We start from the raw sequence: 288,263 nt of genomic DNA on the forward strand, positions 1-288,263 counted from the left end.
ACTTGCATTAATGTTGTTGCTGTGTTGATTTTTTCTTCCCCAAAGAGTTGGATCAAATAGTTTCTGCCTGTATGGTTTTCATTAGGCTAAATTGAGAATAAGGTCACTTTTGAGCAGTAAGACCAGATCTGAGAAAAACAAAATATCCTTAGTTATTTAAATCATTGTCATCACCCTGTGAAGGTGGCCAGGTCCCCACAGACCCAGTCTCCTGCCTGCCCTGCAGATAGTGAGATGTGATACATAGTGTCTTCAGGGGCCCCCCTGGTGGTGCAGAGGTAAAGAATCCACCTGCAATGAAGGAGACGCAGGTTCGATCCCTGGGTCAGGAATATCCCCTGAAGAAGGGAATGGCAACCCACTCCAGTATTCTTGCCTGGGAAATCCCATGGACAGAGGAGCTTGGTGCGCTATAGTCCATGGGGTCACAAGAATGGGACAGGACTGAGTGGCTAAACAACAACAACATCGCCCTTTCACCTCTGTGTAAAGGGTGGTAAGGAAAGTAAATTAAATACAAATTAAAAGTGTTTAGGGACTTCCCTGGTGGCTCAGATGGTAAAGACTCTGCCTGCAATGTGGGAGACCTGGGTTCAATCACTGGGTTGGGAAGAGCCCTTGGAGGAGGGCATGGCCACCCACTCCAGTAATTCTTGCCTGGAGAATCCCCATGGATAGAGGAGCCTGGCGGGCTACAGTCCACGGGGTTGCAAAGAGTTGGACATGACCGAGCGACTAAGCTCATACTTGTAGCCCAGGGGCTAAGACTTTGTGTGCCCAATGCAGGGGGCCCAACCAGGAGTCCCTGGTTGTGGAACTAGAGCCCACATGCCACAACCGAAAGGCCTACATGCTGCAATTAAAAAAAGATTCCACATGTTACAGCTAAAAGATCCTGCAAAGACCCAGAGCAGTTAAAAAAAGAAAAGTGCTTAATACAACACATGAGGAGACGTAATACATTGCATGACCTCATGTGTGCATGTTCTTTTAGTTTAAAAATGAATCATTCACTTATTATGCTCCAGACATACAGTGTGTTCATCACTGGGTAGGGGATGAAATAGGGAACAAATCTAAGTTTCTGTCCTCCTGAAACTTACATGGAAGGACATGAAAAAAGAGCTCATGTAAGGTAAAATCTCATCATGGTCTGCTGGAGATGGCCTTGGTGGGAAATTAAGAAACTTATGCTTTACATTTCCCCTAAGGTCAGGAACAAGACAAGGATGCCCACTCTCACCACTACTATTCAACATAGTTTTGGAAGTTTTGGCCACAGCAATCAGAGAAAGAAAAGAAATAAAAGGAATCCAGACTGGAAAAGGAGTAAAACCCTCACTGCTTGCAGATGACATGATCCTCTACATAGAAAACCCTAAAGACTCCACAAGAAAATTGCTAGAGCTAATCAATGAATATAGTAAAGTTGCAGGATATAAAATCAACACACAGAAATCCCTTGCATTCCTATACACTAACAATGAGAAAACAGAGAAATTAAGGAAACAATTCCATTCACCATTGCAATGAAAAGAATAAAATACTTAGGAATAAATTTACCTAAAGAAACAAAAGACCTATATATAGAAAACTATAAAACACCGATGAAAGAAATCAAAGATGACACAAATAGATGGAGAAATATACCATGTTCATGGATTGGAAGAATCAATATAGTGAGAATGAGTATACTACTGACAGTCCCTATCAAGCTACCATCAGTATTTTTCAGAGAACTAGAACAAATAATTTCACAATTTGTACGGAAATACAAAAAACCTCGAATAGCCAAAGCAATCTTGAGAAAGAAGAATGGAACTGGAGGAATCAACCTGCCTGACTTCAGTCTATACTACAAAGCAACAGTCATCAAGACAGTATGGTACTGGCACAAAGACAGAAACATAGATCAATGGAACAAAATAGAAAGCCCAGAGATAAATCCATGCACCTATGCACACCTTATCTTTGACAAAGGAGGCAAGAATATACAATGGAGAAAAGATAACCTCTTTAACAAGTGGTGTTGGGGAAACTGGTCAACCACTTGTAAAAGAATGAAACTAGAACATTTTCTAACACCATACATAAAAATAAACTCAAAATGGATTAAAGATTTAAACATAAGACCAGAAATGATAAAACTCCTAGAGGAAAACATAGCCAAAACACTCTCTGACGTAAATCATAGCAGGATCCTCTATGACCCACCTCCCAGAGTAATGGAAATAAAAGCAAAAATAAACAAATGGACCTAATTAAACTTAAAAGCTTTTGCACAATGAAGGAAACTGAAGCAAAGTGAAAAGACAGCTTTCAGAATGGGAGAAAATAATAGCAAATGAAGCCACTGACAAAGAATTAATCTCAAAAATATACAAGCAACTCCTGCAGCTCAATTCCAGAAAAATAAGTGACCCAACCCAAAAATGGGCCAAAGAACTAAACAGACATTTCTCTGAAGAAGACATACAGATGGCTAACAAACACATGAAAAGATGCTCAACATTACTCATTATCAGAGAAATGCAAATCAAAACCACAGTGTGGTACCATTTCATGCCAGTCAGAATGGCTGCTATCAAAAAAGTCTACAAGCAATAAATGCTGGAGAGGGTGTGGAGAAAAATGAACCCTCTTACACTGTTGGTGGGAATGCAAACTAGTACAGCCACTATGGAGAACAGTGTGGAGATTCCTTAAAAAACTGGAAATAGAACTGCCATATGACCCAGCAATCCCACTCCTGGGCATACACACCGAGGAAACCAGAATTGAAAGAAACACATGTACCCCAATGTTCATCGCAGCATTGTTTACAATAGCAAGGACATGGAAGCAACCTAAATGTCCATCGGGAGGTGAATGGATAAGAAAGCTGTGGTACATATACACGATGGAATATTACTCAGCTATTAAAAAGAATGCATTTGAATCAGTTCTAATGAGGTGCCTATTAAAAAAAACTGGAGCCTATTATACAGAGGAAAGTAAGTCAGAAAGAAAAACACCAATAAAGTTTATTAATGCATATATGTGGAATTTAGAAAGATGGTAACAATGACCCTATATGCGAGACAGCAAAAGAGACACAGATGTAAAGAACAGACTTTTGGACTCTGTGGGAGAAGGCGAGGGTGGGATGATTTGAGAGACTAGCATTGAAACACATATATTATCATATGTGAAATAGATCACCAGTCCAGGTTCGATGCATGAGACAGGGTGCTCAGGGCTGGTGCACTGGGATGACCCTGAGGGATGGGATGGGGAGGGAGGTGGGAGGGAGGGTCAGGATGGGGAACACATGTACACCCATGGCTGATTCATGTCAATGTATGGCACCTTCATTTGTTGGTCCACTGACCGAGGTCATCCAGCACTCCTCTGCTTGGCACTCTGGCCCCAATAGCCCAAGTTACCTCCCTGACACAAAGAGCCCTTGTAGACAATGAGTGCTGTGCTTAGTAACTCAGTCGTGTCCAACTCTTTGCAACCCCATGGACTGTAGCCTGCCAGGCTCCTCTGTCCGTTGAATTCTCCAGTCCAGAATACTGGAGTGGGTAGCTATTCCTTTCTCCAGGGGGTCTTCCCAACACAAGGATTGAACCCAGGTCTCTGGCATTGTAGGCAGATTCTTTACTGTCTGAGCCACCAGGGAAGCCCAGACAGTAAGTAAGTCCACTGCAAATTTAAAATCCCGCATGATAAGTAAAAAAGATTTTTCTTGGATGGCAGTAAGATGAAAGAGGTATGTGACCAGTATGTCTTGAGCCAATGAAGGTATCCAAATTACATGGCAATGTTTCTCCTCCCTCCTGACTGCTTCTTTACTGGCCCAACTGACCCCAGAACACAGGGTAGTAGGTTTAGCATGTTGCCCACAGATTCAAGGGCAAACCCATTGGCTGAACAGATGAATGAATGCATTCAGCCACTGTCTTAGCTTGGGCTGCTAAAACAAATGATCACAGACTGAGTGGATTAAACAGTAAATTTGGAACTTGCCTGGCGATCCAGTGGTAAAGACTTTGCCTTCCAATGCAGGGGGTGTGGATTCAATCCCTAGTTGGGAAGCTAAGACCCACATGCCTCAAGGTCAAAAAACCCAAACACTAAACAGAAGCAATATTGGAACAAATTCACTGGAGACTTTAAACATGGTCCACAACAGAAAGTCCAACCCCCCCCGGGCCCCCCCAGCAAACTTATTTCTCACAGTTATGGAGGCTGAAATTGATGGTGCTGGCAGGTCTGGTGAGGTCCTGATACATGGTTTATAGTTGGCTGATTTCTTGCTGTATCCTGACATGGTTAGGGGTGGGGAGAGAGAGAACGCTTTTTCTTTTCTTTTGGAAGAAAAGCTATGATAAATCTAGGAGGCATATTTAAAAGCAGAGATATTATTTTGCCAACAAAGGTTTTTCCAATAGTCATGTATGGATGTGAGAGTTGGATCATAAAGGAGGCTGACTGCTGAAGAATTGATGCTTTTGAACTGTGGTGTTGGAGAAGACTCTTGAGAGTCCTTTGGGCTGCAAGGAGATCAAACCAGTCAATCCTAAAGGAAATCAGTCCTGAATTTTCACTGGAAGGACTGATGCTGAAGTTGAAGTTCTGATACTTTGGCCACCTGATGCAAACAGCTAACTCATTAGAAAAGACCCTGATACTGGGAAAGATTGAAGGCAGGGGAAGAAGGGGATGACAGAGGATGAGATGGTTGGATGGCATCACTGACTCAATGGACATGAGTTTGAGCAAGCTCTGGGAAATGGTGAAGGACAGGGAAACCTGGTGGGCTGCCGTCCATGCGGTCACAAAGAGTCGGACACGACTGAGTGACTGAATAACAACAATCATATCATGAGGGCTCCATTCCCACATCCTGTTTACCTTCCAGAGACCCCATTCCCTAACACATGTGCATTGCAGGGTTAGGATTTCAGCATTATAAGTTTTTGGAGACATAAACGTTCAGTTCATAACAGGCTCAGTCTCTTTCTGGGATTCCTCTTTCCTTTTCTCACATTTCTCCATGAACTGTTCATTAGTCATAACTATTGGGTTTGTAATTATCACCTTGTGAAACTTTGAGGTAATTTCATGTTAAATTTTGGTATAATTTAAATATCAGTATCTACATGTATATTTAAAACTAAATGAAAAAAAAAAAGAAAAAAAAAAACTAAATGAAATTCAAATCTCTACCCAAACAGGGCAAGCATATTGCAATTATCTCTAAAGAAATAATTAAAAAACACCTTTGGATTCCTCATATATGAATCCAAAGTGAAAGTGAAAGTTGCTCAGTCTTCTTTGACTCTTTGAGACCCCATGGACTGTACAGTCCATGGAATTCTCCAGTCCAGAATACTGGAGTGGGTAGCCTATCCTTTCTCTAGTGGATCTTCCCGACCCAGAAATTGAACCATGGTCTCCTGCCTTGCAGGTGGATTCTTCACCAATTGAGCTATCAGGGAAGCCCTTATGAATCCAAAGGTGTCTTTTAATTAATTCTTTAGGGGATGATTTCAACCTATTGGCAGGGCAGGAATAGAGATGCAGACAGAATGGATGTGTGGACACAGTGGGATGGGGATGAATTGGGAGAGTCGGATTGACATATGTACCTATGTACATGAACATGTGTAAAATAGGTAGCTAGCATAGGGAAGTTGCTGGATGGCACAGGGAACTTAGCCCAGTGCTCTGGAATGACCTAGAGGGGTAGGGAGGAGATCCAAGAGGGAGGGGATATGTGTATACATATAGCTGACTTGCATTGTTGTACGGCAGAAACTAACACAATATTGTAAAGCAACTATATGCTTAGTCGCTCAGTCATGTCCGACTCTTTGTGACCCTATAGACTATAGCCTTCCAGGCTCCTCTGTCCATGGGGATTCTCCAGGCAAGAATACTGGAGTGGGTTGCCATGCCCTCCTCCAGGGAATCTTCCCAACCCAGGAATTGAACCCAGGTCTCTGGTATTGCAGGTGGATTCTTTACCATCTGAGCCACCAGGGAAGCCCCTATACCCTAATTTGAAAAAAGACACCTTTGGAACATTTGTGGAAACTTGAGTATGTAGATATGATTAGATAATTAAACAATTATCAATAATTTTCTTAGAAGTAATAATATTGTGATTATGTAAAATTTATTTTTAGGAGTTGCATGATAATATATTTAGTGGTAAAATGTCATGATATCTGTAACTTACTTTCAAATGACTTGCCGTATTATCTATGTAGATAAGACAAATATGGCAAAATGTTAAAATTTTTGGATTCTAGATGACAGTTCTATGTATGATTGTCCTCCTATTCTCCTCTATGTTGGAGGATTTTCATAAAAAGCATTGGAAAAAGTGACAGAGTAGATGTGTATGATCCTGGGGATAATTGTGACCCCAAAGTGTTGTCTGTTTCAGGCTTGCCTCCCACTAAAACTGCACTTGAACAATAAGTGTTGGAGACTAATCTTGCCTCCAAGAAAACGTTCCTCTGCTTTCTTTGGCAGCCTACCCTGTGTTTTCAAAATCTTTGCCGTCGAGAAGTTCTTCCTTATGTCTGTCTCAAATGGTCTTCGTGAAATCAATGACACTCTCGGCTATTTTGGTCTGTTCCGATTTCAAAACTTAGCTGGATGTTTGGAGCAGGTACTAGATTTCTACTTTTCTTTAGGATTCAGATTCCCAGAGACATTTTGGAATGGCTGGCGAGACAAGTGTCTTCCCACTATGTTCTGATATCTACCTGGAAACTCTGAAGGGAAATGGGATTCGGGGTCCGGATGTAGAGTCAGCCATGCCATCCTGTCCTCTCACTTCATTCACTGCTCAGAAGGATGTCTTCCTTTCCTGATTGCCTGAGTGAAACAGTACCCCAGTTCCCTTGATTTTCTTTTTTAAGAAGTATTGATCACTGCCTGACATTATATCACACATTGTTATTTACTTATGGCTCTTTTCCAGGAGAGGGCATGCTCTGAGAGAGTGGGGTCTGGTCCACACCAGCAGTCCTCCAACTTGATGTGTTTCAGAATCTCCTGGAGGGCTTGTTAAAACACGGAGTTCTGGGGCCGCCCCCAGAGGTTGTAGTTCAGTAGCTCTGAGATGGAGCCTCAGTAAATTTGAATTTCTAACGAGATCCCATGTGATCCTGATGCTCCTGGCTCTGGTACCCCATCTTGGGAACCAAGGGTCTGTTTTTCGCCAGCATGTCCCAGCATGTGGAAGAGTGAATACTCCCTGAGTACTTGTCGGATGGATGAATGAATGAATGAGTGAATGAGAGAGTGAGCGCTGGTTGGCAGATAAGATCACTGGGCTGTGGAAATGGGAGAACTTTGAAAACCAAGTAACTAGCCACTGAGGAAACCAAAATGGTTCCCACACTGAAGGCCTTTGATCTGTGGCCCGTGTCCAGATGTGGTTTGCTAAGAAGAGAACTTGCTCACACAAAATCATTGCTTTAAGTCATTCTTCCAACACTTACCAGGGAATTTAGGGATGTTTAGGGACATTTTAAACTTTTGAGGATGATGTCATAGAGGGTAAATTCTGTCTAATTTCCTTTAGTACCTTTATCAGAGATGACAGTAGGAGACAACCCAGTGGTTTTTATTGGAACAATCCAGTGGTCTGAATTTGCAGGACCTTCTGTTTTGGCTCTAGTGTCTTCCTAGCCTGCTTTTCCTTTGTTAGGGATGTTTCCTCCTAGTTGGTTGCATTCTACATGAAAGACCATTGTAAGAGATACTTCATTGAATTTGCATGCTTTGGGCTACCTGGGTGGCCACAAACAGGACATTTGAATTTGATCTCTATAATCTCACAGAACCAATCAGTGCCCCAAAGACTTTTCCACAATCTCTGTTTGATTGTTATTTTTCTGCTGTTAGAAACAAACACACTGTCAGCCATGTGGAGAACTGGGTTAGTGAACAAAGTGCTGGAGAATAAGAAGAGAACAGTCTTGGACTTCCTTGGTGGTCCAGTGGTTGGGAGTCTGCCTGTCAATGCAGGAGGCATGGGTTCAATCCCTGGTCCAGGAGAATCCCATATGCTGCAGAGCAGCTAGGCCTATGTGCCACAACTACTGAAGCCTGTGGGCCTTGAGCCTGTGCTCCACAACGAGAGATGCCACCGTAATGAGAAGCCCTTGCACTGAAACCAGAAAGTAGCCCCCACTCGCCACAACTAGAGAAAGCCTGTGCTCAGCAACAAAGACCCAGCACACACCCACCCCCCACCACCAAAAAAAGAACACAACAGTCTTGAAAGTGAAAGTGAAAGCCACTCAGTCACGTCTGACTCTTTGTAACCCCATGGACTATACAGTCCATGGAATTCTCTGGGCCAGAATACTGGAGTGGGTAGCCTTTCCCTTCTCCAGGGGATCTTCCCAAGCCAGGGATTGAACCCAGGTCTCCCACATTGCAGGCAGATTCTTTACCGCTGAGCCACAAGAGTAAGCCTGTTTGCAGCAACAAAGACCCAGCGCAGCACCCCCTCTCCCCCTCCAAAAAGAACAGAACAGTCTTATGTATTAATATTAGCAGTATTTTCTATTTGCCTAAAACAATTGTTTCCAAACAACACAAATGATCTCATCTCCTTGAAGTTATTCTGTGGAGGACAGGTTGGTGTTTAAGGAAATTTCGGCCAGTGGAGTTCTTGAAGATGTACATTCGTTGCCAAGCCTGTGTACCCACACCCTACAGTGAAGATGAGTTCTAGCCTGAAAATGCATGTGTGTGTATACACACACACACAAACACACACACACACTAACTAAATGCATGAGTCTGCACACTGGAATCCAATCTGAGGAAGCAGAACTGCCCCCCTGTGCTCCAGCGTTTGGGGGAGTAGGGGTCTGGTACATTTTCAAGGCTCTGTTTTGGTGTCAGATTGAGTGGAGATAGAGCATCCATTAATTTTGCAGAGCATCTGGGATCTTTAAAGCCAGAAAGAGCCACACAATTTATCAATCTTAATTTGCTCATGCTGCAGTGGATGGAGGAGATCTCTGGGAAACGTTGACAGGACCCAGATGTTCCTCGTCTGGTTTTCACACTCACCCGCAGAGCCCCACACCCCCAACTTCCTCAGCCTGAAAGCCGAGTCCCCCTCACTTGGCCCACTGTTAAGTCCCCCAAACACACCAAGTTGGTTAGGTATTCTGTGGGCAACTCTTCTTGTAACTAGGAAATTCCAAATTGTCAGCTGTCAGCCCTGGGACCAAGGTGAAACTTTCAATCTGATAAACATTTGAGTTCTTATTAGTGTATTGAGAGGGAATTGGCCAACCCACATATACAGGATATTCTCAAATCTCAGAAATGCTCTCCCAAGTCAGCTCTGTTTGTAATCCAGTGAAAGAGTACGATGATCATGTCATTATTTTAGGTTCCTTGAAGATATGAATCAAATCTTCTATGTCTTCTATTTTCCTACAGTTTCTCCTATAATGCCATGCTCAATTAATATATAATATATATAATGCAATATATATGTAATAATTATATATAATATATAATGCAATGCTCAATTAATATTGTATTTGCCTGAATGGGACCATTCGCAAAAAGTCAGACACGACTGAGCAACTGAACTGAACTGAACTGAATGGGACCTTTGGATTTCCACCAACTAACCCATTTTCATATATTCATCTTCTTTTAAATTTCTTCTTTAAAATGGAGTTTTTTGTTCCACTGAGTTAAAAACAATCACATTTCTCTACACTTTAGTTTCTGATTTCCTATAGACCCTATCTTGGACCAGACTCTGGGCAAACAGAAGGAATAAGACAGATTGCCTCCAAACACATTAAAATCTGGTTTGAGGTAGAGAAATAAGCAACTCTTTCAGAGTGATAAATCCTATAGGGTCAAGTGTAGGGGAGGTACTGGGTTTGAAATAGATGGGGAAAAAGTGGAAACAGTGACAGATTTTATTTTCTTGAACTCCAAAATTACTGTGGATGGTGATTGCAGCCATGAAATTAAAAGATGCTTGATCCTTGGAAGGAAAGATATGACAAACCTAGATAGCATATTAAAAAGTAGAGACATCACTTTGCTGACAAAGATCCATACAGTGAAAGCTATGGCTTTTCCAGTAGTCATGTACAGATGTGAGAGTTGGACCATAAGGAAAGTTGAGCACCAAAGAATTGATGCTTTTGAATTATGGTGCTGGAGAGGACTCTTGAGAGTCTCTTGGACAGCAAGATCAAACCAGCCAATCCTGAAGAAAATCAGTCCTGAATATTCACTGGAAGGACTGCTGCTGAAGCTGAAGCTTCAATACTCTGGCCACCTGATGTGAAGAGTCAACTCACTGGAAAAGACCCTGATGCTGGGAAAGATTCAGGGCTGGAGGAGAAAGGGACAACAGAGGATGAGATGGTTGGATGGCATCACCGACTCAATGGACATAAGTTTGAGCAAACTCTGGAAGATGGTGAAGGACAGGGAAGCTTGGTGTGCTGCAGTCCATGGAGCTGCAAAGAGTCAGACACGACTTACTGACTGAACAATAACAACAACAGCCCATTTTGTATCCTAGCCCAGGGGTCAGGAAGGAGGAAGCAATTCTGATTTGATTCCTAAACTAGAAGAAGGAGTCAGCCAGGGAAAGATGAGGGGTGAAGGACTTCCCTGGTGGTCCATTGGCTGGGACTCCCCACTCCCAGTACAGAGGGACTGAGTCTGATTCCTGGTCAGGGAACTAGATCCCACATGCCTCAGTCAAATAAATAAATTTTTAAAATATATTTAAAAAAATAGATGAGGAGTGAATCTTAGCACATGATTCACAAAGGAGTGGTGCCTGATTTTTGTCGTTGCCACAGTTGATTTGATGGCTGGGAGAGAAGGAGTCATTTCCTTGCACTTTCCCAGTGGCACCCTTGCTCATGGAAAGAACAGGTGACTTTTCTTCTGTGACATACAGGCATGAGAGTTTTGGCATTTGCACTGTTCATTTGAATTTAGCCATTATATTTCAGAAGGCCTCAGTAAAAATGTAAATGCTCCCTGGGTGTGTGCTTTGCGGCTCCATGGACTGTAGCCCTCCAGTCTCCTCTCTCCATGGGATTATTCCAGCGATGTGGAGTGAGTTGCCATTTTCTGTTCCAGGGTATCTTCCTGACCCAGGGATCAAACCCAAGTCTCTGGCATCTCCTGCATTGGCAGGCAGATTCTTTATTACTAGCATCACCTGGGAAGCCAGAGAGACATGATTAAAAAATCATTACCCATTAGCAACTTCAGGTAAAATAAATCCTCTCTTCATGTTTTCTCATCAGCTCTCTGGGTTCTGTGAAAATGAGCAAGAAGACTGTCAAAATTTGAAGGGAGGAGGTGGGGTTCAGAAGAAGGAGGGAAAACCAGAGATGGGAAGGTCTTGAGGTTCCCAACTGGGGGACATTATTTCCACCTGCGGTTACTAGTCCTAATTTTACTCCACTCAGAAGGTGCCAGGACCAAGTCAGTTAGGAAAATGCATATATAAAGTGAAAGTTTCTTTATAATAGGACTGTTCAGTCTCTGTGATGCCAAGATGCACTGTGATTCTCTGAGAGATGTAATGTTAAACATTTCACAACTGTATTTGACCATGGAACCCCCTTGGAGAAAATTTTTCTGGGGTTAGTGTTCCAGGCAACACACTTTGGGAAATTCTGGTTTGGAGGATGGAGTGAGCAGTGAAAGGAAATGCAACTCCAGGAGGGACCCCATTATATCACTGTGATGATGAAAGCATGACGTTGTAGAGCATATTGGATTGATTCCTTTTTAACCAAGAATCAGGTTTCTTTCTTGCATGAATATCTGTTTAAGCCTCACTTATGGACTATTTTAGTTCTGTAAAGAATCATCCATTCATTCACTCATTCATTCATCTATAATTTTTTTAATGAGATTAAAGTTTTGCACTGTGCTCTCCAAAATGAGGCAGGCTCATATAGTGTCTTTGCTTGCTCACTTGCTTCCCAGCAAAATGAGCAAATTTCATCTATAAATGTCTCATGCAATCCATCTTGTCCACTTGACCTCTTTTATCTCATGTCACTTATCAGTTCATCTTGAAAATACACACTTTCACCAAGCTGAGCATGACTATTTATATACATTTGGAAGACATTCCACTGAAAATTACTCTCCAAACGTCCTGTTCAGTAAAGTAAGGAAGTGGTAATAGGACCCTTCTGTTTCATCACTGTGTTTTCCTTATGATAGTTTCCTGCAGTGTTATCAGCCAGTTTAGGATTAAGAAAATCTCCTGCAGGCATTCCCAAACTTCCTTCCAACTCTTTTGGTTTCTTCTGGAGCAAGAAACATTTAAGCTCTTTCTTTGCTAAAAGCTGAGAAGGCACAAACTAGGAGAGGAAAGTGGGAGAGTTATTTGTTTTCTTGATTTCAACTATTTAAATGTCTACCACACACAAGTCTGCTGTTTTCTGCAAAAAGAATGTGGAAGGAGGTATGTGATGTGGCCATGTGGCCCTTGCCGTTAGGAGGCTGATAAGTGAGGAAAACAAGAAACATGCATAAATTATTAACTATCAGGTAGGCAAATAAAGGCAGATAGGAGATAACAAGATGCCCCAGACTCACACTCCAAGTGGGGTGAAGGGAGAGTTTTCTGCAATGATTTCATGAGAAAGGAGGTAGCCTTGGAGACCGGCTTTGAGGGATGGTTGAGATTTCACCCTGAAGACCTTCTGGGGATGCTGTTTTGTGGGAAAGGAAGAATGGGAGCACAGGTGTGAAAATGAGGGGTGTTCAAGATGCAGTAGGCAATGGTGCTTGGTGATGACCTAGAGTGGTGGGGTGGGGGAGGGTGTGAGGAAGGCTCAAGAGGGAGGAGATATATATATATATACATATATATGTATATATATATATATAAAATATATATAGCTGATTCACTTCATTGTACAGCAGAAATTAACACAACATTATAAGGCAAATATACCTCAATTAAAAAATTTTAAAAAGATGCAATAAGCAACTGTCTGGATGTTAGCACCTACCTATATTGTCAGGTAGAAGTCAGGAGTCATTCTTGACTCTTGCTCTGCCTCCTATCACCTTTTACTTGATTGGTCCCAGTTGTGGATTTTATCTCCTGAGTATCTTCCAATGCCCTCACCTTCATTCCTAGCTCATCCTTTCCAGCAGCTCAGCCCTGTTTGGTTTCCCCTTTTCCTTCTGGGCCGCCTCCCATCTCTCTTCACATTGCCTCCAGAACAGACTTCCTGAAAGGCAGACCTAACTCTCCCGCTGAGCTATTTCAAATGCTAAAAGATGATGCTGTTAAAGTGTTGCACTCAATATGCCAGCAAATTTGGAAAACTCAGCAAGCAGCAGCCACAGAACTGGAAAAGGTCAGTTTTCATTCCAATTCCAAAGAAACACAATGCCAAAGAATGTTCAAACTACCGTACAATTGCACTCATTTTACATGCTAGTGAGGTAATGCTCAAAATCCTTCAAGCTAGACTCCAGCAGAATGTGAACTGAGAACTTCTAGATGTACAAGCCGGATTCAGTAAAGCTAGAGGAGCCAGAAAGCAAATTGCCAATGTATGTTGGATCATAGAAAAAGCAAGGAAACTCCAAAAAAAAATCTACTTCTGCATCATTGACTATGCTAAAGCCATTGACTGTGTGAATCATAACAAACTGTGGAAAATTCTTAAAGAGATAGGAATACCAGACCATCTTATCTGTCTCCTAGGAAACATGTATGTAGAATAAGGCAAGAGTTAGAACCAGACATGGAACAATAGACTGGAACAACAGCAACAAAATTGGGAGAGGAGTACATCAAGGCTGTATATTGTCACCCTGCTTATGTAACTTCTATGCAGAGTACATCATGCAAAATGCGGGGCTGGATGACCCACAAACTGGAATCAAGATTGCAGCGAGAAATATCAATAACCTCAGATATGCAGATGATACCACTCTAACAGCAGTAAGTGAAGAGGAACTAAAGAGTCTCTTAATGAAGGTGAAAGAGGAGAGTGAAAACTCAGCATTCAAATAACCAAGATCATGGCATCTGGTCCCATCACTTTATGGCAGATAGATGGGGGAAAAGTGGACAAATGAGAGATTTTATTTTCTTGGTTTCCAAAATCAGACGGTGACTGCAGCCACAAAAGATGCTTGTTCCTTGGAAGAAAAGCTATAACAAACCTAGACAGGGTATTAAAAAGCAGAGACATCATTTTGCTGACAAAGGTCCATATAGTGAAAGCTATGGTTTTCCCAGTAGCCATGCACAGATGTGAGAGTTGGACCATAAAGAAGACTAAGTGCCAAAGAATTGATTCTTTTGAACTGTGGTGTTGGAGAAGACTCTTGAGAGTCCCTTGGACAGTAAGGAGATCAAACCAGTCAATCCTAAAGGAAATCAACTCTGAATATTCACTGGAAGGACTGATGCTGCAGCTGAAGCTCCAACACTTTGGCCACCCATTGTGAAGAGCCAACTCTTTGGAAAAGACCCTGGTGCTGGGAAAGATTGAGGGCAGGAGAAAAAGGGGGCAACAGAGGATGAAATGGTTGGATTGCATCACTAACTCAATGGACATGAATTTGAGCAAATTTTGGATGATAATAGAGGACAGAGGAGCCTGGTGTGCTGCAGTCCACAGGGTGGCAAAGAGTCGGACATGACTTAGTGACTGAACAACAAAAACTCTCCCACATGCCTTCCTCAGAGGCCCATGGCCATGGAGATAGAGTCCAAATTCCTAACCATGACCTACGCTCCATGGTCACATAAATGTGGGCTCCAGTTCTTGCTCTGTCTTTACAAGTTTTGGACCAGCTGTGTTCACCTGAGATGTTGCAACCAAACCTTAGTGTTCTCATCTGGAAAGCGACACCATTAGCAAACCATCATTGCATTCTTATTAGGGTTGTCCCTCTTGCCACCCTGCATCCTAAGCACAGCTTCCAGGCACTGCTGTTGTTCCCAACTGCAGGATGTTCTCTCTGAACCTCACCTCTGTTTTCTCTTCCTCTTTTGTGCCTCCTTCCAGTTTATCCTTCAAGACTCACCTCCAGCATCCCCTTCTCTTAGAAACCTGCTCCAATCCTCCCTGGTCCTGAGGGCCTACTGTGCATCCCTTTTCTGTGTCCTCATCCCTCCCAGCACTAATCTTCCAGGGTGTGTCCCTACCTCTTCCCATACCTAGCTGACTGTTTCTCAGGATAGATTTTCCAAAGTGGGATCACAGGTCAAATGATACTTGTATTTTGAATTTAGATACCAAGGGCCAGATTGTGCTCATGAAAGGAGTATCAATTTCCATTCCCATAAGGACTGGATAAAATGACCTTATTTCCCTCAACCTCACTAACCCTGGGTAGGACCAGTCTTTTTAGTCTTTGCTAGTCAAGGCTATGGTTTTTCCAGTGGTCATGTATGGATGTGAGAGTTGGACTGTGAACAAAGCTGAGCACTGAAAAATTGATGCTTTTGAACTGTGGTGTTGGAGAAGACTCTTGAGAATCCCTTGGACTGCAAGAAGATCCAACCAGTCCATCCTAAAGGAGATCAGTCCTGGGTGTTCATTGGAAGGACTGATGCTGAAGCTGAAACTCCCAATACTTTGGCCACCTCATGCGAAGAGTTGACTCATTGGAAAAGACCCTGATGCTGGGAGGGATTGGGGGCAGGAGGAGAAGGGGATGACAGAGGATGAGACGGCTGGATGGCATCACTGACTTGATGGACATGAGTTTGAGTAAACTCTGGGAGTTGGTGATGGACAGGGAGGCCTGGCGTGCTGTGATTCATGGGGCCTCAAAGAGTCAGACATGACTGAGTGACTGAATTGAACTGAACTGAGTCTGATAGGTGAAATTTGATATATCATTGTTGTTTAATTGGACTTTCTTTGATCGCTAACACTTCCTGATATAGCTAACACTTCATGGTATCTGTAGTTCTACCTTTGTGAATTGTTTCTTTGCTTTTTGCTCATTTTTCAAGTGGAAAATTCCTCTTTCCCTTGTTGATTTGTAAAATGAGCTTCTATATTTACCTTTACAAAGATGTATTGCAACTATTTCCCCTCATTTATTATTTACCTATAAACTTACATTGTATGTCTTTTTTTTTTTTACCATGAGAGAATTTAAGACCTATCAATCTTTCCCTTTGCATTTCTGAGGTTTGTCTATTTTGTACTTAGAAAGACATCCCTCACTGTAGGATTTTTAAAAATATTGTATCCAATTTTCTTAGAATATTTTTGTAGAATTTTTTTACAGTCAATCCTTGGCCTATTCACAGTTTATTTGGATAGAGGATGTAAGATAGGGATCAATCTTTATTTTTCTGAAAAACGCATAGTATGTTATTTCAACAGTATTGGGTCTTTTCTCCATGAATTATCAATTTAAGATATTTATATCATGAAACAAATTCGTGTGTGTGTGTGTGTGTGTGTGTGTGTGTGTTTGCATCTAGTTCCTGGACTCTTCATTCTTATCTGTTGGTCTGTCTTTCTGTTTCTTTATGAGATTTATACTCTTTCAGTTAATGTGGCCTGATAATATATTTTGATATCTGGCAAGTCGACCCTAAACCTGCTTATTTTCTGTAATTTTCCTATGGCCTTATCATCCTAGAGTGAGGAAAAGTCTCTTCAGTTCCAGAAGTTGACTGGGACACCGGCAACTTCCATAGGTCCATGTCCTGGATTTGTTAGGGGAAGCACACTGATTGAAACCGCCCACCCTGGCCAGGCACCATAGTAACCATTTGCCTGAGTTGTTTTATGACAGGAGATCTTAATGAATACGGAACTAATAAGCCACCACCAACCAGAAGAGTTCGGGAAAGGTCAAAAGGAGACACTGTCTGTCCGTCCACTTCCTAGAATCCCTCTTGCTAGCATCCATCTTGGCTGCGCGATGCGTGCGCCACCAGGAAAGACCCTGAATTAGAATGATTGGCCAAAGACCACCCGGAAACTAATCCCATCACCATAAAACCCAAGACTGCGAGCCACGGGAGAGCAGTTCTCCTGGGTTCCCTTACCCTCCTGCTCTCCACCTGGGTGCCCTTCCCAATAAAGTCTCTTGCTTTGTCAGCACATGTGTCTCCTCGGACAATTCATTTCCGAGTGTTAGACAAGAGCCCAGTTTCGGGCCCTGGAAGGGGTCCCCATTCCTGCAACAGATTAGTGAGTTCTTTTAGAAATCTTCATCACTGGGAGATGGCCTCAAACCTGAGGCCCGAACCTCCAGGAGGGCCTGTGCAAGTTTAGGCTATTTCTGTAACAGTGGAGGTTCTAGAAACTAGGTGTGTATCTTCTGGAGATTGATAATGATAGAAGGTAAGGACAGAGGTGAAGGAGGGCCAGAAAAAGAATGATCTGATTTTGAACTCTGTTGTCATTTTGATTTATACTTAGCAACAACATGATCTCTAGAAAAGATTATTTTCCACATTCAGAAACTTGGGACACTGAAGTGGACCTATTACTCTTCAAATAAGAATGTGGGAGAGGATGGATTGCAAACATGAACACTGGGGACTAGAACATTGTGTGAAATGTTCATTCATGGAAGGAATGAGGTGTTGTTTATTCATACCATGAAGTTCTTTTAATATTTTTAGGGCCAAGAGGGGAGAGAGTTTAACCCACTGCCTTATATGGGTTCTGTTCTAACCTTTCCTGAAAGAGAATGCTTGAATTCACCATGCCTTCGTTCACGTATTCATGCTTCTGGCCACTGAAACTGTCTTGCTATCTTAACTCAGTCCAGTCCTGCAAAATGCCATCTGCCAGAAACAGCAGGGAAAGCAGCAGGCCAGGTTTGGATTAAGCCTGCCAAGAAGCTCTGCTGTAGAGCAGTTACGTGAGGAAGGGAAAGGGTTACACAGGTCAAATTCCACTGAAGCAAGGCTTGGGTTCAATCTTTCCTGGTCTGTGCATTCCCAGTGATCAATGATTTTCCTTTAAGTAGATTATCCCCTTGGGCTATAACAATCTTTTGTTACCCTGCATTTTTGTGGTGACTAGATTTAACATACAAATAGAAATTGCATGGATATGTTCTTCTGGGAATGAGGAGCAAATCAGCCTTAAGCTCGGCCTTCAGAGGTGACTTGTAAGATTGTGGACGGAGTGTTTCTCTTTCCTTAGAAAATGACACGTTTTGTCAATGTGGTGTCATCAGGAAATGTACGATACATGGGATTTCTCCAAAATGTTGCTAGAATGTCAGGATGTCTCCCGGCATCTGATTTCTGCTCTGAGTTTGCAAAATGAAACCCAGACTTTACTTCTAGAGATACAGACGGAATTATTCCCATGTACAAGCCTGGCCAGGATGCATAAAAATGACTACTTACTTAACTATCAATTGTGTTAATATTATTTTCCTTTGTCCGCATTCTTGAATCCAATCAGCCCTCAGAGAGAAAAAAAGAAAAGAAAAGAAAAAGAAAGATACTTTCAGTTTAATGTTTCTAGTAAAGGGAAATATTTTGCTTGACAATTAATAGTCCAGAAAACCATTCTTCCCGAATTGAAATGCAACTGAATATGCAAAGAAGCCATCAATGTACAACTGGGGTTTGCTGATTTGGTTTCAGTTTTTGACTGGCAGCTTGTTCTTAATAACTATCTCTGGGAGAAAGGGTACCTCCTTCATGGTGACCACAAGAGGTTATTGAGGGTTTAGGCCTGCCAGACACAGAGATGGGCTCTGGTGGTTCACAGGCAAAGGCAGAATTCCTGAGTGAGTGGGTAGATAGAGAGATGAAGACAGAATGACCTTCTGGGAGGCTGTGAGAAAACACAGGATTATGGATGGGGATGCAGTTATGTCTGCACTGACTCGACAGAGAAGTGGGTTTGGGCCAAGGGATGGAGGGGCCGAGAAAGGTGCTCCAGGCAGGAGGAAGCACCTCACAAAGTCAGGGAGACACAATCAGGAACCCAGCATGGAGAGAAAGTTGGTGCTTGTGGGAAATAGGCATGCTGGTGTTGTGAAGGACCTCACGTGCCATTTTCTTGAGGAGTAAGCAGAGCCTCTAAGAAGCAGGCAATGAAGTTGGGGTGACAGGGAGACTCATGATCAGACTGATACTTTGGAACGAACAGTTTGGCCAAAGGGTGGAAGAAGGACAAAAAGGGATTGAAGGTGATGAAGGCGATTAGCAGGCTGTCGTAGTGATGAATGTGAAAACTAAAGCAGGCCTGGACCAGACAGTGACAGAGGATGCAGAGGATACTTTTGACTCAGCAAGCTTCACTGATGGTGAGGATGGAGAGAGAGAAGGGTCTAGAATGACTTCTCGGGTGTTTGGACAGTTCGCACGAAAGCAGAATTGTTGGTTGAGGCAGAGAAGAGGGAGTAGGGTAGAGTGGGTCTGCCTTGGGTGCGTGGGGTCTAAGTATGAACAACTTTTGTATTTGTGTCTGTAGCTTAGGAATGAACTCTGACCTAGAGAACTCCTCCCTCCCTCCTGCCCCCAGTAACCACTATTCCACTTTCTGTCTCTATGGATTTGACTACTCTAGATATTTCATATTAGTGGAAGCACACAATATTTGTCCTTTTGTCATGTGGCACATATCAGAATTTCCTTCCTTTTTAAGGCAGAATATTTCATTGTCTGGATGTACCATTGTGTTTCTCCATCCTTTAGTTGATGGACATTAAGGTTTGCACCTTTTGGCTCTTGTGAACACACTGCTGCTATGAACATTCATGTGCAAGTATCTGATCTCCTGCTTTCAATTCTTCTGGGTCTATGTTTAACTGTTTGCGGAACTGCCATACTGTTTTCCAGAGTGACTACGCTATTTTACATTCCCATCAACTATGCACAAAGATTCTGATTTCTCCACATCCTCACCAATACTTATTTTTTGGTTTTTGATTTGATAATAGTTTGGCAACTCTTGGGCTTCCCTAGTGACTTAGATGGTAAAGAATCTGCCTACAATGCAGGAGATCCAAGTTTGATCCCTGGGTTGGGGAGATCCCTTGGAGAATGGAATGGCTATCTACTCCAGTATTCTTGCCTGGAGAAGTTCCATGGACAGAGGAGCCTGGTGGGCTACAGTTCCCATCCCATGGACTCACAAAGAGTTGGACACAACTGAATGATTTTTTGGGCAACTGTTATTTTATAAATAACATAAAGAAGAATGAGCACTGAAGAATTGATGCTGTCAAATTGTGGTGCTTGGATAAGACTCTTGAGAGTCCCTTGGACAGCAAGGGTATCAAAGAAGTCAATCCTAAAGGAAATCAATGCTGTAGCTGAAGCTCCAATACCTTGGCCACCTGATGTGAAGAGCCAACTCATTGGAAAAGACTCTGATGATGGGAAAGATTGAAGGCAAAAGGAGAAGAGGGTGGCAGAGGATGAGATGGTTAGATAGCATCACTGACTCCATGGAACTTGTGGCAGAGGTTGTTGGATATTCACCAAACTATTTCTGCCTTTCCTTTTTCTTTGGGTACACAGCTAGATGACATTTCCAAGCAACACGTGTTGTAAGCAGGGCCTTGTGGCTGACTTCTGGCCAACAGAGTATATCTGCTTCTCCTAGGCCTGGCTCATAAAAACTTACTTTTCGTGTACCATCCATTAGCTAAATGGAAAAGACTCCAAGCACCCATGGGAGGGCAGAGCCACAAAAGGAATCTGAAGCTGTCAGAAAAGGAATCTGGTACTGACCAAGAAATCCCATGGCAGACTTTGCATGAGCAGGAAAGAAAATTCTATCAAGTCACTAAAATTTGGGGATATTTGTTATAGTTGTTACCAGACTCTAATGCAGGGCTGCACAATCTCTCAATTTTGTTTTTCTTGGCTCATCTGCTTCATTTCCTTGGAGGATTAGCTTTCTTAGCTTCTGCATACCTGAGGCAGAAGACAGCCACCTCTTGGATTTCCCTGGTGGTCTAGTGGCTAAGAATTCACCTGTCAATGCAGGGAACACAGGTTCAATCCCTGCTGTGGAAAGATTCCACAGGCCTCAGGGCAACTAAGCCCCTTCACCACAACTGCTGAGCCCAAATTTGAGGGCCCAGGAATTGCAACTACTGAGCCCATGTGCCACAAATACCAAAGCCCTCACACCCAGAGCCTGTCCTCCACAACAAGAGAAGCTTCCACAGTGAGAAATCCATATACAGCAACGCAGAGTAGCCCCCACTCGCTGCAACTAGAGAAAGCCCGCATGCAGCAACAAAGACCCAGAGAAGCCAAAAACAAACAAACAAATAATTTTACAAAAAGAGAGAAGATAGCCACCTCTAAATTTGCATGTTCCATCATTGCTTCCAGTTTTGTAATTAGTGGAGATTATTAGTATAACTGAATTCCACGAGCAAGCTCTGGAGACAGAGAATCTGAGAGGTCCCACTTGAGGCAGATATCCTCCCCTGTGCCAGTCTGCTAGGACCACTCCATCAGGACCATTGTCTATAAGTTGGGGGCTAACGTGGGCCCACCCAGCATAAAAGGGAGTTGTGGGCCTCACGTGCACCTCTACCAGTATCTACCACAACTCTGTTTCTTAAAATGTGGTCAAATGTTTCCCTGATTGAGTGTCACCTAAGGAATCAGACTCTCAGGGCTGGAAGGAGTGAGGTGACTCCAGAAATCTGCATGTTTGACAACATGCCAGGTGATGCTGATGCTCTCTGAAATTGAAGAACCACTATATTCTAGCACTCTCGGTGGTGTTTTAATGCCTGGTCTTGACAAACATTTATGCAAAGATCTTTGTCTCAAAGATTGAGACAAAGAGTTAGAAATCCTCCTGTGAAAGGTCACCAGAAATGGGGCCTGCAAAAGCTCTCTTTGATTTAAAACTGTATACTGTTTCTTAATATTTAACCAAAATGTCTTGAAGTGCTTTCAGTTCATTTGTGGTTATGTTCTAAGGATTTAGTTGGGCGTTGCAAGCTACAGTGGTTTGAGGAACTGGGCAGGTATCATAAGTAAAAGCCGTAGACAGATTTAATCAATTAGCAATGATGGGATCCATGAGAAAATGGGACATATGTGCCCTGGTTAAGGCTTCCATACTTATAGCTGTGGTCACTGCCATGGCCAGACAAAAGAACGTGTCTCAAGGCCATATTTAACAATAGAGGCTGTGAGTTTGGAATCTTTGATAAGTAATCTCTTCTTCCATCCAGATAAAATGATTCCAATTCCTTTCCTCTTTATTCACATGGCCTCTTCGCTAGGAGTTGTTTTGCTACTTGTTTTCAGATCCTTCTGTCTCTTAAAGAAGGTAGAGAAGGAAGTTCTCCTGAAGATCATCTTATAACATGAAAACCATTAGTGCTGTGAAAAGGTTTTTCTTTTTAAAGATTTTTTTTTTTTTATGTTGACCATTTTTAAAATCTCTACTGAATGTGTTACAGTTTTGTTTCTACTTCATGTTTTTTGTTTTTTTGACCATGAGGCATGCCCGGGAGGCTCAGTGGAAAGAATCTGCCTGTAATGCAGGAGACATGGGTTCGATCCCTGGGTCAGGAAGACCCTCTGGAGAAGGGAATGGCAACCTACTCCAGTATTTTTGCCTAGAAAATCCCATGGACAGAGGAGCCTGGCAGGTTGCAGTCTACGGGGTCACAAAGAGTCTGACATGACTGAGTGATTGAGCATGCAAACACAAGGCGTGTGAGGTCCTAGCCACCCGACCACAGATCGAACCTGCATCCCCGTCATTGGAAGATGAAGTCCTAATCACTGGACCACCAGGAAAGTCCCTCTTTCTTTTTTTCTTTTCAATTGAAGTATAATTGATTGACTCTTTGTTTTTAAATGTCATCATTTCCATTAATATAGATTATCAATGTGTTTGTTTGAATACTTAGGTATTTTCATTAAGCCTCAGGAAAATTTGGGGAAAAGAAAGAAAACATAAGCAAAATTAATCAATCATTTCTCCATCCAAAAGTTACCACTGTGAACATTTTGATGTATTTTCTTCCAGCTTTTCTTCCCATAGAGAGTTTGAAAAATAATTTACTTTTTAAACTCCATCTTGTTCCAAAAAGGATTAAAGATGACTAAAAAAATCGCTTATAAGTGATTGTTTTATTCATCTGTATTTATGCAGATATATATATATATTTATATAATTGCAATCATATTGTGTGTATACATGAGCGCATGTATATGTGTTTTTTTAAAGCCACATGTCTAAGATAACTGTCCATGTTGTTACTTGTAACAGTAACAGGAGCATGGATAGAACCCTTGCTATGTATCAGATGCTGTTGTTCTGAGAATTTTGCATGGACCATGATATTCAATTCTCATGATGAAGTGAGTGCTGTTATGAAGTCCAGTTTTCAAAGACTTCAGGGCACAGAGAAGTTCAGGGCTTGCTGTTCACAGAAAGAGGTGTGATTGGAACCAGGTATTTGCCAATCTGAATCCAGACTCTGCAAGCTTCACACCATGTGGTTCTGCCTTCCAGGCTTCTAAACTTCAGTAGTGTTACATAGTCTGTAATACAGGTTTTTTTTTCTTTTCTTTTCTTTTAAGCTAACAATACTAATTGATATTTAGGTACTTTCCAACATTTTACTATTACAAATAATATTACAGGTATATCTCAGTAGACACACACATATTTCTCTAAAAATGATATCAAACTATGTACATTGCTGAATCACCAATTAATGCATCTTTAGTGTACTGCCACAAAAGCTCTGCCAATTTGTATTCCAACCTGTCCTCTGAGAATACCTGTTTTCTTGCCAATATACACCAACAATCTTTCAAGTTTTGCTTAGCATAATGGGTGAAAAAAACTCATTACAAGTTTGCATTTGCTTTATTACTAGTACAGGTATGTTTGTCGGTTACTTTAATTTTCTCTTCTGTGAATCGCCTATTAATAGTCTTATCTCATTTTTCTATGGAGTTTTTAATTTTTTCTCTAATTGATTTCAGGATTCCTTTATGTATTTTGGGTAGAAATTCATCATTCATTTCAGGAAGCATTAAAAAGAATGAGCTAGGGTACAAGTTAAGAAATTGGGCTCTGAAGCTAGGCTGGCTGCATTCACAATTTGGATCTGAAGCCAGGCTGGCTGCATTCATAATTTGGATCTACCACTTACTAGCTGTGTGATCAAGGACAAGTTATCCGACCTCTCTGAGCTGTTTCCTTGTTTGAAAAATGGGAAAGATGATAATAGTGCCTATCTCACATTGCCATAGGATTCAACAAATTAGGACACAGTAGAATGTCATATCTGGCACCTAACAAAAAGCTCCATATGAAGCAGTTATTATTTGCTGCAAATATTTTCCTACCTGCTTCTCTTCTTTAACTTTGTGCTGTCTTTTGTGAGGAGCAAATTAAACATTTTTGAATAAAACTCTTCTCTGCAAGAGCTTGCATTTCATGTCTTTTCTGAAGCAAGCTTCTCTAGCCTAAGGTTATGAACAAATTCTGTTTATTTTAACATTGATAGAGCATGTATTTTCTCACGAATCCATCTGGAGTTTATGTTTGTGTCTAGTGCAAGATAGAAATCTACCCACTGTGTGGAAGAGGCAGTTCATGTGGATTGTCTGCCCTCAGGCTGGCCAGTCCCCTTCTTGGGGACTGAGAGGGGTCTCTGCTGTGGGCTGGGGGGCACCCTGAGTGGTAGGTGAGGGAAAAATCAATGTTGGGCCACAGATCATCTCAGGGCCAACAGTTGATGGCACACATCTTGTCTGTGTTCCAGGATGCTGCTGTCTAAGATTTTCATGGCCCCAGGCTGCTTGCCCTTTTGGCTTCTGTCTGGGGCTGGCCAATGAGAAATATGGTTGAGAGATCAAAAGATAGATTAAAGAGAGATTGGATTATTTATCCATTCCTCTTCTTCTTCCCCTGTCCAGTCACAGATTTGCCCTCTGTAAGTAATTCTTCATTGAATGTTCCTCAGTTCAACCCTTTGAAAGTTCTGTAAGTGTCCTTCTGGAACTTTGCTTAATATAGCGATGGAAATGAAATGAGTAAAAATGTGAAACCACAAAAGAGGAAGGCTTTAAGGCTGACACAGGCAATAGAACTGGTTAGCAAGCCCCTCAAAAATTTGAGCACTATCATTGAGCCCAAAGCCATCCAGCTAGTTAATTGCCAAGCTTGGACTTAAACTGTGTCCATTCAGCTTCCAAATGATGTCCTTTCTTCTCTACACGGTTGCTTCATTTCTGCACCCAACTCCACGTATTCCCTTGAAAATGGGCCTTGTCTTTGTGGGAAAAGAACTTTCAGAATAGAAGCTATCATATGATGATTTTCATATATAAATTATATATAATTTTGTATAATGTGTGTCTGTGTGTACTGGTATGAATTCACAGATACTCATTCATGTCTGAAGTTATTTTTCTAAATATTAAAGGTGATTATTTTTGGCTGGTGGAATTTTTACTCCCTTATAATTCTGTGTATTACTTTTGAAATATTTTAGCAAAAATGCATTGTCTTGTAATATTAAAAATAAAAGCAGAATGTGAATCCTCATACTGGGAGAGGGAATCTGATTACTGTAAGGAAATACACTGAATAAAGTCTACAGCTGATGGCCACTGTTATGATGATGGTCATTCTGGGCAAAGGTTAACTAACTGTTTCAACAATATGAGGTGCTCAGTTGAGATTTAAAATTTGTGGTCTTGTGTCCTAGCATAAAACTATCTTTCAGGGTGAATATTTGTGTTATTTTTGTTGGGGAAGGAAAGTGAACTAAAAAGGGAGGGAGTAGATAGTGCTGCTGTCAACACATAATTAGGATTTTTTCAAGGTCATGTTTTTTAGGGACCTGTGATTCTCATGAGATAACAAGGATGAAATGCAGCTTGAGCTATGGAGGCATTGAAAGAATTTTTAGTGATTGTATACAAAACCCTCTGACCTGTGCTGAGGGTTTTGACCACTGAGACTTTCTCTGAGCTTTAAAACTCCTTTAAAAATAACCTCATTATAACTGTGTGAAGGATTGCCCCAACTTTACCCACTTCTTATAAATAAGGACAGCATGGCATGGAATTGGTCACAATGATATAGCAAAAAGATTAAGCTAAAAACGTAAAGCTCCCTTAAATAAGGAAGTTTAATTAAAAATACTTTCCTTAATACAGCCATTATATTCTGATGGAATTAAACCCATCAGAATATAGCAAGGAGCAAAGGAGACAGCAAGGAGTTCCAACCAGTCTATCCTAAAGGAAATCAGTCCTGAATATTCATTGGAAGGACTGATGCTGAAGCTGAACTCCAATTCTTTGGCTACCTGATGCGAAGAACTGAGTCATTGGAAAAGACCCTGATGTGGGGAAAGATTGAAGTCAGGAGGAGAAGAGGACGACAAAGGATGAGATGGATGGCATCACTGACTCAATGGAGTCGGTTTGAATAAGCTCTGGGAGTTGGTGATGGACAGGGAAGCCTGGCATGCTGCAGTCCATGCGGTGGCAAAGACTCGGACATGACTGAGTGACTGAACTATCTATCTATTAAACCCAAAATACTGTGTTAAAATATCCTACAATTTTCACATGTAACTTACTATGTATATTTATTCATATATATATTCAAGTACACACTGGTATATTTAAAATGGATAACCAACAAGGACCTACTGTATAGCACAGGGAACTCTGTTCAATATTATGTGTCAGCCTGGATGAGAGGGGAGTTTGGGTGAGAATGGATACATGTACAGAGATGGCTGAGTCCCTTCACTATTCACCTGAAACTATCACAACATTGGTTAATCAGCCATATCCCATTACAAAGTAAATAGTTAGAATAATAAAATCAAAACCAACAAAAAATGATAAAGATATTTACTTTGTATAATTATTAAATAATTTCACATTCAGGTCTAAAATGTATCAAAGCTTGTATGTCTTGGTTTATTTTGAGATGACAATAAAGCTTAGCTTTATCTATTAAAAAAAAACTTGAAAGTTCCTGATGTAATGGTATATTAAGTATTGGCAGATAATATTTAAAGAGTGGGAATCCATCCTGCCTAATTCTGATTATCTCCTTACTGCTCATTAATTTGACTTACGAAAACTGTCCTCTTTCTCCCCTTTAATTTGTTCTAAGTACTTCCTACTTACTTAACTAATATGATGTCAGATGTCAAGTGATTGGAATGTAACTAACCCTTGAACTGCTAGTCTGGCAGAGATGGGGAGCATGGGTTGGGGAAGTGTTGTCATTTAAAGATGTTATATGGAAACCCATGCACATATGGCCAATTAATCTATGACAAAGGAGACAAGAATATACAATGGAGAAAAGACAGTCTCTTCAATAAGTAGTGCTGGGAAAACTGGATGGCTCCATGGAAAGGAATAAAACTGGAACATTTCCTCACACCTCATACAAAAATAAACTCAAAATGGATTAAAGACCTAAGTATAAGACCTGAAACCATAAAATTTCTAAAAGAGAACATAGGCAGAACAGTCTTTGACATAAATCACAGCAATCATTTTTGGGATCTGTCTCTTGAGGCAAAAAAAAAAAAAAAAGCATAAATAAACAAATGAGATCTAATAAAACTTAAAAGCTTTCGCACAGCAAAGGAAACCATTGACAAAACAAAAAGACAACCTACTGAATGGAAGAAAATATTTGCCAGTGATATAATGACTAAGGGGCTAATAAGAGTCTAGTTAGAAAAACAGAGAGCAGTAGACTCTCTGACGTAGCCAGTGTTTTCCAAACCACTTTGGAGATTTAAAAAGCCCCCATAGAAATAGATGTATAATAACTATTTAAATATTTAAACATTATTTGTTGGTTTATTTGTGGTCTGTTCATCCATGAGACTCATACTCCATGAAGGGAGGAAATATTTTGTTTATTATTGTATGGTGGTGGTGGTTTTGTCGCTAATTCATGACCCACTCTTGGGACCCCATGGACTGTAGCCCGCCAGGCTCCTCTGTCCATGGAATTCTCCAGGCAAGAATACTGCAGTGGGTTGCCATTTCCTTCTCCAGGGGATCTTCCCTACCCAGGGATCAGATTTGTGTCTTATCACTGTATATTCAGTGCCTAAACAATGCTTTGCTATGGTAGCTATTCAGTGCTACCATTTGTTAATTGAATGAGTGAATGAATTCACCAACAGTGGCTTAGCAAAAAGGACTCTGAAGAATGAAGAAATCCTGAGCAGATAGTGTAGAGTTAGATCACCTTGAGATCGCCAAAGATAATTCAGTTTGGACTTCAGGACAGATAAAATATTCCCCCTCCCCGCAAAGATGTCCATGTTCAAATCCATGGAAGCTATGAATGTACCATGTTACATGCCAATGGATAATAAGGTTGCAGATGGAACTAAGGATGCTAATTAAGTGATTTTTTTAAAAACAGTAATTACAGTTTAATCTTCATTTCCTTGTTCAGTTGGCCATGGAATAATGAAATCACTATTTTAAACAGTCAGATCCAAAGTAAGGAGATAATTCTGGGTTTTCTGAATGGGCCCAGTGTAGTGTCCTTTAAAGTGACACAGGGAGGCAGAAGAGGAGGTCGGAGTCAGAGAGATTTGAATATGCTGTGCTGCTGACTTTAAAGATGAAGAAAGGGGCCATGGTTCAAGGAGCACAGGCCACCTCCAGCAGCCGGAAGATAAAGGGTAACAGGTTTTCCTGTGGAGCTTCCGGAAGAACACAACCCTTCTAACACTGATTTTAACCCAGTGAGACCCCTTTCAGACTTCTGACCTGCAGAACTTGGAGATTTCTTCCTTTATATCAGATATGAGCATGTGATTCAGACCTGGCCAACTAGACCATTGCATTTGTCTGGTCATCATTATTAGTGAAGGGTGGGACTTATCTGACTCAATGAAAAGGAAAAGTCTTTTTCTGGGACCTTTGGGAGAGAGGCTTATGGGCTTGAACCCTAAAGATATGGGGAGCCGTCTTATCACCACGGAGAGCCAGAAACTGAAGGCAACATGAGGAGCTCAGAGCCAAGATTGGATATCCAGGTCAAGCTGCTCCTGACTTTTTCCATGACATGAGCCAAGAAATATTTTTTGCATAAGCCAGAATTGGGTTCTGGCTTTAAATTGGGTTTTCCAATTCTGTTAGTGAGTTTTTAGTGAAGAGGCATAGCAAAGTGAGAGAAACGAATTCTAAGTCTTTTACAGTTTTTATGTATACATGCATATATTCTCATCATAGAGTGTATGTTCAGCCAGTCCCAACCAGTCACTTTTTCATTTTTATAAAGATCTGAGCTTTGTTGTTGTTGTTCGGTTGCTAAGTCATATCTGACTCTTTGTGACCCCATGGACTACAGCATGCCAAGCTCCCCTGTCCTTCACTATCTCCCAGAGTTTGCTCAGATGCATGTCCACCGAATTGGTGATGCTATTTAACCATCTCATCCTCTGCTGTCCCCTTCTCCTTTTGCCTTAAATCTTTCCCAGCATCAGGGCCTTTTTACAATTGGTTAGCTCTTTGCATCAGGTGGCCAAAGTATTAGAGTTTCAGCTTCACCGTTGGTCCTTCCAATGAATATTCAACGTTGATTTACTTTAGAATTGACTGGTTTGACTTAAAGCACCCCTTTTCCAAGCACCACTGATTGTAGCTCTTTGTAGACAGGTGGTCAGCCTGAATCTGTGTGACCCTTAGTGTCTAGATTGTATCAGGAAGACAGGACTCTATCATGGAATTTTGCTATAACAAATCTTCCATCTTGGTGTGTTCCTCATGATGCTATTGATTAGCATAATTAAACTCTTCATTATTTGAAAACATTAGCTAATAAACATTTTAAATATTACCAGGAGGTCATTTTTAAAGTGCAATACTTAAAAAAATGATTTGTCTTCACTAAGTAATTTTGCTTGGTTTTCTTATGGTTCATCCATATTTAACTAACATATTTCTTAAAAACTCATGAACATGATCTTATACATTGTTGTTAAGTTGCTAAGTCGACTTAACCAACTCTGCGAGCCCTTGGTGTCTGAAGGGGCCCTGCTGCTAAAGACCAGCTGCTTGTTACTGCAGGATGTAGACCCAGTTGTTGATCTAGCTTTTCAAGAGGCCATACATTTGGATATTTTTGTGCAGCCCCAAAGCTTTGCATATAGGAATCAAATTACAATGTAAAAAAATACTTTATGGGCTGAATCAATCCCTAACAAGAGAAGTCAAGTCCATGGGCTACACTGTGTCTCCCAGACCACAAGCTCTTCCTTCCAGAATACACTGATTCATCTCCTGCATCAAGAGATGGCATCAGCTTCAGTTTGATCATCAATCCTGTTGTGTTCACTGTGCTGGTGTTTCATTTTCAGACGCTTTGGGATATTATTAACCCTTACATGGCCGATAAGTACAAAGGTTATGACACTGTTAAAAAACACTAGTAATTGCTGAAACCCTGGGTAATCATTGGTGTTGTTTTTCAGTCCCTAAGTTGTGTCCAACTCTTTGCGATTCCATGGACTATAGCATGCCAGGCTTCCCTGTCCCTCACCATCTCCCAGAATTCTCCCAAGTTCATGTCCATTAAATCAGTGATGCCATCCAACCATCTTGTCCTCTGCCATCCTCTTCTCCTTTTGCTTTCAATCTTTCCCAGCACCAGTCTTTTCCAATGAGCCAGCTCTTCGCATTTGGTGGCCAAAGCATAGGAGTTTCAGCTTCAGCTTTAGTCCTTTCAGTGAATATTCAGAGTTTATTTTCCTTAGGATTGACTGGTTTGATCTCCTTGCTGTCCAAGGGACTCTCAAGAATCTTCTCCAGCACCACAATTCAAAAGCATCAGTTATTTAGCATTCGGCCTTCTTTATGGTCCAACTCTCACATCTGTAACATGACTACTGGAAAAACCATAGATTTGACTATATGGACCTTTGTTGGCAAAGTGATGTCTTTGATTTTTAATACACTGTCTAGGTTTGTCATATCCTTCCTTCCAAGAAACAAGCATCTTCAAAATTCATGGCTGCAGTCACCATCTACAGTGATTTTGGAACCCAAGAAGAGAAAGATCTGTCACTGCTTCCCCTTTTTCCCCATTTATTTGCCATAAAGTTTTGAGACCAGATGCCATGATCTTGGTTTTTTGAATGTTGAGTTTTAAGCCAGCTTTTTCACTCTCCTCCTTCACCTTCATCAAGAGGCTCTTTAGTTCCTCTTCACTTTCTGCCAGTGGAGTGGTATCATCTGCATATCTGAGATTGTTGATATTTCCCCGGCAGCCTTGATTCCAGCTTATATCTCATCCAGCCTGGTATTCCACATTACGTACACTGGATATAAGTTAAATAAGCAGGGTGACAATATACAACCTTGTCATACTTCTTTCCTGATTTTGAACCAGTCAGTTTTTCAATGTAAGGTTCTAACTGTTGCTTCTTGACCTGCATATACATTTCTCAAGAGATGGGTAAGATGGTCTGGTATTCCCATCTCTTTAAGAATTTCCCACAATTTGTTGTGGTCCACACAAATGCTTTTGAATAGTCAATGAAACAGAAGTAGATGTTTTCTTGGAGTTTCCGTGCTTTCGCTATGATCCAGTGAATGTTGGCAATTTGATCTCTGGTTCCTCTGCCTTTTCTAAACCCAGGTTGTACATCTGGAAGTTCTTGATTCAAGTACTCCTGAAGCCTAACTTGAAGGATTTTGAGCATGACCTTACTAACAAGGGTGAGTGAGTGTAATCGTCCGGTATTTTGAACATTGTTTAGCGTGGATAATTGTTAGTCAAATCCATGTCACCTACCTCCAATACTCAAGGTCGTTTAAGATTCCTGTGTCCTCTATGCAGCATGTAGCCTATACAATAAGGTGTTTGCCTGAGGTGTTGTCTAGAAACTTGAAGTCAGCTGCATATAATTGGAGCTGAGCTGGTTAATACTGATTGGGACCACTAACCCTCCACTTGGGCCTGTGTGAGCATCCTTTTGTCCTCAGAGGGCTGAAAACTCCACCCTCAGATCATGCTAAGCACCTCCATTTTTAAAATTCAAGAATAGTTGATTTGCAGTGTTGTGTTGATTTCTGCTGTTCAACAAATTATGTTCAATTCAGTTATATGTATACATACATTATTTTTCATATTCTTTTCCATTACAGTTTGTCAGAGGGTATAGTATAGAGTTCCCTGTGCTATTTAGTAGGATTTTGTTGTATATCCATCCTGTATATAATAGTTTGCATTTACTAATTGCAAACTCCAGTTCTGAATGTGCAGAACCCTATAGCTTAGTTATACCTGCACAGAACCACAATGATGACCACACCTTCTCCCAGTCACCTTTCCCCACATTTCCCACACCTCACACTTCTCTGCTGCCTTATCCGAAGAATACCCTGAGCCTCTGGTCTTCGGGGAGGTAGATCTGAGACCTGTTCTTTCTTGACTGCCTTATGAACAAACCCTCAGTGCAAACCTTAGCATGTCAGCATTTTGCTCACCGAACATCTAGCTGAGTGAACCTGGTCTGGTAGTGTTTTTTTTTTTTTAATTAATTAATTTATTTTAATTGGAGAATAATTATTTTACAGAGTGAAGTAAGTCAGAAAGACAAATACTGTGTATGAACACATATAAATGGCATTTAGAAAGATGGTACCAACAATCCTGCGTGCAGGGCAGCAAAGGAGACACAGATGTAGAAAACAGACTTTTGGACTCGGGAGAAGGTGAGGGTGGAATGATTTGAGAGAATAGCATTGAAACATATACATTACCACATGTGACATAGATGACCAGTGTGTGTTCAACGCATGAAGCGGAACACCCAAAGCTGGTAATGTTGTGATGGGAGGATATTAGAGAAAAGAAGGCAACACAAGGAAACGGGGAGAAAAGGACAAAAATTGCACCTATGTTGTGGATGAATTATTTGGGAGTAAATATGATTCTGAAGGAGAAAGACTCCTAAAACATGTGAAAAGTCTATGATATACCTTCAACATTAGCAAAATTAAAAAAATAGATAAAATAGGAAAAGTTTTGAGCTTTGGCTGTAGGATTCAACCTACAAAATAGATATCTATTAACCTAAAACTTTCCCGGAGAAGGCTAGCAATTTGTTGAACTTAAAGATTATACATAGTAAAAGCCCATTCGTTTTCCTCTAAGCAACCTAGGCAGTAAATTGAATAAGATACTGTTTTATACTCAGGTTGAAACTTTTCCATTTCAAAATGACTTTACGTGCCAGAATAATTCTTTACCATTCATCAAACAGTGCAGGTAGACAGATAAGAGAGGAGGAGAAGGGATGACAAATCCTCTGATGATTCCAGCAAAGGTACGGCTGTTTGAGGAGCATTAATGCTGGCCACACAGCCATGAGCCACCATCCCTGGATGACCTCAGCTTGGATTATCAGGCTGCCGGTCCCTGAAGTTATTAAAGCGAGAGCAGCACAGGCATCAAAGAGGAACAGATAAAAAGACCTGATGTTTTTGAACCATTTAAAAAAGGCACTCCACAAAATCTTATCAGAAGCTCTAATAGTGTCCAATAGTTAACTGCTGTGCAAGATTTAGTGTCCCCAAGATCTTCCAATTTTAGTTAACAGCATCTTCCTGGTCAATAAATTTAGGGCAAAACGTTTTAAGAGCATGAATCAGCCGTTGAATTTCCTCTCTGAAAACACCCAGGATTCTTTCTTTCCAAATAAAACCCACACCATCCGAAAACCCACGCATTTTCAAACAGCACAATGGCTGAATGATGGAAGCGGCTATGTTACATAGTCCCAGCTGCTTCTCCAGCCACGGAACTTAACTCTCTCCAGATGTAACCCTTCACTCCTTCTCCCTCCTCATAATTTTTGTCTTGACTAAAACACAACTAAAAGAGAATTTTTTTTTTCCTCATGTGACCTCAGAAGCAGAAGACACTGAATTACAGCTGCAGGGATAGCACACTTGTTGAGTGCAGTTTCTCTTCTGCTCCTTGGATAGATACATAAGGGGGAAAAAGAAGTATTATGAGGGAAAAAGAAGACTTGAAGTCCTCAAAAACACTAGATAAAAAAAACTTGTAATAACTCTTATCACAGGAAAATCTTGGTCAAAACAAAACACAAGGTGTCATTGTGTCTCTTTGTGGAACATAGCTTATAAATAGACATGTTTACTTGACTGGAGGAGGGTCTGAAATCCAGAGGAGGAGTTTCTTTTACAATTAGCCGAGCAACTTCAATCTTGTAATACTGTCGTTATAGTAACAGTTATAGTAACAGTTATGAAAGAAAGGTCCTCTGAAGATGACAACATTTTAAAGAATGTGAAGGGTTATTTTTATGCTGAAGGTGAAAGTGAGAGTTTCTCAGTCATGTCCGACTCTGAGACCCTATTGTCTATACAGTCCTTGGAATTCTCTAGGCCAGAATACTGGAGTGGGTAGCTTTTCCCTTCTCCAGGGGATCTTCCCAAGCCAGAGATCAAACCCAGTCTCCCACATTGCAGGTGGATTCTTTACCAGCTGAGCCACAGGGAAGCCCAAGAATACTGGAGTGGCTAGCCTATCCCTTCTCCAGTGGATCTTCCTGACCCAGGAATCGAACCAGGATCTCCTGCATTGCAGGTGGATTCTTTACCAACTGAGCTACCAGAGAAGCCCACTTTTATGCTAGCTTCCTTGTTTATAGTCCTATTCATATATACTCCTGATCCTTGCCCATACAAATTTCAAAAAAAATGCTCCATTCATTTATGTGTGTATGTGTATATTTGTGCATGCTCAGTTGCTTCCGTCAGGTCCGACTCTTTGCGACCTTATGGATTGTAGCCTGCCAGTCTCCTCTGTCCATTGGATTCTCCAGGCAAGAATACTGGAAAGGGTTGCTGTGCCCTCCTCCAGGGGATCTTCCCGACCCAGGGATTGAACCTGCATTTCCTGAGGCTCCTGCATTGAGGAAGGATTCTTTTACAACTGAGCTGCTGAGGAAGCGTGTGTGTGTGTGTGTGTGTGTGTATGTCTATATTATATGAAATACTTCATTATACTAAGTCATATTGTGTAGCCCGAGAGGTATTTTTCCCTCTTCTGCCTGGGACCCTTCTCTAGTATATATCTGTATTATGGAGAATTATCCAGGTTCTCCATACCTGGCACATAACCAGCAGTGGGGGGCCGGCGGCCGGCGGGAATGAAGAGAATCTCTTCCCTGCTCTGCCTCCAGGTGACTGCGGCCCCTCCTACCCCAGGGGGTTCCTGGCCAGGCCCCCTCCGTGGGACATTGCTCCTTTCTCACAAGCTGTAGTGGGGTTGGGCGTCAGGGCATGTCCCACCTCTCTTTTTTGGCTCTGTACCTTGGAGGATTCCAGGGGAACTGCATAGAATCGAGGTTGAGAGTGGACTGTGGTTTCCTGCAAGCTTGTCCTGCTTTCAGATGAGCTACTTACATTATTATATATATTACTGGCTTGGCCAAAAATTTCATTTGAGTCTTTCCATAAGATGTTATGGGAAACATCTATGGAAAAATACCGGTCAACCCAGTATTTCTCATGAATCTACAGGTTGGCAGGAGATAAGTTGATTCACACTAAACTTGGATGAGGGTGGTTCTGGTCCACTCATCTCTCCCCTCCTCCTGGGATGGGGAGGTTAACCCTGACATGTCCTTCTCATGGGAATGGCTGAGTTAATGGAGAGCAAGGCTTATTATGCATGGGGTATTTTTCAGGCCTCTGCTAGCTGCCCATCTGGTAACAAATCAGGGACCAAGGCATGTCACATGGTGAACTCAGAATCAGACGTAGAGAAGGATAGGGGGCCTTAAAGCTACGTGTCAAAGAGCACAGGTAGAGGGCAGAGTGAAGAACTGGGACCATTTGTGCAGTCTGTCATTGAAGGGCAGGTCAAGTCCCTCTGAGAGGCACTGCAGTGGAGGAGGAAAGGGAGTGATAAACCTCATATAGATTCTTACTTCCCCACTGTCCACAGGAATAGCATCCAGAAAGTTCCTTTTCGGGATTCCTGTTTCCTTCCTCACTCCTTCATCCTCATTTCTAATCTAATCTAATCTGCTTCCCTGTTCTAATCTCCATGTTGCCAGTCTCAGATACCTCACTGGAACCTTTCTCAGTCACTGGACCTCCCCACGGTGCCCATCCTGCTCCAAAGCACATTTCTCAAGTCTGAGCATCCACACTGGAGGAATGCACCTCAGGATGCTGTGCAGTACCTTCTGGGTCTCCATGTGTGGTTCCTTCCCATGTTGTCCACCAGCATTCATTGTAGACTCTCCTCTCTACACACACACACACACACACACACACACACACACCTTCCTACTCCTAAGGATAGATACGAATTCGTAAGACAGTGTGATCCAAACACTCAAGGAGGAAGTAAAATACCTTCTGTATCTATTTCTTCTGCAAGAGACGTGGATTTGATCCTTGGATCGGGAAGATCCCCTGGAGGAGGGAATGGCAACCCACTGCAGTATTCTTGCCTGGAGAATCCCATGGACAGAGGAGCCTGGTGGGCTACAGTCCATGGAGCTGCAAGAGTCGGTCATGACTTAGCACCTAAACCATCACCACCACCAGTCCTTCATTAGCACTGGTTTCCAAAAGATGAAAAGAAAATGTCAGGTTAGTCTCCCAGGTAATGAGATTGGTAGACAGCTATCTTTTGAAGCCTTGGCAGAATATTATATGAGGTCACAGTTTTCTGAAATGAAACCGAAAAATCTACATTTTTTTGATCTGGAAAATTAAGTGTCATTTAGGTTTCTAACCAATAGCTTTTTGGTGTGAAGAGAACTATTTAAGATACACTGTTCTCAAGTTAGCTTCAATCTTGGCAAATGATCTAAAGAATGTGTTTCTCTATCAAAATATTCTAATAATTAAAATCAGTTCAGTTCAGATACTCAGTTGTGTCCGACTCTTTGCGACCCCATGGACTGCCGCACACCAGGCCTCCCTGTCCATCACCAACTCCCAGAGCTTGCTCAAATTCACGTTCATCGAGTCAGTGATGCCATCCAGCCATCTCATCCTCTGTCGTCAAATAGCCTGTATATAACTTTAGGGGTTGAAAAATGTTGAGAATATTTTATCACGTGCATGAATCTAAATAGAATTCAGGAAGTAAAAGGGGACAAAAGTTCTGTGGTTCTGACTCCTGTCTCTCTGTAAACTAGATGAATGATTCTGCTTTGTACTTTTATACTAGAAGCCCTCATATTTTAAATTTTCTGGCTCTGGGAGAATCTGAAAAGGATCACCAAGCTTATGGAAAACTATTTTAACCCCATTTTTCTTAAATGGTTCCTTCTATACATTCAACATGGAATAGAGTAGTTCCTTTCAACTTCTTGAAAATGTACAGTCCTGGCCTGTAGAATCAGGCAGACCTTGGTTTGAATGTCAGTTCTGCCATCAGCTATGGTGTAAACCATCAAACCACTTACTCTGTTGCCCTCAATTAATCTACAAAACAGGGATAATCCTAGAATCTGCTCCCATACAGTGGTTGTGAGGATCAAATGAAAACTGCACATACAGCACTTAGCTGAGGACTAACACAGTGAATGCTTTTAATACATTTCATTTTTATTATGATCATTTATATGATTCCATCCTCAACCCCTTCTACTTTGTCTTCCTCATAATAACCCTTCAGATAGTTACTGTCAGGTAATATGCACCTCCCCGACATTGGCTTCTCCAAGTTTAACAATCCCAGGTCGCTCAACCATTCCTCACACAGAAAGCTGGAGGCACCTATTCTTGTGGGTTTTCTTTCAGTAATGAAATACAGACAGTGCAGCTGACACCTGGAGCTTGTCGGCTTGGATAAACTCCTGAAGCTGAGTGGGGTGAAAGGCCACCAGCCAAAAGGAAATATTCAATGTCCTCCATCCGGATCAGAAGTCATCCCACTTGTCAATGGGTGAGATTCCCGGATAAGGACTGAGAAAGATGATGGTGGGAAGAGTAGATACGGTGGAGAGGAAGAGAGAGAGAAGGCTGGCTTCCTGGGCTGACTCTGCCTATTGGCCAAGCCTGTGAGACCGATGTCCACTGTGAACACGTCATCTATCTGTGCACTGGGGGGCCTTCTTTTGGGGGGTAAACGCCTTCCTACCAGCAAGTGTGTGGTCCAGGGTAGGCTAGTCACCCTTGTTTTATTTTCTTGGTTCTGTCTTTCATTACGGTAGCTGTTTTCTCAGCTCTGGGTCATTGCAGATCTAAGCCACACTTTCCCTGTGCTGAGCAGTAGGGATGGGGAGCAAAGCTTACTGTCCCCTGAAGGACTTCCTTCAGCTCCCCACTTAATCAGTGACCAGCAGCCTCCTCTCTCATATCACAAAATGCACACTTGTCCATAGAATCCATGAGAATAAGATGGTTATTTCAAGGGAGAAGAAAAGAGAATGAGGATGTGGGTGCTGGTGGAAAGAAATGGAAGAGTAGAGCAGATAAGTGAATTATATAAAGATGCAGTTGGTGGATTTCCCTGAAGGTCCAGTGGTTAAGAGTCAGCCTGCCAATCCAGGGGACATGGGTTCAATCTCTGGTCTGGGATTGAACCCATGGCAACTAAGCCCATGTGTCACAACTACAGAGCCCGTGCTCTAAAGCCCATGCTCCTCAGTAGTTAGAAGCCTGCGCACTGCAACTAGAGAGGAGCCCCCACTCGCTGCAACTAGAGAAAGCCCATGCATGACAATGAAGACTCAGTGCAACCAAAAATAAATAAAAATTTAAAAGATGCAGTTGTCTTCACCTTCTAATATGTGTGTGAAGGCGGTAAGTGAGGGAAAGACATCCAAATATTTATGAGTTTATTATATACTCAGCAATACTAGTACATTACCTGAGTGAGGAGAAATCAAAAGACTGATAGAAAGATACTCTCTTTAAATTCCTCAGGCTTTTCCTTAATTCACATGTGCTTCGTCATCTTGAGTTCACTTGTCAAACTGTTCTACAGCAAGTGAAACTTTTGAAGGAGGATGTGATTGTATCCTCCTCCAAAGACATGATGAGGTTCTAACTTGACTCAGAATGTGACTGGATTAGAGACAGGGTCTTTACAGAGGGGAGCAAGTTAAATGAGGTCGTTAGGTTGGACCCTAATCTAATATGCCTGGTGTCCTTATAAAAAGGGGGATACATGCACAGCAGGGGAAGGAGAGGGTGGAACGAACTGAGAGAGTAGCACTGACATATATACACTACCACGTGTAAGGCAGAGAGCTGGTGGGAGGCTGCTGTATAGCGCAGGGAGCTCAGCTCGGGGCTCTGTGATGACCTAGAGGGGTGGGGTGGGGGGAGGGGGGCGTGGTGAGAGGGAGGGAGGGGGGCGTGGTGAGAGGGAGGGGGGCGTGGTGAGAGGGAAGGGGGGAGTGGTGATGGGGGAGGGGGGCGTGGTGAGAGCGAGGGAGGGGGGCATGGTGAGAGGGAAGGGGGCGTGGTGAGAGGGAAGGGGGGAGTGGTGATGGGGGGAGGGGGGCGTGGTGAGAGAGAAGGGGGGCGTGGTGATGGGGGAGGGGGGCGTGGTGAGAGCGAGGGAGGGGGGCGTGGTGAGAGGGAAGGGGGGCGTGGTGATGGGGGGAGGGGGGCGTGGTGAGAGGGAAGGGGGCGTGGTGAGAGGGAAGGGGGCGTGGTGATGGGGGAGGGGGGCGTGGTGAGAGGGAAGGGGGGAGTGGTGATGGGGGGAGGGGGGCGTGGTGAGAGGGAAGGGGGGCGTGGTGATGGGGGAGGGGGGCGTGGTGAGAGCGAGGGAGGGGGGCGTGGGGGCGTGGTGAGAGGGAAGGGGGGAGTGGTGATGGGGGGAGGGGGGCGTGGTGAGAGGGAAGGGGGCGTGGTGAGAGGGAAGGGGGGAGTGGTGATGGGGGGAGGGGGGCGTGGTGAGAGGGAAGGGGGGCGTGGTGATGGGGGGAGGGGGGCGTGGTGAGAGGGAGGGAGGGGGGCGTGGTGAGAGGGAAGGGGGGAGTGGTGATGGGGGGAGGGGGGCGTGGTGAGAGGGCGGGAGGGGGGCGTGGTGAGAGGGAAGGGGGGAGTGGTCATGGGGGGAGGGGGGCGTGGTGAGAGGGAAGGGGGTAGTGGTGATGGGGGGAGGGGGGCATGGTGAGAGGGCGGGAGGGGGGCGTGGTGAGAGGGAAGGGGGGAGGGGTGATGGGGGGAGGGGGGCGTGGTGAGAGGGAAGGGGGGAGTGGTGATGGGGGGAGGGGGGCGTGGTGAGAGGGAGGGAGGGGGGCGTGGTGAGAGGGAAGGGGGGCGTGGTGATGGGGGGAGGGGGGCGTGGTGAGAGCGAGGGAGGGGGGCGTGGTGAGAGGGAAGGGGGCGTGGTGAGAGGGAAGGGGGCGTGGTGATGGGGGGAGGGGGGCGTGGTGAGAGGGAGGGAGGCTCAACAGGGAGGGAGCCCTGTCTATCTCTACAGATAGATAGACGCGTACATACACACATCTATCTGTCTATAGGTATATATATACTTCAGGCTGATTCACATTGTTGTGAAGAAACCAACACAACATTGTAAAGCAATTATCCTCCAATTTAAAATAAATAAAAACATATGCAAAAAAAGAATGCTAGGGAAAATAAAACTAATTTTTCTAAAGAAGGAAAAAAAGAGAGCATATCAAACTGGTACAGAATACTTGCCCTTAGGATGTCTGCGTTCTAGTTGGGGGAATATAAAATGGAATAGTGCTCACTACTCTCGAGAAGCATAAAAATCCGTTTTTTCATTAGAACAAAACATGAAAACAAGAAAAAGTGGAGGGACACATGGACACAGAGGCAGAGGGAAGATGACGCGAGACAGGCAGGGAGGGAGAAGGAATAACAGGTGAGGAGGGAGGAGTGGAGCGATGCCTTCACAAACCAAGGAGGGCTTGAAATTAGCAGAAGCTACAGGAGAGGCGTGAAAACAATCCCTTCCCTGTCCCCTTGGGAGGGAGCATGGCCCTGCTGACAGCCTGGCTTGGACTTCTGACCTGGAGAACTCTGTGACAGCAAATTTCTATTGCTTATAATCCGCCCAATATATGGTAGCTTATAATGGCAGCCCTAGGAAACTAAGAGGAGATGTATATATTTTCAAAAATTAAAAATTCTTATAGAAATAAAAGGGCTTCCAGTTGGCTCAGTGGGGGAAGATACCCTGGAAGAGGGCACAGCAATCTACTCCAGTATTCTTGCTAGGAAAATCCCGTAGACAGAGGAGCTTGGTGGGCTGAGCCAAGAGTCAGACACGAATGAAGTGACTATGCACATAGAAATAAAAATTGTTAAATTTGCTCATACCCTAAAGTTGACTCAGTGAATGAAAGGTGTAATCTAAAAACTGAAAACCAGGAAGGTCCATTGTTACTGCTTAAGGAAACATCCAGCCTACAAGTTGGACAGCAGGACAACCTGCTGAAGACTTGGTTGTTCCTGCAAAATAGTACACGGTCAAAGTGAGCAGCAGCACGGAGATATTAAGAACATTCCTATTGTGTCATATTGTGGCACATATAGAAGTTAAAGTCAAGACTTCTTAGTGTTAAGAGGCACTAGTATCAGGTTATATTTCCATGTGGATTCTGGCCAACAACCCTAAATAACAGAGAACTTATAAACAATTCCAAAAGGCAGAGTGTCAGGCAGATGGTATTTGTGGGGTGCATTGAAGCGGGGAGAGCTTAACGTGACAATCAGAATTGTGCCATATGTACTCTGGCCATTCTCAACTTGCCATTGACTTAAGCATCACTAGGAGGGCAGCCTTTAGATTTTACTTAGCTCCAAAATGAGTTTAGGGACTTCTCTGGTGGTTCAGTGCTTAAGAAGTCACCTTCCAATGCAGGGGGTGCAGGTTCAATCCCTGGTCAGAGAACTAAGATCCCACATGTCTCGGGGAAAATAAGCCCACACATCACAACTACTGAGTCAGCACACCACAGCAAAGACCCAGAACAGCCAAAAAACAAAAGTCCAGACTTCTTAAAAAAATGTTTAAAAGCAATCAACCTTTTAGTGTCAACAGAGTTCTGAACGAGAAAACCTGCTATACATGGGGAAAGGAACATTAGATTCTAGGGAGGTGCTGTCTTGGCATTCATGGATAGCAATAGAAGGTTTTCATGTTTGGGCACTTCCTGAGGTCACCAGGATGCTGGGTCTCTTGGGTCTCATAGAGGTAACCTAGAAGTAGGGTGCAACTTTCACAGAGGACATGTGCAACTCCGGAGGGACTTCTACTTTGCCTCAGAATTCTGCAAGGGGTGATCCTGATCTTATTTTGCCCTCTCTAGGTACCCAAACGTCAACTCAACCTTTAGAAACTATTGGTGCAGCTCAGTATCTACACATAAAATGCTGTCAACAGAATTTGGTGAGAAGACTGAGCTCTGGCTGCATACATCCAGTTACAAAGCACTTTACTACTCTATAAGACATGGTAAGAGTTCTTTTATTTCCCCACTATGAGCATGCACAGGCTGTCACGGGTGGGCTCGCCCATTATAGGCCATTCTGAGTGTGCGCCAGAAAGTCTTGCCCCTCTCAGATAGTTTCTACTAGGAAGATGCATTGATCTTCAGCACCAATGTTTATAAATCTTAGATTTGTTTTTTTTTGTTGTTGTCCTTGTTATCACCAAGTAATTTATTGACACATCAGTACAATCTTGATTGTATTTATGCTCATTCTCCATAGCAGACAGATAACTATTTTCTAGAGGGACAAAGATTTGGTTTTGTATCTTCTTACCTTGGACACATAAGTGCCTCTGGACCATCCTGAGCTTTTCGATATGTGTAGCCTTTAAAGTCTGAGTAATATATAGTGTGAAGTGAAGGGTTCATCTTCTTGTTTTCGGCGATAAGAAAAGCTTTCAGGCACTGGGACTTTTTCCACTGGAATTCATGAATACCAACCAGAGAAGTGGCAAGTATTTAAATATACAACCAATAAATTGGTCTATATTGAATATTCAATAATATTAGAAATCAAAGTTAAGTGTATACATTAAATGTACTGAATTCGACAGAGGACAAGACGGTTGGATGGCATCATTGACTCACTGGACGTAAGTTTGAGCAAACTTCAGGAGATAGTGAAGCACAGGGAAGCCTGATGTGCTGCAGTCCATGGAGCTGCAAAGAGCTGGACATGACTGAGTGACTGTGACCAACAATAACTAATGAAACACAAATTAAAGTAATATTTGAAAATCACTACCAAAATATTTTAGAATACTGACAGAGTTATGAAGGAAGTGTTGTATTTAATGTAAATTGATCTAGTCCTCTTAAGAAACAATATATTATCAAAAAGTACAAAAATCTTCATCTACTTTAACCAAACTACCTCACTCCTGTGAAGTTCATTTATTGAAATAACCAAAAAGAAGCCTCATGTATGAAAGTATTCAATTTCATGCTATTCTTAATAAATGAATTTATGAAGAAATATTTCCAATAAGAAGTATTGTTAAATAAATGATGATCTGCTAATTGGATAAAACATTGGGTAACTATTATAACAACATTATATGAACACTATAAATAGGATATAAAAAGGCCTGTACCTCCAGGCTTTGTAATAGGAGCAAAGATTACAAAAGTACATATTACATGATTATTACTGTGCACATATTCATTCACTTTAGAATGGTTTTCAAGCACTGACTATATAACAGATGGTGGTGCTTAATGTAGGGAACACAAAGGTGAAAAGATATTCCTGCTTGCAGAGAGGATTGGCCCAGCTGGAAAATAGTCATGAGAACAATTGGAAAAGTGTAGTAATTCACTAAAGGCCACTGGAGACTAGGAGCAGCTTTTGAATTGGTCAAAGACCCGAAGGAAGGCTTCATTAAAATGTGAAGTTTTCATATGGACACAATTTGGAAGACAATGCAGGGACTTCCCTGGTGATCCAGTGGTTAAGAATTTGCCTTGCAATGCAGGGGACTTCGGTTTGATCCCTGGTTGGGGAACTAAGATCCCACATGCCACAGAACAACTAAGTCCATGTGTTGCAACTATTGAAACTACATGTTCTAGATTACATGCCACACCTAGAGAGTCCTGAATAATGTGACAAAGATCCTGCATGCTGCAACTAAGACTCAATATAGCCAAGCAAGTAAATAAATATCTTAAAAAGTAAAGGAAATGTAAAGAAAAAGATACCAATTATATGAAAGTGTAGCTATCAGAAATGACTCACATTTTTAAACACATATATTGAGATTTAATTCCCATAAAACTCATCCATTTAATGCATACAGTCCAGTCCTTCTTAGTGTTTTCATGCACATATCACCACAATCTAAATCTAGAACATGTTCATTATTCCAAAGAAGTGTCATGTCCTTGCTCTTTCAAATTTCTTTCAATGTTAAATGTTTTTATAGTAAAGAATCAAAGTGTGAAGACACAGACCTTTGATGTCTGCCATCATGGGAAAGTTTTACATTGCTTGCAAAAAAACCCACAAATATGTCATCAGGTCTTTAGTTTTTAATTTTATTAGTGACAAGGTAAATAGGTACATGAAAATCTTCACAGATTCTACACATATATTTAAATAAAACAAGAAAAGGGTTGAGTTCAAAGAAGTGGGGTTTCAGTGGGCAACTGGTCCATGTTGTTTATTTAGTGTATAAAAATCTCCAAGTTTATAAAACTTGATTTGTCCATTTTTTCCCATGTCTTGAAAATAAGCTGCAAGTATTTCAAAAGATACATATGAAATATATAGATAGATTCTAAGAGAAGCAACAGCATATTATAAATGATGAAAGTGATTGGCTTTATATGATGAGAAGCAGATTTGCTCAGTGCATTTTTAGAATATTTTCCACGTGGAGGGACACTCAAGAACTGAGGCGTGGAGGGTTCACCTGACCTCAGTGTGCATTGATGGCCCTCTGCAAACTGCCTATAGATGGCAGTGCCTGTCCTTCTGGATGGGGATCACTTTGGGCTGAGACTGTGAGGATGCTGTAGTCTGCCTTTGAAGTCCTCACACCTTGCTCTGTTCTGGATCCCAGCCTTATTCCTGGAATCTCAAGCTTCCTCCAGGTGTCTGTATGACCTGGCTTTCATGGTCCCAGCCCTAAGAGTTCCGGGTTCCTTTATGAAGGTTAGCCTAAAAGACAACAGGTGTGTTTTCTCAGGGCTCTTTTGTGACCCCAAATCTTGAGGAGCTATTCTCTCTTGGCCAAAAGTCAGGCATGATGACAAGAGTTGGGGTGTCACTTTGGAGGCAGAGAGCCCTCCTTCCGCTCATCTCAGAGATAGCCACTGCCTGTAGAACCACTTCCACCCAGACAGTGACCACCTAAGACCCCCCGAGGCTGACATGAGACCCTCAAACTCTTTGAAACATGTGCAGTTCTCACCCCCAAGTCAGCCACACACGCTGGGAGCCAGATTTCAGTTCCTGACAGCCTTGAAACTGCTACCATGACAGGATTTAATTCACGAGCAGGCAGAGTATGAACTGTTCAGTGTATTCACCCATGTGCCTTTGATTTGGTTTCCAAAGAAACTCTGCAGCTGGAGCCAGATGGCTCGTCTCCAGGTTAAGGCATGACCAAAAATTTAGTGTCTGTGAGTTTGGCTCATCTTTCGAATCAAGTGTGATTGTTGAAATTGGGACATAAATTTTCCAACTGCTTTGTAAACTGAAGGATTGGGGTCTGCTGGTTTTATCATACTTAATATTCAGGATATTAATTTAAAAAATAACTAATGCCAGTGTAAACATGCTTTTTGATACATAGGTCTATAAAATATTGCACATAAATATAAAATTTGTTCAGCACGTCTTCATAATAATTTTTCATTATCATAAAAAGGATACAAAGTTGTGCAGACTATATAAATTTGGCTGGTCAACTTTACTAAAAATGATACTGTTACATATGATTATGGATTATTTACAAGAGTTTTAAACATCAAGTTTTCTGTGATGATTAAATTCAAGATGATGGGAAAATAGCTTAAGTAAAAATTATTTTCCAAAGGCACGTACTATAACGATTAGCAGGAAAAATGAAAAGTAAAGTTGAAACAGGCAGTTCTAAATAAAATCCATAGGAATCTGTTTTCTAGGTTCATCAACCATATGCCTAACTTTACTCTTCCTATTTATGTTTAACATGTCTTTTCTGTGAATGTAAGTTTGACATAGAGTAAAAAAAAATAGGTATTTAATCCCAAATTAAAATATTGCTATTGCCTCTTATAGATATTAAAAATAATATGCCTGCCCAATTGCTATTTTGTGAATGGACTCTAGAAGTTTTACCATTATTTTTAAGTACCACTCAAGGTTGAGAGTCCCTTGAAATGCTAATTAAGTTAATGGAAAGATGATTTTTTTTTTGGTAAAAGTAGATACCAACGCAACTTTTTGCAAGGCTAAATTAAGCAGATGTGAGTCCCTGAAAGTGTGAGTAAAAGTAATTTCATGTAGAAGTCATGAAAGTGAAACAGTCTTCTAATACCAGTTCATTTTTCCTTAACCCTATCTAAATCCTAAGTCCTGTTAAGCTATGTATTCTGCACAAAATGGACATCTCGGAGGGAAATTTGGTGAGTGATTTAAAAAACCAGCGAACCAAATCTTTAATTTCCAGATCCTCTAGAGTGTCAGCCTAGAGTCATGGAAAATAAATAAATAAATCGTTATCCTCGCTCACAAAGATGATCTCTGCCATTTCCAAGGTCCTTTCACAGTCCCAACAGCATAGGCTGGTCTCCCTGAGCTGTAACGTCACTAGAAATATTTCTTTTCCAGAGGGAGGTTTCAAATATTCCATTGTATACAGTAGTGTTGGAAGGTTTGGTCCGAGTTCACCTTCTAAAGTCCATCCTAACTCAGACACTGCATTTTCGAGACTTCAGATGGATTTACCTGGAAAGTAACCTCACGTTCCCATACCCATTTCAAAGTGTCTGCCAAATACAGAAGGACTCAAGCCAAAGACATCTTCCACAGCTGCCCAGCATTTCTGCAGTGTGAGAAGGCTTCCTTTCCCTACAGGATCACCAGGATCCATGGCAGCTTCTCCAGAGTACAGTGTAGATGAGGTGATGACGTGGACCTCCCATGTCTGAGGACACTGGCAGGTGCAGGACAATCTGGGTTAAACCCTCATGACCCTTCTTTGCTTTGAACTGGACTAGTATTGGAGTTGTTTTTGTCTTTGGCTTTCCTTTTCATGCCTCAGGTGTTTTCTCATTGGTCAGCTGTTCCCGGTCATTCATATCATCCTGGGGTGGTCTTGCTCGGTCAAAGAATCCGCACTAGGAAAGAGAGAAATGGGCCAGCCAGTCAGGTCATCCTGAGAATTCATGGAACCCCTCATTCTAAGAGTATTCCCTTCGTCAGGACTTCCCTAGTGGTCCAGTGGTAAGGCTTCACCTTCCAATGCAGGGGGCGTGGGTTTGATCCCTGGTTGGGGAGCTGAGATTCCACATGCCTCAAGGCCAGAAAAACAAAACAAAAAACAGAGGCAACATTGTAACAAATAACAATTTTTAAAATGGTCCACAGAAAATATCTTAAAAAAATAATTACCCCCGCCTTTATATGTTGTCTAAGGAATCTGGTGCTCTGAGACTATAATCCACCCAATTCTCCAAATTAGGAGGTGAGAACAGTGTGTTGTTTACCTGCAGAGAGGAATTCATTGCCTATACAGAGTATCCGGGTCCTTCCTTCCATGCCTGTGGTGGTGGGAGAATGTTCTTTCTCTTTGAAAGATTTTGTTTCTTTGACGTAGACCATTTTTTAAAGTCTTTTTTGAATTTATTACAATATTGTTTCTGTCTTATATTTTGGTTTTCTGGCCTCAGGGCATGTGAGATCTTAGCTCCCTGATCAGTGTTCCAGGCTGCACCCCCTGCATTGAAAGGGGAAGTCTTAACCACTACCACCAGGGAAGTCCCCAGAATGTTCATTGTGTATAAACCGCTTATGGACTTTGTATATTTTTCTGGGCTTACAGCAACCTGGCCCAAGGATTTTTTCCTCTGCTTTTCTGCATGTTTCTGGAGCTGGCAGCAATGTAAATTCCTGACCAGGGGAAACAGATTCCTGAAGTGTACTATGGGCTACCTAAAGATGGACTAAAGGATGAGGTGGAGAGATGCTTGTCTCTCTCTCTGCTCTTGGTAGAATATCTAGTACACGGAGGACAATTAGATGGGTCCCTTATTTCCATCTCAACAGCTTCGTGACTTTCCAGAGATCAATCAGCAACTTGGGGAAGAGGTGATTCTTGAATCTTCACTCTCCTGAGCTTCAAATGAGGATTTGGTCTTGGAGAGTACAACTTTCCCTAGAAACCTAAAATCTTAATTCTTATTGTTTCTTAGGCTGGAAGCCCAATTCATTCGCTTTCACTTATAGCCACTGAGTCATCTTTCTCTCGTAGGACTAGTGCATTACTCTATCAATTGCTACATACCATTGCATCATTTATGGATGTAAAGTTACTATGAATAACAGACTAAGACAGAAGTCTATTTCTAAAGATGGACCATGCATTAGACCTGTGTGGGCTCAGGATGGCACAAAACTGCTGATGAAGATCAGAAAAGCCATTACTTAACTCAAAAGGCAAGGTTTTCTCATTTTGTTAAGCATGTCTCATGTTGTTTCAAAATAAAAATACATTATGATTTTGGAGAATGACAACAATAGTACTAAACTAAGGTGTAAACTCCGGGAGTTGGCGATGGACAGGGAGGTCTGGTGTGCTGCAGTCCATGGGGTCGCAAAGAGTCAGACACGACTGAGCGACTGAACTGAACTGAACTGAAGATGTGACTGGATTAATTACTGTTATGGTCATGTCATTGTGACATTGTTTCTATTTTGGAATGGAAAGCTCTGTGAAACTTGGCAGTCCTGTTGGTTTTGGGACCAGAAATTAATTCCCATTGCAGACTTTCAGCAGAAACTTCAGCAAAACACATGAAAGAGGAAGTTAAGGCTTCTTAATGGAGATGGACTAGTTGGCAAGATTAAAAAAAAAATAAGTCCAAGAATATTAGAACATGCATAATATATGTGGTGTCATTGAAAGCCCATGTATCAACTAATTATTATATTAATTGCATCTGTGTAGTGCTTACAAAACTCTCAAGTATTGCTGATAGGATAGTGTCAACAAAAAGCTTAAGATCCTGATTAATTAAACAAGAAAGAGAAGTCTTCATCATAACATGATCACTCTAAGCATATTGGAAAGAAGATCATAGGTCTTTGTTAATAAATTCTAACTCTATATTTATTTATAAGAAATTGCAAGATAAAAGCAGCATTAAACACCCTCAATCTTCTTAAATGTCAGTTACACAAGCATATTAAGTTTGCCAAAGCAAACAAGACCCAGCTTTCCCTTCAGGTCCCTGTGTTGGAAATTCCCAGATCATGCCTCTAGCTTTGGCTCTTTGAAATCCTAGGTATATCCTTCTCAATCCTCCCAGTGGCCTCTCTACTCAAAAAGGAAAAGAAAGCAAATACACTTACCTTCCATAAAGCCAAGGTTAAAATGGCCAGAACCAATAATCCAAGAAGTATTGCTAGTATTATTACCCATAATGGAATTGAGAAGGAAACATTTGGGGTGGCCCAAATAACCGATGTTTTAATCTGGAATGGAAAATAAAGGAAATGAGCTCAAATTTAAAAACTATTCAGTGAAATAAAACAGTAACTACCAATATAATATTGGGGGCAGTGGGTACTTCTGAAAGGATCCATACATTAGCTGAAGTCACCCTGGGGGAAGATTTGAGCGTTTACAGCACTTGAACTTGGAATTTTAACCATTAACACATTCTCAGGCTTCTCAAGTTGGATGCAAGTCCGACTACAGACACTTGGTGGGTGTTTGGTTTACACCAACCCAGAAAGCCTAAAATAGAATTGAGGTGGAGCACAAAGCAACAAGGTGGGAAGGAATGAGGTTGAATTGGGATGGACCTTTTTTGGCAAAGTAAACCCAACAAAAAGCCAAGCCCACCCACACGTTTCTCCACAGAACTGAGCTCACCTCACTGAGAAGTGAACTTGCAAACAACCTGCTGGACGTGCAAGTGGGTAGACATCACCTAAGTCCCTATTTTACCGATGAGAAAATTGAGTCCCAGAGGGCTAAGTGATCCACAGATCCAATCAGTGTCACCACCTCTTTAGCCCTAGGCTCTGCCTCTGTGTTCTATTAACAAAGAGCCCATGGCTGCTCTACTAATTACAGTCACGTAAGACCAACCATCTCCCATTTTATGAAAGTAATGGCAGTCACTGACGTGAGCATTAATTGTCTCAATGTGCTGGGGCTACTTTCGGTCTTAAATCCCATTTTCAGTTGCTGTTGGACCTCACGGAATGCCCCACTGTTGCAAGGAAACTTGGAGGAGAAAAGAGACCTCTCCAGCAGGACTGCATGCTCCTTATGTGTGAACCACCCCTGCCTCCCACGTATGCAGGAGAAGCTGTCTTATCACATGCAGGCACAGCCTCTGGAGAGACCCAAACCAAAAAAAAAAAAAAAACAAGCAGAGACCCAGCCCTGCCGCTCACACCCTCTGTCAAAGAAAAGAGAAAGAAATATTTTTGGATCTAAAATGTTATTCACTAAAGCAGGCTTATCTGGTTTTAGAGAGAAGTAAGCATCACCCTGGAGAAGACTCTTGAGAGTCCCTTGGACTGCAAGGAGATCCAACCAGTCCATCCTAAAGGAAATCAGTCCTGAATATTCATTGGAAGGACTGAGGCTGAAGCTGAAACTCCAATACTTTGGCCACCTGATGCGAAGAGCTGACTCATTTGAAAAGACCCTGATGTTGGGAAAGATTGAGGGCAGGAGGAGAAGGGGACGACAGAAGGTGAGATGGTTGGATGGCATCACCGACTCGATGGATGTGGGTTTGGATGTGGGTGAACTCCGGGAGTTGGTGATGGACAGGGAGGCCTGGCATGCTGTGGTTCATGGGGTCACAAAGAGTTGGACATGACTGAGCGACTGAACTGAACTGAAACATCACCCTTACTTCTGGGGGTTTCCCAGTGGCTCAGTGGGTAAAGAATCTGCCTTTAATGCACTAGGTGCAGGAGATGCTGGTTTAATCCCTGGGTTGGGAAGATCTCTGGAGGAGGGCATGGCAACTCACTCCACTATTCTTGCCTGGGAAATCCCATGGACAGAGGAGGCTGGTGGGCTGTAGTCCATCGGGCTGCAAAGAGCTGGACACAACTGAAGAGACTGAACATGTACATATGCAAGTATCACCCCAGTTAAGCTGGTCCACACATTCCTTGTTTTAACTGTGCTGGCTGAAAGAATCCTGAGCCCATCCTGACTCCCATACAGAAACTCTGGGCCACGCTTCTCTAACCCACCAGGAGTTGAGAGTGAACTCAGGGTGGGTTGGTGGCTCTGGTGTTCCCCTGGCTGGAAACCCCTGGTGTTTTCATAGCCTGTGCCCTAGTGCTGGGTCCTGCCTCTGCTCACATCTTTCCTTCTGCCTTCTCAACCAGATCTGAGCATCCTGCCTGTGCTGTTCTTAACCTGCCAAGGTCTTTATAACTCCTTCATTTTGGTCCACATCCCCTGTGCAGCAGACATCCTGACAACTTACTTCACTTGATCCTCCAGCCCCAAATATCACTTATATCCAGGCTACACAATGACGTTGATGATAGTGAAGCTGTTAGTGGTTCCACGTGGTTAGGAATGCCAGGGGCCTGACCAATGCTTTCAGTGAGAGAAAGGCTGGTGTAATCTACTTGCCCTTTTACCTTCCTCCTTGCTTCCCTTCCTGGCACTGCACTTATTCATCCAACATATCATAAAGAAGTGCAACATTCCATGACCACGATAGGGTCACACTCTCTGTACGTGCCACGGTTTAAAAACAGGACACATGATACATACACTGGTGAAATGCATTGAAAAGACTCAGAGCATCACCATGCCAGTTGAGTTCTGCGGCTTAAGTAATTCCCTCTGAAGTGATCCTTTGCACAATATGGCTACACGAGTCAGTGGAGGACGAGATCACTTCTGGATCATTTCTCTTCACATCTCTCTCCCTTGGTGAATTATATTGGATAACGTGTGAAATCAGTGCTCAATCCTGCATCTTACGGTGCCCAGAGAAAGAGCATGAAGTGATCATTTAAAGTGACCCAAGGGACTCCCCTCATGGTCCAGTGGCTAGGACTTTGTGCTCCCAATGTAGGGGGCCTGGGTTTGATCCCTAGTCAGGGAACTAGCTCCCACATGCTGCAACTAAGAGCTCTCATGCCCCAACAAAGGTTCAGCACAGCCAAATAAATAAAAATAAAATGACCCTAATATTACTGGAAGTAGACCAGTATAGTTTTAATAATGAGAATTTCAGAATTTTGGAACTATCAAGGGTAGTAGTGGTCGTGCACGCACAAGCCAGATACAGTGACCTAGAAAAGAGAAAATCTGAAGTCACGGGCTGTTCTGAGGTTTCTTGTGACTGTTTCTTCCCTTTAAGCTCTAAGTTCACCGCAGAAACAATGTCGTTTTGGTCTGTATTTTGTGCATGTGTTAGAGACCACCAAAACTGACTAATAGGTCATTTAGGAAGACAGACAACAATACTTTTCCATGTTCCCTCTTCCAGTTGACCTAATTAATATCTGAAGCTACCTCCCTACGTTTTGTTATAACATAGGAAACAGTTCTAGTTTTGTAAGTTAAAAAAAAGCTAAACTAAAGAAGTTGAAATAAGGGCCACAGACCATAGACTGTTCAAATTGTTGGTTTAATAAAAAGAAATGGAAGAGCAGTTACTGAGTTTTTCCTGGGTTTCTTTGCCACTTAGATATTACAGGTTTTTGTTTTTTTTTTTTAAACAGGGACAGTTTTATATCTTCATTTCCAATGTGTGTGCCTTTTAAATCTTTTTTAAAAAATGCCCGCTTCTTAATAAGTGGATTGTAGGGGACAACTGATTTTTGCATATAGGAAGTGGGTGGAGAGCGGTACTGCAGGTTTTGATGTATCATCTATGAAACCGGTCCATCTGTAGAAACAAGCAGTGGAAATCACTCAGAAAGATCTAATAATGATATCTGAAGGATTTTTCACAGCAGGGATGGAAAAGTACCAATAAAACATGAAACTGGACAGGATATGCTTATTAGGGTCTCTAGAAGCAGAAAGCAGCTTTATCAGGTATAATTACAAAACCTACTGGCTTTTTGTCTGCATTCACTTCCAAAGATTTTGACAAAAGTCTTTAAACAGTCTCAGAGCAGATAGATGATCACTGCTATCCTTATCCATTCCAAAATCTGAAATTCTCATCACCAAAACTGTTGTCAGTTTGCTCCTGGCAACATTATTTTTATTTGAAAAATACCATTTCACATCCTTTCTGTGAACACTCTCCATGGAAGGATTAAGCATGTCATATACTGCCTGTAACTAACCAAGAGCAAGGGACTTCAGTTTTAGAGGAAGACAAGCTCAGTGACTTTGCTCCCACACCTGCATTCTGCTCTCCTAACCTGCTGCCTTTAAGGTGTCTACATGGCATGGAGGCTGCCCGATCTTCTTGATCTCAACTGGGGCTCCTCTGTCCATGGAGTTCTCCAGGCAAGAATACTGCAGTGGGTTGCCATTCCCTTCTCCGGGGGATCTTCCCCACCAAGGGACAGAACCCCGGTCTCCTGCTTTGCAGGCAGATTCCTTACCATGTGGACCACCAAGGAAGCCCCTAAACCAGGGTGGCTACAGAGAACTTCCGTTGCCCCTCGTGGTTTTCAGGCTTTTCACTGCATAGTTGGGAAGCCGCTAGACTAGGGACAGTAAAAATACGAACAACAGTGGTGCCCTGAAGCATTTCTTCAGATTTCCAGGCCTGAGGAGCTAGATGACTGTTGCTAGAAAAGGGTGGATGTATCACATCATTGGAAGAGTCATCCGGGTCTTGAAAAGAAAGGTCTTTCTGAGAATGCATTGGTTAGGGAGTCAGGAGACATGTTCAGGTCTGTAAATGGAAACGGAGCGTTTCCTCTGTGAGTGGAAACAGATAAAGCCAAGCTTTTTTTGAAACGCAGTACTCTGTATAGACAAGAAACTTGAACCCTACAGGCAAGCTTAAGAGAAGAGACTTAATTGATCACTTTTATAGGACCAATGTTTATTTAAATTTGTTTTAGCCCTGTAGAAACCCTAGGATGGTTTAGGGGAAGCTTGGCCAAGAGATAACGTGTTGAAAAATATCCAAACTTTGTTATTTCTAATGTTTATATTTGTCTGGCAGCTCATTTTGAGAAACCCACAAGAAGCTTATCTATTGAATAATAAATATGAGAAAAACAGGTCTTAATTTATACCGTTTCTAATGACTAAACATTGACTTGTAGTAAGAAATTTTCATTCATTTCAAATAAGATTTATTAAACACCAATATTCTCTGAAGTTCTATAGGTATTACCAACAGCTCCAAAATGGAACCTTCTATGACTCTGCTGTAGATCAATGTTGTCCAACAGAAATATAAGGTGAGTGATGCATGTCATTTACAGTTTTATTGTAGTCAAGTTAAAAAGAGTAAAAAGAAACACGGGGCATACATTTTAACAATGTATTTTATTTAACACTAAACATCAAAATTATTATTCAAAGTATAACTGATATAAAAATATTATTCCTCTTTTTTTTTACTGTCTCCAAAATCCAGTGTTTATTTTATACTTGCAGCAAGTGACAACCACAAGATTTTCATTGATTAAAGTGAAATGTTGTCTTACCCAAAAAATAAAGCTGCATTAAAGAAAAAAAAAAACTTTTCCTGTTATAGTTTTAAGTTTACATTTAGGTAAGTTAAAATGAAGTAAAATGACTTCAGTTCTTCAGTCACTCCACCCACGTCTCAGGTCCTCACCATCCATGGTAATGTGGCGAGTGGGTACCATATTGAACTGCACAGCCTGACAACTTTTGTATAATTTCACACAATAGTGTGATAAGCCAAATTACCCAAGACTGTCTTTATTAAATTCGTTCATCAAGAAGGTGGTCCCAAGGCCAATGATGGGGTGTATTTAGGACTAAAGCTTTACTTTAAGAACTTGGGTTTTGACTACATATTTCAACTGCTTTAAGAAAGATTCATATTGAGCAACTTAAGTACTTAAAACATAGGGAGAGAAACTCAATTACATGCAAACTAATCAACAAACTGTTTTTCATTTTTTAATGTACCAAGAACCTGTAGCTATTTTATAAAATAGTATAAAATTTTAACATTCCGCTTATATAACTATGTAATTTTAGGAAGTAGGGTCCATGAATTGTAAGCAGTTCAAATGTTCTTAAAGTGATGCTAAGTAGGGAACATTTAATCTTACCTTCATCATGTCGTAAATCTTGTTGTTCTTTATTATGGTGGAAAGACCATAAATAAATCTTTAATATGCCTACATTTTATCACTGACATTTATGATATGTTTTTGTATATTTTGACAAAATACCAAGGTAGAAGATAAAACTCCCTCGGATTTGCAACAGTAATTAATGTTGACATCTGTATTTATGCATCTCAAAATCTTGTGTAAACATACTTCAGTGGGGTCACGAGAACGTTTTATATAAATGTACCAAGACACTCTACCGACAGTGCCATTTAGGACAAAATAATAACATGAAGTGGACCAGCTGAACACATTTTAACAAAATTCAAACAGCCCTTATGAGATAAGAAGTTCCTGGGATAGGTTTGAACTCCAGATAATTGTTTAATATCACAGTTCCATTTTAAGATCCTGAAGTTTTGCTAACAATTCAAAAAAGTCAAACAGACTCCCAATTCGCATGTGAGTTCTTAATTAAGGATTTCACTGAAATACTTTCTAATAACTGTCTTTGTTGAACTGTGGTGTTGGAGAAGACTCTTGAGAGTACCTTGAACTGGAAAGAGATCAAACCGGTCAATCCTGAAGGAAATCAGTCCTGAATTTTCATTGGAAGGACTGATGCTGAAACTCCAGTACTTGGGCCACCTGATGAGAAGAACTGACTCATTGGAAAAGACCCTGATGCTGGGGAAGATTGAAGGCAGGAGGAGAAGGGGACGACAGAGGATGAGATGGTTGAATGGCATCACTAACTCGATGGACATGAGTTTGAGCAAGCTCCAGGAGTTGGTGATGGACAGGGAAGCTTGGCGTGCTGCAGTCCATTGGGTCTCAAAGAGTCAGCCACGATTGAGCGACTGAACTGAACTGAACTTTGAGTTACACAAGACAATAATAAGCTCTTCTAGATGTAAATTATGGAATTTGGCTTTAGTCACACAATACAAACAACAAAGTTTATGAATAGGCAAAAAAATGTGTTCCAATAACTGAATAATTTTTTCTGCTGTAATGATAGAGCATTTAGTCATAGCCCCTCTCATCATGCAACCTTTCCCTTGCTTCTGAACATGGTAAGTGCCACGTGGCGCGGAGAGTTCATTTGTTACAAACCCAGACCCTATTCAAGTAGCAGCTGGGGATTACTATTTTTTTCAATATGGAAAACTTATCTAGGGCTCAAAAAATGGCTGCGTTATGACCATGCTGAAAAGGAAGCACAAGCAGACTCCTCATCACCTACAAGGAACTAGGAAAACAAGCGAATATTCTTGTCTTATTACCAAGGAAGGAACCAAGACCCTTTCCCCAATGGCAGACTGTGGACTGGAGCTCTGAAGATCCTCTAACCACCTAGTCCAGCTGATTCTGCTATCTGAAAGTACTTCTCTCCTGCTGGGTCCTTTTCAAGATAAGGATGAGAACTCACTCTAAAACACATCTGCCAGTTCCAAGCACAGTCCTCTCAAACCAACCCTGTAGGGCACAGCTGACTTCCTACTGGCCACATCTCCTTCAGGCAGTCAGAGGCTGGGAGACATAAAAGGTTTTCCCATAACCTCTCCATAAATGATGCAGTGAATCATCTACATCAGATAACAAGACTTTTTCAAAGATGCAGGAACAAGGGTGGTGGGGAGGAGGGAAGCCTGTATCTCATCATCCTGTGAATCTTTTGAGATGAGTTGAGAACAGCAGGCTGGCACCTGTGGCCAGGACAGAAAGACACGATCCTGTGGATGCAACCAACTGTCACATATGTTTCTGTTATGGAGCATGTGCTCAGAGAAAACAAAGGACCCAAATTTATCTCCCTTGGAGTTACAAGCCTTTGAACCTCCTTGGATGAATATTCTGTATTAAAAACCCAAAGCCTCTGTCTTCTAGGTTGAACATAAATTCAAACCCTGGCAGATATCTTGTGAGAGAAAGAGAGGCGTGCTAAGTGGAGAAACATGTGCCGTGCTTGCTTTAAACACCACCAAAGTCTACTGAAATATTTTGAATCTATGGATGCTTCTAATTGGGCTTATTGAACTTTGCTGGAGAAGATAGGACATTTTGGGAAGGTTACTGTTATCGACACCTGAGACTTATCTCGTTTTAGGTAAAATGGTGAAGCTTTTTGTATATAACGTAACTACTCTTCTTAACAATGCTTTCAGGTAAATATGGTTAAGAGCATCAACAAGGTACACAGAGTGATCTCCTGAAGGTTTCCACTTAGAGCTGAGTGGAGCCAGGGTGAAGCCCGCAATGAACATGTTCTGGAATCTGCAGATTTTCTTTTACACTGCTGCCTGTGTCAGAGGTGCCCAATGCCAATTTCACTGCAGAAGCATCACTTGTAGAGCCTCAAAAGCACAGTGCCAGGGGCCCATGCCAGACTCAATCCTGATATTTTGGATAGGGTCTTAACATGTATGGGGCTTTGTAGGTGGCTCAGTTGTAAAGAATACACTTGTCAGTGCAGGAGATGCAGGAGACTCGGGTGCGATCCCTGGGATGGGAAGATCCTCTGGAGGAGGAAATGGCAATCCACCTCCATATTCTTGCCTGGGAAATCCCATGAACAGAGGAGCCTGGTGGGCTAGTGTCCATGGGGTTGCAAAGAGTTGGACACAATTTAGCAACTGAGCACCCAGTATGTATAAACCTTTAAAGTCATACGAATGGTGATTCTTTGCATGCTCAGGGTTGGAAATCACTAATGGATGAAATTCAATTACTAAAAGTAGATTAAGCTGGAAAGAGTAATAGCTCCATTTTAAGTCCTAGGCTGATGAGAAATTATGAGAGTGGTGACCTCTACACCATCCAAAACAACCCTCCTCAAAGATGACAGTATACCTGCTGCCCTGATGATTCTGACTCAGCAGGTCTGGGGTGAAGTCTGTTTCTGAATTTTGAATAATTTCTTAGGTGTTATTGATGCTGATGGTCTGCAAAAACATATTTTGAGTAACAAGGACCTGGGGACCAGAATCCAAGTCAAGGTTGTAAATATCTATGAAGTGACCAAGAGATGAAGGTTGAAACCTCCGTATTTGAATCCTGACCCAGAGTTCTGGCTGTGGTCATATTCACTGTAAAGGCAGCGTTTCGGTGATGGGGCCTATTCGTCCCCTGTTACTCACCCTCCTCTCTGCTCTGCATGGCCTTGCCAGGTTGCTGAGGATGCCAGCAGTTGTGCTGTGACAGATATCTGGGTATCAGTAATGTTCCTTAGTGACTCAGTGGTACAGAATCTGCCTGCCAATGCAGGAGACACGGGTTCGATCCCTGGGTCTGGAAGATCTCCTGGAGAAGGAAATGGCAACCACTCCAGTACTCTTACCTGGGAAATCCCATGGATAGAGGAGCCTGGCAGGCTACAGTCCATGGGGTCTCAAGAGTCAGACACGACCTAGTGATTGATTTAATGCTTAATAGCTTCAATTCAGATGATGCTCCCAGTGAACTTTTCCTCCAGGTAATCCTGGTCTTTACTTGTGTGGGTATGGGTATGTGTGTGTGTGCATGTGTTAGTCGTTCAGTCATGTCCGACTCTTGTGACCCCATGGATGTGGCCCGCCAGGCTGTTCTGTCCGCATGGATTTTTCCAGGCAAGAATACTGGAATGGATAGCCATTCCCTCTTCCAGGGGATCTTCCCAACCCAGGGAATGAACCCAGGTCTCCCGCATTGTAGGTAGATTCTTTATAGTCTGAGCCACCAGGGAAGCCTGGTCTTTGCTTAGAAAGGAAAAATCACTGTCCATACAGCTGGTCTGTGGCAACTGTCCCTAAGGAAGACAGTCTTCCCTTCTCACCTCACTCACCAGGCTGTCTTTAAAATTAACAATAAGTATGATTTCATTATGATCATAATTAGCATCTGAACTTCTTTTAAACAGAAGGACATAATTTAAAAAAATGGTATTAGTCCTGCCCTGTGATTTTTTTTTTTAGTGGGGTGGAGTAGAAATTTACATTGAAGGTTTAAAAATCTGATCAAATAACACTGAAGAATTTCCAGACTGAAATAAGAAAACATTAATCTTAAGAGGGAAACTTTTCTCAAGTCAATGTAATGGGCACATAAACCTAACACAAGCAAAACTGGGTTTTAAAAAATAATTTCAGTGAAATTATTTGTACCTATATATTGTAAGATACTCACTGCTATGCGGCCTTCTGGGAGTTTTGCTGGCTGATCTTTATAAGGCATCTTCTTAACTTCAAAGGACACCAGGGATGCAAGAGAATAGGGATCATTTTTCCTCTGAAATTAAAAATATTTATTTAAAATGTATTCCATGTAAAACTTTTAAGTTATATTGGCAGTTATCCAGTTGTTTTCAATGTTTTCCATTTCCAAAGAAAAATTCCCTCCTTCTTTCTTCCTTTTCTCTTTTACTTTTTTTGCTATCCATCTATCCTTTCATGACCCATTGACTTATTCATCCATCCATCCATCCATCTGTTCATCATCCATTCATCATTCATCCATCCATCCAGTTATCTACTATCTATCCATCCATCTATCATCCATCATCCATTCATCATTCATCCATCCATTCAGTTATCTACTATCCATCATTCATTCATCCAGTCATCCATCATCATCCATCTATCATCCATCATCCATTCATCCATCACCCATCCATCATCTGTCTAGACATCCATCCAATCATTCATCTTCTTATTTCTAAAGATAATCTATCTTATTACTGAAAGATTTGGTACAATAAGGTTAAAATAAAAACAGAAAATCAGACATCCTTAAAGGAGTAAGAACAAGTGCTCTTACTGAAGAACATAGTGGGGAGACATCGTGAGTACAAATTGTTGTCTGATAGAACGAAATATTTTAGGAGAGAGACTGCTGCTAAGTTACAAAGAAATTAATCATAATTCTTCTTATAGACAACAAAGGTCCATCTAATCAAAGCTATGGTTTTTCCAGTAGTCAGGTATGGATGTGAGAGTTGGACTATAAAGAAAGCTGAACACTGAAGAATTGATGCTTTTGAACTGTGGTGTTGGAGAAGACTCTCAAGAGTACCCTGGACAGCAAGGAGATCCAACCAGTCGATCCTAAAGGAAATCAGTCCTGAATATTCATTGGAAGGACTGATGCTGAAACTCCAATACTTTGGCCACCTGAGGTGAAGAACTGACTCACTGGAAAAGACCCTGATGCTGGAAAAGATTGAAGGCAGGAGGCGAAGGGGAGAACAGAGGATGAGATGGTTGGACGGCACCACCGACTCAATGGACATGAGTCTGAGCAAGCTCCGAGAGCTGGTGATGGACAGGGAGCCTGGCGTGCTGCAGACCATGGGGTCGCAAAGAGTCGGACACGACTGAGCGACTGAACTGAACTTCCTCTTATACAGAAGACCAGAGCAGGAGCACTCAGATATTCCTGGCACTACTGGGATGTGGGGTTGGTTAAAGAACTGTCCTGTGCATTGTAGGATGTTTAGCAGCATCCCTGGCATCTACCCACAGATGCCAGTAGCACCCCTCACCCAGCTGTAACAACCAACAATGTCTCCAAGTAACTGCCAAGGTCTTCTGGGGAGCAAAATTCCCCCAGTTAAGCACCACTGACCTAGAGCTGTACGGCGTTTTTGACAGAACATTTCAGCACATTCTTCTGTTTAATCGGTTCTCATGTTAACTGTTGATTAAGGTCAATGCTGAAGAATGCTCAAACTACCACACAACTGCACTCATCTCACACGCTAATAAAGTAATGCTCAAAATTCTCCAAGCCAGGCTTCAACAGTATGTGAACTGTGAACTTCCAGATGTTCAAGCTGGATTTAGAAAAGGCAGAGGAACCAGAGATCAAATTGCCAACATCCGTTGGATCATTGAAAAAACAAGAGAGTTCCAGAAAAATATCTACTTCTGCTTTATTGAATATGCCAAAGCCTCTCACTGTGTGGATCACAACAAACTGTGGAAAATTCTCAAAGATATGGGAATACCAGACCACCTGACCTGCCTCCTGAGAAATCTGTATGCAGGTCAGGAAGCAACAGTTAGAACTGGACATGGAACAGCAGACTTGTTTCAAATCAGGAAAGGAGTACATCAAGGCTGTATATTGTCACCCAGCTTATTTAACTTATATGCAGAGTACATCATGACAATCCTGGACTGGATGAAGCACAAGATGGACTCAAGATGCTGGGAGAAATATCAGTAACCTCAGATATGCAGATGACACCACCCTTATGGCAGAAAGTGAAGAGGAACTAAAAAGCCTCTTGATGAAAGTGAAAGAGGAGAGTGAAAAAGTTGGCTTAAAACTCAACATTCAGGAAACTAAGTTCATGGCATCTGGTCCCATCATTTCATGGCAAATAGATGGGGAAACAGTGAAAACAGTGACAGACTTTATTTTGGGGGGCTCCAAAATCACTGCAGATGGTGACTGCAGCCATGAAATTAAAAGACACTTGCTCCTTGGAAAAAAAGCTATGATTAAATAGATAGCATATTAAAAAGCAGAGACATTACTTTCCCAACAAAGGTCTGTCTAGTCAAAGCTATGGTTTTTCCACTAGTCAGGTATGGATGTGAGAGCTGGACTATAAAGAAAGCTGAGCACTGAAGAATTGATGCTTTTGAACTGTGGTGTTGGAGGAGACTCTCGAGAGTCCCTTGGACTGCAAGGAGATCAAACCAGTCGATCCTAAAGGAAATCAGTCCTGAATATTCATTGGAAGGACTGATGCTGAAGCTGAAACTCCAGTACTTTGGTCATCTGATGTGAAGAATTGACTCATTTGAAAAGACTCATTGGGAAAGATTGAAGATGGGAGGAGAAGGGGACAACAGAGGTTGAGATGGTTGGATGGCATCACCGACTCAATAGACATGAGTTTGAGTAAACTCTGGGAGTTGGTGATGGACAGGGAGGCTTGGCATGCTACAGAGATGCTCTGCATCTCTGGCCAACTCTGTTCTCTGTGACATCATGTTGCAGCTTGAAGTTAACCATAATGGGGATAGTTACATCACAGGAATCAGTGGGGTTGCAAAGAGTCAGACATGACTGAGTGACTGAACTTAACTGAAGGGCAAGGGAGAGTATGTAAGAGTAAATCAAGGAAAACCACTCTGAGAACTTAAGCTTCTGTGATTTTCCTCCATTTAGCTTGAGACAGTGATGCGATCTAACCAGTGGTGGGATGTAGCTGGCTCACAGTGGCTCTTGTGAACACAGCACTAAAATTTGAAGACCTTTGAGTATCCATTGTTAAACAGAGCCATTATTAAAACAAATTATATATACATGTAAACTTAAATAAACTATCTCTAAAAAGATAATAAACACTCAAACCTCAGTACTGAGTAATAATTTTATTGCATTTTATGCTCTTGATGGTCTTCCCAGGTGGCACTAGTGCAGGAGACATAAGAGACGCAGGTTCAATCACTGAGCCAGGAAGATCCCCTGGAAAAGGCCATGACAACCCACTCCAACATTCTTGCCTGGAGAATTCCAAGGACAGAGGAGCCTGGAGGACTACAGTCCATGGGGCCGCCAAGAGTTGTAATCTAACTGAAGCAACTTCGCACACATGCACACACATGCCCTTGATGTTATTTAGCTCTACTGTATCTGTCGGGAAAACACTATAGGATGGTGTGCTGCTCTGCATCTCTGGCCAACTGTGTACTCTGTGACATTATGTTGCAGCTTGAAGTTGACCATAATGGGGATAGCTACATCACAGGAATCAGCAAGTGCTACATATCAAAGTTATTTTCCTCCTAGAAAGTGGTTTATTAGACACTTACTAACATTTTCACCATCTAGAATCCAATGTTGGGTTTCTTGAGGCCAATTTGGCAGGTTGTATTATAATAACTTACATATTTTTACAAGGTATTTTTGTCCCTGTAGTTGAATTTTTCCTCCCTTCAATAAACCCCATTTCTTCTATGTGATGAGAACAAGTTAGAGTATGCAAAACTTTTATATATACTTAAAGTCACTACATCTTTGGCCTTTTTGTTTTCTTTTCCTATCCTGACATTCTAGGGTAAGGAACTTTGTTCATTTGGAAAAATTCTTTTTTGGTTGTTATTTTTTTCTATGTTCTCTTGTCTCCTGGCATTTCCATTTTAATTGAAAGCTGGAGTTTTGTTTGTGTGAGAAGTGTTTTTTTAAAATTTAAAAATTCTTGCTCATAAAATCTTGTGTATACTTGATGTTTTAAATCTACTTTTGTTACTACCCTGGCTGGTAGACACAGAAGAGAAATGACAAATGCTAGTAATGAGATTCTGTGCATAAGAGTTATAATCACATACTCCAATGTGAATCCAGGCTCCCAAATCTTCAAAGAGTAAATTTTCTTTTGTCTCCACATTCAATATTAAAAAAAACACTGATAGAAAATAATTCCCTTGCTCTTGAAGTAATATCTTTGAGAAACAAATCATGGGAGAACTTATCTCTGAATCAACTCTAGATGGAAAGTTTCTCTCCAACTTGATTCTGCATTTATGAACATGGAAATTTCTTAATGAATAACAAATGTACTTATTAACAAAACAGAAATAGAGTCACACATGTAGAAAACAAACATAGTTGTCAGGAAGTAAAGGGGTATTGTTGCTGTTTAGTTACTAAGTTTTAACAACAAATATAAAGGGGTGGGCAAGGGATAAACTGGAAGATTGGGGTTGACACACACACATTATCACATATAAAATAGATAACTAACAAGGACAAGGAACGTTACTCAATACTCTGTAATGACCGATATGGGAATATATGTATTTGTACAACTGATTCACTTTGCTATGCAGTAGAAACTAGCACAACATTACACATCAGCTACCCTCCAATAGAAATTTAAAAAGAGAGGTGGGATTTGACGTCGAGAATGTGGGGAAACCAGTTTCTCTGTGGCCGTCTTCTCTCCTCTCTTTACCCTCTCTGCTCTTGGCCAACTTGACTCCTCCTCACATTTCCACTCATCACCACCATTTCTGATGGCTCACAAGCCACTTTGCTTTGTGCTTTGCTGAACCTCAGAAACATCTGGGATCGGGCCTAGAGATTGTGATTCAGTATGTCTGGAATGAGACGATAGATGCCCTATATTGTTTGGAATTTCCACATTGTTGTTTAACTTTTTATCTTTCTTGATTATTTTCTCCCCACCATGATTATAGAAAACTAGAAGGCATAGAGCATGGAATATGAAGCTTAGAACAGCACCTAGAACAGCATACCCAGGAGGGTTTCATCAATCCTCCTGGACTGACAGTGTGAATGGATGGTGAACGAACACATCCAATAGTTGGGTTATTCAATGGTTATCCCATATCCACCCATTTGATCATTGTTGTTGCTGTCCAGTCATAAGTCACGTCTGACTCTTTGCGATCCATGGACTGCAGCACACCGGGCTTCCCTGTCCTTCACTGTTTCTTGGAGTTTGCTCAAATTTATGTCCTTTGAGTTGACGATGCTACTGAACTATCTCATCCTCTGTTGCCAGATTCTCCTCTTGCCTTCAATCTTTCCCAGCATCAGGGTCTTTTCCAATGAGTCGGCTCTTCACATCAGGTGGTCAAAGTATTGGAGCATCAGACATCAGCCCTTCCAATGAATATTCAGAGTTAATTTCCTTTAATATTGATTGGTTTGATCTCCTTGCTGTCCAAGGGACTCTTGAGAGTCTTCTCCAGCATTACAATTTGAAAGCATTAATTCTTTAACACTCAGTCTTTTTTATGGCCCAACTCTACATCCATACATGACTACTGGAAAAACCATAGCTTTGACTATAAGGACCTTTGTTGGCAAAGTGATATCTCTGCTTTTAATACGCTGTCAAGGCTTGTCATAACTTTTCTTTCAAGGAGCAAGCATCTTTTAATTTCCTGGCTGCAGTCACCATCCACAGTGATTCTGAACCCCAAGAAAATAAAATCTGTCACTCATTTGATAGCACCTTATAAAAAGTTTAATTCTTTCAATTACTGAACTGGACCTCTGCTCCTATTGATGAGATTAGGAAGTTCAGGAAGTTGTAAGAGAAGGCTGTAACATAAGATGAAGGCTGTTGTTCATGACAAGGGGCTGTGGACATGCTTTCACCTCTGCTACCTAATTCATTGATGCAAAACGGCACCCACTCCAGTGGGAATGGCAACCCACTCCAGTATTTTTGCCTGAAGAATCCCCATGGACAGAGGAGGCTGGTGGTCTACAGTCCGTGGGAGAGTTGGACATGACTGAGTAACTAAGCACATGCATGTTTACCAGTGGGCAAAACCAAAAATAATGCAGCAAATCATATCAGCTGAGAATTGTCAACTTTCTCCCCTGGGTTAGGAGGGCAGAAAATGTTTGCCTCCTTCTGGGATGTGGGATAAAACTGTTAGACTTCCAGGATCTAGTATGTTCTTTGACCAGCAGTTGGGGGGCAGTTTGAAGTAAATGCTCTCCTCTCTGGCCATCAGCCTCCAAGACTGGAATAAGCAGAAACTGTGGAAATACAGAAGTCTGGGCTCTAGCTGTGAGTAGACATGAAGTGACTTGTGTCAGGCTCTCCAGGATCTTTGGAAGTGTTAACTTTGATCTGGCAAAACCTCAGAATGTCCCTGAAGGTTGTTCTGGTCTGACTCTACTTGTGCTAAATACTTACTGTTTAGAAAATCCCTCAGTTGCTATTGATTTCTTCCACATCCACTGGGTCTTCAACAGGTAGATAAAGATGCAATTTTCTTTTCTTTTTTAACTTCTATATATGGTGGAAGTACTTTGTATACAACTTTTCTTTTTTATTATTTTTGGCTGTGCTGGTTCTTCTTTGCTGTATGTGGGCCTTGTCCAGTTGTGGTGAGCAAGGGCTCCTCTTTACCTGCAGTATTAGGCGTCTCATTGCAGTGGCTTCCCTTGTTGTATAGCACAGACTCTAGGGCATTTGGGGTTCAGTAGTTGTGGTACATGGGCTTAGTGGCCCTACAGCATGTGGGATCTTCCTGGACCAGGGATCAAACCCATGTCCACTGTATGGGCAGGTGGATTCATAACCACTGGACCATCAGGAAAGTCCTTAATATTTTTTCAAAGATTTATTTTATTGAAGTATAGTTGACTTACAATTTTGTGTTAATTTCTGCTATACAGCAAAGTGATTCAGTTATGCATATATATATATATGTGTGTATGTATTTCTTTTTTCATACTTTTTTTATTATGGTTTATCACAGGATATTGAATATAGCTCCCTGTGCTACACAGTAAGACCTTGTTGTTTATCCATCCTATATATACTAGTTTGCATCTGCTAACCCCAAAGTCGCAGTCTACCCCCCCCCCCCCCCCCCTACTCCCCACTGGCAACCACCAGGCTGTTCTCTGTCTGTGAGTCTGTTTCTGTTTCGTAGATAAGTTCATTTGTGTCATATTTTAGATTCCGCATGTAAGGGGCATGTGGTATTTGTCTTCGTTAGAGAGGCAATTTTCACTCCAAAGTTCCTCTACTGGAATAGCATGTCATGCACAGAACTGATGGGTGTCATTTAGGACAGTCATTCCCACCTTGACCATAGGGTCGTAATGATTTTAGTCCTGCTTTGTTAAAGAGTTATGCTTCTTCATTTCAGTAGGATGTGATGCCCAAAGTAGTACGAGGGGTAGATGGTTATCATTCACATTGTGTGGGCTTGGGAATTCAGTAACACCCATGTTTCCCAACTCTTAGATAAAAAGTAACGGCCAAAAAAGCAGAATGGCAATGAGCAAATTGTTCACATCCAAGTGGTACCCGAAGCAGTGCTTGGCACATAGTTGGCAGTCGGCACTTCATAAATATTTGCTGAGTGAATGAATAAATAATGGTTTAACAACAACAGCAGAAAGACACTGTGCACTGGTCTTTTCTTTAGGTCACTTGTTCAAAGCTGGAGATGATTTTGTCCCCAGGGGATACTGGCAATGTCTGGAGACATTTTTTGTTGTCACAACTGGACTGAAGGCTTTTATTGGCATGTACAGGGGAGGGGCCTGGGATGCTGATAAACATCCTGCCATGCCCAGGACCACTCCTCACAACAAAGAATTATATGAATCAGAATATTAATAGTGCTGAGTTTGAGTTTGAATGATCCTGCCTTAGGTCTTTTTTTTTTAAAAAAAGGTTTCATAAAAACATTTTTAAAAATACCTTTAATTTCCCTCCTGTTTATTGTAGAAACAAAATTATATAAGATTTGTAAGACTACAGAAACATTCTGAATCATAGAAAACATAAGAATCTGGAGCTTAAAAATTGTGTATTTTTAACTAGATTCAAAAGGATTCACCATTGGATTTTTCTATGGCACAATGAGCCAAATGGATTTTTGAGTAGTTAAAATAGGGGCAAGAATGCATAGATTTGGTAGGGTTTTAAATTTAGCTCCCTGCCCCCAGATCCTCCCCAAACAACAAGGTCACAACACAATAGTACCATTTAAATAAATAGCTCCTTCCACATGGAAAAAAATTAATCTGCTTAGTATAAAAGAGATTTTAAACCTTTAAAATGCACATAATCAATTAGTCATCTCTAGAAGTGTGGGATGCTATAGTCCAGACAAGTCAAAGCAGTGAGGAGTCTACAAATCAATGAACCTGACACTTTACTGAGAAGCTCGTCTAGTTGAAGCCCAGGATGTGGCATCACCAGACAAGAAAGACTTAGGACAGTATCTCTTTCCCCTTCTAAGTTGATTATATTTTAATTTTTCTGGGCATACAGCTTGAATTATGTTCTTGTACTCACCTCATTTCACTAACTACTATCTACCAGGGAACGACTAGACAGTGGTGAGTTAAATAGATCTGTTTAAATCTAAGTCACTATCTGAAGGACTCAGGGACTCAGGATATTTAAACTATCTTCACCCAACATACCACACATGCACACACACACAATGGAGTATCGTTTAGTCATAAAAAAGAAAGAAATCTGCCTTTTGCAACACCAAGGATGTACCCTGAGAACATTATGCTAAGTGAGATACGTCAGACAAAAAAAAAGTAGGGTGTGATCCCACTTACATGTGAATCTAAAACAAAGTCAAACTTATAGAAATAGAGAACAATGGTTATCAGGGTCTGTGGGCCAGGGAAATGGAGAGATGATGTTTAAGGTACAAACTTGCAGTTAGTACATCGATAAGTTCTGGAGATCTAATGCGTAACACAGAAATTCTAGTCAACAACACGGTAGTATAGACCAAAGCTGTTAACAGATTAGATCATAAAAGTTCTCAACATACACACACGCAAGGTAATTATGTGAGGGGACAGAGGTATTAGTTAACCTTACTGTGATAAACATTTCACAATATATAGGATCAAATCATTATGTTGTATACCTTAAGCTTACATAGTTTACATGTCAATAAGATCTCAATAAATCTGGAAAAATATCAACTTCATGCAGTGGGAAAGATGACCAGCTGTCCTTGGCTCAATTCCGCCACAGAAATTTCTTTAAAATTTTTTAAACATTAAAGAAGTAAATTTTTAAAAAATTTAAAAATTAATCTAAAAATTAAAAAATTTAATGGAAAAAAATGGAAAATTAAAACATTTTAAAAGTTAAAACATTTAAAAATCCTTTTAAAAAACGCTTCCCTCTGAGCTTTTGAAAAGAGGTTTCCTGTGGGTGGCACATCAGTGCTTCAGGGTCTTACCTGGAGAAATGTCTTGGCCCACAGTCGTGACCTGACTTTCAGGACGGCGCTTTCTCCTCCTCCGAGTCGTCCCACTGCACAGGAGATCTGTAAGCACTCAATGTTTGTACAATTCTGCAAAAAACAACAGCAGCGGTGGTGAATCAGTGTCTTTAAATCTCAGTAGAGAATCAACACTAGACTCAGTTTCTTTACATTCTGTTTCCTCAGAAGTCATTGCTTAATCCATAAACTTTACATAAAGAACAAATGTACTGAAATGATCAAGAAAAAACATGGTTTGGTAGGAAAGACGCATCCACATTGGTGGTACTGTAGAGCTAAAACGGATCATAAAATACAACGTGAAATTTAAGCTCTGTTCTAAGGACTTCAAAACAATCTCCACCACAGCGATTGAACTGCTTCATTTCATTTTCTCACAACTCAGGAAGATATTACTTATAGACAGTCACAGCACCTGACCCTGAACTAAGCAAATCCTGAAACAGCTTCAGAGGATGGTCCATGAGTCCATATTATCTCAGAGACCCAGTGATATTAACCCATTGACAAGTATTTGTTCCATTACATTCTTCTGGCTAAATTACTTTCTAGTTATAAAGCAGAATCTTCTGCAAGTTCCAGCCGTTAAGCTGGTGGCATTAATTTTTAATACTTTTATTGGAGTATAGTTGACTTACAATGTTGTGTTACTTTCTGTTGTCCATTAAAGTGAATGAGGAATTGGTTCTTCTGTATAAGTTGCGTGCATGTTCAGAAGCATGGAGAGAAGGGTGTTTGGGAGTTGGGTGGGCAGATGGAAAAGAGGTAAAAATGGTGGTAAAGAATCGTCCTATTTGTGCTAAGAAGCTTCCCTTTGATTCAGAAGGTCCTGAGGAAGCCTATGAAGCATTTTAAGCAAGGGGTCTGATCATGTGTGCATTTCAGGAGAGAGGTGGTAGGTGAGGAAGAAGAGAAGGAGGAGGGTGGGATGCAAGGAGGTTGATAAAGGCCCAGTAAGAGATGATGGGACACTGATACAATGGGAATAGAGAGAAGAAGATGAATTTTAGAGAAGTTTAGGAAGTAGAATAGATCCATGGTAGCCAACTTAAGACTGGGACAAGGGAGAGAGAGAAATGGGAGAGCTCTTTTGGCTTGGTGATAGAGTGGATAGGTACTGGCTTTACTGAGATTGGGAATTCTAATGGTGGGGGGTGAGGGGGTTCATGGAGACAGACAGTTGTGCACATATTGGGTCTGGTGTGTTGACCAGACATCCAGAAAGATGATACAGTTTAGGGCAGCGGTCCCCAACCTTTTTGGCACCTGGGACCAGTTTCATGGAAGACAACTTTTCCATGGATGAGGGGTGTGTGTGTGTGTCTGGAGTGATGGTTTCTGGATGATTCAAGCACACTGCATTTATTGTGCACTTTATTTCTATTATTATTACATCAGCTCCACTTAAGAGCATCAGGCATTAGATCCTGGAGTTGGGGACGCCTGGTCTAGAGTATAGGCAGGCTGGGGGCTGAGATGGCAGGAGGCACTTAGGCATGACTGGAGTTAGGGTCAGGCAAGAATTTCTCTGAAAGAGCAGACTCAATGGGAGAGAAGAGGAAGGGCTGAGGATAGAATCCTGAGGTAAAGGAACATTTGGGGATGGAAAGAAAAGTCTGTGCAAAAGGCTAAGAAGGGGAAGTCCAAAAGGTAGGAAGAGAACCAGGAGAGAATGTTTTGGGGATGGCAAGGGATGTGATGATTTCAAGAAGTGATCAAGAGTATCACATGCCGAGGAGGGTTAGAAAGATAAGGTTTCTGTAAGCTGAGTAGCAAAAGGGAGAAGAGAGCTTCGGGAGAGGGGATGATAACTATTATACAAAACCAGCGGGGGCCAAGATGAGAAAGGCTAGGATGTTCTCAGGCAGAGAAGAAATTATAGCTTCGTGTTAACAGACACAAATTTTTTCCTATGCAAATTGGAAATTATGATCCCCATACAGGATGCTGGCATTCTGCACTTTCAAATTCCTAATCAGAAATGGGATTCAGTAAGTTGTTTTTAACTAAACAAAAACTGTAGGAGGTCTTATTTAACTTTTGATTTTAGAATAAACTTTGCATAATCACTCCCTATCCAGAACTGCTTTGACTCTAGGACATGGGGAGGTGGATGATTTGCAATTGTTGAACCAATAAGAGAGAAAGGGAATAAAACATGAGTTTCAGATATGGAAATCAAAGATTACCTTGCTCTCATCTGTAAGTAATGAGTTTCTATGATGTTCAGAAGTTAAAAATTTGTCTTGAAATAAAAATCTTTAATGAGAAAAAATAGGAGGGAAAAATCTGACCCTACAACAGAAATGTATATAATTTTCAAATGAATTTTAGTTTTTGATCTTTATTGCCTTGGTATATTCGTGAGAAATATGCTAAAGTGGAAAATGTACAATATATTCAAATCTCAATTTTCTAAATTGTTGATCCTCATAGTTTGGGACATTGGTTTGCCAGAGGGCTTTCTTATTGCTACTGAATATGAGAATTCTATCACTGCCAATCCTTGTTTTCTTTCTTTAAAAATGAATTATTTATTAAATTTTAAATTGAGTTATAATTAAAATACATAATTGGGCTTCCTTGGTGGCTCAGAGGGTAAACAATCTATCTGCAATGCAGGAGACCTGGGCTTGATCCTTGGGTCAGGAAGATACCTTGGAGAAAGGAATAGCTACCCACTCCAGTACTCTTGCCTGGAGAATTCCATGGACAGAGGAACCTGGTGGGCTACAGTCCATGGGGTCACAAAGAATGGGATGCAACTGAGCAACTAACATAATTGATATATACCATTATTACTTTCAGGTATACAATGTATTGATTTGATACTTGTATGTATTGTGAAATGAGCACCATAGTCAGTCTAGTTAACATTCATCACCACGCATAGTTACAAATTTTTTTCCTTGTGATGAGAGCTTTTAAGATCTATACTCTTAGCAACTTTCAAATATGCAATGTGGTATTGTTAATTGTAGTCACCAGGATGTATATTACACCCCTTTCAACTTAAATCACTGTTTTCTGTTCATTCATTCTTCCTGGAAGCTTTTTGAAAATAATCATACTAATTCCATTATTTTATCCTAAACTGAATAGCACATAGATTCCCTACTCTTATAGTTTGAAAAACATTACAGTGCCATAAAAATTTATAGAAAGTTGAGTCATATCTGACAACTGCTATAGCTTTTTGCTATGTAACTGCAGGTGCTTCTTTTATAATAAATGTTCCTCTCTTCATTTAACTGATTACATCAGACTCACTCCCTGCACTTTTGTGTCCATTTTTCATGTTTGAAACCTTTTATGTGGTCGGGATAAAATAAATGAATATCAGAGTATGTCCAAGACATACATTTTAACTAATTAAATGCTTATTGTCTTTTCAGTGGGGTCTGGGGGAGAAAAAATAGGCAAATACAAGTGTTCAGTCTGGTACCCTGACTTGAAAAATTCTGTTTTATACTGTTCTTTTGCTAAATATTTGTTTACTTTTTGCCCTAACCATCCCTATGTGTCTCAACTTCTGAAGTGTTAGAGTATGTAGGTTTTATCATCATTTGTTGCAGTGATCAAAGATTCTTGGGGCAGCACCCTCATTATTTGTCAGGCCTGGCATATATTTTTAAAAAACACATACATTTAGGTCCCTGGTGGTCCAGTGGTTAAGACTGTACTTCTACTGCAGGGGATGTGGGTTCAATCTCTCATTTGTAAACTAAGATCCCACAGGCTGTATAGCATAGCCAAAAATTTTTTAAAAAATAAAAATTTTTAAACACAAGTATTAAACAAAACAAAACAATATTTTAACCCTTTTAAAGCATACAGCTGGACTTCCCAGGTGGCAATGGCCGTAAAGAACTTGCCTGCCAGTGCAGGAGACATAAGAAACACAAGTTCAGTCCCTGTGTCAGGAAGATCCCCTGGAGGGCATGGCAACCCACTTCAGCATTCTTGCCTGGAGAATCCCACAGACAGAGCAGCTTAGTGGGCTACAGTCCATGGGGTCAGAAAGAGTTGGACACAACTGAAGCATGCACGCACGCAAGCATACAGCTAATGGCATTAATATTCACAGTGGAATGAGTGGGAAAACAGAATTGAAAATGCTGAGTCACAGAATTCCCTGGTACTACAGTGGATAAGAATCTGTCTGCCAGTTTCGGGGACACTGGTTTAATCCCTGGTCCAGGAAGATTCCATATGCTGCAAAGCACCTAGGCCCATGTGCTGCAACAAGAGAAGTCACAGCTATGAGAAGCTCATATACCACACCCATGAGTAGCCCCTGCTTGCTGCAACTAGAGAAAGCCTGAGTAGAGATGAAGACTCAGTGCAGCCAAAAATAAATACTTTTTTTTTTTTTAAAAAAGAAAGTGCTGTGTCACGAATGCCATCCACAGTTTTACAAAGGGCTGACTAAGCTCAGGCTAGATCCACCGCAGACCCCAATGCTTTGGGCCCAGAACATCTGCAAACACCATTCTTGACTCCTCCAGTGGAGCAGAGGATTGTGAGAGCCAGGGATGGGGTAAGACACCTCAAGACCCACTGCATGGGCAGTGTTTCTCAAGGCTCACTCCAAACTCTCACCAGCTCAGTATCTGGGGACGGGCTGACTACTGAATCTTTGTCTTCTTAAAATGCACGATCAAGGTCATGTTTTATGTTTCCATCATTACTTCTCCCATATAGCCTCCAGGGCAGGTTCAGAGGAGTGAAAAGGTTATGTTGCAAAAAAAAAAAAAAAAGTCCCTTTTGCATCTGAAATACGTACTGCCAAAAAAATTGGTCATATCTGAGTTTGGTAGGTGACTGAAAAATGGTACTTAAAGTTGAAAATTGAAAGCTCCTGCCCTTGTGAATTCTGTCTGATCCAACCTCCCCTCTCTCAGATCTCCATGCTCTGAGATGACTCACCAGGATCTTTGCGGGGCTCTGTCTGTGAGGCTCCAGTTGAGGCACGTCTCTCCTCCTGACCAAATGAGGGATGGTGGAGTTTCGCAAAAATGCACTCAGCTCAGGGGTGTCCTCCCAGGGGGCAGCCGGCTGCACAGAGAGCCAGAGACATTACATCAGGTGCAAGAACACTTGTTAGCTTTTTCATTAACCTTGAACACCAGGTGATTTCTTTTATTGACTATGATTCACCTAAGAATTCAGACACATTCTCATTAATCAGCAGCATCCCCATCAGCAAGATGAACTGTACTGGGCTTCCCTGGCAGTCTAGGAAATGGCAACCCACTCCAGTATTCTTGCCTGGAAAATCCCATGGATGGGGGAGCCTGGCAGGCTACAGTCCATGGGGTTGCAAAGAGTCGGACATGACTGAGTGACTTCTCTTTCTTTCCCTGGCGGTCCTTTGGTTAAGACTCTGTGCTTCCGCTGTAGGGGGCGAAGGTTCGATGCCTGGTCAGGGAACTAAGATCCTACATGCCACATGGCAGACAAAACAAAACAAAGAAAAGATGAGCTACACTGGTGAGAAACAAGCCTCAATATTGTCCAATAATAGGAATTCGTAAAGCCTGGGGAATGCACTGCCAGAACACTTATCTTGCAAGGATAAAATTTTAAGTGGGAGTTATTTCCCTGTAAGGACAGAGAGAATGTGGAAGTGACTTGCTAAGTGTGAGCCATCCGTTTCTCGTTACTTTCCTCTCGCTGTCTGGCAGGGAACTGAGGAGCATTCTGTACAGTGAGATGGATTCTGAGGTGGCAGAAAAGAGAGGGGCTGATGGTGGGAAAATAGCCAGATGTGGTCAAGGACCAACCTGGGCATGTCTGAGCCCCACGCCCTGTAACTGTAAGAAGTGCTCCCTCAGGAGAGAACCATATTCTTTTTTTTTAAATTAATTTTTCTTGGAGTATAGTTGCTTTACAATGTTGTGTTGGTTTCTACTGCACAGCAAAGTGAATCACCTATATATGTATGTATGTATCTGTGTGTGTGTGTGTGTGTGTGTGTGTATACGCCCCTTTTGAAGATTTCTTTCCCATTTAGGTCACCACAGACATTTGAGTAGAGTTCCCTATGCTATACAGTAGCTTCTCATTAGTTATCTATTTTATGTGTTAGTTGCTCAGTTGTGTCCAACTCTGTGCAACCCCATGGCTGAGCCTGGCAGGCTCTTCTGTCCATGGGATTCTCCAGGCAAGAATGCTGGAACACGGGCTCCCATTCCCTTCTCACATAACCTCAATAGTGTATGGGCTTCCCAGGTGGCTCAGTGGTAAAGAAACCACCTACCAAGCAGGAGATGCAGCTTCGATCCCTGGGTCGGGAAGATCCCCTGGAGAAGGAAATGGAAAACCACTCCACTGTTCTTGCCTGGGAAATTCCATAGACAGAGAAGCCTGTCTGAGATGCAGTTCAATGGGTCACAAAGAGTTGGACAGAACTTCACAACTGAGCGTGAGCATGATCAATAGTATCCATATGTCAATCCCAATCGCCCAGTTCTTCCCACCCTTCTTCCCCCTCTGATGAACCATATTCTAATGAAAATGACTCTTTCCTAGCACCCCATGTGTGCGCTGTATTGTAATGGAGCTTGTTTTCAGCCCTAAGTTTGTTTGGCAAGTGTTCTAGAACTTACGATGTTATCTCAGGCTCCATGCTGGCCATATCTGCTCACCAAATAAACATTTTGAGAATCCCAATAAATGACAAATACTATCCCATTAAAATATTTTATTTTAGACTGACTGAGTATAAAGCCTGAATTTTTGGCTTCCTGCTACCCCTCCCCACCAGCACATCTTTTTCTACCTGGTCTCTTTTTGTAGTCACAGAAGCAATCCTAGTATGCTCATCTCTGTGGGATGAAAACAAGATATTCCTACACTGCAGCTTAAACAATAGTGCTCAGTACATCCTAAGAACCTAGAAAAATCTGGATAAACAGAAAGATAAAGTCCAGGCCTCTCAGTAAGGCTGCTCAGCCATGTGCGTGCTGGCCTCCACCTGTGCTCCAGTATCCTTTGTCACCAAGAGCCCAAAGCATCCTGCTCCCCAGCAGGTAGAACCACGTCCCACTCCTGCCCTGCAGCAGGCTGACTCCCTGAGGCTGTCTGATGTTCCAGGTGATGGCTCCGTTCTCCACCAGCACCTGTCAAGCTGCACACTCGTTGTCTGCCAACTGGTCTGAGTTGCCCCATGAGGAAAATGTCAAATGAGAAGCATAGAATAATATTTCTCAGCAAACATAAAAAAGAAACCAAAACTCCAAACCAACCAATCAACCAACCAACCACAAAAAGCCAGAGACGAAGGAGACTGGCAGGGAAAAGTCAGAGGCGGGGATATCAGACATAGGAGACCACCTGGGAGAGGCGTGATTCTGTAGAAACCTAAGTAAAAGAAAGTTGCAAAAATAAGTGACAACTCCTTCTCTGCTATTTCTCCCAAGGAGAGGTGGACTCTAATCACCCCACTTAATCCTCAGTTGGTCAAAGGGACTTGCTTGACCGTAAGAGTGTAGCAGAAAAGAAAAGTAAATAAAAAATAGGTGACTAAGAATGTAAATCCTGCAGAAGAATAAAGAAAGGTTAGGACTAAAAGGATTCATTGAATCTGTCACCTAAGAAATTATGGAATATGATCCAGCAACTCCACTTCTGGATAGTTACCCGAAGAAAACAAAAACGCTAACTAGAAAAGTTATCTGCATTCACGTCGACTGCAGCATTATATCCAATAGCCAAACCTGGAAGTAACCTCTGTGTCCACAGATGAATGGACAAAGAGAGTGTGATATACATATACAATGATATACAATGCAGTATTATTCAGCCAGAAAAAAGGAGGAGACTCTGCCATTTGTGACAAAATGGATGGACCTTGAGGGCATTATGCTAACTGAAATAAATCAGACACAGAAAGACCTTATGATCTTACATACATGTGAAATCTTAAACTAACAAACAACCCCTCCCCCCAAAAAATCTATGAAAAAAACATATCTATACAGAGAACTGGAGAAGGAAATGGCAACCCACTTCAGTATGCTTGCCTGGAGAATCCCAGGGCCGGAGGAGTCTGTGGGCTGCCGTCTGTGGGGTCGCACAGTCGGACACGACTGAAGTGACTCAGCAGCAGCAGCAGCATACAGAGAATAGACTGGTGGCTGCAAACTGCTGGGTACAAATTTCAGTTATAAAATAAGTAAGTTCTGGGGAGGTAATGTATAGAGGGTGACTATAGGTAACAATACTGTATTGTATATTTGAAACTTGCTAAGAGAGTGGATCTAAAGGTTCTCATTCCAAGGAAGAAGAAATTTGTAACGATCTAAAGTGACAGATGTTAACTAGACATTGTGATCATTTTGCAATATATATAGATATTGAATACATTGTACATCTGAATCCAATAAAACGTTGCATGTCAATTAAGTCTCAACTAAAGAACAATAACAACAACAAGAAGAAGTTATGGAGGCCCTCTCCTGAGCAGAAGATTGGGAGAGATGGAAACTGAACCACAAAACGAAAGAATGAATGGATTTAGAGAAGTGGATAATTATTTCAAGAAGTATGAAATTAAATCTCAGTCTTTTTCTCATATGAAGTAATGCCTAATGGTGAAGAGATGAGATATAGCTTCATCCTCCAAATATGAAAGCAACAAAACAAAATAAAACATGAATATTCTTAGTAGCTGCTTGTAAGGAGACAAAAGATAGTAATAAAACCTTAAGGGCATATAGAGGATACTGGTCAAAAAACTTATGACCATTATAGAAAAGATTATTGACAGCTTTTTAAAATGAGGGAGAGCTACACAGTAATTTAGAAAGATACATAATCTTAGAGGAAAAGGCAGATTACAAAGTCACATATAAGATTTTTAAAAATGAATGTTTACTTACACTGTGTATCAAAAATAGGACTATTTAGAATAGCCATCTAATTGTTACTACCAGTGGTGGAGTTTTAATGATATTAAAGAAGTTTTGCTAATTACTTTTTAGGTATGACAATAGTATTATGGATTTCTAAAGAGTGTCCTTAATTATTGGCAACATACAACAAAATGTTTATGGGTGAAACAAAAACATAAACTAATAGATAAATAGAAAATAGAACAGTAAATGGGCAACGACATGACTAGAAATCAAATATTTTCTTCTTTATGTTTTTGCATCTTGCCTGATACACTCCTTTGATGGACATTTAGTATCTCTCAATATGAAAACCAAGAAGATTATAATAAAAGTAAAAGAGAAATAATGAAGTAGGGATAGCAATACAGCTTGGCTAACAAATGGAGGGAAAAACAATCCATTCTTGAAAGAGGATACAGAGGCAAGTTATTTGCTTCTAGTTTGTTTTGAAGACAGAGGAAATTTAAGTAACTTTAATTTGCTCTGAGGAAGGAACGAATAGAGAGGAACAGGTTGCAGATACTGGAAACAGGGGGAATACTTGAGACAGCAGAGTTAAATTCGGAATTGGGAGAAGGACTCTCCTCTGGAAGTGCTGGAGAGGAGCTAAGGATGAGGGAGAGATGATTAGAAATTGGCGGGGATGGGAAACGGGTCGTTTGAAGACTGTCTTGCTTTAAGGTCACTTGCTAATGGTAGTGATGTTTGAGAGATAAGATAGGAGGTATACAGGGAATGTCGTGAAGGTCTGGAGAAGCGATGAGGAGAATGAGAGGGAGTGGCCATCAGCCGGCTGAGGAGACTGCAGATGCCGCTGCCCGGTGAGCACCAGGCACCACCCACCTGTAACATGCCCACAGGCCACGTGGTCGAGAAGCCAGAATCTGGGATCCAGCAGGAGGGAGATGGTCGGGCCAGGGACTCGGAAAGCACAGAGGACAAGGGAGGTGACGTAAGGGAGCTCGTAAAAGGATGCTGTAACCAACTCATCATAGATTCCAGGCTTGGCAGGAAAAAAGGATAGCCAAAGGCAGTCTTGAGAGTGGGGTGGGTTAACTGACTCAGAGAAAGTTTTTGTATCAAGGAAGAAAAGGGCTAGTGGAGGAAGGAAGTGAGAAAAATAGAAAAACAGGAGAGTGATTTATTAGAGTCTTGGATGCTGAACTGACTATTTCAGAGGTAAGGACTTGGAGGGGATGTTCAAAGCACTGGGATAATGGGATGCATGGGAGTGAGCGCAAGGGTCAGCCATATGGACTTTGCAATATTTCAGGACAATGGCAGGTGGGCGATGCATTAGCTCAGGGAGACTCAGTGATGGAGAATCTGGTAGAGAAGTCTTTGTTGGGGTCTCCAACTTCCAGGATCTAATGCCTGATGATCTGAGGTGGAACTGATGTAATAATAATAGAAATAAAGTCCATAATAAATGTAATGCGCTTGAATCATCCCCAAATCATCAGTCCATATCCTAGTCTGTGGAAAAATTCTCTTCCACTAAACCAGTCCCTGTTGCCAAAAAGGTTGGGGACCGCTGCCTTATAGTGTAAGATTAAAACTTGAGCTTAGACAGAAAATTCAGAATTGTGGAAATCTTTAAGATTCCCTTATATGTTTTCCATCATATGCTCAGGTGTTTGTGTGTGTATGTGTGGTGTGTGCTATGTGTGTAGTTTTTGAGATTTAGCATGTGCAACTTCTTCTTTTTATAGGTCACTGGAAGGTATGTTAACCCTGTAGGTAACCAAACTATAGAGCAGAGATGCTGCAAAGAACTAGTGAATATATATATATTTTTAATTCTCAAGGTATAGCCTACTATTGAGCTTCCATGGTGGCTCAGACAGTAAAGAATTTGTCTGCAATACAGGAGACCTGGGTTTGGTCTCTGGGTCGGGAAAGATACCCTAAAGAAGGGAATGGCAACCCACTCCAGTATCCTTGCCTGGAGAATTCCATGGACTAGAGGAGCCTGGAGGGCTGCAGTCCATGGGGTCGCAGAGGTGGACACACCTGAGAACTAACACTTTCAGTCTACTATTACTGTTAGCAGCAGCAGTAGTTGTGGTATAACAGTTGTGGTAAAACAGCAGCCCAAAGAGAAGAAAACCCTTCACCTTCCTATGTGTTTATATTGGATGCCGCTTGTGTAGCGGAAAAGTTAGGACACATCCTATTGTGGTGCGCCCCGGTGTACCATTACTCACAAATACTTCTAAGTGGTTTCTCCATAAAACCCAGGACTTGCTCTGAGATACAGAATGAACGTATCACACAGCAGGGGTGGATAAAATGTATTTCTTCCTTTTAGTGTTTTACAAATAGAGGAACACTGCTCTCAAGTACCATCATCAAAGCCCAATGGCTCGCAACCCAGTTTTCTCAAATGGCATTCCAGAAATTATTTCAAAAAACAAAACAAAACAAAAATACAACCCCCCAAACAAGGTAGACGTTATCCAATAAATGTAAACAACCGTTAAAGGCTATTTTCCAGATGAACTTTGTTAGCCTGTTTCACCATGGATCACAAACCCACAGGTCAAGTTTTTCCTCAAGCTGAAATCCTTTGGGCTGAGGGAGGCTGGCCTCTTAGTGCCCAGGTTAGGCAGACTTTCAGGTTCAGGGTAATGTTTGCTATGTGCTATGGGAAGCGAGTGGTAAACACTAACGTATTTCTTCAGAACATCATGAAAATTGCTTCTTTCTGCAATAAGGAAACAATTGTTAGTAAATAGGGTTCTCTCCCCAGCTGTTAGTCAGATTCTGACCCCAACAGGAGTTTTCTATTTTCATAAATCTTCACAAACTCTTCGCTCTGTTATAGGTTTAAATTTATGGATTAAAGGGATAGTGTGTGGCTGGAACGTGCAATATAGTTGGAAATGCAGCTCTGGAAGAAAAGAGTTGGGTGACATTAGATAAAAGTTCTGTGAATCCAAATAAACTCAGCCCATAGTATTTTTTCAGCCTATTTGTCACTTGTCTTTGGATTTCAGGTATTTCTCATCCATAAAAGGCAGTTGCCTTTTTCTCATGTGACTCTGTGTCTGTAATTAAACTGAAACAGAGATGAGTCCAGGGGGTCGGTCCACCATGTCATTTTCTTTAAGGCGTAAATGTTCAGGATTTGCTGGGAGAGAATAAAAGCCACAATTGTCTTTTAACCTCCTGAACAGTACAGCAAAGCAGAACTGAAAGAAGCAATTCACTCTCCTGGTGATTTTGAAGCTTAGCTGCTGGACATGTATTTTAAAAATTTTGAAGTATAGATGAGAATTTGGAAACCATCTTAAAGAGAAGATAAGGCAAAGAGAAACAGACCCCGGAAAGTATATTGTCTTTGGTAGCTGAAAAATGGTAATGTTGTAACTAAGACTACTGACAGCTAGTGTTTGAGGTAAGAGGTGGATGAAATTCCAGTCTCAGAGGGAACAGGAGAGTGGGAGAAAGAGAGAGGAAAAAAGAAAGAAGGCAAGGAGGAGGAAAGAAAGAAAAAAAGAAGGAGGGTGGAGAAAGGGAGAGAGTTTGGTCTGATAGAGCTGCTGACCTAGGAAGCAACAAGTATCCTGCATTCTGAAGCAACAAGCAGCAGTAAGTACTATAAATGGAGGCAATGATGAAGGAAGAAAATTCTCTTAAGGATAAAACAAAACTCTTCAAGTTTGCCAAGCCACTGTCTGCGGCCCGCTGATTTAAAAAAAACAATTTGCCGGGCTATAATCCCTGATGAACAGTTTCTGGGTTTCTGCTTTCCATGTCTGTGCTATCTGGTTGTAATTTGGACTTCCTGTGGGAACAGTCTTGTTCAAGAGATCATTCTCAGTTGTAACTTTCTGCTTTCCATGGCTCCGAGGACAGTTCTTTGCACCTTGGCTTTTTCTCTTGCTATCGGTCATCCTAGTCTAGTCCCTGTCAGATTATTTTCACCTCAGGATTTCCCTCTCTTGAATTTAGCCCCAGAAGATTCAATCATGATCTTAACACAGGTTGGATCTGACCACCTTGTCTGTCGCCCTCCTTGGGCTACACTCTTACAATCTGTAGCCCTGTCTCCCAGCATCTCATACTTGGCTGTTACTGATGAAATCTTGCCAATTAAAAAAAAAAAAAAGGCCTTGTCTCTTTGTGCAACTTTGGTTCCTTAATCATGTTTGCTTACTTAGCTTCATCGTATCGAGAGATCATAGCCTATTTGAGGGACCTTACTGACCCCAGGAAAGAGTCCACCAAAATAAGAAATTTGGTAGTTTGAAATCATTATTTTACTGCCTTTAGAAAAAAATACTTTATCCAACTCCAAAATTCTATTCCAAGAAGGATCTGGAACAAATTAGATTTAATGGATTGGTCTGAATGTTGCAGACAGTTTGTTTCAAAATGCTTTAAATGGTAGAATATGGGGAAATCACCACATTCAAATCCCGTGTCCCTGCCTTGGACCATGAAGTCGGGAGGCAGGACCTTTACGGTTGCTTCTGCCCGAAGCAGGCAGAACCTGCTTCTGCCCCTGGGATTACAGAAGACAGATAAATAAAGTGGAGCCATCATGGGAGGAACAGGAAACCAAAGACTGCAACCTTTTCACTTGGAGGCAGGGGTAAAAGCAGGGGTGACAGCGACACCCCCAAGTGCCACACCTCACGCTTGCTTGAGCTGTGCTCCACGAGGGGCTGTGCGCCTCACCCAAGCTTTTCCTGAACGCCATCATCTCCCCGGGGCATCCATCCACCCCTGTACTCAGATGCTTGAACACGGTCACAGAGAAGACTGAGTGAATCCCCACGAAGCCTAATATAAAGCACTTAAAAACCTCACTGACTTCTGCTTGCATCCTCCATCTCCCCCAAGCCTTAGTTGTTGACGGTCTGTATTTGGGCAACAAATGAGGTGCATGTGGGTGAGGTCTTGTGCCCTGTGTCTCCTGAGACAGTCACAGGTCTTAGGAGAACGTGAATAGGATGGTGGCTTTCCAACATGGTCAGTGTCTGTTCAGCCAACCTTGTGGACATTCAGGTAAGCTGATGGGATAACCAGACAGTTATACCTCCTGTTACAACTGAGTCCCGTCAGGCCTATTTGGACTTTGAGGCTTATGTGAGCACAGTGGCATTTGGAATGCATATTCAATTTATAGGCAGGTTGTATTTCAGAAGATTTTCAGCTAGAAGTTTGGCACTCCAAATACGTTTCTCTTTGGAAATCGGGCCAACCCACAGGAAAACCTACTTCATCCACAATATGGCTTTGATGCATACAACTAAGTATTTGCAATAAAAAATAAAGTTAGGGAGGTTACTCCAGGAGTAATTTTTAAAAATAGAAAAAAAATGATTGTGTTAAGTACATTATATTAAATACTGATAGATTTAAACAGAGTAAGCCTTAGATTCTGCAGAGGACATCTGGGGAATTTTAAGTTTCAGGGTTGGTGGCACTGATTCCTTAAAGTGAGTGGCCTAGAAAATGTTTCAAAGGAAATCTGATGGTTTCTAATTCATAAGCCAATTTCCTTAGAACATGTGAGAGTTGGAGTCAGTGAAGGAGGGAAATGAATAAAAATGAGATATTTATATATTATACAGGAGGAGAAGCTGACTAAAAAATTGTATGTGAACACAAGAGAAAGAGATTTTTCTGAAGGGAAATCAACAGACTGTCTGGAGAGGAAAATATGATGGGGAACTTTGGAAATCCTCTGGAGGAAACTTCAAAAAGTAAACAGTTCCTCCTCTGACAGGTCCATGGTTGGGACATTTTGGTGGCTCATCCAGTGGAGACTGGAGCATTCTCAGAAAAGACTTGCAGATGCAGAGGTTTCAAGAGGCACTCACTTCCTATGGCTCTACTTATAAAGGAATCATAGAACCATATAGTAAGGAAATTTACTTTAGTCCAGCCAGTAGGTAAGATTTAACGTGCATGTGCATGCTCAGTTGCTCAGTTATATCCTACTCTTTTCAACCCTATGGACTATAGCCCATCCGACTCCTCTGTCCATGGGATTTCCCAGGCAAGAATACTGGAGTGCATTGCCATTTCCTCCTCCAGAGGATATTCCAGACCCAGGGATCGAACCTGCGTCTCCTGCATTGCAGGCAGATGTTTGACCACTGAGCCACCTGGGAAGCCACAAGACGTAATGCTGTGATTTAATTTTGCCTATACAAATATAGTTCTGCCTCCCTTTTCATTATTACAGATCTACCATCTCTCTGCTTCTCAGTTAAAGAGCTAAGTTAAAAAAAAATAGCTAGTTTAAGATAAAACTATCAGTACTCTAATTAAAAATACCCTTGCAATTAGCTGTGCTGCAAGAATCTGAAATTGATATTAGACTTAAAAATTTACCCAGCCTATTCTTTTGATGGTAATAAGATATAACAAATAATTTGTTAATTTCCAATTTATAGTTAAGTCAGTGAGTAGACTGTTTAGCTTTGCATTACTCAGAAATAAATTGCCAAGTAAATTAATAGTGACTTCAACAAGAAATTATTTACTATCTTAAAAGGAAAGTAATTTTCAAATATTCTCAATTGTTTATAGCTATTCATGTAAAAAATATTCTGATTATCAAATTTTAAAATCTATTTATTGATAAAGGTCATTTAGACTCTTTGGGTCATACTTGTTAAATATAGGTAAAAGTTCTTTGAGAACCTGAAAGTAATAATATTTCAAGTTTTTCATGAATTCAGAATTTCAAGAACTCATGACTTGTTATATTTTATGGTGGTCTTACTTCCTATTGTAATCAAATCTTATTTTTTAACGATATGGTTTTTTAAAATATATATATATATTTATTTATTTGGCTGAGCTGGATCTTAGTTACTGCACATGGGATCTTTAATTGTGGCATTAGAATTTTTAGTTGCACATGCAGGATCTAGTTCCTTGGTTAGGGATTGAACCTCGGACCCCTGCATTGGGAGGACAGAGTGTTAGCCACTGGATCACCAGAGAAGTATCTGTAAACAAATCTTGTATTATGTTTCTATAGAAAAGTTTTTATAAAATGAGCATCACTAAGTTGCATTTTGCACTAGCCTTGGAAAGATTTTTGATCAAAATTTACACTTTAAGGAATAACTTGGTAGCAGGGAATGTAGGTAATGTGGATATACTCCCACCCAGCGGGTACCAACCTGTCAAGGTTTAAGGCTAGTTATCTATTGGTACAGTTCCAGCCAGTGTAAATGATCACTAAATTGCAACAAAGAAAAAATAACTCACAACCAACACAATTCAATTCAGTTCAGTTGCTCGGGCGTGTCCGAATCTTTGCGACCCCATGGACTGCAGCATGCCAGGCTTCCCTGTCTATCACCAACTCCCGGAGCCTGCTAAAACTCATATCCATCGTGTCGGTGATGCCATCCAACTATCTCATCCTCTGTCGTCCTCTTTTCCTGCCTTCAATCTTTCCCAGCATAAGGGTCTTCTCCAATGAGTCAGTTCTTCACATCAGGTGGCCGAAGTATTGGAGTTTCAGCTTCAGCATCAGTCTTTCCAATGCATATTCAGGACTGATTTCCTTTAAGATGGACTGGTTGATCTCCTTGCAGTCCAAGGGACTCTCAAGAGTCTTCTCCAGCACCACAGTTCAAAAGCATCAATTCTTCAGCACTCAGCTTCCTCTATAGTCCAACATTCACATCCATACATGACTACTGGAAAAACCATAGCTTTGACTAGATGGACCTTTGTTGGTAAAGTAATGTCTCTGCTTTTTAATATGCTGTCTAGGTTGGTCATAGCTTTTCTTCCAAGGAGCAAGCGTCTTTTTATTTCATGACTGCAATCACCATCTGCAGTGATTTTGGAGCCCCCAAAATAAAATCTCTCACTGTTTTTATTGTTTCCCCACCTATTTGCCATGAAGTGATGGGACCAGATGCCATGATGTTAATTTTCTGAATGTTGAATTTTAAGCCAACTTTTTCACTCTCCCTTTTGACATTCATCAAGAGGCTTTTTAGTTCTTCTTTGCTTTCTACCATAAGGGTGGTGTCATCTGCATATCTGAGGTTATTGATATTTCTCCCAGCAATCTTGATTCCAGCTTGTGCTTCATCCAGCCTGGCATTTCTCATGATATACTCTGCATAGAAGTTAAATAAGCAGGGTGACAATATACAGCCTTGACATAGTCCTTTCCCGATTTGGAATGAGTCTGTTGTTCCATGTCCAGTTCTAACTGTTGCTTTTTGACCTGCATACAGATTTCTCAGGAGGCAGGTCAGGTAGTCTGGTATTCTCATCTCTAAGAATTTTCCACAGTTGTTGTGATATACAGAGTCAAAGGCTTTGGCATAGTCAATAAAGCAGAAGTAGTTTTTTTCTGGAACTCTCTTGTTTTTCGATGATCCAACAAATGTTGGGAATTTGATCTCTGGTTCCTCTGCCTTTTCTAAATCCAGCTTGAACATCTGGAAGTTCACAGTTCACGTACTGTTGAAGCCTGGCTTAGAGAATTTTGAGCATTACTTTGCTAGCGTATAAGATGAGTGTAATTGTGTGGTAGTTCGAACATTCTTTGACATTGCTTTCTTTGGAATTGGATTGAAAACTGACCTTTTCCAGTCCTGTGGCCCCTGCTGAGTCTTCCAGATTTGCTGGTATATTGAATGCAACACTTTCACAGCATCATCTTTTAGGATTTGAAATAGCTCAACTGGAATTCCATCACCTCCACTAACTTTGTTCATAGTCATGCTTCCTAAGGCCCACTTGACTTTGCATTCCGGGATGTATGGCTCTAGGTGAGTGATCACACCATCGTGGTTATCTGGGTCATGAAGATCTGTTTTGTACAGTTCTTCTGTGTATTCTTGCCACCTCTTCTTAATATCTTCTGCTTCTATTAGTTCCATACCATTTCTGTCCTTTATTGTGCTCATCTTTGCATGAAATGTTCCCTATGTATCTCTAATTTTCTTGAAGAGATCTCTAGTCTTTCCCATTCTATTGTTTTCCTTTATTTCTTTGCATTATCACTGAGGAAGGCTTTCTTATGTCTCCTTGTTATTCTTTGGAACTCTGCATTCAAATGAGTATATCTTTCCTTTTCTCCTTGCCTTTAGCTTCTCTTTTCTCAGCTATTTGTAAGGCCTCCTCAGACAGCCGTTTTGCCTTTTTGCATTTCTTTTCTTGGGGATGGTCTTGATCATCGCCTCCTGTAGTGTCACAAACCTCCGTCCATAGTTCTTCAGGCACTCTGTCTATCAGATCTAATCCCTTGAATCTATTTGTCACTTCCACTGTATAATTGTAAGGGATTTGATTTAGGTCATACCTGAATGGTCTAGTGGTTTTCCCTACTTTCTTCAATTTAAGTCTGAATTTGGCAATAAGGAGTTCTGAGCCACAGTCAGCTCCTGGTCTTATTTTTGCTGACTGTATAGAGTTTCTCCATCTTTGGCTGCAAAGAATATAATCAATCTGATTTCAGTATTGACCATTTGGTGATGTCCATGTGTAGAGTCTTCTCTTGTGTTGTTGGAATAGGGTATTTGCTATGACCAGTGCGTTCTCTTGATAAAACTCTGTTAGCCTTTGACCTGCTTTGTTTTGTACTCCAAGGTCAAATTTGCCTGTTATTCCAGGTATCTCTTGACTTCCTACTTTTGTATTCCAGTCCCTTATAATGAAGAGGACATCTTTTTGGGTCTTAGTTCTAGAAGGTCTTGTAGGTCTTCACAGAACCATTCAACTTCTTCAGCATCACTGGTCGGGGCATAGACTTGGATTACTATGAATCTGAATGGTTTTTCTTGGAAACAAACTGAGATTATTCTGTCCTTTTTGAGACTGCATCCAAGTACTGCATTTTGGACTCTTTTGTTGACTATGATGGCTACTCCATTTCTTCTAAGGGATTCTTGTCCACAGTAGTAGATATAATGGTCATCTGAGTTAAATTCACCCATTCCAGTCCATTTTAGATCACTGATTCCTAAAATGTTCACTCTTGCCATCTCCTGTTTGACCACTTCCAATTTGCCTTGATTCATGAACCCAACATTCCAGGTTCCTATGCAATATTGCTCTTTACAGCATCAGACTTTACTTCCATTACCTGTCACATCCACAACTGGGTGTTGTTTTTGCTTTGGTTCCATCTCTTCATTCTTTCTGGAGTTATTCCTCCACTCTTCTCCAGTAGCATATTGGGCACCTACCGACCTGGGGAGTTCATCTTTCGGTGTCATACCTTTTTGCCTTTTCATACGGTTCATGGTGTTCTCAAGGCAAGAATACTGAAGTGATTTGCCATTCCCTTCTCCAGTGGACCACATTTTGTCAGAACTCTCCATCATGACCCATCCGTCTTGGGTGGTCCTACATGGCATGGCTCATAGTTTCATTGAGCTAGACAAGGCTGTGGTCCATGTGATCAGTTTGGTAAGTTTTCTGTGATTGTGGTTTTCATTCTGTCTGCCCTCTGATGGAGAGGGATAAGAGGCTTTTGGAAGCTTACTGATGGGAGAGACTAACTGAGGCGGAAACTGGGTCTTGTTCTGACGGGCGGGGCCATGCGCAGTAAATCTTGAATCCAATTTTCTGATGATGAGTGGGGCTGTGTTTCTTTCCTGTTGCGTGACCTGAGGCCAAACCATGGTGGAGGTAAGGAAGATAATGGCGACCTCCTTCAAAAGGTCCCATGGAGGTCCTGCTGCCGTCAGTGCCTCAGGCCCTGAAACAGGCCACTGCTTACCCACGCCTCCGCCAGAGACTCCTGGACACTCATGGGCATGTCTGGGTCAGTTTCTCGTGGGGTATTAAACAAGTTACATAATATATACAAACATATATAAATAATGTCAGACATAAAAAAAGCAGGACACTCAAAAAGGTTTAGAAACCATCTGCATAATCACTTGCTCCAAGAAGCTAAGGACTGAAACAGGGTCTAAGGTAGCTGAGAACAGGACATGTGAATGTCTTAATTACTTAGATGTTATCCATTAATATTTGAAGATACTATTTTATAATAAGCTACTGTCCTTGAAGATGTTAAAATCATCTCAGTGAAGAGTGAAGAGAGAGGAAGTGGGGCAGGGGTGAAGGATGCCAAGGAGGGTGTATTTTAAATCATTTTGTGGCAGACAAGTAGCCTTATTATTTCCCCAAAAAGAAGGAAGAAGTCTTGATGCCCCATAAATCCATGAACACTGGACCTCCTTTTAGCCTTCCTCTCTCTGAATAGAAGGCATGTTGGGTTGAAGAGAAAATCCTTTCATCAAGTCAGTGCCCCAGTGCCCCTGGTTGACAGTAGAGGCAGACCTATACCCGGGATGGCCGAATTAGCATTTCCTGAAGTCTGCCTCTGCCTGGTTGATTATGGAGATACTCTGTCCCTGCCAGCACTGGAGAGTGTTCACTCCTCAATGAAGTCTTCTTTTGAGGACAACATCACATTAACAAGAATTTTTTTTTTTTTTCATTCAAATGTGACATTTTCAAGGGCTTACACTCGTTAATTTCTTTCCTTTCCAGAAGGACCCCAAAGCCAGATTTGGGTCTTAATCTGGACAGAATCAGCTCTGTGGAAGCTTGAGTTTCTGATTAAAGAGTGACTCACATGGTGACTGAGTGGGGGTCTGCAGGGAGGCAGAATCTCAGACCCCACCCCAGACAGACCCCGTGTTTTATAGAGACCTCCAGGTGATTCCAATATGCTCAGAGTTTGAGAAGCCCTGCCCTAGGCACCTCTGAAAACCGGGGTCCTGAAAACTCCAGGCTGGGGGTTCTCAAGGGCACTGAGATGGCCTTTGGCAAGTAATTGCATTTTACCACTTGCTATTAGCAACATCTGGAAAACCCCATTTTTGCAAAGATCCTTATGCCTTTTGGCAATATACCAAAAAAAAAAAAAAGACTTTAAAACAGCATTTTAGACACATTCTCCAAAACAAGACAAGGAGTCGATTTCTGATTTGGCTTGGGTTGTACTGCTAGTCAAACCACATGTAAAAGTTAATGCACTGAAAGAGGCTAAATGAAAGACAGGTTGCCATGAGCTATAAAACCAGGAGAAACTGATGTTTTCTAGGAGTGATATTTTAAGTTAGGTCTGACTTTTCTTATTTTATTTTTAATATTTTCTTGGCCACATGGCATGTGGGATCTTAGTTCCCCAACTAGCGATTGAACTCACATCCCCTGTATTGGAAGCATGGAGTCTTAACCACTAGACCACCAGGGAAGTCCCAGGTCTGGCATTTTAACTATAAAACTAAAAGCAAAGACCGGATCAATTTTCACTGAAGTCACATAATTATTTCACTTTTTAAAAAAATTAGCCACTGTTATTTTCTCCTTACTATGAAAAATAAACAAAGTTGCTGATTAGAGCAGATTCCTTACCTTTATGTCTTGTGGGTTGATATCAGGATTTGTTTGACATCGCAGAGGTCCCAGAGTTTGAATATGAAAAATGTAGAGGAGAAATTCGTCCCGGGCAGAGAAGGGCCAGCCCACCTCCAGTAGGGTGTCACTGATGGTGCTTGGTCCAATATTGTGCAGCTACAAGCAGGGAACATGTCATGGAATGGTCAGCACAAGGCAGCAAGTTGAAATCAAACTCCATAGACTCAGAACCCATTCTAAAAAAGCATGGATTTGGTTTTAAGTCATCTGCACCAGGACTGTGACAATAGGAAGAGTCTCTTAAGCAAGAGGAACCCTGAAAGCAAGATGGGCTGATGCATAGAGAAGACAATTCAATCTGTGAAGCTCTCGGTGCAGAATTCCTTTGCAAAGGCCACCTTCACCATGTCTGATAACTGTGCCATTTATGTTACATTTATGTTAATCTAATCACAGCGAGAGAAACGTCACTTTAATTATCTGCTTTCTAAACTTGGTTATTCTTTCTTTACATTGAAATTGGCCTCTTTACTGACTACTGACTTGTCGATTGTAACCATATGCGATGCACTTTCTCTCACCCCCTGGAAAAATGGCTATCCATCAAATACCAGAGATGGCCCAGGCTCACCGCAGTTCACTTCAAGTGTGCATTTCAAAGCTGAGCTCCTTCTGTTTTAATCAGTGAATCTCAAGAAAAGAAAGGCCATGTTGCATAAAGAGATGAACTCTTTGAACACAAGAATCCTGTACTTGTAGGACCCAAAACAGCCTGGGAACACCACTAAGTGGATTTAAATTTACTGTGGTTTTGAAAATTCACTTCAAAGTTAGCCGGGACCTTTTGCCCTTTTCTTTTTTCACAGTTCTGACAATTACAATGATCCATAAAACAATTTATAATTGGTTTTGCTTATTAGGTGGCTCATTTCATTCACATTATCAAAGCAACATGCCATCCATTGATAAAAGTATATTTTGAGACATGAAACTAGCCTATAAGCAATGGTGGTGATTGCTTTTGGCACTACTGGGTATTACCCTTAAATTTTATGATCCATTGTTGCTCAGATTAGAAGCAGGGTTGCCTTGAGAATGATTGAGTTTGAATGTTTTCAAACTTAAAAGTTTCACCATTCTAAGGAGAGACTAGTGCAGACAAGGTTTAATAAATTACTTGACAGCATTTTTTTCCCAGTGAGGTTCTTGATCAGAATGGCCTTGGGACTGCATTATCATTTTGTTATCAAGAGAGCTTAAGCCAAAGCCTTGATCCAGCTTTGGAAAGGGTGTCTGATTCTGGACCACAGGCTGGGCAGATAGCAGGCTTTCATGTTGACACTACACAGGAGTTAATGCTTCTTTCTCATATATGTAAACATCTCATCAGCTCTGAATTGGCTTTAACTGTTATTCTTAGAGAATGCTACTCATGTCCCTTGTAGCTTAAGATGAAAGATATAGTCAGAATTATTAGGTCAGTGACATGCATGACACAAGAAAGGGACAGGGGCCATTAACCAAGAAGGAAGCTCAAATAGAAAATGCCTCGGAACATCATTTTGCTGGCCCCTTGAAGATGAACAGGAATAACTTCTTCACTGACAGCATGTACTGGGTTGGCCAAAATGTTCATTTGGGTTTTTCACACGAACGGTTTGGCCAGCCCAACACTTTATTAAGATAAAAAAGAACTACTAAACTAACCATTTACTTTATCTTGGTTTCTAACTATAAAAAAATTTTTTAATGTTTCAGATAATGTGTCAACAGAGCTCCTCTCTATGAACAGTTTCACACTTGAAGTGGAAACAGATCAACAGGTCTTTATCACAAGGTGCTGGTTTGCTTCTGAAAAGTAAATGGACTAATTCAAATCTCAGAATAACATACATATCTGATTGAGGTTAGTCAAATGAACAGTAAAATTATTCTTATCTGTCAAACATCCACCCATGCTATACACCCATTTGGGGAATATAAAATAGCAGATCATCCATACAGTTTTGTCTAGTACCTTCTGGCTAGTGACTTTTAATTTAAAAAGTAGATGGGTTTTAAAAATAGCTGAAAATGTAGGAAGAAGTGAAATAAAGTCTAGGGAGTTTGTCATTTCTAGACTTAGGCTGTCCAAACTTTAAAAGAGAGGAAATAAAGAACTTTGGCCACCCGATGCAAAGAGCCGACTCATTGGAAAAGACTGGAATACTGGAAAGATTGAGGGCAGGAGGAGAAGGGGGCGACAGAGGTTGAGATGATTGGATGGCATCATTGACTCAATGGACATGAGTTTGAGCAAACTCTGGGAGATAGTGAAGGACAGGGAAGCCTGGCGTGCTGCAGTCTATGGGGTGTCAAAGAGTTGAACACGACAGAGCAACTGAACAACAACAAAAAGAACGCTTAAAAATGAATAGGAACAAGAAAAAATGTTTCTCACTGTATAATGGCTCTGGCCAGTAAAAAGCCAGTGATCCTCTGGTGGTTACTTAGTAGGACACCCGCCCACCACCCACTGCAATATGAGAGCAAAACAGCACAAATCTAGGCTGGATCTTGGATTGGTATCTTTTAAAATGCTGTGAAAATCTTATTAGTAAAGAGCATAAGAACAAACCCTGAATGCAGCTTCAACAGAGACAACGACTACCTCATAAATATGTTCCACCAATGGTCCAACTCCCTCCTCCTTGCGAGGCTCCTCTTCCGGTTCCCAGTTCTGAATAGGCAGGACGATCTGCGGAGGGTGGGACACCCTGAAACATGGAACTTGACGTCAGTCGCTGGTGCTGGCACGTGTAAAGAATGTCTCACTCGTATGGCGTACATTAACAGCAGCGGCAAAGAGTGACAGTCAATTTATTTGAATAGACATCGTCCCCAAGGAAAAAGTGCTGCAAGTTTTTGTTCAGCAGAATCACTAAAGGAATAGGTAAGGGTCTGAGGGAGAATGTTAGTCACTCAGTTGTGTCCGACTCTGTGTGACCCCATGGACTGTAGCCCACCAAGCCCTCTGTCCATTGGCTTCTCCAGGCAAGAATACTGGAGTGGGTTGCCATTCCCTTCTCCAGGGGATTTTCCCGATCCAGGGATCAAACCCTGGTCTCCTGCATTGTTGCCAGATTCTTAACCGTCTGAACCACCAGGGAAGACTTCAAGGGTCTGAAACATCTCTTAATTAACTGGTCTCAACTCAGATTGACTTATTTTATAGCATCTCCTCTCTTAGGCACTAGGGGACAGAGCAGAGCGCATTCCTGAATTGAGATGGATAATTTCACATATACATACGTAAATACACATCTCTCCATAGATCCTGTGTAAGTATAAGTGTGTGTATAATCCATGCTTTAAGTCACATCAAGAAAAGGGACATTTTTGTGGATAAAAAATCTAGAATTCTGTGGGCTCTGTGAAATGTCCAGTTGTAAATGTGAAATGTCCAGTCTGTTTCTAGTTAAATACTTCAGAGTAGAAAAGTGGCCACTTGTATGTTTCTCCTTCTTAGATTTCTTTAGCTTTCCATGAATGCAGCCATACCTCTTATGAGGCCAGGCCCAGAGCCAACATAAAGCCTGATCAAGTTCTAGAGTTATTTTATATAGTACTGAAGCATGAGACAGAGAGAGAAGGAGAGTTAAGTGGTGGAATTGTGTAAGTAGGATACTAGCCAGGCTCCTCTGTCCATGGGATTCTCCAGGCAAGAATACTAGAGAGGGTTGCCACGCCCTCCTCCAAGGGTTTTTCCTGACCCAGGGATTGAACCCATGTCTCTTATGTCTGCTACATCTGCAGGTGGGTTCTTTACCACAAGTGCCACCTGGGAAGCCCTAATAATTGGATATACAGGTAGTTTTGCCTGCAATTTACACCTAGAAAGTGAGTACTGGATGAATGAAATACAGCACGTGGCATTATTCCATAGCAAAAGCTGATTGCAAACCAAATTGTTATTGTTTTATAATCTTAAAAATGATAATTCTCCCCAAACAATGCTTTCTAGCAGTCTTTAGGTAAAAGGTATCTTTCAAAGAATTCTTAGACCTTCAGCTAACTTCAATAGAAAACCTCTCTTTTGGCAATTGATGTCTTAAATGTCCTTCTAAGAATACCCAGTAATCAGCACAGCCTTTAGTAACTTCAAATGTTATCTTTTCTCTTCTTTGGGTAATCTCTTTCTAAAGCAGAAAGCAAAATATATTGGGTTAAATTCTGACTGCAGGGCAAATAATTTAATTTCTATTTGTCTCCATTTCTTTATCTGGAAAATTACAATAAAACTCTGGGCTCTATACCACAAATGCTTGGGAAACATGTCAACTGCATTTTGGTCAAAGTTAATCATGCTGCATTGTCTTCTAGGGGTTGGTGGGACAAGTATTTTTTTAAGCTGACTACCCACAAAGATGTTTCTAAACTGTAAAGCTCTTTGCATTCACCCTTCATATACCACTATTAAATAAAAAGTGCAGAGCACAGCCTCCTAGACTTAATATTTTATACCTGTAGATCAGTTTGTATTATGCCACACTCCCCTTTCTGACTGGATTTGATTAAACCAAGTGTTGCTTGCATAGGAGACTAAGTGAGGAGAAGAGGAGAGAAGATGGCAGGATGTTTTCATCACAGGACTGCCCAGAGAGCTTAGGCTCCCATTCCCAAGGGATCTTGACAACCTCACCACCCACATTTTCATTCAGCTCTCAGTTTAGCAACAGTTGATTCTAAAAGATCTACATCCATTGTGAGGCTCTAGGGAAACTTTTTATTTATTTTGGCATCAAGAAAAAAAAATATGGAATAGAAGCTGACCCCATTTTCTCTGAAAAACCTTGTTTCTGTGTTCATCAATCCTGTAGGACTGGTCATAAATTTCCTTGGACCAGAGAGTCATAAATATAGACCTTGGCAGGCACTGTAAAGACAATGTGCTCAAATCCCCTCAATGAAAGAAAAACTGATGCCCAGAAAAGTAGGGAGTTGGTTGCAGGTGAAGACACGAGCTCAGATTCACTAAGCACTATTCACTGTATTTCCAATACACTGTATGCTACAGGGGCCATTAAATGGCAGTGGTTTTAGTAAATACAACTTAAAGAAACTTTCTGGTCCATTTGTGTAGCAAAATCAAATAGAAATCTATAAGGAAATATACAATCTATCACAGGGCATGGGAAAAATTAAAAAACTATGTCTCACAAAAATCAAGTTATCTACCCTCTAAGACCCTTTAAAATCTAGGAAAACCAAGGACAAAGAATAGCTCCCTAAAGAATCCCAACTAAATACATGAAACACTGTTTACTGTTTTCAAAGTTGTTAAGAAGGTAGCAAGTGAGGAAGAAAAAAGAATATGAGCAATTACTTAGCCTAGGATGTACAGCCAGTGCAGTAATCGAACAACCTGTACTGAAAGGTCCTCACATTCTGAGAGTGTTATTCCATGGAGACCCCTCAGTAATAAGCCTGTGGTACTCGGTGGTAACCCTGGACAGGAGGAGGGGATGTAAGAGGAGGTAAGGAATTCTCTTTTTGATAAGTCTGTATGTTATCAGGGAGTTCAGATCTGATGATTTGGTAGTGAGTCCTACTTTCATCATCCCATTTCCAACCCCCATTAGTCCCAAATAACAAAGATTATCCTTTATTGTATGGAACAGCCCTATGTAGACCACGGTTATCCATGATTGCAGTCTCTCTTAACATAAACCCACTCGATCCTGATTAATTTGTCAACAATACAATTTTGCTTTTAAGAATTTTTAAAAATTTAAGTATAGTTGATTCATAATGTTGTGTCAGTTTCTGGTGTACCGCATAGTGATTCAGTTATACATATATGAGTGTATGTATATATATTGCCCCCGTCATGGATACCACAGCCTTGTCATGGCAAACGGGCTTGTGTAACTCAAAGAAGCTATGAGGCATGCTATGCAGGGCCGCCCAAGATGGATGGGTCATAGTGAAGAGTTCTGACAAAACGTGGTTCACTGGAGGAGGGAATGGCAAATCACTCCAGTATTCTTGTTGGAGAACCCCACGGACAGAATGAAATGGCAAAAAAGATATGACACTGAAAGATCCCCCTAGATCAGAAGGTGTCCAATATGCTATTAGGGAAGAGTGGAGGGCAATTGCTAATAGCTCCAGAAAGAATGAAGAGACTGGGGCTAAGGCAGAAATGCCTCTCAGTTGTGGATGTGTCTGGTGGTGAAAGTAAAGTGCAATGCTCTAAAGAACAATATTGCATAGGAACCTGGAATATTAGGTCCCTGAACCAAAGTAAATTGGACATAGTCAAGCAGAAGATTGAACATTGACATCTTATGAATCAGTGAACTAAAATGGAGAGGAATGGGTGAATTTAATTCAGATGACCACTATATCTACTACTGTGGCAAAGAGAAGGGGAAAAAGAGGAAGCAGTGACAGATTTTATTTTCCTGTGCTCCAAAATCACTGCGGATGGTGACTGCAGCCATGAAATTAAAAGATGCTTGCTTTTTAATTGTGGTGCTGCAGAAGACTCTTGAGAATCCCTTGGACTGCAAGGAGATCAAACCAGTCAATCTTAAAGGAAATCAACCCTGAATATTCATTGGGAGGACTGAGGCTAAAGCTGAAGCTCCAATACTTTGGCCACGTGATGTGAAGAGCTTACTCACTGGAAAAGACCCTGATGCTGGGAAAGTTTGAAGGCAAAAAAAGAAGGGAGTGGCAGAGGATGAGATTGTTATATAGCATCACCAACTCAATGGACATGAATTTGAGCAAACTTCTGGAGATATTGGAGGACAGAGGAGCTTGGCAAGCTACAGTTTATAGGGTCACAAAGAGTCAGACATGACTTAGCAACTGAACAACAGCAACATATATACTGCAATATATGTGTTTTTCATATTTTTCCATCATAGCCTATTGCAGGATATTGAACATAATCTGTGCTATATACACTAGGACCTTGTTGTTTATCAAGGGTATAATTTAATTACTCTTCATGAGCTTAATACTGTGCGTGTTGCTCTTATAGCCAAATTTACTTCTCTGTAGTTGTATGCTGAATTAATCCTTTGTACCAACAAATGACATGTAAATCTGCTTAAAGACAGTGTTGACATTATCTGGTTTTGAAACAAATAGGACAATTCTCAATACATTTTTTTTTCCATTTGGATAAAAATCCATTTTAGTTTATTCTTCAAATTATAAAAATGACAGTAAATGTAAAAAAAGAATTTAATAATTAAAATACATTGGAATAAACACCATTGACCAAAAAGAAAATTAGATTTTCCTAAAGACTGAACATGGAAGATTATAAACACATTAGCTGTTTGCTCCTTGAAAAATTAAACACTGGAACAAATATTTTGCCAACTATTTGGAGGAAAGAGCTTTACTTAGAAAAATGGTTTCAAAAAACTTTAACACTATCTTAGAGAATAAACTGTGGTCAATTGTTGGATATTAATCTAGCAATGAAAATAACTGCATACACATGAGAAACTGAATTTTAATTACCTATTTTGATCATTGCTAAAGCAAATAGAAAGTTTACTTCCTTTTTTACTTAGAAACACTGGTGTCATAAATGATGGCAGAAATATAATTAAAAATATTAATCTCTTTAAATGGATATGTGAGAATAAAAAAAGTGAAGTTGCTCAGTTGTGTCCGACTTTTTGCAACTCCTTGGACATGGCCTACCAGGCTCCTCCATCCATAGGATTTTCCAGGCAAGTGTACTGGAGTGGGTTGCCATTTCCTTCTCCAGGGGTTCTTCCTGACCCAGGGATTGAACCCGAGTCTTCCATGTCGCAGGCAGACACTTTACCATCTGAACCACCAGGGATATCCAGTTAAATTAAGCACTTAGCTTACTTGGACTAAAATGAATTTTGGAATTAAGAAACAGTTTCAATTTATTTTTGGTTAGCAAAACAAAGATAAGCTAAGCTTAAAGAGATAAAATTTCATATATACTAGCTGTAAATTTTAAAAAGATATAAAAATAAGACAGTAAAAATAATGTTTGTGCTTTTTGTCTCTGATTTTTTTATACAGTGTTTATCTCATCAAGAGAGGGACAGCAGAATTAAATTAGAAATGCACAAAAATGAAACATCTAGATTAGTTCCAAATATCTCTAAATCAAACAAGTCACTTCCCATGAGTCACCTCATGAGTTAAAAAAGAAATTACAAAGAAAACAGAGAAACATTTTGAGCTGAGTTAAAATGAACACCCAACATATCAAAATTTTGATATGCTGCTAAAATAGCTTTAGAGGAAAATTTATAGCACTAACTGCTTATGTAAGAAAAACTGGAAGAAAGTCTTTAATTTTACATAGAGGAACTAGAAAAAGAGAAAATCCAACTTAAAATGAACATAAGGAAAAAAATAATGACAAAAGTAGAAACCAATGGAATAGAAAACAAAAACAAAAGCAAAATAAATGAATAAAGAGGAAAGAAAGAAAAATCAATGAAACAAAAAAAACCTAGTTCTTTGAAAAGATCAGCAAACACTAGTGAGACTGGTCAGGGAAAAATATAGGGAACAGAAGCTACAAGTTGCCAATATTAGAAATAATGAAGGGACACTATTAGAGGTCCTACAGACACTTAAAGGACAACGAGAGAAAATTATGTCAAACTGTGTAACAACTTAGATGAATGAAAGACAAATTCCTTGAAATACTACCAAAATGCACTAAAATGGAAATAGATAATATGAATAGCCTTGTATCTAAGGATGAAATGGAATTTTTAAAAAACCTTCCTACAAAAACAAATCCCCTCCTCAAAAAAAAAACCAAAAAAACCAAGCCCCAAACTCCAGTCTGGGATGATTTCACTGGTGAATCTTACTATATATTTAAGTTAGAAATAATACCAACTCTACACACAGTCTTTCAGAAAAAAGAAAAGATGGTTGAATACTTTCATCTCATTTTAAGGAGCTAGCATCCTCCTAACACCAAAATCAGAACAAAAATTGGGATGAAAAGAAAACAACAGATCAATATTTCCCATGAACATGTATGCAAAAGTCACTATCAAAATTTTAGCAAGTTAAATCCCACAATATATAAAAATGATAATCATCATGCTTAAGTGTGCTTCTTGCTCAGAGTGCAGTTTTGGTTGAAAATTCAGAAACAAAAGTTAACCAAGTCACCACTTTAGTGGGCAAAAAGGGGGAAATATTTAACTTATCCTGCTTCTGCAGACAAGAATAATAGAAGCCCTGTGTTTGGTACTTCCCCAGACTTCCTCTTCATAGACACAGAAAACACATTTGACAAAACTGAATACACATTCATGTCAGAAACTGTTAAGACAGCTAACATCAGACCTAATGGTAAAAGACCGAATATTTTCTCCTTAAGATCAAATCAGGGTCTCTCAACAAGGCACAGTTTTACATTTTGCTTTCACCTCTTTTACTCACTTTTGCACTGGCAGTCTCTACTGGCAGTAAGAGAAGAAAAAGAAATAAAAGGCATAACTACACAGCAAATTAAAGAACCTCTTGAAGGTGAAAGAGGAGAGTGAAAAGGCTGGCTTAAAACTCAACATTCAAAAAATGAAGATCATGGCACCTGGTCCTATCATTTCGTGGCAAATAGATGGGGAAACAATGAAAAAACAATGGAAACAGTGACAGACTTTATTTTCTCAAGCTCCAAAATCACTGTGGATGGTGACTGCAGCAAGGAAATTAAAAGATGCTTGCTCCTTGGAAGAAAAACTATGACAAACCTAGACAGTGTATTAAAAAGCAGAGACAAGAGACATCAGTTTGCTGATAAAGGTCCATACAGTCAAAGCTATGGTTTTTCTAGTAGTCATGTATGGATGTGAGAGTTGGACCATAAAGAAGGATGAGCGCCGAAGAATTGATGCTTTTGAACTGTGGTGTTGGAGAAGACTCTTGAGAGTCCCTTGGACTGCAAGGAGGTCAAACCAGTCAATCCTAAAGGAAATCAGTCCTGAATATTCATTGAACGGACTGATACTGAAGCTGAAGCTCCAATACTTAGGCCACCTGATGTGAAGAGCTGACTCATTGGGAAAGACCCTGATGCTGGGAAAAATTGAAGGCAGGAGGAGAAGGGGATGACAGAGGATGAGATGGTTGGATGGCATCACCGATTCAATGGACATGAGTTTGAGCAAGCTCTGGGAGATGGTGAAGGAAAGGGAAGCCTGGCATGCTGCCGTCTGTGGGGTTGCAAAGAGTCAGACACGACTGAAAGACTGCACTGAATGGAACATAGCAAATGGTTTAACCTTGCCACAAAGAGGTCTGGTCTTTGCCCTCAACTTCTGAGAGATAAGCTCTCAAAATTTTATGCCTGAGAGAAGGAATATCTTTGCTTTTGGCGGGAGTGTGAGGGGGTGGAGGTCACACTGGATATTCTAAAGACATAATTTTTGGAGTTGCTCACATCAGGAAGACCAACAGAGTGATTCACAATGGGAGGCTTGATCACATCATCTCAGTCATCCTGGAGACTGAGATCAATTACGTGTGCATAACCAATTAATATAGTGTGCATAATCCACACTGCTATGTATAAAATAGAAAACTAAGGAGACTCTGCTATGTAGCACCGGGAACCCAATCTACTCAGTGCTCTGTGATGACCTAAATGGGAAGGAAATTCCAAAAGGAGGAAATAAAAGTATATGTATGGCTGATTCACTTTGCTTCACAGCAGAAACTGACATGGCAGTGCAAAGCAGTTATGCTACAAATAAATAAATATAAATATTTACCAAAAAATGTAAGTGGTCAGTCAGTCATGCCTATCTTATGGAGCACCGTCCTCCAAAAAACCCACAACTAAACACTGAGGCTTGAGTGAGTTTCTCTGGTCACAGCATTCTATTACACATCAATACCAGGAAAGTAACCCATCCTGCCTCTGCAGACGAGAATAATAGAAGCCCTGTGTTTGGTACTTCCCCAGACTTCAACTGTGCACTTTTGGCCCCTAGCTGATTGTAATCTGCATCTTCTCCCTGTGATAAACTGTTCCCATGAGTATAATAGCTGTCAGAGTATGGTGCGTCCTTCTAAGTGAATTATTGAACCTGTGGGTGGATGGGAACCACCCAAATCTGCAGTTCATGTCAGAGGCAAGGGTGATCTCTGCTCTCTAATTTTGTATCTGGTTAAACTTTTGAACATACAGATTAGAAAGGAAGAAAGAAAACTGTCTTTATTCGCAGGTCATATGATAATTCTGTAGAAAATCCTAGGAAATCATCAAACAAAACGCTTCTGAATTGTTTAGTGAGTTCACCAAGATCTCAGAATACACTACTGCATTTCAAGATGTGTTGTCTATGTATATACATAGCTCCGTAAGACAGAATAGGAGGTACAGACAAAGACTCAGATGGACAACAGATTGTTTAACAAAGAAAGTGAAAGTCACTCAGTCATGTCTGACTCTGCGATCCTATGGACTGTAGCCAGCCAGGCTCCTGTGTCCGTGGGATTCTCCAGGCCAGAATATTGGAATGGGTAGCCATTTCCTTCTCCACGGGATCTTCCCAACCCAGGGATCAAACCCAGGTCTTCCGCATTGCAGGCAGATTCTTTACTGTCTGAGTCGCCAGGGCCAAGAATACTGGAGTGGGTAGCCTAGCCCTTCTCCAGCGGATCTTCCTGACCCAGGAATTGAAACAGGGTCTCCTGCAATGCAGGTGGATTCTTTACCAGCTGAGCTACCAGGGAAGCTTTTGTTCAACAAAGGTGCCAAGTAATTCAATGGGGGAAAGGATAGTCTTTTGAACAAATGGCACAACAAGTGGATATTCACATGCAAAAGTGAACCTTAGCCCTAACCTCACTCCAGGTATAAAAATTAGCTTAGAAGGAATCATAGACCAAAATGTAAAACTATCAAACTTGTAGAAGAAAACATAGGAGAAAATCTTATGACTTTGGATAAAGGAAAGATTTACATAGGACACAAAGACCACAAACTGTAAAATATTTAAAAGTTGGATTTCATCAAAATTTAAAATGTTTGCTCTTTGAACATCACTGTTAAGAAAGTGACAAGCCAGACCATGAACTGGGAGAGAATATTTGTAGGACACTGCTCTGATAAGTGATTTTGTATCCAGAATGTGTAAGGAACTTTTACAACTTGACAGCAGGACAGAAAGCTCAGTAATAAATGGGTAAATGGGTAAAAATTTTAAAAGGCACTTTACCAAAAAAGGGTGATATGGATGGCAAATAACCAGTGAAAAGATGCTCAATATCATTAGTCATAAGAAAATATTAATTAAAGCCTCAGTGAGATACTTCTCACTGACACACCAAAATGGCTAAAAACAAATAAACGAATCTCAAGCACACTCTGGCAACCATACAGACCAGCTGGAACTTCTGTGCTTTGCTGGTGGGAATGCAAAATAGAAATGGTACAGCCACTCTGAAAAACAGTTCAGCAGTTTCTATAAAGTTAAACACACACTTGCCATATGAGTCAGAACCACCGTTTGTGAAAACAAACGTCCCAAGAGCCGTAAGTGAATGCCTATAGCAGACTTAGTATTAATAGCCCCAAACAGGAAATAACCCAAATGTTCACCAACTGGTGAGTGGATGAGCAATGTATGGGAAGTCCAGATAGTGGAATACCTCTCAGAAAAAGAATTGCAGAATATTAATTTTCTTTAAAAAAAGAAAAAAAAACCCAAAATATTGATACATGTAAGAACATGGAATTTTTTTTCAAATGCATTATGCTGAGTGAAAGAAGTCAGTCTCAAAAGGTTACATTCTACATGAGTATATTTATATGACTTTCTAGAAACAGAGTCACAGAAAATAGACCAAGGTTGCCAGAGCCTGGGAGTCGGGGACGGATTGCCTAAAAAGTACATGAAGAAACTATTTGGGGTTTTGGAACTGTTTTATAGTGAATGCTCTTGTGGTGTTATAACTCTTCAAACTAGATACCTAAAAAACAGTGAGTTTTACTTTATATAATGTATATTTCAATAAACTCGACTTAAAAAATATCACAGACCCCACAGACTGTAAAAAGACATTTGCAGTATGTGTAACCAATAAAGAAATAGTGTCTCAACTCTAGAATATGAAAGAACACCTATGAACTAATAAAAAGTCAAGTCTCTTAATAGAAATAGGTGTAAAAGAATGAACAGAAATTGCCTGATAGGAAGAATAAAAGTTAACAAACATTAAAAAGCAAACATAAAAAAGCTGCTTAATCTCATTTAGAAATCAAGGAATAGCCAATTAAACCTTCAATTGAATACTATTTCCTATCCATCAGATTGGCTCAAAATGTAAAACTAGGTCATTTTGAAAGCTAGTTAATGAGGAGCAATGGAAATGTCAATCCAATTCTTTCAGGGCTGTAATCTGGTAGAACTACTTTGGAAAACAATTTGGTATTCTCAGTAAAGTTAAATAGTATATACTCTCTGATCCTGAAATTCCACCTCGAAGCATATACCTTTCTGACATTCTGCCATGAGTGTACTTGAAGATACATATAGTAGTAGATAACTAATGAAAACCTACTATACAGCATGGGGGGTGGGGGGAAAGAAGGGTCAAGTTGTTGGTAGGGAATATTTTAAGTTAACCTGAAAATGCATTCCAACATACAGTAGGTGCAGATAAATACTTTTTGATTCCACTTACACAACGTACTTGGAGTAGTCAAATTCATAGAGTTGCAGGGTGCATTGATGGATGCCAGGGGCCAGGACTGGGAGGGATGAGGTGTGGGGAGGAGGAATGGGGATTTACTGTTTGATGGGGACAGAGTTTCAGCTTAGGGAAAGTGAAAATTTTAGGAGATGGATGATGGTGACAGTTGTACAACAATGTGAATGTACTTAGTGTCACTGAGCTGTACAGTTACATATGGTTAAAATAGTATATTTTATACTATGTGATTTTTCCACAAAAAAATTAAAAACATTTGTAAAAAAGCAAAAATACAACCCCAAAAGTAGAATAGATACATAAGTTAAATTATAGCCTTATAATAGCTTTATAATGCTATTATTCTTCTGCAATTAAAATGAATGAACTAGAGGCACATGCATTAAACTGAGCAAATGTCAAAAACATTCACTTGCATGAAAAGAAATGACAGAAGCACACACAAAATTTGTGCCGACAAGGTTCAAAAACCTCTCTCTCATAGGCTGTAGATCACCATTATTTTAAAAACATGTAGCTGGACATAAGCTGCCTATATTTACACTCCAGCTGCTCACTTCCTAGCTGTGTAACCTTCAATTCCTTATACCAAAATTCCCTCACTTGCACAGTGAGGGTACTAGAACATATTAGGAGATGCTAACGTGCTAGGGTAGCGTGTGAAAGGATCCACAAATGCAGGCATTTTTATCATTCCCTCACCCACTAGGCAGAACCTCAGTGGTGCCAGGATGGCATCCAGGAAGCCCCACCCCTACCCTGCTGCCATTGAGCACCTGGGGCAGCAGGAAAAGAAGGCACAATGACAATGGCTTTAGTGCAGAAATCTACAGTTGGCGTCATGGAGGAGTGTGAACTCCTAGGTCTCAGGACCTATGGAAAAGGAAGGGGAACTGAGATTTCTGGAGCCCCAGGGACAGTTCAGCCTAAAATACCAGTTGACATTTGTAGCCAAGTCCTTGATGGTTCTGATAAAACAAGAATTAGAATAAAATCAATCAAGTCCACACTTGATACAAGATAAGAACTACATGTAGTCCATTTCCGATTTCTTTTCCCCCCAGGCACAGATTTCCCAGATGGTATTTATTCCAAGCCTTTTGCTTGACCACTTTCTTCCTGTCTCTCAACTGATTGCTTATTGGCAACTTCTTCAAAGAGTGGGACAGGAGGAAAAAGACACAAAGTATGGAGCCCATCAACCCTCACATCTAAGACTTAGCCATTTCTTAAACTCAAGATGTGGTATGGTGAGGCTGAATTTTCGTTATGCCAAAATAATTACTGGAGAAGTGAGACTTCCAGGCAATCACATTGCCTGTTTTACTTGGCTTCTTATCACTAGCTTTTATAGTTTGAATACTGAACTATCAGTTTGTGGGGTATGGTGGTAAAGTGATCTCAGGGTTGACTCCACTTTCCAATGGAAAGCTAATGATGGGTTGAAAAGAATGAAACTTTATAACCAAAGGGAATTGTGATCTCTAATACATTAGGAAAATTCCATATTGTTTTTACTAGTATTTTATCATAACTCATATACAGAAAGTTATTATTAAAATATAATTACTATAATATCTTGTTTATTACTTACCCTCTTATTTCTACTTGCGCTACAGCAGTGATGTTGATTTGCAGGCTCACAAAATTGCTGTCTGGGTTGTCCTTGTTGGAACTAAAACACAGTGACAAAATGATTTAAATATATTTTCTCAGACGTGTTAACTACAATAGGTGATCATAAAAAACCTTTTTTATATCGAAGGAGCACCATGTTTTACCAATACGATCATTCAGAAAACAAAGGCATATCCATTCTACAAAATCATAACCATTTGTAAATGGAAATGCTAAGATCCTCTATGATCAAAAGTAATAACTTTTGAAAGTCATAACTTCCCAAGATGAGACACCTTATCCGAAAACATAACAGATTTCTAGAGAAGCCAACACTTCTTCCTTTCAACGACTAAGCTCAAAAGGCAATGAGCTGAGTTCACTGTCCGGCTTCTACGAGGAACACATTCCTTAACTTCTCTGTGGACCAAGTTCATTGCCCATCAAATGGGAAAGGACAGCACAGTCAACTCCTGATTTTCCATGCTAATGAAAGGAGAACTGGCATGAATAATCCAAGAGCAGCAGCATTTCTGTTTGGCTCTGGAATGCATCACACCATACATTGTTTTGGCAGCAAATTTATCTTCCTTATGGTTTATTTTTTGAGTAACATTAAAATAAGTGAACTTTACTGCACGCTCACTGGCTACCTGAGATGAGAGGTGAGGAGTGAATTAGAAGCATGGTCAATGGTGTGAAGAAGCAAGACCCAAGGAAGTTGGGCAGTTAGGAGACAAAATAGATGTTCACCAAGTACATCAAGACACTCAAGATAGAAGATCCATGTTTAATAATAGTTCTTTGAACAGTGGCAAAATTATTTTTAAGTTTTCTGTTTCTTTCTCTCAAGGAAATATAAATAGATATAAAATTTAACTTAAAAATGCATGTATTAAACCACCATTGCTGTAAAGAAAATACGTGGTCTCTTAAAAGGCTGGACCAGTAGGTGGGCTTTTGATGCAGTTGCCATTTGTGTTCATTGTCTTACTGGGCTGTCATTGAAGTCACCCTATTACCCCAAAAGCTCATGCAGCTCCTAGCAAACAGCAAATCGGGATGTGACACTGTTGCTAACAGGTCATGTTTATATTCAGGTCTCATTAAGAAGAGAAAGCCTCCCCTTTTTTCATCATCAAATCTCACACAGATGCAACGAACAAGCTCTCATACTGACGATGGTAATGGGGCATGTCCTGACTAGCTTTTGAAGCTTTCCAAATGTGGGAGCTGGAAAAGATATGATAAAGTCTGCTTTCAAAGCGGGAGAGAGGATTGTTCCCACAACGCTTTTGAAAAGTCCTGTTCGATTGTATATGCTGATAAGGCAACTTAAATGGCAAACACACATAAAAGATATAAACAGGCAAATGTCAGGCTCATTTCCTGCAAACGGGTATCACTGCTAAGCTTGTGACGAGGCTAGAGGGACTTGTTCACCAAAGTTTGAACCCCAATTTCCAGGCCACTTTATTTTTGTCACATCTGGGGAGGATCAGCCAACTAAAAAGGTTTTTTGTTTTTTTAAAGGCAGGATTCTGACTTACCACTAAGAAGTCATTAAGTAATTCCACTTGTTACAGATTTTACGGTTCCAAGTGCATTACAGGGAACACTGCTGTTTGGAAGCTTAAGTCTGGCTTGTTCCACATTTTAATACAGACCTTGTTTCTAGTTTCTAGGCCACTACTGCTTTACAACAGTAGAAATTAAAATTACGAAAAAAAAAAGTTTCATTTAAGTTATCCTATAATTCTATTGCATTTTGCTTCCAAGTAGTTTAATGAAAACAATTTTCATGGCAGCATCCTAAAAATATAAATAGATGTCAAGATTAAATTGTCTTGGGACAGGAGTCTAATACGAGGCTTACAGAGGCTGTTTTGAAAAGTTGCAATAGCAATGGTGGAATCAGAGGCTGGACCTGGATGGCTAATTTAAATCATCCTCCACACACATGCCTGCTGGCACCAGTGGTGGTGTCAGCAACCAGCGGAGTCAGCAAATCTCCTGGTAAGAAAGACGCCAGGCTGGATATATAACTTAGAGGCATCTTTCACCTCTTTCCTGGAAGGAACCCTCCCTCACTAACACCACTGCTCCATTCAAACAAACAATTCATCATTGCCCTGGATGTTCAACTATTTATAGTGTCGGTGCTAGTTCTTCTCAAGGAATGATGAATTTCCTCTCCATGACTATAACCTATTGTCAGGAACCAAGGATAAACACGTCTTTCACTTATTACTCTGATGCTATTTTCTTCTTCCTTATTGTTTCCTATTTCTATTTTCTAACATTCCCTCTATGCGTTCTGTGATCTCTAGAATGTCGGCAAAACAATACAGTGTTCATTTCACCATTACCAGGATCAGCTTCAAGGATGATCATAAAGATCTGTTTGCCTGTGGGAATCACAAACTGAGACCTGCTCTAAACAGGGAGGAAGATGTTTACATGTCACCCAGAGCCAGGGCATGGAGAGACCAGTTAATTCAAACATTTGGTGACACAAAATACTTAAAGTTTATTAATTTACACAGCCCTCTTCTCTTTGGGGTTCTATTTGTGGAAAGAGGTATTAAATGTGGGTACCCGTGGTCAATATGGTAAAAAGTTTGAGTTCAGACTTCAGAGCACTTGGTTTAATTTATCTTTGGTTTAAGCTGAATACAAACCATCCATTAAACACTTATTTATGTTGTTGGAGTCTGCTAGCAAAGCATGCAGATAAATGCTCACCACTCACATAGTAGCATATTTAAGTATTAAAAGTATTCTCAAATACTTTTATTTCTATAACATATGTTTTTGGAATTTGATGGCTACTAAAAGCTCTTGCCTCTCTTGTTATTTCTGCATTTTCAGAATAATGTTAAAATAATCATGAGTTTCTATAGCACATAAGGATGGAATATAATCATGGATTGTTCTTTTAGATGAAGAGGGATGTTTAAAATGTGACCATTTCTATTTTCCATCAAATTCAGCACTTCCTCACTGAATTCATCATTAAAAAGTATATTTATTTATTTGGCTACAATGGGTCTTAGGTGCAGCACTCAGAATCTTCAGTTTTAGTTGCAGCATGTGGAATCTAGTCCCCTGACCAGGGACTGAACCTGGGCCCCACTGCACTGGGAGTAAGGAACTTTAGCCACTGGACCACCAGGGAAGTCCCTGAATTCATTATTTGAATGGTTATCTATATGACGGTTTGGGGGAAGGCATTAACAGTATTATTCAGTGTTCTTTGTTCCTTGATTGAACTACTAGTTACATCCATTCTATTATTCGAAACTGCAATCAAGAGTAAGAAGCAAATGTCAGGAACTTGCTTTGCATCTTTGTACCAGATTTTAAACTTTTATAAGTTAGGAATCTTTTTCTGGAGTGATACAAAGCTTCATGCTAATGTAGGATCAGTGTCACAGACAATGATGGTGAGAAACATATTATTATCTGGAGTGATGGTGGTCCTTCCTTATGCAGTTCTTTATCTTTTCCTTCCCCCCCATCCCGAAAACTTAGAAATATAAACAGAAGGTTTCCCAAATGAGAATATTTAGAACCACCTGAACCTTTTGAAAAATATACATCTATGTAGATTCAAAGAAGTGATTTTACTCTCACTCCATGGCCTGCAGAATGGATCTCTTTTTCAAAAGCAAACAAACAAACAAAAAAAAGTAAAGAAAGAAAGAACTGGGATAATAGAAACAAAGGAAAATGGCCCATGAACATCTGGGTTCTAATTTTAGAAGACCTGTTAAGGTGAAGGAGCATTCATTTCACCATGGATCTCATTAATACTGAACACTGACAATAATTTATGCATATAAAGGTCTCACCTTCTGATTTGAAGATCGAAGTTAATGCTCATGTTTGTTTTCTCAAGACGTGGAACTGTAAATCGGAGGCCCAGAGAAAACTAAAAAAAAAAATCACAAGACATTAAGTTTATTACATGAAAGGAGCCTTATATACAGCTTAAAAATCTTTTTATGTCATCCCTGCGAATCCCCATCCTAGACTGCTGTTGCTTCTACCCTGGGGTAGCTGAGACTTCAGGGCGCAGGCCATGCAGGGCTGTGCTGCGCTTAGTCGCTGTCATGTCCCACTCATTGTGACCCCCTGGACTGTAGCCCGCCAGGCTCCTCTGTCCATGGGATTCTCCAGGCAAGAATATTGGAGTGGGTTGCCATGCCCTCCTCCAGGGCATCTTCCCAACCCAGGGATCGAACCAAAGTCTCCCACATTGCAGGCAGATTCTTTATCATCTGCGCCACCAGGGAAGTCCAAGAATACGGAAGCAGGTAACCTATCCCTTCTCCAGGGGATCTTCCCCACCCAGGAACTGAACTGGGGTCTCCTGCATTGCAGGCGGATTCTTTACCAGCTGAGCTAACAGGGAAGTCCCTCCAGAGCATGGAAGTGCCTATATGTATACATTGTCCCTTTTTTCATTTAGCCTCTTATCTCTCTTTTCCTGCCACCTTCTTTATGTGCTAAATTAAAACAACCTAAATATATGAGAGGAGATTGATTTAGAATACTGTGGTGATTCTGTTTGATGGAAATTCATGTCATCGTTGAACTTATATCTGTGAAGCCTATGCAATGTAGAAAACACTTCTAATGTAATGATTTTCAATGAAGAAAAAAAGTTACACACTTGTATGTACCATGTGTTTTGCTACAGTTTTAAAAGGCTGCCAGTGGAAAAATTAATGTACAGGAGTGAGGGTGTCTTGTTAGAAAATACCAGGATAATATCTTACAGTTAAGGTTGTAAGTGTATGGATTATATTTTCCACCTTTCTTTTCCAAAGTTTTAAAACTGTCCTTATTATTTTTACAGTTTGAAAACAGATTTTTAAAAACCTGAAGAAAAATGAATCCAATGATACTATAAAAAGGAAGTAAAAAATAAAAGCTAAGACACATATTACTTACTCTCCAATGCACTTCTAGGTGCAAAGTCTAAGTCTGTAAGACTTACATGCAAAGTCTCACATGGTCACAGCAACCACACTACAAAATAGGTACCCTGATTGTTGACATTTTACTGTCCATAGCCATCCGAGGATTCATGAGATTAAGTGTCTTGTTCCAGGTGAAGAGCAAATGAACTCTAGAGTGGGAACTGAAATCGCTACAAGCCAACTACAAGAACCTGAAACTCACAGCCACTACACTGTGAGAATCAAACCAGCAATAAAAACTCATGTTGTTATGATAATAAATCATTTTTATCATAAATCATCATGATTTCATTAGCCCATACTGAATGAGCTGCAAGTCAGGTATGCCCTGGTGTGTTAGTCACTCAGTCGTGTCCAAATCTTTGCAACCCCATGGACCATAGCCCGCCAGGCTCCTCTGTCCATGGGATTCTGAAGGTAAAAAATACTGGAGTGGCTTGCCATTCCCTTCTCCAGGGGATCTTCCTGACCCAGGGATCAAGCCTGGGTCTCTTGCCTTGCAGGCAGATTCTTTACCTTCTGAGCCACCAGGGAAGCCCTAACTGCCCTGGTGGATTTAGATCACATCATTGATTGCTCCAAATATTCCTACAATAGGTATTCGCCCACTTCAGTCTGACTTGCCCAAGGGATCACTGCTTGTCACGGAAGAAACTGGGACTTAAACCCAGGTGTGCCTAATTATCAAACCTATGGGTCCTTATGCCCCAACCAGGAGGAATTCCTTTAAAATTCCAGATGTGCAACTTTCTATCAGACCTCTAGGACTTTGCACATGTTCTTCTCTCTTCTTTAGAAACTTTTAAAGTCTTTGCCTGTGGCTTCCTACTTGGAGAACTCCTACTAATGCTTCAAAGTTCAGGACACGCGATCCCCCTGCAGCACACCCTCCAATCTTCCAGGCCAAGTCAGGCAGAAACATTCTCTTTATTCTTTGTCTCCTTTGTTACTTTCCCAGGACTCAACCTATGGTATTGAAAATTTTTAAGTTTCTTTTTAAAAATTATTTATTTGGTTGCACTGGGTCTTCACTGTGGCATGAGGGATCATTTGTTAAGGCATGCGGACTCTTAGTTGTGGCATGTGGAATCTAGCTCCCTGACCAGGGATCAAATCTGGGTCCCCTGCATTGGGAGCATGGAATCTTAGCCACTGGACCACTAGGGAAGTCCTCCAATTTTAAGTTTCTTATCAAGTGGGGATTATACATTTTTTCTTGATATTATCAGACTCTAGTTTAATACCAGGCATATACAAGGGGTGTAATTAAAAATGGTTGACAGAATGGTGAAAAAGTGTGCTTTTGTTTGCACACTTCCAGTGGTGGGTGCTTACTATATTATGGTGAGGCCTGTTTGATGTTGGTCTTTATATACAACACAAGATGAAGATACAATGAAGATGTTACAATTTCATACTGATAAGAGACACATATCATCTTAACTAGAACCAAAAGTCATATCTCTGGGCATTGATTTCAAAGAGTCTTTGTTGAGCAACTTTTTTTTTTTTTTAATTCTACTTGAGAGGTTTTGAGAATTTTTACAAATCTTATTGGTATATAAATATTTTTATATTATTAAAGCTAATATACAAAAATGATCAGCTTACAAATCAGAGGTGAAACTTCTAAATACAACCTTGAATGTTCTGTTAAAAAGTCACTTGAAAACTATTTTCTAAAAAATACTGGGACTGGAATAATTAATCCTAGCGGTTTGTGATGCTTTTTAATATTTAGGACTGCTTTTACATTTGGAATTTTATTAAAACCCATTGAGAGTATTCTTTTAGAAGTACAAGATGAAGAAGTAAATAAATCAAAGTGTTTTATAACAAAAGAGAACGCAATAAAATTTGATGTGTTTAAGGGCATTCAAGGGTGAGATAAGAAAGCTATTAGGTTTCCTCTCCTATAGACCTCAGAGATAAATGAATACAAACAATTTACTTCCTTGACTTCTAAAGATTATTTGCTGGTAAAATGGATTGACGTCTTTTCACAAAAACACATTTGTGGCTAAGACCACACTGCCAGTTTTTACCCCCCGCTTTGAACAGCACCGGTGTCCAGTTTTTGTTCTGAAACTATTCTTAATTATTGATGAACTTATATGCTCTCTGGTCTGGATTTAACACTTTTAATACTAAAAAAGGGATGAGTGCTCAGTCACCTATAGAAGCTAATACCATTAATACCATGTCAATTCATTTCACTCTGACCTTAGGTAGACCTTTTCCTATCAAATTGGGCGGTTAGATTTTTCTTGAAAACTAGCCAAAGGATTTATAAGCTTCTAGATAAAAGGATTCTAATGAAAACTGTTCTACTATCTCTGCTTAGACATCCTATTCTATCTTTCATGGCTTGCTTGAAACATCTCATCTGTTATTCATTAATTTTTATCCAATTTTTGTAGACCCACTAGAATGCAGGCTTTCTGTTGAGACCTGGTTCGAATCTGGGTTCTGTTCTTCATTACATGCAACTTTGGGCAATTCATTTAATTTCTTTAAGTCTCCGTTTCCTCATCTGTAATATAGGAGAAACACCTGACTCATAGGATTGACGGTTGCTGTAAAAATTAAATGAGATAACACACACAAACCACCCAGTGAAGGGTTTACAACACAGAGGGCAATCAATACATGTTAGTTAATAAAAATCTATTATAAATGTTTATCTTTCATTTAAATATTTACTTTTTTTGACTCAAAAAGTGAATTTACTAGACTACAGCTTGGCATATCTTTTAAATACCCGAGATCAATGGAAGGATAATCAATTTAGAATGTGAGAAAGTAAACACAGTATTCTAGCACAGTATCCTAGAGTATAAGCTGGGAATAAGTATCACTTGATAGAAAGTTTTAAACACTCAAATAAATGTGAGAAACACTGGGCTAGAAGGCTTCCTTACTGCAGAACTTCTCAGCACTTTAAATGCAGGCACCTGAAGGTCCCACAGAGGATATGATTCTTAGCAGTGACTACAGGACTCCCTTTAAAAGGCTCGTCTCAAAGGAACAGCACTCTCTGGAAGACACTTTGGGAAGCTGTTTTAATACAAACCTACACACTTACACATTTCCAGGAAGGGTTTTTTCCAAACAAGTCATTTCATTATCAATGAATCATAAACATCTATTTTAAAACAGAGAAATACATACAACTTGTAACACTTAATTACGCAGCATTTGTAGATTTCAGTTTTTCCCCCTTGATTTATGACTCAATAAAATAATGACATTCGCTATGATATTTATTACAAGAAGTTACTCTGTATATACTTAAACTGCAATGGCATAAAATGAATTTATTGCCCACAAGTAATCCTGAATGGGAAGTTCCTAAATCTGGAAACAAAGGGGAAAAAAAGGACTCCTTATTTTTTTATAAGCCTGTTACAGATCTTAACCCTTTCATTTTTCTTGCTACAATTTTCTGCATTATTCTTCATCAAGTAAGGTGCATGGAAAATATGGACCTGGTAAAGTCGCTTTAAAACCTGGATTATAGTCATATTTTAATGTGAAAATACTGTGAATATATTCACATGGGAGGTATATCTAAAATAAAAGTTTAATCATCATTGCTAAAATTCTTAATTCTGTTATTTCTTAAACCCTGTGCATCATAGTTCTTGGACTCAAAGGAAAAAAATTGTAGTGAAATTCAAAGAAAGAATATTAAAAAAAAATCTGTAGTAAAAAAAAAAATAGCCTTTAGAAATTTGTTGAGACTGAAGCTATGTAAGAGTGACGTCAAAAGAGAAGGCATGTGAAAGCATTCATCATTTTGTGTATTTAAGCTTAGTTTATCCAGTTGGCATGGGTTATGATGCAAAATCCCACCATCCTGGGAATTTCCTGACAAATTGGTTTTAGTTGCCAGGTGCTAAGTTGCTGAGTGCTAATTGGTGGTGGGGGAGGGGGGCGGCTTTCCACTAGTTCTCTTTACAATTCAATTAGACAGAAATCAGTTGAGGGCATCTGGTTTTTTCTTACATTTGTTCCAGCCACCATAGGGTTCCCAAGGTCACACACCACCATTCGGGTGACATTGTCCACCTTGTACTCACAGCTCAGTGGGCGCAAAGCCTGCAACAAGGAAGAACACCAGTGTGGAGTCAGGGGGCAGAATAAACACATCCTGTCACAAAAGTAACGGGGCAGCCGGGAAGCTTCTCTTGATTTCAAACACCTGTGTGAGTGCCTGAGCCCAGAGATTCATGTGTGACCATCAGAGAAGTGTGTGAGAAAAGACCAAAGTTTAATTTTAAGAAGAAATGTGCTGGATGGGTAAACACATCTTTTGTGTTTCACTGAGGAAGAAAATGCTGTGCAGAATATTTATATGCACACTTTTGAAATGATTTGCACTACTATTTAATGCGGGGCATGAATATTACAGATTATTAAACATGACTAAGCCAATTCTTCCAAAAACGAAATGACAGCAAGATATATAGGTTATCATATAACCCAATGACCATTTGCAAGAGAATTGCTTTGAACACACATTTCTCCCTACATTGGTTCCATGTTCAGATTACACACCCAATCTTAGTTCAATCTTATAAATACTTAAGATGACAAGAGAGCACATTTATGTTTACCCCCTGCTTTTCATCTTCCTTTGTGCCCCACATCCTATTCTGATTAGAATATATATAAAGTCAAGTTCAAAGAGATGCTTAGAATTATGTGCTGGAGAAGGTCTCAAGGTTACACTCAATGGAGGGGAAAGTAAAGGAGGTTTATCACTGGATTCCTATCCTCTGCTCATAGCTCCTCTTGTGTCTTCAGGCTACTCCCATTTGTCTGGAAGTCCACAGCTGGGTCTACACCCAGAGCTGCTTTCCATCTTTCAAAACCTAACGTCTCTATGGCCCTGCTCTTGCCTTGAGCAGCTAGACATGTTCATCCATTATTTCACTCTAACTTGTTAAGTGCCACTGATATATTACCTGTCAGCCTCATTGCCAAAGATAAGCTTGCAAAATGAGGACTTTGACAAAGGACCCCATGAAAGGACCATGGAAAAGGGATCCAAATATGAGGAGCACTTATCCATCTGTCAGCTCTACTGAAATTTCGTTTAAGAAAATCATGGGAATTTTCAAGTAGAAGTTTCAAAAACCATCCCCTTTCCATTCTTCCCACATCACTGAGAAAAACCAAGAACCAAAACAAAGAAAAGGCAAAAAAAATCTCAGACATCTAAGTCAAGATTTCCGTGGGTAAATCATACACTTTAAGAAAATAAGTTTAAGAGGGCAGAGGTTTTTGTATCTGTTCTATTCCCAGAGGCTAGAACAAGGTCTAGCACAAAGCAGTAGATGGTGTCTGGGGATACAGAGCGTAAGTAGCTCATAATCTCTCCTACGAGGAGCCTGAAATAAAATGGACAGACACATGTTGTTGTTCAGTTGCTAAGGGTCCGACTCTGTGACCCTATGGACTGTAGCCTGCCAGGCTCCTCTTTCCAGATTCTCCAGACAAGCATAATGGAGTGGGTTATCATTTACTTTTTCAGGGAATCTTCCCAACCAGGGATCGAACTTGTGTCTCCTACACTGGCAGGTGGATTCTTTACTGCTGTGTGCCAGGAAAGCCCCATGGACAAGCACATACTTAAGTATAAAACCCTTTTCCTGCCGCCAGCCATTGAAAGGTCTGTTCCAATTCATGAGAAAGAAGCAAAATGTCTGATGTCCAGAGGAAGCATTTAATATCTTGCTTTTTCCAAATAACCTGAGTGACATGTTAGTATCCTAAGGAAGTAAGAAACATATTTTTTAAAAGTTGGTAATATTTTTGCTTCTCAAATTTAGCTTTTGCATCTATTCAAGTTCTGAAGGATCCAAAACTAACCCTAATTGTAAGAGATTTTTTTTTTTGTTGGAATTACTAACTCAATCCTGAAAACAGGAGGGAAAAAAAAACAAAGAGCCCAGCAAAAGCTTTCCAAAATACCACATGTCCCTTGAACATAATTCAAGGATTTGGTTTCTATAGTAAATATTTTTATCTTATCTGAAGGTTGAAAGTCATATGTACATTTTCCCCAACTTTCTAGAAATAGCTTTTTCATATCAATCAAAGATCTTTCTTCCTCCCCAGAATCCCACCCTTTTTCTTTTTTTAACCTTTATTTCCTCTCTCTGAGTGGGAGAAACAATGATTGTTTTTCTAGATATTTCTAGACTATTCTCCTCAGCTGTTCCTAGACTATCTTGTTCTCATCCATTTATAGCTCTTAGATCATTATTCATTCTCGGAAAATATTTACTGTGTACCTGCCACTTACCAGGCACTGATAAAAAAACAACAACAACAAAACAAAACCTTGTCTTCCTTAAACTTCCTATTATGAAAAGAATTGTAATAAGGAATCACAAGCAATCGTAGCAAGCAATGGAGACATACAGTTTGCTAAGTTTCATGATAGGAGAAATTCACAGTGATGGAGGAGCACATGCACATAGAAATAAGCCATCAGAACTGACTTACAAGACAGAAAGAGACTCACAGACTTGGAGAACAAGCTTATGGTTGCTGGAGGAAAGAAGCGGGGAAAAGATAGTTGGGGAGTTTGGGTTAGACATATACACACTGCTATATTTAAAATGGATAACCAACAAGGACCTACTGTATAGCACGCAGAACTCTGCTCAATGTCATGTGGCGACCTGGATGGGAAGGGAGTTTGGGGGAGAATAGGTACACGGGCTTCCCTGGTGGCTCAGCTGGTAAAGAATCCATCTGCAATGTGGGAGACCTGGGTTCAATCCCTGAGTTGGGAAGATCCCCTGGAGAGGAGAAAGGCTACCCACTCCAGTATTCTGGCCTGGAGAATTCCATGGACTGTATAGTCCATGGGGCTGCAAAGAGTCAGACAAGATTGAGCAACTTTCACTTTCAGATACACATACATGTATGGCTGGGTTCCTTCATGTTCCCCTGAAACTATCACAATATTGTCTGTTAATCGGCTATACTTCAATACAAAATAAAAAGATATTTAAAAAAAAGAAAAAGAAGTAAGCAGTCAAAGAAGACACCCTGGAGGAAGTGACATCTAAAGTTTGCAGGGGGCAGGGCAGCTCAGAGGTTAAGAGGACAGGCCTGACCTGCCAGCTCAGGTGTCAGTCTTGGTTCTGCTACATAATAGCTGTGTGACTTGGGGCATATTTCTGTTTCTTCTTATCTATGATAGCCTTGCTGTGTCTCTATCAGGCTGCTAGGAGGATTAAGTAAACTGAATACTTCCAAGAGCTCAGAGCAGAGCACAGCTCACAGCAATTGCTTCATGAATGTCAAAAGCCTCCATCACTATTAGACTGAGGCCTGAAGGGTGAGCAGTAAGAAGTAAGCTGGAAAAAGGGGACAGAGAGTGGAGTTACTGAGGGAGCAGGACATCTGAGCCCTCTGTGGTGGGAGGGTTCATGGGTAATACAGAAACTGAAAAGAAATGCCATCCCTCTAGGATTAGGGTGGGGGTAAAGGAAAGACTCAAAAACCTGTGATGCGGCTGAGGAGATTAGCGTGCATGTATATACATGACTCTTGGCAACCCCATAGACCATAGCTCTCCAGGCTCTTCTGTCCATGGGATTTTACAGGCAAGAATACTGGAGTGGGTTGCCTTTACCTCCTCCAGGGCATCTTCCTGACCGAGTCTCCTGTGTCTTTTGCATTGGCAGGCAGGTTCTTTATCATTGAGCAACCTGGGAAACCCAAGAGGAGATCAGCAGGAGTGTAATTAAGGGCCTCATAAGTCATCTTGGGATTTGCACTTTACCCTACAAGCAATGGGGAGCTAGAAAGGGTTTTTTGTGTGTTTTTTTTTTAATTGGGGTATAGTTGCTTTACAATGTTGTGTTAATTTCCCCTGTACACAGTGTGAATCAGCTGTATGTATACACACATCCCCTCCCTAATGGACCTCCCTCTCCCTCCCCTCCAGCCCACCCTCTAGGTCAGCACAGAGCACCCAGCTGAGCTCCCACCAGCTGTCTGTCTTACGCATGGTGGTGTATGTATGTCGGTGCTACTCTCCCAATTTGTCCCGCACGCTCCTTCCCTCCTGTGTCCACAAGTCCAGTCTCCACGTCTGTGTCTCTATTCCTGCCCTGCAAATAGCTTCATCTGTGCCATTTTTCTGGATTCCACATAAATGCTTTGAGTAAGAGAGTGACAGGGTCAGATTTGCATTTTAGAAAGAAGGCTTCCAGTGCAGGGAAGAGGCTGGGAGATGGGGAGATGACTTAGGAGGCTGTTGTAGTCATCCCAGGAGAAGACTGGGTAGGTCTGGAGAAAAGCAGTGAGATGGAGAGAGGGTTCAGTTGGACAGGCGTACGCTGACTTAAGTTTTAGAAACTGAGCGGAGACTAGTGAGGTTCCCTGAGATAGGCTATGGAGAGGAGTGTGGAAAGATGAAGTCTAGTTCTTTTTGTATGTGTGTGTGTGTGTGAATAAACAAAACAAGATTTGTTCTTACAATGGAATATTACTCAGCAATATACAGGAATAACTACTGATGACTTAAACAGACTATGACATAGATGAACCTCAAAAACATTGTACTAAGCGAAAGCTAGACACAAATGACTGTTTATGGTATGGCCCCATTAATATGAAGTGTACAGAAAAGGTAAATTTACACAGATGGAAGTGAATTAGTGGCTGCCTTGGCTGGATTTAGGGGTGGTGACTGACTGCAAATAAGCACATGGCAACTTTTTGAGGTGATGGAAATGTTCTAAGTCTGTATTGCTGTGATAGTTGCATTCCTCTATAAATCTACTAAAATAACTGAATTGTGTGTGTATTGAACTTATGTAATTACAATGGGTGGTTTTTACAGGATACACATTGAACCTCAGCAAAGCTGTTAAAGAAAAAGATCATAGGTTTAGGGACCAGAGTATTGGGATGCTTTAGAAACATTTTATTATTGGAGCTGGGGGGAAATTGAGGTACGTTAAAATCTGACAGCTATATTCAACTACATACCTGTGATGAACTGAATAATGGTCCCATGAAATCCCATTCTGGACACCCCGAGTGTGAAGTGGGTGGAGACAGAAGAGCGGAGTGTATATGAGGTCCCTTGAATAGACAGGTTCATAGAGACAGAATGTGGAATGCTGAGTCCTAGAGGCCAGGAAAGGGGTAAGAGGGAGTCCGTGTTTCCTGAGTACAGAGTTTCTGTCTGGGAAGATGAAAATGTTCTGGAGATGGTCAGTAGTGACACAGCAATGTCATTATACTTCATGTCACTGAACTGTACACTTCAAAAGGGTTAAAATGGTAACTTTTATGTTACATACATTTTACCACAATAATAAAAAGATAAAGCATATAGGCTTTTATTTCTGGAAACATTCAGAAGAAAGTCGCTTAAAAAAATTATAAAGGCTGACTCCATTAAGATCTCTAGAGCAGGAGATGACCAGCATTTACATTTTCAAAAAAGATGTATGCTTTCCATTGTATATATGTACCACATCTTCTTTATCCATTCCTCTGTTATGGACATCTAGGTTGCTTCCATGTCCTGGCTATTGTAAATAGTGCCGCAATGAACATTAGGGTGCTATACCTTTTGTAATTATGGTTTTCTCAGGATAAATGCCCAGTGGTGGGATTGCTGGGTCATATGGTAGCTTCATTTTTAATTTTTTATCCCTATTTTTAGTTTTTATAATTAGGATTGATACATATACACTACCATGTGTAAAATAGGTAGCTATTGGGAATCTACCATATAGCACACAGAGCTCAGCTCAGTATTCTATGAAGACCTAGAGGGGTGGGATGGGGTGGTGAGAGGGAGGCTCCAGAGGAAAGGGACATATATACACATATAGCTGATTCACTTTGTTGTATAGCAGAAACTAACACAACATTGTAAAGCAATTATGCTCAAATAAAAAAATGATTTTAATCAAAGAACAACAAAACCGACAATCAGATAATCCCTCATATTTTTCCTCTTGAGAGAAAATTGCTTTAAAAAAGCCCCAAACTTGAACTGAGTATAAAGAAAAAGGGACACAAACCTCAAACTGCTTAAAAACAAAGAAGGAATTAGAATGTGGCTTAGTCATGTCAAATTCAAATTCTGCCCAAGGGAAATGGATGGAGGAAAACAGTTAAGGACTCATTGGAGATTATGGATAATGTCTGTTGTAATGTCTAAAGCCCCAAAGATAGAAACGATAAATGTTTCCTATGTTTTCCATGCAATAAAGTGGATAGTAAACTGAATGCTTTGCTAAAAGAAGAATATTTTGAATAGATGCTTTGTGTAACTAAGTCAGAGGTGGAGTGACAGAAAGGGCATTGAAATAAAAACATAAGAAGAGCCCTGGAACAGCTTTTAAAATAACACACTTGAGCTTCATTGTTTGCTTGTTTACATATTATTTGCTTGTAAGTGTTCCTAGATGATATGTTCCCTGGAAACAATAGAAATTTGTGATGACTTTAGGACTGTCGAATATACTTGATTATTGTTCCTCTGGGTTTATTTTTTTACTGAGAAGATAATTTAACCAAAACATTAATCATGAGACTAGAGGTGTGCACACAGAATTTTGTATTCCTCACATTTGTAAATGTCTTTCAAATACCCACATCGCAACCGTTGTTAGTATTTCTTTAAAGGAATTATATTTCATTAGATGATATAATCATTAGAATACGCATGTTCCCAAGATGGTGCAGTTTTTGGAAAGTAGCAGAATTTTAATAAACTTCAGTTAAACGAACCACGCCCATCAGCAAGAAGTTAAATACTACTCATTGTGCAGACTTCCATGAGAACTGCAGGCAAGACTATGCAAGTGTGAAACTTGGCCTCTGCCCTTAGATGTGAGTCTGTATGTCTCTGAAACCAAGGGACTCTCTCTGTTATCCTTTGGTGTGTTTATAATGATTTTCCACCAGAACCCAAAGATATTCTGCATGGGAAGGTTCATATTCTGATAAAGAAAGGAAATTCTATAAAGAGCGTCAGGGTCAGTTCAACAAATAGTGGCACTGCAGGGTTGGCAAATGACAAAAGCTTGGCTTTTTCTTGGTCCTGGTCCTGAAAAGGTAGACTAGGAAGAAAGAAAAGAAAAAATGAATGCATTTCGTTTCCAGTGCCTGTCTAGGCTCTTTTCAGTGCCCAGCTGGGATTGGCAGGACCTTCCTCCAAAAGCAGTAATGAAAACCAGACCTCCTGGGACCGGCTTGAAGCATAAAGGAACTTAAAGTCCTTAAGGAACTTAAAGGCCAGAAAACAGCTGGGGTGGGTGGAAGTCAGCCTGGGGTAGGGGTGATGGATCACATTGATGGGCTGCCTCTTTCAGACAGTGGTCTTCCTCATTTCAGCTCCCACTCTTTGGTCACTTTATCTTTGCACTGTGGCCAAGAAAGATATGAATACTGCTTAAGACCATCACTTTTCCTGGGCCATTGCTATCGTGCTTAACAAAATGAGGTGCCATCTTGTTTCCTTTTACTAATGAAGAAACTCTCAGCTAAGATGACTTAACATGGATTTGACTTCAAAATACACCTAGCTCTTTCCTCCTCCAGATGACCTCCTGGCATTACCTTGTTGCTGCGTTCAATCCCAACATAATCGGCCTCTTCTGGAATGAGCACAAAGAGCTCGGCTTCGTAGGCACCTTCCCCTTCATTTCTCGCGTTGATTATGAGCATAAGGTGGTTTTCACCTCCAATGATGACCTGGGGCTTATCTCTAAAAAGGCAGTTTAAAAAGAATCATTACGTATGATATATCTCTGGATGCATGGATATTTTATTTAAGGACTTAGAGGAAGATGTGAACATGCAAGACTGAGAAAAAAACAAGATTCATTGTCTTGAGGGGGTGATCAGAAGAATTAAAACTGTCTGGACTGGAAGGGTAGGAAAACACCCCAGGGTAAATGATTAACCACCAGTTCTCCAAACTAGTGGTTACTGGTGCAGGGGGAAGGGCAATATTGAGGTCAGGAAGTGGGAGGCACAAACTACTGGCTATTAAGTTACACTCAAGGATTGTATTGTACAATGTGGGATATTGTACAAGATAGCCTGTATCTTGTAACAACTATAAATGGAAAGTAACCTTTAAAACCTGTATAATAAATAAACAACCAGTTCTCAAAAAAAAAAAAAATTTAAACAAAACTATGACCTATAGCATTTGCTGGTTCCAGTGGTATAAATCCTCCCATTGTGATCAATTTTCAGCTACCCACATACTTAACAGTCTACCAGCAAAAACTGAAAATTATTCAGCTCACAAGCCAGAAGGAGGGAGCTTCAGCCCATCCCTGAAAACATCCCATAGGAGGAAGACGGACAGCAGGAAGAGAAGGAGAGAGATGATTTAGAAAGTAGGAGGAGGCACGGGTAACACTAAGTGGAAACTAAGAGGGAAGAGAGAGGCAGACAAAAGAAGGTCTCAAATAACTATTGGAAGATTTGGGGGTATTTTGAAGAAATTTAATTCCCTCCAAACTTCTAATCAAACCAGCATTTGGAAAAGTCTACTTTTGACCCTTAATCGAAGATATTGCTTTGGACACTTGCTGAATTATGAAATTTGGAAAAGGTCCCCATGAGCAGTTACCAAGAGGATTCCACACTGGCAGTGAGATAGTTCCTGGGGTGGGTCTGGGTTGAAGGAGGTGGGGAGGAGCACATTTTTACTGGGTGCTCTTTGATTCCTATTTGATTCTGTGACATCTTCAGCTTTACTTCACCCAGTGCCATTAACATTTTTTTCTCCAGCAAATCAAAACTGCTTTTGTTTTGACCGTCTTAAACATGCCTCTAAGTCACAGGGTGCTGCAGAAATGGGTTCGGCAAAGATGTGGATGGAACCAGCTTGTCTGAATCTTTCGTCCACAAGACAGAGGCAAATGAAGTTTCTTCCTATGCTTTTTCTGCCATAGGATATTTTACCCCTTAGACCTATTTCTTTCCCTAATACAATGCAGTCAGAACCAGTGTTGGACTGCTGTGTCTCCATGACAAGCCACTGAGAAGTCCTTTGATTCTTTTTTTTTTTTTTTTAATGAAATAGCTTGTAATTTATTCTTTAGACTATTCCAATAGTACATTTCTTGGATAAGAATGTTTTATTTAAACTTTTTGATACAGAGATTTTTCATGGTATCGTAACATAGAAAAAGATAAGATTCCATCTGATGACAAGCAGATATCTGTGACAAGCTAGTTTGCATACATACCCTGGGCATGGCTAAATAAGGTGAAAATTAAACAAGACTTTACAAAGGGTATAGTATTATAATGTCAGATTTCAGAAAGTACTACCTTGTCTATTCTAATTGCCATTCCTTTTTAATTATTAGAATGTATAACATTTAAATTTATTAAATTAAGATATTTTTACTGCAAGAAGTAATCACATTATCTGTAATGTGCCCCCTGAATGCTTCTATGTGCCCCCTGAATACTTCTAAGTGAAAATGTAGTTTCTATTTCTTTGCTGTTTAGTCCCTAAGTCATATCCAACTCTTTGTGATCCTGTGGACTGTGGCCCACCTGGTTCCTCTGTGGGATTTCCCAGGCAAGAATACTGGAGTGGGTTTCCATTTCCTTCTCCAGGGGCTCTTTCTGACCCAGGGATCTAACTCACATCTCCTGCATTGGCAGGCGGATTGTTTATCACTGAGCCACCAGGGAAGCTATAAACTTTTAATTAAATACTTTAAGAAGTCTTAAATGATGAATTATATGAATCAACTGGGGAAAACGCTAGAATTTTTGATAGTCAAGGTTTATTCACAATCGAAACAATTTCACTTCCTTATTAAAAAACATACTTTTGTGTGTGTGACATAAAAAACACTTTTTATTTTAAGACAATTATTGATTCACATGCACTTGTAAGAAATAACACTGAGATCCCATGTGCCCTTTCCTCAGTTGTCCCCAAAGGTAACATCTTGAAAACTATAATGAATCCTATTAACAGCATATGGCCATTTTTAAAAAATGCATTTATTTACTATTTACTTGGCTGTATTGGGTTGAGTGGTAGAGAGCAGGATTTTTCATCGCCACACAGGGACTTTCTCACTATGGTGCCCGGGTTTAGTTGCTCCACAGCATGTGGGATCTTGGTTTCCCCACCAGGGATCGAACCCAGGTTCCCTGCACTGCAAGGAGGATTCTTAACTACTGGACCACCAGGGAAGTTCCAGGACACTGCCCTTTGATTCCTATTTGATTTGGGGACATCTTCAGCTTTACTTTAATTAAGTGACATTAACACTTTTTTCCCAGTAAATCAAAATTGCTTTTGTTTTGGCCTGCCAATTTAGGGAGGGCTTCCCTGGTGGCTCAGATGGTAAAGACTCTGCCTGTAATGCAGGAGACCCAGGTTCAGTCCCTGGGTGGGGAAGATCCCCTGGAGAAGGAAATGTCAACCCACTCCAGTATTCTTGCCTGGAGAATTCCATGGACAGAGGAGCCTGGCGGGCTACAGCCCATAGAGTCGGACAATGCGAGTGACTAACAATGCGTTCCCTGCATTGCAAGGTGGGTTCTTCACCCCTAGACCACCAGGGAAGTCCCAGGATACTCCCCTTTGATTCCTATTTGATTTGTGATATCTTCAGCTTTACTTCATCAAGTCACATTAACATTTTTTTTTCCAGTAAATCAAAATTACTTTTGTTTTGACCATTTTAAAGATGCCTCTGAGTCATGGGGAGCTGCAAAAACAGGTTCAGCAAAGGTATTGATGGAACCAGCCTGTCTGAATCCTTTTCCCACAAGACAGAGGCAAATAAATACAACCGGAACCACCCAGAGATGAGTTAACTTCGAACAAAAACATTTCCCCCTACTTTTGCTGAAAGATGAAACAGCCCAGGCAATGTCTCAGGGTGTGTCACTTGACACCAATGACAAAGAACTGACCCAAACCACAGGCTAGCCCAAAGGGTAGCTAAGCTCAAGAATTTCAGGCAGCACATTTTGGGTAGTAGTTGGAAGTGTATACTTTCTCCAGGGAAGCTTTAAATAAACACCTGTATTCCATTAGATAAAATGGACAAGTTTATTTATTTAAACTTACGGTCTAGCTGACAGCTTCAAGTCAGGAATGCACATGTTATCTTCTCCACAGTCGACCAGGATGTGAGCCTGAGTTGTGCAAACATGTATCAGAAAGAATCTGAGAAAACCCACATCCCATCCTTTTTCTTGAAAATTATGAATGATCCCACAAGTTAAACCAAAGCTTTCCTTGCACTGTGCATGAGTCCACCCGGCTAGAAAACTCTGTGTTTGGCAGTGACCTTCCCATATAGGTTTGTTTACTTAACAGCCCAATTCCAATTCAATCTGAAATGTCTGTAAAGAATGCTACTCTGGCAGTGTTTTGAGGATTAGAGGCTGTATTGCTTCTATTACAGTCACATTTTGAACAAATTAAATCTTGGTTGCACAAGGGGAAGGGCTTCCGAAAACACAGGGATACAGTGTTTCAAGAAACGTGTTCAGAAAATCTCCCAAATGTTACAAACATGTGTGCAGGAATGAAAACAAAATGGGACGGATTTTGTCTGAAGGTCATGGGAGCGGTGCCCAGGGCATGACTGAGATTATGCCATCCAAGATGGGCCAGGACCTACCTGTTCAGTAACAACGTTGTCCCTGTAGTAGTTCAATATTGGTTTCACCTCCAGACCTTCTTGAAAAGTGGATTCATCCAAACTGTAATTCATACTGATGTTGATTGGAGATAATTTGTCTCGGAATTCAGTCTCATCCTAGAGAAAATAATCACAAACTCAAGAAAAGCTCTGTAAAATGGCTACAAGATGTTAGCTGGTGAAAGGCAGGCAACATTTGATTTCGCACAATGAAAGTGAATGATGAAGTAATTACCACCCCACCAGGCTTAGGCACATACTGATGGATGTAGCACAGAAGAGCCAGCTTCATGAATCTATGTTCAGAGATGGAATCATTTAGAGCTGTGCCTTTGATGAAATACATGCTTCCAGTGGCAATCTTTAGGTTCTCCAGATCTTCAACAACTCACATGAATGGGTCAAATCACATAGTTAAAAGCTTATGTTCGTGCTCAGACACGTCTGACTCTTTGTGACCCCATGGACTGTAGCCTGCCAAGCTCCTCTGCCCATAGGACTTCCCAGCCAAGAATACTGGAGTGGGTTGCCATTTCCTTCTCCAGGGCATCTTCCCAACCCAAGGATGGAACCCGGGTTTCCTACATTGTAGGCGGACTCTTTACCACTGAGCCAACACAGAAGCTCTATACGTAAAAAATAGATGTACAGTAAAAGTCCCGCAGAGTTTCATGAACTGGGATTTTTATTTTGATGAGGTTGGCAGAATTTATAAGCCCTCTTGTGCTCAGAGGAAGAAAACCTCTTGATTCTCTTCCTTTCTCCTCATTTCTTTAAAGTCCTCATTTGTATGAATTTCAAAACACCTTCAGCACATCTGAAGTTCCCTTAGGAAAGAACCAGAACTTTCCTGGGAGTGAGGGGGTAGCTCCAGCAATAAGGTCTGGGCACACAGAAGCTCCCAAACTGTGGAGTGGGCATGCCAGCCTTCACATGCATGCCAGCATCAGTCATAAGGAGACACAAGGGTCGTGCTGGCTTTTCATTCCAGAATGTGCTTTTCAAAATTAACTTTTATCGGAGTATAGTTGTTTTACAATGTTGTGTTAGTCTCTGCTGTATAGCAAAGTGAATCAGCCACACGTATACATAAACCCCTTCTTTTTGGATATCCTTCTCATTTAGGTCACCAAAGAGGACTGAGTGGGGTTCCCTGAGCTATACAGTAGGTTCTCGTTAGTTATCTACTTTATTTGTAAACTCTGCTTTCTGTGGGTTTTCTGTTATTATGTCCCCTCAAGGAGAAGACCAACCGAAGAGAGTCTTCACCACCTTACAACTGGTAAGAAGATGAAATAACTGTATCATCATACACATTTTGGCTTTTTAATGTCATGGAGGTTTAGGAGCTATTGTAAAAATACATTGCCTTACAATCTGAATGTCCACCGACAGAGGAATGGATAAAGAAGTGGATAAATGTGGTGTGTTTATACAGTGGAATATTGCACAGCCATTAAAAAGAATGAAATCATGCCATCTGCAGCGACATGGATGACCCAGAGGTGGTCACACTGAGTGACATTAAGTCAGAGGAGAAACACTGTGTGACACCTCTTATAGGTGGAATCTGAAAAGAAAGGATGCAAATGAACTTACTCACAAAACAGAAAGAGACTTGCAGACTCAGAGAAGGAACTAATAGTTGCCTGTACACACTGCTATATTTAAAAATGGATAACCAACAAGGACCTACTGTATAGCAGAATGTTATGCTATGTTATGCTCTGCTCAATGTTATGTGGAAGCCTGGATGGGAGGAGAGTTTGGGGGAGAATAGATACGTGTATAGGTATGCCTGAGTCCCTTTGCTATTCACCTGAGACTATCACAACATTGTTATACCCCAATACAAAATAAAAAGTCTTAAAAAAAATACACTGCTTTAAAAATATAATTATAACTTACTTTTAAGAAAGCCTTTGACTGCCTCACCCTTTTCCTGAGTTGGCTCAGAGATGTACCTTGATAAAATCTGGCCAAACATCCTCATGTAGGATAAAAGTTCAAATAAATTGTGTCTGACTTTCGTGTTTTAGGGAGGGGGAGGAAGAAATGAAAACCACCTGAGTTAGTATTAAGACTAAGAGTATATTCAAAACAAGAAGCAGCTTAGCAGAAACTAATGCAACATTATAAATCAACTATAATAAAAATTAAAAGGAAAAAAAAAAAATTAAAAGGAAAAAGAAAAAGCAACTTAGGAAGTAATGGCAATACATTATTAGGTTGACTGAAGTTAGGCTCAACATAGGAGTGTGTGGCCCCCAAGTTTCCTCCAATCAAGTGAAAATAGGTGTGAGTCTATGAGAATCGCTGCTGCTTAACTATTTCAGTCGTGTCCAACTCCGTGTGACCCTATGGACTGCAGCCTGCCAGGTTCCTCTGTCCGTGGGATTCTCTAGGCAAGAGTACTCGAGTGGGTTGCCAAGCCCTCCTCCAGGGGATCTTCCCTACCCAGGGATCGAACCCAGGTCTCCTGCATTGCAGGCAGATTCTTTACCACTGAGTCACCAGGGAAGCCCATAAGAACCACTGTGATGGTTTAAATGGAGAAAAATGATTGGAGTTTGGATTTGAATGTGAGAGGCCAGAAAGGTTTGATTCTGGAATACTTACTCGAAGGTAAACGATAAAATCCTGGCACTGGGGGGATATCTGCCCCTTTATCACGAGAGGGAAGACGAGATGTGACTGATGGTTATCAAGGAAGAGCGTACGTTTAACGGCTCCTTTTTGTTTCAGGGTGTCTAACTGCACCTCAGTGGTCAGGCCTAAAGGACAGAAAGATGTAAAGCAAATATAATCCAGAAAGGAAAAGTATTCAGTGAATGCAATGCTTTACCAGAGAGAATTCCTATTTCAACTTGCTTATTCAGGAAACATTTTTGCCATAGTTGGGATCAAAAACAATACATGAGCTGTGTAGATTTGATAAAATACTCCCCAAACTTAAAAACTTGTTTTATGATGGTTTTACACAAAAAGTCATTTTTTCCCCATAATTGTATCTGTTTTTACAGGCAACACCAATTATTCAAGGAATATTTAGGCAGAAGTTCCCATATATATAATAGAAATTTTTGTGTGAATAAAGACCTCTTTGAGAGTTTCACATGGTCTATTCAGTGAAGTGCTTGAGTTTAGTTGCTCGTCACATCTGACTCTTTGCAACCCCATGGACTGTAGCCTGCCAGGCTCCTTTGTCCATGGGATTTTCCAGGCAAGAATACTGGAGTGGGTTGCAATTCCCTCCTCCAGGGGATCTTCCCGACCCAGGAATCAGACCTGCACCTCTGCATTGCAGGTGAATTCTTTACCCAGTGAGCCATTGAGGAAGTCCACTTACTAGTGAATTTTCTTAATATGGTAGAGGAGTAGAAAATGAAAATATGCTCACCTATTGTGTTTGCAATGTTCTGGCCTGCCACAGATGCACACACTTTTAAAGAAAAGCTAGAGAAAATAATAGTCAATAGTTTTCTGGTTAATAAACTTAATAGTCTGAAGCAGCAATCTTTCTTTTTCTCACCCCAGAAAAACAAATCTGTTATTTTTCCTCTATACTTCTCTTAGCACACACACAATTAAACAAATAAATATTCACATATTTATTTATTTATTTATATATACACATATATATATCTCACAAGTCTAATACAATTAAGAAAGGTGATATTATTACATAGGAAGGTAATACTAGGAAATATTACTAGAGGTCAACTAATTTAATCAGTGGATTCATTAATCAATTACTTGCTATCTTTGTTCAAGAAATACATATAAATATCTTCCATGTACCAGGAAGTAAAGAATTGGGCAGAACAGTAAGAGGGCAGCTAGTGATACAGCCTGGAGGTGACCCCAATTTGAGGAATCTGAAGGAATCTGGCATGTTTGGTGCATTAGAGCAGGACCAGGAAGATAAAGAAAGTGAGGCTTGGTCGATCAGTAGGGAACAGGACTTTGAAAATCACATTAAAGAATTTGGATTAAGAGGTGCAAACTTTTAGGTTAAAAATAAGCTACAAGGACATATTGTACAACATGGGAAACATAGCCACTGTTTTATAATAACTATATATGAATTGCGAATCACTATACTGTATACCTGTAATTTATATAACATTATACATCCACTACACTTCAATTAAAAAAAAAAGAATTTGGACTTACTTCTGAGAGGCATGGAGCATCACAGTATAATGAACCAGAATCTACTTTCCTTGGAAGCAGATGGGGACTCGGCAGCTACTTGCCAGGGTTGGGATATAATTTGAGACAGAGATACAAGAAGAGGAAGGGAAAAAGAAAGAAAATGGGGAGAGGAGAATGGCTGTCTCAGGCTCTGTAGGCACAATGATACTGTGTGTAAGGACAATAGAGGATGGAGGGGACTTCCCTGGGGATCCAGTGGTTAAGACTGTGCGCCCAGCGCAGGGGGCCTCGGTTCAATCCCTGGTCGGGGAACTAAGATCCCACATGCTGCCTGGCATGGCCAAAAGAAAAGAGAAGATAGATATGCAAGAGAGATCTTTATAGTTTTTCCTTGAACGTGTCTTAAACCCAACCCAGGGAGGGGCCTGCTGTGGCTTGTAGGACGGCCTGCACTTGGATCTGGCCATGGAGGGAATGAGGACTGGCCAGCGGTCTCTGCCTGCCTGCTGCTTGTGCTAAACTCCCTAGGGAAAAATGTCAAGCTCTAAGAGCCAGCATTCATGAGGGCGCTTTTTCACATTTCTAAGGAAGTGAAAATACAAGAAAACACTTCAGTATGATTTAATGACAGCCTTAAGATTTTTTATTAGTAAATACTATAGTATGATTTGAACATTTCTACAGAATCCAAAAGGAGTAAATAATCCCTTGTCGTGCTTTAATTATGTGTCAGCTTCCTGTGTCAAATATAATGAAGATGTGTCACATCTGGGATTCATCGAGCTCCCGTGACCTCAGTCAATGTCTCCCTTCAGGGTAAATAATTTGCCACATACCATTAAGCCAAACGTTTCCCGAGCCGTCTCTGCTATTTCAAGTGTTTGTACCACTTCCCCAGAGAAATCACAAATTCCAGCCCACTTCTACTTCAGTTGGAATTACTCAAGAAAGACGAATAGTGAATCACATCTTTAAATTTTGTAGCAGGTCTGGCTTTCAAAGCTGGAATTTTTTTCTGTGTCTGACTTTTTTTGGAAGTACTTGGTTATGTGTTAAAATTGTCCATTGGCTTTTTTTTTTTCTCTGTTCATCCTTACACCATACAGACAAAACTCATTAGCGTGTATAAGATAAATTCCTATTTGTAATAAAATGATCTATATGTAGATTGAAATAATTTTACGTACAGCATTTTGTGTAACACAATTAAGAAACAGAAAAACTTTTGCAAAATAAAGTTATGAATGTGAACATTATCTCCTCTTTGGGAGAAGAATTTGATTGAAAAATGATGTCATCAGCCGAAGGGTTACTTTTGATTTACGAATAGTGTGTGTGTGTGTGTGTGTGTGTGTGTGTGTGTGTGCGCTCAATCGCATCCCACTCTTTTGCGACCCCATGGACCAGAGTCTACTAAGTTCCTCTGTCCATGGGATTTACCAGGCAAGAGTACTGGAGCGGGTTGCCATTTCCTTCTCCAGGGAATCTTCCCAACCCAGGGACTGAACCTGAGTCTCTGTGTCTCCTACATTACACTGGTGCCACTTGGGAAGCTCCATCAGTGTTACTCTAAACTTCTTAGTTCCCCCTCTCTGTTACCTTTATATCATTAAGTGGACGATTTTAGCTTTTTCATACTGAATTATTGATAACAGCAGTCCAACCTGAACATTTTGTTTACAGATGTTTTTAAGCCAAAAAAAAAAAAAAAAAGAGTTGCCAAGTTATAACTTTCACAGCACTCTGTTCTGATGGAAAAAGAAAACCTCACTGAAATATTCATTCTGAATTGAGAAAAATATTTCCCTTCTCTATAAACACACACGTATACAGCATATGTATATTGTTTTTTGGCCACGCAGCATGTAGGATCTTAGTTCCCCGAACAGGGATCGAACTTACATCCCCTGCAGTGGAAATGTGTATAGTCTTAACCACTGGACTGCCAGGAAGTCCCCACCATATGTTTTATGAAACATATTAAGTACACTTACAGGTCTTCATCTAATTACAATAAACACTTGAGTTGTCAGGGAAAGCTGTGAATTATTATTAGAATTAAAATTTTAAACTGTTGGGCTATATTTCTGGTGTGTCAGAAAGCAGGACCAATCACAAATCCTCTAACACTAGCCCTAACCTGATGCAATAATGGTTGGAATAATGATTCTGTGACATAATGGTGTTCATAGCCACATATGGAGGAGGAAGAATGAAATAAATGTGAAATGGGACTTAAAAATACAAAGCACTTCAGTTTTCAGTTGAGCTAATTCAATACTCTTTCAGTGATAGCTAATAATAGATTTTACATAAAGTTAGGTGTAACTGAAAAGTTTTTTTCAAATTTGAAAAAGGGACAGTTTATGAACTACTACATCTGTAAAATATTTTTTATTAATTTTACTTTTTCTCATTCAATAACAATTATATGAATATTTATAGGCTGTCTTTATTTTGTTTTCTCACTTAGAAATACAAGCAGCAATCAATGTATGACAAAACCCACTGGAAAAAAAATAATAATAATTAAAAAAAAAAAAAAAGAAATACAAGTAGCAGAAACTTTATAAGCCTACATAGCTGTTTGAAAGGCACAGAAATTCACATTGAGGGAAATGGAGAACTTTTCCCAGTTAGAGCTTGACTTAATAGCTTTCATATGTACAGTATAAAATTATATCAAATACAGACAAAAATCACAGAAAAGAAAATCAACAAATACCTTTCAATCATTTTGGAAATACTGAACTAAATTCCTATAATAAATCTTAAAAAGTATTCGAGAAACACATTTGAGACTGAACCCACTGTTAATTTCGCATCTTCTAATACTTTGAGTCACCCAGTCAAAATTTTTTCATGTGAAAATGAAACATCTTTCAGAAAATGGATGCAACAGAATCGAATAAATAACTGTTATTTGCCCACAAAACAAATTGTATTTTACCTATAAAATAATAATCTGAGTTATTGCAATAAGTAATCTGAGTTAATGCAATAAGAGTTCATGAAAAAAAAATTCTTGTTAAAAAGTAATATTCTTTCCACAAGACCAAACATATCCTATGATTCGTTGAAAACACCAAAACTTAAAAATTAAAAAACCAAAAAATCCTTAGAAAAGACAATCTAGTTCATAGGAAGATTTCACACCAGAGTGTGCCCTACACAATATGCTTTAAAGAACTCAGTCTAGAAGTCCATTCAATCATGAAATGCAAACAGAGGACGTGGGGACACATGCTCAAGTAGCACTCATTCTTCCTTTCATGTTCATTTCATCCAGGGTTCAGAGAGATGCTGGCTTTTTCACATATTTTCTCAGATCAGGCTTTCATTATAATATTTTATGGTTTCATACCCTTTTAAAATGTGCCCAGGGCATTTCCCAGTTACTTTCAGAAGCTGGTTAAGGGGAAGACAGTCCTCCCCAAACTGAGAGGTCCCAGCAAAGGACGTTCTTCAAGGAATTCTTCAGGGTCCTCCACACCCCTTATCCTCTACCCTTAAAGGCTCTGATTCCAGTATGAACCCCTGTCCAGAGGCTATGAGCAACATGCTGAAACTGGCTAGGAATACATTCTATAACAGCGGTCCCCAACTTTTTTGGCACAAGGGACTGATTTCATGGAAGACAATTTTTCCATAGACCAGGGGTTGGGGGAGATGGTTTCAGGATGATTCGAGTGCTTTAGCTTTACTGTGAACTTTACTTCTAATCTAATGCTGACTCTGGTTTGACAGGAGGTACTGGTCTACAGTCTGGAGGTTGGGTACCCCTGTTCTAAGGGTCTAGGCTGTGTTCTGCATTCTGACTTTCTCAGGAACTGACCATATCATCTGAGTTATGCCATATCATCTAGAAAATGGGGCAAATCTCAAACACTCCAAATATTTGTTGATTTTTCAGAGTGTGTGTGTGCTCAGTCGTGGCCGACTCTTTGCGACCCTGTGCGCTATAAACCACCAGGCTCCTCTGTCCATGGGATTCTCCAGGCAAGAATACTGGAGTGGGTTGCCATTTCCTCCTAAAGGGGATCTTCCCAACCCAAGGATTGAACTCTCCAACCCAGAGATTGGGGCTTCCCTTGTAGCTCAATCTGTAAAGAATCTGTCCATAATGCAGGAGACCCAGGTTCGATTCCTGGGTTGGGAAGATCCCCTGGAGAAGGAAATGGCAACCCACTTGAGTATTCTTGCCTGGAGAATCCCACGGACAGAGGAGCCTGGTGGGCTACAGTCCATGGGGTCATAAGAGTCGGACATGATTTTGTGATTAAACCACCACCACCCAGGGATTAAGATGTCTCTGGCATCTCCTGCATTGCAAGTGGATTCTTTACCACTAGCGCCACCTGGGAAGCCCTGGATGTTGCACAGAACTTTAAAAAGTGGGTTTGTTGCCCCAGACTAGTGACTACACATGTGAGAAGTATGAAGCAATTGGAGATGTTTATTGTGTCCTACCCTGTGTAGATGGTAGGGGCTGAGGAACTATTGGCATCTATAGAAAAGAGGGTCTTATGTGGTACCTGTATTTTAGAGACCAAAAAGTCATGATCCTTGGGACAGGGAGTAGCTTTTTTGTATTTCTTGATCTCAGTTTGGACAGTGGTTTTGGCTGTGTTCCAATTTTGTTCTAATGTCAGAGGATGAGTCAGGGTGATGGTATGGTTGAATTGTGTGGAGATGTTACCAATGGGATACCCCTGTGGGTGTCTGCTTTCAAAGCAGAGGGGTATGTTAATAGCCTCTGTTAAATTGGTTATAACACGCTCAGGTTGTGGGTTTGATAAGTTGCCAGGAATGAGCTCTATACATTCTTTTAAAATCTGGAGAAAGAAGGATCCTACATAGTCAGGCCCAAAAGTTGTGGTTCTGGGGTCAAGCTGGGCAATTGCACAGGCTGAGACACTGTGCCAAGCTTGTATCTATATCAGAGAATATCACCCTAAAGCATTACCCAGAAGGACAGACTTCTGACCCTGGAGGACCTAACATACTGAGAAGCAAAGTGGTAGTTCCTTGAGCTGTGTTACACTCAGGTTCTATTTCTTGGTCCTTTCAGGTGACTGGCCAGATTCAGAAGGAAAATTCTCAGAAGTCTAAGCTGTGTTCTCCTACAGTACAGGCTAAGGAACCATAATTTTACTGCTGTTTCTGATGATGAGATCATGGCCCCCAAAATACAGCTGAGGACACAAAAATCTCTATAACATTTACCTTCCATCTCATTGTACACGTGAAGTTATAAAACTTACATATGTCTTTAGCACAGAAAGTGAATAATCTGACCCAAGTCTGACTATTTTAAAAAAAAGACAATACATATGTCTGGAAAGTGTCTATAAGCATATGCAAATAAAAGCATCAAGATTTTTTTTATTATATTTTCAGTTTGTTTAATGTTGATTTTAGTATGCCAAGATTCTAAAAGAACTCCAAGATTTGCTTGGCTGGGAATTTTCTCAGGTTAGTTTTGCTTCTCATCTCATGTGGCACCTGTAGATGGAGACATACCCTCCACATAAATCAACAGCGAAAGATCAGCATTGTGTCAATTGCTTTTTTTTTTAATAGACTAACTCCTGGCTACTTGGAAATGGTGCCCAGACCCACAGCATCAGCACCACCTTGGGGCATCTTCAGAAACATAGTCTCAGGTCCCGCCCCAGATTTATGGCCTCTGAAGTGCAGGTTCACGAGATTCCCAGGTGATCTGAGTTCACACAAGAGGGCAAGAAGCACTAGAAACTCACCAGGCCACAGGTGCCACTGATTCTGGAATCAGGCAGGTTTTGTTTTCCAGATTGATGATCACTGGCTGCAGGATAAGTTGGGCCCCCACGGTCACAACTGGCCTCGCTCTGCAGGGAGAAGATGCACGGCTTTAAGGGTCCTGTGAGCACCAGGCAGAAGCCACTCCCAACGTTCCCAGCCCTGGTGCCAAGAGTTCCCCTCACTGCGTGAATAGGTGGGCTCCAGACTCAACCAGCTATCTTCAGACACCTCTGGTTGCTCATGAATATTATGGAGCTGTGAGACGGTGGAGCAAAGCCGCATTCATGGACCTGCTCTGTCTATGGAGTGCTCATGGTATTTTGGTGACATGGCTATGAAATACTCCCCTGGGATCTACTAGTCTATCCACATTCACATCTGAATATGAAGAAATACATCATCCTACAGTCACTTGCATCACATCTGTAAGTACTTGAATTTATTTTATTTATTTGGAGGTGCCAGGTCTTAGTTGTGGCATATGGGATCTAGTTCCCTGACCAGGGATTGAACCTGGGTTCCCTGCATTGGTAGCGTGGCGTCTTAGCCACTGGACCACCAGGGAAGTCCCTGGATAGGGACTTTTAAATGGTTTTTGCTTTGTTATTTTTTTACTTGAAAAAAAATTTACTTTTAATTGAAGGATAATGGCTTTACAATATTGTGTTGGTTTCTGCCATATATCATCATGAATCAAGCCATAGGTATATACGTGTCCCCTCTCTCTTGAACCTCCCTCCCACCTCCCACCCCATCCCACCCCTCTAGGTTGTCACAGAGCACCAGTTTGAGCTCCCTGACTCATAGAGCGAATTCCCTACAGCCTATTATACAGAGTGAAGTAAGTCAGATAAAAACAAGTATCATATATAAACGCATGTAAATGGACTCTAGAAAGATGGTACTGATGAACCTATTTGCAGGGTAGCAATGGAGATGCAGACAGAGAGAATATACTTGACACAGCGGGAAGGAGAAGGTGGGACAAATGGAGAGAGTAATATGCAAACATACACACTACCATATGTAAAATAGATAGCCAGTGGGGATTTTAAATGTTGATTGGCAATTTTCTAGCCAAGCTTCGAAGATTGACCTAAACCCTTGAGGGTGGGTGGACTCATTCTGCGCTTCACACAGAGCAATGGTTCTCAATCCTGATTGCACAACAGAAGCAGCCAACAGCTTTAAAACAGAAACCAGGCCCAGGCCTACCACAAATCAATTGAATCAGAACCCCTGGGGGTCAAGGTCAGGCACTGAAATGTCAAACACACCCTCCAGGTGATTCTGTTATGCAGCCAAGCTGGAGGAGAGGGACTAATACAGAGTAAACTCAATTCCAACCACCCAGGTGAGGATAAACCAGACAAGAAAGTAAAGCACTGGGAAAGGGAACGGGGCAAATTTTTAAAGCTCAGTGCCAAGACAGGACAGCTGGGAGCCAGATCTCCAGATGACAATGTGAGATGATGCCATATTGCTTAAGTTTTCCTCTGACAGGTGGGAGGGCTGGGCCATGGGGCAATGTGTTGTTTTGGGCACTGCTTTAAAGGATTTCATGATTACCATAATGGCGCCTAATGGGAATTTTCCTAAACTCCTTTACACTATTTATCTGTATGCTGTTAAGTGATTTTTATTTTCAATATTGTGTGAGCTCCAGTCCTTGGAAAAGCAGATTAGACAGGATTAGACACACAAGACATTTATTAAGGTAAATACCTATGAAGGAAAAAGGGGAGGGAGGAGGCTAGGAGTCAGAGTGTGATGTAGGTCTGATCCCTGGGAATGAACAAGGAAACCTGGGAAAGAAGCTCCAGCTGGGACCCTCGGGGAGGAGGGTCTTGAGCCAAAGCTGCCTGTTTGTGGAGCTCCAGATGGGCCTATGTTTGTATCACTACTGTGTCCAGTAATCAGCTGGGAGCCGTTTACGGGAAACAGGGCCTTGTTGCAAACGTAGATTCAGAGCATAGTGGCTGGACCACGAGCCGACTGCACTCCATCAGCTCCAAGCGCTGCTGCTTCAGGGCCACACACACAGCCCCAAGCCTTCCTGCACTTGCAGCATTTCAGTCACCTGATTCTCCGCTCCCTGAAATGGAGAGTGGCTGGTATACATCAGCCCTCTGAGGATGTCTTAGTACTGATGGAGATAATCTTACCTCCTTGAGGAAACCAACTTTAGAATCCCTCGGGGAGCTGACCTAGGTTTGTCCTATGTGCCCAGATCACCTGGGTCAGCTCTCTGCCTTTCGATATCCTAACCTGGTGTCTTACATTCCTGTAACACTTTTTTAAACAAGAAAACAGAATCTAAATTTTCGATCACTGCCTACTGGTTACTTATTATACTGTGTACTTCACACGCAGAGTCTCAATCTTTTTAACAAAATAACTTTATAATGTGAGTATTATGCCCATTTGACATATGAAAAAAAAATCTGAGGCTCAGAAAGTTATAGAAACTTGCCCAAGATTAGAAACGGGTGAGTGTCTAGAATGGCCAGGTTTTTCTTTTTTTTAAAGCAACACAAATTTATTGACACCAAGGGATCAGAAGAAGCATGTTTTATCTGAAAGCTCTAAGGAAGGATTCATTCAGGATCTCTCGTAGCTTCTGACAGTTCTTCACTTGGGGCAGCCTAACTCCAATCTTCACATGGTCTTTTCTTGTATGTATGTCTGTCTCTTCACAGTGCATTCTTTTTATAAGAACAACAGTCAAATTGGATTAGAGGTGAAATGGTTAGGTATTTTAAAATCCAGATCTGTCATATTTGAATTGTTCAATGCTTGCTTTTTGGAGACTACCGATTCGTGGGTAGTATTTCTATTCCCTAATTTAGTGTCCACACTTGACTACAGAGGCCAGGGTCCAACATAACATTCCCCCACCCCACCTTCCTTATGTATAAGCACATTTTAATGCATTTCCAAAGCAAAGAGAAGTATTTAAATGGAGGGCCATCCAAAAAATGTGTCATTTTGTAAGTTCCGCTAAGATTCATATCTTACTTGACATTATGTTAGTAGAGGCTGGAAATTTGGTCATGAGATATGAGAACAAAAACAGAAAGGTTGAAATAAAAGGAAAAATACTGAGGGGAAAATATTCCTCCAACCTTTAAAAAGAGCATCTAAATGTTTTCCAAAATAAATAATTGGGATATACTCTTTAAGACAAAGCTAGAAACAAAGAGGAAATGCATTGAAACAACTAGAAGAATGTGTCCATCAATGAAGAAATAAAATGTGGTATACATATTCAACAGAATACTATTCAGCCACAAAAAGGGAAATCTTGCCTTTTGTGACAACACAGAAGGACCTTAAGAGTATTATGCTAAGTGAAAAATTCAGAAAAAGACAAATATCATACGATCTCACTTACATGTACAATCTAAAAACAAAACTCAAAAACTACAAGATGAACATATAGATACAGGGAACAGATTGGTGGTTGCCAGAGACGGAAGCGAGAGGGGGTGATGGAAATGAGTGAAAGTGGTCAAAAGTACAAATGTCTAGTTATAAGTAAGTCATGGGGATTTATTATTTATAAGATAAGTCATACAGCATGGTGCTTATAGTTAATAATACTGTGTTATTTTTATATGTACAGTGTATTGAAAAGTTGCTAAGATGGTAGATCTTACAAGTTCTTATCACAGGCCAAAAAGAGTTGTAACTGTGTGGTGATGGATGTAATTAATGAGACTTATCATGGTAATCATTTTGCAATATATACAAATATTGAATGTCATACACTTGAAGTTAATATGTTATAATTAAAAAAAGAACATTTGCAGACCATCAACCACATACCTGTAAACTGCTACTTTTCCTGTTCCAAATGCACCCACAATTAAATCTACAAAAGAAAAAGACACAAAACAAGCACAAATTTTATAGAATTGATCAAAACTCATAATTAATTATAAATAGCACAGAGAGCAACCTGACATGCCGATTGCAGAATGAGAGTCATACAAACAAGAACAGCAAATCACGGCTTTCTTAAGGCATTTTGGAAAGGATATACGAACTTCACTGTAACTCAATATGACACATAAATCAATAGATCTCAAACCCTACTGGACTCAGGAAGGCCAGCCTTCTAGAAATGCTTCAGATATTTGTCATAATGCCATGTCCTCCAGACCCCAAGGCACACACCTTAAATCATAAGGGGAGTGTCTCTATTTCTGCTTTGTAAATAAGGTCATAGCGGTGACCTGAATAGGAAGGAAGTCCAAAAGGGAAGGGATATATGTATATGTATGTCTGATTCACTTTGCTGTACAGTAGAAGCTAACATAAGATTGTAAAGCAACTATACTCCAATGAAAACTAATTTAAAAAGAAAAAAGGACTTCCCTGGTGGTCCAGTGGCTAAGACTCTGCACTCCCAATGCAGGTGGCCTGGGTTCAATCTCTGGTCTGGGAACTAGATCCCACATGCTGCAACTAAATAAATAAATAGAAAAAAAGGGGGAGGGAAGCATATGCTAAGTGCCTACTATGTATCAGGCTCATCACACATATTGTTTTATCATCCCCCTATCAGCAACAGCCCTATAAGGCAAGTGTTTTACCAGTGAAGTGGAGCATTTTGGCTGCCATCTTACCTCAGCCTTTTGCTCTTACAAACATGTGGGTGGCAAGTATGGTTTTGGCACAGTGATTGGTAGTATATGAAATAACTGACATTTCATTATGGCAGTCTCTCCTTATTAATGGTTTTGCTTCTTTGGTTTCAGTTGCCTGTGGTCAACCACAGTCTGAAAATATTAAGTGGAAAATTCCAGAAATAACTCATCATCAAACTTTTCAATTGCACGCTGTTCTGAGCAGCGTGATGAAATCTCACGCCATCCTGCCTGGGATGTGAATGACCTCTTGGTCCAGCATGTCCTATCTGTAGTCGCTTAGTAGCCAACTTGGTGTCTCAGTGCTTCTTCAAGTGACACTTATTTTACTTAATAATGGCTCTAAAGTGCGAGAGGATTGATGCTAGGGACTTCCTTGGTGTTCCAGTGGTTAATACTCCATGCTGCCAATGCAGGGGGTGTGGGTTCAATCCCTGGTCAGGGGAACTAAGATCCTGCATGCTGCAGGGCATGACCAAAAAAAATTTAAAAGGAGTGATGCTAGCAATCAAAATGTGCTAAAGAGAAGCCCTAAGTGATTCCTTTAAGTGAAAAGGGGAACATTCTCCACTTAGTAAGAAACAAAAGCCTACACTAAAGTTGCTAAGATCTACAGTAAGAACAAATCTTGTATATGTGAAACTGTGAAGAAGGAAAAAAAACTCATGCTAGTTTTGTGGTCACACCACAAGCTGCAAAAGTTAAAAACCACAGTAGGTGAGAAGTAATTAGCTAAGATTGAAAAGACATTGAATTTGTACAATAAGATGTTTTGAGTGAGAGAGAGACCAGATTCACATAACCTTTATTATAATATATAGTTATAATTGTTCTACTTTATTATTGTTGTTAATCTCTGTACCAAATTAATAAATTCATCTTAATGTATAGGGAAAAAACATAGCATCTAGAGGGTTCAGTCCTCTCAGAGGTTTCAGGCATCCACTGAGAGTCCTGGAACATGTGCCCCCATGGATAAGCAGGGAAACTATAATAATATTAAATAACAACAACAACAATCCTAATAATAACACATAAGAAGCCTTATTCTAGGACAGGAATCCTTTTAATGAATTTACTTTAACTGATTCCTAGCAAGTTAAGAAGTCTTTATTGTTAGCACAATGTTGCAGAAGAGGAACTTGCTTTTTGTTTTTATTTATTTTGTTGGAGGAGAGTTGTTTTACCATGTTGTGCCAGTTTCTGCTGCACAACAAAGTGAGCCAGCTGTATGCACACATATCCCCTCTTTCTGGATTCCCTTCCCACTTAAGTCCACTCAGAGTATTGAGTAGAATGCCATGTGCTATACAATAGGTTCTTATTAGTCTTCTATTTTATACACAGAGTATATACATATCAATCCCAATCTTCCAATCCACTCCTCCCCCCACTTTCCCCCCTTGGTATCTGTATGTTTGTTCTCTCCATCTGTGTTTTGGCAGAAGAGGAACTTGAGGCTTAGGGAGGAGACTCACGTATAAATTCACTGATGAGTCGCAGAGAGTCAGACATGATTGAGATAATTTCATTTTCACACACATACATAAGAGGTGAAGCTGGGTTACAGCAGGACTGGGCAAACAGAGAAGTCTTGGACTCTTTGAGGAGTAATGTTCACAACAATCTCAGTGACGGGCTAATACACAGGCAGAACTCTCCATTTTTCTTAATCTCATGTATGATGCTTATTTTTTCTCAGGAGGTACAACCAAGCACAAATGAAAATTATCATGGCTGTATCTGCAAAGTAAAATTTAGATGCAGAAATAGGAAAATTGGACTTGGCAGAATTAACAGCCACAGAAGAAAACTTACAATAGCTGAAACCATAACTGGTTAATTCCAGTAGAACTGAGGTGAAAATGAAAAGAAAAAAAGATGGGGAAACTTCTTTGGCCATGCCATATGGAAAACCAATCAAGGAATTAAATTGGTTTGATGGAGTTTGTACAGGAAAATGATTTGTAGCCACATGCCCTTGGCATTCACCTTTCCAGACAAAGGAACTGGTCAGACTGCAAGCAACTAAGATTCTTCTCTAGGGGCTTCTCTTGGCTGGGCCAGGGCATTACCCTCAGCCCATGATGGATGGGGACTGGGTGGATAGCTAGGTGCACAAGCTAGCAAGGCTTCTTTCTTAGGGTGACTCTAAGGCATGTACTTCCTGTCTCCAGACTTCCCCACTGAGACAAAGCCCTAGTTGCCCACCCAGTCAGCCTCGGGATAATAATCTTTCCTCTTTACATCTCTCTTCCCCTACTTTCTTAGCAATGATTTCTGGGGATTATTCCTCAAATAAACTACTTGTGTTCTAATATTTAATGTCTGCTCTTAAAGAACCCAACCAAAGACAATAATTCTTGTGAAAAATGTTTGTTTTTTTAAAAGAATAGACTCATATCTTCAGGATTAAAATCAGTCAAAATATCTCTGGTTACATGGAAGAAATGTAAGTGTCCATCAACAGATGAATGGGTAAAGAAGATGGATACCCACAACACACACACACAGGACTTGGTCATTAAAAAAATGAAATATTGCCATTTGCAGCAACATGGATGGACCTAGAGATCATTATACCGAGTGAAGTCAGAGAAAGATAAATATTATATGATCTTACTGATATCTAAAAAATTATACAAATGAATGTATATACAAAACAGAAATAGGCTTACAGACATAGAAAAGAAACATCTTATTATCAAAAGGGAAAGAAAAGGGGGAGGAATAAATTTGTAGTGTGGGATTAACAGATATACGTCATTATACATCAAATAGATAAACAAGAATATACTGTATAGCACAGGGAACCATATTAAACATTTTTGAATGAACTATAAAGGAAAATAATCAGAACATATATATGTATATATATCTATATAACTGAGTCACTTGGCTATATAGCTGAAACTAACACAATATTGTAAATCAACTATACTTCAATTTTAAAAGTTGGAAGTTGCTTGTTATATAGACACAGCATCAGATTCAGATGATAGACTCAGGACTGGACTCCAAAGATCCATGTTTTAAAAGATGTGTAACGATAACCCTATATGCAAAACAGAAAAAGAGACACAGATGTACAGAACAGAATTTTGGACTCTGTGGGAGAAGGCGAGGGTGGGATGTTTCGAGAGAACAGCTTCGAAACATGTATATTATCTAGGGTGAAACGGATCGCCAGCCCAGGCTGGATGCATGAGACAAGTGCTCGGGCCTGGTGCACTGGGAAGACCCGGAGGGATCGGGTGGGGAGGGAGGTGGGAGGGGGGATCGGGATGGGGAATACATGTGAATCCATGGCTGATTCATGTCAGTGTATGACAAAAACCACTACAATATTGTAAAGTAATTAGCCTCCAACTAATAAAAATAAATGGGGGAAAAAAAAAGATGTGCATGCTAATGTTTAACTGGAGAAGGAAATGGCAAGCCACTCCAATATTCTAGCTTGGAGAACTCTATGATAGAGGAACCTGGCAGGCTATCGTCCATGGGATTTCAAATGGTCGGACAAAACTGAGTGGCTAAACAACAACAATGTTCAACAAGTCAAATGAAGGTCATCTAGTAGGGGTCTCTGACCTCCAGGACCTAATGCCTGATGATCTGAGGTGGAGCTGATGTAATAATAATAGAAATAAAGTTTACAATAAATATAAGGCCCCTGAACCATCCCCAAGTCATCCCTGCCCCCACTCCTGGTCTGCGGAAAAAGTTTCTTCCATGAAACCGGTCCCTGGTGCCAGAAAGGTTGGGGACTACTGAAGGGAGCTCTGTCTGTGAGATTAAGGAAGACAGTAAGTCAAGGGCTACAACTTGAGTATCTATGATTCATGGAATAAAATGCTCTTTTCCAAGGGTTCAAATCTATGAAGTCAGAAAGCAAAGTTTCTAAGTCTACCAGTTTTGAAAACCTATCAGAATTTCACCATTTTCAATGATTTTCACATTTTTTTCTGTTGACATTCGTCTCTCCCTGCACAACAGTGCATTTTTGCTATGTCAGAGGCAAAAAGAGCTACTGATTTGAAGAAACATGGACTCTGTTCTTCCTGTGTAATCTGAACTCCAATATTTAGACAAGTGTAGTACAGGTTGCACTCGGTCTGATCTGTGTCTGTTGACACAACACTAGAAAGGAAAGTTCCATTATGAAAACTGATTCCAAGGGGTCATGCGCTTTGTTTTTGTCTCCAAATAAGGTGAAATGCTTATATCTTGAGATTGGATACTTGATAAATAACAGACAAATCGTAAGCATTGACTCTTTGGAAATGACCAAGAAAAAAGACTATAAGCTCTTCCAGGGCAGGAATCTTTCTTTGGGTTTGCATATCACAAAGATTTTATGGAATGGTAAGGGCTGAAGTAAAGGAAGAAAGAAAGAATCTTTGCATTCACAGCACCAGGCATAGTGCCAGAAACAGGGCAGGGACTTTATCCTCCTATGAAACGGGAGGAAAAGTAATCATGAGATAATATACTGACAAAGAGAGAGATGAAGGAAATGGAACAATTATTAAGACAGGCTAATATCAACTATAATTCTGCTGAAGTTTTGCATGTGCACTTGAAAGTGTTGGGAGACACCCCCCCACACACACACATTTTAGAGTTTGCATCATGATCAGATTGTCACTATAGAGGAGAAGCTGAGAGCCACACTCCTGACCATCATGGGCAGGAGCGTTTTTTCTTTGGGAACTTTGATTCCTAGGCCTCAGGGTGGGAATTTTCCTACTCGGGAAAACTCAAGTAACTGGCAAAACAGGCCATGTTTTGTTTTTGTTTTTGTTTTTTTCATGAGAATGCGGCCACAGTTATTCAGAGGCTGAGAAAACAGTTATCTGCCTCTAAAGTATGCTTGTCTTCTGAGACACTACCTTGGTATTGTGCCTGCTGGAAAAGGCCAGAAGCATCTGTCCTCAGGATCTTAAAATTATCAGATTTCTCTAGGGGAGGAGAACGGATCTGCTCATTTGCGTTTCTAACTAATCAGTCTTTCCAAAATATGTGACTTGTTTTGATAAGTATTATGTGATTTCCAAATATACATATGCTATTATAGATATGTTCAAAATATACATACACACCTATATTTATGTTTGTGTATATGGATGTATCTATATATGTATATACACACATTTATATATGTGCATATATATACATATATATAGAGAGAGACACCCAATTAAATTTTTTTTGCATAATTCTGTCATGCTTAGGAATTTCTTCCTTCCCTTCAGGACTTTTACTATTTTTTTTAAATTTTTATTTACTGGTGTATAGTTGATTTAGTCTTGTTAGTTTCAGATGTACAGCAGTGATTCAATTATACATATACCTATTCATTCTTTTTTTAGATTTTTTTCTCATCTAAGTTATCACAAAATATTGAGTAGAGTTCCCTGTGCTATATAGTAGGCTCTTGATGGTTACCTACCTTATATACAGTGGTGTGTGTATGTTAATCCCAAGGAATTTCAGTGATAACGTGATGACAAATTTTGGTGCTGGTATTTGCATAATTCAGTAACTGATTATGCAATTAATAACTGGGTCACAACTCAGCGGACTTTTTCCCCTCACTTTGAGACAACAGATCTTATACCTTTATCTAGTGTTTATCTATTTTCCCTTCTTATTGAAAGTTCTTAAAAGCACATTCTGAAAACAAACAAACAAAAAACTTTGCCTTTCTTTATGCAAAGACATTTAGCCTTTTATTCCCCCCTGAAGAAACACTTGGCAACTAAAATTGGTTCTTTCCCCTTAATCAAAAATGGTTCTAAAAATGCTAGAGTCCTTCTTTATCACCTCACAGTGCCGGAGAAACATAGTTTATTTTCCTTTTGGTTTTTGATGGAACCAAGTACTTTTAAGGATAAAAAAGGAGACATTAGTATGAATGCAGGATCAGTTGGCAAGAAAAAATAACCCTAAAAAATGTGAGGTCATAGGAGACATACTACACCTCTATTTTGTATTTTATTTCTCCAAAATTGTTGTTTTTAAACAAGAAAGCACTAAAGAGCCAAGTCTTTAAAGTGGTTCTGGGACTATAGGGTCTGATTTCCTTAATCTCTGAAGGAAATTTTAGAATTAGAAGACGTTCAATAGGAAAACATCAGTGTTGTTTTGAGTGTGGATTTGAAGTCTGGGCCTAGGTGTGCAGAGGGCAGAAAGAGAGAATGGAAACTTCCGAGATGGGGGACAGAGGGAAGGGGAAGACAACAGGAAGAGTGCAGACAGGATTAGATGAGGAAATCTCCCAGAGGCGGTTCATGGAGGGATGACTCCCCGGCTCCCAGAGCATCATCAGCTGCAAGCCACCTTCTCTGCTACTTTCTTTCTTCCTACTTCTAACTCTCCCATCTTCCTAAGAAATAGACACATTCTGAAATCTCTTGCTTAAAATACCACCAAACACCTCCTTTTAAATTTTGGAGTTAAAAGACATTTATTATTTCAGAATAAGTCTGGACAGTGAGAACTGCCATAAAGAGCTTCCAAATGAATGAGAAACATGGGAACGAGAAACTAAGAATTGTATGAAAAGTTCCCTTCCAAAGGGAAGCCCCCACGCCTAAACAGAACCCCCCCAAATGTAGAAATCACCAAGGAATTTTAAAATTGAAACTTTAAAAAATTCAAGTTCTAAAGAGAAGTGAAAGAAATAGATGTTTACAATGCAGCCCCCTGATCAGATGGGAATATTTGTCAATGCTCTCAAGAATGTCAGGCACCTATGAAAATATAAATGTTAATTATTATTAATAACCCTATTATGACAGACTCATACACATTAATAATAAAACTATGAGTGTATGTGTTAGTAGCTCAGTCATGTCCTACTCTTTACAACCCCACAGACTGTAGCCTACAAGGCGCCTCTGTCCACAGAATTCTCCAGGCAAGAATACTGGAGTGGGTTGCTATTCCCTTCTCTAGGGGATCTTCCCAACCCAGGGATTGAACCTGGGTCTCCTGCATGGCAGGCAGATTCTTTACCATCTGAGCCACCAGGGAAGCCAATAAAACTATAAATAGTCCAATAAAAGATAACAAATATGCAATTCACATAAAAATAAATAGCTGTGACCAATAAATACAGGAAAGATGTTCAACCTCATTTGTCATCAAACAATTACAAATGGAAGAAACAATGAGATATCATTTTTGACTTCTGAAGTTTGAAAAGTTTAGTATTAGGCACAATAGAGGATCAAAAACTCATGTATCCTCTGTTGGAGGGAATATAAATTGGCACAATTTTCTTAGAAGGTGCTATGTCAGTTGTGGCTCAGATGGCAAAGAATCTGCCTGCAATGCAAGAGACCTGGGTTCAATCTCTGGGTCAGGAAGATCCCCCGGAGAAGGGAATGGCTACCCACTCCAGTATTCTTGCCTGGATAATCCCATGGACATTGGAGCCTGGTGGGCTACAGTCCACGGGGTCACAAGAATCAGACACAACTGAGTGATTAACACTATATATCTATAACAATGCAAATGTTTGACTCAGAATTTACACTTCTATGAATTTATCCTGAGGATAAACTGGACAATGTGCAGAGACATATCAAATAAAAGCTAACTTTCTAAACATTTTAATTATATGCATTTCTTTGTTACAACAATCCTGTGAGGTAGATACCATAATTATCCTCATTTTAAAATAGGGAAAATAAGGTTCAGAAAAGCTAAATAAAGTAAATGGCCAGGCCAAGTTTTAAAGAGGCAGTCTGGCTGTTACCTATTTTCATCCCAGTGCTTCCCAGGAACATAGCTACAGGCTACTTTTCTCTCTGAAAAAAAAAAAAATCTTAAAATTCAGATGTTTTTACATAAAGTAAATGTCAGCCTTAAAAAGTATCCTAATATGTGGAATCTTAAAAAAAAAAAAAAGGTACAAATGAAACAGCTACAAAACAGAAATAAGAGTTAAGATGTAGAAAGCAAACTTGTTTTTTGTTACCAGGGTAGGGGAGGAGTGGGCATAAATTGGGAGATGGGGGTTGACATATACACACCACTTTATATAAATAATTACTAAGAAACTACTACATAGCACAGGGAACTCTACTCAATACTCTGCAATGGCCTGTATGTGTGTGTGTGTCCGACTCTTTGCAACCCATGAACTGTAGCCCACCAGGCTCCTCTGTCCATGGAATTCTCCAGGCAAGAATACTGGAGTGGGTAGCCATTCCCTTCTTCAGGGAATCCTTCTGACCCAGAGATCGAACCCAGGTCTCCCCTGTGAGAGGGAGACATGAGAAAAGATTCTTAAAAAAGGGCAGATACACACACACACACACACACACACACACACATATATACACATACATATATGTACATCTATATATGTATAGCTAAACCATTTTGCTGGACACCTGAAACTAAGACAACATTGTAAATCAACTATACTCCATAAATTAAAAAAATAAATATACTACTCTCAGAGCTTTGATAAATTCATCTGGTCATGAATTACCAACACAACCAAGATACAGAACAACTCTATCATCGGCAAATGTTTCCCTGCACATTGCTGTCAAGCCTGCCCCCCCTCCCTTCTTAGCCTCCTGTATCCTCTATTCTGTTTTCCAGAATGTCACAAAGATGGAGGTATACAGCAAGTAGCCTTTTTTTCATCTTATCTGGCCTTTTAATTTTTTAAAATTTATTTTATGGAAATACAACTTACAATGTTGTATTAATTTCTACTGTACAGCAAAGTGATTCATTTATGTATGTATATACATATACATACACACACACACACACACACACACACACTCTTTTTCATATTCTTTTCCACTATGGTTTATTACAGGTTATTGAATATAGTTCCTGTGCTATATAGTAGGACCTTGTTGTTTATTCATTATTGATACAATAGTTTACATCTGTTAATCCAAAACTCCCAATTCATCCCTCCCCCACCTTCCCCCTGACCTTGGCAACTAGAAGTCTGTTTGTATATCTGTTTTATAGATAAGTCCATTTGTGTCATATTTTAGATTCTACATATAAGTGATATCATATGGTATTTGTCTTTCTGACTTCACTAAGTATGATAATCTCTAGGTCCATCCATGCTGCTGCAAATAGCATTATTTTATTCTTTTTATGACTGAATAATACACACACACAAATACCACATCTTCATTACCCATTCACATGTCGATGGACATTTAGGTTGCTTTCATGTCTCGGCTACTATAAAAAGTGCTGCAATGAACATGGGGGAGAATGTATCTTTTTGAATTAGTTTTGTCTGGGTATATGCCCAGGAGTGGGACTGCTGGATCATATGGCAACTCTCTTTTTAGCTTTTTGAGGAATCTCCGTAGTTTTCCATAGTGGCTGTACCAATAGTATGTAGCCTCTTGGAATTGGCTTCTTTCACTGAGCTTAGTGCATTTGAGATTCATCCATGATCTTGCATGTGTCAGTAATTCATTCATTTTTATTGCTGAGCTGTATTTCACTCACTCATGGTTTGTTTATCCATCCCTGGCTAAGGAAAACTTGCATTGTTTCCGATTTTTGGAAAGTCACTGTAAATATTTGTGTACAGGTTTTTGTACCTATAGGCTGATTTTGATTTGTAAATTGTCTCTTATTGAATCTCTATAATGTCTTTAAAGTCCTCTTTTAAACGAAGTGCTCAATTTCAAGTGAAAAATTTCTGAATAGAGGGTAAAAATTTAGGAATTGTAAATTCCAGTTCACTTTGCCACTGGCTTCCTATCAACTTTGGACAAGTCACTCTTGATTGCTAAAAGTCTGGTGAAGTCTTCAAGGTTCTCCAGACAAGAGAGCCAAGAACTCAGTAGAATTTGTTGGGGGGTCACATGACCACTTTCTCGGCTCTGATATACAATCCAGGACTGGCTTTTGTCTCTCGAGTCAGCTGGGCCTCTGCACAATTTGTATTTCTTCTCACTTCCTTTATGGAACAGTGTTTGGCTTTCTCCCTGGTTCAGCCAGACTTGGACATCCCACTGGCCCACCTCTAAGACTCAGCTCCCTGGGCCCATCATCCATAGACTTCTGGCTCCTGTCTTGGCACTGCTGATGCTCACAGCCCACAGCATCTCCTCCAGACATTCTTCATCACCGTCTTGGCTCCATCTTTGTTAAGCCCCTTCCCGCAGCATTTTAAAGATGAATGAGGATTGTCAAATAAAGATGTCTACCTGGACCCACCTGGGATCTGCTCACTTTCATACCAGGATGATTTTAAGAGAAATGATGGGATTAAAGATAATGTGTAAAATGATGGGCTTAATGTGTAGAATGATGGCTGGAAACATGGCCTTGTTGACTCTTAAGCGGGTTAAAAATTGGCTTATGAGTTTGGCACTGGAAAAACAGCCCATGTCTGTGGGAAGCAGGCATTTAGATAAGTCTCCTTGAGTTTGGCAAATGTGTTCATCTAAAAATAGACAGATTTTTTTCTTGCTTTTTTATTGCAACATGCAAAATATTACTGAGAGGAGGGTTACGAGTAGAGGAAGAAATGTTTGAAAAAAAAATGCGTGATTTTATCCCAGAAAGTAATAATCCTAACAATCTGTCTGAAATGCTTCCAAATGAACTCTGAAGGAAAACATTTATGAGCTGGACTGTGGTATTAGGTTGCAACATTCTAATTTACTGAGGGTTTTATTTTCTTTTTAAAAAAACCCCACAAAAATAAAAGTGAACTATCAAATGATGAGTCTGCCTTACGAAAATCGTTTTCTACATGGTATTAGCATCCTGTGGCTGTAAGCATTGCCCTTTCTCCACCACTGATTGATGCTTTGCTAGTTGTGGTCCATGTCACTGGATCAAAGGCATTTCACTTTATCCTTGTTGTGGTCACACTTATAATATGTGTACTGTCCAGTCAGTCGCTAAAACCATTTTGGAGAAAAGTTTATTTCTTTAGGACCATTCTCATTTATAAGCGGCTGCCTATTAGGAATGAGTTCACAGTCTCCAAAAGAGTCTGGTATTGATGCTGAAGACTCAGCCTCTGAAAACCAGAGCAGATTTGAATCTTGGAGACAGAGTTTTGGGTGAAATAGGAAAGAATAACTTTATTGCTCTGCCAGGCAAAGGGGGACACAGAGGCTCATGCCATTCAAGACTGTGTCCCAACCGGGGCAGGGGAGGGGGTGCAGGGAGGTGAAATGGTTCAAGGGTGGGGTAGCTGATAAGGATGCAGGTGTATGCAGGGCCTGCATCCCTTTAATCTGGCCCCAGGTCTCCTGAGGAGCTTCTCTGGTTCTAGAGATTTTCAATCTGTGACCTTCTCTAAAATTAAGAATGCTTCATGAATTAACACTTTCTAAATGTTGGGGGTTTTAGTTCTGTTGAAGACCTCAAAGATACTGCTGTGTATATCCCTTGAGGTGGAATGAGGACCCTGCCCCAAGGCTGCATTATTGCTTCTTGGCTGCTCCTCCCTTGTCTCTGGATCCCCTCCCCTCCCTGATCAACAACTATTTGAACCTGCCCTTTGGAACTCAGGATAGGTCATGGAAGGGGAAGTCTATTCCCTACAAACGAGAAACAGGGGGACCTAGAAATGCTTTCATGGCCAGGAGCCCCAGGAGGTCCTGCTGGTTTCACTGTCCCTTAAGACACTACTCTCACATCCATCCTAACAGAGAAAATCCTATGATTAAAAACCATGTGCGACTTTAAAAGTCTGCTAAGTGTTATGAACTGAATTGAATCTCCCCAACCCCCAAAGTTTGACGTTGAAGTCTTAATCTCTGGTACCTTGGAATGTGACTCTATTTACAGAAATTGTCTTTAAAGAGGTAAGTTAAAGTGAAGTCATTAGAGTGGACCCTGATTTCATCTGGCTGCTGTCCTGTAAGAGGAAATTTGGACACAGACACACAGAGGGATGACAACATGCAGACACAAAAATAAAATGCTGTCTACAAACCAAAGAAAGAGGCCTCAGGAGAAACCAATCCTGCCCACATCTCAAACTTGGAGTGGTAGCCTCCAGAAATGCAAGGAAATACATTTTTGTTGTTTGAGCCATCTGGTGTATGGTACTTTGTTATGGCAGCCCAAGAAAACTGATATACTAAGATACAAATTTATAGAGTTGCCAGAGAGGGAGGAGAGGAAGAAAAGATATGTGCAATGGTTCCCTATACTGAACACCCTCATTCAGCAACTTGTGACTGAACTCCCAGCATGAGCCAAGTCCTGTCCCAGCTGCCAAGGATTCAGCAGTGAGCAAACTGACACATTTTCTGCCCTTCAAGCACTGATAGTCTATCAGTCAGGGGGCTTGTTAAAGATGCAGGCCAGCACTCACTGGATCAGAGTCCCTGGGTGCAACCTATTCTCCACCCCCCTCCCTACCCCCATAATTTATATCTGGATGGGAACAAGGACGTTAGATCCTTCTCCACTGCACATTTGAGAAGAGGAAATAGTGTCAGCTTCTGCAGCTGATGTAGAGGAGCTGTCAAGGATAGAAAGAAAAGAAAGCTGGAGATGGGAGGGGCTGAGCACCCCTCAAATGAGCTTCACCTAATCACAGTTTAGCCAGAATGCTGGCCAGACCCCACACATTCTGTTGTACACTCAAGCGCTCATGAATTTTTATTAGGGTTGGTCATTTTTAGGCAAGTGGCTATTACTAATGTCACCCCAGGGAAATGTGAGCAAAAAGTAAAAGATGATGGCCATATACAGAAAGCAGAGTGTCACATGAACAGGGCTTGCAGATTGGAAATACTAAAGAGGACTTTGCTGCTGTGTTAGTTATCCTGGAAGTCACTCGCCCTCTTCTCATAGGAAGGAACATCTGGGAATGTTACCTGAGTCACTGCCTTAAGGCATAGGTCTGGTGCAAAGCATTAGAGCTTCTTTCCGGTCCCTCTCACCTCCCTTTAGGGGGTGAGGTTAAGAAATAACATATATTGACTGTCTAAAGTTCTTTATGGTTTGCAAGTTGTCTTCATAACAATCTTGAGCCATAGGGCATTGCTCTGATGACCCTCCTTTTATGGCCAGAGACGCTAAGTTCAGAGATATAAGTGTTACGTGCAGGGTTACAGAGCTGAAAATGATGGGTGAAGAAATGAGAATGTGCTATGTCCCATATGTCCCATATGCTATTGGTGCTATTTCTATCAATCTGGATACTGGTTCTCTTGGTCTAGAAATCTGGCATTTAAATGCCCAGTGCTTATACAATTAAGGTCAAGGGTTCTGCTTGCCAAGAATAAGTGCACCATCTTGAGTGGCACCTCCCATAGTCCCAGGAGAAGAAGCCCAAGTTTATTTAAAGGATCATCACTGTCTTGACTTCCATGTCTACTTTTTAAAACTTACTTTATTGAAGTATAGCTGATTAACAGTGTTGCATTAATTTCTGTTGTTTGTTGCTAAGTCATGTCAGACTCATTTGCAACCCCATGGGTTGTAGCCCACCAGGTTCCTCTGTTCATGGGATTTCCCAGGCAAGAATACTGGAGTGGGTTGCCATTTCCTTCTCCAGGGGATCTTCCCAACTAAGGGACTGAACCCATGTCTCCTGCATTGGCAGGTGGATTCTTTATCACTGAGCCACCTGGGAAGCCCAACAAAGAGATTTAGTTGTACAGACATAAACATTCCTTTTTCATATTCTTTCCTATTATGGTTTAATCACAGGATACTGAATGTCATTTCCTTTGTTGTACACTAAACCCCTTATTGTTTACCCATCCTGTATATAATAATTTGCATCTGCTAATCCCAAACTCCCAGTCCATACCTTCCCCATCCCTCTCCCCCTTGGCAAGCACAACTCTGTTCTCTATCTCTGTGAGTCTGTTTCTGTTTCATAGATAGCTTCATTTGGGTCATAGTTCAGATTCCACATGTAAGCAATATCATATGGTAATTGTCTTTCTATCCGCGTCTATTCTTATCTTACACAAGAATAAGACAGCTCACTGGACTCAGAGTTGTAAGATAGTTGCCAGGTAAAGAGATGAGGGAAGAGTTTATATGCCAACGTATGTGGCTGTGAGGAAATGGGTTTATTCATTCATTTATTCACTTATTCATTCATTCATTCAGCAAACATTTACTAGCTGCCTCCAGTGCCAGCCACTGCTTGGGGCACTAGGCTTCCATAACGAGAAAAATTAAGTCCACGGCTTGCCCTCAACTAATAAAGTGTCCAGTCTCAAGGGGCAAAAGAGGCATCTATCAAAAGACCACAAAAAATGTGTCATTTCAATCTGAGCGAAGTGTTTTTAGAGGAAGGACAAGGGTCAGGAGAGGGTTTCCGAGGAAGTGACATTTGAACTGGGTTCCTGAGTGGGACGTGAACTCCTGGGAAGATGTCCAGGGCGTGCAAAGATAGAAGGGATGCTTCAGTGAATGACACTAAACTACAGTTTTTAAATCGTATATTCACAAATTTTAAAATGACTTATATGAAGAACACACACTGGGAGGTCAGAAATAAGGAGAGATTCTGAGTACAGAAGAACTTCCTCCCACTCACCCCACCCTTCTTAAAAAAAAAAAAAAGGAGCCATGGCTGGCCACAGAGTTTTTATTAACTAAACACTTACAACAAAGACCAAGGATACATGATATCCTGCTTATTAATGGTGCCTTGGGTTTCAGAAAGAAGCCAGCTCCTACAGTTGAAAGCTTGGAAAGTAGTTAGTTGGGATTTAAACTGTCTGACTTCTGGTTTCTGGTCTAGCATGTAAAAAGCCTGGAAGTCACCGTTTCATCTGAGTAAGTAAAATGCTGAACAAACTGAAAAATCAACAACTCTCCTTAGATCCATAAGAGCAGTGAGGTCGCAGGGCACAGTGCTGGCCCCACGTTGGACAGACTCTCAGGCAAATGCAGAGAAACACAACTCCTCAGAGCAGCAGCCTCCCCGGGAACCAGAGCAGGGGGCACGGAAACCCAGACTGCATCGGTGAAGTGCAGGCAGCTCAGCGTGGACCACACTGACAATTAAACCCTCCAGAGATCCAGTCACTCGGGGGTGGGGGCAGGGCCATGTTTGTGAGTTTTTTCCTCTGGGATCTCCACAGTGAACATCAGAAAACAGTTTTCTCCTGCCTCTGGCAGCCCGGAGGAGAGAAGAAACCAGTCAGAAATATACCAACCAGAGCACTCTGCTCTCCCTAACAAGGTCTGCCCTCAGGAGAAGCTAGTCAACCAGAGATAACTGGGTTGTTATTAGAGTCTAACCTGGAGAAAGGAAAAATACCCAACCTCAGCCCACTCTAGCCATCCTGTCCCAACTCAGAAGCATGTGTGAAGCTCATAGTCCAGAAGAACAGGCTCACTAAAAGACTGAGAGCTCAGACAGCTCGTGGGAATCTGCCGTACGGTGCAGGGGGCTCAGCTCAGCACTCTGTGCTGACCTAGAGGGGCTGGATGAGGCGTGGGTGGGAGGAAGTCCAAGAGGGATGAGATGTAAGTATATATACATATAGCTGGTGCACTTCATTGGGCAGCAGAAACTAGCACAGCATTTTAAAACAATTATACCCCAATAAAAATAATAATAAAGTATTCTAACATATACAAATTATTTTGAAAAACTTTAGTAAAAAATGATACAGGAAAAAAGACTGAGATCTAATCATACACCATAAAACATCCACCTGCCCCAACTCCCAGCCAACACCTACTGCCATATTACTATAGGTCTATTTACAGCAGTTCCTTTTACCCAGTACATCATGCCTGACTATCAAAAGAATTACAGAACATACTAAAAAGCAATATGAAAAAACCTGTGGCTTTTGTGTCTCTGTATTAGCAGATGGATTCTTTACCTCTGAGCCACCATATAATCAGAAAATATTCTATTATCATATTTAAAATGAAGAAAACTAGTAGCTGTTCTCAAAATTAGCTGAATAATATTAACATTGCCAAAATAACCTGTTGTTGACAAATGCAAAAATGCTAACTTACAAGATACAGGCTGAAAAATAAAAATGTAAGTTGTTGATTTCAAGTTAATATTCATGGTTTGAAATTTAGTATAATGTATGGGAATACGGCAATCTATAGAATTCAGTGCATTACAAGTCTTATCCTGACAACCTAAGCCATAAGAACACCTAGTATCCAGACCTTGGTTTCTAGATACCATTCTTCAATAAAAAGAACTAGAGCTCTTTGAAGAATGGTTGATTCCAGGGCAAATTAAAATGAGCTTGCAGTATCTTATGTTAGAAAGTAAGGAAGATGCTCATAAAAGAATGGCGAATGGTGAAAAACACAGGAACCAACTGGACGGAATTACCAATGGCCAGATATAGGACAATTCAAGCAACAAAAATAAATATAGTAATGGATTATAGCCCATGAAATAAAATATATACAAGTTAACACAGATATTTTTAAAAATTGAATAAATACATAAAAGAAAGAGATGTCTTATTATTATATTAGAATTTCAATTAATAAGTGTAGAAGGTATGATGGAAACAGAAAGTCACAATGCAATAATAGTAATGGTTGTAGGCAAGCATCAACAATGGATGCTAAGATTAGTGGGCAAATGTATGAGGAGAAATAGAATATCTGCATAGTCTCATGGTATTTCTCCAAAAGTAATTATTATGCAAAGGGAAAAATAGTAACTTTACACTGGGAAACCTGGTTGATAGACATCACTGCAAACAAGTGATCAGAGTGCAAAAGGACAACAGACATCACGTGCCTTCTGCTGGGATACACTGGGAAGGGCATCGCATTTTTGTGGTATTCTTGCCAAAAATGGGCTTCCCAGGTGGGTCAGTGGTGAAGAATCCACCTGCCAATGCAGGAAATGCAAGAGACATGGGTTCTATCTCTAGGTCAGGAAGATCCCCTTGAGGAGGAAATGGCAGCCCCCTCCAGTATTCTTACAGAAAATTCCATGGACAGAGGCACCACAGTCCACGGGGTTGCAAAGAGTAGGACATGACTGAGCATGCACACACACAGACACACACACACACATGCACACACACATTTGCTAAAAATACAGAACCTCAATCTAATCATGAGCAAACTTAAATTCAAGGACATTCTTCAAAATGTCTAGTCATACTTTTCAAAAGTGTCAACTATAGTTATGTGTGTCCTAAGTCACTTCAGTTGTGTTCAATTCTTTGTGACCCCATGGACTGTAACCCAAAAGGCTCCTTGATGTTTGGCTCTAGGTGATCACATCTTGATAGTCATAGAAGATGCTAATATTAAGGTAGGCTGTACTATTTTTTCAACTTGTCTGCCAATCAAAAATTATTTTCAAGAAAAAGTTAAGGAAAAATCTTGTATGATTTTATTAAATGATTTTTTTTTCAAAGATGGGTCCTTAATAATCTACTCAATATTACACAGAAATCTGGAAGTCAGTAAGTCTAGCCCTTGGATTACAGAATCAGATTTTAGAGTTTAAAAAGACCCTTGGATAAGCATTCCACAGTTCCACATCACTTTCTGGTGTGGAGAGTAAGACCCAGAGGCACTGAATTACTAAAGTCTTCGTTCTGGAACTCAAGACTTTCATCTGTCTATTCATTTTTACATCTACTTTATGACACTGCTGGATTGAAATCCAAGAACTTTCACTTTATTTAATTAATTCAATTTAATCTAAATTCATAAGATATTTTACAAGAAACATAATATTCTAATGTCTAATATATTTATAATGAAATTATGAAAATCTTGCTCAAGAAGAACACAATGTTTTGCTTTTCATAAAACCTTGAGTAGCACTTTGAGAAGTAAAAATAAACTTTGTAAGCTTTGAATTTAGTTCAAACTACAAATCAATTTCAAGGAGCTCAGGGTTGATTAAAATTCATTATTCCCTTTGGTTAAAGCCACCCTTTCATTTCTTCTTGCATGTAAGTTCTTGCTTGGGTGTTTGCTCACATTCACATACACACACGCATGCACACACACACAGCATTGATTAAAATATGAAATATGATAGGTCATTTTATGTCATTTGGTATAATTGTCTGAGATGGCTCCATGATATAATCATGTGTATTAGGGGCCAGAGCAAGACAATGATAGTCTTGGCACTCAGCCCAGTTTACCTTCAGTTTTTATTGCCGGTAAGATTTCTATTTCTCAACAAACCTTTTCCACCCTACAACGTCTGGACTGTGCATCTACTAGATGGCCTTGTTATACAATCAAGTTTAATGGGATTAGACCAGATCACTGAATTTTAGAGATTCTTCACCACCACAGCTATTTCTTCTCTGAAATGCTATCATTCAAATAATGTATACAAGATACTCCTCTGGTCAACTCAAGTTTTCCAAAAAGCACCAACATAGATACCTGAATATATTTGCATTTTCTTTTTCCAAAAAAAGAATTCAGGTGCCAGAAATGAAAGCACTTAGGACTACTATTTATGTATGTATGTGATGACAATATTTATTGGAAGACATCTAAAAAAAATACTGTGTGGTTAAGCAAGATGTTAGGAAGATTATTCCAAATATTTCTAGAGTAGAACTTCTATGTCTCTATAGCTGAATCTCCCCAGGCTGGTTTATTACACTCTACTTTTCCCAGGTACACTGGATCAAAATTCCACAGTCATCTTTTTAGAAATATATTTATTTATTTATCTGGCTGTGCTGGGTCTTACTTGTGTCATGTGGGATCTTTAGTTGCAGCACGTGAACTCAGCTGCTGCATGTGGGATCTAGTTCCCCAACCAGGGATTGAAACCAGGACGCCTGCTTTGGGAGCACATTCTTAGCCACTGGACCAGCAGGGAAGTCCCTGGAATCATCTTTAACATCACTGCTTATTCACCCTCACCTCCTCTATGTTCCATCAGAGCCAGTCTTTACCAAGTCTTGTCCATTTTCTATTTATATGATTTCCTTAGTTCCTTCCTTTTAGTTGCCACTATCATCACCCCAGTTCAACCCCAATTGATATTGCCAATGCTGGATATATAAGAGAGGTGGGTTTGATCCCTATGCTGGGAAGATCCCCTGGAGGAGGGCATGGCAACCCACTCCAGTATTCTTGTCTGGAGAATTCCATGGACAGAGGAGCCTGGCAGGCTACAGTCCATAGGGTCGCACAGAGCTAGACACAACAGCAGCAACTTAGCACGCATGCACACGGCCAATTAACAATGTTGTAATAGTTTAGGTGGACAGCAGAGTGACTCAGCCATACATATGTATGTATGCATTCTCCCACAAACTCCCCTCCCATCCAGTCTGCCACATAACACTGGCGTAACAGGAATTTGATATATGGTTCTCAACTTGGCAGAGTCCCAATAACTATGTTCTTATTCTCGTATTTGTTGGTCAGGGGCACAGGAAGCAAATGAAGTAGTGCAAATTAAGACTGGGGACCATGGACATTGAATAAGCAAAAGAAAATAATATCAACTAAAGTGTGTAAGAAAAAGACTACCTCCAGGGGAGTGGGATGAATTGGGAGATTGGGACTGATATTTATCCACTACTGATACTATTAACACACATAAAACAGATTACGAACGAGCAGGTACTGTATGGCACAGGGAACCCTACTCAGTGCTCTGTGGTGGCCTAAATGGGAAGGAAATCCAAAAAAGGGGGGATGTATGTACACGTGTGACTGATTCACTTTGCTATACAGCAGAAACTAACATAACATTGTAAAGCAACTATATTCCAGTAAAAATTAATTTAAAAAAAGAAAAAGAATATATCCAAAATATTGTCTTGTTTTAAAGACATGATTGAAAGCTACTGTTTATTAAACTGTGCTCTATATAATCTCAGAGTAATTTAAACTTCATTTAATATTACATCAGTTCAGCTCAGTTGCTCAGTCGTGTCCGACTCTTTGCAACCCCATGGACTACAGCATGCCAGCCTTCCCTGTCCATCACCAACTCCCAGAGTTTACCCAAACTCATGTCCATTGAGTCGGTGATGCCATCCAACCATCTCATCCTGTGTCATCCCCTTCTCCTCCTGCCCTCAATCTTTCCCAGCATCAGGGTCTTTTCAAATGAGTCAGCCCTTCGCATCAGGTGGCCAAAGTATGGAATTTCAGCTTCAGCATCAGTCCTTCCAATGAAAACCCAGGATTGATCTCCTTTAGGATGGATTGGTTGGATCTTCTTGCAGTCCAAGGGACTCTCAAGAGCCTTCTTAACACCACAGTTCAAAAGCATCAATTCTTCAGTGCTCAGCTTTCTTTATAGTCCACCTCTCACATCCCTACATGACTACTGGAAAAACCATAGCCTTGACTAGATGGACCTTTGTTGGCAAAGTAATGTCTCTGTTTTTAATATGCTGTCTAGGTTGGTCATAATTTTCCTTCCAAGGAGTAAGCATCTTTTAATTTCATGGCTGCAATTACCATCTGCAGTGATTTTGGAGCCCAAAAATATAAAGTCAGCCACTGTTTCCCCATCTATTTGCCATAGATGATCTCATTTCATCCTTATATCAACATACTACTATTTGAGTTTACAGATAAGGAAATTCAAGTTCAGAGAGGTTAAGGAATTGTCTTATTCTTATATAGCTAGAAGATAGCAGAATCAAGTTTTAAACCTATACTGTCCATCTCTAGATTCCTAGAATGGAGTTTTTCAGCGTCTTATGTGGTCCAACATGTCTGGAAGTACAGTAGCTTTGACTCTGTTTATGATAGTCAGACGAGTCATCGCTCCTACTCTAAGCCATTTTACAACATGTTGTAAAATTCCTCTCCCATCCTAGAAAGTGATAGCACACACAGCCCAGTGAAATCGGTATTATTGGCCCCATGATACTAGATAAGGAGGCTTCCCAGGTGGCACGGTGGTAAAGAATCTGCCTGCAATTCAGGAGAAGCGGGTTCTGTCCCTTGGTCAGGAAGATCCCCTGGAGAAGGAAATGGCAACCCACTCCAGTCTTCTTGCCTGGAAAATACCAGGGACAGAGGAGCCTGGTGGGCTACTATAGTCCATGGGGTCACAAAGAGTCAGACTCAACCAAGTGACTGAGCACTTCCAGGAAATGGAAGCTCAGAGAAATCAATTAACTTGTCCATTATCACACAGTGTATCAGCGACACATGGGAATCTGAACCCAGACAGTCTGATTTCTCTTCCCCCTTCACAGCCATTTTGCCAGTTTTAACATTGTTGTATTGATATTGGCTTGATGTTTCCCCAAAAGAAGTAGTGTCATCCAACTTTACTCCATGTACTCTCCTGCTATACGTGTGTACACACGTACACACACACATATGTATATACACATATAAGTAGGAAAGTGAAAGTCACTCAGTCATGTTTGACTCTCTGCAACCCCATGGACTGTAGCCTGCCAGGCTCCTCTGTCCATGGGATTTTCCAGACAAGAATACTGGAGTGCGTAACTGTTTCCTTCTCCAGGGGATCTTCCCAACCCAGAGACTGAACTCAGGTATACAGAGGAGAGAGATTCAGAAATAATATTCCAAGGAATATGAACTATATTTATCTTAATATATGAACTATATTTATCTATGCAGTGGCTGGCATAGTTTGGGCTCTTAATTATCAGGAGTAACACTGGCTATAATTGCAATAATGTTAGCAACATAACTGGCCCATGCCTGATTTTTGCCAGCATTCTTTATTTCCCCAAGACAAGAAGACTAAGTGTCTGGTCCTGCCCAAACACGGAATATCTATAACCTGCAGACAGATGTCAATGAAACCACCTTTGCATGTCTATGCTTTTGATTATTTCAAGGTACTAAGAGATCTGATTTTTAATCAGCCTGGGGGATGAAACAGCCATGTGAGTGAGTGAGTGAGTGAGTGAAAGTCGCTCAGTCATGTCTGAGTCTTTTGTGACTCCATGGATTGTACAGCTCCATGAAATTCTCCAGGCCAGAATACTGGAGTGGGTAGCCTTTTCCTTCTCCAGGGAATCTTCCCAACCCAGGGATTGAACCCAGGTCTCCCACATTGAAGGCGGATTCTTTACCAGCTGAGCCACAAGGGAAGCCCAAGAATACTGGAGTGGGTAGCCTATCCCCTCTCCAGTGGATCTTCCTGACCCAGGAATCAAACCGGGGTCTCCTGCATTGCAGGTGGATTCATTACCAGCTAAGCTACCACTTAGTTATAATTAACTGTCTTCCTTGCACAGTACCCCTCCCCCAAATCCCCAGAGCACAGTGTCTAGCCGGTAATAAACACTACTACATATTTTCTAAATGAATGACAGAATTTCTCACTTATTTTCCTTTTAGACCTTGAACTAAAGGGACAAATACAAAAATTTTGATGAGCAGTTTAAAAATAATTTTTATTCCTTCATTTAAAAGTAATTTTTTTTCTTTTAAAGCACTTTCATCATTTCTTGACACAGCACTGATATCTTGGGGGTATTCTGTTTTACTTTATAGGGGAGTCATAATGGTTATCTATTTTGATGCTTGAACAATCCCCAAGTCAACTCTGACTTTCTTTGGAAAACGTCACCGTTTGCCTCAGAGCCTATGAGATTTCTTTCCCCAGGACTTGGGACTGAGATAAATTACAGTCTCTTTGGGTGAGCACAACTGCAACGTGCAAATTCTGGCACCAAAACAGCACTTGGTGCTCACAGAAATACAGTATGCCGGAGAGCAGAACAGATGCACACAGAGAGAGACCAGAGAAAGAAAGTCCTGACAGGCTTAGATCCCAGTCAGTCCCTTCCAACGTCTGGGCAGAATCCTTGTCCTTAGGTTCCCTTGAGTTATTTCTGTAGCCTTAATATAAACAGCTCCTTTTATGGCTTAAGCCAGGTTAAGCGGGTCAGTTCCTAACAAATGTGACAACATATTTTAAATGAAAAGTGGTGAGGCATTGTTTTAAATGCACAGATAACTTCCAGGAAACGTTGAGCAGTGCAAGAAATAGTTTCAGTGGGATGTCCTTAACGTCCTCAGATGAGGCGACTGCATAGGTGTGCCCTGGCATCACCACCCAGAGGCAATCCATAGAAAAGAGCCTCAGGTTGGTTTGATGGCTGGGTGAAAAGTAAACAAAATGCTGGCGCTCAGCTAATAGGTTAGGGTTAGGGTTCACATCTCTCTGTTGTGAGCACGGGAAACAGGCACTCCTGAGCAGCGTTTCTGAAAGTACAGTCCTGGGTAAAAGCACAAATCCCTGAACCCCATTCCAGACCCAGGAAGTCAAAACATCTGAACGGGTGCAATGCATTCAGCTGCAGAATCCCTTGGATAGAGGAACCCGGCAAGATGTGGCCCAGGGGGTCACAAAGAGTTGGGCACAATGAAGGCAACAGCACGCATGCATGTAACAGGCATGACAGGTAACTGGCATCACACTCTTTCAGAATCTGCTACTCAGGGTGTGGTGTGAAGACCAGCAGTGATGGTGTCACCAGGGAACGTGCTGAAAATGAAGAATCTCTCCCACCCTCTTGACCTACTGAATCAGGATCTGCAGTTGAACAAGACACCCAAGTGATCCAGATGTTCATTCAAGTGGGGGAAATCTGGCTTAAGATCATTAGTTCCCTGCCTGGTTGGACACTAGAAAGACCCAGGTCACTTAAACACATGACCGTGGTCTGAGTTCCACTCCCCGGAGACTCTGAATTAACTGCTCTGCAGGGTGACCTGAGTATAAGGATTTTTAAAATTTCCCCAGAGGATCCTAATGTGTAGCCAAGATTGAGAACCACTGCTTAGCAGGTATGAGTAGATATGCCTTAGGAGAAGAAATTCAATTTGTCAAATGGATTTTGAAGCTCATAGAAGGGACAATGATCTGAAGACAGATTTCTTTTGATTTGAAGGAGCAAGACCCCAGAAAGAAAACTGCACTTCTTTATAATTTCCTGAAAAAACTGACTGGTTTGGAAAATCACAAGACAGATCATGGAGAAGGAGAACATAGAGTTTGCAAAGTGAACTATAGAGTCTAGAAAGCATGCCACCCAATAACCTTTTGGGAGAAAAGAGGGTTTTTGCTACAATACTTCTCATGCAAAACCCAGGAAGATTGCAGCCCTCTTAGATACTGGAATAACAAGTGCTTGGATGGAAAATTACCAATGGCCAAAGGAAGAATAAGCTTAAAGGCAATCTCTGAAACCTGAAGACACTGACCTATGAGTCCCAATGTTGGCACAGAAGCACCTGCTGAGGGGGAACCAGAAGAGGCCAAAATAGGACAAGGAGGAACCAGGACACATGGAACTTTTGAGCAGTGGCCACTGTGTAAACCACTGGATTAATCACCGAAGCTTGAGCAACATGTCAAACACTGAGAGACTGAGCCATCCTTCAGCCAGAGGCCAACAACTACAGGTTATATCCTTGGTCCAGGTACCCCTTTCTCCACCCCTGGACAAAAGGCTCCCCACCTCTGCTGTTCCATTCCTTGGCAGAGTTGCTGCAGAGGGAGGAAAGAGAGAGTCTTGAATCCAAACATATATTTACCCAAGTGATATTAAGTCTGAATCTAGACATGACTGCAAGATTGAGGTTTTCCACTACCATGGTGGGAATGGAGGCTTGAGGGTTAAAGGGCATTTCTTATAGAAAAATGAGGAAAGTTCCATGTCTGATTCCTGAATTATGCCTGCAAATTTCACATCTGCCGCGCTAGCTAATAGGATCTAGTCCCTGCCCATAAGGCAGCCTTCCTCTCCCTAGGTCCCTGGGGATTTGGTGTCAAGACAAAAAGGCTTCTTTAAATGGCATTCGTTTTGTGAGACAATGCTTGCAAGAGGATGAGGATGAAGGAAAATGTTACAAGATCATGAAGCATAAGCAAGCCATCTATCTATAGCCGAGAGAGAGAACTGGGACCAGAACTTGGTTCTACTAACTGAGAAGTACCGATGAACTCTGAAACCCTCAAGACTATCTTGAGGTTAAGAATTCACCTAAGCAGCATCAATGGTCCTGTCTTAGGACAGGATATTAACTTATAGACAGATGAATACACTGCATTAATAGCATTAATCGCTATAAAGTGAATCAGCCTCAGTGGACAAAGTTACTGACCAGTGAATGGCCTCAAATGACCATTTGCTGATTGTTAAGGAGGGATGAAAAAAGATGTAATTAAGAGATGACATAGTTTGGGAAGAAATCACATAGGGAATCTAATTTGGGGATTATTTAAAATAAAATATATATGAGACTCCCCTCCCCCAAAGAAAATCTAACCATCATTGATTTGACTAGTATAATAAAACCTAAGAAAATAAATTTCACTAGATGCTCTTGAAATTGCCTCAGCTAGAACACATTCATATACAATATAATTCAACATCTGCTATGAGCCCACTACGATGTTTATGTTAGTGACATGAAACATTTCTGGCAAATTTATAAGAATTTGTTATAGTATCCTTTCTGCCCAATCCATAGGGGAGAAGAAAGTTGAAGGATTAAAATTAGTGATGTATATTTCAGCAACCAGTTTCTTGGAATGCTGCCCCAAACCAGAAAAAAGCTCTACATATGGAAAATACTCAATGAGGATAGAAGTGATGGAAAGAGACAAGGTCTCAATAAATGGTCAAAACTGTCAGTGAACTATTAATGAAGCCATCTTAATATAACCAATATAAAAGGGGAAACTGAACCACAAAACCAAGAAGTCTAATGTTCTCTGCTAATAACCCTGATTACTGAAGCAATCCTTTAAGACAAATCCGTACTTTCTAACAGCATGCATAAAACATGAATTATCTTGCTGTGCTATAAGGATTTCTGATGAATCCTGACAATGAATTAGGCAATCAAGAATTGTTTACGATCTGTATTAAGAACCAGTTCCTTTTGCTTTGCTTTAAAACAGCCTATCTTTGGACAACCCCCAAACATAGGTGGAAAATATTTACGCTCCCAAACCATGAGTTTTAGGACAGAAATATTGAGGTTCATAAGTCAATTCATAGGAACTATGAACTCAACAGGGAATTATAGGGTTAAAATAAATCACTCTAAAAAGGTTTCTGACATAAGCTGTCTTGGTGGATGCAGACCAGATTACTGCGGGGGTTTCAAATAAAAATTTTTGCTACAAAGTTGATAAGTTTTATGTCCAATGCAGTTTTTTTAAAAGCCATCTTGCTTTTTTAACATCATCTCTTGACAGGAAAAGGAGTGTTTGTTTTGTCTGTCTTCAGACTCTCCTGAAAGTTGCTCTAGAATGGTACCCAAAGAACCTGTGCCATGGGCAAGCTTAGCCTGCACAAGAGAGCTGCTTAAACACGCCGCATGGTCCAGAGAATGACCCTTTCTAGGAAGCAGACTTTATCATGTGAAAAGAAAGAAAAACTTACCAGGGTAATCATTCTTGTCTATGTCTGAATCTCCTCTTAAAGTAAAGCCGAATCCAGAAGGGACGGCCTGGGAGGCCCACACTCCTTGCAGAATCTGGGAAGGCTTGGTGTTTAAGCCATTCTTGTTCCCATTGTAAATGAGCACTTTGCCTCTTTGATCCTTGCCGGCAAAAGGCGCACCAATGGCAATGTCTGCAGACAGAGACACATTATTTCTCATTAAGGAAGAATGTTAAGAGAATTCAGTACAAAGAGCAACAATCCAAAAGGCTTCTTCAGTTTTCCAAAAAATGTGAAGGACTATAGCAAGAGGAAATTATTGTTGCCTTTCATCCATTCAAAAAATATTTACCGAGTGCATACTATGTGTCAGGTACAGTGGATTCAAAGGTGAACCAGACACTGATTTTCAAACGTTTATACTCTAGTGTGGGGAATAGACAATTTGAACAGAGAAATAATCAGGGGGTACTTCCCTGGCCATCTAGTGGTTACAACTCCATGCTTCCAATGTACAGGGCACGGGTTCAATCCCTGTTTGGGAAACCACGATCCCATTTGCTATGCAGCATGGTTGAAAACACACACACACACACACACACACACACACACACACACTCTCTCTCTCTCTCTCTCTCTCTCTCTCTCTCTCTCTCTCTCTCTCTCTCTCTCTCTCTCTCTCTCGGAAAGATGGAAAAGTGACAAATGCTCTGTAGAGGATCTTAAAAATGCTGATGTGATGGAGTGTGACTGGATTCTTATTTTAGATGAAGTGTTCAGACAAGTGTCTGTAAGGTTGACCTAGAAACTGAAATCTGGGGACAAGATGAAACTGACTGTGTGGAATAGGAAGGAAAAGCAGTCCAAGAAGAAGGGAAGACTGTGCGTAGGCCCAGGGATGCAAAGAGCTTGGCCCACCTGAAGACCAGCCAGAGGGTGGTCTACGTGGAAACTTAGTGAGGGATGGGGAAGAGCTGGGTCAGAGCACTGGGCTGCATAGACCATTTGAGGCACCTTTGCAGGATACTTGGAGTTTCTTGTTAAAAGAAATAAACATCTTCTTTCACAAAGATTATATTTTTGAATGATGACATCATCCCATGATATAGGCAAGATTCATTTCATAGTCAAGGCCTCTGAGAAACTGGGAAAGAGTCCTATCGACTGTCTCCCACTTAAACTTAGCACTAAATGAAAATGACCTTCTGTGAATTCAACAGGATTGTTCTAAACAATGCACCTAACTCCTGAGGTTTACGTGAAAAAGAGTACCAATAACACGATAACATAACAATTCTATGCAATGGACATCACTGTGTGTCCTCATTTTGTCATTCGTCTATTTATCTTTGTTCCTAAGTAAGTCTGATAAGACTAAATAAATTGTAAATTGATTTTTACTATATAACAAGGATCATAAATCCACTTTCACTTAACAGGTAAGGATAAACTCTCAAAAAACTCAGCCTGTTGCCGAAAATAAATAAATTCTCACATAGTAGATGGAAAGGGGTACTTTCTCATATCCTCTGAGCCCATGAGTTGACATCTGTCCCCTGGTTTCATCCCATTTTGGCATCATTTTAAAGATGCCAAGGCTCAGAGAGGCAGAACCCCTTTTAGGTCATTACAAATGTCTCTCTTAGCTCTTAAAAGTATCATTAAAGGTTTGAGAGAAAAGACAAAAAGAAGAGAAGATAATGAAAAAGATGATTCCACCAATAATTTAGCATTATTTATTTCATGTGGTGTTCAGGAATAGGGCAGTTTTTGAAAGCAACAAATCAGCTGAAGATGAACTTGTCTTTTTTAAAAAAACTTCCCTGAAAAAAAAAAAATTAAAAAAAAAAAAAAAAACTTCCCTGGAACCATGAGCTTTTAATATGTCTTTATGTTTTATGGTACTTTAAAAGTTACCATACATTGCTGAGACATGTTTTTTCAAAGAAATCATAAAAGTACATGACCACGTGCCAAAGGTATTAATACTTTGATTTGATGAGAATACTCCCTAAGCTCTTTTATTGGAGCAAAATCCTGTTACTCCCTTGAATGTCAAGAAATCCATTATACCTTGGTCCTTAATTTAAAGGTCCTGAAAATGTATGCAAAATTTTGTGTGAGCTGCCATGTTTTACTGAGAAGAGGGTACTTAAAAGGCATCCTGTGTTTGATCCCTGGGCCAGGCTCCTCTATCCATGGAATTTTCCAGGCAAGAATACTGGATTGGGTTGCCATTTCCCCCACCAGAGGATCTTCCTGACCCCGGGATCAAACCCACATCTCTTGTGTCTCCTGCATTGGCAGGTGGATTCTTTTACCACTGCGCCATCTGGGAAGCTCCAACATCTATAATAGCCCAAACTAAATAAAGTTTAAATTATCTTGAAATTTTAGATAATTTATTAAAGACCAATCTTAAGAACTGTTTCACATACAGCACTGTGAAGTCTGTTGCTTACTTCATGTAACAGTAACACGATATTATGGCACAAACGTAATTTCCATGCAGTGGTGTACATTACCATTGTATCCATCTTGGTTCAGGTCTCCTAAATGTGCCATAGCACTGCCGAATCTCCCGAAAACCTCAGTGCCTGCAAGCACCTGTGGGTCTCTGAAGACGAGAGCGCTCTCTTGCAGATACAGATAAACTTGCCCTACTTCTCGGGGGCTGCTCTCAAATTCACGTTCCATAAAGAGAGGTGCCCCAATCAGTATGTCATCCATCCTGCAGGGAACAGAGAGAGAGAACAGCACAGACATGAGCTGCTTTTGGGTAGACTTCTAATCAACGAGACGAGTACATTGCCACTGGTTTATTTCCTTTTCCAGGAGACATTTTACAGTCATATTTCTTTCATCGCTCTGTTATGTCTTCAGAATAGAATGCTGTAAGAAAATAAGAGTTGCTGAATTATCACATTGAATCTTTCAAACTATGTTAAAAATGACTACTTTAAGAAAACCACAGATATTTCACTCTTTTCAGCTTTTTAGCCTATTTCCAGGAAAAGTACTTACACAAGTAAAACATATCAGAAAGACCTAACTAGGTTTTTGAAAACCTGGATGAGAATTTGTCCACAATTTATTTAATTATGCATTTATATTATGAAGTTTTCTTGCAGTGATAAGGTTTAAAATAAAGGCTGTCCTCCTCTTTTCTTTTGGCACCTCCATTTAAATAAAACAGAGGCCAGAGAAGGTTCTCATACTGGCTGGAAAGGCAGAAAACAAAATTTTCCTCCCAAATGCAAATTTAGGTTTTTTCTTTGTGAAAGTAGATATTATCACAGAAAACTAGTAGATAATTTTTCAGATTTGATAACATTCCAAGAGAGAAATAGCAGCTGATTGCTGGTGGTGGTGGTGGTTTAGTCACCCAGTCGTGTCTGACTCTTGTGACCCCCTGGAGTATAGCCTGGCAGGCTTCTCCGTCTATGGGATTTCCCAGGCAAGAATAGTGGAATGGGTTGCCGTTTTTCTTTTCCAGGGGATCTGCCCAGTGGGCTGCCATTTTCCTTTTCCAGGGATTGAACCTGCATCTCCTGCACTGCACATGGATTCTTTACCAACTGAGCCACTAGGTAAAATATTTTCTTAAAAATATTCCAAATGCCTTTTCTCACTCTGCTTCCATAGTCTGGGCCAAGAGGGAGGTAGGGATTGGGGCTATTCCAAGCCTCGAGATTTTCTTTGGAGGAAAATCTTTATTTTCTCATTTATTTATTTATTTTTAAATTTTCTGTTATTATTATTGCCAGGATGAAGAGCTATTTGTTATTTTTTGTATTTCTGTTATTATTATTGCCAGGATAAAGAGGTATTTGTTAAATACCTAATTGTGTGTGCTGCTGCCTTGTAGTTCAAAGACATCTAAATCCACTGGTTCTCTAGTGCAGGGATTGATGGGGACCATTTTCCCATTCTTCAAAGAAGGAACAAAGCCATACAATTGGTCCCTGAAGATATAAACATGACGGGACTGACACATAGCCTCACTGTTTCCCACTGCCAACACTGGGGAGGAGTTCTAGAAATGCAAAATTATTCGACCTGTCATTGTGAAAGATTAGCACATCCATGCAATCTTTGGATTCTTGGAGGATTATGACAACATTGATTTATTTTCATAGAGATACAGTTCCCTAGACATTTAAGTGTATGTCTTCTAAAATGTTCTAAATGCCAAAAAGGAGAAAGACATTTGTTCTCAATTTGTAATTGTGTTTTCATAAAGCTGAGAGACAATAACTGTCTTGGATTCAATTGGTTCAATGTGCCTTGTAGAATATTTTGCATTTAGTGTCAATATTACTTTATGTTAGCAATAATACTATTTAACCATCACAATATATATTATTGTTTAGGCTGGTGCTTTAAAATCTTGATTTACAACTCATTAGTGAATTGTGAAATCAATTTAATGGGTCTTGACAAGCACTTTTAAAAAATGAAATAGAACAGAAAATATGAGTGAATGCATTGCACATAATAAGAGTAAATATTCTTCCATGAAACCTTTTGTTTCAGTTGTGTGTGTACACTGGGTTGCAATGTCAAATGTATTTCTAATTATGAACCCACAGGCCAAAAAGCCACTGAAAAACTACTGCAGTAGGCCATGCATGCTATTAGGCTATTTAAAAATTTATTTTTCAAATCCTTTTTTTGAATATACTCAATTCAAGTTTAAAGTTTAATAATATTTATTAGTAAGGATGCTTTTCACTGAACTTCTGAAAAAGCAGTTGTATAACAGCTGGGTACTATTCTAAAAGTATATAATATATATAATATTACATAATCTCAAAAAAGAACAACGATGAAGAAATAATATTTATGGTGAGGTTTTCACTAAAAGCCACCATCTCTGCTTGGGTCATGTTGGTGGTTTAGATGAGATCTAAGGTATAAAAGTAGGATATATACACTAAACTTCATCTTATCTGAATTGTCTAATATTTGAGCATAGTTTTCTTTCAGTTTCTATGTATTTATTTGTGTCTCTTTTTTATGTCTAAAAAAGTATTATGTCCACTCTAGTAATGTAATGTAAGGAGCGGGTTCTTATCCTTTCACGTGTTCTTAGAGACAAATTATTATAAATATTTTCCTGAAGTGCAAAGCATAAATATAGTGAGAGAGGGGGGATGAGGGAACCCATCAATGAGAATATTCATTATGAAAAATCTGAATTTAAGTTTTCTACAGCCAAATAGTATTTAATATGTTGATTTAACTTTAACCCATAAAATTTTCCGTTTCTTCTTCTTTCTCAACAGTTTAGTGTATGCTAATACCCAAGACTGATTTTCAGAATGTAGTTATTTATCAAAAGAAGGCAGGTTAGGAGGCTTTATATTAGAATTGATATCTAATCAATATAATTATTTTATGACAGGCAAAAACTAATATGGCTTATCAATTACATTACAGAAATCAATTTAATCTGCAGCTTCTTTATGCTTTAAGTTTCTAGATTTTCTACTTAATCATGTCGTAATGATTTCTCCTCTATGAGAGAATCCACTTGGACTAAATCTGGCACCAAAACACAGTTACTCAAAGCTGCTTCCTTTCATATAAATTTTCTCTAAAATGCTCTCAAGTTAACCAATTGCTAAGAATCTCTAAATTTAGTTCCTTTGAGATCTGCTGAGGCTAGAACAATCCAAGTGGATTAAATTGTATTTCTGTGAATTTCTGAAATAGCATAAATACTAAAAGGGTCAAAAAGCCATAAGAAAATAAAAAACAGATCTGCTTAAGTTCAAGAGGAAAATACTATCTCCCTTTGTTGTTAAGTTTGTCCAGAAATTCCTAACAGAGTTTACACAGAAAGACTTCACTGCTCTGGCTGTCTTAAGATAACTAAACTGAAATTAATTTCAGCAGCTTGTGAATATTTTCAAAACAGTCCCAGGCTGGACCCTATCAATGACCAATCAGCATGCACGCAACTGTTTAGTCTAAATTTTTGAGGTCCACTTCTGATACCTGGGTGTTTCTTTAAATAAAAAGGATACTGGGGAAATCCTCACCAGTTTATTAATTTGGTCACAGTAGTTAATGACACCGCCTTTTTTCCCCAGTGGTGGGCTTTGGAGCATTTGTAGGGACTTTGCTTTTGTTGCATAGTGGATAGACAGGATGATGAGTTTACTAGGTGATCTCACGTACACTAGTACTTAATTATCCCTCGGATGGAGAAAGGAAAGTCTGCTTCAATCCCACAGAACTGGGTCCTAACTTCTGAACCGTGAATGATCAGTTAGCTCAGTGATGTTCTTAATCCTACTCTGAGTTACTGCACAACATTCACTTGGGTCTAGGACTTGAAAGATTTGGGTTATTTTTTAAAAAAAGACTTTTTGAAAATTAGAAATTGGGTAAAGAATAAGAATTAAATTTCAATTCTAGTATGGATCTCTGCTAAATAATGTTCACTTAGCATTCTTTAATCACTGATAAATGCTGGGAAAGCTAGAAAGGGCTTTGTGAATTAAAAAAATTGTAGGAATTATAGACTCTCTAAAATTATTTATGAGTTAAACTAATGACAGTGAAATACAGGGCTTAATATGCCTAGTTTTAATATAATCCAACAAACTGATTTTTCTTATAGGCCATGACATTAAAAACCATTGATAACTGATTTTTTTAGCATCATTAAGGACAATATTAAAGTTCTTTGGGTGAAAATAACTGAAATTATGATTTTATGTTTTTGTAAAGTAGAAGTCTGAATTTCTTTATAAAAATAATGGAAACTAATAAAATGCACATTTAATAAACAGATTCTCATCAAAGCCAAAACAGAGTAAAGACTTAAACACAGGTTTAAGTGCTAGAACAGTGCTGGTGTTTAAAGGCTGCTCAACAGATATATGCTGAATGAAAGAATAAAAAAAGGATATTTTCCAAAAGATACAAAAGTTACCAAACTTATCTCCAATCATAGGCCATCACATAATAAATAAAGTTCATCTCTAGCTATACCGAGGTCATAGCTAATGTCTATCAATGATGTATCTAAAGTGCTTAGCCCAGATCTGGGAACACAGTTAAGATTTTTCATAGATGTGCTGCTTATGAAAATGTAAGCTCCATGAAAGCAGAGCCCTATTCTTCCTTATTCATCACTACATTCTGAGCACCCAAGAACTATGTCTGGCATACAGTAGGTGCTCCAACAATACTTGTTGGATGGATAATCAGTTCATCTCAATTTATTGGTTTTCTTATTTAATCATTTGTTTAATCTGTCAGGTGCTTTTAGTGGATCAGAGAGATGCTTAATAATAAGTTTCTTTGAAGTAATGACTTAAACACAACCATAATTTATCATGCTGTTTGATCCAAGTTCAATTGTAATTTACTACCATAATCTGAAAACATAACATTCTTATTTTACCTTCTGCATGGATGTCACTAGTATGCAGTAACAGGAGAAACAATATTTATGTGCAAATGTTTTATGAATGAATCATGTGCTGAAAGGAGAGATGAGCAAATTCTTCAATGGCTATGGATTTCAAATGGCCAAGGACTACTCAATTCATGAAATTAAAGATAAAACTAAGTAAAATAGTGTTTTCTTAGAAGTGCAGATGTGGTAAAGACATTAAAACAGATGACAGAGAGTTCTTCAGTAGTTATGTCCTCTTGCCTTGAACTAAAAAAAAAAAAACCAAAAACAAGAGAGCCTCTATCTTGTTGAGGAAATATAGAAGGGATGTATTTCATGAAGAAAAAAATATAACATCTTCAAAGATAAATATAATATTCAGTGAGTGAGGAAGTTCTTATAAACTTACCCATCATTGTTAACATCTGATACTGCAACTGTATATCCAAAATAAGATGCCATCTGCAAAGGAAAACCATAAATAACATATTTTGTGTTCAAAAAGTCATCTTTCAATTTTCCCTGAAAAGATTAGCCACATTGCAGCACATTTTTTGCATTTAAATTCATAGACCCTTAGACGTGGACAGAGTCTTAAGAGTCACTTAGTTTAACCCCTGACCTAACGCATAATGTTCCTCCCAACAGCCCCGGACATCTGCTCGGACAACCTCTGGAGATGTTCAACAATCAATCCATTCAGTTTGCAGATACAACTTGTAGAATACTCTTTGCTAAAACTGGTCCTTCTGTACTATCTAGTCCTCAATCCTCCTGCCTAGTTCTACAATCTTGAACATCATAGAATAAATCTAATTCCATTTCCATATGAAATCCCACATGGAAATGATTGCAGCTCACCATCTTGCTTACAGAGATGTAATACCAAAGAAAAGGTGACACCCCATGAGCACGCTGACAGAAGTTAAGTAGGACAGACACTCTCTACTTTGGTCTCTTTGTACCACTGAAGCATAAAAAGGTTTTCATCTGGGGCTAAACCATGTCTCAGTATCAATTCAAACTGAGTTTATCATCTGTTAAGGTTTCTAAGACTTTTGTGAGTGTAACCAGTATACATATACCTAATCTTTCCACATTCAAGCGCTTATATTTCTGTTTTTCAACTTATGCTATCAAGATTTATAATCTTTTCAGATTTGGCCCATAGTTTTTGATGGCCAGGGTTTCTCATTTCCGCATCTGCCATCCAACGTCTTAGCTTATTTAGCATCCGATCGCCTCCAAATTTAACCAGCCTACAGTCTACTGTGAAGTGTGCTCCACAGAAGGCAGAGATCTTGGTCTGTGTTGTTCATTCTTGTATCTGCATTGTCTGACCAGGTGTAACTCAGGGTAGGTGCCAGGTACTCTTTGCAGAAGAAATAAACAGATGAGTTAACAAGTATAACACAGTAATTTAATTCTGCCACCTCTTTTCTCTATTCCAAACACATACAGTTGTTATAGGAGGTGGGGCCTTCGGGAGGTAGTTAGGTCATGAGGGTGGAGCCCTCCTGAACGGCATGCATGTCCACAGAAAAGGAACCCCACAGAGCTGCCTTGTCTCTTTCTCCAAGTGAGGACTAGTGAGAAGATGACTGTGAACCAGGAAGCAGGCTCTCACCAGACACAAAATCTGACTACCCTTTGATCTTGGACTTCTCAGACTCCAGAACCATGAGAAATAAATGTTTGTTGCTTTAGCCATCCAGTCTACAGTATTTTTATGGACTAAGCCCTGGGTACCAGGTGCAAAATTCTCTTTGTTGAGCAAATGAATGCCTCATTTGACTGTGTCATGAAGTAATTCACTTCTCCCACATCTTTTCTTTATTCTGCACACGTGTAGTGAAATTCTTAATTCCTGTGTGGTACTGTGTGACCTCACTCAGAGGAATTTCATCATTTATGTATTAAGTTCTGAGGTTCAAGATTGAAGAGCTAGGTGGTATTGAGGATGAAAAGTTACAGAAAGGCCAAATTTAACAATGTTTAAGGAGTTTTTAATGGTAAAAATGCAAAACAAAAAGACGAGAGAAGTCTTGCCATGTTTTCATACATCATTAATTATTGCCACTTGAGAATAGTTGTTCAAAATGTATAAATTCACCCAACTGCACAATCATCACAGCGTTATATCTCTGTATTTACCACAAGAGTCTCATTAGAGACACTGTTAAATGCTTTGTTGAAAACTGCACAGTGATGCATAGAGTAAAGCCCCAATTGGGGCAGAAATGTCAAAAATGCTCTGTATTCTTAAAAAAAACTATCAAAATTCCTTGACAAATACATGATTCCAAATTTCTGTGTCTAGCTAAGAGCTGAGCATTTCAGGATCTTAAACCTGGATCCTCCTGGGATCCAGCAGGCCAAGACGGTCACTTGGCCAGATTCAAATGTGAGGCTTCTAGAACCTGGGTTGGTGGTTAGGAGAGAAAGCTGGTGGCCTAGAGAGACTAACTCAGTTTAGAATTGCCTCCCTTACACAACAGGGCCACATTCATCCTTTAAAAAAATGTGACAAATTTCAACAGGTCATAAGACCCAGGAAAACCAGGGAATAAAGCATGACCCCAGGTTATCAGGATACCAGCAGCCTGCTTTCAGAGAATTGACCCACTGATAATAAGACCCTAGCCAGTGACAGTGGGTAAGGGGAAAAAATCTAGTCCCTGGGAGGCAGGGACCAGAACCAGAGACTTTGTCATCTTCCATATATTTTGGGGTTGGGGAGGGTTCCATTTACTATGAGGGCAGGAGGACAGTCCAGACCCGTTGACTCTGACCAATATGTGGAACCTAGAAGAAGCTTGTGTCTTCTCAGAGGGAAGGTGGGTACCCAGAACTAATCACCAGGCAGACTACATTCAGCACTGCAACATAACAGGACTGTTCTAGGATTTCAGCAATTAGTGGCTTTTTGGAAAATTAATTAGGGTATAGCTGTTTTACAATATTATGCTAGTCGTTGTTGTATGATGAAGTAAATCAGCTGTATGTATACACATATCCCCTCCCTCCTGACCACCCTCCCACTCCACGCCCCATCTCATCCATTAAGGTCACCACAAAGCTCTGTGTGCTATATAGCAGCTTCCCACTAGCTTTTAGGGGGCATATTCTGCCTTTACATCACCTAGCAGTTTCTGAAATCATCATGGGCACATACTTGTTTATTAATTAACTGTTATCTCCTCAACTGCCTCCCCTGTAGTGCTGTGTTAGAGCTGGGATCTTGTCTGATACATGGCTATACTCCTAGTGCTTAGAAGAGTTTCTAGAACATAGTAAGTACTAGGTAAATATTTATTTTATAAATGAATAATATGAATATTATAATAGTGCAGCGTGACATTCACTATTTGGCATTGAAATGTCTTTACCTGTTCACCAGTGAAATTCTGAATAAAGGTCATATCTGTAGAGTTAATGATTGAAACCTGAAATCAGAGAAATTAGATAGGTTATTTCATTTGGCATAGAACTGGAGAACTTTTTTAAAAGTATAACTTAAATCCTTTATAAATGTTTGTGAAAAGTAATAAACAGTTGGCTCTATATGTAAAAAAAATAAGTAAGCCCATAGAATGATCTTAAAAAAAATTCAATTGAACTTTTTGTTTATGGTTTCTGGAATCCTTTTAGACAGAATGCACACTCACTAATTGGATGTAAAGAAATGATATTTGAATTCAAGACTGTTGAGAGCAACTAATCTAATGGTCAGTTAATCTAATCAAAAATTTAGTCTAAATTTCATTTCTGTACATATGCTATTATGGGAAATTGATGATTATGGCTTCTTGCAAAAAAGAAAATTTGAAAGTGTTATACATATAGCAAAAACATTCCTTTTAAATTCTATCCAGCCAGCCTAAAATCTATAGTTATTACAGGCTGACCAGACTTTGAAAAATTATTTTAAATGCTTTTCTTTTCACAAGATCTACTTATGTTCCTTTCCTATTTTTATGGCAACTAGTGTAATGGGTGTAAATAGTAGCTCTCCAAAATTCATATCTTTCCAGAACTTTGGAAGACGAGCTTGTGGGTCTCTGTAGATGAAATAAGTAAAGTTAAGGATCTTGAAATGAAATCATAGTGGATTTAGGGTGGGCCCTGGGTCCAGTGACAGGTGTCCTTATAAAAGGAGGAGAGGACACACAGACATAGATGGAGGAAGACCACACGGAGGCCAGGGCAGAGATGGGGATGAAGCTGCCACACGCCAAGGGAAGGCAGAGCCACCTGAAGCTGGAAGAGGCAGGAAGAGTCCTCTCCCGTGTGTGTGGGAGGGAGCATGACCTTGCCACCACACCTTGATTTCAGATTTCTGGCCTCCTGAACTGGGAGAGGACAAATTTATGTTGTTATCAGCCACCCAATTTGGGGTCATTTCTTATGACAGCCCTTGAAAACTAACACACTAGTGACATAACAATCGACCTTATTGTGTTTACTGTGTGAGGCATATTAAAATGCTGATCATGTCAACAATGGGATCCTCTGCAATTACTCCCAAATTATGCACAAGGACAGGCCTAACTTCATGGGTATGTGACCTGTGCAGTCAGGCAGGGCCCTACACTCAGATGAGCCCTATCCTTTGGATAGCCCAGCTGTCACTGTCCTAAAATCCTTAAGAATTTCAAACAAGGGGCCAGGCATTTTCACTTCACATTGGGTCCCACAAATGATGGAGCTGATCCTATACATGGATCAGGAAAGAATCTAGTCTCCCTTTTCATAAGCAAACACGTGTGGATCTTTAAGGGCACTTTAAACGATTTCAGAGATTTAAATCTTTAAAATGATTACAAAAAATGATTCTTTGCACATATGCAAAATATCCTACAACACATTCTCAGTACTCACATATCCAAAACTCTGTGCGCCTCTTGGGACTCCAGCAACCAATTCTGTGATGAGAAGTCATTTAGAAGGTCAATTACATGGTCCACTTTAAAGCTATTCAACAAATCAGCTAAAGACGGTACTTCTTGAATAAGTAACTATCATGGATCACTTAGAAAGCCAGAAGTTTGAAGTTACAGTTTTGCATTGGCCTTTGCCTCTGCTACAGAAAAAGGAAACAGGGGACTCAAAGTTGTACTTTGAGAATCACCTGTCTCCACCACAGCCTCCATGTTTCAGCCTCTAGAACATAAGCCTGCCTTCTCAGATCCGTGTGTGATTTGTCAGTTAAACCTCTTACTCTGGTTTCTCCAGCTTTCACTGTCTTCTGAACTAGTCTCCTGTACTAGTGTACAAAATAACATCTCGTGTCCCACTCAGGGACAGTGTTGAAGCAATTTCAGTTACCTAAGGAGAAACCACATATCATAAATGATTGAGCCTGGCCACCCTGGAACAGAATTCTAGGGAATCCTCATAGCCAAGAGTATGCAAAGAAGGAAGCTTTGATAATAGAGGTAAAAGAAGTAACTCTGGTTAAAAGGGGGCCGCATGTTCCAATGTACAATGATATGGCTCTAGATTCTGAAAGCAATGGTTTTAGTCCTTGGGTCTTCCATAAACCCAGAATCAATCCTTGAACCTAACTTTTTCCAGTCACCTACAAAAGACAGGAGTTGGAACTGACTGATTATCAAAGATCTTTCCAGTTCTCAGTTCTGTAAATCTAAACTATCCTTTGATTCATTTGGGGTTAAAATGTTAGTTTAATTTAAAGGAAGGGAGCCTGGGAAAAAAGTCCCCTTCCATTCAAATTTCCTTATCCTCAAACCTGCTCCTAAATGTATAGCACAAATTCTAGCATTAATTCTACCCCACATACTAAACTCTAGCAGAGTTCGGCATTCATGCTCTGGGAGTGTTAATAATCAGAGAAGATTCATTTGGGTTTAGATGTTGGACTTTTAAGTAGTATCAATAAATTCACTCATTCAATCAACATTGACAGGCAACCACAGACTACAGCAGGGAATGAAGACAAAATTCTCTACTCTCATAAAGTTTATACTTGAGCTGGAAGAGGCAGTTAATTTGAAAAGTAGAGGCCATTAAATGTCATATTAGAAGGGGATGAGTGTAGAGTAGAAGAACTAAGCAGGTAAAATGGTACTGGGAGTGCTCAAATTGGGAGAAGGAAGGAATTACGATTTACCTGATGGCTGGGGAGATCTTGGCAAGAAGATGACAGGTTAGTGAAAACTGAAGAAAGTGAGGGAGTAAATATTATGGAGATCTGGGAGACATATATTCTAATTAGAAGGAACAGCACGTGCAAAGGTCTGGAGGTAGACGTGTGTCTGGAGAATTCAAAGAACAGCAAGGAGGGCAGGATGGCTGGGGTGAGGAGTAAAGGCCAAGGAGATGAGGTTACAGTAAACAGGATCTCATGAACAGAGTCTTTCAGGTCATTGTGAAGACTCAGGATTTACACTGAATGAATTGGGGAACCATTCAGCAAAGAAGTAACACAATGTGACTTCTGTTCCTAAAGGACCAGTTGCCTACTGGATCTAGACTATAGGAGGGCAAAGACGAGAGCAGGGAGACCAGTTAGGAAGCTACTGCAAAAGTGTTGATGGAGACCTGAGAGTGGGGGCTGTGGAGGAAGTGAGAGTCAGATTCTGGCTGTCTTTTGAGTTTAGTTAGCAGAACTGGCTCATGGATTGGATAAGGGTGGGGAGTGGAGGAAAGGGAACAATCCAAGGATGACTTGCAAAGTATTTTGCTTGAGCAGCTTGGAGGATGGCATTGTCACTTGCTGAGATGGAGCTGATGGAAGGGAGAGCACGTTTAAATGGAATGATCAGGAGGTCAGGTATAAGCACATTAAGTTTGCAAAAGCCATTCAAATAGTGATGTTCAGTGTTGAGTAGAGATTCTAGGTCTTACACTTCATTCCAGCTTCATGGGTACATGTATAGATACATGTATGGATGTTTACTATGGGCACCTAAAGACACCATGGTCAGAGAAAATGGAGTTGACTTATTTCAGGATCGGACTTGTCAAATAATAAAGATGAAGGGGTATTATGCTAGCTGAGATACATGGCCACCACAGCTTCTCACATCCCATAAACATTCAGAATTTTGTTAAAAAACAGAAATGTATTGTGAAGTAATTTTCCTTCAATAAAAAATAAGTTTGGGGAAAAAAATAGAAATCAACCATCATACTAGGAACTTTGGAGCCTGCAGCCTCATATGGCTACAATGCTATCAAGTTATTTAAATGTAATGTTGATTAAAAGTTTCAGAATCATTTAAAAATCACATTCCTAAAAGAGCTTTTCAGGTCACTCTACTTTCCCCCATGTTTTATAGATGGCTTGATTTCAACCATGTCTCTCACCTTGCTGAGAGTCCCCAGTAAATTCCCCAGCAGCAACTGAATATCCTGTTTTAAAGAAAAGAGACAAGAGAATCAGACGTTTGATGCCTTTACAAATGATCTATAATCTAGAAACACGAAAGAACTATCATAGCACTGCTCTGTGCAGAAATCCTGACAAATACTGTAATATAAAAGTCTAGAATTCTATAAATAGAAAAACTAATCAAGCCAAGATGTACACTAAACCTCAGAAGTATAAGAGATCTGCGCCTTCTGAGTGGGGCTACATGATTGGATTCTGAGGTCCCTTTTAGAAGTAGGAATGTTCCATTGCTCATCTTTAGGTGTGAATGGTGGTCTTTGCATTTCAAGAGCTGCTGATTCATCATGATCAGATGTCATTATTCTAAAAGGTTAACTCTTACCTAAGGTTTTGCTATTTCTGATCACCAAAAAGGCCTACTTCTTAATACCGTTGCTGACCTAAGAAAAATGCAAAATGTGAGAGCTGCAAATTAAGTTTTATTTGGGGCAAAATGAGGACTATAGCTCAGGAGACAGCATGTCAGATAGCTCTAAGCAACTGCTCCAAAGAGCTAGGAAGGAAGGTCAGTATATATGCGATTTTGGTGAAGGGGGAGTATATGCAATCAAGCACATAATTTTTCACTGAAGGTTTCTGCTAGTCAAAAGGAGCAGTCGTCACCATGAAGGAATTTCGAGCTTTTCTAGATATGAGGAGATACAGGAACTGGGGCTCATAAAATCATCTCCTGAGAATATCTAACTATCTGAAGACTTGTTCTGCCAGTTTTCCCAGAGTATAGAGTGCCTCATTTCTGCTCTCCACCCTGAACTCCTTTCAGAGGGGTGTTGAAGGTCAGCAACTGCAGCAGCACTTGATTTAAGCCTTGCAGAGGTTGATGACAAGTGCCCGTAGCAAGAGTCAATTTGTACTTGAACCTTTGATGATAATTCCCCACAAATTTTACTTGGCTCTAAAACGAGGTAAGCTGATAAAAGAGAGCTACACTTTTTAAAAGTTCATTAAGGAATCAAAATGCCAATACAATACCAAAGAAACAATAGTGATGAAATGGCACTGTGCGGCTCCACATTTTGAGAACATTTCAGCAACTGAAAAGTTTTGTGTTCTTTTTAGAAACTGGAAAAGACTACCATCATTTTGCCCAGGTAGCACAGGGTATCCTCACTGATACACAATAGCTACAACTGGCAAAATATTTTATGTGCAATAGACTGTCAGGGAACCTATAAAATAGCTATCAAACTATGTCGACTATACATAACAGCTGAATCAAAAGACAAGAAAGTTAAGAGTCCACTTCAAGCTAGTAAGAAAATTTCCTTAAGGTGCCATATATTATCAGATAAGTGAGGGATAAAATTTGCCTCAACATTTCGTATGCGTGTCTTTTGAGAAATCACCAATATCTCAAGCAATGCATCTCACCAAGGTAACTGTCATCGTAGGAAGCTGGAGCCACTTCTGTCTGCTTTTCTCCAGCCAATTTCCTTAGGATATCCTTGAATGAGTAGTTTGCAATGATATCTGCAATACTGGCCGTGATCACCTGACCTGTGCTCAAACAGATAGGTTAACTGAATGAATGCGCGAGTCAGGCCCTCCCCACGCAGACACAAGGCATTTGAACAACATTCATGCTCCTGAAAATGATCATGAGATTGCTTTGCATTTCTGACAGTGAATTTCCCTGCCTCGCTCTAGAATTGCAAGGTAAAGTCACTAACAGTTGCTTAGAGCTTTCCATGCTGACAGAAGACCCAAAGATGAACTATGTAATTTTTTTATATAACATTTTTTTCTGTTTTCTTCTTGGAGTATAATTGCTTTCAATGTTGTGTTAGTTTTTGCTGTACAATGAAGTGAATCAGCTATGTGTATACACATATCCCCTCCCCTCTAGGACCTCCTTCCCACCCCACCCCCGCCATCCCACCCCTCTAGGTCATCATCACAGCACTGAGCTGAGCTTCCTGTGCTACCCAGCAGCTTCCCACTAGCTATCTGTTTTACACATGGTAGGGTGTGAATGTCAATCCTAATCTCCCGATTCATCTCACCTTCCCCTTCTTTCTATCAAAATATTGTTGATTTACAATACTATGTTAGTTAGAGGCATGCAGCATAGTGATTCAATATTTCAGAGATCAGTACAAGATAATGGGTATAATTTCCTGTGCTATGCAGTATATCCTTGTTACTTATTTTTTTCACATATAGTAGTCTGCATCTGTTAATCCTGTACCCTTTAATTGTATCTGTTGTCCTCCTGCCTTTACATACTTCTTCCACATCCAAATGATAAGCATATCTAAGAGTGAAGACACGTATAGGCAAAATGTACGTGACTAAATTTTTATTTCAGACTATTCTGGCTATAGGAAACATCCTCTAGCTTTGAGATCATCTAGCCAAAATGTATCTTGTTACAGATGGGGAAACTGTGACCTAAAGTGGGGGTCTCTGAGCCCGTGTAGCAGCCTGTGGCCTGTTAGGAACCACGCCGAACGGCATGAGGTAAGAGGCCGATAGCAAGTGAAGCTTCATCTGTATTCATAGCTGCTCCCCACAGCTCACATTACCAATTGAGCTCTCCCTCCTGTCCGATCAGTGGCAGCATTAGATTCTCATAAGAGTGTGAACTCTATTGTGCTTGAATCATCCTGAAACCATCCCCCACGCCCAGTCTGTGGAAAAACTGTCTTCCATGAAACCGGTTCTTGGCGTAAAAAATGTTGAGGACCTCTGCAAAGAGTCTGAGTACATTCACTAAGGTCACGTGGTTTTGCTGTTGGAAAATTCTGCTTTACAAACAAGGTCCTTTTTGGCCTTCTAGTAATACTTTTTGTGTTCTCTCAGAGTACAGACGTACTAGCTCGGAATCACTTGCTAATTTAAAAGATTGTAAAACATATCAGCTTACGATAAAGGAAGAAATTACATAATCTCTAAATCATTCACACTTTATGCTAAAATATATGCACAAAACATAAAAGTAAGACCATGGAAAGCAGTGAGGCCCAGTAAGATACAGAGTTTTAGCAAAAGAGAATCCATGGCCACCAACATTGATATGATAAGAACACTGGCTAATCTCCCCAAATAAAGTCACTATCAGAAGTCTTGAAACATGATTGTACTGAGATAGACATGAATCAAAAAGACGGCCAGCAATGTTCCACTAAAACTTTTATGCATTCCCATATTTATTATGGACATCTAAGGAAAAAGTGTGACCTCATGTTCTTTGGGAGAAAACTGGAGGACTGCTTTTAAGAAACTAACACTGAATATTAAATTTAAAGCCAAATTATTCCTTGGGAATTCACCCATTCCCACAGTCGTTCTGTTTGAAGTTCCCAAAGAATAAAACTGTTAAACCAGGCCATAACTATCTCCAAGTGGCCATGACTGAAATGACTGCTCTTACATTAAGCTGATTGTATCTGCACATGCGTTTCTGAACAATGTCTGTAGAATGTGCCAAATTTCTGTGGGTAAAAGTTGAACACCCCCTCCCTCCTTCCATGAACACACTGTCTTTGCTTTTTCCTTTAGTTGCTTCTATAGATATAATCTTAAGACTGAGTAAAAATTTAAAGTATCTGTCTCAGACAAATCCCTGTGCGCTAGACATGGCTGATTTTCAGTCTATCATCGGTATCATACCCTTTTATCAATGTAAAGAAAGAATTATGTGAAATTAATCAAGTGATTTAAAACAAAATCTTCTCAAACACACACGTTTTATTCAACCACTGCATAAAATTTATTACCTTCCAGTTTACAAAATAATGTTTAAAGGCTTCAAAGGTTAATTCTTTGATGTTCATAGCTGTATACTTAGAAATTAAGCTAAACAGTACAGTAATTCCATGTAAAATTTTACCGTAAATCGATCTCACGTGTATCTTTCACATTGGCTTTTTAAACATGATCAGGTGTCTTCCATTAAAAAACAAAAAACACTTCACTCAGCTATTCATCTCTCTCATATGCTACTCTATCTTTATTCTAAACTTGACAGCCAAAATTGTCTGTATTCTCTGTAATCTCTCTTTAGGCATCCCATTCACATTCCTGGCTTCAGTTATCACCAGTATGCTAGTTCTTATTTTAGCCTAGATATCTTCTCTGAGTTTAAGCTCACACATCTAAATACTTACATGAAAAGTTTTGGACATCTCAAACATGTTCATATTCAACACAACCGAAAAAAAACTCATCATCTGCCTTCCCCAGCCCCCTCGCAACCCATCGTCTTCCATCTTCCAGTGTTCTCCATCTCAGGGACTAGGATCCACCTACACCTATTCAGTTACAGAAGACATAAACATATTCATGGGACTTCTCTGGCGGTCCAGTGGTTAGGACTTGGTGCTTTCACTGCAAAGCACAGGTTACATTTCATCTGGCAGCCAGCATTCAGAGGACACGATGCCCTGCATGGGACCACCCCAGAGAAGCCTCCTACGTTCTCACAGCCCTGTCTTGACATACCTTTCCTTGCTAGTATCATGCCTGGAGTTTCTCAAGTATTAGGCTGGCCAAAAAGTTCCAGATGGTAACCTCTGCAAGTTCCTACTCATTACTGTATCCTCAGCATCCAGCACAAAGTCTGGCATGGCCTCAATACCCACTTGATGAATAAAGGAATGTAGTTGTCACAGTATTGTAAAGTACCATTTATATCACAGAGTATCAATGCAAACTGAAAGGATGCTTCCTTCACTGGAGAAACTAACAATTTGGAGATAAAATTAACATAATAAAAGGTCAGCACTTGATGCTACTTCTGTTTCATCTCCTTGTTAGAAACAACCAAGGGGATTTCTTCTCTGCTAACAGGACATACCTTGCCAGTAAAAACTTCCAGGGCCTCCAACTATAAGGTCTCCATTCTACAAAACAGAAACAGCAACAACAATAGAAAAACTGAGATTTGTTTTTTTAAAGGGTGAGAAGTCACTGTTCATAAGCATTGCCCAAACAATTTGCATACATAATTTTTAAAAGAGGCTCTTATATCTGAGTTATGCAAGTCATTTTCTTTCCTTTTATAGCTTTGTTATTTATGTGTTATCACATTAAATAATTTTAATAAGATTCAATTAGGTAAGCAAAATTTTCTCCCCTGAGAATATATATATATATTCAGGCTTTTGGCACTGCCTCAGGTAAGCAAAGGGCTTTCCTGGTGCCTCAGATGGTCAAAAATCCTCCTGCAATGTGGGAGACCTGGGTACGATTCCTGGGTTGGAAAGATCCCCTGGAGAAGGAAATGACAACCCACTCCAGTATTCTTGCCTGGAGAATTCCATGGACAGAGGAGTCTGGCAGGCTACAGTCCATGGAGTCACAAAAGAGTTGGACACGACTGAGCGACTAACACTTTCAGCTAAGCAAAAGATCGACATGTTTCATGATGCACAGTTCTGCAGACATGGTCTTTCGAGAGTATAGCAATGAAAAGAAAATTTGGTTCCTGTTTATTTCAAGGTCACAGTAATGCCTATCTTTTCCTACACATCTGCAAACCCATCCTTTCCCAAGAGAGAGTGTGAAAACTCCAGATAAAAATTTTCCGTTTTACTTATCACTCCACCTTCCATATCCTGCATCCTTAGCTTTCAGTGGAGAAAAACACACAAGACAAAGAAAGTAAGATTTTAGATGTTGAGATTTATATTTTTTTCAAAACCATGGCATCTTTACCTATCTCTCTTTTTAATTTGTGAAAGGATATGTGAATTTTAACATTAATGTGAAATCTAATCATTCAATTACTGCTGACATAAAAATTATAGATTCTTGTGATCTTTTTAGAAACATAGTTCTTTACTAAGTTTTTGCGATTTTCATTTAAAAACAGACTTGCTTTCCTGTGTATTTCTTTTCTATTAACAGATTATCCCATGCACAGATTATTACAAACAAAAAAATTTAAAGAAATTGCCAAAACAGGTTAGGTATATACCTAAATGTTATTTTGATGGTGGCAGTTATTAGGGGGTAGATAGAAGTGGGAATGAGAGGCAGGGGGTAAAAAAAAAAAAATCAAACAGATAAAATAAATTTTAGAAGCTATAAGACCAAAAGAATTTACCTTATAAAAATCCAGACTAAATCCTGCTTGGCAGTAACCCTGGCCTTCAGGATCAGCATTGCCTGGAATGATTAAAAGATACAAATACATAATGCTATCATTCCCAAGATATATTTTTAATAATTAAATTTTAATATATTTTATATTTTTAACAACAAGGATACTCTCTTGTTTTCCCTATAGACTTCTAAATTTAAAATGATCAGTATGTGTTCTTTTACTTATTTAAAAATTTATTCTAAGTAATTTCTTAAAGAGTTCAATCTGTTTTCTTATCCCAAATGGCACTGTCATTTTATACTAAGATCAATAGGATTACTGCTCCTCGAAGTTATGATACTAGGTTTTACAACTCATGTTTATTTGAAGAAATAATATGTCCATCTCTCAATTATGTTCCAAGTTGCCCAAATGGCAGTAATGTGTTTCCAGGGCACCCACGTGTTCTGACTGAAGCAATGCTACAAGAAAGAGAGAGCTAAACTGGCTCACATGGGTGGATACTTTCCGCTGGGAGCCCGGATGAGAGTTTTAATTTTCATGATCTCTCATACAAAATTAACTTCAAACTATTCTATTATCATTAGGTAAATTTGGACATTGCATTTCTGATCACAAGGCATCTCCCAGGGACACTAGTGTTCACAAAAGAGAACACTCTCTAGCAATGGCTTATTTTACACTCTCTGCAATGCAATTCACTAAGTGAATGTCCAATTGGATTTTATTACACAGCTTTTTAAACCATAAGCAGGTCAACATGTGGATTCCCAGCATATTAGAATCCTGGAACATCAGAATGAAGAATGTACTACTTGTCAATTGTACTTTAAAAGACCATCTACGATTTCTCAAGCACTTAAATTAAAACCAAAATACAGTTCAGTGGAAGGAATCTCAATTATTATACTGTTAGATTCAAACATGAAAATAATTACCCCTTTCTTATCAAGGATACTCCTGAATGGAAACTAAAATAAGAGGGCAGGAAAGGAAATGCATATCATCACAGGAAGAATTTATAGGCTGGACACGTGCTTGCTGCAGACGATTTCTGAAAGGGATCTGGCCTTTGCAGCTTTTCCTAGAATGTCTTCTGTTTTTTCTTTTCTTTGGTTAGTTCTTAGCTAATTTTAGCATTGTCATCAGCCATTCTTTCCAGATGCTCCCTTTATATTTTAAAATACTTTTTTACCTCATATACTCTATTGTGTTTTTTTTTTTTTTGGCAGTCTGTTTTTAATTCAAATGTCAATTGATGTTTTGTGGGCTCTTTTAGGTTAAGTTCTATTTTTCCAGCTTTGCTGAGGTATATTTAATATACAAAAATGCACATCTTAATGTGTACATTTTGATGAATTTAGACATATGCCTAATAGCATGATACCACTACCACAATCAAGGGAATAAACATATTTATTACCTCCAAAAGTTTCCTGTGCACCCTCTACCAAACAACTATTGCTTTTTTGTTTGTTTTTTTGTGGTGAAAACAGTTAACAGATCAATCCTCATAATAGATGTTTACTGCACAGTACAATATATTTTATTTTATAACTATATTTCTGGTTCATAATTATGAATGTTGCAGTTTCTTAAAGTCTCATCTGGATAACCTCAAATGTCCAGGTATCATTCTTCTAGGAGTCCATGTGTGTAAATACTTGTATGTACTCAGAAATATAGATGAATACATGATATATGATTATGTGAATACACATGTGTAATCTTGACTATATTTAAGAAATAGATTTTAATGCATAAACCTTTCTAGAAACCCTTTTGAAAATCAACTCTGACTTTTTCAATATTGTAAATTATTCAGGAAGGAAGAAACAGGACCATTTTTTGAAATCACTTTGCTTCAAAATAGGAAACTAAAAAAATGGAAAAAAGAATAATTTTTCACAAAATTCAAAAGAAAATAACTAACTTCAAATGCTGAAGTGGTGATTATGATAGAAATGGGAGGTTATTTCCTTTGTAAAGTAAGTTTTTCTCTTAGAATTATAGTTTATGAGAGCTGAAGGAATCTTTCTTCCCAGAACTTCAGAGCATCTGTGAACTTTACAATTATGTCCCAGAGTAAACTCAGGAATTCAGGGAATGATGCTCTCATGTGTTGGCTTTCCAAGGAGATTGGAAGGGTGTATGTAAACCATCGCCACCTGAATTATGAATGACCGTAAAGTGACAGGCATGTCATTAATATGAATGAGCAGACTACCACCCAAAATGCTCAGTAGCGGGGCTTTGTGGTGTGAAATGAACATGAGCCGCTTCTTGGAATCCTCTTTTGAAAGTAATATTTCTGTTCTGTGATACTGACCACACGCTCATGAACAAGCTGCTTTGTATTAATGAACTGTGAACTCCTCAGAGAACACAGGAAGTGGGCTCTTTGAGTGGCTTTGCAGAGGAAGTACTCCCAGTAAGAGAGAGATCAGGAGGATATGAACACTGGAGTTGTGTGCTAGAGAGGAAAGAATTCCGGCCATTTGTTTGGTTATTCTTCAATTCAACATAAACTTCACTACTACTTTTGTCAAGCTGTTCTTTTTTTAGGAAAGTAAGTGCTAAATAAATTGGCAACATAATGTACACATGTAATTCAAAATGCAAGCATACTATAATTTAAATTTTTAGATAATTCAACCTCCTCCTGAAACTCTTATCCCACAAGTTTAGATGCCTTGTGCAGTATTTTAATCTGAGCTCTCCCATCACATGGGCAGTCAGATAAAAGGCAGAACAAAAAGCAGTAACAAGTTTTCTAAACAGTCATCCTTGATGGTGGTTGGAATGAGATATATCATCGAGGCAGGAGGCATGCAAAGGATGGACTTGTCATTTCAGCCATAACAGTTTACTGCTATGGGGAGGTATTTTTAGTAAATCATGAGAAATATGATATGGATAGGTGTAAAACTCAATAAAACAAGTTCGGGTTTGAATCTAAGCTCTATCATCAATTGTATGAATAAATTCAGAATTTATTTATTGCTCTACCTGACTTTCATCTTAAGTATAATAATACAGTAAGTCCCCTACATCCAACAAGTTCAGTTCTCCGTGTTGGTACGCCCAATTTGTTTGTAAGGTGTAAGTCCAACAAAGACAGCCTAGATACTGAACTAAGACAATAGGCTATATAATACTGTACTGTCATAGGTTTATAAAACTTTTCACACAAATAATACATAAAAAACAAACACAAAAAATAGAACATTTTCAATCTAACAATACAGTAGTACCAGCTACATCATCACTGCTTTTACACTTGCTTCCAGACATCGTGGGCTTGAAATAAAGATACTGTACAGTAAAGGACACAAACGCACAACCACGTGCAGAGCACGCATGCATGCGGCAATGCATGCCAGACGTGTGAACTAACTCACGTGACTGGACAGGCGACCCCACATTCACATTTTAGAAAGTTTGCAACTTGAAGGTTCATATGTAGGGGACTTACTACAACAACCTCTTATTGAACCCAGGGGCACAACACCTTGAGTGGAACATGACACGAAATATCCCTCTTAATGACTGTTGCCTGTGCTTGGAAAGCCCCTGCTTCCCTGCTGTAATAACTGCTCAGAGAAGCCCTTCCCACTGTCCTGTCCAAACAGGCTCCTCTCCCCACCCAGGCATGTCACTCCCTACTCTCTTGCTTTGCTATCTTTTTCTTTGTAGCAGTTTTCACTACCTGACGTTTTATTAGAAACATTTATTTTTAAAACTTTTTGTTGAGATATAATTAACATTAGTCCAAAGTGTACAACAACAATAACATGGATATACTGTGAAATGATTACTATGGTAAATGTAGTTAACATCCTCCACCACATAGTTACAGTTTTATAAAGCGCTTAAGATCTGCTTTCACAGCAACTTTCAACTGTACAATATGGTATCATTAACTATAGTTCCCATGCTGTACGTTACATCCCCAGGATCTATCTTGTAACTGGAAGTTTGTGCTTTTTGACCATCTTCACCCATTTAGCCCACACCCACACCCCTACCTTGTCAACCACCAATCTGTACTCTTTTTGTGAGTTTGTGCTTTTTTTTAAAGATTCTGCATATTCATACAGAATGTTTTTCCTTCTCTATCTGACTTATTTCACTTAGTGTAATGCCCATGCATGTTGTCGTCAATGGCAAGATTTTATTATTATTTTTTATGGCTGAATAATATTCCATTGTGTATATATCTATATCCAATTTCTATTCCACATTTCCTTTATCCACTCATCCACTGATGGACACTTTGGTGGTTTCCATGTCTTGGCTATTGTAAATAATGCTGCAATGGACATGTGGGTACAGATACTCTTTCAAGACAGTGATTTCATTTCTTTTGGATAAATACCTAGAAGTTGAATTGCTGGACCTGAACTTACTTATTTACACATATGCTATCTCTCTTCTGAACTAGAACATGTTTTTTGAAGGCAGAGATTTGCTTTCTCTTGTTCTCTGCTTTATTCCCTTAACAATAGTCTAATTAGTGCTTATCATTGAGACCATAGACATCACTGAATTTATTACCTATAGATATCATTGAGTCTATTACCTATGAGCAACACCTCTTTTAAAGCCATTCAAAGTAAAATTCTGAGTTGACTGATTATTCAATTCAGCTGACATTTGCCAAGATGTGAGAAAGTGCCTGGTTTATTTCAGTATTTTAAAACAGGAAGGTATGATCTTCTTCTTACCAAAATCCTCACCGCAAGCCCCAGAATTAACTATTTCATTCCCAGCCCTTTTGATTTCTACATTTTAGAGGCCTCTTTAAGAACCTTCTAATATCCCTGATCCACTCTTCACTGTTTGATCTCTGATATCAATTTGCTCATTATCTGGCCTAAATTAATCTTGAAATTTAAAAATATTCACATGAAATAGGTAAACTTTACTTATGGTTTTGGGGATCTAATTTGGGTTGAGTTTTTTAAAATCAATATCCTGAAATCAGTCATCAGAATGTTCTTTTCAATGCCATTTCTTTCTCTAACATGGTCTTGTGAATTATCAAGAATAAGAATAAAAATCCACTGGTTTCTTGCTGGTAAACCCCAATGCTCTACATGACAGAAAAGTGGAAGAATTCACAAAAGGACTCTGAGTAGATCCATGAATCCAGAGTGCTGTCCCACGGTCCTTGTGTAATATTCCCAGAGGAAGTGGTGGAACAGCGTTGCTCCAAAGAGGGCACTTACAGGCTTGCTTTAAAGGATGCTTCACCAGGAGATTCCCAGAACTGCCAGATGAGGCGTGGACTCCAAATGTACAGAATATTTTTAAAAAATGGGATTAAACACATAAAGAAGGAAGGTATATCATGCTGAGAACCTGAGTACACAGATGCCAAAGAACACAACAGCCAGTGAGAACACAGGCCGGATGGAGACCTGTTCATGTGTCTCTAGGTCCAACCATGCTAACTAACACCATTCCTGCAATTAACAAGTGGACAGTTAGCATTTTTCAAATGCAGAGTGAGTTTTGAATAAAGACGGAGAGCTTAAGGCCTAAAATAAGAAGTCAATCAATTTGACTGCAGAATACTTAGAAACAGAAAATTTCTAAAATACAGAAGAGGATCAGCAGAATTCCATGTCCTGGTTCTCATGTCACAGCAAAGCCTCCTGTAAGACTGTCAATCTTTTTTTTTTTTTTTCATTTATTTTTATTAGTTGGAGGCTAATTACTTCACAACATTGCAGTGGGTTTTGAGACTGTCAATCTTTTACACCATTGCTTTTTTCCTTAGCAATGGTGTTTTGGGATCACCTGCAATGGCTACGGCAGAAAAACTAGTGAGCTAAGTTCAGTTTCAAGAATAAAAATAACTTACTGTTCCGACAAGGAGAGTACTCAGCATATGCACTGAAATTCTGAATTGCTACATAGCAAGTGCCGACTGGGTCCTTTTCTGGTGTTGGTTTAAGAGTTCTCCAGTGATATAATGGAGCACAAGCCTGTGAAACATCAAAGACAATAAATATTTTTTTATGTAGAGTCCACATACTATGCTTTGATTTGGCTTGTTGAATGGACCTAAATTTGTAACAAACAATGCTGTTATTAGATGACTTAACTGGCCTCCAGTATGCTAATGAGTACCTTGGTAGTCAGGATTAATTAAACTTCCTAAGTCAATTTCTCAACATTAATACACGATAGAATTGGAACAAATTAAACATATACAAAAGAATGAGATTTTGTCCCACAGGATTTTAAATCAAATAAAAGTAGCCTGACAAAAGTAAATATTTATGAACGGTAAAGAACTCATATTTTCTTTTTTTTTTTTTAATTGAACCTGCATAAAGGCAAATGACCATTCAAACAGTGAATGAATTAGTGCAATATCTTAAAAAGAGAACTAGTTCCTTTCTTTGTCTAATTTTTACTTGAAGAAAACTCTTTTCAAGTCAAAAGATGATGATGAGTTTATAAACCTCTGTTTTGTGGATTCCCCTGATTTATCAGTGAGGGTGTATCTGATGATTTTTTTTTTAAACAATGACTTACATTTGGACTGATACCACCTTATCACAGTGGGCTTATTTTTCATGTAATGATTTTTATCCATGACAAAACAAAAATTAAATAATGGTAAGAAAAATATGATTCTTGAGTGAAATCCTCTGGTTGCTTCTTCAGAAGCTTGGATTATAACAACAGCATGCTATTTGGAAAGATTATCAGATATAAAAGATGATACGTGATATCCTTTTTAAGCAGAGAACACTGTTCTAGGAACAAGAGAAGCAATAAAAAACACATGCACCTCTATGACTTCCATTTTGCTAGCTTGAATCCTACGTAAGGGTGTTCTTTCCTGAATATTCAAGCACTCACTTCTAAGGATACAGAAATACATATTTTTCTAGAATATGGGACCACTAGCTTCTCTCCAAATTTGATGACATCACACTTGAAACAATGCCAGAAAATGGAAGGCAGATCCCAATTTTAAAGTCTTTTCACAATTCCAAACACATCCTTGATAATCAGTCTAATGTGTAATGACTTTTAGTAAAGATTACTTTACAAAGTAGCACCCTTCTTACTTGAGAATATAAATTATCTTTACTCAAAAACTTAAGTTTGGGTTTTTTGTTTTTGTTTTTTGTCTCCTTCTAGATTGTAATGTCTTGGCCAATACTGAAAAACTCTCTGACTCATCTAAGTTTCTTAACTTAGGGCCCTATCAGTGATCTGAGAAGGTATATGGTTAAGACATTTAACATAACGTGGAATGCTAAAAAGGAGTTTGAACAGGAAAAGCACTACCTACGTGACTCAGTATTAGCCAATTCGCCTCACTTTCCACATCACCATAGAATATTTCAATGCCATGAAAATTCTTTCCAGTGCTTGCCTGCTTTCTGTCCTAAAAAGTTATCTTTTTTTGTACCAGTTCAGTTTCACACAGAGGTGAAGCACAATGATACGACAATATTCGGGCTTTGACCCAGATTTAACATGTACACACATGATTCCTGAATATTCAAAACTGTATTTCTGTTCATAGCAATTTGATGTTCTAACAATTGTCACATAGGGTAGAATTTAATTCTTTATTAAAACTGAAAAGGGACTTTATAGTATTCTATTTCCTATCATGTAATTTTGAAATTGCAAGCATGCCCCCAAATTAAACATTTTTATTATGAACATAGTGTGTCATTTATATTTTCAATGATTCTGAAGACTTTTACAAATATTGAATAAATGCACAATAATGTTGCAGATAAATTTTGAAGACTTAAAATCAGTACGGTATCCAAAGATTTTTTTTAACCCCAAGTAGTTATAGATGGAATTAGCTTTTCAAGAGTTATTCACATACATCATAAATCACTAAAGGATTAAAGAGTTCGCTTTTTTTTTAAACCAATTCTAGAATTTGAGAACTATATTAAAGCAAATAACAATTCTACAGAGAACCTACTATATATATAAACATATATATATATATGTATAACTATAAATATAAACATATATAAACCTACTATAAATGCTGTATTTGTAACTAAAGAGGGTTAGCTATATTTGATACCTGTTTTATGTCAAATAAAGCAAAGCATTTTCTTTAGATACTTATTCTTATTAAATCATAATTCAAAGAGCTTTAAACAAATCCTAAAAGCCAAAGTTGTTGCTTTATTTTGTAAGTAAATTAGAGCCAACAGTAAAAAAATTCCCAAGAAAATATATTTTCAGATCAGCTTAACATCATATTTTCTCAATAAATTAGACATGTATTATCACTTAGAACTACAGAGAGAAGAATCATAAAGTCACAGCATTTTAAGGCCAAAAGATCTCTATCTGGGAATGAGAAATCTTTAAAAAGTATCAGTGAACTCAGAGAACCATGCAATTGGTAGTTATATATTTTTATACATTTATTTTAATAGAAGGATAATTACAATATTGTGATGTTTTTTTGCCATACATGAGTATGGTACTGGCACAAAAACAGAAACATAGATCAATGGAACAAAATAGAAAGCCTGGAGATAAATCCACACACCTATAAGGTGTTCACCTTATCTTTGACAAAGGAGGCAAAAATATACAATGGAGAAAGGACAGTCTCTTCAAGTGGTGCTGGGAAAACTGGTCAACGATGTGTAATAGAAAGAAATTAGAACACTTTCTAACAGCATATGCAAAATAAGCTCAAAATGAACTTAAAGACATCAACATAAGACCAGAAACTATAAAACTCTTAGAGGAAAACATAGGCAGGACACTGCGACATACATCACAGTAGGATCCTCTATGGTAGCTGTGTTTTTAAAGAAAACTTTCTGATCGTTCTAAAGAGGATCAATGATATCACAGGAGATTGACTTTAAAACAATCCTAATAGTAGTAATACTATTTTTCAGGTCAAATTTCTATCAGCCTTTTAAATCAATCTGAAGCAACAAAATATTTACCTTTTTAGGATTTAGCTTTTATTTTTCTATCTTTCTTATTAGTTTTTTAAAATATTTGAAAAGATCTATCCAATTTTCTGGAAAACCAGCCTTATTTCCTATTGCTTTAAAGACTAAAATAGATTCTTTAATTTTAAGCACTAATATTTTTGGTAATGCTGATAAGCTTATCTTGGAAAGTCTGATACGTTCTTACATGAATGGATTTTTGTACATATGAGTCTTAAAACATCTCAGTGTATGTGTCACTCCATAGCAGCCCCAATAGCACACAGCTGATACTCACCACCACTTTTCCTTTATGAGCTCTCACTGTCGCTCCAAACCATTGATTGGATTTAAATTCTATAGGTTCCTTGGTTCCATTTACTCTTATCTTCCTGTTGTCTGGCAAGGAGGACATATAGATCATTAATCATTTGTAAAACTTGGCAGCCAATTAAAATACATGATAATGAGTCTGCCCATTAAAAAACAATTTTCATACACATAGTCGGGGGGGGGGTCTATTTGATTAAGCTAGACTTTTCACTTAGAAAAATACTAGTTCAATGGAAATACATATTTGAACATGACAGTTCACCACTTAAAGCATTTTTTTTTAATGATTTACATTTTCAAGGATAAGGGTACTGCAAACTTGATGTAGACTCTGACAGTCTGTAATCTGGTCGTTGATTTGTATCAGATGGAAGACCAAACATTCATAACTACTCTGAGGAATTCCAAATCTTTTCTAAAAGAAAAACTACCTGGAATCCCTTAGGTCCAGGAAGCACAGCTTTCTAGGCATGGCCTAGCTGGAAACTTGAAGGACTCCGGGTTCCTGGTTTTTAACTGAGTAACATATGTCTATGCAGCCACAGAAAATAACACCTCAACACAGCTTTATCCACACTTGGCAGATGTCAGCACCAGGGGACCATCTGAGTAAAAACTCAACCCAATTATGACACACTTCAGGTCTTAATAAAAAGCAAATATCTTTTCTTTCACTCCTGTTGCCAATCGACATATTTCCCACATGGTTCTAACCACATGGTTCTAACTGAACTTCCTCAGTAATGGTTAATGAATTTCAAAAGACATTTATAATAGAGCATCTTACTAGTATGTGTTCTCTTTGGTATGCATTTTGCTTTTCCCTCCTTGACTCTATAATGAATGCATTACAAATGAACTTTTAACTTCTATTAAATGAGGCCAAAGTATAAAGGTAATTAATATTCAGTTGATTTTACATATGATTACAGACTTTTCAAAGAAAGAAACTATATATATATTTCAGTTCAGTTCCGTTCAGTTGCTCAGTCATGTCCAACTCTTTGCGACCCCATGAATCGCAGCATACCAGGCCTCCCTGTCCATCACCAACTCCCAAAGTTTACTCAAACTCATATCCATGGAGTCAGTGATGCCATCCAGCCATCTCATCCTCTGCCGTCCCCTTCTCCTCCTGCCCCCAATCCCTCCCAACATCAGCGTCTTTTCTAATGAGTCAACTCTTCGCATGAGGTGGCCAAAGTATTGGACTTTCAGCTTCAGCATCAGTCCTTCCAATGAACACCCAGGACTGATCTCCTTTAGGATGGACTGGTTGGATCTCCTTGCAGTCCAAGGGACTCTCAAGAGTCTTCTCCAATACCACAGTTCAAAAGCATCAATTTTTCTGCACTCAGCTTTCTTCACCGTCCAACTCTCACATCCATACATGACCCTGGAAAAACCATAGCCTTGACCAGATGGACCTTTGTTGGCAAAGTAATGTCTCTGCTTTTTAATATGCTGTCTAGGTTGGTCATAACTTTCCTTCCAAGGAGTAAGCGTCTTTTAATTTCATGGCTGCAGTCACCATCTGCAGTGATTTTGGAGCCCAAAAAAATAAAGTCTGACACTGCTTCCACTTTTGCCCATCTATTTTCCATGAAGTGATGGGACCAGATGCCATGATCTTAGTTTTCTGAATGTTGAGTTTTAAGCCAACTTTTTCACTCTCCTCTTTCACTTTCATCAAGAGGCTTTTTAGTTCCTCTTCACTTTCTGCCATAAGGGTGGTGTCATCTGCATATCTGAGGTTATTGATATTTCTCCCAGCAATCTTGATTCCAGCTTGTGCTTCTTCCAGTTTCTTGTGATGTACTCTGCATATAAGTTAAATAAACAGGGTGACAATATACAGCCTTGATGTACTCCTTTTCCTATTTGGAACTAGTCTGTTGGTCCATGTCCAGTTCTAACTGTATATATTTATGTCTTAACCAAATATTGAACTTGAATATGTCAGAAGAAAATTGTGAATTTCCTTCTTTAAAATATTATGCTTTAGACATTTCTGAACTTTTAAAAATTAAAAAGCAAGTTCTGAAAATCCTCATCTAAAAATGCACATAACTGGAGCATCTTACAGATTAGAGCATAACGTTGAAAACATAAACATTTCTGGGACTTCCCTGGTGGTCCAGTGGTTAAGAATCCTCACTGTAATGTAGGAGATGCAGGTTTGATCTCTGGTCAGGGAACTAAGATCCCACATGCCATGGAGAAAACCAAGCCTGCGTGCCTCAACTACTGAACCTGCGTGTCTGAACACTGAACACCTAGAGAATCTGTGCACCTCAACAAAACATCCCGCATGTCACCATGAAGACCCAATGCAACCAAATAAATGTTATAAAAAAAAATATAAACATTTCTACTTGTGTCTAGGCTAGAAAGATCATCCCTGGAGAAGGGAATGGCTAATCACTCCAGTATTCTTGCCTGGAGAATTCCATGGATAGAGGAAGCCTGGTGGGCTAATAGTCCATGGGGTTGCAAAGTCGGACACAACTGAGTGACTTTCACTGTCAGACCATTTTTCTAGATTCCACATATGTGTATTAGTATAGGATACTTGTTCTGCTCTTTCTGATGCCTTGATCTGCAGGCAGTGACCTTTCTGACCTTCCCTGCCCCAGTCTTTCCAATGATCCAACATATACTTCTCAGTCTGCAAGAAGTTCCTTCCTGGCTATAATACTCTGTGCTTAGTCACACAGTCACGTCCAACTCTTCGTGATCCTGTGGACTGGAGTCCACTAGGCTCCTCTGTCTGCAGAATTCTCCAGGCAAGTATACTGGAGAGGGTTGCCGTGTCCTCCTCCAAGGGATCTTCCCAACCCAGGGATTGAACCCAGGTCTCCTGCATTGTGGGCAGATTCTTTACCATTTTAACTACCAGGGAAGCCCAAAGTGGTTTCTATTTGCTGACCAACTCCTGTGACATGAAGCAATGCATTTTGGATAGGACCACACATCCCTCTGGAGCAGAAGGACGACGCAGGTTACCCAAAGTGCACTGTCAACTCCAGAGAACCCTTGGATGGGCCAGTGGGAGGCGGTGGAGCCATTGGTTACCAAAGCAAGTCTCTCCTTGGTATATCCCAAACTAAGCCAAAAGCTAGAGGAAACTTTTATAGTGACTGCATGTGATTTACAGCTTCTTAAGTGCCAGGAGGGGTGAATTTGCATTTAGAATCAAACCCCATTCCTACCAGAGATGCTCAGAGGGCTCAAACAACCTTGTGCACACCAGGACCCAGAGACCCCCCAGAGACTGAGACAGAACTGTCTTTGAGCACCTCCTGTGGAGGTCCGGGTCGGCAGTGGTCTGCCACAGGGACAGGGACCCTGGGTGTGGATATGGCATAAGTCCTCTTGGAGGAGGTCGCCATACCCCACCATAGAGTTGCCAGAACTTACACAGGATGGAAAATTGATTCTTGGAGGGCACAACAGAACCTTGTGCACCAGGACCCAGGAGAAAGGAACAGTGAACCCACAGGAGACTTGCCTGTGGGTGTCCAGAAGTCTCCAGAAAAGGCCTGGGTTGGTGGTGGCCTGCTGCAGGGTTGGGGGCAGACTGTAGCAGTACATGTATGGAATCTTTTGAGGGTGGACATCACTATCATTACCTTCACTATAGTTTAGCCCCAGGTAAATAGCAGGGATGGAACACACTCCACCCATCAACAGAAAATTGGATTAAAGATTTACTGAGCATGGCCCCACCCATTAGAACAAGACCCAGTATCCCCCTCAGTCAGTCTATCCCATCAGGAAGCTTTCATAAGCCTCTTATCCTTCTCCATCAGAGGGCAGACAGAATGAAAACCACAATCACAGAAAAGTAACCAATCTAATCACATAGACCACAGTCTTGTCTAATTCATAGAAACTAAGAGCCATGCCGTGTGGGGCCACCCAAGACGGATGGGTCATGGCAGAGAGTTCTGACAAAATGTGGTCCACTAGAGAAGGGAATGGCAAACCACTTCAGTATTCTTGCCTTGAGAATCCCATGAACAACATGAAGGCAAAAGGATAGGACACTGAAAGGTCAGTAGGTGCCCAATATGCTACTGGAGAGCAGTGGAGAAATAACTCCAGAAAGAAGAGATGGAGCCAAAGCAAAAACGACACCCAATTGTGGATGTGACTGGTGATAGAATCAAGGTCTGATGTTATAAAGTGCAATATTACATAGGAACCTGGAATATTAGGTCTATGAATCAGGGTAAATTGGAAGTGATCAAACAGGAGATGGCAAGAGTCAATGTCGACATTTTAGGAATCAACGAACTAAAATGGACTGGAATGGGTGAATTTAACTCAGATGACCATTACCTCTACTACTGTGGGCAAGAATCCCATTAGAAGAAATGGAGGAGCCATCATAGTCAACAAAAGAGTCCGAAATGCAGTACTTGGATGCAGTCTCAAAAATGACAGAATAATCTCTGTTCGTTTCCAAGGCAAACCATTCAATATCACGGTAATCCAAGTCTATGCCCCGACCAGCAATGCTGAAAAAGCTGAAGTTGAAGACTTACAAGACCTTCTAGAACTAACACCCCCAAAATATGTCCTTTTCATTACAGGGGACAGGAATGCAAAAGCAGGAAGTCAAGAAACACCTGGAATAACAGGCAAATTTAGCCTTGGAGTACAGAATTAAGCAGGGTAAAGACTAAAAAAGTTCTGCCAAGAGAATGCACTGGTCATAGCAAACACCCTCTTCCACCAACACAAGAGAAGACTCTACACATGGACATCACCAGATGGTCAACACCGAAATCAGACTGATTATATTCTTTGCAGCCAAAGATGGAGAAGCTCTATACAGTCAGCAAAAACAAGACCGGGAGCTGACTGTGGCTCAGATCATGAACTCCTTATTGCCAAATTCAGACTTAAATTGAAGAAAGCAGGGAAAATCATTAGACCATTCAGGTATGACCTAAATCAAACCCCTAACGATTATACAGTGGAAGTGAGAAATAGATTTAAGGGACTAGATCTGATAGACAGAGAGCCTGATGAACAGTGGTTTGTGACATTGTACAGGAGACAGGGAGCAAGACCATCCCCAAGAAAAAGAAATGCAAAAAGCAAAATGGTTGTCTGAGGAGGCCTTACAAACAGCTGTGAAAAGAAGAGAAGCCAAAAGCAAAGGAGAAAAGGGAAGATATACCCATTTGAGTGCAGAGTTCCAAAGAATAGCAAGGAGAGATAAGAAAGCCTTCCTCTGTGATCAATGCAAAGAAATAGAGGAAAACAACAGAATGGGAAAGACTAGAGATCTCTTCAAGAAAATTAGAGATACCAATGGAACATTTCATGCAAAGATAGGCTCAATAAAGGACAGAAATGGTATGGACCTAACAGAAGCAGAAGATATTAAGAAGAGGTGGCAAGAATACATGGAAGAACTGTATAAAAAAGATCTTCACAACTCAGATATTCATGATGGTGTGATCACTCACCTAGAGACAGACATCCTGGAATGCAAAGTCAAGTGGGCCTTAGGAAGCATGACTATGAACAAAGTTAGTGGAGGTGATGGAATTCCAGTTGAGCTATTTCAAATCCTAAAAGATGATGCTGTGAAAGTGCTGCAGTCAATATGCCAGCAAATTTGGAAAACTCAGCAGTGGTCACAGGACTGGAAAAGGTCAGATTTCATTCCAATCCCAAAGAAAGGCAATGCCAAAGAGTGCTCAAACTACCACACAGTTGCACTCATCTCACAAGCTAGCAAAGTAATGCTCAAAATTCTCAAAGCCAGGCTTCAGCAATACGTGAACCATGAACTTCCAGATGTTCAAGCTGGTTTTAGAAAAGGCAGAGGAACCAGAGATCAAATTGCCAACATCCACCTGATCATTGAAAAAGCAAGAGAGTTCCAGAAAAACATCTATTTCTGCTGTATTGACTATGCCAAAGCCTTTGACTGTTGTGGATCACTATAAACTGTGAAAAATTCTGAAAGAGATGGGAATACCAGACCACCTGATCTGCCTCCTGAGAAATCTGTGTGCAGGTCTGGAAACAATAGTCAGAACTGGACATGGAACAACAGACTGGTTCCAAATAGGAAAAGGAGTATGCCAAGGCTGTATATTGTCACCATGCTTATTTAACTTATATACAGAGTACATCACAAGAAACACTGGGCTGGAAGAAGCACAAGCTGGAATCAAGATTGCTGGGAGAAATATCAATAACCTCAGATATGCAAATGATACCACCCTTATGGCAGAAAGTGAAGAACTAAAGAGCCTCTTGATGAAAGTGAAAGAGGAGAGTGAAAAAGTTGACTTAAAGCTCAACATTCAGAAAACAAAGATCATGGCATCCGGTCCCATCACTTCATGGAAAATAGATGGAAAAACAGTGGAAACAGTGTCAGACTTTATTGTTTTTGGCCTCCAAAATCACTGCAGATAGTGACTGCAGCTATGAAATAAGAAGTTACACCTTGGAAGAAAAGTTATGACCAACCTAGACAGCATATTAAAAAGCAGAGACATTACTTTGCCAACAAAGGTCTGTCTGGTCAAGGCTGTGGTTTTTCCAGTAGTCATATATGGATGTGAGAGTTGGACTATAAAGAAAGCTGAGCGCCAGAGAATTGATGCTTTTGAACTGTGGTGTTGGAGAAGACTCTTGAGAGTCCCTTGGACTGCAAGGAGACCCAACCAGTCCATCCTAAAGGAGATCAGTCCTGGGTGTTCATTGGAAGGACTGATGTTGAAGGTAAAACTCCAATACTTTGGCCACCTGATGCAAAGAGCTGACTCATTTGAAAAGACCCTGATGCTGGGAAAGATTGAAGGCGAGATGAGAAGGGGACGACAGAGGATGAGATGGCTGGTTGGCATCACCGACTCAATGAACATGAGTTTGAGTAAACTCTGGGAGTTGCTGACGGACAGGGAGGCCTTGCGTGCTACAGTCCATGGGGTCGCAAAGCATCAGGCACGACTGAGCAACTGAAATGTACTGACATGACGGGAGATTATTAACAAAGTGAGTAAATGAAAATTCAGATGATTTTTTTTCAAAGGAAGAATCAATAGATTTCATATGTAAAAGAGTCCCCAAATCAATAAGAGAAAAAGACTAAATTTCAATAGAAAATAGGTCTTAGGCATTGCAGGGAAGAAGAAATCAGATACCTCACAAATTCATGGAGAGATCCTAAATCTCAAATTAAAACCATCACAAAAAGAAATTCCTGTTATCTACAAAATAAGACTACTGTTCAACTATTAAAACATATATGGGGAGTTTGGAATTGACATGAACACACTGCTATATTTAAAGCAGATAACCAACAAGGACCTACTCCATAGCACAGGAAACTGCTCAATATTCTGTAAAAGAATTTGAAAAAGGATACAGGAATATGTACAACTGAATCATTGTTGAATAATTAACAACACTGATAACTAAAACTAACACAACATTGTAAAATTAACTCTACTTCAGTCTAAAATTTAAAGTATATGTATATATATGACAGATTTAGATGCATTAATATCAAATATTTTCTATAAAATATATTTTCTTGTTTAGCTTTTCTGAGCCTTTAAAAAAAAAGTACAGGAAGATACAAGGTCTTCATGAAACAAACACTTGTATTCCCACCGGGAAGAATTGAAAAACTAAAGTTTTTTCACATTCACGGACATCACAATACCCTCTGACATCTATCTCCAGTTCTACTCCCCTCCCCCTCCTTCTCCAGAGGTAGCCACCATCATGAATGTGATGTGTATACTCCCAAACACTTAAAAAATAATGTGCAAGTAAAACACACAACAGAGGTCTGCAGATATCTTCGATAAAGGAGTGAGGATCAACAACTTCAGGCTTTGTACTCTCTATGGTCTGTCAGAACTACTCACCTCTGCCTTTGAAGCAAAAGCAGCCACAGACAATATTTTTTAAATTTTATTTATTTTTAATTGAAGGATAATTGCTTTACAGTATTGCACTGGTTTCTATCAAACATCAACATGAATCAGCCATAGGTTTACCCATGTCCCCTCCCACTTGAACATCCCTCCCACCTCCTTCCCCATCCCACCCATATAGGTGACGATATGTTTTTGTGGTTTTTTTTCCTCCATGTATTTTTTACTCTAATGAATTATGAAGAAAAAAAAGTCACATCATGGTATATGACAAATAATTAGCAAATTATATTCAACAATGCAATTTTACTGCTCAATAATATATAGACATAGTAAAACATATGTGCACAAAACATGGCAATATTGCAAAACATATTGATCATGCAAGGCTTAAGTGAAGCACAGTAGAATCTGTGAATTGAGAGAGAAAAATGAGAATGGGTATTGCATGTGATAGTGAAAATGTTGAATTGAATGTTTTATTACATTGAAATATAATGAAAACAAAGCAAATGAAAGACAATTCTGTAATAAAATGATGATGATGCAGTATGGAATGAGAATGTAAAATAGAAGTAGCTAATTCCTCTCCCTAGAGTTTTTTTTTTTTTTTTAATTAGTTGGAGGCTAATTACTTCACAACATTTCAGTGGGTTTTGTCATACATTGATATGAATCAGCCATAGAGTTACACGTATTCCCCATCCCGATCCCCCCTCCCACCTCCCTCTCCACCCGATTCCTCTGGGTCTTCCCAGTGCACCAGGCCCGAGCACTTGTCTCATGCATCCCACCTGGGCTGGTGATCTGTTTCACCATAGATAGTATACATGCTGTTCTTTTGAAACATCCCACCCTCACCTTCTCCCACAGAGTTCATAAGTCTGTTCTGTATTTCTGTGACTCTTTTTCTGTTTTGCATATAGGGTTATCGTTACCATCTTTCTAAATTCCATATATATGTGTTAGTATGCTGTAATGTTCTTTATCTTTCTGGCTTACTTCACTCTGTATAATGGGCTCCAATTTCATCCATCTCATTAGGACTGATTCAAATGAATTCTTTTTAACGGCTGAGTAATATTCCATGGTGTATATGTACCACAGCTTCCTTACCCATTCATCTGCTGATGGGCATCTAGGTTGCTTCCATGTCCTGGCTATTATAAACAGTGCTTCGATGAACATTGGGGTGCACGTGTCTCTTTCAGATCTGGTTTCCTCAGTGTGTATGCCCAGAAGTGGGATTGCTGGGTCATATGGCAGTTCTATTTCCAGAAACTGACGATATGTTTTTTTAAAAAATGAGCTTGGCTGTGTTCCAGTAAAACTTGACTTAGGGACAAAGAAAGGTGAATTCCATGTAATTTTCATGTGTCATTTACATATTACTCTTTAAAAAAATTTCCCCCCAATCATTACAAAATGTAGAAACTATCCTTCACTTACAGATAGACACAACCAGGTGGTGGATCAGATTTTGTTGTAGTGGTCAACAATTTACTATTGACAAATATTCTTTGTGTGTTCTTTTTAACAGAAAAAGGTGGTATTATACTATCTGTATAGAAGAGTGTGTAGCTGTGTTTAACATTCAATTTTATGTTTTGGGGAGATAATCCATGTTTTGATGATTAGATAGATAACAGATCCAACTCATTCTTTTAAATTCGTGTGTAGTATTGTATTCCATTGAATAGCCTTCTGCATTTTATTTATCCATTCCATTTACATATGAACATGAGGTTTTTCAGTTTTTCTACTATAACAAACATGTGCCCTGTGAGTCCTTACACCCATCTTCTGCATATGGAGAAGAGTTTCTCTCACACCAGACTAGAAATAATGTTGCCAGGTCATAGACAATTATCATATCTGTTTATCAGCTGTGGCAACTGACCTCCAAAGTAGCCCAATTTCCACGCCCACTAGCAAGGTATGAAAGAGGGACTGTCAACTCTAGCCACTGCAGGACTTTAAAGTTTTTGTCAATCTGGAGGACTATGAAATGGTCTTTCATTTTTTCTGTTTTCACTTGCATTTCCCTGATTATCAGTAGAGTTGATCATCTTTTTATGCTTATGGACCATACACTTTTTTCTTCTGCGAATTGCTAGTTCATATCCTTTCCTCATTTCCTGGTTTAATTTTAGTCTCATTGATTGGAAGAATTCAACATATATTCTGAGTACTGATTTTTTTCCCCACATATATGTTGCCAGTATCTTCTCAATCTTTTCTAGTGTTTCACCTTTGTTTATGTGGAAAGTTGTCCACCCAGAATTTGTTTTTATATAGGATGTGGTATGGGTGTCTTATTTTCAATTTGAAAGGCCTATTGTCACAGCACAACTAACTGAAAAATCCATCTTTTTTCCCCCTGAATTGTTGTCATAGCACCTCTGCAATGGTACCTCTTGACATGGCTGGAGGGGTCCAGCATGACCTGGCCCCCCACCTGCCTCTCCAACCTCATCTCCTCCCATTTTCTTAGCTCATTAAGCTTTAGAGACACCACTTTTCCTAAACATGCCCAGGCTTTTCAGTCTCCTTATTCCATATGACTGTCTCCTCACTCCCACTGCCTGAAATATTCTTCCCACTGTTTTCTGCAAGGCTGCTTCCCCCCCGTCACTCAGGTTTTAGCTCAAATGCCACTTGCTTGGAGACTCCCTCCCTAAGCAGCTAGTTCATCCTACTCTAAGTCATTCTCTCCTGTTACCCTTTAGACTTTTCTTCATAGCACTTACCATTCATTGAGATGGTTTTATTTATTAGTTTGCCTGTTTACTGGCTATCCATTCCCTTCCAGATATACAAGAATCCCATGAACAGAGACGTCTTCTGCTTCACCTCTGTACTCTCCACTTCTGAAACAGTGCCTAACACGTAGTGGGACCTCCGTGCTTATTGAATGAATTACCAAACTCTCATCTATTCATTCAGAAGCTTGTATAGTATATTGTTCAGTATAATCCTTTAAATTCAAAATGTTCTGTGTGTGGGTGTGTAAATGTATAGACATGGAACTGTTCCTGATGGTTTTCTTGAAGGCAGGGAGTGTACATATTTTATTGACTTTTTATATTTCAATTGTGTATATTTCTGTACTATTTGAGTTGTTACAGTGAACATTGTTACATCTTTTATCTAAAACAAGAAAACCTAAAGATAAAAACCTAGAGATTTAGGGACTTCCCCGGTGGTCAAGCTTCCAATGCGGGGGTGGGGGGGCCGGGTGCAGGTTTGATCCCTGGTCTAGGAACTAAGATCCTGCATGCTGTGGCATGTGGCAAAAAAAGAGAAGAAAAAACAATCAGATCTGTAGGCTAATCTGAGTGATGGGTGGTGGCAATAAAGTAGATTTGGTTTGTCTGACATTTCTGGGCTTTGAAGCTCTCTCTCTAAACTGATAGCTTTGGTTTCTGGGCAATCAAGGTACAACCCAGTGGGTGGCAAACCTACTAATGTTTGGCTCTTTTTTCATGGGAATATTAATTTCTGAGCAGGAGTGAGGGAGTGTAGATATGGTGCAGACATGAGCCACAAGCAGATTTTTCTAATCTTCTCCTTGAATAGAACGGGGGGAATTACACAAAGTGAGGATAGATCACAACTGGAGACAGAACTGAAGCCAACACAGGTGCAACCAAACCCTGTGGCAGGTGGGGAGGTTTTGAAAACTGTTATAAAGCCCTCAGCCTTGTCCCAGAAAAACAGTAAGTTTCCCTGTAACTTCCAGTCATCACCTTCAGTATTTCACACTAGGGATTTTCTTCAAGCTGTTGCAGGAGCTGTCCAGGCATTTTTAATCAGGAAAAGGGGAAAGGAAGTCTTTAACTGTTTGTTTGTATTCTTTCCGTTGATCAGCATATGCTATAAATGTTTCATTTAAATTGTACCATCTATCGGAGAACAAGGAATAGATCTATGTAAAATTCAAAACAAAATATTGGTAGCCACAGAACTCCGTGTCTTAAAAAAACAAATCCGAGAAAAGAATCTGGGTCAATTTTTACGTCTGGGAAAATGAAACTTCCAAATGAATGCTTCCTTATATCCCAAAACCACAATTAAAAACCATGAAAGAATACCTCTGCAGCCTTTATAGTCTTGATCATCTTATTGTGAATTTTCAAGTCTTTAAGGAAATACCACACTAATTCATTTTATCATTTAATATTAAAAAATGTGTTATTCTTTTCCTACCAGTTGTATTGAGATATAATTGACATGCAGCACTGTGTAGGGCTTCATTGTATTAGGGCTTGCCTGGTAGCTCAGATGGTAAAAGAATCTGCCTGCAGTGCAGGAGACGAGGTTCAATCCCTGGGTTGGGAAGATCCCTTGAAGAAGGAAATGTCTACCCACTCCAGTATTCTTGCCTGGAGAATCCCATCGACAGAGGAGCCTGGTGGGCTACAGTCCATGGGGTTGCAAAGAGTTAGACACAACTGAGCGACTCATACACACACACTGTCTAAGGTGCATGGCATAATGGTTTGGCTTACATGCAACATGGCATGATCACCACAATCCATTATTTCATATAGACATACATACACAAATTATCTTCCTGATGAGAGCTCTTGGGATTGACTCTCTTAACAACTTTCATCCATGCCATGTAAAAGTGTTATAGTCAACATGGTACACATTACATCCCTAGTACTTACTTATTTCATAACTGGAAATCTGTACCTTTTGACCCACTTCTCCCATTCATCCTGCCCCCCATCCCCCACCTCTAGTAACAAGAAGTTTGATCTCTTTTTCTGTGAGAATTTTTTCTTAAGATTCCACAAATAAGAGAGATCATATAGTATTTGTCTTTCTCTTATTTCATTTCATTTAGCATAATGCCCTCAAGGTTCATCCATGTTGACACAAATGGCAGGGGATCTCTCCTTTGTAATGGCTGAGTAATATACCGTGTGTGTGTGTGTGTGTGTGTGTGTGTATGTATATGTGTATATGTATGTATGTATGTATGAGTAATATTCCATTGTGTGTATATATATACACATGTACGTGTGTATATGTATGTATGTATATACATATATATGTATATATGTGTGTGTATATATATATATATGGCTTCCCTGGTGGCTCAGGGGTAAAGAATCTGCCTGCTGATGCAGAAGATGTGGGTTCAAACCCTGAGTCAGGAAGATACCCTGGAGAAGGAAATGGCAACCCACTCTAGTATTCTTGCCTGGAAAATCCCATGGACAAAAGAGCCTGGCAGGCTACAGTCCATAGGGTTGCAAAATAGTTAGCTATGACTTAGCAACTATACAAGAACAACAACAATCTGTGTGTGTGCGTGTTACACATTCATCCGCTGATGGACAGAAATATGTTATTCCAATGAAACCTTCTATATAACTGAGTTTTATTATTTGTATCATATATATATATATATATATATATATACACACAAGTGTATGCATGTACACACATATGCAAACACACATATTTTCCTGCCTTTACCTCTTAGATCAGATCTAAATATCCCACCCTCCACAATGTAGATCCCAGACCCTGCACCTGACCTTCAGATAGGCCGCCATTCAGAGAGCTTCTTCCCTGTCCCTACTGAGTCTCACTCCCAGACTTTGTTCATGAAGCTGCTCTTGCAAAATTCTATTCCTCCTTATTTGCCAAATAATCCAAATTGCTTCCTTAAAAACCTGCTTTAAAATGTAGGGCCATGCATGACAAATAGTCACTCACACAGGGGTAAGAAAGTAGAGAATATGTGGGACAAAATGTAGTAAAGAAATGCTTGTGACTTAAAAAAAAAATGGAATGGAATACAATACAATAAAATGTAGGGCCAAAAACTCTTTTCAAATCGAAATTTTTTGAGATTACTGTTTTTTAAAAATTCAAACAATACAAAGTAAGGAAACTTGCATAAAGAAATATATAAAGTAGTAACTGAAAGGTCATTGGCATTCCTCCTCCATGGACACACTTGCTGTTGTTTTCTAAACCTACTCAGCCATTTAGAATTTAAGAGACTTCTAGCTCATTCCTCTAGTCGAATACATTTCTGGAAATCATAAAGCTTTTGTTTTAAATTATTTTTTCATATCACTATTTAAATATTTGGTTCCTTACATAACCAAGTAACGAATAAAGTTAAATAAGTTGAAAGAATGCTTTTAGAATTCTAATAATAACACTAATAAATATGGGTTTGGGATGGCAATAGTAAATGTATTACAATCTTGCTGTTACAGTTTACCTGATCAAGATGAGAATATAAATTTTTTGCTACAATTATTTCCACATCTATATTGTCTTCCAGAGAATAAAGATCACATTTCCAACTTCCTGTTTTTAATAACCAATAGGGCCTAGCCAGTATTCTTCAGACATTTGTTTCTACATCATCATATAAAATCATTTGAAGTGTTTTTCACATGTAATTTGACTCCGGCCATGTGTAAGGTTTGTTCTGAAAATATATTCGGACTTCTGTTGGTATGACAAAAGCAATTAAAGATATCAAGAAATGAAAGAATCACCTCCTTCCCCAAATAAATTCAGATTTTAAATAGGACTACCAGGCAGTCCCTGGTTGCTCAATTCATTCAGCCATTTGCTATTACTATTTAACTTTTCTCCTTATCCCAGCCTTCTCTGTCTACCTGCTCACTCTCAGTTGATAATTTTGCTTCTTACATCACTGAAAACAGAAGAAATGAAAAAGGATCGCTTTCTTCTTTCTATTACCAAACCCACCAACCTACTCCCACTCTGCCTTCTCTGCTCACTGAGGATGGACCACTTTTATGCTCCGCCAAAGCCAGCACCTCCATCCATGTAAAGTCCCACTCATCCCTTTACACTTACTTAGGAATCTGTTTTGCACATCCCCCTCCTCCTGCAATCAGCATCATCGTTTCCCACTGGATGGGAGAGCTCCTATGAGATCACAAACACACTATCATGTCTCCTTGATGATTACATTTCTGGAGTCCCATTTAGGGCAGAACTCCTTGAGAAAAAAATGACTCTGTAGACTGGCTGTCTCCTGCTGGTCTTTTCTCATCCTTTCCCGACACACACCACCGCACCTGCTTTTGTCAGCTGTCAGTTACTTTCCATTATCAAATCAGATGTTCAGAGTTCACTCCAACTGACATGAATTTCTTTTCTTTTTCTTTTTTTTTGGTTGTGCTGGGTCTTCATTGCTGCGTAGGCTTTTCTCTAGCTGCGGGAGCAGGGGCTCCTCTCAAGCTGCAGCGCACAGCCTTCTCGTTGTGGCGGCTTCTCTTGTTGCAGCTCCTGGGCTCCAGAGCACAGACTCAGTAGTTGTGGCACACAGGCTTAGCTGCTCTGAGTCATGGGGGATCTAGTTCCTGGACCAGGGATCGAACTCATGTCTCCTGAATTGGCAAGTGGATTCTTAACCACTGGTCCACAGGGAAGTCTTCAGATGAATTTCTTCACTGGCTTCTTGACTTCTTTTGCCTAACCAGCAGCTTCTTGTTAGCATTGCTTATACATCCTCCTCAACATTGATTGTTCTTTAAATGTCAGGGACTCTAAGACTTCCCTGGTAGTCCAGGGAAGTGGGGTCCAGTCTCCCCAGGAGCCACAGCTAATGAGCCTACATGCTGCAAGCGCTGAAATCTACATGCTTAAAGGTTATGCTCTGCAACAAAAGAAATCACTGCAATGAGAAGCCTGCACACCACAAGGAAGAGTAGCCGCTACTTGCCCCAACTAGAGAAAGCCTGTGCATAGCAATGAAGACCCAGTGCAACCAAAAACAATAAATAAATTTAGAAAAAATATGAAGATAAAAAAATGACCTTTCCTGTCTTCTCCCTTTCTCTCTTCTCTTTGCTTCACTTTGTTTCTCCTCACTTCTCTTCATTCACATTAACTCCATCAGTCATGGCCTTAAATATCACCTATGACTTCCACATTTAAATGTCCAAGCCTCTTGCCTGAACTTTTTTATTTATCCAGCCTCCTATGTGATATCATTCTGACGCCTAATAAACATCTCCAGTTTCTCCTATCTAGACTCAACTGGATACTTTCTCTGAGATTTGCTCCTTCCTCTGTTTCCTGTCTCAGTCCCATTCCTCCAGTTACTCAGATCAAATTTTTTCTTTCTTCTGTACCCTTTATCTGATCCATAAAGAAAATTCTACCAACTGCACTTTCAAACAAATCCAAAATCTAACCATTTTTCAACCCTAACTGCTATCACTCAACCCAAACCACACTTTTCTATCACCACATGATGGGAATGTCTCCTACCTTATCCCCTTGCATCTGCTGTGGTTGCCTACACTCTACTAAACCAATCCTTTGTAAAATATAATCAAATTCTGTTACTTGCCTCCTCAAAACCACCATTGACTGCCCATCACATCTTAGAATAAAACCCAAAGTCCTACTGACTTTTAAGGTGCTAGATAGTCTTGTTTCATCTTCTATCTTTCTTTTCCTGACTGACTTCTGTTTAACCCAGTGGGTCTTCTCCATTTCCCAAGAACACTCTTCTCTCCAGACTTAACACCGACTCTCCTACAATTTAGAACTACCCCTCCTTCTGCTATATGGTTCCTTCCTTTACTTAATTTAGGCCTCTGTTCAAATATCACCTTTTCAGTGAAACTTTCTCTGACCACCTTTAGTAAACAAAATAATAGCCCTCAAGATGTCTATATGTTTTTACTTTCTTTTTTTTTTAATTTGGCTGCTCTGAGTCCTAGCTGTGACATGCAGGATCTTTTAGCTGAAGCATGTGAACTCTTAGTTACAACATATGGGCTCCAACTCTCCTGAGGGATAGAACCCAGGGTCCTTGAATTGGGAGTGCAGAGTCTCAGTCACTGGACCACCAGGGAAGTTCAGATGTCTGCATCTTAATACGCCAAACCTGAGACTATGTTAGGCTGCATGACAAAAGACAAATAAGTTTGTGGATGGAATTAAGGTTGCTAACCAGTTGACTTAAAATAGGGAGAAGATCCTGGATTATCTGCAGGGTCCAAAGTAATAACAAAGATATTTTAAGGTGAAAGAAGGAGGTAGAAAAGAAGAACCAGAGGAAGAGCAGTGTAAGAAGGACTCAATCTGACATGCTGGCTTTGAAAATGGAAGAGGGCCATGAACCAAGATATGTGAGCAGCTTCTGGAAGCTGAAGAAAGCAAGGAAACAGATCCTCCCCCAGAGCTTCCAGAAGCAGCACAGCTCTGCCAGCACCTTGATTTTAGTCCAGTGAGACCTAATATTATAGACTTGGCCTCCAGAACTGTGTGATAATCAACTTGTGTTGTTCAAAGCCACAAAGTACATGGTAAGTTGTTACAGCAGCAACAGGAAAATAATACCCGAGTGAATCAGAAAAAAGCGCCTGTGTACACACACACACACACACACACACACACACACACACACACACACACACACACACACACACACACACACACACACACACACACACACACACACACACATACACACACACCCCCACACACCACTCTCTGTTCCCTTTGGCCTTACCATACTTTTTGTCAACTTGTCACTGGCTGTTCATTGTAAATTCCATAAGGGTAAGTTCATGGCCATACAAGCAGGGTCAAGGACCATAACTGCTTGTAGAGAGTTCTTAACATTTCTCTTGTTGCTGAAATTTGGTTTTACTGCTAAATCTAAGTTTACCGGCTTCCCTGGTGGTTCAGCCTGCCAATGCAGGAGACTCAGATTTGATCCCTAAGTTGGGAAGGTTCCCTGCAGAAGACTCCAATATTGTTGCCTGCGAAGTCCCATGGACAGTGGAGCCTGACAGGCTACAGTCCATGTAGTCAGTCACAAAACAGCTGGACACGACTTAGCAACTAAAACGACAACAAATCTAAGCTTTAATTTCAACTCTACTGTTTCTTAAGAGAACATAGTTGACCCTTGGGCAACTCTGGGGATTGGTTCTGGGACCCACCATGGATACCAAAGCCTCAGATGTTCTCCTTTCCAGATGCCCAGATGCCCTTACAGAGGCAGATAGTCTGCTTGCCATAATGAGGTTCTGCATCTGCAGACTCAACCATCTGAGGATCCTGTAATAATGTGTGTTAGATGCTCAGTCATGTTTGACTCTTTGCGACCCCGTGGATTGTAGCTCACCAGGCTCCTCTGTCCAGGGAATTCTCCAGGCCAAAATACTGGAGTGAGTAGCCATTTCCTTTTCCAGGGGATCTTTCTGACTCAGGGATCAAACACAGGTCTCCCACATTGCAGGTAGATTCTTTACCTTCTGAACCACCAGGGAAGCCCCGTAATAATGTGGTATTTACTTTAAAAGAAGTCCTCCTCAGTGGATTTGTTGTTCAGTCACTAAGTCATGTCCTAAGTGGATTGGCATAGGCCAAATCCCTGTTGTTCAAGGGTCAACTGCATTTTATAAGTAAAAATGAATTAAAGTAAGCCAAAGGGTGCTTTGAGGGAAAAAAACATTCAGATTTAATATGTCACCCAAAGAGCCTGACTTAAAGGATGAAGGGTATTCAGTCTCCCTAGTCAGTATCTGTGCCAGAGACTGGACGCCAGTTGGAACAAGTTGAGGAGTTACTGTCAGTGTGCATTTCACCCATTATCTTTGCATCTATTGATAGGAACACCTTTGTTTCTTTGCCACGTGTCTTGTCTGCTCCTTACCACAAACTTTAAGGATTAGAACCATAGCCCCAAAGAACTATTTTATTTCAGAGCCTCCAAAAAATATGTCCTACAGAGTATGTCCATTAGAAATAAAAGAATACTAGGATTTCCCTGGTGGTTCAGTGCTTAAGACTCTATGCTTCCACTGCAGGGGGCATGGGTTTGATCCCTGGTTGGGGAAGTTCTGCAGGCTGCAAGGTGCAGCCAACAAAAAAAGAGAAAAAAAAATCAACTTTAGGGAGTTCTCTGGCAGCCCAGTGGTGAGGACTTTGTGCTCACTTTCGGGTCCTAGGTTCAATCCCTGGTCAGGGAACTAAGATACTGCCAACAGCATGCCAAAAAAAAAAAAAGGTAGAAGAAAACTGTTTTAATAACATTTGCAAAGATTAAATACTAGAGCATTTCTAGTATTCTTTTAAAAACTGTGTATAAACAACTTTGACAAGTGTGCATAAACACACCAATCTAACACAAAGATAATCAAATATTCAAATAATTAGATATTCAAATAAGATGGCATGGCCAACTTCCTAGGAGTAGTCTGGCCACCAAACATGAGGAGAAGCAGTAAATGTCAATTCCATGTGAGAGCTTTAATAGACGAGGTGCAATTTGCCATAAGTCTTCCCAGTTAGAGTGACCTTGAAAGCATGTGTCAATCAGGAATCTCCATCAGCCCAGGTCTTTGGTTCACTTGTACAAGCAGAGGCTCTTCTCCAGCTCATATAAACCAGACAGCGTGAACAAGCAATAAATCTTGGCTGGTTTACACCAAGAGATCCGGGGTTATTTGATACTAGAGTAATCCCTGGGCATTCTTTGGCTTAAGAGATATGAGGAGAAATAATGACTGTCAAAAAAATATTCTATCCTACAAATCCAATGGGTTTCTTTAGTTCACAAATTCTCAGTGCCTTTTCTAGGAGAATACATATTGTGAGTCACAAAGAAGATGTGCTGGTTAATTTTATGTGTCAGCCTCACTGGATCATGAAATGTCTGGGTACTTGACTAAACATTATTTCTGGATGTGTCTGTGAGGGTGTTTCTGGAAGACTCGGGAAGACAGTTTGCCCCCTGCTAACAGCTCTCTTTATTCTAAAAGTCTCAGGACTTCTCTGGTGGTCCAGAAGTTAAGAATTCATGTTCCCAATGCAGGGAGCCCAGGTTCAATCCCTGGTCAGGGAACTAGACCCCACATACTGCAGCTAAAAGTTTGCATGCCTCAACTAAGACCCCACATGCCATAACTAAGACTGAGTACAGTCAAATAAATAAATAAATAATAATAATAAATAAATAAATGTCTCTAGAAACTGTCAGACCACCAAGCTTATGTTTCTATTGATGTAGAATCTAGAATAGAAACAGGTGATAAATAGTGTCTTCTTATTTTTACACACACAATTGTCATTGAAAACATCCTTGATTGTCAATATTTTGAAACATAAGCAGTTATACATAAATAAGTACATTTATAAACCACTCTACCATGTATACCCAAGACAAGAAACCACTAAGACTGCTTTCAGTCAACACAAAACCTGAGTCGTGGTCTTCCACTGTTAATCTTCATAATACTTCAGTGAACTCAATAATTTCATCTAGAAATCTTTGCATGTTTTGTTTTATTATTATTTTTCCTGATCATAAATGAATACCTGTTCATGGTTTTTAAAAATAAGTAATAAATGCACTAGGGAAAGAAGAAAAGAACAGTTTTAATTGCCCTTCTCCTCTGTGCTCTTCCACAGGCTGTAGACACAATTTTGAAATTTTTTTCACTTAATATTAAAACAAAAGCATTTCCCCATTTTAATCTTGATTCTTGGTAGGCTTCACTTTTAAGTTTCTATAATACCCAATTGTGTGATTTATAGCATCATTTATGGGATATACATTCATATTTAGGATGTTTGAAAATGTTATTTTTCAGTGTTATGCCCTCATCCTTTTTTTTTTTTTAGGATTTTAAGATATTTTTAGGATTTGCAGCAACTTTAGAATTTCTGAAACACATTTTCCATCGGGAATTGTAGGAAGAGAGAAGCCAGAAAAATACCAGAAAATCATTGCTGGAAAAGAAAATGTTCTGCGTGGTTATGAGAGAGGAACCAGGACATAGGCTCAGAGTGAGTAGAGACATGGGTGTATGTAACATGCTTGAAAGGTAAGCTTTGCCATGATGTCCTGTGGAAGCCAAGAGGCAGGGGTGGCCTGTGACAGAGACATGTGGGCAAATCACAGGGAATGATAATAGACTAGAAATGGAGCCATAACTTGGGCAGGTTGGGCGGAGAGTTAGCTCTGACCTCCACCTGGAGTGAGATGATGTGAGTAATGTGAACTGGGTAGGGTTCTCAAAGAAACCAATTCCTGTTGCAGTGGTGTATGTCCTTTTCTCTCATTTCAACCTGTCCTGAAATCAGGGCTGATTGATACAGAGAATTTTGCAATATCACACACAGATCTGTGTCTGTAGGTCAAGCATCAGAGCTTAAGAATAAAATTGATATAATGTGAATAAGTTAATGCCCTGCAGTGCAGTTACATGAATTTTGGTCACCACAATAATGTGTCTGAAGTGAGAGCTCCTTAGTTCAGTGATGATCAATGGGAGATCCCATGCCTGAATTTCAGCAACGACATGAGAATTACCAAATATGATGCTTCACTGCAAAGATTTATTCTGATTCAGCATGTTTCCATTCACATGGGTGTGTTGCCACACACATCCTGATCATAGTATTCTTTAAAGAATGGTAAAGAGGGTCCTACGTGATGAGCTGACATACTGTTTTCCCCTGTTTGGGGGCAGTAAGGCGACTTACTTAGCCTTTCAGGGCTGTGTCCTTATACTCCCAGCTATTATCACATCAGATAGTAGTCTAACAGTTTAAACTCACATGATCATAGCAATGGCCATACAACCAGCTTTAATATCATATCAAATATATAACTCTCTAGCATACTCCATAATGTTTTCTTTCTCTCTTTTTGGTTTTATTTACATGCAGTGAAATTCATTCTTGGAGATGTACAGTTCAATGACTTTTTTCTTTGAACAATCTTGTTTCTTTGTATTCATTTATTTATTTTTGGTTGCGCTGGGTCTTCATTGCTCTATACGGGCTTTCCCTAGTTGTCTCGAGCAAGGACTACTCTTCATTGCGGTGTAAGGGCTTCTCAATGTGGTGGCTTCTCTTATTGCAGCACATAGGCTCTAGAGTGCAGACTGGTAGTTGTGGCGTGCAGGCTTAGCTTCCCTGAGGCATGTGGGATCTCCCCAGACCAGGGATTAACCTATGTCCTCTGCATTAGCAGATGGATTCTTAACCACTGGACCACCAGCAAAGTTCCCAGTTCAACAACTTTTGATACATACCTATAGCTATGGACCACCATCACAATCGGGACATAAGAAGTTCCATTAGCTCCCCAAATTCCTTCAGTCTTCCCCTTTGGAGACCACCCCTCCTTCTCGCTTCCAATGCCTGGCAACCATTTCTATGTGTGCATGCTCAGTCACTCAGTTGTGTCTGACTCTTTTCAACCCTATGGACTGTAGCCTTCCAGGCTTCTCTGTTCATGGGATTCTCCAGGCAAGAATACTGGAGTGGGTCGCCATATCCTCCTCCAGGGAACCCTCCTGACACAGTGATCAAACACATGTCTCCTGCGTCTCCTGCATTGTAGGTGGATGAACCACTGGGGAAGCCCAACTATTTCTGCAAAGACTTATTTTTGTAACCTATGCTTTACTTTTACTAAGACAATTAAAAGGGTAACTGACCACTTTCACCAGTGTTTGTGGACCTAGAAGAGTTTCTCAACTTGCAGACCTTTGGGTTCAAATCTCAGAGATCCAGGAGCTGGCCTTTCTGCAGGGCTGGGGTTAAGCCCTCTTCCTTTTCAACTAGTCTGAGAGTTTCCTGACTGAGGTCCCTAACAGAGCAACACCAGTGTTTAAAGTATTAAATGCCTATCTGTGCATCACAATTTGCTTATCTACCTCAAATCTTCATATAACTTAACCCAGAATCAAAACTACTTTTAATCTATTTTAGTGCTTCATTATACAGGTACACCTTGCTTGATACACTAATATGTTTTCTGAAGGTGCATTTAAACTGAATTTTGAAAATGAAATATTTTAAAAGGGAGCACTTTTAATAAGATCTATAATTAGTTTTTATCTCTCTTCCTCAAAAATCTGTGTTTGTGTTTCTGGATGGTGTCCTTCAGGGCACTGCTGAGCTCAGCTTGTTAGGAATGTCAGCAACTCTTTCCATTAACACAACTCACAGATACAATACTCTATACACAACAGGTAAAGTTTGAATGCTCACATCTCAACCAGCCGGCTTCAATGTGCCAGTTTGTTTTTGTTGCTTTCAGAACAGTTTCAAGACAATTTCCTACATTTCTCCCAGAATGCCACAGCTGCTGCGCGGATTCTTCCTGCCAAGAGCCTGGAAGCCTCTTCCATCACACACACTTCCAGACTCTTGAAAGAATTTTGCAGATTAAGCAACAGGCGCCTAATGCTCTTTCTACTCAACTAGCCATAGAGCAGATCTGTTTCCCATTTCTGGTTGGAGTTTCAAGGACTTCCTTTTTTCTAATTGCTTCCTCCGGGGCTGTGTACTGTAGGGACCACTGCCTCCTCCCGGCTCATGTCAGGACTTGATAGCCATTGCATTTTGTCACATGAAAGTCTGAGTCAATTGAGAGAAGCTGAGGGATGCTGGTTGCATCTGTCAGCTTGAGATGATAGCCCATCAGAGCCTATTTGAAAGCCATCGTGAATTGCTTCTAGAGTAAGTAAGCCTTCCAGCTTAATTACCCCTGATGACTCAGTAAGAGAAGTACTTGGCAGAGTAAGCTTTCTGCCCTAAAGAGTGTGTGTGTATGCACATGTGTGTATGTGTATGTGTATGTGTGTATGCATGTGTGTATGCGTGTGCATGTATGTGTGTGTGTGTATGTATATATAAGTGTACAAGTTGTAAAACACTAACTCTGGCAATTATTAATTCTCAAAGGTGCAGGTTATCATTGGGCTTTCACCGTTTTTTTCCACTTTCAGTTGAATTCACCAGAGTCCAGATTTCTGCCGTCTGAGTTCTATCGCATTTCTGTTATTTCCTCTGTCATTTACTGGAGGTAGCTATGCCCTCCATTTGCTTTGATACTGAACAAAAACTGATTTCTTTCTGAGGAAGTTAGAAAAGCAAGGCTTATGTGACCAATATGTTTCCCAACCCTCACATGAAGGGCACATCCAATACTATCAAAATACAACCCTGTACCCATCACAGCACCAGATGCTTTAAGCTGCTTCTTATTGTGGGCTCCCTCGACACAAAATAAAACAGACTCCTGCCTGCCCCCTCCAACAAAGGCTTCCGGTCTCCAAGCTACAACACAATTCCCAAAAAAATCTTAGCTTCCTAGAGCTTTGAAATATCCTAACCAAATTGTCCTCCATTTTAAGCTTTAAATATATATATAAGATGCTAAATTAAGATCAGGCAAATTCTGGTAGTCTTTCTCAGATGACTCCCAAATCTCAGTGGTACTCCCACTTCCTCTTGTTTCTTCTTTAAGTGGGTCTCTAATAGGGAGCCTTCCCAGCTGTATTACTAATGCTGTGATGATGATCATTTATTAGCTCATGCATTATCTTTCTCCTCAAAATGTTTCGTTTGAGAATTTAAAACAATCAAATGCTTGCGTTCTATGCTTTTGTTACCATTGTTGCAATTTGCCTTCTTATCACTGCAAAGATGGAGTGTCTGTTTCATTCACCCCTCTTCTAGCTGGGGAGCTGTGATTCAGGGCTTTTTCTATAATCCACACATGGGTTTGGAAAATGTAGGAAGTAGAAAAACAATGAACCTTGGAGTAGATTTAGAAAGGAGAGGCATGAACTTGGCAGATGCGATGTTTTACGTTTAAGACGTGGGGCACAGTTTAGGACCAAAAAGGAAAGAAATCAATTTGGGGGTGGGGGAATTTTATTCTAGTGAAGTAAGGGGGAAAGACAGAAGGGAGATGAGAGAAGGGGATTTTTGGAGCCACTTGATTTTGCACAGAGCAGGAAAATTATCTACTCTTTGCACTTTGCACCTCCCCCACCACCATATGCTTCCCGAAAGTTTCCTTTTTCCATACTTGAAAGGACCACAGATTTTAATAGTATTCATGCATTTGAAGTGTTAGGCAATTCCCAGCTTCCTCTGTTTTTGCATTTATGATGAGAAGTAATTTTTTTTAAAATCCCGGTTACAGGATAAAGTACAAATAAAATCAATGACTATTTAATCAAAAAAATTTCAAACTCAAAGGCAGACTTTACAAAAAAACAGGCAGTTGACCTTAAATAAACTAAGGTTCAAGATCACAACCAGATTCAGGGACTAAATTATAGGCCAGTCTCCTCCAGTGTCTAGGTTGAGAGAGTTGAGTAGGTTACCACAGCGAATATTAATTTGTAGGCACCCCAGGGGCCTGAACAAGTTGAAACTACATCATTAAAAGGTCAAATTTACTCAGAATGTCTTGAATTCAGATGTAATAGTAAAAGCAGACAGGGTGGAAGACAAGAGATAGTCAGGATTCTCTGTACAAAGGAATATTTGCAATGTGATATTTATTGATGCCTGATACATCATACACTATTACATGCATGTCAATTTGTGGGTGTCCAACACTCAGAGCTACTACTTTGTCAAACAGAGGGATTTTTCTTCCTCTGGCGGTGGGGGTGGTTGGGGGGGAAGGCGGGGTTGGTGCATGCTGGACATACAGGCTGCTGCCCATGGCCAGAGAGTAAGACAAGAGACTGTGGATGGGGACTGGGGACTCTGAGGGGACATGTATTGCACAAGCCATCATTCCCACCCTGACAATGGCAACTTCCATGACCTCTGGCTTAAATAACCCTGTACCTAAACCGTTTCGCCTTTCAGATCTTCTCTGGAGGATCATTTTAACTGGAACGTGTGAAGGTAACTTCGGGTAGGAAAGTGGGGGAGGGCGGAGGAAGATGACCAGTGCCTCAGCTCCACAGGATCTGACCTTGAAGTTGCAGTTTGTTAGGACCAGTACTGCATCTACTGTTTACCATTGTGGGACCTTGAATGTATCTGTTTTAACACCTTTGATGTCTGCTGCTTCCCTGGTGGCTCAAAGGGTAAAGCGTCTGTCCACAATGCAGGAGCCCCGGGTTCGATCCCTGGGTCGGGAAGATCCCCTGAAGAAGGACATAGCAACCCCACTCCAGTATTGGGAGGAGCCTGGTGGGCTATACGTATAGTCCATGGGGTCTCAGAGAGTCAGACACGACTGAGCGACTTCACTTTCCTTATTCATGAAACAGGATTTACATGGTTGTTTCATTGTATGGATTAGAAATAATGTGGATAAGTGACGGGTACAAAGTAGGTGATGAATGAATGCAATGCATCTGGTAATGCTGACTGCAACACCCAGAGTCAGAATGCTTATTTCTGCCTTCTATCTTTGGTTCCAAGATCATATTCTGCCCACAAAACTGACACTCGGACTGGAAATAGCTCTGTGGGCTCCTGCCGTCCCTCCCTTTCACAGTTTTGCAGCAAACGGCATTCAAATGGCATTCATTGGCAGTTCCACTGTCTTGGGCTTCATGGATAACGTCACTGGTAGAAATGATGTGTAGTGCACTGGCTCCCACTCAGTAGCAAACCCCTGAGCCACAATCCTCTGATTCCTCTTCCCCCAACTATTCTCAGCCCATTCCCAGGAGCAGCCAAGGTTCCTGGGCCCACAGTACCCCCTGATGGCTAACACAAGGAACTTCCTTTTCTCAATCATTCTTCATCTTCGCTCTTGGAAACTCCCATAGGCTTTCACAGGTCACTGCTTTGTGCATTCCATCACAGACCATTCATTTCTTACTAATGTTGTTTGGCCTCCTCAGCCTTGTGTTTTTTTTTTTTTTTCCATTTCTTGCTCAATTATTTCAGAAACACTTATCTACCTCCCTGTTTCTTTCCCTCATTTTGTTCCATTAACAAATTCTCAAATTGCAGTGATTATGGTTGCAAATATAAGATAGTAGGATGCATGCATCTCCCAAGAAAAAACAAAAAACAAAAAACTCCATCCATTTAGAAGTAAAATAAGACATAATGTAGAACCAACAACATTAATCTCAAAAGCCCTTTGAGACGTTCAGATGTCTTCCTGAGAACCTGCCCAGAAAGTGCCATCTACCCCGTCTTTTCTCCAAGGAATCCTGATCTTTTCTCAGCATTCTTACTATTTTCCTATTGATTTAATTGCCAGAATTGCACTAGATTGTCCCCTCCTGTTTCATTGCAAATATAATTCAGCTAGAGTAAGGGTTAAGTGCATTCCTGTGGGTTATTCTAGAAATCAAAGCACAATCTTTCAACATTAGTTTTCTATGGGAAACTGAATTCGAAGATCCAAACAGTTACTTTCGAATGAACTTTTGGAAAATGTTACCTACTGTCATGTAACATTAGAACTTTTGGGATAGGAGTGGTCAGTTTTTAAAAATTCGTACTCATGTCTGTATGAGTTTTCATCTGTTCATCTGTGACACCTGGGATTAATATTTAGGTCTTCAGGTGTGACTTACCTGAACAGACATTGATTCTTTGTTTATCAAAGGAAAAATATACTAACCAGATACTGATTTGATATGTTGACATGTTATGGGACTATTCTAGAAGGTTATTAAATTCATGTCCATGACTATAGATTGATTCTCGGTAAAAACATATCACATGTCTCCAAATGCTAATGCTAAGTTTAAATTCAAATAATGCCAAAAATGTATGTTTTTATTTATCAAGGCTTACACTTAAAATACTTTAAAAATACAAATGATTTTGATATTTATTAGTAAAATACCATTAATTTTATGTGTAATTTTTTCTGATTTAGGAAATTTATTTTAATATTAAGCTAGAAGTCAGTATTTAGAAGCATCTGAAGTCCTGATTCAACCACTAACTGAAAGATTTCTTTCACAAATTAATACCCAGTGGTTTAATTTTTCCAGTTTCTAATAGTTAAACTTTAAAGTAAAAGCTTATGAAAATTGGTATGAAATAACTGAATTATTTAATTAAATGATAAAAGCTACTGTGACCATATATAGACACATACAAAAAACATAATTTTAAAGTGCATTTATAAAGTATCTCCTAATTTGGTCATATTTCAAGGTAATGCTTGCATAGGACTTTTCTCTGTGACATTACTTCCACATTCTTAGAATGGAAATTATTTTCTCCTTTAAAATAAAAAATGCAAATCAGTTGGGGTAACAGGTAAATATCCATCCAATTTCATCAAAATTCTGTGAAAACTGACATCCTACACAAATTCTAAATATATACTAATATAACAATAATGAAGAATGATGTCATAAAATAGTTCCACCGTGCAAAAGGTATTTTAATTGATTGTTCATCAAAGAACATTGAGTTCACATTTTTCTGAAAGGAGATATTTGCTTTCTATATATACCTTTTGAATTCATAAAGTTTTGGAGGTACAAATTAAAACATTCAGCGTTAATGCTTTTGAAAGCATTACGTTTAGATTATTTTCTCAAGACCCAAGGAGAAAACACCAGAGGAAACATAACCAGCCTGAATTGTTTAAAATGTATTTTCCCTTTAATTAAATAAGAAACATCTGTCTAGGGATTTTGGAAATGAATGTAATCCATCCACACTCTGCCTGTACTAGTTTGCATCCAGTGTCCAATATTTTGAAAGAAAATGCTTTCTTTCTGTAAAGAATTAAATAGCAACATGGAGTGATGTCTGGGTCTGCAGCAGCTGACTCTTGCCTCCAGAGTTTGGGCACTGGAAATTCTAAGGCTATGTCTTTTTCCAGATTTGTTCTTGGGAAACAACCAAATTCTCTCCAGAATCAAGATTACGGAGTAACGTCTGTGTTTCTCCAAACCAGCCACTCACCCTGAACACCCTTATCTCAGAATAGTAAGGGAACTGAAGTGACCAGGATGCATTCAAATACTCAAGCTCAAAATACTCTTCCCTCTCTGGGGTGCACTTAACATCTTCCTCTCCTTCACTCTGGCTTTAAAAAGCTTGACTTGTCTCCGAACCTGCACCGCCCGCAACACCGACCCATCACAAAGGCCAAATTCGACCAAAAAAAGTGGGGACCTGACTCCCCAGTGGCTCTGGCACCTTGAAACCAGAACCAACAGTTGAGAATGACAAATATCACTTACTGGTGTTGTCAAATGGTATCTGCCTGCACTGCGCAGACCCCTCGGCGGGCCAAGGACAGTAGTAGACTGCTCCCCCTTCCACGATGTCTGGCTGGCTGGTGTTGGCTTTGGGCGCCCCCACCAAGACACTCGCCCTGAGAAGAGGTTGGACAAAATCACTCCTTGGAATCGGAAACGTACTTATGATGGAGACAGACTGTCAAACTAGATTTCCTCTTGGAAACCTACGGGCGTCTGAAACCTGGTTTGGAAGAGGGTGCAAATATTCCTAATTCTTCTCTAGGTGGAGCTATGTATACAGTGAGTTGAGAGATTGTGGGGGGCCGGGGCGGGGGGGGGGGGGGGGGCGGCGGGGTAGGTAGTGAGAATTAGCTGAGGACAGAGCCCAGCTGCTTATAGCAGACAGCACTTGAGCCCAGACGCTTAATTGTTACAGGCTATGTATAAACAGACCGTGTTGTGGTCGTTGTTTTAACTGGCCTGAGTCTGTTCGGTCCTGTTTCCCTTGTACGATGCTCCAGTCTTTGTCCCTGGAGCTCCGCAGGACTTTCGGATTCGAGGCAAGTGACATGTCCCTGGTTCAAAGTTCACAAGGCACATCCAGGGTGGAATGGGAGGGTAGAGGCTGGTGGCGGGGAACCGGACAGGACCCTAAGTGGGCAGCGGGATGGACGCTCGGGATCGCCTGCCAGGAGGCTGCGGGGACAGGCCTGGGTCCCCCGGCAGAGGGGCAGGGACCCGCACCTGGGCGACTTACGTGCGAGCGGCAGGTATGTGGAAGTCCACCGCGTAGCCGAAGTAGCTGCCTTCGGGTCCGCTGTACACCGTGAGCTTGTCCACGTCCAAGTTGAACGCCTGCGAGGCGGGGGACCACAGCATCCCCAGAGCGGCCGAGAAGCAACAGAGGGGCGCAAGCGGCGGTGCCCGGCTGCCCCGGGGACCGCGGCGGGGCCGGGCAGACATCGCCCTCCGGCCGGGTGGTGCTCACCGGGCAGTGCGAGCCGAGGACCCCGGCTGGGAAAAGGCGGGCGTGGCGGCCTGCGGTCCCGGGAGCCCTGGTCCCGGGTGGATGCGCGCGACGCGTCCGCGGTGACAGCCCCGGGCGCTCCTCCGCGCGTCCCCTGCGGTCTGCTGGCCGCGGGATCCCGCGGCTGGGGGCTGGCGGAGGGGATGCGAGCCCTCCTCTGGCGGCGGGAGGGGGCCCCGGTGCGGTCGGGGCGCCTCCTAGTGGCCGGCCCGCACGCTGCGGGCCGGAGCCGGTAACTCACCGACAGTCCTCGCCCCCGCGGGCGGCCGGCGCCAGGCGCCTGTTTCCGTGGGTTGGCTTTCTACTGCAGTTGCATCTTAAAAACTATCTGAGCCTCCCGCTTGCCAATTCAAGCCATTGGCTTTGGAAGCAATCCCCGCCCCCCCGCCCCAAAAGCCGCTCCGCCCGCCTCTACTCAGCCTTGGGCGAGGGTTTGCTTTGCTTTCTCCCAAATGGAAGGATGTAAAAGCATACCCCACCACGAGGAAAGAGGCCAGACAAAGCCGAGATCTTGGCATTACCTCTGCAGCCTAAAGATCCCTCAGAGTCGACGCAGTCTGTGACTAAGAAGTAAAGTTTAAATCCAATAATCCTCTCCTCCGCCACCTCCACCCCACTTCCATGCAGAGGTAACTAATAAAGCAATCCTGGAGATTGTATTTAGGTCTTTCTAAGAGACACGTGGAGAAGGTTACATGCCTTGGTCCTAAATTTCTGTGGCCTTGTGTAAATGTGGTGACGACTGGCAAAATTGGGAATGTTGGAATTCACAGTTTACCCACAGCAGCCGTAGGGGGTGTAGGTTGGAATCTGGGAATCTGCAGGAGTTCAAACGTCAGTTCCAATCCACGGGTGTTATTGATCTCTTTCTGTGTCTTCTGCTTGGGAGAGGGAGTGAAAGATGAGTAGGGGGAAAAGGCAAAGGAGAAGCGTGGTACCAGAAGCCTTTTCGTAAAGTGCGGTCTTACAGGGAAACAGAATTAACCCGGAAAGAGAGCAATTAAGCGTTAAACAGGATGGCGCTGGGGTTAAATAAAAATGAAGCCTAGAGAGGAGAGAGGGGAGTAGAGTCCACAGTATTTTAATGAGATTCGTTGGCAATTTAAAAAGAAATTTGAACAGGAGGCTTGGCTTTAGACATTGTGGGCGGGGTAGTGATTGAGGCAAAGTATTAAAGACATAGAGGCTGAGATGATATGGTTGTGCAAGGGGTTTGAATAAAAATGTGGGGGTGTGGAGGAGTGGGAGGTAGGGATGGACCTCCTAAGAAAGGATCTTAATAACAAGAACAATTATTGAGGCAAAGGTAGTGGGTTCTACAGGGATTCTGGAAGTTTAGTGAAGGATGTGTGTGTTGGGGCAGGTCAATTGTCAGAAGAGAAAGCCAAGTGGCTGTTGCCCAAATGTGCAGAGTGATGAGGACTCCGACATGATAAACAGATGGAAGGGAAATGAAGCCCACAATGCTAATTAACAGGAAAAGGGCCAGCAGACTGATGGCAGAGTGAAAGTGAAGGATAAACCCAAGGTGAGTCTACAGGTATCGATTTAGAGGAGGAGACTCACAGACACTAGCAGTGGGGCGAGGAGGCCAGAATGGGACGAATGCAGTGAGTTAGGTTCTGGACCTATTGAATCTGTTACTAGTGTGGGATCCCCAAGAAGCTGGAATCACAAACTGTGATTCAGAGCAGTGGTCTACTCTGATGGAGCAGATGTGGGAGTCCACCCACAGAAAATCTCTGCTCCCATTGCAAAGCTAGACTTTATCGGTCTTACATCAGAACCCACTTGGTAGACGGATTTAAATTTTATGTTTCCCTCTTTGCCTGTCTCATCCCTGTAAAAATACTAAAAAGTAATAAGCTATCAGAAGATTACCTAGCAAATCATCACATCTGGATTATTTCCTAACTGAATAGTCCTTTCCCAGACAAGGACTTAAGAATAGAGGGTAGAAAACTTTTTTCTCAGTCCCAAAGTCCATTTGTGTTGGATACAAAGTCTGCTACTCTGGGTCAGGTTACAATTGGTAATAGAAGTGATATTCCCTGGAGTAAATTTCAATGAGTAATTCACATGCAACATACACATGGGCAGAAAAAGCTGTGGGAGACAGGCTGGGAAATAGCCCCAACTCCATCATTTCCTGAGACTGCATTCTGAAATGCAAATTCATCATAATGCAGGTAAGATTTAGGTTGGAATGGAACACCTGAGTAGGTAGAATGTAACAGCATAATCTTAGACATGCACTTGGTCCACATACCAACTTACTGGACAGAAGTTCAGTTCCGTTCAGTCGCTCAGTTGTATCTGACTCTGTGACTCCATGGACTGCAGCACGCCAGGCTTCCCTGTTCATCACCAACTCCCGGAGCTTACTCAAGCTCATATCCATTGAGTCTGTGATGCCATCCAACCATCTCATCCTCTGTTGTTTCCTTCTCTTCCTGCCTTCAATCTTTCCCGGCATCAGGGTCTTTTCCAATGCGTCAGTTTTTCACATCAGGTGGCCAAAGTATTGGAGCTTCAGCATCAGTCCTTCCAATGAATATTCAGGACTGATCTCCTTTAGGATGGACTGGTTGGATCTCCTTGCAGTCCAAGGGACTCTCAAGAGTCTTCTCCAATATCACAGTTCAAAAGCATTAATTCTTCGGACAGAAGTAGCTCAATATTATAAAATGATTTGTATAAATCAGCATATGACCAGGGTATCCCCTTTTGTTACTGTCTTGATTTTTGATATTTCCAGCATGTTCCTGATCTTTTAATTCAAGATATGGGTAGGTTGCAGGAAAGTTATATGGCTCAAAATAGCCTGGAGTTAAAACTCCCCTCTGGGTCCTCCCCACCATTCCATGCAAAACAAAGAATTCTCACCCAAAGGGAAAAAAAAATGGACATTAAGGTTGATTATGCCCAGCTCCTGGCAGGTCCCAGCCTCTGGCCGATCTCCAGAATTCCTTGTCCCAGCCATTTAAGAGATAACTACTCCGAACAACCTTGGAGAAGAACAGGCCCCCTTAAGACAGTAGATTTCCACATAGATGCCTAGATATACTTACTCTTTTCTTGGGTTAGTGCAGCAGCTCACTAATCTGACTGCTGCCCCTTCTCGCCTCATTAAAGGTGATCTGTTCCTGTTAAGTGCTGGTCTTGTTCTTTTTCTGAACCTCGCCTTCTCTAACTCCCTTACCCTACATAGGTCAGGGAAGAAAATTCTACTTATTGCCACATCAGTTCAGTTCAGTCACTCCATTGTGTCTGAATCTTTGCAACCCCATGAACTGCAGCACGGCAGGCTTCCCTGTCCATCACCAACTCCCAGAGCTTACTCAAACTCATGTCCATCAAGTTGGTGATGCCATCCAACCATCTCATCCTCTCTTCTCTTCCCGCCTTCAATCTTTCCCAGCATCAGGGTCTTTTCCAATGAGTCAGTTCTTCATATCAGGTAGCCAAAGTATTGGAGTTTCAGCTTCAACATCAGTCCTTCCAATGAATATTCAGGACTGATTTCCCTTAGGATTGACTGGTTGGATTTCCTTGCAGTCCAAGAGACTCTCAAGAGTCTTTCCCAACACCACAGTTCAAAAGCATCAATTCTCTGGCACTCATCTTTCTTTACAGTCCAACACTCACATCCGTACATGACCACTGGAAAAACCATAGCCTTGACTAGACAGACCTTTGTTGGCAAAGTAATGTCTCTGCTTTTTAATATGCTATCTAGGTTGGTCATAGCATTCCTTCCAAGGAGCAAGCATCTTTTAATTTCATGGCTGCAGTCACCTTCTGCAGTGATTTTGGAGCCCAAGAAAGGAAAGTCTGTCACTGTTTCCATTGTTTCCCCATCTATTTGCCATGAAGTGATGGGACCGAATGCCATGATCTTAGTTTTCTGAATGTTGAGTTTTAAGCCAACTTTTTCACTCTCCTCTTTCACCTTCATCAAGAGGTTCTTTAGTTCTTCACTTTCTGCCATAAGGGTGGTATCATCTGTATATCTGAGGTTATTGATATTTCTCCCAGCATTCTTGACTCCAGCTTGTGCTTCATCTGGCCTGGCATTTCGCATGATGTACTCTGCATATAAGTTGAATAAGCAGGGTGACAATACACAGGCTTATTATATTGCCAATACAGCCAATTATATTATATTATATTGCCACATAATTGGATTCATATACTTGTTCCTTTCTTCTAAAACACACTTGTTATTGATTTATACAACAAGCCTACATTTTATACGGTGTCACTTTCCACTGTACAGATGAGGGCCTTAAGGTTCAGAGAGGTACAAGCATATACAAATTTACAGAGCAAGTAAGTGGTGTTATTTTTTAAAAATAATTTTTATTTGTTTATTTTTGGCTGTGCTGGGGCTTCATTGCTATGCCAGTTTTTCTATAGTTGTAGCAAGAAGAGGATACTCTTTAGTTGCGGAGCATGGGCTCCTCATTGCAGAGCATGGGCCGTAGGGTGGGTGGACCTCAGTAGTTACCTGCTCCGAAGGCTCAAGAGCACAGTGTCAATAGTTGTGGTGCAGGGGCTTGGTTGCTGTGCAGCATGTGGAATTTTCCTGGACCAGGAATTGAACCCACATCTCCTGCATCAGCAGGTGGACTCTTTACCACTGAGCCAGCGGGGAAGCCCCAGTGGTGTGATTTGAACCTAGGACTCTCAGATGCTAAAACCAGTTCCTCAGGCGATTCGGTCTATAAGCATATCTTTGTAAATTATGGCAAAAATTAGAAGTCACCTTTCTGAAGTATTAAGCTCTTCTGGTCTGGCCCTTTGGGCATGTTTGCAAGTCATGATAGCAGCTGTGTACTTTTATAAGAGGTCACGGCAAAGGGTTTGGTCATTGTTGTTCACTCACTCAGTCATATCTTACTCTTTGTGACCCCATGGACTGCAGCACACATGATTCCCTGTCCTTCACTGTTTTCCAGAGTTTGTTCAAACTCACGTCCATTGAGTCGGTGATGCCATCCAACCATCTCATCCTCTGTCATCCCCTTCTCCTCCTGCCTTCAGTCTTTCCCAGCATCAGGATCTTTTCCAATGAGTCGGCTCTTTGAATCAGGTTGGCCAAAGTATTGGAGCTTCAGCTTCAGCATCAGTGTTTCCAATGAATATTCAGGGTTGATTTCCTTTAGTATGGACTGGTTTTATCTCCTTGCTGTCCAAGGGACTCTCAAGAATCTACTGCAACACCACAGTTAAAAAGCATCAGTTCTTCAGCACTCAGCCTTCTTTATGGTCCAACTCTCACATTCGTATATGACTACTGGAAAAACCATAGCTTTGACAATATGGACCTTTGTTGGCAAAGTGATGTCCCTGCTTTTTAATACGCTATCTAGGTTTGACATAGCTTTTCTTCGAAGGAGCAAGCATCTTTTAATTTCATGGCTACAGTCACCATCTATGGTGACTTTGGAACCCAAGAAAATGAAGTCTGTCACTGTTTCCACTTGGTGTTCAAAGAGTGAAGGAAAAGCAATCTAACTTGAAGCTCTTTGACCTCCCCTAGGAGACCAAAAACCTGGGAGAAGAGTAAATCTTTCGAGAAGCTAGAAAAAAAAACTGTAATAATTTCAGGGACAGGATAGGTCTGAATAGGTGTCTTGTACATTTCACTATTCTGACACATGGGAACCATGCCAATCAGTAAAACCTGGGATACTGTCAGAGGAACACATGGACAATGACAGGTCTTACACTGACTGAGAAGTTTGACATTTTAAAGATCTTCTAGCACTGATTTATTTGTCAGAAAATCATGTCTGGTAACTGTTTATCATGCAAGTGAGTATGTGTGTATATTTAATGCTGAGAAAGGTATACATAGTTGTTTCCCTAAACAGAAAAGAAAAGAACCCAAAGGTCAAAGATGGAACAGATTTGGCCCAAACTTTCCAAAAATAAATAAGTAAAGAGTACCACAGGAAAAAAAAATGCTCTCTGGGTTGTAGCCATGTACAAAATATTTAAAAATAGAGATGCTGTAACATTTAACCATTAGTGCATATTCTTAACAGAAGATCAAATATATTTGTTACTTAATAACCAACTACTGTTCCCCACTATGTTTGAATCTATTTCCTTATATGATAAAAAGTGATCCTGGGACTTCCTTGGTGGCCCACTGGTTTAAGTCGTGATGCTTCCACTACACGTTCAGTTCCTGGTTGGGGAACCTTATGCTGTGTGGTGTGTCTAAAAAAATAGCCTCCCCCCCAAAAAAAGTGACCTTGCCTCTAAATAAAGGGCGAAGAGAGTCCATACCTGATTATTTCATTAATACACCACAATTTCAATATGTTATTTAAACCATTTACAAGATAAGCCCAGGTAAAAATAATATGCTCTTGAAGATTCCATCAGCTTTAAAAAGGAAGCACCCAATGGAAGGCAGGTTTTCAATCTCTTCCTGTATTTGTGGTAATTGAGGTGATCTCAAAGGTTTATTTGGTTTATTTCTGTTTTTTGCCCACTGGACTCAGTGTTTGGACTCAGTGTTCTGGACTCAGAAACTACCTATTAGTATAAACTGGTCAATTAAACTTACATTGGGCAAACAACTCTTAAATCTGTCAAGTGTCTCTGCTAGCATAAGCTTATGTCTGCAAATTTCCTATTTCTGGTCCCTGGAGGGTGAATCTCATTATAGTAAAATCTTTTTTTTTTCTTTTTGATAATTTTGTTTGTAATTCTCTTTTATGATTTCCCTTCATGACTTTATTAGCCACTTTTAAGTTAAAAGTGCTGCAGCCCATGGCCCCCGTGTTGGCAGCTCTTCAAGTGCAGTCAACAGTTGGTTTAGCTGAAGGAAAATTCCCACTAGTCAAAACCAGACTCTGACTTGATCTCTTTTTAGAATGAGCCTTTTAAATACAACTCTGCTTTAAACAAAAATAAAAATAAATAAAAACAGCTCTTCCTCTAAAAAAGGAAGGTAAATGAGGCCAATGATGCTCTTCCAGAGCCCTGACATCTGGAGATAAATCTTCCTGAGAGTCAAAAACCCCTGGCAGTTGAGTTTATATGAAGGATCTTGATTTACAGATTTTAATTAGGGCCAGTTCACCCCAGAATCTTGAAAAACCTACACACATCTGATGGGTTGGCCATAGTGACTAAGGCAAACTTCCAGGGGAAGAAATTCACAACATCTTAGTTGTAAATTTGGAATCTGGCAATGGGGAAGTCCAGTTTCCCAAGAGCTTATGTTTCAGTCCAGTGCCAAAGGAATATATTAGATTGGTTTTATTATTATTATTAAATTTCAATGAGGTGTTGGGGTGCAGGGCCTCACTACTCTGGTCCCAGGGAAAGAGAGTCACTTAAGATGGGAAGTGAGCATTCTCCTCACTTGTGTCTTCATTCATTCAGGTATCTGAAAGTAAATACCATAGACTGGATGGCTTATTAAAAATGGAAATTTATTCCTCTCACTTCTGAAGACCAGAAGTTCAGGATCAAGATGGCAGCACAGTTGAGTTCTCACAAGAGGCCTCTCCAGGTTGCAGACTGCCAACTTCTTATTGTATTCCCATATGGCAGAAAGGGGTTTAGAGAGTTCTCTGGGGTTCCTTTGATAAGGCACTAATTCCATCATGGGGCTCTGCCCTCATGGCCTCCCAAAGTCCCACCTCCTAATACTATCACACTGGAGGTTAGGATTCCAACATGTGAATTTGGAGGTGGGGTGGAGTGCTGGACACAAATCTTCACCCCATTGCATCAGGACTTGAAACGAGAGGCTTTTGTGAACATGGTACTACAGGCACCTCCGTGGACCAAGGACAAGAATAATAGTTGTAGTCTTCAGGGGCAGACAGCAGCTGTGGCCTCCTAATACTCTTCATTCAGCCTTTGGAGGAGGACAAAGGACTCCAAAGATCTCCTACAAATAGGTGGGGACGTCATGAACGAGTCCTCCACCTATGGGAGGAGGTGAAGGCTGGAGCACCTGATTGGTGATCTGAATGTGATTTAAACCCTAGACTAGGTTGCTATGTTTATTCCAAGGTTGGAAGATGTCATGAGGGTGTCTAGGACTGCCCTCTAGTGTCTGTGATCCTATTAAAGTGTGTGGGATTTTCTTGTGAGAAAATGATTTAGTCTCCAACAATTTAGATGAACTTTTCATTACAAAGTTCCCAAATTTGAGTTGGTCTCTCCCACATTTACCACCATCTTTATTCCTTTGTGGTACTTTGCAAATCAGGTGAAAGGGAAAAAGAAGAAAAGAGCCACAGAGGATGGAAGGAAAGAAAGAAGGAAAAAGGGAGGAAGGGAAGGAATTTGCCCATAGAAACTATGCTTCATATTTTCCCAGCTAACTGCAAAATCCAAACCAGATTTCAATCTCACTCATGCAAGGACTATGTTCTACTCAATTTCATCGGCCCTACCTAACTTTGTTATTTGCTTATTCCTTATTTTTATCCCATCAATAGATATGAGCACCAACTGTGTCTTATTTACAGTGCCAGCCCTGGAGATATAATTGTGAATTTAAGAGATATAGTTCTTCCCTTCCTGAAGCTTATGCTCTAGTGAGGAGATGCCAACCTGATGAAAATATAATTAACTAGAACAGTGCCAGGAGCAGAACTAATAGGGTGTGGTTAGAGAAGAATGGGTGTAGGGAAGCTCTTAGGAGATCATTTTCCTTCAAATAAGAACACAGCCACATGACCCACCAAAGAATAATGGACTATTCATGATGCAACTTTTTAAAACGGATGTGGTTGCTCCACTGCTCACCAGATCTGGAAAACATGGGAGCTTATGGCTTAGTGTCCCTCAATGTCCCTGACTTAGAGAAGTTCAGTCTTAGCAGATTGTAACTGAGATATGGAATCAAGTTAAGACTTTTGGTGCCCATGTAAAACAAGCCTCCTGTGGTATCTGCATTTTGTCATCTGTGTAACTTACATAAGGGAGCCTCCTGCTTACCATGACAGTGAGTCATCTGTGCTCATGGCCTTGACCACTGTAAGTCTCTCTGTGCAGCAGTGCCCTAGTCTGTTTCCAGGGCTAGCAGTCTTTGCGAGAACAATCTGAAGGTTGGAAGTGAATTTCTTGTCTTCTGCTTAGATTGCTTGAAACGTGACTAATTGACTAAAGTTGACCTTTCTGGCTTTTATTGTTTCGACTTATTAAAAAATGTGTCCTTTTCCCAAAGCCCTCTGGGCACATGCACAAAAAAAATAGAAATATGACAAGTTAAATTAAAACCAGCAGATGAAAGCTAAAACACTCTCATAAAGTTAAAAAGAAAGATGCCAAGCAGCATTTCTGGAAGGAGAAAACTAAACCAAATGGATTAAACTTAGCCATTTTTCTACTGGTTTGCAAGGAGGACTTGTTCAAAATAGATGTTAGAGTGATTTCCTACGAAATCCTTGAAAAACTTGTGCCACTACAGATTTTCATACCAAATCCTGTAAATAGTGGTAATCCCAGGGAGAGAAAGGCTCTAAAATTTAATTCTTTTTATAGTGATATTAAGATTGCTGTTTAGCCCTTAGTCACAGGGTGGCCTCATTCAGTTGCATCTCATTCTTGGGAGAAGAGAGATTAGCTTTAAACACAGTTAACATTTCTCTCTTGAACTCTAATCATTGCTGTCAGCTCAGTCATACTGTGATTCTGTTTAAAAACCAGTGCTGCTGATACATGTAGAAACAGTGGGTATTAAGAACATGGATTCTGGAGCCAGATATCTGGTCCATAGCTCAGCTTTGCCATTTAGCTGTATGTGGGCAAGTTACTTACCATCTCTATACCTAGGTTTCCCCAACTGTAAAATGAAGATACAAACAGCAAATCATATAGATTTGTGAGGACTAAATGGGTTAATGGACTATAAAGAAGGCTGAGTGCTGAAGAACTGATGCTTTTGAACTGTGGTGCTGGAGCAGACTCTTGAGAGTCCCTTGGACAGCAAGGAGATAAAACCAGTCCATCCTAAAGGAGATCAGTCCTGGGTGTTCATTGGAAGCACTGATGCTGAAGCTGAAGTTCCAATACTTTGGCCATCTGATGCGAAGAACCAACTCATTGGAAAGGACGCTGATGTTGGGAAAGATTGAGGGCAAGAGGAGAAGGAAGTGACAGACAGATGGTTGGGTGGCATCTGATCCAATGGACGTGAGTTTGAGGAAACTCTGGGAGACAGTGAAGGACAGGAAAGCCTGGCATGCTGCAGTTCATGGAGTTGCAAAGAGTTGGACACAACTTAGTGACTGAAGAACAACAATAGTTTGAGTTACAGGAGAGAATCTTTGTAAATTAGTCAACTGATTCTTGCATTGGGTTTTGCACGTGGAGAAAAATATTTTGCAAAACAATTATCTCTTGCTCAGAAGTCCAAATTGCAGACATAATAAGTGGCCTATTTATGCTAAGGGTTATTAATATTTATTGGTCATGAGCTTTATGTTTTGCTTTGCCCTTTATGTACATAATCTCTTTTAACATATTATTATTATTATTTAATGATTTTGGTCCCATGGTTTGTGGAATCTCAGTTCCCTGATAAGGGATTGAACCCAGGCAAAGGCAGTAAAAGCCTGGAATCCTAACCACTAGGCACCAGGGAACTCCCTTACCATATTTTTAAATATTCCATTTCAAAAATAAGGAAACCTAGGGACTTCTCTGGTGGTCAGTGGCTAGGACTCCACGTTCCCAATGCAGGGTGCCTGGGTTCAATCTCTGACCAGGGAATTAGATCCCACATGCTATAGCTAACAATCCCAGATGCCTCAGCTAAGACCCAGCTCAGCCAAATAAATAAATACATATTTAAGAAAGTAAATAAATAAAAAGAAGGAAACCTAAATTTGATGGGGTTAAGTAACTTGCAAGAATTTACTTGCAGGAGGTATGTAGTGAAAATCACAGGGTAATTTACCTGAGGGTAAATCACAGGATGTCTGATTCCCCAGAACTTACTTTTTCTATCAATCTATTTCTCTTTTCTAGGTTTGGGATAAGACACTATATCAGATTCTTTGAAAAGTCAATACAAGGAAGCACTGAAAGAAGTGAGAGGGCCTAAAGGCAACAATACCCAGTAGCAACAAGCAAACCCAGGCAGCAGATGTGGGTTGCTAATACCATTCCCCAATAGAAGGAACTAGGGTCTTTGGAGAAACAGCTAATCCTGGGAGCAGGTAATAGACAAGATTAACCTGGGATATCTTGTAGCAAGAAAATAAGGAAGTACTCAGAAACCAAACTAATGGAGTTTATCAAGGGGAGGCAAGAAACAACCGAAAGAGCTCCCAAAGGCTACTTGAAAAGCAAAATAAGTAATATAGTATTGGATTATAACTCGAGGGGTAAAGTAAATCATTATGAGCCCTGAGGTATGAGGCCTGTATTGTGTCCCCCCCCACAAAGAAAAATTATTTGCTGAAGCCCTAATCCCCAATGATACTATATTTGGAAATAGGGCCTTTAAGGAAGTAAGTAAGCCTAAATGAGATCATAAGGATGGGGCCCTACTCCAAAAGGACTATGCCTTTTTAAGAGGAGGAGATACCAAAAATCTTTCATCCTCAGAACGTGCACCGTGAGCATGCAGTGAGAAGGCAGCCATCTGCAAACCAAGGAGAGAGGTCTCATTAGGAAACAATCCTACTGATCTTAAACTTCTAGCCATCAGGATGGTGAGAAAATGAATTTCTATTTTTTTTAAGCTGCCAGGCACTGTTAAGGCAGTGCTAGTAGACTAATACAAGTCCATACCAATATAAATGATTGAGCAAACAAATAAGTGAAAAGAAGAGACAAATACCTATACATTAGAAATTTTAAAAAAAATTTATGTGGACACTGTCCCCTTGAGGAGGTAGAGCATAGCTCCCTACACAGGGTTTGATGACTTTCTTCCAAAGACATAGCATGGAAATGATGTAACAGTACAGAAGATTGACATCACTAGTGGTAAGTCAAGCTGATAATGTATCCTCAATATGACCTGGTAAGAACAGCACTTGTCTTCCTCCTCCAAACTAAAATTCCTGTCAAATCAAAAGAAAAACATCAGAAAAACCCAAATTGAGGGACAGTTTACAAAACACCTGACCAGATTTCTCCGAAGTGTCAAGGTCACCCAAATGAAGCAAAGTCTAAAACTGTCACAGTTTAATGGATCCTAAGCAGATTTGATGGCTAAATGTGATGTGGCACTCTGGATGGAATCTTGTAGCAGACAAAGGGCTAGGTAAAAACTGAAGACATCTGAATAAGGTATGAGCTTCAGTTAATAACCATGTGTCAATATTGGCTCATTGGTCCTGACAAATGTATCAAACTCATGCTTGATCGTAGCAGGGGATACTAGGTACAGGATATATATGGAAACTGCCTAGATATTTATGTATTTTGGTAAGCTTTCTGTAAATATAAAACTATCCTAAATGAAAAGTCTATTTAAAGGAATTCCCTGGTGGTCCAGTGGCTAAGACTCTGTGCTCCCAAAGCAGGGGGCCCAGGTTTGATCCCTGGTCAGGCAACTAGATCCCACATGCCACAACTAAGACTTGGCATAGCCAAATAAATATTTTTAAAGGTCTATTTTAAACAAATATGCAAAATGGTGTTTTTGTTATATCTTCCACGTGACTTCTGTCTTATATTGTGTCTCTGAATATTCCAAAGTGAGTATTCACTTATCTTGGGAACAGAGTTTAGCTTAGTTTTGTTTCTTCTCAAAAAACAGGACCCATCTTTGCAGTCAGTATTCTGCCACATCTTGGCAGGAGTCCAGCAGATGAGGCAGGGGAGGACCAGCATAAGATCGAGCATGTTTATCTGTATGAGTAAGGAATTCCTGTAGGTATATTTTAAAGATGCATGTGAGTCCCCATATTTGAAACATCTTCACAGTTTTATTCCTCCTCTTGTAATTTTTTTCTCTTTCTGTAAACGACCTCTGAAAATCCCAGAAAACAATATTTGCTTTTAGATGATTGGGATTGAATCCTCTATTGTCTTTTTTTTCCTTTGAATCCTCTTGTTCTTTTTTTCCCACAGAGAAACTCCCAGATTTTTCATTTTATTTTAAGATTATGTTACTAAACCAGATGATCCAGTTTCGCTTTTTGCTTCTCAGGCTCAAAAAGAAAGAAAAAAAAAAAAAAAAAGCCTGTGCTGTGGGATTTAGCAAACACTTCACTCTCTTCTCTTCCAGACCCTGTCAGCTGCAGTGTTCCAACAGCAGTCAGAGTGGATCTACAACTCCAAACCCCATTCCTCCTGGATTTTCGTGCTGGCCGCCAACCAAGACCTGGCTACAGCTGTACTGGCCCCTAACTTCTTTAACTGTTTCCTCTTCTTTATTCTGGTGTTGAGAGTTAGAGCAAAGGAGATTCATTTGCAAGTGTTTACTGAGCACCAGTTACTGAGCTTAGAGCAGTAAATAAGGCAAGTGAGGCCCCTGCCCATAGAAGCCACATTCTGAAGGATGGGTAGCTTCATGGCACAATTGCTGCTAGGCGAGTTACTTGAATGAATGTTTTCATTAGTCCTGATGACGGAGATGCTAATTGTTCTTCTCACTTATGAGACATGGATGCCGAATGACTTACCCAACATCGGGCAGCTAGTTAGTGATGGGGATACAATTATTTTCTTTTAGTGACTTTATTTATGTTTTTTTTGGCTGTGCTGGGTCTTTGTTTCTGCACGAGGATTTCTCTCGGTGCGGTGAGTGGGGGGCCACTCTCTAGTCGCTGTGCTGTGGGCTTCTCATTGCAGTGGCTTCTCTTGCTGTGGAGCGTGGGCTCTAGGGTGCGCAGGCTTCAGTAGTTGTGGCTCCTGGGCTCAAGCGCACAGGCTCAGTTGCCCTTGGGCATGTAAGATCCTCCAGGACCAAGGATCGAATCCTTGTCTCCTGCTTTGGCAGGCAGACTTTCCACCGCTAAGCCACCAGGGCCGTCCCTGGAGATTCTCAGATTCCAGAACACTTGGATTCCTAACCATGATAATATTGATAAAATTGTCCTTTTGTGTAAATACTGTCTGATTTCTATCTTGCTCTTTCTACTCTTAAAAAATATGCTGCTTCTAAAAAATATCTGTAATGTCTAATGACAATTATAAAAAGAAAAAGCGGCTCTTTTCTTTAAAGAAAATGATGCAGTTCGCATTCAATATTTTGCTTTTGTAGCATGCACTACCTCTCTTTCCTATTTCTATAGTGAACTTCCCCGCCCCTCTGCAGAGTATTCAGGTGTTTCAGGTGGGATGAACCCAGCAGGAATTCCTCGGATAGATTGGCATAATTTAACAGCCCCCTTGTATCTGGCCACATGATAGGTTGGGAAGGAGCTCATACCTCGGGCATAAGCCAATCAGTGCCTATCATTCTAATAGCTGACGTGATTGGTTTATAGAACTATTGACACGAGGTGAGACACTTGCTTTCTCCTCCAGGGTAGGAGGAGGTGGTACCTAACTCCAGTCTCTGTTGGCCCCCATTCTGGAGGAGGAACTGAAAGCTCGGATTCGTGGAGCTCAAGTTCTGACCGCACCACGTCTGACGTCGTCCTCACTCATTGACACTTCAGGTGAGTGAGCCTTAAATACTCTTTAATGTTGAAGCCACTTTGACTTGTAGGTTCTTTCTGTTTCATTCAAAAACATGCTATCCGACACAAATAATTGCTTATATTAGGCATATAAACCTAAATATTTAAGAAGATTTAAAAAAAAAAAAGAAACAAACAACTCCCCCACTGAGTTATCCAGAGGACTTCGAATGCCCAGAGAACATTTGCAGACAAATTTGAATCTCTGACTTATGTGGGAAAAAAAAAAAGTAAAATACACCGTGGTAGATTCGTTTGTTTTACACGTGAAGGCAATCAAGACTGTAGTTAATAACTTGAGCCCAGATGTACCAACCAGATTCTCAGTTAATTGGCCCCCACTCAGCTGGGTTCATGTTGTAGTACACAATTGTCTTGGATTTTGTTGCTAAAAACGTGCCTGTTTTTGCCAAACAACACTGTTCTGGAGATTTGCCACCCCAAACACAGAGATCTTGCTGTGATGAAGATTTGTGCCGTTGGTGAGACCAGAAAACACCACTACATTGTAATAATGCGAGAGGCAACACGTCAGCCTGTGTGTCTTCAATTAATCACACATTAGACAGATTTGAAGCAGCGGCTTCGTTCTCATTAACTGCTAAGCGTGGGGATACTAGCCGTGCATTAGGACCTGAAAGCACACAGGAAGTTGCATTCTGGCTGACTGTGCACCCACCCTTCCAAGGACATTCTCTCTGTGTCCAACTTAATGTTCCACCGAGGTTTTAGCCTCTGAGGACACAAGGCCAAAGCTAATCAGGAATCAGTTGTTGCATAGCAAGGCTCAACTTTGACCACATTCGGGAGATGGCAGTCTGGAGAGATGGCAGTTGTGTCTAATCTGAGACAAATCACGATGTTTTCAGCTTCCCTGTTAGCTTGGTTGGCCCAGGAGGGCCCTGCAGGATAACACAGTGAATATGGCAGCTCTCCAGTCTGCTCTTAAAACAAAATGTTGAGAAAATAGAGGGCTGACTGGCAGTGAAAAAATAGATGGTTAGAAGCTTTTGCCTTCCTTATTTACTTATTAATTAATTTTTGGCTGTGCTGGTCTTCATTGCTGTGTGGGCTTTTATCTAGTTGCGGCAAGCGGGGACTACTCTCTAGTTGTGGTGCACTGGCTTTTCATTGTGGTGGTTCTCTTTGTTGTGGACCATGGGCTCTAGAGCAACTCAGGCTTCAGTAGATGCAGTTCCCAGACTCTGGACCACAGGCTTAATATTTCTAGCACACAGGCTTAGTTGCTCCACGGCAGGTGGGATCTTCCCGGCACCAGGGATTGAACCTATGTCCCTGCATTGACAGGTGAATTCTTCACCAGTGAGTCACCAGGGAAGCCCTTATCTTCCTTCTTTAATTTTTGTTGGAGTATAGTTGATTTTACAGGCTCCCTTGGTGGTTCAGTGGTAGAGAATCCACCTGCAATCCAGGAGATGCAGAAGACACAGGTTCAGTCCCTGGGTTGGGAAGATCCCCTGGAGGAGGAAATGGCCACCCATTTCATTACTCTCATGGGGATAATCCTAAGACAGTAGCCTGGTGGACTACAGTCCATGGGGTCACAAAGAGTCAGACGTGACTGAGCGACTGAGCGCTAGTTGATTTACAATGTTGCATTCGTTTCTGCTGTATGGCCAAGAGAATCAGTTGTACGTATACATATATCCACTGTTTTTTAGCTTCTATTCCCATATAGGTCATTACAGAGTATTGAATAGAGTATGAAATGAAATGAAAACTTACTGCTAAGATTTCTTTGTGATCAGTCAAATTTCTTGTAAAGATTTTGATAAAATATTTGAAGGGCTTAAGTGCACTTCCAGAGTGTGAATTCCTTTTACCTTCCATTTTTTAATTTTAAACTTTAAAAGATGTTAACGTCTGTGTCTGACAATTGGGCTGTGGATAGGCGTAAATCATGTATTTATTCCCATAGGAATAAAATATACTTGGATCTCTGCCCTGTTCTATTAAAACTAAAGAGGGTGAAACTTATGTCAGGTTCAAGTGTGGCTTCCTCTGCAAGCAATGCCTGAGCTGTGAACACATGGTGCTACCAAAGCCAGTGTTTATGGCTTGTGTGGAACTTGGAACGTGTTCTTTCATAGGAACAAACGGGATTAGCAAAAGGCCAGCCCACCCGGTGTGCTCATAATGGCCTCATAAGGGAACCATTTATTACAAAACCCAACCATGCTGTTAACGGTGCTTCTGGGGGAAAATGGTTCAGACCACACTCCGGTTGTTGTCCTTCTGTTTGGCTGCAGTAGATTTGGGATCCTCTTTGGCTGTTGCTTAGGGACACCGTTGTGTGGAGAAGGTTGTTGATGGGTGGGAATAGACAAGAACTCACTGGTGGCTCAGTGGTAAAAAATCCGCCTGCCATTGCAGGGTTTGATCGCTGGGTCGGGAAGATCCCCTGGGAGAATGGAATGGCTACCCATTCCAGTATTCTTGCCTGGGAAATCCCATGGACAGAGGAACCTAGTGGACTACAGTCCATGGGGTTGCAAAGAATCAGACATGACTGACTATCACTTTTTTTCACTTTCAAGTATGGAAGCCAGTAGGATTGAGGGACTGTGAACGAGGGGAGTAAAGAACCAGGGGATGAGAAATCCAGATGCTCCTAAGCCCTAAGGTCTCTGCTTATGATTTGTCTCCTTTTAAAAAAAAAATTACTGAGGATAATAACAAGGATGCAGAGTTTCCTAAAGTCACCTCACAGACAAAGGAGATGATGGGGCATTAATTCAATTCAGAGAATTGGGGTTTCCTGGAATCTTAGGAATTGAGGTAAGCCTGGGCTCTTCTGACACAGTTGTTACTGACCAGGATTCTTGGCCTCCTTGATCAATAGAAATTGATCAAAGACCAGCCAAAAAGTTCAGGCAAGGCTTTCTTGGGGTCCCTGCTGCAGCAGTGGGGGAGGAAGAACAAAAAACAAGTTCCTTTGCTCACTCCCCAAGGAGAGGTGAGCTGATTCCTTACATGGGGTGAGGGTGGGAATGTGTCCAGAGGTCGGGCTGGAGGGGTGATTTTGGTGATTTGCCCGCTCCTTTGGTGCCATTGTGTGCAGGGGTCATGTGCAGTCTGGCAGTTGGGTTTTTTTTTTTTTTTTGGTCTCTGTGTATCTTTTGTCCAGAACTTGCCCCAACTGTGCATACACATAGTTATTTTAGTCTCTTATGGTTTCTTAGCATTTTGTTGCTTGAGGAGATGTTTGTCCAGGTACAAGCATTGCAGCAAAGCAGTAAAGGATCCCAGGTCCCAGGCCTTTTTCAAAATGAACCATGGAACTCTGACTTTGAACACCTCATCAGATTTTTGTGTATTGGGATTTTCAGTCATTACGGCCATCAGAAAGAAAAGTCAAAATTGAATAGACGTCAAACATTACCTCGACATGATCATCACTGTAACTGGGACCTCATTATAATTTCATCTTCTTATTCAAGGCCAAACAAAATTCAGCTGCTTGCTGAAATGTGAGCAGAGGTAAGATTTTCTTTTGTTTGTGAATTTTAGTTTAGTTCAATTTTTATTTCAGGAAGTATGCATTAATTTTTGCATGAAAAACACAGCTATACATCTTTGAAGTAGTGGATCTTTGCAAACAAAAATCATCTACAATGAAGTAAAATATATAAGCATTTTTCTTGGGAGAAAGGTCCACACCTTTCATGAGCTCCTTGAAGTATTCATGCACCTCAATAGTTGAGATTCATTGCCCTACAAGAATGAAAATACAGTCATTAATAATGGGTCCACTTTGTAGTTATAATGGGATGAGTGGGTTCTGAGAGGAGCTGGAGATTTTTTGGCAGCATTCAATATGATGACTTTAAGGCTTACTCATTTGAAAGTAGTAAATCCCTCCATTCCTATTATAAGATGACAATGTATTTGTAGGTTTTTGTTGTTGTCCAGTCGCTCAGTCATGTCCAACTCTTTGAAACCCCATGGACTGCAGAATGCCAGGCTTCCCTGTCCTTCACCATCTCCCAGAGCTTGCTCAAACTCACGTCCGTTGAGTCAGTGATGCCATCCACCCATATCGTCCTCTGTTGTCCCCTTCTTCTCCCACCTTCAATCTTTCCCAGCATCAGGGTCTTTTCCAATGAGTTGGCTCTTTGCCTCAGGTGGCCAAAGTATTGGAGCTTCAGCCCTTCCAGTAAATATTCAAGGTTGCTTTAAGTTTGAATTTTTATTTAAAAAATTTATTTTATTCAAGTATTGATTTACAGTGTTCATTTCTGCTGCACAGCAGAGTGATTCAGTGATATATATATACACATTCTTTTTCATATTCTTTTCCATATGGTTTATCACAGGATATTGAGTATAGTTCCCTGTGCTATAGTGTAGGACCTTGTTGTTTACCTGTGGAGTTTTAATCTGTAACTTGGTTTATGAAAGAGAAATAATGTTTGTAATATATATTTGTATATAACATGATATTTTAGATATTTAAAGATTATATATATAATTATACATATCAGTTATCTGAGTAGATAATAATCCCTGATTATTATTATTTCTTGCTATAACACTTGCTCCAGGTTATCGTTAAGGAAAAAGCATAGCTTTCCGCCATCTTTCCATATTGCCATCATGGTACGCAGGAAGGTTTGGCTGATGCTCTCAAGAGTACCAACAATGCCAACAAGAGAGGCAAACCCCAGGTTCTTATTAGTCTGTCCTCCAAAGTCATCATCTGGTTTCTAATTATGATGGTGAAGCATGGTTGCATTGCTGAGTTTGAAATCACTGATGATCACAGAGTTGGGAAAATTGTTGGGAACCTTACAGGCAGGCAAAGCAAGTGTGGAGCGATCAGCCCCAGATTTGATGTGCATCTCAGAGATCTAGAAAAAGGGCAGAATGATCTGGCTCCTGTTGTATCAGTTTGGTTTCATTGTACTGACAGCCTCGGCTTGCATCATGGACCATGAAGAAGCAAGACAAAAACACACAGGAGGGAAAATCCTGTGATTCTTTTGCTAAGGATGTAAAAGATCTGTGCAAATAAAGTGCCTCAACAGGCCAAAAAAAAAAAAAAAGTATAATGTGTAAGCTTTTTAAAACTGGGAACTCTACCTTCCATGTTCTTTGAAGCCCTGTAAGACCTAACCTCTTACTCTATATCCTTTCATATAAATCAGAATCTATTCAACATCCTGGTAGTATAAGTACTTATTCAAGGCCTGGTTACGTTTCTTTACATGTTTTTTTTTTAATGAGAAGTATACATAAAGTACTTTTTCACATCCCAAACTATGAAAATTGCCTCAAGACAAAGTCCTTGTGGAATTGTTTGAGTTGTGGGATGCATTAGCTTATTTATTTTGCCATGTGGGTTGTGGGATCTTTGTTTGCCAACTAGAGATCAAACCTGGGCCCTCGGCAATGAAAATTCAGATTCCTAACCACTGGACTGCCAGGGAACCAGCCGCACCTACTTAATGTGCTAGTTATTCTCCTTGGGTGTTGCTCTATTTGTCAATATCCTGTTGTTGTTCGGTCGCTAAGTTGTGTGACCAACTCTGTGTGACCCCATGGACTGCAGCATGCCAGGCTTCCCTGTTCTTCCCTAAATCCTGGAGTTTGTGCAAACTCATGTCCATTGTGTTGGTGATGCTATCCAACCATTTCATCCTCTGCTGCCCCTTTCCCCTTTTGCCTTTAATCTTTCCCAGCATCACGATCTTTTCCAACGAGTCTGCTCTTTGCCTCAGGTGACCAAAGTATTGGAGCTTCAATTTCAACATCAGTCCTTCCAATGATTATTCAGGGTTGATTTCCTTTAGGATTGACTGGTTTGATCTCCTTCCAGTCCAAGGGAATCTCAAGAGTCTTCTCCAACAGCACAATTTGAAAGCATCAATTCTTAGGTGCTCAGTTTTCTTTATAGTCCAACTCTCATATCCATACATGACTACTGGGAAAAACCATAGCTTTGACTATACAGACCTTTGTTGGCAAAGTGATGTCTCAGCTCTTTTAGTACACTGTCTAGGTTTGTCATAGCTTTTCTTTCAAGGAGCAAGCATCTTTTATTTTATTATTTTTTTAGCATCTTTTAATTACATGTTTTCAGTCACCATCCACAGTGATTTTGGAGCCCAAAAGATAAAGTCTGTCACTGTTTCCATTTTTCCCCCATCTGTTTGCCATGAAGTGATGAAACTGGATGCCATGGTCTTTGTTTTTTGAATATTGAGCTTCAAGCCAGCTTTTTCACTTTCCTCTTTCACCTTCATCAAGAGGCTCTTTAGTTCCTTTTTGTCTTCTGCCATTGGAGTGATATCATCTGCATATCTGAGGTTGCTGATATTTCTCCCGGCAGTTTTGATTCCAGCTTGTGTTTCATCAAGCCCAGAATTTTGCATGACGTACTCTACACATAGGGCTTCCCTGGTGGCTCAGCTGATAAACAATCCTCTTGCAATGTGGGAGACCTGGTTTTGATCCCTGGGTTGGGAAGATCCCCTGGAAAAGGGAACGGCTACCCACTCCAGTGTTCTGGCCTGGAGAATTCAATGGACTGTTTAGTCAATGGGGTCACAAAGAGTCAAACACGACTGAGTGACTTTCACACTTTTTATTCTGCATATAAGTTAAATTAAGTAAGGTGGCGATATACAGCCTTGATGTATTCCTTTCCCAATTTTGAACCAGTCTGTTGTTCTAACTGTTGCTTCTTGACCTGCATACAGATTTCTCAGAAGGCGGGTAAAATGTCCTGGTATTCCCATCTCTTTAAGAATTGTCCACAGGTTTTTGTGATCCACACAGTCAACGGCTTCAGCATAGTCCATAAAGTAGAAGTAGATTTTTTTGGAATTCCCTTGCTTTTTCTGTGATCCAATGGATGTTGGCAATTTGATCTCTGGTTCCTTTGCCCTTTCTAAATCCAGCTTGCACATCTGAAAGTTATTGGTACATGTACAGCTGAGGCCTAGCTGGAAGGATTTTGAACATTACCCTGCTATCCTGTGAAATGAGCACAGTTGTATGGTAGTTTGAACATTCTTTGGCATCTCCCTTCTTTGGGGGCAGGGCTTCCAAAGCACAGCAGTAAAGAATATGCCTGCCAATGCAGGAGGTGAAAGAGACATGGGTTCGATCACTAGGTCAGGAAGATAGCCTGGAGGAGGGAAGGGCAACCCACTCCAGTATTCTTACCTGGAGAATTCCATGGATGGGGAGCCTGGTAGGCTACAGTCCACAGGGTCGCAAAGAGTCGGACATGATTGAGCAGCTAACACTTTCACTTCTTTGGGGTTGGAATAAAAACTGACCTTTCCAGTACTGTGGCCACTACCGAGTTTTCTAAATTTGCTGAAATATTGAGTGCAGTACTTTGACAGCATCATCCTTTAGGATTTTAAATAGCTCAGCTGGAATTGCATCACTTCCACTAGCTTTGTTTGTAGTAATGCTTCCTAAGGCCCATTTGACTTCACACTCCAGGATGTCTGACTCTAGGTGAGTGACCATACCATTGTGGTTATCCAGGTCATTAAGAACTTTTTTGTACAGTTCTTCTGTGTATTCTTGCCACTTTTTCTTGATCTCTTCTGCTTCTGTTAGGTCCATACTATTTCTGTCCTTTATCATTCCCATCCTTGCATATCCTTGTCAATATCCTGTTAATCCTTTTAATTCTTTCTGATATTCCCTTGTAATCAGTTTTGTGCACTTTACCAACTTTCTGTTATCACAGGCTTCCTGAAATTCCCCCATGCTCCAGTTTCTTTACTGGGCAAGAAAACATTGAAAATATAAGTATTTGATGGTCATCATCTGAGCATCGACTCTATAGATGTCAAGCAGTGGGGTAGGTTTGGGGATAAGATGTAGTCTCTGCCACCAAGGAGTTGAAAATCCAGACAGATTAAACAGCCTGGTAGAATCTTCTGGGATGCTGTCTCTCTGCTAGGAAGGAAAAGGGTTGCTGTGAATGAATAATTTAGGTGTCACTCCCCTGCCAAATTTTAACTATCGCATGTGCCCCCAGGTGTTGTATGGGTGCTAAGTAAAAATGCCATCCCCCAGTCTCATTTTACAGAGGGCCAATTAGACAGGCAGAGACAGTGACTATTTTATAAATGAATTCATTTCAAAAATTTATCACTCTGAGATCATTCCAATTTTCCTACGAAAAAGTCCCATTCCTTTTTGACCACTGTGATGATACATGTTCATGCTTACAGAAAGATTGCTTTGGATGTGATTTAATTAGCAATCAGTCAGTCTACAAGTTTCCTGAGCAGAGGTTGTTATGTGCCAGATTCTGGGGACACCACAGAGAACAAAACCAAGACCCTGCTCTCAGGGGTCTCCAGCCCGCTGGGGAGCCAGATGGGGGATCTCTTATATTGTCCTTGAACTCAATTCTCTTAGGCTTGGTCTGATTTACTTCACATCATGTAAGTTCTTTAGATCACTGGTTGGGTTCGCTCAGTGCAAGCAAACTTGGAACTCAGAGCTTCCAAATCTGCAGGGTATGACAAGACTCCTCACTCTGCAGCAGTGACAATGGGTTCTCTGCTCTCCTGTTGGTTTTACTGGCTTTGTGCATGCATGCTAAGTTGCTTCAGTCATGTCTGACTCTTTGAAACCCCATGGACTGTAGCCTGCCAGGCCCCTCTGTCCATGGGATTCTCCAGGCAAGAATACTGGAGTGGGTTGCCATTAGCTCCTCAAGAAGATCTTCCTGACCCAGGGATTGAACCTGGGTTCAATTGCATCTCTTATGTCTCCTGCATTGGCAGGCAGATTCTTTACCGCTGGCACCACCTGGGAAGCCTGTTACTGGCTTTGGGTGGGTCACTTTTCAGTAGAGAGACAGTGGTAACCTTAACTGCCCTGAATTGAGACACAATAATCTTCTACCAAAATCTTCTACAGGATAGACTCTCCTATTCATGTGTAGTCCTGTGAAACTCATAAAGGTGGACATGATCCACAATGTTACTTTTAAGAGTTTTTCCAGAGAGATTTTAATTTGATTTCTGGGAAAACAAATGGTAAACAAAAGCCTGGGATACAGCCCTCAAAGCATTGAAAAGGCAATCTTCCAGCAGAGTGGGATTTGAAGTATGTGAGAGTCCACTCTTGGCCTCACCCTAGTAGAGATGATGCTTTGCTCCAATTCATTGAGAACATGACACATCCCTCCATCCTTATTCAGAACCCTGTGCTAATGTGTGCTAGAAATAAGGACTCTATTCAGATGGCAGGTTAGTCTCTCTCATTGTTTCTAACACTGTGACTTTCAGAGAGAATGACTCCTGTTCTGGCCAGGCGGTGTTTTAATGGATTGGGGGTCTATCTATACCTAGTTTTTTTAGCCACCACCCTAAACCTGGGGAAGGACAGCCTTGCCATGACTACTTGTACCTGATACTCTCTGATGCTTGGGGAGCGATGGTCTTCTAGGCTGGTTAGGGTATCCATTTGGCACTGGTGATGGTTCATTTTATGTGTCCATTTAGCTGGACTGTAGTGCCCAGATAGTTGGTCAAACCTTAACCTGGGTGTGTCTGTGAGGGTGTTTAAGCATGAGAGTAACATTAAATGGGTGGACTTTGAGTAAAACAGATTGCCCTCCATCATGTGGGTGGGCCTCATCTAATCAGATGAAGGCCTGAATAGAATGAAAGATTGACTTCCCCCATGTAAGAGGGAATTCTGCCAGCAGACAGCCTTTGGACTTCAACTGCAACACTGATTCTTTCTTGAGTCTCCAGCCTGCGAGCCCACCCTTCAGATTTTGGTCTTGCTAACCTCCATAATTGTGTGAACCAATTCCTTAAAATACATCTCTTTCCGTCTCACCATGCTGCTCTCACTCTCCCGTGTACACACGATATATACACACACCTGCAGTATATCCTAGTGGTTCTGTTCTCTAGGGAACTCTGATATACTTAGTCAACGGATATTTGGGCTACCAACTGTCCTCCCAGGGAGTCTTTTAGGCCCAAATCTTTGTGATGAGATAACTCTCAGTGATGGCTTATGTATCATGGCCCTTCCCTGAAATGAAGAGGCAGTCATGGAATTTGGAGGGTGTGAAAGAAAAAAAAGAATATGGATGAAGGATTGTTCTACACAGCCGCCTAGGGAGGCTGAGCCCATGTCCTCTGCCTGTGCGATGGCAGTACCTCAGCTGACCCCTGATCCTGTTCAAAACATTAAATGTGATCCTGCCTTTTGAGTGGCCTTATATCTGTCATGACATTACATTATGCTGCCAACTCATGGACAAGTCCATGGATTGATTGATTGAGTTGGTTAGAATCTGAACCATTGGAACCCCTTCTTGTCTTGATCAAATTGAGCAGTCAACATCAGGAACCTTGAAATGAAATGTGACCTACTGACAAAGAAGGATGTGGTGGCAACAACAAACCGTCAACGAGCTATTCTTCTACCCAAGCTCACAAGGAGGGTGTTTCCATGGGTGGGGGTGTAGGTGGCTGGCAAAGGTTAATAATCTCCTTGTACCCTGGGTGCTGAGATTACATTTTTTCCTTGTCTTTCCTATGGGGATATTCTTCAGAAGAAGGTGACTCTCAGCTAATCTTCCCTGCAGTCATCTCCCTTGTCAAAGAGCTTTGCCTTCTTACAGCGTGTTCTAATTCTCCTCCTTCCCCTCTCCTCCCATTATTATCAGAGTTGAGCTTTGTTTCCACTGTTGGTCCTTGTTCTGATGGCAAGTGTGTATAAGCCATGGACTTATTTACTCAGTCAAATCCATTCAGAAAAGCAGTGATTCAAATCGTGTTGGTACCACCTTATTTAACTTAGGAAATTAAACACTTAGGGATAAGAGATATATTTGGCTAGCTCAAGATGACCAGAGAAGGTTCTTTCTGATTAATGATATATTTCAAAAAATTATTGATACCTAACTTTAACCATGTCCTTCTTGTCTCTTCCAAGAAAGATAATTGAAATAATATTCTTGGGGAAATGCTTGAGCACAGACTAAAATGTATTATTCTTTCCCTGGTACCACCTAAAGGGAGATAATCTCAAACAGAATTAAGTATTGAGTTGGCCAAAAAGTTCATTCGGTTTTTTCTGTAACATGTCATGGAATAAGCCAAATGAGCTTTTTGGCTAACCCAATACTTGCCTTCTAGCCACATGGTGAAGGTATATTTATCTACTTACCACTGGATCAACAGCTGTCACTCTTTTTGTTAAGGTCTTCTGCTGCCACATTTGACCACGGATTACCTGGCCCCATATATCTCCACAGTTTAGCTTACTGCATAATACCAGAATTCAGTCCTCATTTTGTACCCTAATTTTGTAGAGCACTGTTCAAAAATAGTAGTTCTCCACCCAAGCTATACCTGAGAATCACTTGTGGAGTTTGAAAATGTGTGTGCGCCAAGGCTCCACCCCTGAATATTCTGATTCAGTAGGTCAAGGATGGGTCCCAGTCATCTGTAGTGTTAATATCCCAGGTGATTCTGTGGTCAGACCAAACAGCTGACTGTCCTAGACCTTCTGGTTCCATCTGCCCGCTCTACACAGACCGTCAGCCATATGGATTGCATCAGTTACTACGCAAGTGAGAACTCCAGAGTAGCACCTCTTGCTGAAAAAGACACGGGCTCTTTGTATTCACAACAGAATTCAGTTGTGATGACTCACCATGGCTCACTGGCCAGAACCCTCCCTTTGGTATCCATCAGTGTTTCACTCCTGCTGGTCCTCTGTCATCCCTGGCACTACTGTTACCCGAACAGCTGGTCAGTATTAAGGAAGCTGTCACCATATACATATAAGGAGTTTTAGAACTAATGCTGGACTCTGGGGGAAGGAGCTGGGGGGATTTGTGAGTCTGGGCTGGCCTCCAGACACAATGTAATTCTGCTCGAGCCAGCTGCTAGAAGACCGCAACTTCTGGGTCTCCAGGGTAACAGGCGACGCTGTCTTCAAGGTCTTCAGACCTCCATGCATTCTGTTAATGTTCCTCTAGACCACTAAGATCAAGACTTCCTTCTCCACTTCAGATCCATGAGTGTGTGCTGGAATAGGTTCTGAGCATGCAATGGCACTAAAATCAGTCAGAGACATAGGCATGGGAAATCCTCTTTCACCTTAGAAATGTTCTAGGATGCATTAGGGTTGACCCTGGGTAGAGTGCATCCGTCCTTCTTGATGGGAAAGGGTCACACCTGGTGGGAGGTGATGTCTAGATTGAGTGAACCCTTGGTGACTCAGCTCACTAAAACCTGTAGGTGCAGTTCTTTTTAATAAAAGCTACTGCAGCTGTTGTCTTTGACATGGGGAATGTTCCTAAACTCTGTGCCTATCCTCTGGTTTCACTTATCCTGGCTTCTTTGCATTCTAGCCAGTGGTCACCCTCATACCTAAACTTTCTATCTCTTCTCTTTCTCTACTTCTAGCTTCGTTGGATGGAATTTCTGTTTGGATGTTCTACAGCAGGGGTCCCTAACCTCCAGACCCAATGCCTAATGATCTGAGGTGGAGCTGATGTAATAATAATAGGAGTAAAGTGCATGGAACATATAATGTGCTTGAATCACCCCAAAACCATTCCCCCACCCCATCTGTGGGAAAAATGTCTTCCATGAAACCAGCCTCTTATGTCAAAAAGGTTGGGGACTGAGATTCTACAGGATTTTGATTTAAATTCCTCTCAATGGCAACCCACTCCAGTATTCTTGCCTAGAGAATCCTGTGGACAGAGGAGCATGGTGGGCTACTGTCCATAGGCTCACACAGAGTCGGACACGACTGAAGTGACTTAGCATGCATGCATGCAAAGATGCTAGTTCTTGGGTCTCTAGAGGTCAGTGACCTTCTCCCCAACACCCTCTCCACATTTGGAGGATGGAGCATCACAACTCATGCCCAACACCTAAACTTCCATTTTTGGGTGTAGGTGAAGGGGCTACACCAAAAATGTCCTGCAAGACTTAGTAAGAAAATTATTACAACTTCCTGCATGTACGAAAGAAACCACAGAAGAACACCCAGTCCCAATGGGATTTCTTCCTGTGATTCCCATAGCAGCTACACCAGGACCAAGCTAGTGTTTAATTGCTGTGTCATTATTTAACTCTTGACTTCCTGTTTCTTTCATCTTACTAGATGGTTAGCCCTTTGGGGTAAGAATAATGTATTGTGTATACGCTGTGTCCCCATAGTATCTGGTAAAGTTTTTTACTTGGAATATGGGACCAAATTACGTCAATATATTTAAACACTAAGAAGTATGCAGAGGGCTTCTCTGATGGCTCATTGGTAAAGAATTCACCTGCCAATGAAGGAGACATGGTTCAATCCCAGGTCTAGGAAGATGCCACGTGCTGTGGGGCAGTGTGCCCACATGGCAAACTACTGAGTCCGCGCACTGCAACTGCTGAAGCCCGAGCACCTAGAGCCTGTGCCGCACAAGAGAAGCCGTGGCAAGAGAAGCCTGCACGCTGCAACTAGAGAAAGCCCGCCTGCAGCAATGAAGACCCACTGCAGCCAAAATAAATTTTACAAAGCAGAAACAGACAGATATATAACTAGTGCTATATACAGTTGTTTAGTCACTCAGTTGTGTCCAACTGTTTGCGACCCCATGGACCGTGGCCCACCAGGCTCCTTTGTCCTCTGTAGGATTTCCCAGGCAAAAATACTGGAGTGGGTTGCCGTTTTCTTCTCCAGGGGATCTTCCTGACCCAGGGATTGAACCTGCATCTTCTTCCTTGGCAGGCAGCTGCTATATGCAGAGGGAGACATAAATGGGGTGGGCTCAGAGAAATATCTGTGGTTTTAAATGAAATGTACTAGTTGAATAATCAGAGGCCTCTAGGGAAGAGCCCATAAGAATCTATCCAGCCCTTTTAGGAGGGGAGCAGGTATCTTACATACCCCACAGAAGAATTTACTAATAATGGCTGAACTCAGGCTCAGAAATGAGAGCTATATACAATTGAGTATGTGCTAAGTCGCTTCAGTCATGTCCGACTCTTTGTGACCCTATGGACTAGCCCACCAGGCTCCTATGTCCTTGGGATTTCTCAGGCAAGAATACTGGAATGGGTTGCCATTTCCTTTTCCAGGGAATCTTCCCAACCCGGGGATCAAACCTGCTTTTCTTCTGTCTCCTACATTGGCATGCAAGTTCTTTATCACTAGTGCCACCTGGGAAGCAGCAATATATTTTTCCAAATCTCTCCCTCAGAGCTATAAGGAACATCTAGTGGGTTATGGTAACAAACTTTAGTTCCTCATTCATTACCCTGTGACAGCAGTCACCTAGGTGGGTTAAAGACATGTGTAGGATCTTCTTTCTCCAGCAATTTGATCTGCACCTGCTATGCTGTGACTTTTTTCCTTTTTTTTTTTTTTTTTGGCTTCCAAGTTCCTGAACACGGAAAATAACTAGTCTAATGTCATTGCTCCCAATGTAGTCTCTAACTGATGAATCTTCATGAATTGATTTTGTTTTTGTTTTTTTTTTAGAAAAGGTTTTGCTTGTCTTCTTGGATTCTGCAAATGCTGGCTAGACCCATTAAATTGACATTACATCTCTCTTTCTTTTCTCTATGGATTAACCTGTTTGGGTTCTCCTTGCAGACTTTATTCTCTTTGGGAACTGTGGTTCTCTTTGTCCAACTATCATACTCTGGGTTTTTTTTAATCAACTTTGGGGAGAGGGGCAGGGTAATCACTTTTCTGCTTTGAGTCTGAATTGAAAATGGGTTTCTGTCAGTGCTATGGTTGCTGTATCTCAGAATCCAGTAGCTCCGGTGCATTGTCTCCATGTGCTCCGCTTGGACTTGAAGACAGACCTGCGGGAGCTGTGGTTGATAGAAGATGAGGAGAGTGAGCGGTTGTTTGTAATTGGAGATGAAGCTGGCTTCATGATGGGGGGAAGGAATGCATAGTAGCCCTTTAATCCATAAACATAAATATAAATAACCCTCTAATCCATAAACAGCTTTGTAAAGTCAAAACATGAACAGCCCTTTAAACCATAAACAGTTTTGTAAAATCAAAACAATACATACAATTTAATAAATTTAATAAATGTAGAGCCAGCGGTCGATTCTGGGGCAGGAGAGGTTAAAGAAAAATGTATTAAGGAGCTTCCTGGGTGGACCAGTGGTTAAGAATCTGCCTGGCGATTCAAAGGACACTGATTTGATCCTTGGTCCAGGAAGATCCCACATGCCATGCAGCAGCTAAGCCCGTGTGCCCCAACTACTGACCCTTGTGCTCGTAAACCACAACTACTGAACCCACATGCTACAACTTCTTAAGTCCACACCCTCGAGCCCGGACTCTGCAACAAGGGATGCCACAGCAACGAGAAGTCACGTGCTGCAGCTAGAGAATAGCCCCTGCATGCCACAACTAGAGAGAAAACCCGAGTGCTGCAACAAAGACCCACCACAGTCAAGTAAATAAAAATGCATTAAGGAAATCTAACTCTTATTTCTAGGCATGAGATAAAATAGGGGGAGACAGAGGCAGGAGCCAGGCCCGTGGCTGCTTCACTGTGGAGAAAGGAAATGGTTACCACCAGGTACCAGACTGGAACGGAGAGAAGCTATGTGTACCACGTGGTCCAAAAGACCATGCATGCTGCTGCCGATACTTGGAAACCAGAGAGTGTGAAAGTGGGCTCTTCGTGGGTTAACGAGCTGCCTTTGTGACAGCCTTTTTAACAAGAGGTCAACATGCCCATTAGCTCACGGTTTCCTCAATCTCGAGTTCTTCTTGAGTTGGCCTGAGCCCCAGCGCTTCGCTTTGGGCTGAGTGTTGCTTGCTGCTTACTTTCCTCTAGACTTGATCCCAGCCATTCTTAGAGCTCAGCTTGCTGTCAGCCTGTGTGTATCTTCAGGGACTTCCTTTCTGATGCAGTTCTGTGAAAACACAAAGTTGCCTGTTCTTGAAGGGGTATTCCATATACATCTGGTAGAGCTCCTCTAAAAAGTATAACAGAAGACAAAAAGTAAGTTTTTCATGAATTCATCAGAAAGTCTGCCTGGTGGCTTTCTTTTTCAGTTTGTGTATGGAGGGTACTGGGGTAAGGGGAGGAAGTGAGAAAGAAGGAATGGGAGATGCATTTGGAGCGACAGAAGAGGAGTAATTTCTGGTCGGGCTTGGCTTTTGTTTTTGTTTTGTTTTGAAGAGCAGGAAAGCCCGCAGCTCAATTTGGTTTTGATTAACTGCTATTGCCGAAAAGAGGCCCTTTGTCTGGGCAAAGAGACCCTTTGTCTTGAGGAGTTGATATACAGCAGTAATATAATCCCAGGTATGTGATCTGGGCTCCCTAATGAAGGCCAACAGTGATAAGTGCAGACAATTCTCCGAAGAGGGGGCTCAGGCAGTTAAGTATAAGGGCCTGATTCAAAATGGTGCTAGATTCCAAAGATGGGATTTCAAATGTATCTGGAATTATGGCTCAATGGATTCAAGTGATGTAGGTGAGCTGTTTAAATCAGAGAGCCTGGGTTCCTGAATAGGGCCGAGTTACTGGATTAGGTCTGTTTCCATGAGGTCCTGGCAGCAGATGTGTGTGTGTGTCTCTGTCTACGTGTGCTTGTATTTTGAGTTTAGTTCTAGGAAGCAGTTAGGCAATCAGAGGCTGTCTTGAGTGCTTCCACTGGTCCAAAAATTTTTTTTTTCTTTTAACAACTCAGACATTCTAGTTCTTAAGTGTATTCAAAAATACAATAACTGGAGAGACTTAAGTTGAGCCATTAACAGCCTGCTGGCCCTAAATAAGGAAATGCAAGATGATCCCACTGGTACTGGGGGAATTTTTTGTGGATTGTGAAACTTTTTCTGGTCACAAAAGAGGTTGCGCCGTGGTTTGTCATGCTCTACCACATCTGTATTCCATATAACTCATAGCGCCCAGGTACTAAAAGAATAATGTAAATATCCTGTTGTTGTTTGTTTGTTTTTTCCCCCTCCTCAAAGTTCTGGGATCTATCTCCTCCACCAAATTAAAAAAAAAAAGAGAGAGAGAGAGACAATTCCAAGTATGTATTTAAGTTAGGGACAGTTCCAATTTTAAGGAAATTAAATAAAAATAAACTCCCTCAACTTAAGAATAAATTTAAAAAATCTATCCTTATAATATCAAGTTCATTGCATAATCATAATTTTAGTAACTAATGGATAAAGCTTTAACATATAAGTCAGTCTTTGAAATGATGATATCACAAATGTCAGTGCAGTCAATGGGATAGAAATATGAAGAATCTTCCATTTTTACTGACAGCACTAACAGCATTGCATGCTAATGTTACTGTTTAATGTGCCTTGTATTGAAACACTTATATTGTATTTTCCATGCTAATTGTCAAGACATGAAAGTACAGAAAACATGCACAGAGAACATTCCTTAAGTTCTGGCAAATTGATAGCATGTCATGTCTTGGAGCTGGAAGATTTTCCCATATTATAAGCACTGCTCATATTTGACCCAGTCTATATTTTGGAAATTATTCCATAGCTATGAATAGTTCTAGAGGCTATATTCCATTTTTTAAATGTCAAATTAGAATAAATGTGGTTTTTTCCTTATCATAAAACATTTATGAAAAAATTAGAATGTACAACTAAGCATAACAAAGAGAAGAAAAACTATCTATAAGACTTCCTCCCCAGAAATGTGTCCTTTTAAAAAAGGACAAAAATAAATAAATAAATAAAATCTTTGTGCATATTCTTCCATCCCCTTTTCTCTCTATGCCTGTAGTAGGGTGACCAGCTGTCCCAGTTGGATTGAGGCATTTCTTAGGGCTTTCAGTTTTCAAAATGATCAGTTCTAGGCCAAATGAGAGATGCCTTGGTTGTGTAAATGCATTTGTGCATGTGCATGTGTGTGCGCCCACACAGACACAAATATAAATCCACACCATACACATGCATTAATAAATAAAATCATTTTCATTAGGAATTTCAAGTGTTGGACCAGCTATGAATTCTATACAGGCATTATCATGATTCCCAGTATTCATGAGGGCAACTAAAACTTAGAGAGGCATTTTCCTGCTGTATCCTGAGCCTGTTTTCTCATTGGGGCAGGGTGGTGGTCAGCCACGAATGTGTATTTTCCCCTAGTTTGTCATTTCCTTTTTAAATTTAGTTATGGTTGTCTACACACAGAAATTGTAAAATTTTATGTCAGTGCTATTATTTTCCCATGTTAGGTAATGTTTAGAAAATCTCTTTCCATCCCAAGGCCATATAAAGTCACTTAGAAGTTTTACTAATACTCTTAAAGTATTTCTTCTAGTTTTCTATTGAGATATATTTGATGGATAACATTGCATAAGTCCATGATATGAAATATAATGATTTGACATATGTATGTATTGCAAAATGTTTACCACAAGTTTAGTTATCATCGATGCATCATGTCACATGGTTACAATTTTTTTAATGAGAGCTTTTAAGATTATTCTTCTAGCAACTTTCAAATATGCAATACACTATTATTAACTATAGTAACTATACTATACATTACATCCCAAGACTTATTATCTTATAATTGTTGTTTGCATCTTTTGACCACTTTCTGCCATTTCACCTCTACTCCTGCCTCAGATAAACACCAATCTGTTCTCTGTATATATGAGTTCAGTTTGTGTTTTTAGATACATGTGAATGAAATAACACAGTATTTGTTTTTCTCTGGCTGACATATTTCACTTAGCATAATGCCCTGAAGTTTCATCCATGTTGTCACAAAAGGCAAGATTTCCCTTTTTTTATGGCTGAATAACATTTATATATACATACATACATATATATATATATATATATATTTCACATTTTCTGTATCTGTTTATACATCCATGGACACTTCAGATGTTCTGTGTCTTGGCTATTGTGAATAATAATGAACATGCAGACACAGATAACCTTTTGGAGGTAGTGATTTAGTTTTTTTTTTGGATGAATACCCAGAAGTGGAATTGTTGGATCACATAGTAGGTGTATTTTTAATTTTTTTAGGAATCTCCATATTGTTTTCCAGTTAACATTCCCACTAACAGTGCACAAGTGTTCGCTTTTCTCTGTATTTTGGCCAACACTTGTTCCCTCTTGTCATTTTGATAATAACCATTCTAATAGGTGTGGGTGGTGTCTCATTGTGGTTTTGACTTGTGTTTCTGTAATGATTATTGATGTTGAGAACCTTTTCACATATCTATTGGCCATCTGTATGTCTTCTTCTTTGGAAAAATATCTGTTCAGATCCTCTGCCTATAGCTTAATCAGATTGTTTTGTTTGGGGTTTTTTGTTTTTTGGGGTTTTTTTGGCTGTTGAGCTGTATGAATTCTTTATATATTTTGGATATTAATCCCCATCAGATATATGATTAGCAAACATTTTCTTCCGGTCCATAGGCTGCCTTTTCATTTTGTTGATGATTTCCTTCACTGTGTAGAAACTTTTAGTTTGACGTGGTTCCACTTGTTTATTTTCGATTTTTCTTTTGTTTTTGGTGTCAAATCAAAAAAAAAATCATTGCCAAGACCAATGTCCAGGAGCTTACTTTCCTATGTCTCTTTCTAGGATTTTATGATTTCAAATCTTCTGTTAAGTCTTCCATTTTGAGTGGGTATTTGTGTGCAGTGTAAGATAGTGAGTGATCCAGTTTTATTCTTCTGCATGAGGCAGTTCCTGCTGTGTTCTTCTTGAGGTTACTTTGGCTATCGAAGGTCTTTGTGGTTCTATACAAATTTTAGAATCATTTGTTCTGTTTCTATTAAAAATCCCTTTGGAATTTTGATAAGAATTTCATTGAATCTGTAGATTGTTCTGGGTAGCATGGAAATTTTCACAGTTTAATTCTTCCAACCTATAAACATTTATTTGAATCTTCTTCTTTTATTGGTATTGTATATTTTCCACGTACAGGTCTTTACCTCCTTTGTTAAATTTATTTTTAGATATTTTATTATTTTGATGCAATTACAATGGGATTTTTTTTCCCCTTTAATTTCTTTCTGATAGCTTGTTAGTGTACAGAAACCCAACAGATTTTTGGAAATTGATTTTGTAACTGCAACTTTACTAAATTCTTCTATTAGTTCTAACAATTTTTTAGTGCAGTCTTTAGTCTTCTGTATAAAATATATTGTATCATGTGCAAATAGAGAAGTTTTACTTCCTCCTTTTCAATGTGAATGCCTTTTATTTCTTTTTCTTAGCTAATTATGTTACCAACTAGGGTTCTTGACCTCCTTAATCAATAGAAATTGACTAGAGGCTAGACAAGAAATTCAGGCAAGCCTTTCCTGGGGCTCCTGCTGCAGCAAAGGGAGCAGGAAAAACATCGGGTTCCCTTGCTCACTGGCTCCCTGGGGGAGGGCAGTGAGCTTATTACTTACATGGGCTGAGGGTAGGGGTGTATCCAGGGGTGGGCCAGAGGGGTGGTCTGCCCACCCCTTAGGTGGTATTGTGTGGATGGGGGCATGTGCAGTACCCTGCTTTTGCCCCAGGCTCTTCAGAAGTGGCAGTTAGGTTTTTTAGTTTCTTTGTATGTTTTTGTTTTTTTTTCCTTCCAGAATTTGCCCTGACTATGCCTGCACAGTTATTTTTAGTCCCATATAGTTTCTCTGTATTTCCTTGCTCGAGGAGAGGTGTGCCCAGAGAAAGCATTGCAGCAGAAGGTCCTAGGCCTGTCTCATTCTCCCTTCTTAAAGAGCCAAAGGTCTCGTCTTCTGAAACTTCTTTCTGCTGGACAGGGACCACAGACCCTAGCCTTCCCTAGAGGTGTAGAAGTCCCTCACTGACTGTTCTAATGACCTGTAGGGATCTGGGCTATTTTCCACTGGATTGGGCTGAATTCCTTGAACCATCACGAGCCTCACTTCAAACTGTCGGAGCCTAAAAGACACAAACTTAACTAAAAGGTTAAACAAAACAAGGGCTGTAAAGGAGAATAACAACAATAGTCATTGAAGGGCCTAGCAAGGAAAGGAACCAGGTTAATTTTGGGCTTCCTTAACTGTTGACCAGACAAGGAAAGTGACATCACCCCTGCCAAAATTATGAAACCACTCTGCCTGGGTGTATATTTCTTTAACATCAACTTTTACCTGTCCTGTCGCCTTTATCCAAGTGCAGCAGGAAGTATTAGTTATTGCACAAACTACCTTGTTCTGCCAAAAGGTACTCAAGGGCCAGATGATTGTCAAGCACCACATCAGCCAAGGAAACAAGAGACGTCCCAAATCCCAATAGAGCTTCAGATAGGAGCCCACCCACTGCATCCTTTTACTTATGAGGATGGTGCCTGTCTTCTGAACAGGTATCAGGTCTTCCACTGGCTCACAGGTGTATTGTTCTTCTGTTGTGATCTGTGGGGCTTCTGGAGGTAAAAACTTGTAGTCTGGACAAATGTTCCCAACTCAATATCCCTTGCCACTTGACAGCAGAAGGAATGGTTAAAGTTACATTATAGGGGCCCTTCCATTTTGGCAATGGCTGATCTTCAGGAGACCCCTCTTTCCAGGTTTTAAGAAGTTGGTCCCCAGGGTTTATTTCCAAAGGAACTGCTCCTTTTTCTGTATTTTTAGTGGACTGTGGCAATGCCTTGTGGGCATGGTCCTGGATTACTTTCTGAACTTGTTCTGTTGTTGTTCGGCTGCCAAGTCGTGTTTGCCTTTTTGTGATCCCACGGACTGCAGCCCGCCAGGCCTCCCTATCCCTCACCATCTCCCAGAGCTTGCCCAAGTTCATGTCCATTGAGTCAGTGTTGCCATCCAACCATCTCATCATCTGTCACCCTCTTCTCTTTCTACCCAACACAATCTTTGCCAGCATCAGGGTCTTTTCCAATGAGTGGGTTCTTCGTAGCATGTGGCCAAAGTATTGGAGCTTCAGCTTTAGTATCAGTCCTTCCAATGAATATTCAGGGTTGACTTCCTTTAGGATTGACTAGTTTGATCTCCTTGCTGTCCAAGGGACTCCCAAGAGTCTTCTCTAACACTAATTCAAAAGCATCAATTCTTTGGTGCTTAGCCTTCTTTATGGTCCAACTTTCACATCTGCACGTGACTACTGGAAAGACCATACCTTGATTTGTGAGTCTTTGTTGGCAAAATGATGTCTTTGCTTTTTAACACACTGTCTAGGTTTGTCATAGCTTTCCTTCCAAGAAACAATCGTCTTCTAATTTCATGGCTGCAGTCACCATCTGCAGTGATTTTAGAGCCCAAGAAAAGGAAATCTGTCACTGCTTCTATGTTTTACCCTCCTATTTGCCATGAACTGATGGGGCCCAGATGTTTAGGTTTTTAATATTGAGTTTTAAGCCAACTTTTTCACTCTCTTCTTTCACCCTCATCAAGAGACTCTTTAGTTCCTTTTTGCTTTCTGCTATTAGATTGGTATCATTGGCATATCTGAGGTTATTTATATTTCTCCTGACAACCTTGATTCCAGCTTGTAACTCATCCAGCCCAGCATTTCGCATGATGTGCTCTGCATGTAAGTTAAATAAACAGGGTGCCAATATACAGCCTTGTGGTACTCCTTTCTCAATTTTGAGCCAGTCCATTGTTCCACATCCAGTTCTAACTGTTGCTTCTTGACCCACATACGGATTTCTCAGGAGATAGGTAAGATGGTCTGGTATTCTCATCACTTTATGGGTTTTCCAGTTTGTTATGATCCACACAGTGAAAGGTTTTAGCATGGTCTACGAAGCCGATGTTTTTCTGGAATTCCTTTGCTTTCTGTGTGATCCAGTGAATGTTGGCAATTTGATCTCTGGTTCCTCTGCCTTTGCTAAACCCAGTTTGTACTCCTGGAAGTTCTCAATTCAAGTACTGCTGGAGCCTAACTTGAAAGATTTTGAGCATAACCTTACTAGCCGGAGAAGTGAGTGCAATTGTCTGGTAGTATGAACATTCTTTAGTACTGCCCTTCTTGGGAATTGGGATAAAGGTTGACTTTTTCTGGTCCTGTGGCCATTGCTGGATTTTCCAAATTTGCTGACATATTGAGTGCAGCACTTTGGCAGCAGCATCTTTTAAGATTTTAAATAGCTCTGCTGAAATTCCATCACCTCCATTAGCTTTATTGGCAGCAGTGCTTCTGAGGGGCCACTTGACTTCACAATCCAGGATGTCTGGCTCTAGGTGAGTGACAGTACCATTGTGGTCATCATGGTCATTAAGAACTTTTTTGTACAGTTCTTCTGTGTATTATTGCCACCTCTTCTTGATCTCTTCTGCTTCTATTAGGTATTTACCATTTCTGTCCTTTATTGTGCCCATCTTTGCATGAAATGTTCCTTTGATAACTCCAGTTTTCTTGAAGAGATCTCTAGTCTTTCCCCTTCTGTTGTTTTCCTCTATTTCTTTGCATTGTTTGTCGAAGAAGGTCTTCTTATCTCTTCTTGCTATTCTCTGAAACTCTGCATTCAGTTGGATATACCTTTCCCTTTTCTTCTTTCCTCAGCTATTTGTAAAGCCTCGTCAGACAACCACTTTGCCTTCTTGGATTTCTTTCTCTTTGGGATGGTTTTGCTCAGTGTCTCCTATACAATATTATGAACCTCTGTCCATAGTTCTTCAGGCACTCTGTTTAGCAGATCTAATCTCTTGAATCTATCCATCACCTCCATCTATTCATAGGAGATTTGATTTAGGTTGTACCTGACTGGCCTAGTGGTTTTCCTGGCTTTCTTTAGTTTAAGCCTGCATTTTGCTATAAGGAGCTGATAATCTGAGCCAGAGACAGCTCCAGGTCTTGTTTTTGCTGACTATATAAAGCTTCTCCATCTTCAGTTGCAAAGAATGTAATCTGATTTTGGTATTGACCATCTGGTGATGTCCATGTGCAGAGTCATCTCTTGTGTTGTTGGGAAAGGATGTTCCTAGATTAATAATATCTCTCAGGGCCTGGCTCACATCCTCATCTGGTAGAATATCAGTAAGAAGAAGCCGCCCATAGGTCACTTCAAACGGGCTAAGTCTCAGACCCACTCCTGGGGACTACACAGACCCTGAGGAGTGCAGTAGGAAGCAAGTTGGTCCAGGGTTTGTGAGTTTCTTCATAGAGCTTTTGCTGAGGTTTTCCTTAAAGTATGGTTCATTTTCTCTGCCTTCAGTGAAGCCTGGGGTGCCACCAAGTGTGTAGCTTGGAATCTATCCCTAGGGCTGTTGTGAGCCCCTGTGTGGTTTTGGGTTTAAAAGAGGGCCTGCTATCACTCTGCAAGGACTTTGGAAGTCCAAACCAAGGAATTACTTCTTTTAAAAGGGACTTACAGGAACTTCCCTGGTAGTCCAGCTGTTAAGACTTCACCTTCCAAAGCAGGGGATCCAGGTTTGATGCCTGGTTGGGGAACTAAGATCCCACGTGCCTCGTGATCAAAAAACCAAAACATAAAACAGAAATAGTATTGTATCAAATTCAATAAAGACTTTTTAAAAATGTTTCACATTTAAGAAATCTGAAAAAAAGAAAACCAGGGGATACTTACAGACTTCCATAACCTTTTCAGGTCAGCTGGGGAAGACTTCACCCCATCCTATGAGAATATCGACAAACATGAGAAGATATTAATACATCCTGATCATGGGGGCATTTGAGTGAAATCTAGCTGCCAGTCTTTCCCTGGATATGGCCCTTGGCATTGAACTGACCTGAGTAATGAAGGAGGGATTAGATGGATCTGTGGGTTATCACAGAGCTTCCCAGATGGCTCAGTGGTAAGAATCTGCCTGCCAATGCAAGAGACACGGGAGATGTGGGTTTGGTTTTGAGTTGGGAAGAGCCCCTGGAGGAGGGCACGGCAACCCATTTCAGTATTCTTGCCTGGAAAATTCCATGAACAGAGGAGCCTGGCAGGTTGTAGTCCATGGGGTTCACAAGTAGTTGGACATGACTGAGCATGCATGCACACACACGTGGGTTATTACGGGTCCATAAGTCATGGGCACGTGTTACTTGTTTTACTGTTCTTTCAAGCCCCTTCCCTAAAAAATCCTTCTGTGTTAAGTCCCATAGTGTATCCCTCCCATAGTGGATGAGATGTAAGCTCTCAGTGAGTTTCCGTCGTCAGGCCTCAGGAATTAGAACGTTATCCTCCTCCTTATGCCAGCCTGTGCTTCCTTTCTCAGCACGCCATTTCTCAGCATGTCTGTGCTCCTGTGGGGAGTGCTGGGGGAGGCTGGGGAGTGTGCGGGCGGCCCGTCACGAGAGCCCTAACTTGTTAGTTCAGGTTCCCGCGGTCCAGCTGCCTGTTTTGCAGTTTGATCAACTTTGCCATGTGCTTGGCTCACGAAGGATCCATCCCTCTGACGGCCCCCACAGTGGATGACTGCTGCCCGGCTCAGGAGCTGCACTGCTTCTGAAAGAGCCAGGACCAAATCTTGATGTTTTATGGCAGAATTTCTACTGGTGAACATTCCTCTTTCCAAATGGCAGCATGAGCATATAGCACATGAAACCCACATTTAGAGTCAGCAAAAATATTTAATTTCTTCTCCTTCCCTAACTACAAAACTGTTGTGAATGCAATCCGTTCAGCCTTCTGGACTCATGTCCAGGGTGGCAGGGCCTTGGTTTCTATGACTTCATCTAGACTAACTATGCATATGGCATACCTTTGGGTCCCATTTATACTAACTAGACTAACTATGCATATGGCATATGCCTTTTGGGTCCCATTTCTACAAAACTGCTTCGATCAGTAAACCAAATGATCTCAAGGGTGTCAAGAGGCTCATCTAGAAGATCAGACCTGCTGGACTGAGTTTTTTCTAGGCTTTCTACACACTGATGCTCTGAGTCTCCTCTCTTGACTGCTAGAAGCAGAGTTGCTGGGTTCAGGGTTTGGCACACCTTTAAGGTAATTTCAGGGGCATCCATTAGGAGGGCCTGATATCTTGTTAACCTTCCTCCAGTCAACCAGTGGTGTCCAGCACAGATTGTACCTGATGAGGGGTTAACACATCTAAGTGTTGCCCCGGGGGGGCTTGGAAGCCTCACTAACCAACAGGACTGTGGCTGCTTCAGCCCGCAGGCAGCTTGGCCAACCCAGGGCAACCAAGTTCAGTTGTTTTGAAAAGTAAGCCACTGGTCTCTAATCTGGTTCCAGCTTTGTGTCAGGACTCCTACTGCTATCCCTGACCTCTCGTGAACATAAGAGGGTAAAGCGCTTGTCCAAATTTGGAAGCTCCAGTGCTGGTGTCTACTCAGCTCAGGCCTTAGAGTCTCAAAGATCCCCCGTCCCAAGCTGGTGGGCCTTATTCTATTGAAGGGGTTCCTTTTCTTCTCCATGTAGAGCCTCATGTAGGGTTTTTGGCTCTAAGGCCATAATTTGGAATCCAGAAAGGACAGAAGCCAGGCTTGCCTGATGGCTCCGACGGTAAAGAAGCTGCCTGCAATGCAGGAGACGTGGGTTCGATCCCTGGATCGGGAAGATCCCCTGGAGAAGGAAATGGCAAACCACTCCAGTATTCTTGCCTGGAAAATTCCATGCACAGAGGAGCTTGGTGGTCTACAATCCATGGGGTCACAAAGAGTTGGACACAACTGAGCCACTTTGACTCACGAGGACAGAACCCAGCCATCCTGAGAAAGCCTCAAAGTTGCCGCCTTGTGGTTGGAGCTGGTAATGCATCCACTGCTGTTTTTCCGATCTGTGACCAGGGCTGGTGCCACGCCCCGCCTTCCCAGGTGAAAACAAATCCTAAATACTGAACCCGTTGCTGTGAGACCTAAGCCTTGGTTTTGCTAGACAATTTAGGACTCAACAGTATTTTAATCCGAATTTTGTTTGGTTTCACTACTTATCACTGAATCATCAATATATTGGAGCAGAGTTCCCTTCTCAACGCTCAGATCCCTCAATTCTCGTGTTCATGCTTTTCCACAAAGTGGGGGCCCTTCCAAAAACCCTGAGAAAGCACCATGCATGTATATTGGGTAGCCTCCAGGGTTTCAGGGTCCCTCCTTTCAAAGGTGGAAAAGTATTGAGGGTTTGGATGTAGGGGAATACAGAAAAATGCATCTCTGAGTCCAAACAGAGAAACACTCAGCGTTCCCTGGCACTTGGGTGAGGAGGATGTTAAGGGTTTGGTACCACTGGGTAAATAGGGATGACGGCCTCATTCACTGCTCGTAAGTCTTGCACAAACCAATAACTCCCTGCTAGGCTTCTGAACAGGGAGAGTCAGGGTGTTGCAGGGGCCTGGCAGGGCCTAATGAATCGGGTTTTAGGAATTTGCTGAGCAGTGGTTGGATTCCCTTCAGAGCCTTAGGCTTTAAAGGATATTGTCTCTTCCCGGGTATTTTCCCCAAGCTTTAACCTTATTATTTAAAAAATAATAATAATTTAGTTATTTATTTTCAGCTGTGCTGAACTTTGTTGCTGCTCAGGCTTTTCTCTAGTTGGTGGGGAGCGGGGGCTATTCTCTAGTTGCAGCGCGCAGTCTTCATTGCCATGGTTTCTCTTCTTGTGGAGCACGGGCTCTGGGGCGCATGGGCTCAGTAGTTGTGCATGGACTTAGTTGCTCTGCAGCATGTGGGATCTTCCCAGACCAGAGATCAGACCGGAGTCCCCTGCATTGGCAGGCAGATTCTTAACCACTGGACATCCAGGGAAGTTCTTGTCTCATTTTGATATCAGGGCAATACTGGCCTTATAAAACTATTTTGAAAATGTTCCCTCCTCTTCTGTTTTTTTGAAAGAGTTGGAGAAGGATTGGTTAATTCTTAAATGTTTGATAAAATTCAATGAAGTTGGTGGTCTTGTATTTTTGTTTGTTGGGAGATTATTGTTTACTGATTCAATCTTATTACTAGTGATCATTCTGTTGAGATTTTCTATTTCTTTATTATTGAGTCTTGGTATCATGCATGCATCTAGGAATCTTTCCATTTCTTCTAGGTTGTCCAGTATGTTGGCATAATTATTCACATTCTCTTTTTCTTTTTTTTTTTTTTTGTAGTTCTGTGGTATCACTTTTAGTGTTTCCTCCTTTCTTACTGATTTTGAGTCCATTCTTTCTCTTGGTAAGTTTAGCTAAAGTCTTTCAGTTTTCTTCTCAAAAAGCCAACTCCTAATTTCATCTCTTCTGTTGCCTTTTCAGTGTCTTATTTTATGTATTACTGCTCTGATCTCATTATTTCCATCTTACTGCAAAATTTAGGCTTAGTTTCTTTCTTTTTCTTGAGGCATAAAGTTAGGATGTTTAAGATTTTTTTTTCTTGTGTCTTAATGTGGGCATTTATCATTATTTATCTTAGAACTTATTGTGTTGAATCCCGTTGAGTTTTTGTATGTTGTATTTACGTTTTCATTTGTCTTTCTTCTGGTAATTGATTTCTAGTTTCATACCATTGTGGTCAGAAAAGATGCCTGACATAATTTCAGCCTTCAGTTTATTAAGATTTCTTTTTGGTCTGACATATGATTTATCCTGGGTTTTGTTCCATGTATACTTGAGAAGAATGTCTTCTGTTGCTTTTGGATGGAACAAAACACTGTATATTGTAATTCCATCTGGTCTTACATGTAGTTCCAGTCCAGTGTTTTCTAATTGATTTTTTGGTCTGGATGATCTAACTATTGTTGAATGTGGGGGTATTGAAGTCCGCCAACTATTATTGTTTTGCTGTCTACTTATCCCTTCAGGTTTGTTATTATTTGCTTTATATATTTAGGTGTTCCTGTGTTGGTTGTACATAACAAAGCATGTTATACGCTTTGGTCAAATTTGTTACCAAACTCAGGTTTGGCTGCTTGCTACTCGAAAGCCAATACAAGTACTAATTGGGAGTTTGCTTTATTCGGGAGACTAACAACCTGGGGAGAAGGCAGACTCATATCCAAGAGCCTACTCATAGATTCTACTTGGCCATGAAAATTCTAAAGGGAGAAAGGAGAAGTTAATCACAGTTAATCATCTGGGAAAGAGATCAGAGTCTTCATTATCTTCCCTTATGTGCAGACTTTTTTTCTGATTGGTTGACGGGGAGGTAATAGGGTGGTGTTCTACAAATCTTGTATCGTGTTTGAAGTTACCATCCTCCACCTGGATGGGGATCTTAGTTCCTGCAGAAGAATTCAGAGATACTGAATTCATATTGAGGAACCTCCCTGGTGGTCCAGTGGTTTAAGACTTCACCTTCCAATGCAGAGGGTGCAGGTTGGATCCTTGGTCAGGGAGACAAGATCCCACATGCCTCGAGATCAAAAAACCAAAAGGTAAAACAGAAACAATATTTGTAGCCAACTCAATAGAGACTTAAAAAGTGGTCCACATCAAAAAAAAAAAAAAAGAATTCATATTGAGTATGTATATATTCCGTGAGAAGGAATCCCTACACTACTGTTCCTTGCTTGCCCTTCCTTTGTTTCTGTATTCCCTCCATTTTCTGATTAGCCACTGTTTGAATCTGCCAAGGAGGATGAATGGAGTCTCTTTCCTACAAACAAGAAATGGGGCACAGAAAGGACTTGTACCAGCTGGGCATCACAGGGTCCTGCTCGGTTTCAAATCGACCCCTCTATCATTACATGATGACCTTTCTTGTTATAGCTTGCGTTAAAATATAAGTACAGCTACCCCGGCTTGCTTTTGGTTTCTGTTTGCATGAAATATGTTTTTCTATCCCTTCAATTTCAGTCTGTGTGTGTCCTGAAAGGTGAAGTGAGTCTCTTATAGGCCATGTGTAGTTGAGGTTTTTATTATTATTATTGATTCAGCCATTCTGTCACTTTGAACTGATGAATTTAGTCTCAGTTCAGTTGCTTATTTGTGTCTGACTCTTTGCAACCTCATGGACTGCAGCACGCCAGGCTTCCCTGTCCATCACCAACTCCCAGAGCTTGCTCAAACTCATGTCCATTGAGTCAGTGATGTGATCCAACCATTTCGTCCTCTGTCATCCCCTTCTCCCCCTGCCTTCAATTTTTCCCAGCATGAGGGTCTTTTCCAATGAGTCAGCTCTTGACATCAGGTGGCCAAAGTATTAGAGCTTCAGCTTCAGCATCAGTCCTTCCAGTGAACATTCAGGATTGATTTCCTTTAGATTTGACTGGTTTGATCTTTTGCTGTCCAAGGGACTCTCAAGAGTCTTCTCCTGTGACCACTACTGAGTTTTCCAATTTTGCTGGCATATTGAGTACAGCACTTTTAACATCATCATCCTAGTAATTATTGATAGGTATGAACTTACTGTTGCCATTTTGTAATTGTTCTTTTACTGTTTTGGAAGTTCTTTGTTCCTTTCTTCTGTTATTCTCTTCTTTTGTGATTTAATGATTTTCTCTAATAGTATGCTTAGATTCCTCACTGTTTATCTGTTGTGTATTTATTATAGGTTTTTGCTTTGTGTTACATGAAGCTTATACAAAACATCTTATAGCAACCTAGTTTAAGCTAATAATGACTTGACTTAGAATGCATGTACTGAGGCTGTACATTTTGAAATGCTCACCCTTGTTTAGCTGTCACAATTTTCATTTTTATCTTGTTATACTTCAGCAAATTATGTATTGTATTTTAATACTTTTATCTTTTAAGCTTTGTGCTAGATTTAGGTGTGATTTACCCACCATGATGACATTAGAATATTCTGAATTTATTTTTATCTTTACCACTGGACATTTATATCCTTTCATATGTTTTTCTGTTACAAATCAGTACCTTTTTGTTTTAGCTTGAAGAACCTGCTTTTACTTTTAAAAAACTTATTTTTGGTATGATCAGTCTAGTGGTCGTGAACTTCTTCAGTTTTTCTCGTTTGGAAAACTCATTTTCTGTCCTTAAATTCTGAAGAAAAGCTTTGCTGGGTAGAGTATTCTTGGTTGGCAATTTTTTGTCTTTCAGCACTTAGCATGTATAGTGCTATTCCCTTCAACTTGAAAAGTTTCTGTTGAAAGATTTGCTGATGGTCTTGTGGAGATGCCGTTGTGTATAATGTTATTTTTCTCTTTTTTTCTTTAAAAACTTTCTCCTTGTCTTTAACGTTTACTGTGTTAATTATAATGTGTCTCCATGTGTGTCTTGTTGAATTAATCTTTTTTGGAATGCTTTGGGCTTCTTTGATCTATATGTCTATTTCTTTCCCCAACTTAGGGAAAATTTTAGCCATTATTTTGTCAAATAAGCTTTCTGCCTTCCCTTCTCCTTCTGTGATTCCTGTGAGTATTCGTGCCCTTGCTGGTTCCATAAGTCCTTTATTCTATCTTTACACTTTCTAATTCTGATTTTTCTTTCTTTTTCTACTCCAGTTGAGTGATTTCCACTGTCCTGTCTTTGATTTTGCTAATGTTTTGTTCTTTTTTTTTTTTTTTTTTTAATAGTTGATATTTTGGCCACACTAGGTCTTAGTTGCTTCATGAAGGATCATCAGTCTTCTTTGCAGTGTGCAGAATCTTTAGTTGAGGCATGCAGACTATTAATTGCAACATGTGGGATCTAGTTTCCTAGCCAGGGATCAAACCCAGATCTCCTGCATTGGAATGTGGAGTCTTAGCCACTGGACCACCAGGGAAATCCCTGATCTTCATTCTACTTCATCTTTTCTGCTGTTGAATCCCTCAATTAAAAATTTCAGCTTAATTAGTATATTTTTTAGCATCATGATTTCTGTTCAATACTTTCTTATATTTTCTACCTCTTTGTTGAAATTTTTACTCTGTTCATACATTATTCTTCTGAGCCCGGTGGGCATCTTTTTGACCATTATTTTGAGCTCTTTATCAGGTAAGTCACTTATCTCTGTTTCATTCAGTTTTTTTCCTTGAATTCTTTTTCTTTTGTTTGGAACATATTCCTCTGTTTCTTCTTTTTCCTAGACTCTGTGTGGTTTTCGTGCATTAGATAAAAGTCACCACTCCCAGTCTTAAGGGAGTGGTCTCCTGTAGCAGATCAACCTGGAGTGTGCAGGCTTCTCATTATGGCGGCTTCTCTTGTTGCAAAGCATGGGCTCTAGGGCAAGTGAGCTCCAATATTTGCAGCACGTGGGTTTCAGTAGTTGTGGGGCACAGGCTTGGTGACCCACAGCATGTAAAATCTTCTAGGAGCAGTGATTGAACCCAAGTCCCCTGCACTGGCAGGCAGATGCTTCACCACCAGGAAAATCCAATGTCAAATCCTTTGAAATATATTTTATTACAGGGGGGTGAGGCAGGGATCTAATTTTTTTCTTAAATATATGTATATTGACATGCAATTGAATCAACCATCCTTTTCCCTTTGACTTGAAATACTATGTATTACACACACAGATGAGCTCATTTCTGAATGTTCCATCCTGCTTTATTCGTCTCTCTGTGCCTGGGTCTGTATCACCCTGTATTAGGTATTGTAGTTCTCTTATGAGCACGGATGAGTAGAAGACATGTAAATTAAACCTAACCCTAATTTAGGAACCATGAGAGTAAGTTTGGACTATAAATAACAATTTAGCCATAAAATATTTCTTCCAACTCCAATGTGGTTTGTTGTGTTCAGTGAGAGGAACACTGTGTATTTCAAAGTCATGTGTTGATATTTTGTAGTTCCCATAGAGACAGACTGTGAAGTCCTACAATAAGATTTCACCTTGTAAAGTTCTTAATAGCTATAACAGACAACTTCTAGCCTGTTTTATTTATTTTATTCTAGCCTGTCTGTCTTATTGCTACACAGCCCAACAAACAGAACATCTGAACTTCTGGTGTTCTTTCACATTGAGAATACTGAGATACTTTCACCTGTTTTTTATCTTACTAGGTCCCATGTATTTTATGGCTAAACAAGGGAGCTTGAGGGGATGGTGGGGATAGAACAGCCATATCAAAACTACAGAAAAGAAATAGCTGCAATTGTAAGGGTATCACCCAGTCTGGAATTGTGGTCCCATTCTCCAGTGTCTCAGTGGAGTAGTCCAAGATTCCTTTTTATCCTTAGTGATGATGTTAACAATAATTAAAGATAGAAATATTAGTGGCATTGCTTAATTGCATTGATAAATATTTTCCCTTGCTTAGTGGTGCTGTTAGATGCCTTGAGCCAGTTTTATCTGTTTGCTCAGTAAGTGTAATTTAAGCTATTTTACACTTGTTTAAAGCACGGGGAAAAAAAAGACAAGTGATTTCTCATTTTGCTATAATTTCTTGGTGGCAGCAAATTCATGTCTTACCAAAAGCATACTTGGCCTGTTTGCAATTTGCTTTGGCTGTAGAGTAATGATAAATGTAGTTTGAAAAGTTTATTAGGTTTTAATATACACAAGCATTGTTTTGTGGTCATTTCTGTTGCAGTGTTCAAGTAAAAACATCCAAAAATATCACACTGAATGGCAAAGGTTTTCTACAGTTCAGGCTTTGTTGAAGTTGATAATCAGTTCCATGCATTCTAAAAGCTTAATTTGGTCCTTAAAGATTGTGTTAAGCAAATGAGCTTAAAAGTTTTTCTTTTTAAATATGAAAGACATAAAACATATATCAGGTTGGTCAGTCAGTGCAGAATCATCAAAGGGACAGAACTTCTGTAGTTAATAAAATAGTGCAATATGGCATTTGTTCTAAAATTATGTGGCAGAACGCCACTAGGACATCGCTGTAGAATAAACAGGGTGTATCCCCCTTGTAGTATCCTACAGAATCGTTCCACTGCCCTAAAAATCCTCTGTGCTCTGTCCCTTTCTCACTTCTAATGCCTGGTAACCACTTATCTATTTATTGTCTTTATAGTTTTATCTTTTCCAGAATGCCATATACTATGTAACTTTTCCAGATTAGCTTTTTACACTTAGCAGTATGCATTTAAGGATCATCCATGTTTTTTCATGGCTTGACAGCTCTTTTTAGTGCTGAATAATGTTCCAGCGTCAGGATGTTCCATGTATCTCACTATTTCAACTGATTCCATTTTCAATGATTGCTAAGAAGTCCTTTTAAAAATAGATTGACCCTTTCCATGGCATCATCCTCCTGCATCACTAAGGCCTTTGGAGCGTCATCTCAAATTAGACAAACTGACAGACAAGGTCATTGCTAGTGGACAAAGTCACCCAGAGCCTGTGTTCACGCAGCTTCGGTCCGCTTGGCTCCCTCCCTCTTCTGGTCGTTTCTCTCTTGGAACTGGCCCCCTATCTCTCCTTCATTTGACTAGTTTCTGTGGAAGTGGAATATCTTTTTTGGTAGGTTTCGGTCATTTTTTGTCAATCATTGTTTAGCAGTTAGTTGTGATTCTGGTGTTTTCATGGGAAGAGGTAAGCTCAGGTCCTTCTACTTCACCATCCTTGTCCCAAAGCCATCCAGCTCGTTTCTTTTTTTGGCTGTGCTGGGTCTTCATGGCTACACGCAGGCTTTCTCTGGTTGTGGGGAGTGTGGCCTGCTCTCCGGTTGTGGTGCCTGGGCTTCTCGTGGCGGTGGTTTCTCTTGTTGTGGACTGTGGGTTCTGGGGTGCACGGGCTCAGTAGTTGTGATGCACAGGCTTAGCTGACCACTGCTTGTGGGATCTTCCCGGACAAGGGATGGAACCTGTGTCCCCTGCATTGGCAGATGGACTGTTAACTACAGGACCACCAAGGAAGCCCCATCCTGCTAGTTTCTAAATAGGAATGCCATGACTTCCTGTTCCCACTCTGTGGTTAGTCTATCAGAATGTGTGAACCGTGCAACCATCATACTTAGTCTAAGGAGTCACAAACTCATAGCTCCAGTCCTAACCTTTCACCTAAATTCTAGCCCTGTGTTCCTAGGTACCTAGAGAATGGCCCCATCTTGAATGTCTTACAATCCTTTCTTTTACTGTCTCTCAAAATCTGTGTCTCTCTCTCCTTCCTTTTCCGCGTCTCTCCCTCTGGGCTCTGCAGGTGCTAGTCTTGCAAGATTGCTTTCTTTCCCTCACACCCCACCTTGGATCCATCAGCGCATCTTCCATCAGACTATATCCAGTGACAGGATATTAATATGTCTCAACTCCTCTCCTGCTGGAACTCTCATCTAGACCAATACCTCTTCCCTGGAGACCTGCAGTAGCTTCCAAATTGGTCTCTCACCTCCACTTTTACTTCTTATTTAAAAAAAATTGGAGTATAGTTGCTGTATGTTGTTGTGTCCGTTTCTGCTGTATAGCAAGGTGAAACAGCTGTGTGTATAAATACATCCCCTCTTCCGTGGGTTTCTTCCCAATTCAGGTCACCACAGAGTGAGTAGAGTTCCCTGGGCTATACAGAAGGTCTCATTAGTTATCTATTTTATACGTGCATGTGTGTGTGCTAAGTCACTTCAGTCGTGTCCCACTCTTTGCGACCCCATGGGCTGTAGCCCACCACGCTCCTCTGTCCGCGGGTTTCTCCAGGCAAGAATACTGGAGTGGGTTGCCAGGCCCTCCTCCAGGGAATCTTCCCAACCCAGGGGTCAAACCCATGTCCCTGATGTCTCCTGCATTGGCAGGCAGGTTCTTTACCATCAGCGCCACCTGGGAAGCCCATTTTATACATAGTAGTGTGTGTGTGTCAACCCCAGGCTTCCAATTCATCCCATCCTTTCTTCCCCGCTTGGTATTCATACCTTTGTTCTCTGCAACCGTGTCTCTATTTCTGCTTGGCAAATAAGTTCATCATGTTTACTCCTTAATGATACATCCTCCATAGAGCAACCAGAGTGATATTTTACCCCTTAGCTTTATTCAGTTATAATTGAGATATGTGTACAACATCTTGATTTCGTACACCTGTATATTGCAACATGAGTGATTTTTAAAAGCAGAACCTATCACTTTCTTACATAATATTCTTCAGGGGTGCCCCATTGCTATCAGAATAAAATTGATCTTTCTCACCATTACTTAAAGCCCCTATATTATCTGACCTCTGCCTCCCTTCCCTAAACCAGTGTCTTACCTTGCCTCTCTTCATTTCCAACTTTCAAACATGCAAAGCTAGTTCCCACCCAGGGCTTTTGCACTTGCTATTCCCTCTGCCTGGAATGCTTTCCACAAACACTCCCTTTGCCAGCTCATCCTCACCCTTCAGGACTCAGATTTTCCCTGGCCTCCCGAGGTAATGTGGTTCCCACCTCCCCTGACAGTCCCATCCACTCTCTCTCCCATTTCCTAGTTTTGTTTTCTTTGTGGCATTCATAAATTATTACCCCCAAATTATTTGCTTATATGTTTGCTGTCTGTCAGTTTTCGGTAAAATGTGAGCTCCCTGAGGACAGGATTCTTGTCCTGCTCCCCACCGGAGCCTGGAGCTTAGGGCAGTGTCTAGTACATGATGAGAGCTCAAAAAATATCTGTAGAATGAGAGGGACATCAGTGGTGGTCCAGTGGTTGGGAGTCCACCTGCCAACGTGGGGACACAGGTTTGATCCCTGGTCTGGGAAGGTCCCACATGTCATGGAGCAACTCAGCCCACATGTTGCAACTACTGAGCCTGTTCTCTGCAACAAGAGAAGGTGCCAATGAGAGGCCCCCGCACACCGCAACTAGAGAGTAGGCCCCGCTTGCCTCAATTAGAGGAATACTGCATGCAGCAATGAAGACCCAGTGCAACCAAAAACAAATAAAATTAAAAATAGATATCTGTAGAGTAAATACATACAGCCTCTCACAGCCTCTCCCCTCTGCCAATAAGTCATCATCTTGTGTTTTTCCATCCAATTCCAAATGATTTTCTTCCTCGAATTCCAGTTTTTTCAAACTCCTAAATCAATATTTTGGAGTCATCTTTATTTGCTCTCTCTTTGTGTACCCTGTATCCAATATAGTCCTCAAAGCAAGACCTGTTAATCTTTCCTTCCTCTGATTTTTCAGATTCCTTTTTCCCGCACCTAGTCATGGCCCACATTATGGATCTATTTTTCCTTCTTTTGTCTTTCTATATTTTCCTAACGTTCTGGAGGGTGATGCCAGATGGATGTTTCTAAACACTTGTTTTCAAATTTTATGCCCAAATAGGGCACATTCCAGTCTGTATAACTGATGCTAAGTAGAAGCATCAAGAAGTGAATGTATTTGGGTAACTAATCAACTGGGAGGTATTATGTATGTATTTTGCCATTGATACCAATATCCTTGAATTTCATCCAGAAACCAGCAATTTAAACTAGCAGGCGGTGTGTCCTTGGTAACCTGGTGTTATTTAATTTTGAAATAATAATTGCATACATTCATGCTGACTCTTTTTAAAATTGATTATTTTTGGCTCTGTGGGGTCTTTGTTGCTGTAAGTGGGCTTTCTCTAGTTGTGGTGAGTGAGGGCTACTCTGATTGGTATGCAGTCTTCTCATTGTGGTGGCTTTTCTTGTTGCTGAGCACAGGCTCTAGGGTGCATAGGCTTTAGTAGTTGTGGCATTTGGGCTCAGTAGTTGTGGTGTGCAAGCTTAGTTGCCCTGTAGCATGTGGAATCTTCCCAGACCAGGGATTGAAACCGTGTCTCCTGCAGTGGCAGGTGAATTCTTATCCACTGGACCACCAGGGAAGGCCCACCCTGAGTCTTTAAAGAAGAAATTTAGAGAGTGAAATCTGGCTTCTCTGACTAGCACTGTCCAGAGGGCTCATTACTTTAAACCTAATGGCCAGTTCCATGGGTTAAGATGGAAATATTCTTGGACTTGGAGAGTAACACATTAGGTATTACTAGGTTGCTGAAAATGCCCTTTTGACAAAGCAGAGTTTGCTTTTTTCTGATTCTTTGCTTCCTGTGTGAACTACCATTTGGTCTCCTGTTGACCCTTCCCACCACAAGGACCTGCTGCTGCCCCTGTGTGTGTGGTTCCAAGTTTTGATGCAGGCAGATTTCCCAAGAAAAATGAATTGGCATTATCACTTATAAACCATGCTCTTGGAAAGTTGGTTTGTGTGAAGTGAACACCCAAATTAGTTCTCATTTAGATACACTGATAGATTTGAGATGCTGGGTATTCAGCCTGCCTTTGGTCCAGTCGCTCCGAGATGTTCCCTTGGCGCCCCACCATGACCTGTGCTCCCCAGTGATCACATCCTGGTGTAGTTGCCTCCCTCATTGCTTCTGAGCTTGGCCACGTGTCTAACCTTGGCCAGCGGAACATCAGCAAATGAAGCATGCATGGAGACTTGCTTGGCACTTACAGTTTGAAATGTGTCCTTCTGGAATATTCCTTTTTTTTTTTTTAAGAGAATTTCTTTTTAATACATATCTATTCCTGGCTGCACCAGGTCTTGGTTGCGGCCCTCAGGATCTTTCATTTCAGCGTGTGGGTGTCTCTCTAGTTGTGGCACATGGGCTATATAATTGTGGTGCGTGGACTTGGTTGCCCTGCAGCATGTGGGATCTTAGTTCCCCAACCAGGGATTGAACCCATGTCCCTTGTGTTAGAAGACAGATTCTTAACCACTCGACTACTAGGGAAGTTCCAGAATGTTCCTTTTTAGAAACTGCCTACCATGCTATGTAGAAGCCCAAGCAGCTGTAAGGTGAGGGCCACATGGCAGAGAACTGAGAGCCCTGAATGTAACCGCAGCTGAACTCCCAGCCGTAAGCAGTACCAGCTCTCAGCGCTGTGAGTGAGGCCATTTGGAAGTCCGCACCATCCCAGTGTTCTAGCCCCAACACAAAATTTTCCCATCCCAAAATACCTTCAGCATTTATACTGCATCCTAATTTCAATTGGATACACTCCTTGACCTGCAAGTAACAATAGTGGACATCATAACAAACATTTATGCAGCATTTTCTATGCACCATGGGCTTTCCTGGTGGCTCAGACAGTAAAGAATCTGCCTGCAATGAGGGAGACCAGAGTTCAATCACTGGGTCAGGAAGATCCCCTGGAGAAGAAAATGGTAACCCACTCCAGTATTCTTGCCTGGAGAATTCCATGGACAGAGGAGCCTGGTGGGCTACAATCTATGGGGTTGCAAAGAGCTGGACAAAACTGAGTGACTAACACTTTCACCTTCTTTCTCTAAGGACACTGGTTTACTTTTGTGTGATCTGGTTTACTATTGTGTGATCTCAGTGCTGTGGTATTTTCCCCCCAGTCACCGGTTTAAATCATAATTTGTTAATCTGTCTTTCCCATCCTATGACAAATTCTTGGCTAGAGTAATTCATTCAACAAATGCTTATTGAGTTCCCACTGTGTGTTCAACACTGGTGATACAGCAGTGAATAAAGCAAGCAAAAATCTTTGCTCTCCTGGAACCTACATTTTGGTGGAAAATATAGATAATAAACAAGTATATCAGTTAGCTTAGTAAGGTAGTTTACATATAATGTAAACAGGGACTGAGTTAACAGTAAATCCTCTACATTCAAACTAGTTCCATTCTGAGAGCGCATTTGGTAAGTCCAATTTGTTCCTAAGTCCAACAGAGTTAGCCTCGGTACGCAACTAACACAGTCAGCTATAGTACTATACTGTAATAGGTTTATAATAGTTTCACACAAATAATACATAAAAAACAAAAAAATTTTTAATCTTACCGTACAGAACCTTGGAAAGTACAGTAGTACAGTACAACGGCTGGCACACGGGCTGGCATCGAGTGAACAGGCAGGAAGAGTTACTGACTGGAGGAGGGAGAGGAGGTGTGAGATGGTGGAGCTGAAGTCTCGTCAGCAATAGGAGACAGCGGGCAAGCTGTAATATCACTTACGCCATTACGTGATTTGACATGTGAATACTTGTTCACGTCTTTAAAAGTTGCCATTTGAAGATTTATATGTAGGGGACATACTGGATATGGTCTCTGTAGGTTGGCTGCTTCTCTGCTCCACTCCTCCTTCAAGGTCAAGGAGGAATCCCTTTCTGGGACATACTGATCTTGTGGAAGAGGGAAATGAGAGATGGTGGAACTATGCAATGCCCCTTACAGCTTCAGCTCAGCAGCACCATGCATTACTGCCTCTCATGTTTTATTGACACATGAACAACTCTGACTGCAAATGATTGGGAACATACCCTACCACAACTAGCGAAATATGTTAGATGTAGACAAGGGCTAAATTGAAAAATAAAAAATAAAATGGGGAGGAGACCCATCGGTGTCCTGGGAAAGGAAATGCGTTTTAATAGCATGGTCAAGGGTGACCTTGTTTAGAAAGTGACATTTGAGCAAAGATTTGAAGGGTAGAGGGGGTGAGGTTTGGGTTTTCTGGGTAAAGGGAGTTTTAAGGAAAAGGAAAGCATGTGCAAAGGCCCTGAGGCAGGGGCATGTGTGGTACCTTGAAGAACAGGAAATAAGAGAGAAAATGGGGGTGGTATGGGTATAGATCATGTGTGGCTATATGAGCTGCTGTAAAGACTTCAGATTTGATTCTGAGCGAGAAAGGCACCCACTGGAGAGTTGAACAGGATAGTGACATGAACAGAATTGCATTTCAGTAGGATGTCTGTCAGCCCCGTTAGAGATAGGCTGTAGTGGGGCAGGATTGGGAATCAGGATACAGTGGGGAGGCTTTTCACAATAATCCAGGCAAAAGAGAATGGTAGCTAGTACTGGAATGTGTGGTGTAGCAGGGTGATGGTGAGAAGTGGTTGAATTATGGACATATTTTGAAGGTAAAACAAGCAGGCTCCTTTGGTTTGATCCTGGTGTAGAGAGAAAGAAAGGGAATTAAGGATAACTTTTAAGATTCCTTACCTTTTAGCTCACTTAGAGTTTTTAAAAAAATTTTATTGTGGTAAAAATAACATAAAACATTTTATGTTTTTTAACCACATTTAGCTGTATCGTTCAGTGGCCCTAAGTACACTCACGTGGTTGTGCAGCTCTCTCCATCATCCATCCCCCCAGTTTTTCACCTTCCTAAACTGAAACTTTGTCTCCATTAAACACCAACTCCCCATCCCCCTTCCCCACCCTCTATGCCCAGGCCCCTAATATCTACCAGTGTGCTTTCTGACTCTATGAATTCAACTCTTCTTGGTACCTCATACATCACTTACAGTTGTTAAATCAATCCAGTTTCAAACTTTAATTTCAAACTCAGTGGCCATCTCATCTCCTTCTATTCCCTAACCTCACTAGACCAGTATGGGCTTGAACTGGGGACTCAGACCTCTCGGATAGGAGGTAGGGAAAGTATTCGGAAAGATGTTGGAAAGTGCAGATCAAGGAAGGAGCGGAGAGGGAGGGATGTCATGGGAAAGTCGTGCAGTCCCCTCTGGGGTTGATTGTCACCTGTTTCCTGGCTATCACTGAAAGTGAAAGTGTTAGTTGCTCAGGCATGTCCAACTTTTTGGGACCCCTTGGACTGTAGCCTGCTAGGCTCCTCTGTCCGTGGGATTCTCCAGGCAAGAATACTGGAGTGGGTTGCCATGTCCTCCTCCAGGGGATCTTCCCGACCCAGAAATCGAACCCAGGTCTCCCTCATTGTAGGCAGATTCTTTACCATCTGAGCCACCAGGGAAGCCCTGGCTATCAGTAATCCATTGATACACTCATTTCAGTGGGTGCCCAAATGCTGCCCTCTCAAGGCGGCATGTGGGTGAGCTCTTCGGACTGTGCCGAGGAGCTCCTTTCTGTGCATCTGTCTTTACCCTGCAGTGCCGCTCTAGCTGGACCACCTGGAGAGAACGCGAGCACAGCTACGTCCCCTGGTGCCTCCAGAAAATACAAGTGATGGCTGTTCCTCCACCTCGTCACCCCGGTTCCAAGGCTCTGCTTTCTTGTTCAGAACAGCGTATCGACACATCCCTGTAGCTTCTGTCTGGAAGGTGCCTCGTCTGGCAAGCACCCACTGTCTCAGTCAGATGTGTTTCTCCTGGTGCCTCACTTACTTGGTTTTAGGGAGGGGAGACCCTTCCTCATCTACTCCCAGACTTGGTGTGAGGAGAGAATGCTATTTCACCAGGAGTGATACCTTCCCACACGGATGGACAACTGAACCTCTCTGCTCCTTTTCTTTCCCTCTTCATTTTCTTTCTTTCTTTCTTTCAGTTTTTAAAGGTATAAGATACAGAGAACAAAGGTATGGACACCAAGAGGGAAAGCAGTAGGGCTGGAATGAACTGGGAGACTGAAAACTGATACAGACTACTGATACTGTGCGTGAAATAAATAACTAACAAGAACCCACTGTACAGCGCAGGGATCCCTGCTCCGTGCTCTGTGGGGACACGAATGGGAAGGAAACCCAAAAAAGCGGAGTCATGTGTACATACAACCGATTCACATTGATGTACAGTAGGAACTAACACAACATGTGAAAAGCTATACTCCAATAAACATTTTAAAAAATAAAATTAAGACATAATTGACCTATGACATGTTAGTTTCAGGTATGCACAAAATGATTCGGTATTTGTATATCTTGCAAAATGATCACCACCGTGTAAGTCTAGTTAATGTCCATTACCATACATGATAACAGTTTTTTTGTGTTATGAGAACTTTTGAGATCTACTCTGTTAATACTTTGAGATATGCAGTACACTATTATTAACTTTAGTCACCATGCTGTAAATACTTCCCAGGACTTACGTATTTTATAACTGGAAGTTTGTACCTTTAAAAAATTTTAAGTTGAAGAATACTTGATTTACAGTGTTGTATTAACTTCTCCTATACAGTGAAGTGATTCAGATATATGTATATATAACTAAATATATATATATATGCACACATTATTTTTCTATTTTTATATATTCTTTTCCATTATGGTTTATCATAGGATATTGAATATGGTTCCTTGTGCTATACAATAAGACCTTGTTGTTTATCCATTCTATATACAATAGCTTATATCACCCCAGCCTCCTACTCCATCCCTCCTTTAACACTCTCCTGCTTGGCAGCCATTAGTCTGTTCTCTGTGTCCATAATCCTGTTTTTATGTTGTATATAGGTTCATTTGTGACATATTTTAGATTCTACATATAAGTGAAATCATACTATATTTGTCTTTCTTTTTCTGACTTCATTTTGTATAATAATCTCTGGTTGCATCCATGTTTCTGCAAATGGCATTCTTCTGTTCTTTTTTACGGGTGAGTAGTACTCCATTGTATTTATGTATCACGTCTTGTTTATCCATTCATTAGTCAGACATTTAGGTTCCTTCCATATCTTGGCTATTGTGAATAGTGCTGCTATGAACATGGGGGTGCATGGATCTTTTTGAATTATAACCTTATCTGGATATATCCCAGGAGTGGGATTGCTGGGTCATATGGGAATTCTGTTTTTAATTTTCTGAGGCACCTCTATACTGTTTTCCACAGTGGCTGCACAGTTTATATTTCCAACAACAGTGTGAGAGGGTTCCCTTTTCTCCACATTTATTATTCATATACTTTTTAAGGATGGCCAGTCTGACAGGTGTGAGGTGGTACCTCATTATTGTTTTGATTTGTGTGTCTAAGTAGTGATGATGAGCGTCTAGTCACGAGCCTGTTGGCCATCTCTGTATCTTCCTCAGAGAAGCCTTCTGCCCATTTTTTGATTGGGTTGTTTTTTCTGTTGTTGAGTTATATGAGCTATTTGTATTTTGAAAGTTAAGCCCTTGTCAGTCGCATCATTTGCCCATATTTTCTCCCATTCTGTATGCTGTCTTTTCATTTTGTTAAGATTGTTCCGTTTGACCTTTTCACCCACCCTGCAACACTTGCCTGTGGTAACCATCAATCTGTGTGTTGCATCTGTGAGCTTGAATTTTTTTAAACTCACATATAAATGAAATCATATGGTATTTGTATTTCTTGCTTGATTTATTTCAATTAGCATAATGTCCTCAAGATCCAGCCACACTGTCACAATGGCAACATCTTCTTTTTTATGGCTGAATAATTTTCCCTTGTAAATGTATACCATATTTTCATTATTCATCAATGGACACTGAGTAGTTTCCACATCTTGGCTATGGTAACAGTGTTACAGTGTGAACATAGGGATGCATATATCCTTTCATTTGGTGGTTTCATTTTCTTTGGATAAATCCCAGAGGGGAATTGCTAAATCATATGGTACTGTAATTCTATTTTTAATTTTTTGAGGACAGTCCATACCATTTTCTATAATGGCTGCACCAATTTACGTTCCTATCAACAGTACACAGGGGTTTGCTTTTTCATATGTCTTCACCTACACTTGTTACTGCTTGTCTTTTTGGTAATAACCTTTTTAACAGCTGTGATGGGGTATTGCATTTTGATTTCTACCTCCCTGATGACTAGTGATCTTGAGCACTTTTTCATGTACTCATTGGTCATCTGTATGTTTTCTTTGTAAAAATGTCTCTTCAGGTCTTCTGCCCTTTTTAAACAGTTTTATTTATTTTTTAATTTATTTTTGGCTGTGCTGGATCTTTGTTGCTGTGCCGTCCTTCTCTAGTTGCATTGTTTGGGCTTCTCTTACAGTGGCTTTTCTTATCGAAGATCATGGCCTTTAGGCACACAGGCTTCAGTGGTTGAGGCATAGATGCTTAGTTGCTCTGAGGCATATGAGATCTTCCCGGACCAGGGATCAAACCCATGTCCCCTGGATTGGCAGGTAAATTCTTAACCACCAGACCGCCAGGCTCTTCTGCCTCTTTAAACAGATCAGGTTGTTTGGTCTTTTGCTCTTGAGTTTTATGAGTTCTTTATTTATTTTGGATATTAACCTCTAATCAGATATAATTTGCACATATTTTCTCCTATTCAATAAGTTGCTCTTTTTCATTTTGTTGGTTTCCTTTTCTGTACAGAAGATTTTAGTTTTATGTAATCCCACTTTTTTGGTTGTTGCCTTTGCATTTGGTGTCAAGTCCAAAAAAAAAAAATCATTGCCAAGACTGATGTCAAGGTGCTTACTGCCTATATTTTCTTCCAGGAGTTTTATGGTTTCAGGTCTTATGTGCAAATCTTTCATCTATTGAGTTAATTTTGTGTATGGTGTAAAATAGTGATCCAGTTTTGTTCTTTTTCATGTAGTGGTTCAGATTTCCCAATACCATTTATTAAAGAGACAGTTCTTTCCCTGTTGTATCAATATATTCTTGGCCTCTTTGCCATAATTAGTTGATCATATATATGTGAATTTGTTTCTGGGCTCTCGGTTCTGTGCCATTGACCTAAGTGTCTATTTTTATGCAAATATTTTACTGTTTTGATTACTGTTGCTTTGTAATATAATTTAAAATCAGGAAGCAGCAAGCCTCCAGTTTTGTTCTTCTTTCTCAAGATTGCTTTGGCTATTTGAGGTCTTCCATTGTTCCATATGTCTTTGAGGATTGTTTTTTCTGTTGTGTCTGTGAAAAATGTGATTGGAATTTTGATAGGAATTACATTGAAGTGTAGATTACTTTGGGTAGTATGGACATTTTAATACTGTTAAGTTTTACAGTTTATGAACCCAGAACGTCTTTTCATTTATTTGTCTTAGATTTCTTTCATCAATGTCTTAAGGTTTTCGGTGTACCAGTCTTTCACCTTCTTGATTAAATTTGTTCCTGGGCATTTTATTATTTCTGATGTGACTGTAAATAGGATTGTTGTCTTAATTTCTCTTTCTATGGTTTATTAGTGTATAGAAATGCAACATCATTTTGTGTACTGATTTTTGTATACTGCAAAAGTAGTATAGTAGTGATAGTTTTACTACATCCTTTAGAATTTGAATGCCTTTTATTTCTGCATAACTGCTCTGACTAGAACTCAAGTACCGTACTGAAGGAAAGCAGTGACAGTAGACATCCTTGTCTTGGTCCTGATATTAGAGAAAAAACAGTGATTTTCATTTGTTGGGTAAGATGTTAGTTGAGGGCTTGTCATATATGGCTTTTATTGTGTTGACAATATATTTCCTCTATGCCCACTTTCTTGAGACTTTCCATCATGAAAAGATGTTGAATTTTGTTAGATCAGTCAACTCCTTTCATAAATTTATTATACCCTAATACTTAAACAGGCTCAATTATCTGATGTCCAGTCCTCCTGTCTTCCTTTCCTGTAGATTCTATGGAAAGTAAAGTGAAGTTGCTCAGTCGTGTCCGACTCTTTACGACCCCATGGACTGTAGCCTACCAGGCTCCTTCGTCCATGGAATTTTCCAGGCAAGAATACTGGGGTGGGTTGCCATCATGAAAAGTTGTCACCATGTGGACTAGACTCTTGTC

General features: G+C 40.5%; 1 protein-coding gene across 2 annotated transcripts; it reads right to left on the reverse strand.

The window, feature by feature from the left end:
- Positions 1–44,529: 44,529 nt before the first annotated feature.
- On the reverse strand, positions 44,530–228,201 carry ITGA8 (integrin subunit alpha 8). Of its 2 annotated transcripts, XM_043882707.1 has the most exons (30): positions 227,298–228,197; positions 226,541–226,674; positions 197,606–197,706; positions 194,217–194,340; positions 188,348–188,409; positions 187,097–187,142; positions 183,670–183,795; positions 182,214–182,258; positions 179,763–179,806; positions 178,271–178,327; positions 175,291–175,343; positions 169,993–170,198; positions 167,468–167,659; positions 140,296–140,341; positions 136,446–136,553; positions 129,926–129,981; positions 129,145–129,299; positions 126,505–126,642; positions 125,946–126,013; positions 122,441–122,588; positions 114,836–114,928; positions 109,694–109,773; positions 105,817–105,897; positions 93,136–93,241; positions 90,483–90,641; positions 74,137–74,265; positions 69,163–69,276; positions 59,612–59,713; positions 49,574–49,696; positions 44,530–47,340 (listed from the first exon to the last, which is right to left on the reverse strand). In XM_043882707.1, exons 1-30 carry the CDS (start codon positions 227,501–227,503, stop codon positions 47,254–47,256), a joined length of 3,189 nt encoding a protein of 1,062 aa, XP_043738642.1. In that variant the 5' UTR covers positions 227,504–228,197; the 3' UTR covers positions 44,530–47,253. The 2 variants fall into 2 exon arrangements, with proteins under 2 accessions (XP_043738642.1, XP_043738643.1); XM_043882708.1 differs by lacking the exons at positions 44,530–47,340; positions 49,574–49,696 and adding an exon at positions 52,971–53,109 and having other exon boundaries at positions 227,298–228,201.
- Positions 228,202–288,263: the final 60,062 nt, after the last annotated feature.

Source organism: Cervus elaphus, chromosome 23 (assembly GCF_910594005.1).
Source record: "Cervus elaphus chromosome 23, mCerEla1.1, whole genome shotgun sequence".
In the NCBI taxonomy this organism is placed as follows: Eukaryota; Metazoa; Chordata; class Mammalia; order Artiodactyla; family Cervidae; genus Cervus; species Cervus elaphus.

Coding starts and splice junctions, on each gene's coding strand:
- ITGA8 (XM_043882707.1), bottom strand. CDS start 227,503: ATGTCTGCCCGGCCCCGCCGCGGTCCCCGGGGCAGCCGGGCACCGCCG. Junction 167,660..169,992: donor GAACCAAGATGGATACAATG/GTAATGTACACC, acceptor CTCTGTCTGCAG/ACATTGCCATTGGTGCGCCT. Junction 90,642..93,135: donor TGGTGGAACATATTTATGAG/GTAGTCGTTGTC, acceptor CCCTGCTTGTAG/CTGCACAATATTGGACCAAG.